The sequence below is a fragment of the Aquila chrysaetos genome, chromosome 12 (genome assembly GCF_900496995.4).
Source record: "Aquila chrysaetos chrysaetos chromosome 12, bAquChr1.4, whole genome shotgun sequence".
NCBI classification, from domain to species: Eukaryota; Metazoa; Chordata; class Aves; order Accipitriformes; family Accipitridae; genus Aquila; species Aquila chrysaetos.
Genome location: NC_044015.1, coordinates 18,832,443 through 19,072,342, shown reverse-complemented (window position 1 = coordinate 19,072,342; position 239,900 = coordinate 18,832,443). Strand labels below are relative to the sequence as shown.

The following is a 239,900-nucleotide window of genomic DNA, read 5'->3' as shown; positions in this document are numbered from 1 at the left end:
AGGTGGATTGGTACTTATGAATTAGTCTTGGCAGTGCTCTTTTGCCTCCCTAGGTCTGGTAGAGAGTCATAACTACTTCTACAATTCTCTCATTGAGTAGGATGTAAGGAACGATGACTAAACTGTGTAGATTTAGTGGTGAACAATGTTTTGACAGGTTTCTTGTTTACTGACAATATCTAGCATCTGAGCATCTCCCAGACTTTACTGAGGTTAGTCTCATGACAATCCTGCAAAGCAGAGAGGCATGCTATTTCCATTTTATTTGTGGGGACTGAAACTTGAAGATGTTGAGACTTACAGAGTCAATTACAGAAAGAGAGATTAATTCTGACACCTTGTTCACCACATTAAGTACTGAGACCTACAGTTCCCTACTCCATCCAAATTACACAAATCTGAAGCTAAACAGTCTTCCATCTGCGTGCATTTGCCACCCACTTACTTCAAATTATCTTATCCAAGTCTATTTTACATTACACCTCCCAAAACATTGTCTTTGCCTACCATGCTTGGAGTTTCAATGTTGTGATATGTAACTCACACGGTTGATTTTGCTGTTTTGGGTTTTTCTCTTTTGCACTTCAGTCTAAGGCTAGAAGGCAACCGCAACTACTGTTTTTTGAAGGGATGTTATATATGAGTCAAAGTAATTGGAAGCATCTTAACAGTCTGAGAAATTAAAAGACGTGCATATGAAAAAAACAGTAAAACACTAAAATCCTCTTCCAAAAGAAAGGGACGGCTATGGGGCTTTTTCCCTTGTCTGATTTTTTTTCTTTATTGGATGTATTAAAGCTCATATCATAATAATATTATGACTTTATAAATTAATATATATCATCTTGTATAGCTTGAAATACCTATAGCTTAGGCATTTAATTTTTTCCATAATATCTAGATACTGACACAATTAGGTTTTGATACATAGATACTTCTGCTTACTGGAAATCTGGTAGCAAAAAGACTCCACATTTTGAACGGGCTCATAAATATATATTGAATTTAATTTTTTAATACACAAAATCCATTTTCCTATAGTTTGGTTGGTTTGGTGGCTGCTTGAGAGAAATGTTTTCTATAAATATTTTTGTTTTGTACAACTAATTAGTTCATAAATCAGTACATTGTAATATGGCAGAGATTACCCTCAAGCCAATAGAGAGCAACTGATTGAATGTACTTACCTTCTTCATAATTCATCTATCTGTAATGTCTCTGCATTTTCTTCTGCTGCTTTCAAACACTGTCTTGCCACTTTTTTCTCTTCCCATTCTTCAAATATGTACACAAGTTTAACCAATAAGCATACTTTCCATTAAACACCAGATTTTTCCTGTGTTTTGAACCAAGTGCAGTGGGCTGATGAAGTACATAAATAAACAATAACCAGATAATCATAGATTAATCAGTTTGATTCTGTAGTAGGAATTTTTACATGCTTTCCATTTTGACATTATTTATTAGGGCCATTTGCTGATATTAAAAATGTGCCAACTCTCAAGCAAAAACGTGCCTCTAAAAGAGGGGAGAGGAAAACTACAAAATGTAAAATTCCTGGAACAGATGTCAAGGACTAATTTAGAAGTCAGTTCAGGATGGCAACCACATTAAAAAAAAAAAAGTGTAAGCACATGCTGAACTTGGAGCATGTACTTTAATAACACCAAAGACCCCTTTTGTGTATTTTTTTCTTCCTAATCTATAATGCCTACTTTATTTTCCTCAAATGGCTTGCGATGGCTAAGAAGAGGTAGGATTGTTCTGAGGCAGTATCACTTGTGAGTTGCATGCTATTAGTCATCCAGCCTTCTACAACTTTAAAAAACAAAACAACAACAACAACAAAAAAAACCCCAAACAAAGACAGGCATGGCTTTGTCATTATTTCTGCTGACTTAACTTCCTGAGTGGTAATTCTTGTGTGGCGATTAGCTGGCAGCCTTAGTACAACTGCTAATGGAGATATGCACACTGATGAACAAAAGCTATCAGTGTTTTTTCCCTAGCTGTCAATCTTAGCAAAGGAAGCCAAGTGGAAGTGGAATGAAGATGAGCTAGCCTTGCATCTCAAATCCAGGTCTCAGAGAAGGAGGAAATAGATCGACAAAACAGTATTAGAAGACATAGAACTTCAGTGTACATGATGCATCTGTTCGGTGGACAATTAGGATTCATTCTCCAAGGACTGACCAGTTTGCATTCATTAATGACCTCCTCCAAAATCCACTAAATGCAAAGGAAAGCCTCACCTTGCTTTCAGCAAAACAGATTCAGGTTTTAAATTCGATTGAAAAATAATTTCAGGAAAGGAAAGAGTAATCCCTTAGGCATTATCTCTCTGATCCTACTATAATCTGCAACATTTGTACAGTTCCATGCACTGTTTATTGTGCATTATTCTATTGCTGCACTTAAATTATTCTCATTTGAATGTTTCCACAGACCCAGTAGCTCTAGTGACAAACGTCTTAATTTTAAAAGCTGGCCTGCATGGCAGGCACCATTTCTGTCCAACGGAGAAAGGAACTCCCTAGCTGAAGCTGTATTCACCAACAATTTGTTTGCCAGCAGCATGTTTTCCTGTTTAATCCGTGTTAACATTTTGTTCAGAGTTATCCTAACTGGCATGTATTCTATCTGATAAACATCTCCTCTTTTCCCTCACGGTAGCATTATTTATTTATGACATTATTGTTACAGACAACTAAACAGCCAAGAGGGAAACACATTTGCTTTTCTACAAATACCTGCACATGCTGTTAAACCTGCATCATTTTTCTTATAGAAACATCTAAAACTTGGTAAAAGGCTTCCTAGCATGTCTTTGGTATCCACTGAAAACAAGGAACAGGGACAGACACATGCCGCAGTACCAAATCAGCAAGGGTTCAGGAAAACAGGAGAAAAATAATGACAGTTCAGGTTGTTAGGCTGATGTATGAAACTCTCTCCTTTTCAGACCAATTTGTCATGACTCCACGACTAAACGAGCTAAATGGGCCCAATATAAAATGACTCAGATCAAGAGCTGCTTCCATTCATGTTCTCTGTGTCTTTGCCAACGTAGGAACTCGCTAGTGTATTATCAGGAAACCAGTACCCAAACATACACACAGTGAGTTAACACCAACTAATCTGTGTTGGAGATCACGGTGCCCCCCGGGCTGCTTCATGACTGAGGCTGAAGTAAGGAGGAGGAAATGGTATAAATCAAAATCACCAAAGTGCCTGAAAAGCAAATACCCTCAAATTCCCTGTCACTTTACCAGTTAGTACCACATGTTGGATCCTTGGTGACAGAAATACATATGCATTTACAAAAGGACTTGAAGACCTACATCTGTTTGATGAGTAACACTGAATATTGTAATGGGTCATCAATTTACGTCACTACTCTGCACCAGATTGGGACTGGCAATCTCCCACATCTTTGAAGATCCTGCTCCATCCAGGGTCTGTACTTTTTTTATCAACATATAAAGATTTCAGTGTGTCTACCTGTAGGTTTCCCACCGTTCTTTCCGCATGATCTTTGTCTCAAAGTGCAAGCTTCCTTAGCACATACATGTCTTAAAGCTACGTGACACAGCTCAAGACATAGCACATATGCTCTAATTATTATTAACTGACACATTCATGAGTCTTCTCAAACTGGGCTCAGAATTTTTCAGATACAGAAAGGAGAGTCTCTGCAAAAAGGCTCAGGTCAAAGGAGCAAAAAGAGAAAAACTGGAAGAAATGGAATGCATAGACTTTCGACAGCAGGAGAAAGGCAACCTTTAAAGATGGACTCAACTGTAGGTGTATTATTTAAGTAATACATACTTGCGTGCATTGGAATTATGTAGGTGGATATACATACATGCTCATATGCTTATAGTATTTGCTAACCAAAGATTTTATAGGGCTTTCCAAATATTTCAATTCTGTTACATAGGAAAGTATTTGCATATTACGTGAACATACATAGGTAATAACTGCGTTTGAGTATCTACCCACCTGCTCATTTGCAAATTACTTCCTAAGTTAAATCAGCCTTATCCTCTGTACTTTTTCTCAGCTAAAGGATGTTTTTCTGCCCATTTTCTGCTTCTTAGCATAGAAGATTTAGACACCTTCTGGAGTCCATCATCAACAGAATCTGTTTCATCGATATGGTCCTTTGCAGCAAAAAAGCAATGCACACTGCGAATATTAAATACAAGAGTCAGCAAATACTCTTTTCCACCCAAAACGATAGCCACAGCATATAAAGGCATGATGGCAGCAAGCGCAAGATGAAATTCTGTGCAAAACCTGAGCGCATACCCATGGTCTGTGACAGTGTTATGAACTGATGTCTCTGTCACTCTGAGCCTGTGCCTTGACTATAGTTATCCATGTTAATTAAAACAGAGAAAGGAAGGGGTGCTGATCTGTGCAACCAAAGCTTCACTCCTCAGTCGCTGAGGCTGTATACTGCAGAAGAGCCACTGCATCACCTCTCAGCCAGGGACCACAGGGATCACCACCAGCAGCATGGGGCGAGGGGGAGGGAGGCAGGGAGAACAAACACATAGACAGAGGGCAGGTAAAAGGGTCAGTAACGTGGACAGCAGAAACAATGGTTATTGGCAGGTCAAGGGGGGAAACAGGTATACTTTTCAAAAACATCACAAGCATCATTGACCAATTTAGAAATTTTTTAGTTTAGCCCCTAATTAAATTTTTTTGCTGCACACCACTACTCCTGAGAGCAGGTCAGGTTGCTGATTAATAAGTCCTGCCTGCTTAATGTTTCTCTGCTAAATTAGAAGAACCATGGAGCATGTCTTACAAAAGCTAAAAAAAAAAAAAAAAAAATCACCCAAAAGAACTAGCCCCCTCCCAACTCACACAATCTTGAAAAACACATCTTGTTTCTAATACACCTTAGAACTTCTTACAACAATGCCAAGCAAGTGGGGGTGAAGGAGGGTGCTGGTGTTTATAAAGCCTTCTTAGAACCTTGTGTTGGCTGCTTTTTCAGATACATTATTTGCACACCTTCACTCCCAGCTGAAGTCACTGGGGCCATTGACTCAAAGGACAACAGGCCAAACTCAAAATTCTTGCACCCAGTGCACAGAACACGGCACTATGCAGGTTTTCTGCCTGATTTTGTCTTAGCACAACAGAGAAAGGGCTGAGGGTTTAAAATCATTCTAAGGAAAGTGAGTATCAAAGTCTTTGGGCTTTAGAAAGCACTGATTGTCTGGCTTCTTTAGATGCCTTTAAAAATCCAAGTTTTAATCATTATCTTCATCATCATTTTTACTTACGTATACACACACGTATATATAAATATATACGCATACATAGACACGCACGGTACTCTAACCCCCGAGTATCACTCCTTACTCACATTCGCCTGACATCTTGTGGCTACAAGGAAAATAACACTCCGTTTAACCAAACATCTGAATACCATCCGGATGCACATAAGCATACTAATGCCTGTGTAATTTAGGCAACAGCTCTTGAGCAATGCAAGACAATTATTTCACTTAATTAGATGTGACGTGGTGTCGGCATCGTGTTCTGTTAAGACAAGCTGGCATAGAATTGTAAAGGCAAACCACAGTTACAAATAATGCAGAGCTTTGGTTAACTGGACTACAGCAGATAATATATTGCTCAAAACTACATACCTATCTAATCTGAAATAAGCATTGCCAGGGTATCTGCAGTTGTTCTTCTGATATTGCCATGCTAAATATTACTTTGATTTTTGTTACAGGAACCCAACCACTCCTGCTGCAAGAGCAGAACATGAGTGCAGCGGACTACGGGGGGAAAGGAAATGTCTTGTCAGACAGGAAAATAAATGACTAAAAAAGAGTGGTTTTGCCTATATTCACAGGCATAGCACAGGTACATGTGTGGCATGGGGGGGAAGGGGAAACACCCATCCTATGAAGAGCAGCTGCTTTTTCTTTTCTTTTCCTAAAAAAAAAAAAAAAAAATCAAGAAAAATAACTAATCTTGGCGGGGGAAGATTCTTCCTTTTAGGAGGATTTGCTGCACTGTCTGAAGAGGTTTGACACTCACCTCCTGTTCTCCTTTTTGGCATAGAGAAGAACAATCAAGCAATAACACAGAGAAAATAATTTGTGCAGTTTGATTAGTTTCCACACCAGATGTTCCCACATACATTCATATCTACCCAACTCTTTTTCTCCAGCCAAGAGTGTGTGCAGCTGGTACTTCTGTAGCCAACACCAAAGCTATTTAACAGAGTTATTAGCAGGGGGGAGTTACATTACGGATCCCGCCACTCTTCTCTGGGGCCCTGCTCCTGTTCCCATTGAAGTTAAGGCATCATCGCACTCATTGTCTTCAGAGAGCCAGAAAAGGTTGCTGGAAAAATTTTTACTACTCTGTTACATACCTGCACTTTCACCTCTTCCAGCCTATGACTTCCATTTCATTTTCTTGCTGGTACTGTAAGGCACTGCAGCCATTCACTGACCAGCTCTGGGTTTTCATTCTTTGTGAAGTAGATTCCAGTGGCAAACAATTTTAAAAAGAATTGCAACAGATGAGAACTGTTGCTTGTTTGTTAATTAAATTTTAATCGCCATAGATTTCAAGAAATGGCAACTACAAAGTTGCATCTCATTAATGTACCAGTGACTGAATAAACCTCAAAGATGGACATGAGTGTTCCCAGATGAAAACAATAGTCGTGGGTTCAGGCAAACTCCCCCAGGGTAAGGACTGGCTGGAAAGCCAGCCCCCCAGCTTTCAAATGGCCACATTACAAGAAAGTCTAAATTCCTAAATCAGCTCCTGTTCATTTAAAAAAAAAAAAAAAGTTCTTACTTAATATTGACAGAAACGCTGCCATAGCCTTGGAGCTTTGGGGTTTGTTCTAATTGCTCCGGTTGCAAGTGAGAGGTTTTCTGTAAGATGTAGAAAGGAAAAATTTACTATCCCTTCATATCTTATTAAGAAGGAAATGATAAGGTTATGTACATTTGCATTTCTAGGAACTCAGTCTCTGTGCAAATTTTGCAGCCAGTTTGTCTTCACAACTTCTGTGTCTTGTTACAGAAGACACACCCATGTGGGATTCTTTCATGAAGGATTTGTGTTTTCTTGATGCAAATTAAAGGTGATCTGAGGTAGAAACATGCTGGTAGAAGCACTGCAGTAACAGCTGGGAAGAAACCATCCTGTATACCCACAGTGCTGTCCATGGGGATTTTTTTGCCACTAGGTTTTCAGTGTGTGCATCTGAGGACCAGTCTTTTCCATGTGGATGATCACTTGGAAAAGAATGTTAAAGATGACTGAAGAGCCCTGGTTATCAGCTGAAAGCTGCTACTCTCCAAAAGGGACATTTTAAATGTTTTGGTGCCAGGTTAGCTAGATTACCTTAGATAACTAAAAGCATAATATGGAACACTGCTTTTAAAAGGCAAGTGATTGCAGGAACTGGTCAGTAAGAAGTACATGATTTGAGAAGAAGGAATGGTCTGTCCCTACCCCTGAAGTCCCTGTAAAGAGACAAGATGCAGTACTGCACTATACCAACACAGTAAGACTGGATGAGTGCTGACAATAGACTGTCAAAGGACAGCACAGCCTGGGCAGGTACTACTGGGAAGTAGGAAGGTAGATAAAAATAGGACACATTGATAAAGTAGTCAGAGGGGTCTTGGATACGCTTCCCTTAAGCAGCACAGGGAGATGCAGGAAGGAAGATTAGCAAACCCAACGCTGTCACTCTGAAAGGGACAAGCTGATAGGCAGAGGATTGCTGCAGACCAAAGAGGGCGGTGGGCATCATATGGGTCTCCTGAAGCCTTAAAGGGAACTTATAGGTACAACTTACTCAGATAAATAGATATAAATGATCACACTGTTCATTGCTGGTTTGGACTTGAGATGTCACAATGTTTAAACACCCTCCTGTGGTGACTGCTATGCCAGTATAGAAGTCTTGTGTAAAACCAGGCAGAAAATGAAAAGGACCGACAAAGTAAAGTAAAATAATCCATTACTTTCCTTCTTCTTGTTGAATGAGGTGAAGAAGGGCAAAGCAGCACAGAATTAAAGGCAAATTACATGGCTAACGTCTCTATACTAATCATTGAAAGTAGAAATAACAAACACAGGCATCTGTTTTAGTGTGTGAAATCCCATTTCCTGAACTTTGCTAGCAGAGTTCTGTCACCGACTTTCATGTAGTCACAATTTTATCCAGAAAATGTATCAAGTCAAACTCTGTGAGAAAATGGAGGCCTGCCAGAGTGTTAAGATGTGAAGAACACTGCACACCTCAGTCTTAAAATAAATAAATAAATAAAATCTTTGCCATGAGAATTTTTCTCTTCATAGGGAAATAAAACATATTTGCATCATACCAGCACAACAGCTTACTCCCCTCCCTCATGCACAGCTGATGCAAACTCCCACCCTTCGTGTTCTAACAGAGAAAACACCTGGGCCTGTTTCAGCTGTATTAGTGGAACCTGATTTTTAAAGCTCCAGAGATGCAGATATGACATGGGATTCCCAAATGCATCTGAATACTCTAAAATCTGGCCCCCAGGTCCACTGGCAGTGAAACAAGACACAGGATGTTTTATCATGTTCCAAAACATACTCGCGGGATAACAACTGAAAGCAAACATACCATGGGCAGGATAGTAGGGTCTACCAAACCAAAGGATATCTTGCACAAGCTGGAACAGTGCAAGAAGAAAATTGTTTGGTCCCTTCCTCCCAGTAATCGGAAAGCTATGTCATCACAAATGCTTAGAGAGACTACATGGCAACCAAATGCTCCCCCTCACACCCCCTTCAGCGAGCTCATTTCAGTTGCAGTTATAAAACACGAACATAAAAAGAGTTCAATGAACCCAGAAGAGAGCAGATGTTAATTATAGCAAAATGGTATCAAAGCCAAACTGAACTTGTTTTGGTTTGGTTTTGCATTATTAGTTCGGCAGTGCTCCCAGATAGTGTAAACTACAGCGTATGCAAACCCTGACCACTTGACAAAGATATATGTAGACTTGCCCATCCTATGTAACCGAATGTCACCTATGTAGTTATTAGCAATCGCTCTTAAGCTAATGCATCGTATGTCTTTTTGACAAGAGTAATGGCTGGGTTCTGACAAAGAATAATTGCCATTTCAATTGAAAATGTTAAAATATAACCAAAATCAAACATGAAATTATTAGTGAAAACTGTAGGAGAGATGACAGAAGTGTATAACTTCACTGGAATTATCAGTAATAGACTGACCTTAATTTAGTTCTAATAGGCATTCAATGCAGTACAAGCCACGAAAGCAAATGGAAATGGTAGTTACAGGGCTTTTGAGACTAGGGTGCCCTCGGTGCCTGAGGAGCTTCAACGCTAACCAGAGAACAGCAGTGCTCCTAGGGAGTTTCCATTCCCACCAAATTTAGGGTTTAATGGCCTAATTCTTCAGTTTTAAATTAATTTTAAACTGTCAAGCTATTGAAAACACTGAAGCTATACAGTGTACCAAAACGAGGAACAAGGCCATGTCCTCCAGGGCCAGCTGCTGTGCTCCTCCAGCACACCCTTTCTGGGGACTAATGAACAGTAAGCACTACAAGTGTCTCCTTCCAAACCTCAAGACTTTTGGAGTATGCCATTTTCTCACTTTCAGTAATTGAAATTAAGCTCTCTAAATATTCCACTCAATTACTTTTTTATTTACTGCCTTCCATGGCATTTTCCTCTTTCATTTATTGGTGTACTTGACTTGTATTTCCTATGGGGACATTGCGTGCTAGAATCGTATGTTGTTCTTTTAAAATGTCTCTTTCCTTCCAGTGCAAGTTTAGGCTGTACCCTTGTCCTGGTTTCAGCTGGGATAGAGTTAATTGTCTTCTTAGTAGCTAATAGTGCTATGTCTTTTGAGTTAGGTATGCAAAGAATGTTGATAACACTGATGTTTTCAGTTGTTGCTAAGTAATGTTTAGTCTAAAGTCAAGGCTTTTTCAGCTTCTCATGCTCAGCCAGCAAGAAGGCTGGAGGGGCACAAGAAGTTGGGAGGGGACACAGCCAGGGCAGCTGACCCAAACTGGCCAACAGGGTATTCCATACCGTGTGACATCACATCTAGTATATAAACTGGGGGGAGTGGGGGGGGGATGGACCGCGGCTCTGGAACTGACTGGGCATCAGTTGGCAGGTGGTGAGCAATTGCACTGTGCATCACTTGTTTTGTATATTCCAATCCTTTTATTATTGCTGTTGTCATTTTATTAGTATTATCATTATTAGTTTCTTCTTTTCTGTTCTATTAAACCATTCTTATCTCAACCTACAAGTTTTACTACTTTTCCCAATTCTCTCCCCATCCCACTGGGTGGGGGGGGAAATGAGAGAGCAGCTGCATGGTGCTTAGTTGCTGGCTGGGGTTAAACCACAACACTGTAGGGTGCCCCTGAACCAACCTGTTCTCTCCCCAGTTCTAGCAGAGATGTCTGCCTTCCCAGCCAGCAGTCTTTCCACCACAGCAATGATTAGAATATTGATCAAAACTTCCCCTGAATCCTGTCTCTGTAGGACTGCACTAAGCATAATAAGTTAACAGACTTAAACATCTTCCAGCATGCATTTAATAACATAGTAATGTCTGGTTTCCTACATTCAAGTGCACTGGTTGTAGTCCTTGTCTCCCTCTGAGGAATAACAGATACAAATCGTGAGTGGACTTTGCCTGTGTATCTGTAGTACTGGGCAATCCAGACTGTGGGATTGTTCTTTTTATGCTGGCCACTAATCATTGCCAAACAAGTCAGAAGATCCTTGTCCCAGCTGTGGGGCAAATAGGTGGTGGAAACATCATTAGAGCAGCTCTTCACAACCCACTGACTTATGCATCACCTTACTGATGATCAACTGTTGTTTTGCAGTAGTTGGAAACTTAGGTGTTTTCCTAGAAGTGAATTTAAAATATCTGTTTGCATTCTATCCAGTCTTCAAAATACTCTGTTGTTCAGGCCCATTGCTTTGTCATTGTTACATACTTTTCTTGCGCACACAGAGCCCTCACCCCACCCCTCACAAATACTATGCTTTTCTTCAGCAATAGAATTCTCAAATTCTCTAAATCAATCAAATTCCAACATTATTATGAAGAGGGAGACCTTAAAAAAGAAAAAGCCTTCGGGATAGTAATCTCTTCACTACAAGTATCAATTTTACCCACGTATACACATTGCAGAATATCCCCATAAGTTTAAATATGATGTTACTTGTTCTTAATGTACCAGAAACTAATAGGGAAATCATGCCTACGCTGTACTGATAATTCACAAGGCCAAAGAGACAGGGTGGGGATTTTCTGAAATTTTAATTAAACCTAAGAGAATCAATAAAACCATTTGTTTAGTTCTAGCACCTGTTTTTAGGCAATAACATCTTCATGCTGCTGCTTGTTTAGTTATATTAGAAATTACATGATCTGCTCAGCTGCAAAAAGACTATTGATTTGTATGTAAAACCAGGCAAAAGTACTGGCTGTTTACAAGGGATTCAGTTACTGTGAATACTGTCTGTAAACAGTCACCCGACTCCAGTGTAACATATCAACATACCTCAAAGGAAGCAAGCTAAACAAATCAACAGTTCATATAGAACATAGGAACCACTAAGCCACTTTCTTTGTCAGGTAAAAAACTTTCCAAGTCTGACAATACAAATAACATAAAAGAACATGCTATTCAACAGCTCCTAAGAGAAAGATTAGGGAAAGAGAAATAAGAGAAGAGGAAAATAAAAGAAATTTGATAAACATGATCACTTACAATTCAGGCAGCTTTTTGCTATATTGTCCTTTCTGTATACCTACTAGGAATTCTTAGGTACATGCAGAATTCTAAAAATATGAAAACACTTATCTAACTACTAACCAGTGAGCACTCACTGGTCCAAGGCACTCCAGGCAGCAGCAGTGGCTGGTCAAAACTTTTTTGCCACCGAAAGAATAATTATCTGCCCTTGACCATTTCTGCCCATACTAGAGGAAGGAAACACAGTCAAAGCAAGTGGAATCTTTGTCACAGCCGTTAACCTGGAGAGTTTACAACTGTTTCTCTATGGGATTTAAACAGAGCATCTTAGAATCCTTGTTCACCATTTCTGCAATACCCATAAATTACAAATTCTCAGCAATATTTATTGTGCCTTTAAAAGTGAACATTGTCTTGTCTGAGACTGCAGTATCATAAAGAAATCCTGGTTCCATTCAAGTCAGCAAATTGCCTGAGCACCTGTAGATTTCAACTGTCCAGTTTCATACTTCTGTTCACCTTGTTTGTTCATAACATTTCTATGAACAGACCTACAGCTCTTCAGTACTGGTAACTGCATGTCTTTCATTTCAGTATGTTTGCATTGAGGTGTAAGCTTAATTTGAACCTCCTGACTTTGTTACATGTAGGACAGTTGTTGACCATCTTTTATTATTATGAAAGTACATAGATGGAGAGTTGCTTTTTTTTTTTTTTTTAAATTCATAACACTAACATGTTCAGTAAGAATTACATTAGTTTCTCCATCTCAAGAATTCAAGAACAGAGAGACAGAGCAGTCTCTTTTCAGCTAACAGGGCTTTGTTGCCCTTTGGGTAAATTGGAACTGAATCCAACAAATGTAGCAATACTTGGGCTTCTTCTGCATTTACTATTGGAATCAGAAACCCCAAGCAAATAATACTAAACAGGGAGGAGACAGTCACAATTAATGCTCCTCAAACTTTTTTCAGCAGATCCTTCATCCTTATCCTAGGGAATTTTGTGAAAAATATCAGACATCCAAATTCCCAAAAGCTGTTCTTAAAGCATCTCCTTTAATGGACAACAGAGCTGGGTAAAAGCAATAGATCTTGATTTTTGGTCTACTTTATTTCTGACACTCTAGGATTACTGTAGCTTTTAGGCTCCCACTGCAGTAATTGAAGTTGAGGCCTCTGTGCAACTTTGGGGTTATGTCTTTAACCTCAGCTTTCATGCATGTGATCCAAGGATGCTGATGTGTTCCTCCCTATGCACTGAAGATCAGTTTGCTTGAGATGCAGCTGGAATACAATTTTCTGGACAGTCATTTCACATGATTGGCAGAGAACTATGACTTACTCTAAGACATGGCCTCAGGCACCATCTCTGTTAAAACTCATGCAGCTGAATAATTCTCAAGAGCACACATCTTGACTGATCCATATGGCTTCAGTTTCCACCAGTCTGTGTCCTTTTGACAATGAAAGGTCCACCACTACACCTGAACTTATCAGTTCTGGTCAAGCTTGAGCTGCTTCTGAGGTTGTTGGCTATATTCTACATCCCCCATGGTCTCTGCTTCAGACATTTTCTTCATCTTAGAAGCTTAAAAGAAAATATAGTATGATTCTAGTGTTATGCTAGAAAGTCTAACAGTGAATTCTGATCTTGAAAGTAACCCTATACATTTAAAGGATATTTCAGTTTAGAGTTTTCCCCCTCCTTATAACAAGATACTTTGTTGCATGATCACAATAGATCACTTCAGTAGGACTGTACAAAATATCTTGAAATAATATAAAATCTCTGGAAAGTTCCATTACTCGACAAAATGTTGTTAAAATGAGTGCTCAGTTCCCTCTTACAACAAACTTCCTCCCAGCCTCGCAAGAAGCCAAACCCAGAGTGTCCTATAAACTCTTACATAAGAAAATGCCACTACTGACTAGGCGATACTGTGATTCTACTTTGGGTTCTGTTCTCACCAAAACATTCAATATAGAACATTAATATTTTTGCAGAGAAAAAAATGAAAAATAAAATATCTACAAGAAATGCTCACTTTCAAAAAAACAGAAGAAATGTTGGTTATACTTGATCAAGTGTGTGTTTTGCCACTGAATTTGCTACTACCTGTATTCTATAGGGTTTCTTATATTTTACATATACACACCATGCTGCGTTAGTGTGCTGGAAAGTGTTCCGAGCTGCTTCAATACGTATACTTCAACAAGTTGAAGTTAATGGTCTGCTAACAGTCACACTGACTATATGAAAAAAAACAAACGTTAAATGCTTCTTGCACTGCTAAGTATAATAAGAAACCAATGCCCAAGGCAAGGTACTTCTTGTGAAAACTTAACACAGGCTGGCAAAAGGCCTCTCTGGGTATTGCCTCCTAAAACAGGGATGAGGCATTGACCAAAGTATTCTTTTGTTCATGTCATTAGAGGGAGGGAAAGGAAGAAAGTAGCCAAAAAAAGCGTAAGAAACCAGGGAAGCAAATATACAGGCAGAGAAGAAAGCCACAAATGAGATTAAAAAACCCCACCCTTTTAACAAAGTATTCACGAGAAACCTCAATGTCTGGAAAGAGAACTGATTCTTGGTCTGGAAAATGGAAAAATTCATATATTCTTCAGAAGTATACTGCCTGTGCCAGTGAAATACGGTATTTTTTACCCACCAATATCTTCTAAAAGCAGCAAGGTCCTAAATACTGGCTAACCACACAGACTACAAAGAATATTCTGTATGCACATCTGAATGCATACTATGTAACACAATCTTATCGTACAGATATAGCTGTAACTTTAGTGTCTAGATAACATAATTTTTAGAATTTATTAAAAAAATTAATACATCAGTAGAGCAAATCCTGACATTTTGCCAACTCTTTGAAGGCAGGGTGGAGCCACACAAGAACCCGTTAATATCGGCTCCAAAATAAGCAGCCACAATGACAAGAGGTTCAACCACCACGTCAAAGCTCAGGTTGATATGTAGCGAACCATGTATATGCTCCAAACACCAGTCACGTTAACAGGTTTTGGATTTTGAACCCAGTTTCATTTTGAGTGGAGACAGGCCAAACTCCAATGACACAAGGAAGAAGAAACAGTGTCACATCGCATGCCAGTTGTTCTCCAGGCACATTCTGTTATGTCACAGGTTAATCATTGTCACTTCATGCAGCCACACATCACATGGTCTATTAATTATTACTTAATGTCACTACACCACTAAATGGTTTGATGAATTCTATTAATAATTAGAATTGCTCGCACAGTGACATTCAAATAAAACTTTTCTCTTCACAGTGCATTCCTGATGAAGAGCTAGAAAGAGAAAATACCTAGGTTTATTAGTCTTACTGACTAGATGCATTTTATTTGGACTAGAGCTGTTTTGTGTGCTTGTTGATTTATTTCACTGATAACTAAAAAAATACTCATGACAATCCAAAAATTGAGACTAAATTCAGCTGCATGTAAGACAAACCATTGCATCTCTTTATACACATTTAGAACAGAGAGAAAGGGTGCCATGCCAAAAGCTAACACTGTTATTTGTTATTAATCTAGAAAAAGTCAAACAAGAAAAAGATGCATTCAGACACCAGGTAGAATTAATCTTAGCACTAGTATTCAATCATTTGACGTTAAAATAAGATTACAGTCAAGCTGATAGCTTGTTTGCCACTCTCTCTTTTACAGAAAAATTTTAATATTGTAGTACTTTTGCAAATTCCACATGAGAATTAAACAAACTGGTTTTATTTTATAAAAATGTAGTTTCTGCTGATTTGAGGGAAGGATGCTTGAAGCAGTCATCTCTTTCTCAGATCTTTCATTTTCCATCTGTTTGGAACAGAGCAGAAAGACACGGTTTCTGAGCTGCCTTCCTTCTTAACCTTTCCTGAAATTAATGCATATTTAAGACAAGTTTTGATTTTGACAACACTGCATATGTTGCAGCACCAGTATGTTCTATCAAAAATAAACTTATAAACTGTAATAATGCTGTTTAGCTCATGCTTCCTACTGTGAACCAACTCTTAAGACTGTGGGTTTACACCATTTTTACATTACTGCGAGCTAAGTATGAGCCAATTGCATGTCCTGAAGAAACTGTTTTAATTTGTAAACATTCAAACTCTGCATATTTAGCAACCTGCTAGCTCTGTGTTGATGTTCACCTTATTACCTTTCGTGTATCTTTTCCTCTCTACATTGGTACAATATTTCTATGGGATTTTGGCAAACACCAGCAGTCAACTGAAGCACTGCAGAGCTGAAAGGCAATTACAGAAAGGTAGTACAGCAGGAGCTCCAAAAGAACATGTGGTATGTATCTTGGGCATATTTAACTATATATAAACTACCCCTAACACACATTTAGCTAACCATATCTTAAAAACCTTCAGTGTTGGAGATTCCACAACTTCCCCAGACAATTTTGCATCCAAGTACCTTGATATTCAGAAAACTTCCCTAAAGACTAAATCTCTTTGCTCCAGTTCAAGCTTGTTTTTTCCGGTACTATTTACATTGACTATGCAGAACAGTTCAGTCTCTTTTTTCACTTATTCGGATGCTATTATCACCACCCTCCCCTTAGTCTGTTCTGTAAGTCGGTTCAAACAACTCCAGTTTCTTCACACTTCTTTGTTAGTCTCTTCAGGAATATTTTCAATGAGACTATCTTCTACAAAATTTAGTGCCCAAAGGTGGACAAAGTACTTCAGCTGAAGCCTTACCAGAAATTAACTAAATGATTACTTCACATTTTATAGATTATGTTCCCATTACTATACACCAAGACAGTATTTACCTTCTTCACAGTAAAATCCTGTTAACTTATGCTCTGTCCATGATTCTCTTTTACTCTTCTCCCTCAGTCTTCTAACGCAGTACTGCTGCTTTGCCAGAAGTTGCCCAGCCTTAACTGGTATAGACAATTCTTTCCACCTGTAAATATAACTCCACAGATATCCTTATTTAATTCCATCCTCTTTTCTAAATTACCAATTTATCAGTATCTGGGTGATTTAAAATCCTATCCTCCAGCCCACTCACAGCCCATGCTTGCCTGACATCACCTGAAAATATTTTAGATATATTTTCTAGACAAGGATTTTCTTGACAAGAACTTGTTTATGTGGGGAAGGTCACATTTGAAATGGACATCCCTGAGCATGGTATACAACTTAACTCCCTATACACAGACTGAGACCCTCACAGATTTGCAAGAGAAGAATGTGCAAGCAGGGAATCATTGCTTTTGGAAGTTTGTTTTTTCTAAAGCCATGTGGCTCTTTGGGGTAGTAGGCAAAAGAAAGAATGTGGTCAGAAATATTTTCTATAGAAATCTTTTGTATACTTACATGAGTGTTTACTGGCACGCCCCAGAAGATATAAAATAAAAAGGGTTTTGTGCATCTGGTCTTACTGTACAAATCCACGGAGTTGTAATTAGTCTCTGGTGACAGGAAGACTAAGACTGCATTCCCATGTTCAGGAAAATGTAGAAAAAAGGTATGTTCCCCCAAAGTGTTAATCAAAGTTGCAAAGACTGAAAACCTGTATCTAGATTTTGTTTAGATTGCTGGGGCTGGATTTTCCACAGCTTACTATGTGGAAAAAGTCACAGTGACATACTGATTTGGAGAGCAATCTGCCTTTTAGTCTACTAATTCTTGTCTTTACCTGATCCATACTGATATGCTTACATTGCTACACAATTGTAAAAACAATAAATCTCTCTTTTTAAAATAAAATATGAATAGAAAACCTGCTATTGCATCCTCTACTTGAAATTGTTCTAGGGAATAAAGCAGCTGATATAATAGGTAATGAAAGTCCCATCCCACCCTTCTGTCAACAATAAAAATTAATATTGCCAAAACAAAAATCAGGCATGGTTGCTTTTATGATCTGCCTGTATTTTTCTTCTCTCCACGTTAATATTCCTGACAACTTATATACTTATGGGATTGGGCATGTTGACTTGTACCACACCTCAGTTGAATTTTGTAAGAGCCTTTGTGATTTTGAGCAGGGGGGAAGAGAGGGTGAATGAAAACAAGCCTCCCTTTCAGCATGTAGTACATTCAAGTGTTCTTTCAGCCAAAACCCTCAAATTAGATAACACCAAAAAGTCACACCCAAAACATTACAGAACACACAGTTCCAGAGAATTTATTCTTTCATCCATCACAAACACAAGGCAGTCCAAGTTTCATGAAGCTATATTCAGAGATACATCAAATCGAGAGAATAAAACTGGCCTACAAATTCCTCTGAGGTAAGCGCTCCCCTCTCAGATTAAAACAAGAAGTCTTCTACACCATCCTCACAGCCATTCTGAGACTATCTTAGGCAGTAGGGAAGCAAAGGAGAATAAGCTCCCAAGCCACTGTGTTCACACTGTATTTAACTAACTGGCCTTTCTGAGATATCAACTTTAAATAGCACTTGACAGGAAGGGGAAGGGAAAACAAACTCAGGATTCAAAAAACAAATTATCTGGGAGACGAGGTAGGAAAGGTGTTTGTACATCACCCAGTAACTTAGTAGGGTAGCGGTCTCCTGGCACATTCTACATTATTAATAGCTTAGAAGCTACAGGGACACCAATTGTAAAACTACAAGAGAAAACAGCTCCTTCAATTATACATATTTCCATTAGCTTTACACATGCATAAGAATTATAATCCTAGGAACAACATTGCATCTGCTTGAGGAAACCTTTTAATTGCTTTGGGAAAAAATACGACTCATTGAAGACAGATTTATAGAGTTATCTGGTTAAGACTGAGACCAAGTCCAAGGGTCCTTGATCCCTCTACCACATTAGCAAAGTCTTCCCATACAGAAGCATTCAAGAATTTCTGTTTCTAATCCAATGCTATCAATAGACATTTAATATTTTGGGCAATCATTTAGAAAAGTTATCACACACCAGGTTGTTTCTAACACATATGGTAAAGTATCAACTTTTTACTTCTTATTCTCCGATCTTCTCTATTTCTGCTCTTCCTTGTCCTGGTTTCAGCCGGGATAGAGTTACTTTTCTTTCTAGTAGCTGGTATGGTGTTATGTTTTGGGTTCAGTATGAGAAGAATGTTGATAACACACTGATGTTTTCAGTTGTTGCTAAGTAGCATTTACACTAAGTCAAGGCTTTTTCAGCTTCTCATGCTCAGCCAGCAAGAAGACTGGAGGGGCACAAGAAGTTGGGAGGAGACACAGCCAGGGCAGCTGACCCAAACTGGCAAACGGGGTATTCCATACCATGTGACATCACATCTAGTATAGGAACTGGGGAGTGGGGGTGGGGAATCGCCGCTCGGGGACTAGCTGGGTGTCAATCGGTGGGTGGTGAGCAATTGCACTGCGCATCATTTGTACATTCCAATCCTTTTATTATTGCTGTTGTCATTTTATTAGTGTTATTATTATTATTAGTTTCTTCTTTTCTGTTCTATTAAACCATTCTTATCTCAACCCGTGGGTTTTACTTCTTTTCCCAATTCTCTCCCCCATCCCACTGGGTGGGGGGGGAGTGAGTGAGCAGCTGCGTGGTGCTTACTTGCTGGCTGGGGTTAAACCACGACATTCCTAAAGCCATATATTACACTATTAATATGAAAAAACAGTTCTGAAAGAAGCAAACCAGCCTCACGCCCCTTAGCAAACAGCCACCTCCGAACCTGCCACTTGTTGTAACTCTAAGTTTACTTAAGGTCAGATTGCAACATTTTAAAATGAACTCACATATCTTCTGAAAAGCACGTTACCAGGTAAGAAACTGTAACCTAGAAAAAGTCACCAATAACTCAAACATTTCAGGAGGCTTATTAAATAAAATCTAACTTCACAGTCATGTAAGCAGCAGAGATCATTATAATGAATGAGCAGAATACACTGCAGCAGATCAGGAATTATAAAACTAAATTAGAAACCCAAATCTCATTTGCTATAAAAACAAACGGCTCTTTGTTCTTGAAAAGAAGTTGCTAAGATAATGCAATGAATCACCCTTCTGCAGTCAATTTCTGATTCTTAATCCTTTCTATATTTCTCTTAGCTACTTATACATGCATCATACATTGTAGCATTTTGTGAAAAAGTGGGTATTATTAACATATCATCTCACAGCTTTATGAAGTTAAATTACTCAAAACTACCCTTCCTCCATATAGTGGACATCTAGGTAAGAGCTAAAATTCCATGGCACATTGCAAGAAAGGCTAGGGAATGTATTCACTTCTTAAATGAATACATTCCAAGATTCAAAGTTGTATGCCAGTAATGACCCTACCTGAATTTGATGAGAACAGATACTACTGTGGCTTGCTAAAGCACCGTGCATTACACATATACACAGCATCTCTACCTGTCATTTTAACTTTATGCCTGCTGTACTGGGTTTGGCCAAGATGGCATTAACTTTCTTCATACCAGCTCTTACAGTGCTGTGTTTTAGATCTGCAACAAAAACAGCGCTAACAACACATTGATGTTTCAGCTATTGCTAACAGTGTTGCACAGCATCAAGGCCTTCTCTGTTTCTTACTCTGTGCCATCCTCCCAAGCGAACAGAGGCTGGGAGGGGACACAACCAGGTAGATGACTCAAACTAACCAAAGAGATACTCCATATCATATAATGTCATGCTCAGCAATAAAATGGAGAGGCGGGAGCGCTTCCTCTGTTGCCTAAATGGAATAAGCAGTGGTCTCTGAACAGAAGTTGAATTTCAGGTAAAATAGTAATGTAAGGCTCTCAGCAGCCCAGTTTGTAGCAAAGAGATAAGAGTTAATTTACTGTAGTGTCAATACAGTTGGTGAAACTGTATGACAGTGCTAGTGCATAAATTATATCTGCCATTACAGCTCTTTTTCCAAAGTGTTGGCAATATTGATTGTGAAATAGAAACAAACATTTTTGCACTGAACATCGAAGTCAACAGATCAAAACCTAGGTCTGAGGCGGGGTATTTTGTATAAACAAGCCCCACTTTTTTCTAGACAGCACCTCTCTCTCACCTTTATGAACTGCTAAAACCTTGAGAAACGACCTTTTCTTCTCCTTCATAGAGCACCTAGAGCTTGCCTGTGAGGCAAAGGAAAAAGGTATCCTGGTCGGCATAATTTTCATTGTTCAAGTTAGATTTTTTTTTTTTTCAAGCTGAGATTTTCAAATAAGCTTCCAAGCCTTACAACTGAAAAAAATTATTCAGAACACAGTCACAAGTGGTTCTTATGCCCTAATTACAGTGCTTTCTCAATTTCTCACCCATCAGAGGACACACATCTCTTCTCGCATATAAGGGGAGGGAGAATGTCTGTGACTGAGTGTGATATTGTTAACAAGAGAATTTAATTGAGAAACATTTTTGCATCTCGCGTTAGGTGTGACTCTTAGTTATGCGATATGTTCATGGGTGACAGGAAAATTATGCCTTACATCTGTAGAGATGTGTAAATGCCTCATTAAGTTTAATAATTATCTGTTAGAAGGGCAGTTCCACAAGAAAATCTCTGCTACTGAAAAATAGAAGGGACAGAATGAAACAACACTGCAATCACATCATCACTGACCTTCCTGAATTAATTCACCTGTTCAGAAATATTTTTATAAACATATTAATAATGAATGTTATATCGTAAAAAATGCATGAACGGGTTACACCATGAAAAGATTATCAAGTAGCCCATGAAATTAGACACAGACTATATTTTCAGATTTGAGCTCAATTCAACTTGAATTTGCATGTTAATTCACATATGACAGAGGGAGAAAGCAGAAGGTGGAAGAGAAAGAACATTGCTATGAAACATGACACATAAAAGAAAACTTTTCAAGAACAACTGCTTTTCAATCAAAAAACTACAAGTATAATCTCTGACAGACAAAAATCAATAGTATATGACTGATTCCACAATGCTCTCCATAGCTAAAAAACAAAACAAAAACCCCCACCACCTTCCTGGATGTGGCAGAAGGCAAATTATCCCGACAACAAAAAGCTCTCAAGGAAAGCTATACTATCCCATTTACATTGACAGCTCCATTTTACAGCTAAACAAGGATTATACAAATCTGGGAAACCAAAACAGAACATTATCAACTTCTGCTCACTATGAGAAGGTGGTTAGACAAAGCACAACCTTCATACTAGACAACTACGCATTTTGACGCATACCCTTAAACAAAAAATTAACCAGTTTATTATATTTAACATATTTACAAAATAGTACAAATTAAAGTACTGAAACTCCATTATTGCATGACAACAAAACCTCCATACAGGCAAAAGCAGCACATGAAAGAGACACTCCAGAATATTTAGGAAGTCTTTGGTACTCAAAATATAGTTTAAGATGCAGCATTAACTCAATCAATACAGGCCATTAAACATAGACAATGATATGTAGATTTATGCCACAAAAGTAAATTTAGCTATGGCTTTCATTCTTATCAAAGGCCGATTACTAGACTCAGGAATTGCTTAAAAGCTTTACAGCAACTTCAGGATGGCGAGACTACTCAAAATTATTCTAAAACCAAGCTGCTGAAAGTGACTGATGTATTTCTCAACTCATATTGAATTAAATTGCCTCCTCTCAGAACTGTATGACAGCAAAGCACTAAACATTTCACAGGCCCAGAGCTTATTCCTCTACCCCTTGAGCAGGCAAATCTGTGAAAGAATCAACTTCATCTACTTAAGGAATATAGGATCAAGCTCACAATAGACAATAGAACTGCATGGCAAAAAAAGATCAAAACCAGCATACTCTGGTCTACACTGTTGTACACATCATTTACAAAATGTTTTATGCATAATCTACATTATTTACAAATGGTCTCAATTGTTCCATCAAGTAATGTACTCAACACAATCACAGTTTACATAATTTTGAGGTAAATCCTTGAAAAGTTAGAGCATCAGCAGAGTTTCATCTGCAAGGCTGAATCTCACAAGTGGAGGATTTCTAATTAGAAGAGCCTCTCTTTCACCTGGTCACACAGCAGTGTATGCGAGGTGTAGCAGATGGGTAAGATAGTTGCAGAGACAAAGAGGATTATTGTGAATCCTCTGTGCTGTGCTTGGTCCTTCCTGAGGGCCAGGAGGAGGCCAGAAAGAAGCAAAGAACATTGGGGACAGCCAAAGAGAATCCGAAATATGTACCAGCAGATTCTGCTCTGTGGACCAACAGTGGATATTATGTTGCTTGCAGAGTGGGAAAAACTGCAGTGTTAAATTGTGCTGTATCTATGCACACTAATTGCAAGACGCCTATGTGAAAAGAGGATAGGGAAAAGCAAAAGAGAGGATGTGGGACAGGATGAATTAACTTTCTTGATTGGTCAACATCACCCTAAAAACAAAATGCATTTAAGAGCCTTACTTTCTTAGAAGTTTTCAAGCCAGGTTAGATGTTATCTAAATATTCAAAACTGCACATCTGAAGACACCATCCGCATTTATTTTAGCTTATAACTACAGCACTTCTGACCCTCCATAAATATATTAAAACACTGCCTCACCAAGGGGTGGACACCACTTTACAAGGCCTGATGTTTCAGGCTAGCTAACCTAGGCACTTTTTTCCTTGGGGATGCTCATAACACTGCAACAAGACCACTCACTCATTGAACTGCCGTTAACATCCCAGGGAACAAGAGAAGAAAGGGCACAAAGTAAATCTGCAAGTTCCCTTTGCGTTACTTTGTAAGAGCACAAAAGGTGATAGAAACTCCTGTTTAACTAGGAAAAGATAGTTTAGGGTTGGAAGCATCGAAGTTCATCTGAATCAATCAAGCGGTTAAGATAAACAGTTTTGTTCTTGAGAACTGACATCATCTTCCATTAGTATATTCTCCTACAGAATAGGTCTACAATATTGATTTAATGTTAATGCTGAAAATTTTAAAACTCATCTTGCCATGACTCTCTTCAGTTGCACTTTTATGGTCAGCTGCTTAAATGAAAAAACCTCACACAAAAAGACTGACAAAGAAAGGATCCCACAATTCCATTTTGTGGATGCTTGTTCAAGCAATACCACGTCACTACACCTTTTTAAAATGTTGTCTTTCAACAAATTGTTAGACGATTTAGGCAGGACCTCAAAGTAGTCAGTTAACTAATTATATATGCATGAATGCTACTCATGTTTACTACATATTTCCTTCAGAATGTTTTTATGAGTGTAAAACTGTTTGTAAGGTGATAAAGTGAAGTAGTTTGATGTTTCAAGACAAGTCTACTGACTGTACTTTATGCCCACTGGAATGACTGAACTCTTGTTTTCTGCATGCAGTGATAAGGAATAATAAGCCTTCATCTCCTTGTACCATCACAGATGTTAGCTAGAAGAAAAGAGACTTATTAAATATTCAGCCATAGCTAGTATTCATGGTGTAGTACAGGGTGAAATGAAAAGGAGCATAAAGAAATCTGTTTTCCGGAGATCTTCTGGGAAGGTGAGGGTTGGTCTTTGTACTGATCCCCAGTGATGGCAAACTGGCAGGTTGTTTCTTGCACAGCTCTGGGCAAGGTAATAATCTGTCAGCACAAACTTCTGTATAAATTCCAACATTAAGACTGGAAGGTTCAGACTGACAAAAATGCTGCTGTTTAAATACTTAACAAAACCAGTAACACTTTGAAGATATTAAATTTTTACAATCCCTGAAACTGCTGGTCAGCAGAGGAAAGGTTTTAATTCATTCATCCTCTTCAACATAAGTTGATGGAAACCAGCCCACCTAAAAAGGGGAAAAGCAGAACAAAATAATACATGAGATGCACAGTTTTTTTTTAAATGGCTGAAGTAGGCAAAACAAGGATGAGTCTGTTCAGTAAATATAAGAATAAGATTACCAAGATAAACTTGACTGATCTGCCACAGTCAGGGTAAGTACCCTAAACAAAAGAATAACTTGCAGATATGACAATTTGGAGACTAAACCTCTCTTCCCCCTCCCTCCAAAACAGACAGACAAACAAAAAACACAAAAAACCGAATGGCCCCATCCCACCCAAACCACTTTTGCCCAAATTGGAAGTCTAAGCATTCAGAAATAAGTCTAGAAATGCCAAGAGCAGCAGTAGCTTTACTACAGGCAGGATACTGCTATTTTTTGAATGAGCAGTTATATATTTAACAGGCTTCAGTCAGGTCCAGGGAATCCTCTTACAAAGGAAATAGCAACTGATTTGATTGCATTACACAGAGCTAAAATCCACTGCCATTTAAATAAGACGGAACTGGAAGGCAGAGTCCAGTGTTTTATACTTCATAAGTTATAATGCTATCTCCAGTCTGAAATTAATGATGTGTCAAATAAGGATTATATAAGACATACAGGGAAGCAATATCATATATTCCTTATTGTCTTATCTATCTGATTTAGGTTTTTCACTCAGACTTCTTTATATCTAAGTCAATTTAACGCTTATGAAAGACCTCAAAACCAAACCTAGAGCATGAGTGGAAGGAATAACTGCGTAAATTTTGTTTTAGGCTACCTTGCCAAAATATCTCCAGAGGTGAGCTTATGATCTCAAGTCCAGACTGTGAAAGAATGCTAGCACATAACAGGGCATCCTTTAGGATGTGGGTAGCTGCATTAGAATGAGATGCTCAGTTTTCTTCACACGTAAAATGTATATAGGGTGACCACTATTTCTTCTGCTTCCCTATTTCTTCTTGTCTAATTGACCATTTCACTTCAAGTTTATAACCAGGCTCATGTACATTAAAAATAAAAATAAAAATTCTCCAAATTGCATGAAACAGCAAATCTGGACATCTGCTTCAACCAGGCTTTCAACTTCCATTTCCAGCTTCCAGCCAATCTGCTTTCTTCCGCCTCGCATTCCTTGACCCTGCATCTCAGCCCTTTAGATATGGAAACAGCAGCCTCAAATACTTCTGACTAATCTACATTAAAGAGCAAGCAATATGCTAAGACTGAAGCAATATAGCCTTTATAGGTCAAAACTTAAACTTTACTTCCATGCAAGTCTCAGAGTGCAGTGTAAAGTGACTTTGTAAAAATCCCTACTAAATACACCTCTTCGTATGAGCCACATTTTTAGAGATCAAAGAAGCAGCCTCCTATAAAAAAGGTGGCTGATTCCATTGCATTGTAGTCTGGCAGAAAGGTGTGGAACTCATTCTGTGTTAAACTGCTACACAGACTTTCACAGCACCAGGAACCTGAGCTTTTGACCCCAAATACATGTGTGCAACACAGTTCAAGAAAGTTTAGTTGTAGCTGTACTATTAATCCTGGTTATTTTCCAACCATATAATCTTGCCCAAATATTCAGTGTAGTAGGTCACATTAAATAACCAATTAATTTAGATGCTGGGAAAGCTGCCTGGCAAGAGTTCTACCTGGCTCCTACGAAACACAAATGAGAACATGTTGTATCTTGTGAATTTAAATATATAAAGAAGGTTTATGATGTAGGAACACACTTTATTTTTTTACAAAATCACTGTCAAAGGCAGAAATGAAACAAAGGAAAACAAAAAAACCCCAACCTTACCCTTCCATTTACTTCACCTCTCCACCAGCCATTTGCACTCATCTTTGTATAAATTTTTACAACATCCCCTTTCAACAAGGACAGCTCTCTCATGTCTCTTGCACAGAAGTCATACCTGGCTATGGCAATGCCTATCACCTTCGGGCTTAGCACTGAAATGAAACAGACATTAACATTATTAGGGTTTGTTAATTGAAGACTACTGAAGTCATGTATATAGCAGTACTGTAAAAAAATAAAACAATGATTTCACAACAACATACACTGCCATTCGTCTTATGCAAATGTGAAAGCATCTGCACTACACAGATCAAGAAGGTTTAAACATAGGTGAATGGTGTAAAAGTTGAAGGGATTTTATGGGATTTGTTAAAAAAAAATTCTTTTTATTTTTAGAAAAAAGTCAAACTAGATGAACTGTAAATAAAATATCCCCATCCCAAAATTGCTAAATACGTTTGCAATTATTGTATTTTTGTGCTTCATAATAAAACTTTCTGCCAGTTACATGCATCAACATATTTTACAGGTCACTAGTTTCTTTCCAAAAGAATTATTAGCATTTACAGTTGATTTAACTTTAAACCTCTAATGAAGCAAAACAAATAGAATAAGGTGCTGTTCTTTCAAAAACAACTCCCAAGTTAAATATTAATGCACTTAAAATTGGAAGCTAACATCAGCATGAGCAAAAAAGTAAAGAGTTTCCACAGGAAATTTGTATGGATCATTTGTTACAATCTGCATGAACATTGGCTGATGTAAATTTACTCTTTTTAGGAGCTTATTCTGTAAATCACCAATGAATTTGTTCTACAAAACTTTTCATGAAGAAAATCCTTACAAACTTTTCTCCTAAGTTTCAGTGAAATTAATACTTAAAAATTTTAATCTACATCAATGTAAGTATTTTGCCAATGTAAAACCCAGACATTTTAAGCAATAAAAAGTTGTGAAATATTTTAAAAAAGCAAATGTGAAAAAAGCCTAATTTCAAAAACCAACCCCCTTCTCCCAAATAATTTTATAGGAAAGTGTGTTTTCAACCCTGACGTAGAACACCCAAACTTGCAAAAGAAATCCTCAACTCTTCCAATGAGAGGAAAGTGGGCATGGCACCTAAAAGATAAAGGCCTTTGACTTGGCAGTTTAGGAAAAACATCTACTGTTCTGCTGCATTTTGTAGTTGGATTATTTGTCCAAAGCACTCTTTTTTTTATTGTTTTCCACTAATGCCATTGTTTTCCTATGTAAGTCACTGTAGATAAGAGTTTACAAGCACAAGCAGGCTTCCCACTGAAAAGATTTTAGAAGAATTCATCATATGATCATGATGGATGACTTGATTTAATGTACATATAATCATCTTTTTTCTCAGAACACTTTCCAATTTCTTAGAAATTCCCAATCATCTTTAGGAAATACCATTAAGAGTCTAGTTTTAGCAATGCCTTCAACAATGTAATACTAAAAGTTCATAGCTAGTTGCCTTTAATTTAAATCAGGAACACAAAACATGGCAAATGAGCTAGAAAATCTTGACAGTTTCAGCTCTGCTTGCATTTAAGATTTCTTCTGAGCCCACTAGGGACATTTTATTGGAACAGAGGCTTTTGCATAATAGTATTAAATATATGAAAATCATTATATATTCAAATATTTTTAGTTTACAGAGACAATACAAAGAGTTTATTTTAAAATAACAACAAATACTATATTTAAAATATTATTAGATATATCACAAAAACAGAATGCCTAAAAACTGTTTTGGCAACAGATCATGCCCTTTTTTATATCATGCCATTAAAGTTTAGTCCAGCATTTCAGACTACTTATGTAGAGTATGCTTGCTCATCAGATACTTGATACAGGATGCCGTATAAAAGAGAATCAGGATCTCAATTTATTGCTTATATTTACAACATAAAGATGTTGTAAAAATCTAAGTGATACATTAAGTATATTGAAGTTCAAGCATACTTTTTCCCCCTCTAAGCAAGTCAGATGTAGACAGTACTTGTTTAGATCCTGACATGAATGTTATGTCCTATACCTTATCAGTATTGCAGGAATCAATTTTACAGATAAAGAGCACATGACGGGCAGCAATTATTTTGGAGAAAGAAAAAAAAAAAAACAAAAAGAGCAGTTATTGATTGTAAGGTCAGTAAGCATTTATAGGTGTGCAGCAACATCACTGGCAGATTTGGGGAAGCACTGCAGGATGCAAGGAGTGATTCTGGGGAACAGGGTATCATTTCAGATTCTATAAAGGAGATAAAGGGGCAAGGAAGAAGATTAGATGAGGCAAAGATGAACAAATTTGGGAAAACATGGAAGAAAAGAACTAAGGAGCAAAGAAATGCATGGAAGAATAATAAAAAGGAAAAATGCTGAGGAAAATCAGGGTAGAAAAAGAAAGAGGGGCAGATCTGGGGGAAAGGAGGACTTCTATCTCTTTTTCAGGTTGTGAAGCCAGAGACGAAAAGGAAAAAGAAGCAAGAGAAATCAAAGCCATATATCTCCAAAAGTCTTGAGGCAGCAAGTAGCAGAATTTAGATTAATTTAGAATCCAACATCCATATTTTCAAATAAAAGTGATGCTCATGATAGGAAACATATAAAAGGAAGCCAGAAGACTGATGGAATACAGGAAAATGACAGTGCTAATTTTGGAAAAAATATTAACCATATCTCTCTGGTGCCACAGTCACAAAACCAACTTGAGTAGAGCCCATCAGCCCTGAATTCCCAATCAAAGCTGTCCCAGGATAAATGAAACTTGAGGGAAGACAGTCAGCATGTAGAAAGGACATCTGTACAGGTGGGAGAGAGAATAAACACTGAGTGATGAAAAGAAAGAGGATAGCTACAGGGAGAATGAGGAATGAGAGAGAGAACGGGGTTAACAGCAGAGATTGATGGAAAGGAAGTGCCCAACAGGAGAATCTGAATGAGAAATTAAAGAGGGGGAAAAAGAAAAAGCAAGGAAAAAAAGAAAAGAAGCTATTGAGAAAGCAGTAATAAATAAGCCTTGTGTATTAGGAGGGAGATACTCAGAGGATTAACAGGAAATAGAGTGAGAAATCTGAGGGAGGTGGATAAAAGGTACATGTGTGAATGAGAAAAACATACTTTTGCTTAACCTAGCCCTTCCTTCTACAAACAGGAGGAGAAGAAAAGACAGGGAACTACAGTCAGCTTTGATTCACACTAGAGTATGTTGGAAAAGTTTCTCATTGACAGTGAGATACATGTGCTGCAAATGAATTTTAATACTAGTTTGGGCCACTGATGAAGGAACTGGGGTGCAAACAAGACGTTCCATGTGATCACAGCAGGCTGGTCTAGCTCACTTTTATGCCTGTGCTTAAATTTCACAAGGGTCAATGTATCATTATAAAAGCTGTGAGTAGGTTTTTCTCTCTCCTGGTGGTATGGCCTCCTAGTAATTCTGCAGCCATATCCCCTAAAGATTGCTCTTGTGTGTTCGTTTCCATGCTTCTTGAAGCAATGTACATTTACTTGCACCGTTTAACCAAACCTCATTTCTATTATAAAAGCATGGGCAGCACCTCCAGTAGTGCTCAGTAGTCGGCTTAACCCTTTTCCTGTGTTACCAACTTCCGTATCAGCAGAACTAAGCCAGCTCTGAAGATCCTTTTGAAAAAAAAAAATACTTGTAATATCATGAAATAAGTATTTGCTCATTTAATGTAAGAAAATTCTTTGGTTATTTTGAAAAGCTTAAATTAAGAATTACTAATCAATATTTTCCTTTAGTATTTTGTATTTGTATAAAGAAATACTTTACACAGCATATTGTGATATGCAAGGCATTGAATCCTTACTTATTGTTACAGTTACTTAAGAATTTTCTGATAGAGCAGGTTTTCATAGGAAAAAAAGGAATACAATTATAATTTGTTGAAACTATGCATGGGAATATATGGGAACATATGATAGGCTTAAAGTAACCCTGAGCCTTGATTACTGTTCTATCACTGTAGGCCACTTCACAATTTTGTTTTCATGGAACAGATACCAGTTTCAGTAAGAATCGACTTTATGATCAAGTACTGTGCAGTTGAAGGAAAGAGGTCATCTTCTATCTCGCCCAAAAGGATAGAAACTCGCAGTAGTTACCTACAATAAAGGGCCAAAACTTAACTCCTTTGTGTTCTCCAATTCGAATGAGGTGAGAGCTTCAGACATTCCAGATGAATGTCATGACCACAGGGTAAATGGCTATACCAGAATGGCTTTCTATTCATCTTTTCTACAGATGTGTCCCTTTATGTAAATATATGTCAAATGGAAGAGTGCCTTAAAGACTGAATTTTCAGTCAGTGTTGTGACTACTGAAAGGAAGTAAAAATATCTGCTCCCCCCGCCCCCCCCCCAAAAAAAAAAATCTATGTAAGGAGATAGAAATGGAAGAAACAGACTCCAAAACATTGAACAACTGAGGGGCAAAATATTCAAGAGCCGTATAGGACATTGAGATTGAAATCCCTGGCATGAATTGAGGGAGGGCTCATCGAAGACATTCTCAGCACAAGTAAGCATGCTAGCTGTTCTAATACTGAGCTGCCAACTATGTCCTTTTCCCCTCTAGAAACTATGGAAAACCTTAAGAGTCCATCTTGGAGCACTAAGCAATTTGGATGACCTCTGTGGGGTAGGTGTAAAACATACTGCCTACTCAGATCTCCTAGTCAGATCTTGATTATGACTACATCCATGCTTGCACACCTCCCTTTCCCTAGTGCAAAAGCCAGCCTCAATCCTGATTTGCACAACTTAGTCCAAGTCCTCCATCCCCTGTACACAGGGGTATGTCAGTGTAACATGAGTGAATGCTGCGTTCTCAACAGTAGTAGCTCCTTCCATATGCTCCTTGAAGGCATTTACCTTCCTACTAGCAAAAATTCTTCTTGAATTGTCCAGCAGTACAGTTCACTTCTTTGAAGACTAGGTCTTAGAGACCAGAGCAAGTCATAGCCATACTGATGCACTGAGATCACCCACTGCTACTACTTTACGCATTTTTATGCAGTCTTAGTTTAAAATGTTTCCATCTATTAAAGCCAGAGATGGCTAAATGAGAATAAAGAAAACAATATTTAGAAAACAGATGGGTAAAATTAATTAAACAATGTTAATGCAGAATATAAAGAAAGCATTTTCTACAAAAAACCTACTGTATTCTAAGATGCTGCTGCAGTATGTTTGCTGCAGGGATGGGACGAATATATTATTTAACTACAAATAGTGAAATTTTCAGGTTTGTGCATTTGAACAAATACATTAAAATACATATAGCTCATAGATGTCAACTACGTAACAAATTAACTGTCAAGTGATCATTGATTGAATCTGGTGCAACTATTGAGCTTTGCAACACCTATTCAAACTTCTTATTGTAATAAACACTTTTTCAAAGGTTTAAGAGTTTAATTTTTGTTACGCTCCAAGAATAACATGTAAATAACTCAGCTTTTGCAGTCAGAGAAGAACTGAAGTATTAGATTCGTCCCTTCCCTCGCTTGCTGAACACAGAAACAACAGAAGAAAATTTAGAAGAAATATAAAAGCAGTAAAGCAGTACCTGACCAGAAAGGAGTGGAGGAAGGGGGAACAAAGCTGTAGTCTGGAAGAGTTACAAAAGAAAACCCACAGAACAAAGAAGGGGCTTAGAGAAAGAAAGAGAAAAAGAGAAAAGCAAAAGAACATTGAAATATTGGCACAAGATTTAAATATAGTTTTTAAACTATATAATTCATTGATAATAAGGAAACTAAGGTTCCCTACTAAGGATGTCTGGAAGGAAATTGACTATAATAACTAGAAAACTTGGATCTATGATTTAATTTTTAACAATTGCATTTTTCAAAGAGTAACGTAGAAAGAAGGCACCCATTCAGGCCTTCAGAGAAGCAAATTAAAACTGCAGACTCTTGCAAATTTTTTCAGATTTAACAGATTATTTTTTTTTTCTTCTTCTTTGTGTACCCCACTTCTTAACGGTCCAAAAGCAGGAACTCATGCATACCTAAGAATTCCTCGAGTCCAGGAAGACTAGTCACACACCCTTAATTAGGAATATAGCCTAAGTACCAGTTGAACCGGGGTCTCATAACATGCATGGGAAAAATCATGCATTTTGCCCTGATAATCATTAACATCAATAGGAATTGCACAGCTAAACTACATCCTCTAAGGCCCAACAGTATTGCTCATCTTTGCAGTTTTCCCTGACTTGAGAGAAAACCCTTGAGCAAGCAAAAAAAAAAAGCGTAAGTTTGGCGTAGGCAGAATCAACACATCACCCTAGTCCCTCTAACAGCTTCCTCGGGTGAAAGTTTAGAGGTGCACTTGCTCTACTGCCAACAAACCTAGGGTCAACATATTTTTAAATACAAAATTAGATGAAACCAACTAAAAATCTCTTTGAATGGAACTACAGTTTGTTGACATGTTCTCACATTTTGTCCCTCTTTTGAAAAGGCAATTAAGATACAGAGTGTACAAAGTCTAATAAATTTGGGATCTTTGCTCCCAGCTGTGATTTGGAAATGGAAGTCCATCTTCAACTGGATAAATGATAATGTAGCCTCTAAATTATGCCTACTAATACCTATAATTATTGAACAAGAGTGTTCCTTAAAAACGTAGCAGGGTTATAGTCATCACATACAGCTGCTTCCCTGAATTTATTCTTGTGACTACTCATGAAACAAAATCATTTTGCTTCAAAATGGCTATCTGCAGGAATGATGACTAGAACTATTTTATGCAAGGAATTAACAAAGAATCCATGGCAGAGGTAATGATACATCTTTGTGCATCTTATCTGGATGAGAACAGATATGTTTGTGACAATGAAACTACCAGCATAAATAAAATAAACAGGACCAATACTGTATTTTAACATTCATAAGCTATGGGTTATTTGTTTTAAAAAAACCCACAACACAAACCAACAGCAGTTTAGGTTAGGATCTCAAAGGAATACAAAAGAAACATACTCCAGGACCTCTTGCACACTAGAAACTCCCTTCTGATCCTTCACAGTGATGAACCTTTCTCCGCCTCTAATAATAAATGGATTATCTGAGAATGCATGAGGTTACCTGAGGAACTCCTTTATACTGGAGCTAGTAACCCCAGGTGACAGCTCTGTGTGGAAATACATTACATAAACCAAAAGGGCAACTTGACTGAAGTAGTGTGCCCATTCTTAGAGAAAAATAACTGCCTTATTTCTACAGAAGTACAATGATGGTGTGCAAAAGTAGCTTGCAGGAATAAAGACAAGTTAGGTGCTATATAGGGGGTGGGTGGTCCTTTCCTGTCCACACTTTATCTTAAATTTTTGAGAATTTTTCTGTCTGATATAACTGGAGGTTTGGTTTTACGTGTGAAATTCTGGACAACTAAACCTGTGTGGGCAAGGAAATCCTACTAGATTTCTACAGATAAATAGTCTGGTTTTAAATGTCACTGGTAGGGGTTTTGGTGTTGGCTTCTAAGGAGAAAGGCTGGGTTCTTTTGTTTCCTTACGGGTTGGAGTGACACTTGTTTTATTTTACTTTAGTAACAGATACTTTTACACAGTTAATGCATTAAGTAGTAGAATGATGTGATATAACTAGTTAATGTACCTACCCCTAGTCTACAGGTGATGAAAAACAGTCACTCAAATAGTATTTGGCTTCATGCTTTAGGTTACATTAAAATCTAAATTTCAGACCCAGATTTCTCAATATGATTGTGCTCTGCATCAGCAGATTAGAATAAAGTGCCAAAAACTATTCTGTAGAAGAATGTCAACTTTTTCTTCCATTTTTGCCTTTATTTCATTAAATGGTCGATCACCCCTCTAATCTAATGTAAGAATTAGTATTCTTCCGTGTAGCCAAACAAAATTTGATCATACTATGTATAGAAAAGCCTAGGACTGAAAAATTAAGAGGAAAGGACTGAAAAATTAAGAAGAAAGAATGTACCATTTCCCAAAAAATCTTCCTAATTAACTTGAATTTCTATATTGAGAAAAGTAAATGTCTGACAGCTTTTACAACCACATTAAAAGTGTAAATAAATATCAGAACGGAGTGGGTGAGTTCTGCAAGACCAGGAGACTAAAAAGCAAAGTTCTAATTAAAGTGGAAAGCCAAATTAACTATCTCCGTAACATGAAGATTTTTGTTCTAAAAATCTAGTAGATGATGAAGGGAGAATCAAATTCCCTGAAAATTTAAAAAGTTACAAGGTGATTTATTATGATTCACATCAGAAATCAAAAGTAAACTGAAATGCCACTTCATTTTCTTTCCTTCAATGGGTAAATGAAAACACAACAATTACAAAAGATGAATATAATCCTTTCTCACATTGTTCTAGAAAGTGCAGTTAATTTGGTATTGCCATTTAATTTCACAGCAGCTCAGACTTTGCCAGCAGAAAATGATACAACTCTGTCAAAGACTACAGTGGTTCAACTCATGTTTTTTAGAAACACTTTTCCCACTTATTCTGTCAATTATATATGCTAAAGACCAGCTGTTTTGAATAAGCAGCTGATGTCTTTTTCAAAAGATGGCCTCATCAAAAATCCAGATACAGTCATGTGAACAGTATAGTGCAAAATACTGAGTTCAAACCCAAAACCTCCTTAAAATCATCTTCAAACTGCCAAAGTCCATTGTATTCACTAGCTTCAGCCCCATCCTTGTTAAAATATGGTGAAAGTGACACCAAGTAGCTGCACAACTGAAAAAAAATGGGGAAAGTGGAAAGAGGTCAAAAAACCAGCTGTGTGGCTGTTCTCACTGAGGGCTATGAAGTCAACTCAATGTCCAACCACTGCCCCATGACTTATTTGCTTCCTCTACTAGGGAAACAAAACTGCAGCCTAAAGTTTACCAACTTTTTTCCAAATTCAGCCCAGCAGGGTTTACACAGCCTAGATATATAGTTATTCTAACATTAACTTTGTAAAAACTAACAGGATAGCTATAAAACTGAGCAGCGTGACTCACAGATGGGCTGTTAATCATGGAAATGTTGCTTAAAAAAAAAACCAAACCAAACAAACAAAAAAAACCCCACGTTCATGGGGACATGCTAACAGTTTAAAAGAAAACTGCCAAATCCATTAAATGAAAGTGTCATCCAGAATCAATCTAGGTAGGTTAGCACAATTGTGGAAATCTATTAGATTTTATATGAGGAGTCTGAGAATTGAGAGGGGTTTTTGATCAGTTTGGCCTAAGACAAAACCTGCCAGCTCCCACCAGCATAGTTTGTAACATTAAATGGCTGGTATTTACTGCAGCAGAGATGCACTTTCTCATCCCCTTGACTAAAATGAGAGCATCCCACACTCATTTCTCTTGCTCTTCCATATACTGCCTGAAAGATCTTGTTAAAGGAGATGGTTTTTTTGGCATGTGGACTGAAGGTAATGAGGATATACCATAAGTCTTGTATCCTGTTGTTATGGGTTTGTGTGGCGCGGGGATTTTTTTGGTGGCGGGGGAGGGGGTCAGGGGTGGCTCCTGTGAGAAGCTGCTGGAAGCTTCCCCGGCTCCAAGCCGGACCCGCCTCTGGGCCAGGCCGAGCCCGTCAGCGACGGCGGTAGCGCCTCTGGGAGAACAGATTTGAGAAGGGGAACGTGCAGTCAGTAGGGGGATTGGAATGTGAGAGGAACCCCTCTGCAGATACCGAGGTCAGTGAGGAAGGAGGGGCGCCTGAGGAGGTGGATGCCCCCGCAGCCCGTGGTGAGACGGCAGGCTGTCCCCCCCCCGGCCCGTGGAGGGGAGCGGGGGAGCGGAGGCCCCCCAAGATGGCCGCGGCTCCATGGGAAAGCCCGCGCCGGAGCAGCGTGCGACTGAAGATCAGCCCGCAGAAAGGACCCACGCCAGGGAAGTTTGTGAGGAACTGCGGCCCGCGGGAAGGACCCACGCTGGAGAAGTTCGTGGAGGACTGACCGTCTCCCGCGGGAGGGACCCCGCGGCGGAGCAGGGCCGAGCGAGGAGTCCTCCTCCCCCTGAGGAGGAAGGAGCGGCAGAGACCAGGTGTGGCGAGCTGACCCCAACCCCCATCCCCTGTTCCCCTGCGCCACCGGGGGGACGAGGGAGAGAGAACCGGGCGTGGGGTTGAGGCGGGAAGGAGGGAGGGGTGGGGGGAAGGTGTGCTCAGGTTTGGGTTTGCTTCCTAATAGCCTTGTTTTGTTTTGACTTGTAGTAAATGAAATTGGTTTTGTTTCTTCCCCAAGTTGCGCCTGTCTTTTGCCCGCGACCGTAAGAGGTGAGTGATCCCTCCCAGTCCTTATCTCGACCCACGAGCCTGCCTTTGTATTTTCTCCTCGTCCCACCGTGGCCAGGGTGGGGGGAGTGAGCCAGCAGCTGCGTGGTGCTTTGTTACCCGGCTGGGCTTAAACCACGACACCTGTAAAGCATGAAACAATTGAGTTAATGCTCTTCCAGACTAATAAGTTGGTGGACACTATAGATACGTTGTAACTGGCCTAAGAAAGGAAAGAAAACAAATTGGTTCTGCTCACAGTCATTAATAACAAAAGCAAATGCAAAGTAAATTAAGCAGGGCATATCCTATCAACAGTTCAAGCCTCAATGCTGCAAGGAGGCAAGGGATGAGGAAAGCACGAGAGATGACAAGAGGAAGAGAAAAGCAAAGGGAGATCACAAGCTAAAGGGAGAAGGACAGGACAGATAAATTCACCAAGAACAGAGATGTACTGAGATACAGCATAGCAGGGAGACAACTGACTGAAATCCTGGGAAGCAGTCAAAGAAAACAGAAATGGAAGGAATAAAGAGGAATTGGGAGATAGAGACAGAGTAAACAAAATGCACAGACACACACATTGGTTTCTTACAATCATCTGTCCTAAATTATCTTCACTTGAATTAGGAGAGGAAGAAAGTCTCCAAAGTTATAAGAAATGTTATGGAACAGAGGCAAGCAAATAAACAAAAGCTCACAAACACAGCAAATGAAAGTAACACAGCCAGCTTTCATCATCACAAAGACTAGACCGGACTCTATGGTCTTTCACAGCAGTCTTCATATTGTTAAAATCCCCATTAATTTTTATTTTCGTCTTATTATCTGTTGCAGTACAAAGATACAGCCATTGTCTGCAGAACTGCAAATCTAATATTTGCTCTCTGACAGAAACATTACATACTTCCCAGAGGCCAGCCATGTGGTAGTTTTCATCATTAACATTGAACTTGTACATGTCCTAAAAATCATGCTAACTTCCACTTAAGTTGTAATAGGTTAAACAAAGGATACCTAATGCATTGTAAATCTTCTCAGTTTACTTCTAAACTTCAAAACTTAACTGCTATTTACACTCTACAGTAGTTCATTAACTTTCAGAAGCTTAGAGACCTGTAATAAACATTTAAGGTTAAAAGGCAGGCATAAAAATAATTATGATACAGTAAATCTAATGGGTTTGGGAAATTTATGTGGTATTACTGAGATGCTACTTCATAAGGCTACACTACAAGACTGATTTATTTAAATCCCTTTTTAAGGATCAGAAATTGTCACAGATATTATTAACACTTGTAGCTGCGTGTATGCAAATGTCTGAAAAAACTAGGCAGGATGCAGTTTAATCTCTCACCAGCACGCGTAAAAGATTTTTGAATATCAGGGAGATTTTAAGTTTGGCAGCAAGACAAACTTGCTAGACATGTTTATAAACCTCCTGGCAGATCTCAATCTGCTTAGCTTCAAAAAATCCTAGCTAAAAGCATTACCATATTAATTGGCTATATGTCAAAAATGGAAAATGAAGATGTTCAAAGTACCTTGTCCTTTTAATATTTATATGAGAGAAAATAATATACAAAAATCTATAATACTCACAGTTGCCACCTGTTCTGTTACTCCTTTGTCCCACTGAGTTTTCAGATTCTTTGTATGGAAATTGAAGAGTAGTATCCAAACTTCTAAAGCCTTCTTTGAGAGAGTGGTGCTTATAGTATTCTACTAGTTCCTTTCAGAAAGGAAAAATACTATGTCATTGGAAATTGAAATCACATCCTTTTCAACATTCTGGTGTACAGTCAATGACTGTTTTATCATACAAGTAACCTTATTTTATAATACATGTATTATAAACAGTACACGTTTATTTTTAAAAAATCAAGTATCCTAAATACTGACTGCTTTTACACTGCCACTTAACTGGATTTTCTTGGGGTTATTCTAAGTAAAACCTCATTGTCAGAGTCAACACTTACTGCTCCTTTGAGCCAGGCTAAGCATGTATTTACTTTTCTGAAGTCAGGCAGAAGGCAAGGTCAGCTGCCTGTTAAGTATATAATGGTAACTTTCTTAGTTTCCTCAAATTTCTTTTGCAATGATAAGTGATGTTTGTCCACAAATGCATTTGTAAGTACACAGATCCAAAACAAAGCATAAGGCTTACATGTAAGCATATAAGTCAACAGCAACTTAATGAGCAGATACACAGACATTGTAAAACTTTCAAGGCTCTGCCATTAAAATAAGCGGGGGGGGGGGGGGGGGGGGTTGGAGGTTTTTTTCAGATAGCGCACACTCGCTGAAAAAGCCACCATTTCACATTCTCCTTGGGCCCAATCCAAAAATTTGTCTCTGTGCGTGTCTATGTGTGCATATATATATAAACATACATATGCACACACAGAGACACACACAGAGACAAATTTTATATATATCCACATATTTCATATATATGCACACACACACATATATATGAAAATATAAAAAACTGGCTCAAATAGTTTATTCAAGGAGATAAGTTACTTTAGCTTCTATTCTAAAGAAGGCAACTCCCATCAAAATACCAACAGCTCGTGTTATTCCTTCGCAATCTTCAACCCCTGCCATTGTCTCTTACATTTGAATTAGCCCTAATAATGTCAATATCACACAGTTTGTACACAGAGCCTAGAATAAGATTAAAAGTGACCAGACAACTGAAGGCAAACATATTTCATTTGATTAATGATACTTCAACTGTGGGATTTCACTCTTCAGAAATGCAAGCACAAAGCAATGTATTTACTGTAAACCCTTCATTCCTACCAGTAACTCAGTCACTCCATTCTACTTACTTACATTTAGATTTCCAAAATCAAAGTTGACCAAGCCAAGCTTAGGTCAAAATAAGGAAATAGTACTGTGTTCAATCATTTCCTTCTAGTTAAAAAAAAAAAAAAAAAAAAAAAATTTAACAAAATTACTAGCTTACAGCAGCCTACATCAGCCAAACAAAACGACTCTCAAATTATTTAGTCCAAGATCTGGTGCATAAACCTTAAGTTCTTGACAACAATCTGAAGATTATCTTCTGAACTCTGGAACACTTCACTCCCCATGCTGCAAGCTGTTGCAAGTCTCTGAAACTGCTTCTAAGGCAGAGTCCAAAGCTAAGTAAAATCTACACCTGCTTTTAACAGTCCATAATCAGAGATCTGCCAGGCACTCCAAGCAAGCATAAAGGCCCAGACACTAAGAACTGTTTGGGCTTTGTTGTCTGATATCAGCACAGCACGCAAGCTACAATGTCAGCAACCAAATTTTCTGTCACATATCATCACTGAGTACCCAGACATTCAAATTACCAAGGCAACAGAGAGGGTGATTTGTAAGTAAGCAGCATTCAAAGTAGGATATCTGGATAAATAGAAAAATAATTAGTATGAAACTTTTGTTAGCTTTTTGCACTACATAAGTCTGTAAGAATTATGCTGTTTGGTAAAGATATTAAGAATTTCAACTGGACAGATTTTATCTGTTGGAAAAATGAGTAAAACAGTTCGAAACTGAGGAAAAATTTACTTTGGGTCACAAAAATTCAGTTGCTTTTAAAAGTTTAGTTTTTAATACCATTCTTCCATGAAAACAGTCAACAAACAACCAGCCTCTAAAACATTCATTGCAAAAATCACAGTAGCAAGCTTAGAAACAGGTAAGTAAGGTAAGTAGCCCCTGCCAGCGTGGATGGGCCTCCCCAGGAGTCTGTAACATTACCATGATCCACATCGGCAGCAGACCTGACCTTTCACTGCACCTTGGCCTGCTTTACACACTCAGCACATTTTAATTACTCTTATGAAAGTTTTTCAAATGTACTGTGAGAACTACGTACGAGCTGTTCTACTTTTGTTACCTCCAAAGTAGTACAGAACACTGTGTCACTGCAGATCACTACTTGGGGTTTCCATGGCTGCTGGCTTTGTCTCTCTTCTGCTCCCAGTTCTACTCAGACTACTTTTGTTCCTCTCTTTTTCCAGACACTGTTACTTTTTCTCTTGGATCAACCCAGAACAAAGCAGTTGTTCCACAGCATATGCAAACAGTACTAAGACTACTACCACTTGCCTATTTAACTCTCAAGGGCAGAATTCATAATATCCTAAAACTGAGTGATGAAATGACTTTTTCCTAATTGAATGTTAACAAGGCTAAATTGGTAGCAATGAGGCCTTTACACTAGAAATTTCTTTTGTCCTCTCAATTCTCTGATGCAACGCATATTCTTTTTGTTTCTGTTTTATCCAAGTTTGTGTCCTGTACTATCTCTGATCATTCAGCTGTATTTTAAAACCTGCATCAGTGCATTAAACTGCATCATTGTCATAAGAAGATATCTGGCAGCATGCGACTCCAGCTCAGATGCTTTGTCAAGATCCTGAGAGGGCTCATACGTTCTCATTAGTTTCTAGTGAATCATTTGTAGTGTTTGCAGACTAAGTAGCCATCTCCTTCACGCATTTGAGGAATGCCACAATTCTGTGGCTACCAACGATAAGAACTCAGGGTTCCCAGCCCTGACACTAAACACTTCACTGGTTTTTAAGTGTCAAATGAAGACATTAGAGTGTGGAAACAGCTTGATGCATTCTTCATCAGGAAATTTATGTTCTTCCCATTCTAATGAGCACTTATTTCAAATAGGGTCAGGCAAAGCATAGATTTCTGCTTGATTTTTTACCACTTGTAAAATGCTCTTGCTTTACAGAGTATCAGTGGTTAGATTAAAATAATTTCTAAGGCTTCCTGGTTTTAAAGCTTCTCTCCCTACTCTTTTTTTGCATTGTCCTTCATTTTTATTTATCGTTTTAGAGTACTTGGACATGCATGCAGGAAGGCTGCAGCGTAAGTTTTAATCCAATTGATTGCACTAAATATATTGAATGAGCTTCCTTTAACAATGCATCAGAAAATGCTTAAGCAGTAAAATTTTACAAATGCACTACATGTAATTTATTCAGACACCTTGTATTTATGAGTCTTGTCTGAGCAAAATGAGCTAAGAAATTCTTTAATTTTAAAGTTCAAAAAAAGGAATTTCTTCCCCATACAAGATGACTCTGACATAACATTGAAAACTCACTGATCTGGGCAGTTATAACACCAAACTCTGTTTTCTGGGAATGAACTATGCCTATAGTTGAAGTGAAAGTCAGTGAGAGAGCCTATGTTTTGTGTCTTACTACTATAGTTTGCTAGTGAGTGGTTTGCTGCCACAGAGTGTAAGTTCGAAGTAGCCACACAGTTGCTTTAGTTTAGACTAGTCGATATTGACTGCAGATTACTATTATTCCAACAAGGATTTCTGAGCTATTAGCAGTTAGACAGCCCCATTCTCTAGCTGCACTTCTTTGCCTGGTGCACCAAGAGCAGGAAGACCAGCCTTCTCCTGAGTTTTTCTGGGCTCTCTGACACAGCTGCACCTTATATCCTTCTCCCTCTGAACTTACACATCAATAGGTATTATGTTCAGCAATACACATGTACGTGTGCTGGGCTGGGAAGGAACCTTCACCTAGCTACTTTTAGAGATCATTACTATATAGAGAAAGATTTCCAAAGACATCAAATTGTCCTTTCAAGATTCAGCCTAACTGCATAGTGGGCTAATGCATGGGATTCAAATTCCTCCTTTCTTCCACATCACTGCAAGGGACACAGTCCAGTCCTAAATATAAATGTGTAGTTTTAAGCACATACTACCATCATTTAGAACATAAATCATAAATATAAAAAATTATCCTATTAGCAGGTATAGACACAATTCAAATCTCTCACTCTCACAGCCTTCTGTAACTTCACAAACCAAAGTAGCTCTCACTAACAGCAACAGCTACATAGAAAATTGTGCATTGTTAAAAACCTAATCAATGCTTACCATTAAATTTTTAAATTTTCTGTTTTCTGCAATGTGGAAAAAGCCATCCCTTGTTAAAATCTTGATGTGTTTCACTTCGTTATTGTACCTGTGGGCAATGAATAACTTATGAATATAAATGTGTTTTTAATCAGACACAATCAATAATTACCTGAGGGCATGCCCCAATAACACCACATGAATAAATTCTTAAGACAAAATGTATATCTGTGCCAAAAGAAGGCTGACATCTAATTAACCAAATATATTTATTAAAGTACAGCTGAAGAGGTAATCTGTATTCAGAAAAAAAGTCACAACTAACTGCTCATTCTAATTGGGAATTCCCATATATTTCTTACTTTCATATTCATGTTGATGAACAACATGAAAGTAAACAAGACCCTTACAATAATTTGCATCCACAGAATTTATGAACCCACATTTTACTGAAATGTCTGAGATGCAAAGGGCTTCAACAAGTTCTCACTGAAGTCAATGAAACACTCTTACTCACTTCAGAGAAGCAGATCACATTACACTCCAAACACTTGCTTACTCTTACCCAATATACTAGACCATAATTTTTGTAGACCTGTTTGCTACATCAGCATTATAAAACCATTGCTACTTTTGTACTATAAATCCTGGGTATTTTTGTCAGCAACTTCAGTTTTCCTGTATCAACTCTCTTAAAGACCGCATATGATTATATAAATTGAAACAGGGTTTTTTTTCCTTATTTATTTCAAATATTATCTAGACATAAATGCGAACAGGAAAACTTTCTGTAGGACATCTTATTACACTTACTTAATACTAATTGCATATTCTCCTGACTCTTTGGTCCTGTGCCGCACCAGGTAAGTGCTATTTACTCTGTTAATAAGTTCACTCTCTGCTTGCAATCTTTCCATTGCTCCTGCAAACCTGGAACAGAGAACAACAAAAATTGCCTATGATTTTTTTCAAAACTCCAAAGAAAGGTCTATCAGATATACAGTGCAGACTCCCAATATTCTGCATATGATGGGGACCTAAAAATACATCAGTTGCAACTGAATGCCACTTCCAGATCTTTGAATGAAGAATAAAGCGTGAAAAAATTCCGCACTGGGGCAGGAAGAATTCTTAATTAGAACAGTACTTGTGCACGTGTTGAACACAATGCCTATTAAGGAAAGTACTCAAGCCTGAGCATTAGCTTAATGACTACTGGCTTGAACAGCTCATAAACCCAAATGTTTTTCTGAATCATGTGTTGCAAGTGAAACAATAAAACAGTGGTCCAGAACCTTTGAACCTTCCTGAGTTCTAGTGGGATTTATCTTAACAGAGTAGAGAATCAGCCAGTGATAGTATATTAGGTCAAAAAAAGACCTATACAGAAATTTGTATTTCTACAAATGCACTATTTTATTTGCTTTGATAATTATTCATAACCTCTAAAGGCTAAAATGTAACAGGTAGACTAAACATCCACAACTAAAAAAAAAAATTTCAGCCTAATATGTCCAAATTTGAAAGAGCTGATGCTAAGAGTTGAAAGCTAAGACAAATAAGTCACCAATTCTGCAGCCTGACTGCATAAGCAGATTTGTGCCCTTGATCTGCCTTGCTGGTTTGGGTGGGACTTCATGAGAGACTGTCAGCAGACATTTATTTGCAAAACTAGAGGTTAAACTGTTAATTGAGGAAAGTGACCTAGCTTACAGGGAAATTATGCTTATTTTACCATTTTACAAAGTAGTCTAAAGGCAGTCAACATCACAGAACACTACTATGTAAAATTTCATACTAATACATCACTACCAATTAAAAGGGAGCTGTAAATAAAAAATAGTTATTTTATGAAACACACCAGGGAACAAGCATTTTGAAGTTTATCACAAAATACATGACTTTTTACAGCAAGTTTCAACCTAAAGAAATTTTTCAGTTAAGTATTACAAATCCTTAGAAGACAAACTGATCCCAATGATATGCTTTCTTCTAACAAATTATAAATAGAGCAAATGCTAGAATTTAATTTAAAATACCAATTTTAAATATTAAACATTCTATTTGGCTTGTTATGAAAAATCAGTATTTGTTTCAATCTGATTCTGATTTCACTTTTGGCAAACTAGAGGAAATCAGAACTTGCATATAAATGACAAAGCATAAAACCAGTGAAAGAACACAAGTGACACTCATTCTGTTCTCTCAAAACCACCATGACTTTTTAAGAAGTGAGGTGAATTCTGATAAAGAGTTCACACACTACATAAGGCCCAGACCAGCAGTGGTTGTAGTTTCGATCCACTGTCCTTTTATATCTCCACAGTCTTCTCTTTTTTTTTTAAAGGAAATGAGAATTATTCATGAGACAAGATGTACTTAACATTATTCCCCTTCTTTATTCACTTAGCATGTAAGATCTACTTGCATGCTTCATATTATGTTCATCTCTTACTATTCTATTTCAGACCTCTGGGACTAAGCCTGCACAGCTACAGACTTGTAAACAAAATGTCAAAATCATTAAGCACTTTATTACATCAGAAATACTTCTAGGCAATGCATGGTGTTGCTTTCCCAAACCATTACACAATGCCTTCTTCAGAAGCCTAGGAAGGTTAAACCAATATAAATTAAATTGTAATAAACACAGTTGTCTTTCTATGACTGCTTCTTTCAGAGAGATTCTTGTAAGACTAGACAGGGACTCACCACAGTTGTGAAGAGTAGTCTACTGGTTTAGGAACCTAGGACATGAAAAGATACAAGAGAATGAGGATCAAGATTTTTTTCTAATCAACACAAATCAGACAGCATTGCTCTAATTGTCAATATCCAGATGAAACAAGTTAAAAGAAACAGATGATCTAATTAGTCTGCAAGTAGTATTTTCTTTTGAAGAAAGTTATAATAAAGGACAAATATTCCATACCATTCTGAAAGTAGTACAGAATATTTTAACTTTTTGCTGCTGTGACAGATATTTTTTTACTTAATAGAACTGTTAGAAGTTTTTCTGACAGTGCCTACATTCAAACTTCATACATAAAATAGCCCAGTGCTACATATTGTTGAAAAGTATCATTAAAATATGCAAAAAAATTTACAGTAACATGTACAAAATTCACTTCATGTTTTCAGGATTGTATGGCCTTAAAAATACTGTCTACTAGGAAATATAGTATATAACCTTCAGAGATGGAACCATAGATTGTATTGTATGACATCATTCATACCTTTCTATTTGACTTGGTTAACTCTTGTACTGGATTTTAATAAGCATGGAATTTGTTTCTCAAATTCAATTTAAAAATTAAGCAAACTACAAACAGTTTGCAAAACTGATGTTATATGTATACATAAACATATGCATAGATAATGTTTATACATGCACAAGATGCACAGTATAGCAATTCCCGTGAAAATCAGCATTTCATCTTTACCATCTCCCACTGGTGTATGATACTTTGGTATTATCCCACTCTTCTAAAACAACGTGTGAAACTTGCAAAGCAAGTATTGAAAAATTGATTTTGATGGAAGCTTAGCATACATCTTGCACACTTATAACCTAACGGCATATATTCTTAGATAAGCAAATTATTTCTTTTTATTCTTCCAGTAAAACCAAAGGATGTTTTATTATTTTCTAGAACCTAATAGGGGAAAAAAATTACAGTAACATTCTTCTCCAATTTTTTTTATTTACGATATATGGAATGTCTTCAACAGAGGCTTCCAAACACAGATCAACTCAGGAAGATATTATTATACAAGCTTACAAACTTAAATTAACTGAAATGAATTACAACTCCCACTAACTTGACCTCAGGTATCAACAAAGATCTCTATCAAGTATCTAGACCTGACCTTGAAATAAACTTCAGTGATGGGACAAACCCCACCCCACCCCCCAAAAAAAACCCAGAACCAAAAACCAAAACCAAACAAACAAACAATTAAAAACAACCACCACAAACCAACCAAACAGACAAACAAAAACCACCTCCCTGCATATTTAATCACAGTATTCTGCAGTTAAAGTTGCAAGAGTCAAGAAATGCAAAATTTTTGTGTTAACCTGTCCAAAATGCTATGGTATATTCTAGCAGTGTTGCTGAGGTAGTAATAGGCAGCTTTTGAATGCAAAAAAAGCAGAACAGGAAGCTATGAAGCAATTATTGAACCAGGATATTGTAAACTAGATGACAGCAGATGGTCCAAATTGAGGGAATGTACAGAGGAATATGATATTTACAACCACTTGTGTTGGTAACATATTATCTTACAATCTCCTCAAAAAAAGCTCAGTAACTGGAATGCAAGATTAGTAAATTATTGAAACAAGTAAGAATTATTACAATTTCACCATTTTAAGGCTCTCATCTTCATGCTAAAAAGCATCAACACTAGAGTTATATAATGCGCTTACTCCAAATGCTTCACTTAAAATACTGGCTAAGTATATTCTTAGTTAACTTCAGAACATTTTTTTATTGAGAAAGGTTTAAAAAAAAAACTTAGATTAGGAATTAGATTAGTACCTCTCCTAACTTCTCCTCCTCCACAGAAGTAAACAAAACTGCTCAGGTTTTTGTGATAGGATAGGGTTTTGGCTAACTTCAAATTTAGTTAAGATGTAACTTCCATCCCTGCACTGTTAAGATTCATTTCCATGAACCGAAATTTGCAGAGTTCACAAAGCTCTGCTTACTGCCTTTGACATAATGGTCACTCATACTAAATACACGACCACTTAACTCAAATGCTTCTCAACCCAAGATTTTTATGATAAAATTCTGAATTTTACAGGACAGCCCAAAACTCACATTTTTTCTGAACAACAAAGCAGACACTAGTGTGAAACACATTAAAGTTCTCTGTGATAAAACCAGGGTCACATCTTCAGCTTCCACAACAGTAAATCTATCCAGGTGTTAAAACAGTCATTAAGTTAGTCTAGTTTGAGACAGAAAAAGGAAATGTGCATTATTCCCAAATAGTGTAGACAAAGGGCTCTCAAACAGTAGCATTTGTAGTGCTGGTGGTATGCAAACCCCTTTGAAGTTTAGGGGTCCTAACACAGCCAGGTACTACCACTGACAGCAGCAGTGGCTCTTCATATCCCTACAACTACTGATGGTGTTACTCGGGCACCTCTGCTTCCAATGGTGAGACTTGGAAAAAAGTTAACAGATTATGAAAATGCTGACAAAGAATTCCTATGAGAAATGTTTTAGCGAAGCAACCAAATGAGACATTTCAAGGCCAACTAGGCACTTACATAGTCTTCACATGCTGTGAGATATTTCAACAATACATTTCATCTACAGAAGAACTGCACCTTTAATGATTTGTACTACCCCATAGGACTAATTAAATAACATGCATTCTATCAGCAGCAGCAGAAGAAAGAATAGTTTAAAAAAAAACAAATCTGTAATTTGTCAAGTAGTCCTACAATGTTGGAAAGGATATAAATATTCAAAGATGGTTTAAGTCCATCCTCCAGAGAAGTTAAACAATAGATGAGTAATCCTTTTCATTAATTTTGAATGCATAGGTATATACAACAAGTGTTGTTCATTGTCATGAAACAGAGTAAAATCAAATGTTATTCCAGAAACTCTTGGCTCATACTGTGCTATGTATCCAATGCCTCTATAGGAATGAGAAAACTGGAGGAAAGCTATGAAGAACCAGATATTACTCATATGGTACAGAAAATGTCTGCTGACATACACTACTTATTGCAAAAAGGGAAAAATTGTTTATAGGTACATCTGTGAAAAGTCTGGAATATGGATATTCTGGAGCTCAACAGTTTTTCATTCAATATTCATTCCTAAAGTCTTTTGATGTATGTATTTTATGCTGTTTCTGGGCATTTTTATATCAGCTGGCTGTAAAGACTGTTAGACTTTATAATAACACTAAAAGTTATGGCATGTTTAAAACCTGACTGATGTTTCAGTATCTTTAACTGCATCACTTATCATAATAAGATGTTTATATTTCATCCTTCCAAGTTAACAGTGGTGAAGCATCAATTTATCTTTTTGTTCTGATCATGACACCAGTTGGTGACATTTCATGAATAATATTTATTCATTCTGTAAAACTGTATTATTTTCAATACTCCTCTAAATAGTATATTTAAAATTTAGCAGAAACCTTTATCACTAGAAAGCAATCTTCACAAAACCCGAGTAGCGTTTTTCCTAACTTTGGATATCCCACTTCCTCTGCTTTAAAGTATAGTGGTGGGTCCTAAAATATTGCTACAGTTGCTGGCAAAGATACTATACAATGACTGACTAGGTGGCTCCAACCAAGAACCTAATGCCAATACACAGCAGGTACTGCCTGTGTTCAGGACAGTGACACCACGGCACAGGAAATCCACAAGTTCTACAATAACCAAGGGGTCAAGGGAATCACAGAATCATAGAATCATTTAGGTTGGAAAAGACCTTCAAGCTCATCAAGTCCAACTGTCATCCATGCCCACTAAACCATGTTATGGAGAACCTTGTCTACACGCTTTTTGAATACCTCCAGGGATGGTGACTCAACCACTTCCCTGGGCAGCCCATTCCAATGTCTGACAACCCTCTCAGTAAAAAACTTTTTCCTAATATCCAACCTAAATCTCCCTTGCTGCAACTTGAGACCATTTCCTCTCATCCTATCTCCAGCCACCTGACAGAAGAGACCAGCACCCACCTCACTACAACCCCCCTTCAGGTAGCTGTAGAGAGCGATAAGGTCTCCCCTCAGCCTCCTCTCCAGGCTAAACAGCCCCAGCTCCCTCAGCCGCTCCTCATGAGACTTGTGCTCCAGGCCCCTCACCAACTTGGTTGCCCTTCTCTGGACACGCTCCAGCAACTCAAAGTCTTTCCTGGAGTGAGGGGCCCAAAACTGAACACAGTACTCGAGGTGCGGCCTCACCAGTGCCGAGTACAGGGGAACAGTCACCTCCCTGCTCCTGCTGGCCACACTATTTCTGATAGAGGCCAGGATGCCGTTGGCCGCCTTGGCCACACTGCTGGCTCATATTCAGCCGGCTGTCAACCAGCACCCCCAGGTCTTTCTCTGCCGGGCAGCTTTCCAGCCACTCTTCCCCAAGCCTGTAGCGCTGCATGGGGCTGTTGTGACCCAAGTGCAGGACCCGGCACTTGGCCTTGTTGAACTTCATATGATTGGCCTCAGCCCATCGATCCAGCCTGTCCAGATCTCTCTGTAGAGCCTCCCTACCCTCAAGCAGATCGACCCTGCCTCCCAACTTGGTGTCATCTGCAAACTTGCTGAGGGTCCACTCAATCCCCTCATCCAAATCATTGATAAAGATATTAGACAGAACTGGCTCCAATACCGAGCCCTGGGGAACACCACTTGTGACCCGCCGCCAACTGGATTTCACCCCATTCACCACAACCCTCTGGGCTCGTCCATCCAGCCAGTTTTCCACCCAGCGAAGAATACACTTATCCAAGCCATGAGATCCCAGCTTCTCAAGGAGTATGCCATGAGAGACAGTGTCAAAGGCCTTCCTGAAGTCAAGGAAAATAACATCCACAGCCTTTCCCTCATCCACTAGGTGGGTCACCTGGTCATAGAAGGAGATCAGGTTGGTCAAGCAGGACCTGCCTTTCGTAAACCCATGCTGACTGGGCCTGATCCCCTGCTTGTCCTGGACTTGCCACATGAGTGCTCTCGAGACAAACTGTTCCATAATCTTCCCCGGTACTGAGGTCAGGCTGACAGGCCTGTAGTTCCCCAGATCCTCCTCCGACCCTTCTTGTAAATGGGAGTCACATTGGCAAGCCTCCAGTCCTCTGGGACCTCCCCTGTTGACCAGGATCGCTGATAGATGATGGACAGTGGCTTGGCAAGGACCTCCGCCAGTTCCCTCAGTACTCTTGGATGGATCCCATCAGGTCCCATAGATTTGTGAGTGTCCAGATGGCGTAGGAGGTCACTAACTATTTCCTCCTGGATTAAGGGGGGTATATTCTGCTCTTCGTCCTTGCCTTCCAGCTCAGGGGGCAGAGTACCCTGAGGATAACTGGTCTCCCTATTAAAGACTGAGGCAAAGAAGGCATTAAGTACCTCAGCCTTCTCCTCATCTCTGGTGGCAACATTCCCTTCTGTATCCATTAAGGGATAGATATTCTCCTTGGGATTCCTTTTACTGTTAACATATTTGTAAAAACATTTTTTGTTGTCCCTTACAATAGTGGAAGAAAGCTAAGTTCACATAACATTTTCATCTTGATTCCAGATCTGTTCTCTCACCCAAACTAACATATCCTGTACCTACAAATACTCCGTACATCCCTCTTCAAACAAAATTCTGAAAATACAGGGTACTAAAGATGTCTCAAGGTATACTAATGTATTTATACTCTTTACAATCACATGTGTATTTGTTTTAGAAACTAGGCACAATATAAGCCTTAAAAGCATATCAAAATGCAGCCACTAACATCTGATTCCACCTACTTACAAACCATTTAAGTGGCATATCTTGATTGCTGTAATGAAAGCAATTCTATTAATAAGTCAAACTGTCATGAATCTAGTTAAAAGAAGTTAAAGCTGTCTTAAAGCTTTGATATGATTCGTCACTGGTTTTATGTGTTTATATCAATTAATCTCAACAAAGGGACATATAGTAATCTGATACACAATGTTACAGAGGGCAGAGAATGAAGGAGCAAGCGTACAGTATATTAATGCATTATCACATCTGTATACAAAACTCTTGAGTACATATTATAAAATAATTTTTCTTATTGCTATCCTGAACTTTTCTAGATTGAGAACATCCTTGTGTGAAATAAAGGCAGGTAAGAACCTACAGAGAGTAGAAAATTTATTGAGCAGTCTGAATTTGAAATTTTATATTAGTTTTACACATTTTTAAATTCACTACTTATGGTGTAATCCCTCTCTCTAACCCAAAGTGACTGGGGAATAGATTAGAACCACAGCATTCTCACCTTAATGCTGGGGAAGGAAGAAAGTGCACTTTCACACAAAACATGTTTGTTCTATACTCTGGAAACTCTTTAGACAGTTCAATTTATTAATATTCCCAAAAGTTAAATCTGCTTCTCAAACATGTTTTCTTGACATGTTCTATCTACATCCGATAACCGAGAGCATTATAATGCTATATTTTATGCGATATTGAACATACCACAAAAACACAAAGGAACTAGAAACAATATGATTTTCGTAAGGTAAGATTAATAAAGCAATGGTATGAACTAGGCAGTTTTTCTGAAAGATGACAAACAGAACTAAACAATTGTACTTACACATGGGCTGGGCTTTACTGCATCACTTGGGAAGAATCCAAGCTCTCCTGTTGTTAGATTTCTGCCCTAGAAAAAAACCCAGTATTTTCCATTTTTAAGACATAATGGGGATTAACAGTAAATAATAATACATGCATAGGGATTTAGGACAATGAGAGTATATCAAAGAGTCTTTAAAATAAAATGCTGTTCTAATAAATTGTTTTACTCAACAGTTGTGTGGTTTTTGTTGTTTTGGTTTGTTTTTTAATTTATATAAGCAATAATTACAGCTGATACACCTGAGAGCTCTGAGAGATGAGATGCAAGAAGGGGGCTCAGAGCCTGGGTTGTGATTCCCAATTCTGTCAATGTCTGCCAGTGTCTTGTATCTTCATTAACGTTAATTATGTCCTTTCAAGTTACTTCCTTCTCATTTGGCATCACTCTAGTGAGAGCTGCCGCACCACAACATTACAGATCCCCAAAATGACTACACCATCATGCAGCGGAAGTTCCAGCACCTGAGAAATCATGCTAACTACAATGGGAACTTACAGCTAATAATCCATTAGTCAATTCAGACACAAAGTTCTATAGTTAAAGGCTTCTATAAGTGATTCAAATCATTGGAAATCAGGTGGGCACGAGAGTACTAACAGAACTAAAGATTAACCCTCTGTCTGTGATACATTCACATGTTGTAGATGCGCCCACACAACTGGGAGACCAGCTGCAGAAATGCATCCAGCATGGCCTAAACTGAGCCTTTTAAGCAACAGAACTGCTGCCCCAAGTTGCAGGACCACCAATTTACTCTGGGCTTCTAAGGGCCAACAGTGACCTGATCATCACAGAGCCATGCCTCAGCAGCTCACAATTCATCATCAAGCTCTCCTGAAGAACGCCTCCCCAGCGAGACAGAACAGCAAAATAAAAACACCTTTCTAGTCCTAGTAAACATTCAGCTGTGACCATGCTGACCACATTTTTCAGAGCAGAACAGAGCACATAACTAAAATTTCTAAACAGAGATACATAAAATGAAGGCATCCAAATGTGTATTTTGGCAAACAAATGTTTTCATTTAGCAGATTTTTAAAAGTACATAAATGCCTAACCTCCATTAAATTTAATATACTGACTGTAAACATAATACACTATCAGCATTTGGCAATGAGAGTAAGAATGAGTGCTTTACAAGCACTGTAATCTTGAAAATTACATTTATTTTTTATTTTTGATGGCATACCTGCAACATAAAAAATTAGAAGGATAAAAAAATGCTTCAGACACAGAATTTCTTTGGGGTTTTAGTTCATTTTGTTTCTGTAACACTAAATGTGTAATTCTACCCTAATACCACCACACAAAACAGAATTCAGCAATTTCAAACAGGGTGGAGCTGAATGTAAAAGCAAGAATTAACAAGGTTTTATGAAAAAAATGAAAACATTCTTTGATTGTGATACCCTAAGCACAATAAACGAGTACATCATTTCCCTAGGGAGATCATTATGCAATTTATCACACACAGATAGTAACCCCAGTAACTACCATCTTTACCAAATATACACAGAAGTGCAGAGGAGGCAGAGAAGAGAGAAAAGCAGTCAAGCAGTATTTAAGCTATAATATACTGAAGAGCAATCATATTAAAAAAAGAATTATGCATAAACAAGTGACAATCTTATAGATCTGAACCTGTGTTCAGCAAAGCTTCCTTGCCCTCTTTGCCACTATCTGCCTGAATACAGGTTACCCTTTGCATCCGTATGTTCTATTTACTCCCGAAACTTGAATCCTTCTGAAGTAGACTTAACTTACAAACAGAGTTCTGACACAGTCTCCCATCTAAGGGATACTTATTTACAATACTAATCTTATCTGAATAGCAAGTGATATCACAGTCAACACGACCAGCCACTGAATAAAATATATTAACGAGAAAAAGCATTTGAAGGAGCGCAACTGAACATTAGTTTTGTATGTGCCCACACACCATTGCTATTCATGAGAAATATTTATATAAAGTGAAAGAAGCTGAACAAGATGACACATCACGCAACATATGTCCACAACAACTAGAAAGCAGCCAAGGATCAAAATCTGATGAGCTGAGGGACAGACCCCATGTTACCTTCTGAAAGTGCAAAAAGGGACATAAGTTCAAATGTTCAACAGCATTTCATAATGTTTACAGTGCTCCTCCTGCAAGTCAGAAATAGAGTCTGGATACTTATAGCATACTCACTGTTTTTCCAGAAATGTGTTTGCATACCCTGAAATCTAGAACAAAAGCTAGCTTTGATTTGCAGACATTTAAATGCTTCAATCTGCACTGAATTATACCAAACTGAGCTGTTCTATGACCTCAGGTAAAAGTAAAAAAAACCAAAAGACCAACAACAACAAAAAAGCCACATTACAGCCACTGAAGAAACTGTAGGATGTACAGAAAGACCAGACCATGGGACAATATGATGTAGAGCCAGCATTACATTACCTAGCTTAGATACTGCTAGCAGTAAGTACACAGTCATATGAATTGCAGCTTAAAAACTCAGCAGAGCAGCAAGGATTGGTGGAGATTAGTGGTGGTCCTTACTAGTTAAATCATTATCACAATGCAGACATTATAAGGTATACACATTCAGAATAAGGAAACTGAGCTGCAATCCATAGGCTGTATTGCAACACGTGCATTTTCACTTTAAATATTCTGTAGGTAATAAGTCATTGGAACTTGCAGCAAAAAATTAATCATCTGGAGGACACTGAACATTCATTGAAATGGTGAGAAACTACATCATCAGTAGACAGACTTATATGTTAGGTACAGCATTAAGAAATACTCTGCCCAAGCAACAATTTCCTTAGATGTCACCACTTGTTGGAAGATGCTGTTCTGTGCAGCTGTGGGACATCGATGTGTCACTTCATTGGGCTAGGGGAGGCTACAAGTGAAGCATGCATACTATGGACAGTACATCAAGACCAAAGGAAAAGCAGCAGTAGAGAAGTCACATGGACAGACTCTCTCATCACACAAAATATCCCCAAGTACTGTGACCAGTACAAAACTTTGCTTTTGCATTTTGAGCAATACCATGAATGTAACAAGCACTGAGACAACCCAAGAAAGGCTTTGTTTTCTGAAGACAAGCTTCACATGAGATAACTGCAGATGACTTTGTTAGTTAAATAAATGCAAATCTTAAACAGAACAGGGTTTGATTTATTACACATTGCTGAAGGAAACAGCTCACTTTAAAATGCTCTGTCAATAATGAGCTCGTACAAATAATTTAATAATGTCCTTACGAGACTAGGTTATTTTGTTTAGTTTAGAAATCCTAGCTAAATTCATCAAGCCTTGGTGTCATTCATACACAAAACCAAGACCTGTTGTCAGATGATTTCAAAATTTAAGATCTATCCATAAACTCATTAACAACAGCAAAATTATTATGCCACCATACTTCACTTCTACTAATCATTTCTTTCTACTTTATGTCTCCTGCTTGCTAATTGCTTATTGTTTGATGAGTAAGCATTTCCCTTGAACACTGCCCTATAATGGCTTATGGTCATTATAAAAGCAGAAGCAAAGGACTGGACAGAACTAGTTTTAAAATGTGTATTATGTATATACTATTACATTGTATTTCTAAATTGTTATATTATACATTAAAATACATATTATATGTATATGTGTGTGTATGTGCATACACATATTCATCTATATAAGGGCCAATGAAGCCCTTCGGTCCATTTCTTTCAATGACAGTCTCAGCAAGACTAGAGGATGATTCACGACTCTTGTACCTGTTTTAATGAGGGAGACTTTCTGAAGCCATTTGACACAGTTGCTCTAAATTTCCAGACTGCTGCCTGCTACTTAGCTACGTGATGCCCATTAACTTCATTGGACATGCACAGAACTGGAACTCCAGGATAGCTAAAATTCATAAATTATTATGTCCTTCACCCATTTTCGTTTTGTTTACTGCAAAGTGTGGTGCAGAGAGGAATGAGACAGATGAAAAATTACAAACCAAATTACAAACCAAAAAGAAAAAAAAAGGCACTTTTACAGTGCTGCCTTACCAATGTTTCAATTTTATATCACAAGTATATTTATAATATACTTAATGCCTTTAGGCTGTTTACAGCAGGACCACTAACTCCTGAAGCTTTAGAAAGTACATCTGTAATAGCTATTACTTGAGATGGGTTTAATATGCATCAAAGAAAAGCTGATTTTCAAATAGGAAAGAATCAGTCCAGGAAATACCTGTATTCTTTCGGCATACTTGAGAAACATGACTGCCTGAGGATGACAGGTAATTGCAATACAAAACTGTGAAACTAGAATTACATTGTATCTTATGGTAGGCATTGCGGCACCCCTGAAAGCCTACTCTCAGGTTTAGCAGGTACCAATTTACTCAGACCATACTCAGAAGAGGAGAGAAATATTCACATCTATAATAAAAATCTGACTACTTCAAAGCTGCACTACTACAGCTGAAACAACTATTAGTGCTCTGGTTAAGGGGTCTGACATTTCCATTTAAAAGACCAAGTTTTCTCCTCTCTCTCCTCCCCAGCCCCTCCTCCTTTTCTTATTTTGTTACGCAAGTGATGTTGGCCAAGCACCAGCTAGGCAAGCAGCATGGGTCTTTTAGTCTTGTTGCACCTTGACTGAGCAAAGAAAAGTAGTCATGCACAAGGGGATGCATGAGCATCAGCGTAAGACCACCCTTCTCTTTTTATGCAGCCAGGTGTTTACTGAGGAGAGTAAAATAACTTGTGACAGTATCAACCCCTTCTAATATTACACATTGTCTTTGAAGAAAGCTTAGGTTTTGGATGATAACTGAAGAGGCAGAAAGCAAATTCATGGAATTCAGAAATGCTTATCTCAGCCATCTTATTGTCTCTGTGATTCCTCAGTTTGCCTCTCAGACAAGTATTTGGTGTTTCATAAAGAAAAAAACCCATACTTCTCCTGTTTTCCAGACTGCGTAACATGTAGATTCATATGTGTATATGGTCTTGAATTACCACAGAACTTACCACAACAATTGCTATACGATCATTCAAACATTAACTTAGAAGAATTTTAACATCTATCAAAACACATTTGATCACACTTAAGCTATAGTTTAAGCATTGCTTAGTAACTTGTGGTGTTTATTCGATGTACTGTAAAGAATGAAAAGATTATACTTAAACCACACATACCTACCATTACACTTGAATTTCTAAACTGAGCAACGGTCAACTTAAAAATCCATTCTAATATTAGTCTTGCAGGTCAGCTGTAAATTACTCTAAAACACCTCTTGAATAAAACTTACAGATTTTAAGACAAATTGCATTTTGCAGGGGTTTTTTCTTAATATACGTTTTAAAATGTAGATGTCATTACAAGACTTATGAAAATCTGTACAAAGCAGTCTGTGACAAAACAGCTTGTGATGAAAAAAAATTTCCTGAATGATGCTAATGGAGATGACAATTTCCATTAAGATTCAAATCTATTACTAAGGCTTCTGGGGAAAAAGCCTCACACACTTTCCAGTTTCTGCTAGTTAAACACAGTGAGATTCTAGCTAAATTCTTTAGCATGACAGGTACAAATAACATCTAAGACAAATTCCAGTAGATTGAGTTGACGGATGTGTACAAACATGGCAATACAATCAGTCCCACAAGGTGCCAGTAATTCTGGCCTGTACTAATTGTGTTAGTCAGATGATTACCCTTCTAGCCAGTTCCAAATCAAGAGCATGCTTAAAGGCTTCTCTGGATCAGAACTCAAGATCTTGCAGAACCAAGCCCTACATATACAACTATATAGACCAAGATCTGCGAACCAATGTTTGAAAAAATTTATTTTCAGTGATGTGAAGTATCTATGGTCTGCTAAATAACGGGGGTGGTGTTTTGTTGGGTTTGTGGGTTTTGGGTTTTTTTTTGGCGGGGGGGGGGGGGGGTGGTACAGTTATCTACATATTTTTAAATAGATAAAGCAATTCTATTGTTTATGACTTCCCCTGGTTAAATGTTGTTCAGGATGATGCAGTGGCATAGAAACAGAATCAGTTCACTGATTCAGTGCTGGAGAGTTTGGAGAAGATTCAATCCTAACTGAAGCCAGTTTTAAAAAAAAAAAAAAAAAAAACAAAAAAAAACCCTAATGTAACACACCAAGCAGTTTTTATAATTATATTCATTAACTTATTATAGCCTCAAAGGAAAAAGAAAATCATGAAGACAAACACAGGAACAACAATTCAAGACAACGACAGATGCTTCCCAGTTGTTGTTCTATTAATATCCTGAAAGTTCTTCTATTTAGCCCTATTTCCATTTATCCAGTAACATCAGTAGTATGCAGGATTCTAGTACGAACAATTAAGAAAGCAATCAAGAAAAATGAGACATGTTTTAATGCATTTATCTTTAATGTGAATGCAAAACAGCATTTTGAATCTTTCTGTAGTTATCAGTTAAAAAGAAATTTCAGTAACAGTAGTAGCGATGTGAATCATGTGATACTAAATTTTGCCATCGATAGAATATATTTTTCCCATGTACATAAAAAACTGTCCTTAACTGACTTGAGAGGTCATCAAGAAGTTTAGGTGATTCTGTTTTGCAGAGCCATTTCTCCCCTTATAAATCTAATATTCGTAACTGGGTTTTGCCAATAGAGCTTTCAGTTCTGCTATGTTAGAAAAGCAGTGATTGAAAATTCACAGGACTTTGCTGTTTATGTGCCAAACACTCTCCTTAACTCTTACAATTTCACTAGAAGGATTGCTACCAGTGCCATGTTCTTGCAGATTTATTCACCGGGACTTTTACTCTAAGGTTGCAAGACTGAGGCTTTACACAATACAGGAACTACTGGTAATTTAAAAGTAATAATAGTAGTATTAGACATTTATTTTGGGTAAAACACAAAGATATTCTTTTGTTGTTCAAAAAGGAAAAAAGTTACAAGAGCAATATAGCAATAAGAATTTAATATTTGGGACTAATGAAATATAGCCATTTGCTCAAGGATACAATACCTGCCAAAATAAGCTATGTGCATCTCCTCTAATTAGTTCTATAGTGTCCCCAATCTGGATATGCAATGGTGGACCATCTTGTGTGGCTGGCTGTGGTATTCCATTGTAGTTTCGAATTACTTGCATTTTTGGTAAACCTGAACAAAAGAAAAAAAAAAAAAAACACATAAAGGCATCATATATATTCTAGTAATGACAATTTATAAAATCTGAAGACCACAAAAGCAATCAATCAACAAAGGGATACTATGTCTTTAATAGCTACCTGACTAAGGCACTAGGGCAATGCCTTAGTACTGTATCATGTACAACCTAATAGAAAAGAACTACTTTGAAAAAAACATCTTTGTCCTTCCTTCTTCTTGGGGTAAAGTTGATTTCATGTCTACGGAGGCTCTTTCCTCTACATGTGCACCCCTGGCTCTGCATAAGGTTGAAATATTAAGGCTATCTTTGTAGTTCAAGGCAAAAATTGTAATGACCCAGTATTAAAGACACCAATATGGATAATCTCATTGGCTTTAGATCTGTATTACCAAAAAGCCTACTGCTGATGTGAACGTGTTCAAGAGAGTAAGGATGACAATCCTTCTAGGCTTCTCATAAGACTTTTTCTTTTTTTCTTTTTTTTTTCCTTTCCTGTTTGGTTTTTGGGGTTTCTTTTGGTTTGGTTTTTTTTTAAATTTTCAGGTTTTGACAATATTTTTTGATACACGTAGCAAAGCCTGGATCAATTTAAGGTTTCATTTTCAAGACAAGAACTCTAGCTGCGCACTAGTCCTTCCACATCAATACTGGCTGCATCTGGACAGCTGATATAGATCTGATTGTCATGTAGTCCCCACCTTTTTTTTTAAAGGGAGCAATCCACTTCCTGACACACAAAATATTTTCCCCAAAGATTAGTCTCTCTGCCTGTACATAAATCACTGTTTATAACTACAGTACAGAGCCCTCCACAAGCATGTATCAAATGGGGGGCGGGAGGGTGGATTTCAGCAGGAAGAAAAAACTGTGGGCACTGTAACTCAATGTTCTTATAACTATAACAGAATTTAAAAAAAACAAAACAAAACAAAACAAAAAAACCTTAAAGCATTATGGACAGCTAGTGTATTGCACTAAAAGAGCATGCTGTGATATTATAAGAATTCCTGAAATCAAGTGAAGTACCACCCACTCCATAACAAAGATAGTAAAGACTTAAAAGCTTTTAGAAAAACATTTTTTCCATTCCTTATACCGCCAAGGAAAGCATCATTTTAACATAACAGATCTGTTTTAATCACTCTCCCTCTATCTTTAAATAAAGCTTTATATAATAATTTCCTTGTTTTTAACTGCACGTGGGATGTTAAAAATTGCTACGATTAAGTGGGCATATCCATTTATAAACTTAACCAGAAATTTTTTGGTCAAGTAAGATTTTGTAAGAATGTATATTAATAAATACAAATAAGAGTGAAAGCATGCAAAGTCAAGGTAGTGGGCTGCCATATTTAACCAGTTTCTTGCTGGAGAGTCATGATTAACTTAATTCTAACAACAAAGGATCAGCAGGCCTATAAAAGACCTATTTCTGTTGCAAGATCACTACTATAATTTAGGTCGCAAGAAATACAAATATCCATTATCTCCTCTAAATTGTATGAAACATGAAAGGGATCACCTTCAATAATTACTACTCTGTATTTAAGAATAAATACTAATCCAAAGTGCTGATGAAACATTAAGCAAACTAATACTAGCTCTTACGTTACTCAACCCAAATGACACCGTAACTTTTTCTATTTCTTCAAGTCACCTGGCATACTGAAATGAGCACCTAATTGTTAGTAAGCCGTTATTCCAATTAGGTAAGTACTAGACTTCACTTTATCTCTCAACTGAAGACTGTCATGCTTTCAAATATTGATTCAGCATCAAGAAATGTTGCATCTATTGCATGGCAAACAGAAGCAATGCTGCATACAAGTATCTATTCAAAGCTGACAACTTTGTCCTAATGCAAGGGAACTCCCTCATCACACTATAAATGATAGCTCTGCATATGTGATAAACAAGCTGTAAGCATGCACTCATCTCGGAGAGATATGTGGAAGTTGAAACAAATGCGCAAAAAATTATTCATGTTATGAAACCTTGTATCAGGTGATTTAGTTTATCACATTTTTAGTGTGCACATACAATATACTTGAAACACTACCTTTGCATTGATCTCATCAGAAGATAATCAAGAAATACTCTCATGCACTTTTCAGTGCAAATCCTGGTTTTTTGTAAAGATACTATATTGCTGACATTAATAATCACAGACACACGTAAAATGACTACTTATTGCTATTTCACTGGTAATTATGATTATTGGCATCTCTGAAAACCAGGCTAAGAGAACATGAGCAAAAAAACCACGCTGTGCCAACTAGCAGAATTATTCAAAAGTTAACACAGAATTAATCATGTTAAAACATGTCATGCCTAGAAAACTTGTGTATAATTCAATATGCTTAATTCTGTAAAAATCCACAGCAATTTTGATTATAAAATTCCATTGGCAGATACAATGTTGGAAGATTTGATCTAACACCTCTTCACATCACTAGAAATAATCCTGTTCATTTAAAACAGACTAACAGGTTAGGGTCTTAACAGACTTTATTACCTTGCTTCAGATCCCTCCTTAAAACTTCTTTGCCATAACGCCTACAGAAACTGTGACAACTACAGCATTGATGTGCTACAGCTGCTCTCTACTATGGTGACCAACAAATCTTATTCTTCTACTGCAATTTTACTACCTACTTTTATCCAACTGTTGTCTTTGGTCTACTTAGGAGTTCTTTGTGCTCAGTGTTGTCTTCGCTAGGAACACACACTGCCCAGTGTAACGCATACGCACTATCACCAGACCTCATAAACCAGTATCTGGAATAACAGGGATACATGGCTATATGCCAGGATTCCCATACATGGCAATAATACAGAAGAACATTGTGATTTCATTATTTACTGTATTACTTTCATTCACCCACTTTAGGAATGATACTATGTCCTAGCTTCAAGGCCGCTGATCAAAGATGCACGTATAAACAAGTGAAATTATTTTCTGGTGCTAATTCTTTAAGCACATGTTAGGCTTGACTCAGATTCTGGAAAGTACTTTGTACCTTGAAGTATAACAACTGAAAGTAAATTCGCTCTCCAACAACAGGAGTGTCTGAGTCACAGAGAATATATTCATTTCAGTATCACCAATACCAGACATGCATAAACAGCCTGTATTGATCAAAGATATAAAAGCAGTGAATGTACAACTAATGTGTTCTACTTGTTGTATGAAAATATCATCAAAAGGACCCGTCCCTGTTACATGATTTTAAACATTTTTGAAAAATCAGTTTTTCCAGGAACAAAAGACTAAATGAAATCTTTGAATCAATCAATCAGAAACAAGCACATATTATTCTGGAATAGCTATTTTTCCATGGATAAATGTTCTTCTCGCAGAACTTCCCTTATATCACCATTAAGCACAGAAGAAATAAATGGGGTACAGAAAAGTTACTAAATTGAGGTAAACATTCAAAGACCTCCAAACAGAATACTCAACTTTCTTTTCACCATATAATTACAGATTTGATGATAGTAGCTCAGAAACAGTTTAGCAGATTAACATTGAGATGGTGTACATTTAATTGGATAGAATTTGGTCAGCCCTTCACATCCTAAACCTATACAAAGTACACTGGAGTGTGATGGATCAAGTCCCATCATTATCACAGGAAGCAGCTCAAACAATCTTTCAGCTGTTTAGCAAGCTTATCCTAAAACTAATTTGTTTCTACTGTTCGTTTTAGAACTTTACTCCCTGAGCATTTAGAATCTTCTACTTTCCAGTGTAAAGTAGTTCATGGCCAACTTACATCCATCTAGAGGAGGCAGTCTGAATAGTTCTTTTCCTTGTCTGCATTTATTTTCATAACATAGTTATAGAGAGCAATCATACCCCTTTTAACCTCCATTTTGCTAGGCTAAATGAGCCAAGTTCTTTTAGACTCTTCTCATAACGGATCAATTCTTCTGAGGCAGTATACCACCTGCTTTACTGAAGTTCAGACAGACAAGATGTAGAGTATTTTCCTTGTCTATCTTGAAATTTCATTCTTAATTGGCACAGGGATTCATCACAAATATACTCATTAAGAATCCTGAGTATTTGCTGTAGTATAATAATGCAGACAAGAAAAAGCAGTATGTTACAGAGTCCTGAAATGTTTAAAGTGTAATTATGGATTATTTGTGATAGAAACAGTATAGAAACATTACGCATTAATGACTGAAATGTGAAATATGATAAGCATTAGAGACACTGCCATTGTGATGTACATAGCTGCAGTACTGAGAGGATCTGACAACTCCAGAAAGCTTCTGGAAACATAACCAGCACAAAAATGTTGTTCATGAGTATGTTTACAAGCAGATAAAATTTGAACACACAGGACAAGGTCAGGATTCAGCCATGCATTACTATAATTAATGTTAAAAATCCCATTGGCTTCTATGAGGTCAGATTTCCACATGACTGAAAGTTTTGTCAGGAAACTTTCTAATTTAAAGATGCAAAACCAGGCCTGCAGTTTCCAACCTTGAAATCAAAAAGCAAACTGATCCAGTTATTCCACCAATAAATAGATGAAATTTACTTCACTCGGAAACCAGGAAAAACCCCAGATTCCTAGAAAAGTCTTCATAGCCAAGCTCTGGGTCACAGACCTAACACAAATTGATAATCTAAATTGTAGCTCATGAGAAAAGCAGAAAGTGTGCTAGAGTCAGCGTTTACGAAGTACCAATTCAGCTATGTTATAGAAAAATAAAACCTTTCATAAACCATACCACAAATTTGAGTATTTAAACTCATAGTTACAAGTCAAGGAAGAAGGTTACATTTTAGAATTAACATAGTACATAGTAAATTAGAATACCCATTATATATGAAATGATGAGAAAGTATAAACAAACTACTTGTATTCCTTACAGCAGCTCTGCCTTTATGAACAGCACTGAATGACCCTCAGAGTTTCATGCTGAGATTCAAAAATGTTATTTTTTGCTAACAACATGCATAATGCATGCCCTATGATGACCTCTATCTGTCAAAATTGATTCCAGCATCTGTTACTTCCAAGCCATACAGAACATGGTTTACACTTTGGGCAGGGATCATTTTAACATACAGGATAATGACATAGAGTATAGAAGACCACGGTTCAAAGGTGAATTTGTGGATATACTATATACTATTAGCACAAAGATGTAAAACAGCTTTGTCTGCATTAAACATCCATTCCTAGGTAACATGAGTCTTGAAGGATGACTTTCTTTTTCTCTCAGGAAAATACAGCCCAGTCAAAAAATATTTATAACCTGATCCAAAACCCACTAATGTAATGGAAGAAAGCCTCCTGACTTCCACGAGGCTTTGAATCTGAAACAGAATTTTAGACTATCTGACAAGGCCACATCTTAATGTTTCCAGAATCTCAACACAATGACATAAGCCTCTCCTATAGGAAATGACATGAAGTCTCACTAATTCTGTCCTTCCTTTGACCAAAAGAGAGGTTTGGGTGTCTGTTTGGAGACTCTGAACTTGCTTTAAACCTTTTTGGTTTATATTTTTGTAGCTACAAAAATAGGAAATGCAGCTCTGCTGAGGAACAGACTGACATTTAGTGATTGATAAGCCTTCCATAGCAAAGACCAGAAGAAACACTCCATCTCAAATCTCAGAGCAAGTGTATCTCCAGCCATCTTCACCCTCCAACCAGGAAATGAGGGCAAAGTAACCCACAACAGTATCTCATTGTCTCATTGGAGTAAATGTCTGAACAGTGACCCAGAGCATCATGAATCATTTCAACATCACAAACTAAAGACACACAGGTAAAGGAGACACTGTATTTAAATAAAAGTGAAGAAATACAAAATTAGTATTTACAGAACAGTAAGTAAAGTTAGACCGTGAAGGTTTCAGATCAAGAAGCATAACTGCAGATAATAAAGTAACAAGGAGTTATGATAAAAAAAGAAAGAGGGAAACAAATGGTAAGGACAGCAGTGTGAATAGCAAGTGGACAGTTATACCCACAATATGAGCATCCATGACAAAAAACATCAGCTTTTGCCACCTTTTTTGGCAATATCTCGGTCCAATACTAATATTATTAAAAGCTAGTTAAAGGGAAGCCCTATTCTGAGCATGGACTACATGAAAACACAGTCCTTTGGCATTCTCTGTATGTTCTTCAAATCAGCTCTGCTAGCTTCAGCTGTTTAAAATTCCTGTTCCTAATCATTTTGTTGCAGACTTAACGGTAAACTGGATTCTCCTCTCTTGCATTTATCAAGAGAGCTGCTTCTTAATTCCTAATCAGTGCCATCTATCTCCACAACCAGTGGAAGTCAATAGCTTTGTACAGTTACTGCCAAAGGCAAAACTTGTCTAGAAGGACTTCTCAGCTGGTGAGGAGACAGGAGAAAAGCAACCCTACATAATTTACAAAAAAATACTTACATTCAGTTTCTGGGGCTGTCTATTAATGACGCAAAAGAAAATAGGTGGGTTTTTTGGGGGTTTTTTTAACTTTAGGCTGAGTGCTTATGACACAAATTACAGAACAGTACTCACATACATGGAACATGCCAGCATAGTCTTTTAAGTGCACTCTTCAGAGCGGGAACGATTTAAATAATTACTATTGGACAAAATTAATACAATGAATAAGTACATAGACATACCTCAAAGAAGATATTTTAATTGAACTTTTAATTCTCCCAGTCTTAAGTCATTATTTTTGTATGTCATCATAATTAAAAGTTCTAATTTTAGATATTGCTTATAAGCCTTACATTCAGGCAATATGACTGAAATGCTGACAGTGCCTAAAAATCAGCTTTGAGTATTTCACTTGTCTGTCTTCTCTTTAGCCATTTTGTCTTTGAGTACTCTTCAATAAAGTCTCAATATTTTTCACATGACTAACCACAACCCCTGAGTTGCTGCTTGACTCAATTTTAAGTCAAAAAACTTCAGAAGGCTGATTATTAAAACATTTAACAGTTACCATAAGCCTTACTCAACTAACTGTTTAAGGTTCTTCTTATATAGTTATACAAGTAGAGCAGCCCTGGCAGAGCTTTCTTCCATGAACAGAGAACTCACAAGCACCAAAAAAAAAAAAAAAAAAAAAAAAAAAAAAAAAATCTTCACTATCTCATAATTCAGATGACAAATTTGTAATGCACTCCAAACATCTGGTAAACATTCATGTTTCTCTTCCACTTCCACAGAAACAGAAGACTTAAAGACTGTCATCCTACAGGACAAATAAAACTACTGAAGAAGTTATTTTCTTTTTTACAGCCCTAGCCCTGCATTCTGTGACTGTCCTCCCTCAACTGTTCCTACCATTGTACCTCCTTAAAACCTTCTGGAAGCAGCATTTGGGGTTTCCTCCAGTCCTTTACTACCTGTCAAATCTTCTGTAATTATTCAAAGACTCAATTTTTCCACCATTTCTTTTTAATGCGGCATATATAAGCTGTATTCTTGGCAGACACCTCTGCAAAAATGGTCAATCATCAACTAAAATGAAGATGTGTGGGAGGAAAAATCTGTCTGCACAGTCTGATCAACAACTTGTTATCAGAAACAGAAAAACACCACAACTCAGGAAGTCCTTTGGCTTCTTCAGGATTTGTAGACCTGATCATTAGCAAAAAGCCCCCTTTTAAGTAGCTGTATCTCCATTTTCCAGTTAAGATCCATGCAAAACTTGTAACTACATTGCAGATCATAGCAGGAATTCATTATAAGGAAAATAAACAAGTCAGCTATGTTATTCAATTTATATGGTTGCATTTTTGAAACTGTGTGACTTCTGAAATATTTCTACATAGGCTGTTTGGGGTTTTTTTTTTTTACAGTAGTTTGTTTTGCTTAAAGAACCATGCATAGACAAACGGACATCTTTCCCTGCTCTGAATATCAGTATTTGACTTAGCTCAAATGTTTTTTCAGCAAAGATATTTGAGGATAACTCTCTATACTTAGTGACAACATAAATTAGCAAAATCAGCAGCATGGGAACATGGACACTCACTGAGGTGGACAGTACCATCTCAGTAACAGCTTTTTACCAGGTCTTCCAAGTCAAGGCCAAACTTTATGCTTAGCTTAGTGCTCCTATAAATACAGCTAGCATTTATTTTGATCAGAAATAAGCAATTTAGCTAAGAAAATGCAGAATCCAACTGAAGTTTCAGAATTGATTTTTTTATTTAGAAAAATAACTCCAACAGAAGGCATTTTCTTACTTAACTCCTAAGCAGGGACATTTGGCACATCGTGACATTCATTTTAAGGAATCTGGAAGCTTGTTGCCTCTGTGCAAGAAAAAACAGGCACTGCAGAAATGTTTCTGAACAGCCATGTTTTTTAAAATTGAGAAAGGCATAAGCGCTGCCCTTTGGGAAACGAATGAACCTATCACTATTTAGATGACCAATGACCATTTGTGTCTTATAGTGGTTCTGCTCACAACTCTCACAGATTCAATCCTCAGGTTTAAATTTCTTTTTTGTTTCTCAAAACAGAACAGAAGGAAAAGAAACTGTGAAGATTTGGGGAAGTTGGGGGACAAAATGTTACAACAGACCAAAAGCAGTCTGAAAACTAGTTAAGTACCTGCAGAAAGAATCTACTGACAGACAAATGCCAACCCATTCCTGTTTGCACAGCAAACATTGTCAGAAGCTGTCTAGGCATCATTCAAACATTCAGTCTTCTTTTAAAATACATACATTTGGTTTTGTACATCCATATGTAACTGCGGCAATAAAGGATCCTATTTTCAGAAAGTCAAGTATGAAGTACTAGAAAGCTCAAGTACCACTAGCTCCAGCTGCACTTGTCAAATCTTTTTAAAATTTTTTTTAAGCTTGACAAAGAAACTTTAGCACATTAATTTAGAAAACCTGGACATGCCCTAGATGGATAACTGTGGATTGCAAATGCAAGAAAGCATGTTTAAAATCACAGAAATTTCATGTGCAATTCCAACATCATGTTGTATTATTTATACTCAAAACCAGGTACTCAGCATTTAAAACTTTGATGTCTGCAGTTTGTCCTCTCTCAAAAAAGAGGGCTCTCTCCAGGACTGCACTGAAAGAAAGCAGAATAGAGCTAGGAAGGTCACTGACTTTATAATGGTCATAGCCACATATATTTTGTGATAAATTAGAGTGAAAACTTATTCTACTTTCGCTGACAGACCTTGGTTTCCTTTTCATAGCATGTCTTCCTCCAAACAAGTGTTAAGGACAAGCTCTTGTGTTTTGTACAATTTAACTTCAAATGCTTATTCAGGCAACTAGTCCTTACTTGCAGTGACACAGGCAGCTGTCTTTGTGAGATCAAGGGTTTTTTGGAATTGTCTAGATTGAGAAGAATCTCAGCACTTTAAACAAACATTAGAAATGGCTGAGTGCTAAATGTCTTATCATGTGACTAAACAATAAAGAATAATCAGGTTTCAAAAATACAGTTTTCATTTGTTTTGACCAAGTAATGAAATTCATCATTTCAATGTAGTGTAGTAGGTGAATTGGGGACATAAATTTTAAAAATAATGTTGCCTCAAAATTAAGAAGCTTCATTATTTTCTTTAAAATTGAGCAAACTACAGTTTTGGCATATGTATTAAAAAGTGTGTTACACAAGGTGTTGTTTTTTATAAAAGCACAAGGTATGAAAATTAACCAGTGTTAATTACCACATCTTTTAATGTGGTGCCATAGACAGGCATGGCATTCTAAAATGTGTATTTGTTCAAACAAGTACCTGCCCTGAGGAGCTAGCAACTTACATTGGGCAGATACTATAGATGAGCTATGAAGGTGTGTCCAGACAGTAGTAGATTATGTGCAGCAAAAGACTCTGAAAAACATGGACAAATCTTGGAAAATACAAATCCATTATTCCACAGAAGTAATTACTCTGAGCTATATTTTTAATACTACCTTCTGCCTGCCCAGGGATGATTCTGCAGCAAGCAGTAAGAGGAAAAAGGCTTGAGAACAAAAGCCCCACTTTGGAAACTGAATTTAATACTGTGAAATCTCATGAATCTTATACAGGACCTAAATAGTTTTCTGTCGTTGAGCATTCACAGATTGAATAATTTTGACAAGAACTTGGTCAATTACATATAAACAAACATAAGCTTTGTCCCTTCTAAAAAATAAATATACTGCAGTAAGAATATGTTTGTCAAATCTCACCTGCAGTGTGCCCAAAAGCATGGCATGACAGGAAGCAGCCCTACCTTTCAACAAGTCTATTCAGCATAAATGGTTTTAGTCATCCTGCTGAACACACTGTACACTTCAGTGTACAGATACTGTACACTAAAATAATAATCATGGCCAGCAAGATGGTAACCCATGAAAACACACACCTATGCCACCTAGAATCTTTCACAGGTCTCACAATTTAAAAACATCCATTGTTGAAAATGGGCTGATTTCATTCATCAAACATTGCAAAAATGAAAATTAAATTATCTTTCACACAATTTCTTTTGTGCTCAGTATTGACTAATAGCATCTGCCTCTTCGGTAACAGACTTCACTCTCCATTTCTGCTACATACAAGAAATAAAGTCTCTGGCAATAGAGGAGTTTTCAATTATTACATAACATGAAGGGGAAGTGGCTGATGCCTGGCAAAGCAGACAGGTTCCAGCAAATGACAGAATAATCTTACCTGCACACACCCTCTTCATACTGCTACATAATCCTTCAGCTTTTCAAGTTAAACACTCTTGTGATCTTCCTCTTTCAGCAATTTTTCTTTTCTGTGGCCTCTACCCTGATTATGGCAGATACCTCTTTTACTTCTTAACTGACAGTTCTTAATCTAAATGCAAACAAATTTCAGGCTATATAGACCTTCTTTGCATGGAAGCATCTGTAGATGAATGTTGCCAAGAATTATGGCATTATGTTAAGCAATGAAAAAACACTGTTGCTTTGGCTGAAACAAACTTGCTTTCAAAAAGTATGCCTACTGATTTCTGGTTTGTACAGGTTACAGTGAATATTTTTTTTTCTTTGGGAAAAGAGCACAAGACTTGCTTTCCTTACAAAATATTTGTGTTTTAAAAGTATAAAAGGATAAGTACGTATTTCGCTGTTACCGCAATGTAGTTAAAATTGTTTATCCCTAAATAACATACACTTGTGATTTTGGTTTTATGCCACTACTTTGCAAATTTAAAGCATTGGCAATCTATGAAAATAACTTCTAAGACATCCAAAAGGCATAGTATTTTGTGATACCTCCAGCTTTTCCACAAATTTGTAGTATCCCTAGCCTCATTCAGTTGACATACCTATACACAGACATTCAGACCACATTTTAAGTATCCACTGAGTATAAAAATATATATCTCTTACATATTATGTGGTCTCACTGTCTTCATTTAGAAGTTACCCTTTCTTTTCTAGCAGAACTGGTGTATCAAAAATTATTTACTACTCTGATGCACTAAAGCTTCTGCAAACTCCCTCCCTTTTTATCAAAGAAAAATATTTTCAATTTTTAGTACTAGTTTTAAAAATTGTTTAAAAAATTGAATCACTTAATTTTCTGTGTTTACATATAAATAAGTCCTTAACTTGAAGATGGATCACATGGTGAATAAATAATAAGCAGTAAAAGGGTGTTGTTTTAAAAATAAAAATGAAAATATACAATAAAATCATCCATGATCACTTGATCTTTGTTGCAAAATCAAGAGGTTATTGGTAAATTATCATAGGCAATAAAGATGGGAATCAAATCCAGTCCCCTCTCAAGATGTCAGTCTTGCCATAATAATCAGGCTCCATCTTAAAGCCTTTTTGTTTCTTTCCCTCCCCCCAAGAAAATCTTCGTATATTCTTCTTCCCAATAGTGAAGGTTCTCCTTCTATTTTCTGTGTCCAGTCTGAATGTGTACTCCAGCAAACAATGGGTAATTCATTAGGACATAAACCATACCTGAAAGCAATAAAGGATATGAGTTGAAGTTACGTCTAACCGAGGATGAGTGTATTCTGTTGCACCCCCACTAACTGTGCAGCCTCAGGACTGAGCTGGTTCACCAACCCAATGAGAAAGAAAATCACTTATTTCCCCATCGCTGCCACTGCCTCCCATTTTCCCATTCTCCCAATGAGAGTTTTCCATTCTCTCATTGAAGTGACTTAGCTCTGTGACCAGACAATCATTAGATTCAAAAGAAAGGGCAGCGAGGGAACAGCTGAGTAGGAAAACGCACCACACCTTGTGGCAACAGCCTGTAGTCACATCAAAGAATCACCAGAGATCAAACTGACACTAGCAGAACACCCAGAGTTGGTTGTTTCTCCCAAAAATACTGCCCTGACAAAGAATACCACTTACATACTTAAATCCCAGCATCAGCTCTTTAAGATTACTTGACCATTCAAAAGTTTCTCAGATGCCTGAGCCATGTGCAGAGCAAAGTACAATTACGGGACTTAAATCAATACCACCAGAAACGGACAAATAACAAAACCAGCCCACAATGCACGAGAACAGCCAGAGACTTAAGTCTCCATCATTAAGTCTCATACTCTTTTCCTTTTGAGCTTTTCTCTTTATTTATCCTCTCTTCTCCCCACAATCAGGCAAAAAAGGAAGAAGGGGAAAACTATAGGGCAACCTGTAGAGTCTTACAGGGAAAAATAACTACACACACACATACCCCCCAAGAAAAAAACCCACGTTTAAATTGTAGAAGACGTAGGGGCATTAAGTGAATTCCACTGTACTAAAATGATTACTGCTAGTTGCAAGATGACTGCTAATGCCAGGGGTGAGATGCTATTCTGGAAGGAAAGCTATGATCCATACATGCAGCTTTTGTTGTTGTATCATATTTCATGCAATTTATTGCTGTCAAACCCAATTAAGGAAAAAATCCAAGAACCATAAACATGCTGCTTTATCATCTAAACTAAAAGATATAGTGCCTCACGCTCTCTCCTCTCCCCACATCTGCTCCAAATGCGCTGGTTAAAGAATATCCTCTAAAGTTAGTGGAACTGAGGCATGTTTTCAAGATATCAGATAATGAAGTTACGATTTAATTCCCTGTTACACACTAAAGCTAAAGAAATGCAAGTTCCGAAACGTGCAAGACTGAACATGTCTTCTATTTATTTGCAGGTCAGCAAGAGCAGCAATGGGGGCTGAACTCAAGTGCTTTCTCTAAATCCCTTATAAAGATACCTGACCTTTTTTCCTGGATAAACCACATCAAAGGGTTAAAACAAGTGGGTTGAATGAATTGATTCTACTGCAAAATCAATCACATCAATTTTTATACTGTCACTACTTGGAAAGACTAAGTACTAAATAAATTCAAATATGAAATTGCTGAGCAGTTTAATTGTGATCTGCAACCTATTTCTTAAAACAGCCTCAGTACCATAGAAATAAGAGGTTAAGTGTGAAAGCAATGCTTTAAAGCAACTCCGTTATAATCAACAGATGTCCCAACACGGATATCTGATATTTGTACAAGGCAGACTGGTAAAGCCTACTATCAAATCAAAATTTGCAAATATATGGATAAATATAATATAAAGACTAAAAATACTTTTTAAAGGAAAATCAGGGGATATTGTTTAGAGTTTTTTTGAAGTAGACAATGAACATGAGTATCAAGATTATATATTAATACAGATTAGCAAAATAATTTTAACAGGACTCACTATGAGGCTCTCTTCTAGTTTTCACAATATGAGAGGCAAAGCTCCCCCCAGATAAATAAGCAGCAAAAGGACAGGAAGTAAAATGTTGAAACAGTAACATCTTTTCAAATAGAAGCTGGTTTCCAAAAGGGTCACCCAAAGGAATCCATGCTTGGACATCCATTGGTCAAAAATTAATAAGCAGTATTGAAATGGGAGTAAAAGTGGATTAAACCTTGTAGAAGGTGCAAAATTATTTCTTTAAAAAGAACACTACTTGCAAAGAATTGAAGGAAGATTTCATGAACTGAAGTGCCTGTACAACAGGATTACAAATCACGGAATAAAGTTGTCTGGAAGAACCTTTGGAGGCCATTTGGTCATAACTTCATGTAAAATGTAACTTAAAAAATACAAAGTAACATATGGGTTGAATATTCATGCCTAATCATGGACTCTAAAACAGCTACCATCACATAGACAACAGTTCTCAGAGTAATTGCTAACTATTCTTTAAAATCAGTTCTTTAAGATCATAATCTAATTCTGCTATGTATGAATACTAAGAAATTTCTTGGAGCAGACCACAGAAATAGAAAGAACCACCACTCTTGAACCTAGAAGCATGCAGACAAGCAAACAGGATGGTCAGACATACAGAAAAGCTTCTGTGTCAAGAATTAAGCAGATAATGGCTCTTCAGGTTAGAATAGAGATGACTGAAGGGGATATGCCAGAGACAATTCAAGAGTGGCACAGAGACAATAAGCAGAGAAAAAGTATTCATTATTTCTTTATTTATTATTCACTTTCTTGATTCAAAAAATAGGAGGTGTCAAAAAAATAGGCAGCAGGTTTAAAACAAAAAGAAGTACTTTATTCACACAACTAATTATGAAAGTAACAGTTAAAGGATGTTGTGAAAACCAAGAATTTAGGTTGGTTCAAGAAGTGCAATGAAAATATGTGGAAGAAAAATTAAGACCTAAGAAACAAAAACACAAGGTACTGGGGGAAGTTACCACAATATCTTACCCCATATTCTATCCTTAAGCATCCATTTAATTGGCTACTGTTGAAGAAGGGATCCTGGGATAGATTGGCCTGCAGCCTAACTCAGCCTCATTGTTGTCTTCCCTAGGAAGCTCAAAGAGGTGAGCAGATAAAACACTCTCCTGAAAAGCAGCATCAGTTTCTCAGGCTCTTCCCTCTGGCCCCTTCTACCAAGCTGTAAAACTTTCCTCAGGCAGAAGGCAGAGGCAGTTCTGGGAGCTTTTCTTCTGTGAATTTTCAGCAGTCTTTTTTCTCCCATGGGATGGCTGCTTTCAGTTTTACAATGTTTCCCAAATTCTTTGTGTGAGAATTACTTTGAAGTAGTGATCAAATACTGATTTAGTTAAATGAGTGAGCCACAAAAAAAGAAACCATATGCTTTAGAGTACTGTTAAAATTCAGTAACTTTTGACTATTTTTAATCATTCATTGCCTTATTGTCTTTGGTTTGCCTTCTGAGAATGACGGTACCCTGAAGATTTAAAACAGATCTGAAAATAGATGGGTAAATGCAATTCTCCTCTTGAAGATGAATACAAGATTTCTAAGTCCCAACAAACTTTAGCAAAATGCTACATAATTCCCTTCTTGCTGTGATAACTAAAGGCAACTTTGCACCATATGATTTCTGCACATGCCTTCTTTGGTTTTTTTAAGTGCTGTACTAATTTTTTGTGTACATAAAACACAAAACAGTATATTTTTTGTTTTATTGATCATACTTGTAAGCCCATTTTGTTCACTTTTACCTTAATCTTTTTCTCCTTTCTGCCTGCCAACTCCCTTGTAGTTATCTGTAAACAGTGACGTTTTGCTTAGAACAGTCCATGCTGAGAGTGTTTTTATGCAGGAAAAAAAAAAAAGATATTGTAGGATTTTTAACGTACCTCAACTTAAAAATTATGGTAATACATGCTAAGCATGTGTTAAACACCATTATTTCTCTAAGAGAAAAATAAAATGTTAGTTGCTCAAGATACAGAGACAGTCCCAAAAACACATCCAGTAAGACAAAAGAGCCTAAATTACTCAACTACAAACTAATCTTGCAATCCAACCGACAAGGATGAAAGAGTTTGACAAAATAAATATATTTCACCCTTTGGCATCTGGGTCTTCTGATGTTTAATTAAAAGAAAAGGCTAAAGGCTATGTTCTTCTCTGAATGTTAGCTCACTGCTGAGATGCCAAAGGGACAGGCACCTTTCAAAATACCTCTCCCCAACAGGAATGTAAAAATAATTTTAATTTAAAATATAACAACCCAAATAAAATTAATTAAACTGCATTTGAAATGCTTCATTGGAAGACAAAATTCTGCTTTGCCTTCCAGAAATGCATTAGTGGAAAATTTCTTGGTGCAAAATATTAGACATGTTCTTTCTTGTATCACAACAAAGATGAATTTGTTATTTTGGGAAACAACAATAGCTCAGCACACGGCATTAGCATGGTAGTAAAAAAAAGCTAGGATCCTGAATGTAATATGTATTTTTAATAAATGTGAGATAAGTTAATTTGATCTCACAAATTAGGTCACACAATTCGGTGTATCTCTAAATTCACTGTTGCTGAGGTCCACCTGGAAGTTGTCCCAGTAACTGCTCCTAAGAACATGGTGACCGCAAAGGAATTCACTGACTCTGGTCTCAAACCCCAACACTGTACCAGCCACATGACGTAAAACATGTTAAAACACATCTATCAATACTAAGAGCTGGTCAGGTTAGAGCTGCAATCCAAGTCCTTGAAGGACTCCAGAACATTCAGAATTATACAGCAAGCCAGCAAGCAGTATTGCCTTTATCCTGCTAAGGAGTCTTCCTTCTGCAGCAAGCGTGCTCCTAGCTGCCCTGTTAGACGAGTTCATACCTGCAATTCACCTGGTTCACATAGATTGCTAGAGACAGGCACTGTATACTTTATATGCACCTTGAACAACATGTTTAGATCCTGTGTAGACAAGGAAAAAGCATCCACAACTCAATAAAACCCACCCAAAAGTTAAGCATATGTGTTACATATATGTATAATCAAAGCTCGGTTTTGGTTCTGTAGCTTAACACATTACCACGTAGAGAAGTCTTTAGCTACTTCGCAAATCTAATGCTCCGCAAACAGTACAAAATTATCTCTAGGGAAAACACGCAAAACTATATATACTTTGCTATGATTGTTAATTATTAGACACACTTTATGTCCAAGAGGAGTAGACATTTGAGTTCCTTCAAGTCTCTAAAACAGTAATTTCTCTCTCTCTTTTTTTTTTAAAGCCATATAGGCTGCATTTTTATCTATAATAGGAAGTTGCAAAAACTAAATCAAAAGGACATAAACAATCAGGTCATTCTGGTTAGTCTGCATGCAGCAAGCCTCCAAGTCTCCTGGTCAGTTACAGGATGTGATGGATGTTTTACTACTATGAACTTTACTAGGTTATCCCATACCAGTAAGCAGCGGGAAAGACCTCGAACTTGTCAAACAACAAACTTCCTTCGCTAGAGGAAGTTTTGTGAAACATTTCTCTTTCCTCCAGTATTCCTTCAGGCTTTCCCCGATTTAATTTACAGTCAGCTGCTCCTTCACGTACACATTCATTTTGACCAGCCATTAAAACACATGGTTATGTTCAATGTAAACAGTACCTAAAGCTGAAAAGAATGTCTTATGTATACTCTAGTACTTGAGTTCATGCTCCCCCAGAAGTCAACTCCCCCAGAAGCTTTTCATAGATATTTAACAGAGAAAGAAATAAGCCCGTGGGACTCTGAGCGTGGTCCTGAGGGAAGATGCAGAAACAAATGGCCTGTAATGATTTGCTCTACTCAGTCTGAAAGGAAAGACAAGACCTATTAGAGGGGATTGCTATTCAATCCTATGTTTTATTGACAGGAAATATAATTAACACTACCGAATGTCTCAGAAAAATACCTATCGATGTATTTCTTGATTCTATACACAGAAACTCCTTTACTAAAGGAAAAAATGCTACCTTGGTCTAATCCACCTTGATGAAGAGAGTCATAATAAAGAGATACTATTAGTGACATCAGTCGGCTCCTCACTTCTCATGAGAAAACTAAATCCTGGGGGCTTGCTTAATTGGCTTTTTATTTTTGGTAGACCTTTTTCTGTGGCTTAAAACCAAGATAAATTTTTGTTCTCAGCAATGATATTGACAGTCAGTTAGTAATGGACCACAGAGATGCAGCCAGAATCACAGGTAGCTGCCCCCATTGCTGAAATGGAGAAATAAATTCCTGAATGCCAGTTTTTCAGCACTGGGCTTCATGTTGCACAAGGTTATCTTTTCTTATCCACGAAATTGGGTATTCTCTATACAGGGCTGAACGAGAAAGCCAACAGTCAATCAGGACTACCAAGGACTTGCCTTGATAGTTCATAAGACAAGAAAATGAGAGACATGCTTCAAATTCTCAGTTAAAGACAGTAGTTTTATCTTTAACAACTAGATGCTTGGCAAAGAATTATCTGCAGGTTGGGATATCCCAGCATTTGAATTTGGGCCAGATTTTGCTTTTGGCTGGGCATATGGTTGGAATGGCACTGAAATGGAAATCAGAGTTAGACTTGCATATCACAGAGCACACTGTGTCAATTTGTTGAAATATCTCACAGTCTAATACACCTCATTCTTAACTGAAAAGGAAATTTAAACTGCCAATATTACACTATCCCCTAATTTTTACTGTGAAGACAAGACGCAATCATTACCACAATACACAAACATCTGAATACTGTTTCACTGCTTAGTAATCACATGTAACAATGACATAAGCTAGTTTAAACATTCCACAATCCAATTTCAACAAAATATGAAGCACACAGTAGCTCATTTCCCACTATGTATAATTAAATAAACATATCTCCAATGCTGTAGTTCTCCCTGCACAGATTTTTTTTTTTTTTTAAACATATACACTTCAGGCCATAAACCCAATTATTCTCTTCAGATCCTTTTCTTTATATCTGTGTAAAATCAGTATTACAAGATTGCTTCACAAAGCAAGTATGGACCAGACACCAACCAGAAATACAGATACCTCTATTTAAAATTACTATTTGAACTTTGAACTCCTAGGCTGAAAAACAGCTTTGCCCAGGCTATTGCATTGCATACATTACTTGTTAATATTGTGTCCCCCAAAAAGAACCCAAGTCAATATTTTACTTTCTTTGAAGGGAAAAGACCTGTTGGTTCTATCCCTCAGTTCAGAACTAAGGTTTTCTAAGCTTTAATCCATGCTTATGAAGAAAACAGCTAGTGTAAGAAGTCAGAACATTTTCAGTGACGTTCTTTCACAGATCAGATTTTGAGTTTAATCTGCAATGAATCTTGAATATAAGGCTTCTAGTGTTCTATTTTTACCAAGTTTATCCTTCTGATATGAAATATACTTTCACACTTTTAGAGATTACACTTCCAATGTTTATATTAGGAGAACTGTTTAGGGTAAAACTAGTTTTAAAAACACTAAGCTGTAAATCTATCACATTTAGACTCTTTATACAGTTAAAAAAATAAAAATATAGCAAACATACACTGTATTATTCCAATAGCTGAGAAAGAGAAATAAAATAATTTTTGCTCTTACTAAAATAACATAAAAATTACTTCTATTAAAAACATTGATCAGATTGCATCATCCTTCTCAAGAAAACATACAAAGCGTTAATTTATGCTTGTGAATATAGATTTGTCATTCAAGTCAATAGTGCGAATCACATGCTTAAAATTAAACACATGCATGAAAGTTTTCATGACATTCCTTACACAAGGAAAAACATGTTATATAATTATCACTCCATATGCCCATTCCAGGCAAAAACCGATACCAATCTAAATCACTTCTCAAATACATTTAAGCAGTATCATGTTGTTCTATGGTAAAATGCAAACTCTAGACCAATTTTTCCTGGCTTTATAGGTGCGTATGCATTTACAGGTTCATTCTCTCCATGGCTTTTATTATCTGCTGATTAATCCAAAGAAAGGTTATCTAAAACATGTCTCCCCTAAAACTTAGTACCTGGACCAATTCAGGAGGCCGTCTGCAACTGGACCACAGGCTGAAGTCACAGTGCACAGCATAAAGAAAAGACAAAGTCGTATTTTCTTTTTATTTTCAATTTGTTCTTCACTTGTACAGTTTCTGCACATATTTCTTTTCTCATGACTGTTTCGTATCCCAGGAATTTCTCTGCCTCATCATCCATTAATCACTTTTCCTTCTACCCTTCCTTCTTATTCAGCACAAAGCAAATCTCAAGGAGGAAACTGTCACTGTCAAAACTTTTAACCAAACTTCAAAGAACAACAAATGAAACAGCCATGAACAACTTATTGCTTTTAGGGTACTTCAGCTAGATAGGTTCCTCCATCAATGAGCTTCATCAGCAGAAGACGAGATAATTTAATCCAGTATCCTCACATTGTTTTGTTTAGACCATCCTTCTACTCACTTCTCATCAACTTAAATGACTTACCATTCAGGGCTAAGCTGTGTCAGTAAAAGTTGAATTTGGCTCTAACAAGCATAAAAAGAGAAGCACAAAGCATCAACTTGACTACGCTACGCCTCCTGCATTCATTATTCTTTACTAAAATAGCCAAAGACAGACAACAGAAAGAGACAAGACAGAACATGATGTTGAAAAGTTTGTGCTAAAATACTTGCAACCCAAAATAATTGTATTTACTGCTGATATCAAACTCCATCAATATTTAGACACTGCAGGTGCCGGTTATTGATTCACAGCAAATGCCTGCTTTCCTAAACTAGTACCCATGCTTCAGCACCATAACATGCAACACAGGTAGCGGCAGCATATTAAACCTCCTAAAGACAAACCAGTCTGGGCAGCAAACTTCTTTTGTTTTTTAAAAAAAGACAGCACATTAAAATTTAAATGTTATCTCTGACTTTGACTACCTCTCTGTCCTAGTTTCAGCTGGGATAGAGTTAACTGTCTTCCTAGTAGCTGGTACAGTGCTATGTTTTGAGTTCAGTATGTGAAGAATGTTGATAACACTGACGTTTTCAGTTGCTGCTAGTAGTGTTTAGACTAACATCAAGGATTTTTCAGCTTCTCATGCCCAGCCAGCAAGAAAGCTGGAGGGGCACAAGAAGTTGGCACAGGACACAGCCAGGGCACCTGACCCAAACTGGCCAACAGGGTATTCCATACCATGGGACGTCCCATCTAGTATAGGAACTGGGGAGTGGGGGCGGGGAATCGCCGCTCGGGGACTAGCTGGGTGCCGGTCGGGAGGATGGTGAGCAATTGCACTGCGCATCATTTGTACATTCCAATCCTTTTATTATTGCTGTTGTCATTTTATTAGTGTTATCATTATCATTATTAGTTTCTCCTTTTCTGTTCTATTAAACTGTTCTTATCTCAACCCACGGGTTTTGCTTCTTTTTTTTCCCCGATTTTCTCCCCCATCCCACTGGGTGGGGGGGGGGAGTGAGTGAGCGGCTGCGTGGTGCTTACTTGCTGGCTGGGATTAAACCACGACACTCTCTCAGTGAAAAAGAGCACCATGGTGCTAGGATTTCCAGAGATTTATATGCCAGTGTTCTCAAACAGCTCTTAGGATCAATGCTGTATGTATGCCTGAAACAACTGATGTCTTACAAGTGCTGCTCTCTGGGTAGCATCTTCTGTCTGTCAAGGCAATGCGCAATCTGATGAGCAATATTACTTAGAATATGCCAAAGAGATGCCAAGAGTTTACCAAAGACATGTCTTTAAATCTCTACCAAGTTACAGCAGGACTCAGAATGCATATGCTGACAAAATGCAAATAAAAAAGCTCACTTCAGTTTGAAAACTGACTAAGTATATGTACGGAGCACATTAGTACGTAGTATCTTTTTTATTACTATTTATTTTAAAAAATTATACTGTCAGAAGAAATCCTGTAAGACAGTCTTCTGCAACAATCTCTCTAATAAAGGGACCTAACCGTAACACAAATGTTCTGCATCGCTACTGGCTTTCAAAAATGTAACAAGGACCAAGAACTTCACTCAATAAGACTATCCCAACACTCAAAGAACTGTTTTGTGTAGGTAAATGGATAGGGTGGGGTGCAGCACAACCATATTTTAGGCATTGGTTACATATAGCTTTTAAACATCTATTTAATTCAATGACTCTGGTGATTTGAATGGTACTTAGTCTTCAATAAAAATTAATTTTAAAGTATCCTTGTATATGAAGATCATGTAAATACTTCCGTCAGACTTCAACAGCAAGTAAAACCACCAGTTTACTCAAAAAGTTCTCAAAGCTATATTACCCAACCTTTTAGAAGTCTACATGAGACAGCTATATTTAAAGATCCAGACCTATAAGGACTATTGTGCAAGCACAGATTACACTTCACTGCAACAAATACCACTAAATTGGAAGAACTCAAACAATCCCACTTAGAAGAAGTATTCTCATCCTCTTCTGCATTATTTAATTGATATTCTTGTTATTTCCCCCTCTGACTGTATTAATTTTCAGAGTTACAGGGCGCTCATTTTTTTCTTTTTTCTTTAATGACTTCAGTCAACAATACGCAAGAACAATTTAGGAGTATCATGAAGCAATTTTTTTTTTTGCTAGAGGGAACAAAGTGACGATACGTGTTCCAAAACATGTCAAAGGTAGGTGAGTAAGAAAGGTGTGGTCTGCTTCAGCTAGTTACAACATTTAGACTTTCAGGGCCAAGGCAGCTGCAGTGCTAGTGGCACAACCAGCATTCCTACTTTTTGAAAAGTGCTTAGTTCTGCCAGGCTGTAATGTGGTGCATAGAGTTGCCATCCTGTTTCATGTTTGACTCCCAACTACTCTCAGGTGTCCGTATCTAGAAATATTTAATAATCTACAGCTTAGTTTTATTCCAAATAATATCTGCATAACAAATCTCCAGTAATTAAACTATACAAGAAACCTAAAGGACAGAAATGTAATTACTATAAAAACATGACACTAAAAATATGACACAGTTACACTGAAAACCATTGAGTATTTTATACAGACACATAATGGGTCTCCAGAGGAAATGTTCACCCACTTGAGTACACAGTGTATAAGCAAGCACTTAATTTTCGTAAGGGCTGCTGCTGCCATGATTCCACAAAAGTATCTACTATAAACAGGAAGAATAAAATCACTTTGAAATTCTACATAAAACTGCAATTTGTTTATGCCTTTTAGAAGAGCATCCCATATTCAATACAGCTAAGCACTGAGCACCACTATAGTTAGGAGAGTTGAGAATACCCACAACTTTGCAGATCAGAACCTAAACTTTATAAGCAACTGTCTGCTTTTCATCACTTAGTTACTTCTTTTAAAACTGCAAAGTATAGTAGGGTGGGTCATGTTAACCAAAAACCCAGAGGCATTTTGTTGATCAGATAGAACTGAAGCACTGCTTAAGAACACAAGGAAAAAAAATTAGAATACAATCAGCTGACCTTATCTTTGAAATCAGAAAAAGAGCAATCACTTTAGACTTTCACGACTTTAGCAATAAAGTTCTCAAAATTGCATGCATTACAATAGCATTCATAATGCAACTTGATAAAGTGAGTTATCTCGCTCTTTTTATTTCATGTTTAACTATTGAAAAAGTCATGACACAAACCTGGGTCCACATGTCTAGAGTTTCTTCTAATTCCATTTGTTCTTTTCTGCATAGCAAAAATACAAATCAAAGATATGAATAAACATGTTTTCATGTAGGCATATTGCACTCGTTTGATTCCCACAATCTACTAAGCAAAGCCGGTTTTCTTATTTCCCCCAATCACCACCACAATTATCTTTACCTCATAGAAAGATCATACTTTGAAAAATATTCTTAGTAATGTACAGACTTTTTTCCATATATCGCATTTTTTCCTGACACTAGGCTCAAAAGATTCTTAGTCCGTACGTAAAAGGTTTATTCATACATCAACATCTTTTGATACCAAGAACAAATTATTTTTTAACCATTTATGAATAGGATAGTGGAAAAAACATGCAGTTTGGCACTATCTGCCCCAGATAATGTCCACAAACACAAAAGTATGGAAGCTGCTTGCTTTGCTTTAGTAAGGTAGAAACTTTCACTATTTATACTTCATACTTAAGGTAGCTAGAATTTCCTATGGAATTCTTAATTTTCTTATTTTCTGGGCAAGTACTTAAATATATTTAGTAACTCACATCCCTCTTTCTTTTAAATTTGGATGAACCAGGGCCATGTGAAATCAGAAACTCTGATGAGACCTTTTTTTTTTTAATGTATGTTGTACACCAAGACACTTAATATAGATCCCTGAAAATTTCAGTGTGAAATAAAACATACCTGTGAACTACTGATCTGCTTTTGCAAACTTGTTTTAACTGGTAGCTTGCACGAAGGTTCATGCATTTATTTATTTTTTAATCAAACCAAGCAGAGAAAAGCATGTTGCATAACAAAGGGAACAATTAGGTTCCTCTGATTTACTTGCAGTTGATACAAACTGGTGCAGGACACACACTGAGGCAGGCCAGAAAGCAGTAACCTGAGGCACAACCAAATTACTAAGCCCTGTAGCAAGCTGGCAAAATGAAAAGCTTGGTTTAAAAACACCTTTCAAGCTCTTGAGTCTTTGGACATGCTCTCTCTGTACCCCACAACTCTAATTAAAGAAAGGATGCAAGTTTTGTTTAATCGGCAGTGGGAAGAAGTAAAATTTAAAACCACTGTTACAATGAACGTAATATTACTGAATAAGAACAAAAGGCTGAATTATATCCTAGTTTGTTGTTGTTTTTTTTTTTAATGGAGGCTGTATTGCTGATCAGGATTGATGCAGACTGGTGATTAACTGCAGATTTGTACAAGAGAGGGAAAGGGGCAGGAGTGGGAAAAGGAAGCACAAAGGAAGATACAGAAATGTTTAACTGAAGTGAAAAAAAAAAAAAACAAACAATAATTCTGTGACAACGTAAGTCATGCACGCCAAAGGACCGGATGGAAAACAATTTTAGGGAAATAATTCTTGAGCCATATGAAAACATGCTCAACACCCTTAAATATATTGCAATACCAGTAGATTTCATTACGTTACTGGTATGAAATCTAAATCCACGTTTTCCAAAACAACAGATCCTCATCTATGCTCAAGCTTCCTTCTGCACAGGGAGAATTAAAGCAGGCACTTAAACAAAAGCCTTGGTAAAAATGAAAGCAATCCTGACATTTTGGATCAACTCGATAACAAATCAATAGCTCCAGAAGGGAAGCCATTTTTTCCTCTCAAAAGAGATTTACCAATCAAGCTAGGGGGGTGAGAAACCGAGGAGCAGAAGGGATTAGATACAAGCAGCATACTATTTTCTTCATCCAGCCACAGTATGTTCACCACAGTTAGCTTTACTGACCCTGGCAGCCTCGTCCACAAGGCCCAGTAAGCGATCTGTTGACAGCTGTCCCAACGCTCACTGCCTGTCAGCTGCAGTACTGGGAGAGTGTTAGGCAAACCGACCGTGTTGTAGTTTCCGTATTTTAGAGTGCCCTCACTTAGCGGGTATTTCTGGGCAAAGACATGAAAAGCCAGGCAGCGCGTGGCAGGAGGCACGGCCGAGGGAGCAGCGAGGAGAGCAGGCAGGCAGCAGCACAGGCAGGTCTGTGGCAGCGCAGCCCGCTCCTCACCCGGAGCTCCTCCCGGGCCGCCTGGCCCTTCCCCTGCCAGGCCCCCAGGAAGCCAGTGCCCGCTGCCGCGGCCTGCGCCCGCCCGAGGCCCACAGCCAAGGAGCTCGCCAGAGGGTGCCGGGGCTCCCCTCACCCAGCCCCCGCCGCCACCTGGGGTCACGGCGACACGACACCGAGACGGCTCAAACATCAGAGGGCACAGTTGTGGTCAGCCCTGCGCAGGACTCCCTCCGGCACCAGCCGCGTCAGCAATAACACCCTTCTGATTCCGTTAGCCCTTTTAGTGATAGCACCAAACACACACGTGCTTACGGAAAGAAGTAACGTACACGCTCCTACGCTGTTCATAACCAGCGTGTCGTTTAAGCAGTTAAATGACCATACACTTCTGATCTAAAATAGATGCTAGAAACTATTACGCTCTACGTTTGAAGGGCTTCCTCTCTTTTGTCAGAGCTGGCAGACAAAACCCAACTGCTGTGCCTTTCTGTACTTCAGTGGAAAGGCACCAGGAGTTGGCGAGAAAATAACCCCAGACAGCTTCCAGCCTTCTTGGGCTGATAGCAAGGCACACTACGTGCACCATGGTAACTCCTCTGTGCAGGGCCCATTTTACCGTTCTCTCCAGCTTATATAAACTCCATAACCACTGGATAGCTCCACAACTAAACTCTTTTTACATGAAGAGGCAAACACTGCCCTGCCGACCCTTCATCGCCACACAGTCTGGTGTGGCAGAGATTGGGACACTAGCATATTACTCCAGCAGGACTCACCAGCATTTTAAAACAAAACAAAAGGAAAAAAAAAAAAAGATTACTTTCAACTCTACTGCCAGATTTAGTCAAGGAACAGTAAGGATCAAAGTTGTGAAACAATCTATGGTTTTTACCTGTAACTTAAAAAACCAATCTCCACCCCTTCCAGTGCTCTCAGCATTAAGCCATACCAGCTGAAAATCGACTCACATTTTGAACAGAATACATTTATAATCATGAATACCTTGTTTCTTAGACAATTTCTATTTTTCCACCACTCTAAAGAAACCTGTTGTTAAATGCGGAAGAAAAGCATACCTGCTCCAACAGCACGTGCAGAAAGTAAATAAGGAGCTCTTATGTCACTGACAAAACAAACATCACATGCAAAGGAAAACAAATCCTTACCTCATGTTTCAGGTTCCCATGTTCTGAAACATAAGTAAAAATTGGCATTATTGACGATTGTAAACTGTACGCTTTTTATATAGCAATCTCAGACTGTACCGTGTTGCATTAGAGAAAACACTGCTGCCTTCTTTTGCTACCTGATACCTGCAGCCGCCCCGGCAGCCCGGGGCTGTGCCAGGTCCTGTTGTGCAAACCCTGCTGCGCTCTCCTCCCCGCTCATTGGTCCTGCCGGGCTGCGCCGAGCTGGCTAGGAAAGGCTCCTTGCTGCAAATCACACTGCACTTCCCAGCAGTGGCATGGCAATCTAGTCCGCTCAACTTTATAAACTTTCAGAACACTTCAAATATACTTTATAAATATTGACTCGTTGGGAATTCAAAAGCTACAGCTCTTCACTGCAAGTCGAGTTTACACCTTTTCGTGTCTCTGTCTTTTCATAGCATGCCAATGTATATCAAGATAAGATGAACACCTTTAGCGTCAAAATTTTTTTGTATTTCATGTCTTTAAGTTCAATTCAGCATTGCCTTAGTATACCACAGACTCTGAAGCCATTGGTGTTTTATCTGCTGCTTTTGCTAAGGATTTTCTAGTTCTATTTAAAAATGAAGGGGGGGGGGGGGGGGGGAGCACCCCTGTGGGTGATCAAGACTGCATCAAGACAGTAACACTTTTGCACGCCCACACCACCGCACATCACAAAAGACACAAAAACAGGTATTTTTTTACATTTTTCTTTGAATGTCTAATCCAATAACAGGTATTTGGGTATACCCTAGATTCAGGTTAGGTGTCTTATCAGAGCACACACAGCTGTATTTACCTGTGTGCACTCTAGCACGGCACACGCTGTTGAGGCAAAGCACAAACTGCATGTCTGGTCGGTACTTCATCGCATTTGAAAACTTTTCCTGTAGTATCTTGTAAACAGTAAGCCATATTCATAGTAAATCAACTAAAAAGGTTTAACTGCAAGTAGATTTTGTTCTGCTAAAAAAAAAAATACATTAAAGTGTGGGAAAAACAATTCTTTGGCTTTCTAGCATTTTATGCAAAGATGATAAGGCATGCCAAGACCAAGCACGCCAGCTGAGGACTCTGGGCCTGGCCAGGGAGGCACAGCCTGTTTACCACTGGCAGAGCTCTCTTCTCACGTACGCTTTCAGTCACTATTTCCTCTCTCATACAGTGCGCCAAAGACACATCATCTTGTCATCTGCAGAAAACACTTTTATGATTATAACCTTTCCAAAAGTATTAATTTGCATTTGTATAGCAAGCAAAGAGAAGAAAATAAGCCCGCCCCAAAGGAGGAGATGCACGTAGACTATTGAGGTTTTCTAAGGAGCCTGAGGGAGTTAGTTCCCTAAGTGCTGCTGAAATTCAATATAATTTTGGTATTTACTTTTGCAATTTGATATGCCTTTCAGAATTTTTGCTGAAATCTGAATGAAATCACCTTTTTGAATGTTTCATGTCAGCATTATGACTGACTTCGAATTAAGGGAAGTCATTTAGGTAACTACTCACAGGGGGGCCAAAACTTCAAACCCAGACTTAGGGGTTTTCTTTCTTTTTTGTTTGTTTGTTTGTTAAATGGCCTATATTCAGTTCTGCAGATCTATTATCAAAAAAATGAAATGGAAACATCATTCTATCCTCCAATGGGAATGAATGAATCTGATTTTTAATGGTGGCTGTTGAATATTATTTTATCTCTAGGAAATATCCCAAACTCAACTAGATGAATGAGTTCCATTTGGTGATTGCAGAATCCCAACACTTTTCATAATAAATAATTACAAAACTCTTTGATTAACTTTCAATAATTGGATTCAAGAAATCACTACACAGGAAGGTAATAAATACCCCTGATAATGCGCATAAAATGAATTTCATTAAAAGGGAGGTGGGGGGATTGGATTAAAAAGAAAGCCCGAAACTTTGCCAACACTGAGGGACTGAAATGCCATTTGTGACTTTGCTATTAGCACTTCAGGAATAGAAAAATATCCAGTATCTGTATTTCCACATAAAAGCCTATTCAAAAAATAAGACTTATTCTTGTCTTGTTATTTCATTACAGTTTAAATATTCCTCTATTTCAGAATCTTCTGTATTGAATTATATGAATTGCTTCCTCATGAGAGATCTTCTTCCCAAACGTTACACAAGTACAAGAGCAAAAAAGCCTCATTTCTATGTATTTCTATTTTTAGAAACAAACCAATGTCTGGAGATATTTTACAGGGGACAATTTTAATTCAAGTTCCTGCTCATCACCAATGTGCCAATAAAATTATCAAGCAAGTGAGTTCTCAGTTCTGACAGCAAACTACTTTTACTGCCATAGTTCAGCACAATTTTTAGTTTTTTTTTATTCACTGAGGCCATGATACCATCAGGTCACATTTTGATAATTATATTTTACTACAAAAGCAACATGAGCAGCAGCTGGCCTCGGTAAGTGAGGGAGCACAGATCGGAAAATGGGAATAAGCCACTCCTCGGGGATGCAACAGAGCAGCTGGATTTACATGCTAACTAAATGGAGAATAAGAAGAATATGTATTAAACTACTCACCTTCCTATTTTAAAAGAAAATTCAAAGTATTTAAAATGCAGCAACTGTGAAGTAAGCCACTTTGAAGGAGCTGTGGGACTACCTGCTCCTTTCCAGTCATTTAGCCAGTCACTGCATAATCAGAAGAAAAGCAAATTGTAACCTAGAAGTACCATAGTGTAGGACTCTGCACAAAATATCAAGCCCTCTAAGTGACTTTTGTTTAGGTTGAGCAAGAATGGTTAGTTAAACAACACAGCTCAACCTCTGTTGCAGTTAAATAAAAAATGGCATAACTCCAACGAGCATTCTGGGACTTAAGCATTTAGTTGTCAACTCTGTTGACATGGTAGATTTGGAGAAGAGCCAGCAATTTTGCAACTATTGATCAAGCCAGCAAAAAGGTAAACAGTGAAAGCTGCTGGTTTCTTTTTGGATGTCAAAAACACATGCTTTTTATGAATAATCTCTAATGTGCTGTAGCAAGCAATTATTACATAAACAGCATGGACTATATTATTGGGCATATACATTACCATATGAAAGCAACTCTAAACTTAACCCATTCATATGGTAATATTTTCTTTCAAGTTCATCACACAGCTGAAGAAACTTCTCTTCCACCTAAGGAAATGTAGTACTTTTTCAAATGGAATTATCTGAAGGAGAAAGGAATCATGCATACATTAACTAAAAATTACTATTAAAATGCCCAGTTAATGTTTTTCTAATCAATTTATGCCCTGATGAGAGATGCTTCTAACATCCCCTGGGAACAGCAATATAAAGAAGAAAATTTTGTGGGTTTAGCACCGTATTTACAATATTTAAAACATTTTCAGATTCTAGAACCATTATTGGAGGTTCATCTAATTGAAATATTCAATAGTCTGTGGAACAAGCAAACATTTGCCTGAATACTTAATTCAATATAATTGGACAGACTTGGAAAAATTCCAGTCTGGCAATAGAAATGGATTGTTAATTCTTGCTGTTTTAGACTAGGAAACAGACTGGAGTTCTGCAGTATGTTCTGGGCAGAGTGATACTGTTTTATCAATCCTGAGGACCTCTGCAGAAATTGCAAGGGCCACAGAACAACCTATAGAATGAAACTGGGAATAATGAGGGAGACAGCTTCTCCCTTTGTCTACTAAAGGCATGTCTTACTCATGCTGACTTACCAAAGGTCCCACTCTTAACCATTCCCAAATATAAACCCTTCCAACTAGTGGGAGAGCATCACCAGGTAAGTAAAATTGCCCTGTACCTAGAAATAAGGTATAGGAATGCAGTTAAGAAGAAGAGGAGAGCTCCCCATCAGCTGCCAGAGAAAAGAACAACACATACATCCTTATAAATGGCCCTGTCAGAGAAATATGTGCATCCATTTTGTAATCACTGCATTTAAAGATTTCGTAAGGCCTTGTGTTTAAGACTGCACAATCAGACTTGAAGGACTTCATCAGAACATTAGCAAAAAAGAGGGGGCATGGAGGGTTTCAAATCGCAGAAAAATTAAGTGATAGGGCATCAAAGTAAAATATGTGAAAATGCAGAGGACTACTGCTACAGTGCAGCATTTCAGGGGAAAAAAATTTAAATCAATGATGACAGAAATGAGCACAGAAGACTTCAACCCAGCACTGCCAATTTACAGCAACAAGGGCAGGAACAATGACCAAAAAAACCAAAGGCTAAATGTAGATATTTGGTTCTATTTATTAATTCAACTGATTAACTCTGCATCTTTTATTGCTGCTACTGTTAAACTGGCCTTCTTTGAAGCAAAATGTCTGAAGAGCTGGCGTATGTTTGTGTATAAGGCATAGCATGAAAACATAACAATTTATCTTCAGATTTTGTCAATGTGTATCATCTAAATCTGACACTTATTAAATTTGTCATTCGAAAGGTTTCATCTGTCTTTGGATGTCTGTCTTTTGACTTTTTACAAACTGTGACTTGGAATGAAATACAAAAAAGATTTAATCCACTCAGGGAAGTTGTAAGCATCATTTCAGAAAGGCTAGCAGAAACATCTGCTCTGTGGTCTAAAAAGAAAACAAAATCTTAAACTGTACAAAACCAGAAAATGCTGAGGAAAATTCAAATGCCTTTAAGAAACCTAATGGTATATTCTCATTGCAGTGTTTGAATTCTGATCAACTCTTTTCAAATAGAACTCTAGAAATAGAAGAGGTCTACAGAATGGGGATGAAAATTATTTGAGGCATAGAAAAGATTCCACTTACAAAGAGATAATAAAAAGCATTTAAGACTATTCAGTTCAGAGAGTATACTAATAAGAGGTCATGAGAAGTTATAAAATAGTTTATCATACAGAAGGAGTCAGTCAAGACTTCCACAAAGTTGCACGTTAAATTAAAAAGGTAAAAAGGTCAAACATAACCAGGGTAAGATATGCAACCTACCAAAAAAACCCAACAAAAAACAAAAGCCAAACAAAAACTCTACAGAACTCACTGTTCCAAAACTTCTGAAACGCAGTTAAATATTTCTATCAACAAAAACAGGGAAGCTATGCAAAAGCATTAACAAGACATAAAAACTCTTAGAACACCAAAAAGATAAAAAGAAAATTTAACAGGATTAAGAAAGTAACATCATTCCTGGGCATTGTCTACCACACAGAGGATTTGCACTTTCCTAGGAAGCATCTGGAATCAACCATTGGCATAATGACAGAACACCAGATTAAACAGACCACACATATATCATGGGATATGTATATATTCATTCCATGTCTGTGGCCGTAACTAATACCACATGACTGGGGAATAATAATGTCCAGTTTGCTAAAAGGATGATTGTGTTTACTGTCCATTATACCCTGTGAAAAAGGCTGTAATAGTCCCCTAGAAACAAAAGAAATACATAGCAATACAATAAATGTTCCAGGCATTTTTTCTACTATTGAAGCATTCAGACTATGCTCCACAATTTCTTAGCTAATAGCACTCTCAGGCCACCTTTGCTAATTTCCCACAGGAGCAGCAAATGACACCACTAGAAAAATTAAATTTATCATAAATTAATTTCTCTAAAGTTTTCAAAAGGAAAAGCTTCAAAATTAAAACTATGTTAGAATTTTGTGCATGTAGAGCATACTTTTTCCACAAAATGCAGTGAAAATGTTGAATTTTACATGATATCTTTGTGTCTACATTCCTTTAATAACATTTCATAACTTAGCAGGCAAGGCAGATAACTTATGGGAAACCTCATTTCTCAGCATAGCTCTGGAAAAATGAAAACATAGCTCTGTAAAATCATTCCTACTCAAGTTGCACAAACCAGTATTTAACAGTCTGAACTGTGCCATATTTTCTGGACCATATAGGGAAGCAGGAACTCGTAAAGCTACTCCTTAAACCCTTCCTTACTCTGTGCACATTATGAACGGGCAGCACTGCTCAATCAACACTTCTTTCTTTAAAAAGGCAAAGAGTAAAAACAGAAAACAGTAGAGAAAAATCTCAAGATTTCCCTTCCTACTCATTAGCCAAAGTCCCTCATCAGGTAGACAGAGGACACATTTTCAGCAAAGTAGGCAAAACCATTTGTCCTTTCCATACTCATTCATTCATAGAGGAAGGGGGAGCATGGCAAGAACTGTAATTCAGAGTTTGTTTTTGCTCCTATGATCCAGTCTCAGAGCATGCTGTAAGGAAAATACAGCCTAGCACCTCCTGTCATTCTGCCTCATGAGCAGGTGGAAGATACACAACTCTTCTAGTTTGTACTAGAGGTGCAGAAATCTGGGAGCCTTTGCACAGAAGAAAAATAAACTGAAAAGAGAAAGAAAAGTGTGAAGAGGACAAAGATCAGAACACCTGGTTGTAAGCTAAACACATAACACAAAACAGTATCTTAACAAGTTGCTTCCAATTTCACTAAAGAAAGACTCAGTACAGTATCATTTTACAAAAATCAGGGAAATGATTTAAAGTAAAATCCAAAACAACATTCTGCTCCTTTGAAGTTGTAAAATTATAATTTATTCCACTCACAAAGAAGCAGAAATGTGATTTGTTTTCTTTATTTTGTTCCATCTAGCAAGCGCACAGCATTAGGTAAGTATATATGCAGGAAAACTGCAAGGAATCAGATCTTGTGCTATCTAGGCATTTATGGTCATTCTTACTGAATGGTCATTCTTGCACCATTTGTGTCCACAGATCTTTGCAGAGGAACAGAAAGACGAGCTCCTGCCTCCTGGGTGCCAGCTATCCAATTAAAATAAAAACTACAAAAGCAATTAAAACAGAAGGTGTAAAAGAAAGAAAAAAGTAGAAGTAGGGCTGGTTTATACCACAGAAGATAGCTCTCTTGTGAAGAGCAGTATGTGTTTGTTTTTCCACTCTATCAATTTAAATGTAATTGCTTTAAAATATTCAAATTTTAATATAATTTTAAATATTTATTTTCTTTAGAATATCCGTAGGAGGTTCTGTGAAAAACCTCTGTTCCAAAAAGGATTTCAATGAAAAATACTATGATTGCTTGTATGGTTTTCAGATCTACAAAAGATTATTTTTTAAAAGGCCAGACTTGGAGGATAGCATGGAAGATCTCCAATACAGGAAAGCAACTGAGAAAATAAAGTTCACTGACTGCAGCAGAAGTCACTACCTGCCATCCTGATGACTTCATGACAGAATGGAGCAGGCAAATAGCACAGTGAGCCAAAAGCGAAGTAGAACTCAGGAAGTAACGCAAACAGGGACAAAGACAAAAACAAGCTTATGCTATTTTGTAAAGAACAAAAAGCTAGAACCAAAATCTTGAAGCAGCAGTTTAGTGAAGAGCAATGGATGAAGTCATGATGTAATTCAAGCACTGGGAGAGAGATTATCTCTGCAACAGCATTTTGCAAAGACTGTAGTTATCTAATATATATTAGATAAATTTCTATTATTAGATATTTATTAATATATATTAATATTTATTATTAGATAAATATCTAATATATATTAGATAAATATCTATTTTCTTTTTGACATCTATAATGTCAAAAAGAAAATAACCCAGTGGAGAAGGTTGCAGTACCTTATGAGAGATGGGAGACATGAGAAACTTCACAAACAATTATGAAATAATTCTGGAAAGGAATGTACAGGTTTTAGAGAAATGAGAAGGACAATTAATTAGAAACTTCCCCAACATATACAACTACACTTTCCAGAAATTGTCATGTGTTCCAACAGCTTCCCTCTTTCAAACACATTCAAACTACATGGGAGGGAAACTGGGGGGGGGGGGGGGGGATGTTCTCAGTTGTCTCCCCCATCAGCACCAGATCATCTCTAGAAAGAAGAAAGAATAGTTAAGAACCTGGACAGAGGGAAGAGTCAAAAATGGCACTAGAGTTGTGACTAGCTGGCTGGCATGTAACAAACTCACTGCCACCAATTGAATAGGTACAGGGAAGGGAAGGGGGGCAAATGATGAGAGCTAACGTTTGGCATGAGCAGTGGGAGATCCAGAAGATGTCTGCGAGAGAATTACAGATACAATACTGAGCAGAAAGGGAAGAGGTCAAATTTGGAGTCATCTGAGGGAGACCAAATGGTAACTTAAGTCAAAAGAGTTCCTTAAGGTCCCAAAGAGTAGAACAACAACAGGGGAAGTGCAAAGTGACAAAGGCCAGGGAAGAAACTCACAGAGAACAGCAACCAACTAAAAGAAGAGGGGAAAAAAAATGGTCCTTAGATGTGTGAAGTAGAGAACCATCAATCACCTTTTTGTGAATATTGTGAGTGGACAGAAACCATGGAAACCAAAGAGATGAAAGAGGAAGCTGAGGCAACACAAACAAACAGCTTTAGGAGCGGAGAGGAAAATATGAAAATTGACATAGACATAAAGGGAGACCCACAAGGATGACAGATGATATGCCATACAGTAGGTGTTACATATGAGCAGTCTACAATGAAAACAAAAGCAATTCCTTGTTGTATACGACATTGACGAAGAAATTGGGTTTGACCTATAACAGTTCTCTCCTGCTTTCAAACATTTCAATTTAGTAGCAATAAAAATCCCTATGAATTCTAAATGCAATTCTAATTGTGCTTATAAATGGTAGTTTCACAAGTATGTATGTTACAATAAACTCAAATTAGAGGTAAATTAAACCTTAATTATATCTAGCAAGTTTTATGTCCTAATTAAAAACGGTATTCTAACAATAAAAATGACTTACCACCTGAATTAGCTCTGCCACAGTTGTCTAATCTTCCTAAACATTCTTTGTGTGCTCCAACTCCACACTTAGAACATAAATAGCCTTGATAAAATGTTCCCCTGTAAAATAAAATTAGGTAGTGATACATTAGAGGTGATAAATTCCACGCATAAAGGAAATAAGAGACATGACAGAAGGCATTAGAAGTCATTTGCTGTTCTGCATAATGATAGTCCTTAACGGCTGGAGAAAAAGTGACAACTGACAAGTGGCTCATTTGCTTTTCGTCACTAGTAGCCATTTAAAAACCACAACCAGATAGTTCTTCTGGACTACTAGTAGAATAACAATCTCCATTATAATTTAGCCCAAAGCAACGTGGGCACAGTACACGTGAAACTGTACCATTATGTACCTATCCTACTCTAGATCTACACTGCATTTCATCTCAATGTAAATTTGCCTAGACACCATGAAGAATAAGATCCATTTCAAGAGAGTTGTAAGTTTGAATATATGTTTAAGCATGAAGGAGTTTATAGGCTATATGGCAAATATTCTTGACTTTATATTTGTTCATTAAAAAAAAAAAGCTACATAGGCAGGTACACTTCAGTAAACATTCAGATCTGCTAAATAAGGGTCACTTCCCTTACTCTAAATGTTCTCCAATTCCCCTTAAGGAATTGGAATCTGAATTTGAGTCTTAGGAAACTGATTTATTTTCAGATTTCTGCATGGCTTCTCTCTTAGGTACAATTCACTGAATGGCTAACAGGGAAACAGGTTTTTTACATGTACCTCTGAGCAATTTTGAGAGTTCCATCTACTGATGTATTTGCTTACTCTTCGTACTAGACTTATGTGTCTCCAAAATTATCCTGACCAGTTTGGAGTGATTATGCATCCTAGTCTAACATGACACCTTTAGCTTCAAAGAAAAATCAGGTGTCTCATATGGAACACAGGATTGAACAAGTTAAACCTGAGGGGAATGTACAGCAACTGCTATTTACTAAAGCAATTTCTAGGCTGTTAGTGATGAAATATATTTTTAATTAAATTCAGAAGCACAATATTTTTAAGTATCAGAATACACAAACTTAAAGACAAGTAAGTAGAAAGCATAAAAATATTTTAATGCAATCTTCCATTTTTATTTTTTTCCTTATTGCTACACAGGAATGCAAGATTCTCTAGATAAAAGTATAGGACATAACATTACCGTTCACTACAGATGCTTCTAAGACTAGGATTTTATCCCCACTTACAAGTTTAGGCACTAAGGTTCAGACTTTTTTTTTTTTTTTTTTTAAAGTATTTACACATAAGCTTATGTTTGAAGCTTAAAATGACAATCCATTTTAAAAAGTGATTGAGGCACTTTATGAGGCTAAGTCCAGTAGACTTTCAATACAACTTAGATATCCAGGGACATGTCTATATACCACAAGGTAGCACACTTGGGGATACCCAAGCTATCTTTGAGCAAATTGGCATGCTTATGCAGAACAATGCAGCATCACGTGGGCTGTGTCCTGAAAGCAAGACAGCCGTTTCTCAGCAACAGCAGTTAGTGCGGTAAGAGAGACACAATGACTCAACTATACTGCTTCAAATTCAGAAATTAGCTCTGACATCTCTAAGTTCAGGATGTCTGCACCTCTCTTCATAGTCACTTAGACCTGATTGCATTCAGGGAAAAAAAAAAAAAAAAATCTAAAAAAAAAAAATCTCTGAAAATCCAGGTCAGTCTAACTGTTCAGGAAAAAGGTTGCTAAAGGAAAAAATACATGACAAGGAGGAACATACCTGAGGTTATTTTATTCCATGCCTATGCTTAAGAAAAGAACTACCCATACTTCAAATGCCCTTTCTAAAACGCTGTGGCTACATTTTTTGGAACATCAACAATATGCAACATGAGCACCTGAACTGGCCAAAGTTTACAAAGCTTTTGCATCTGCAACTTAAGACTATGAAATTTAGGTTCAATACATACCTCTTTACCATTGGACATTCCATATTTACAAAAAAACAAGGTGGCTCCTAAAAGATAGCTCAAATAATGAATGAAAAACTACAGATGTGCATGCACATGTGTGTTTCAGAGGAAAGAGGCAGCAAACATGGAACTTCTTAGCTTAGGTTAGCCTTACAAATCCTTGTTCATGAAAGCATTAGTTGTCTGCTAGCATTTCTTACCTAGCTTTGCAACATCTATCTTCAATTTGTCTACATATCTCTGGTTCAGAAATCCCTGTTAATGCCTCACAGTTATTTTCTGTCTCACAAAGCAATCTACCCATATCAAACTTTTATGAGCATCGTCATCATCTGATTTTCTGAAAAAATATTCCATCTGTTCTTGTGACTGGTGGTCTACAGCAACGGGACCCGTGGAACAGCCATGGTAGTCAAAACTGTACAAAACGGTTGTCATTTACATAAGAAGTCCTGTATTAAATAAAGCAATTCACATAAAAGGATCATTATAAAGCAGCCTTCTGATAAGTGAGGAGCATCTTGAGGTTTTGAGTTTTTAACAGCACTCCTGCTAACATTTGGAAACTTGCTAATACAACAAGAAATACTACATACAACTTCATGGCTTGTTTGTCTTGGACAAGTAAACAGCTAGCCATGTGTTTCCACATACTCCTTTGACTCAGATATTTCACCTGGGAATGAAATTAAAAAAAAAAAAAAAAAAAAAAAAAAAAAACCAACCAAAACCACCAAACACCACATAAAAATCTTACCTCAGAAGCATCTGACAGACTTTGCAAGATGTCACGCGACTGAAGGTATGCATTTTGAACTCATGAAAGCTTGTATCTGCATAGTCTGGCCGTATGTTTGACCTAAAAAAAATTTTGAAAATCTACTTTAAACCGATGAAAACCAGAGTGTAATGCAGCATTCACAGCAGGAAATCTGAATCCACGAACAACTAGTTTTATTTACACTCTGATGTTTTTCACTGAGGTAAACCAGAAATATGGACTTTACCACACACCTTGAAATGAAATCTAAATTATGATATTATGCAGACCTGGTCCTTAAAATACACCCTGTAACTACCTTAGCTGTCACAATAACTAGAAAACTATACATCAAAACAAACATCATTTGTTTTTTTCCTGTTCAGTAACTAGGATAATTTTATGGACCTAAAGAATGCTCACATTTTCATTCTCAAATATTTTGTTATGTGGATGTACAAAAAAGAGCAGCTCATACGGAGAACCACATATTGAAAACATGAGCAGCAAATTTGGGACAGTTAGGTCACAATTATGCAGCAATATGCTAGATAACACGAGTGATTTCAAAAGCAGTTAGAAAATATTTACTGGGGTTTGGCTAGTCTTTCTTAAATATGTTGCCCAATGCCTACAGCTGTTGCTTCACACAATTAATTTAACAAAACAAAATAGATCACTGTTCACACTGCCAAGATACCAACATATTGGCTTATTTCCAAAGATCACGTTTATGTGCAAAGCACTGGTCCATTTACTGTACATGTGTTTTGTTTATCCTCCCTACTGATCCCTTTTGAAAACAGGAGTATAATTTTTAAATGACGCACTCATCATTTTATTGCACTGGTGACTGTTTGCAGGTTTATTTAAATTTTATTAAGTGATCTATTCCTTTTTTTGTCATCTTCCCCATTTCCAAGACTGGGGGTGGGAGAGGAAAACAGGAATTTTCAATTGATTTATCCTTTTTTTTTAATTCAGTGACATCCCCAAACTAGCTTAACACTGTCAAAACCAGTAAAAATGAAATGCTAGGTACATAATTTCATATTAAGCTAGACTCATTCAGACAAGAAAAATATATATACAGTAAGGATTAATGTATTTTTAAATATTATTTACATTGGAATGCTTAGGATTCCATAAATTTCTGGTATCTTTCTAGCAAAAACATAGGACTGCAAGATGCATAGGAATTAAAATAGGAAAAAAATCCCAAGACTAAGAATGCAATAACCTACAACACTCAAAGGAAAGACCAGAAGCTTTTCTGACACAAAAAAATTACGAATTCATGCATTAAAGTTGGAGATACTTATTAAATAAGTTTCATTTTTATGTATTATAAATAACTTCTAGACTAAAACATAAACCAGCCACAAATTCCAATGAAACATAAATATAGATAACCATGCATCAATCTCTCCAGGACTGAATGAAAAGGCTTATGAAAAAAACATTCAAAGAATCTGTTTAAGTACCTAGTGTCAGAAAGGTCAGTCTTCTAATCCGTCTGCTGAAAATGAACGTGCTGAAAATGAAACTGTACTCAAAAAGCAAATGGGATTTTGCTTTTATGCTTGAGAATAACCTTACACCTAGTACTGTCTTAACTAGCTCACTAGTGTCTCTCTTTCTGCTATGATATACAAGATGTCAATACCACAACTCCTGCTAACTAAAACAGGCATGGATACCCATTCACAGCAGGAAGGTACAGGTATCGGGATAAAATTAATCTCAAAAAAGTAAAGAACTTTTTAAACCAGGAAACCAATGTATTATTTGGGGGCTGTTAACTGCACAGAGCAAGGCCTGTATTTCACAACATGTTTCCCAAGGGCCTGCTAAAACCTCTTAGGCTACACAGTTAACTATGGACAATCCTGAAAACTCCCTAGAACAAGTTACAGTAATTACAACCCCAACAAAGTCTGCTTTTTGTTGACCATTTGGTTCAGACCAGGATATCTCGCAAAACCATGTTAAAAGTATCTGCCTAACATGAAGCGACTCATCAGATTTGAAAGCATATCAAATTAATCTTAACAACCTGACCATTTTTCAAGAACAAACCAAAGAAAAAAATCCATTCATTTAATTAGAACAGGATCACTCTTCAAAAATAATAAGCATAGTGGATGAAAAGAAAAAAAATTACAACCTCATACAGACAGTTGTTTAACACAAGCATATGACTAAATAAATTCCTTTTGTATGTAAAAATTTTCTTCCATTCTTCTCTCAGGCTATGTTCCACGAAAGATTGAAATACATGAACTACTGAAAATACACCTCCTATTAACAGAACAAAAATGATACACTGTGTTCATTCTTCTTTGTATTAAAAGTAGTATTTTAATTTCTTTCTATTTTATAAAGCCATTCAGTTTCATTTTACAGTCCTTAATAAAAAAAGTTACTCTTGAGAGGATGTTGTGGTTTAACCTCATCCAGCAACTAAGCACCACGCACTCACTCACTTCCCCCACCCCCACAGTGGGATGGGGGAGAGAATCAGGAAAAGAAGTAAAACTCATGGGTTGAGATAAGAACAGCTTAACAGAACAGAAAAGAAGAAACTAATAACGATAATGATAACACTAAAAAAATAACAGTAGTAATAATAAAAGGAATGGAATATACAAAACAAGTGATGCACAGTGCAACTGCTCATCACCTGCAAACTGACATCCAGTCAGTTCCAGAGCGGTGATCCTCCCCCACCCCCCCTCCCCCCAGTTTATATACTGGGCATGACATCACATGGTATGGAATACCCCTTTGGCCAGTTTGGGTCAGCTGCCCTGGCTGTGTCCCCTCCCAACTTCTTGTGCCCCTCCAGCCTTCTTGCTGGCTGAGCATGAGAAGCTGAAAAAGCCTTGACTTTAGACTAAACATCACTTAGCAACAACTGAAAACATCAGTGTTATCAACATTCTTCTCATACCGAACTCAAAAACAGCACTATTACCAGCTACTAGGAAGACAATTAACTCTATCCCAGCTGAAACCAGGACAGAAGAAAAAAAGCATAGTCCTAAAATGGCAAAGAATGAAGCTGTTGCCTCACAGAATAGCTGTCACAAGACCCTCCACCTTCTTCCAACATAAGTTGTTTTATTGCACCTATAGGCTAAACTATCAGATTATAATGTGCTAAACAAGACAGACAATTTATTCAGAGAAACAGACTTACAACTTCAGCTCTCTACTGTATGCTAAAATTTGGATACATTTGTCCTACTTGCGTAAGTAGAAGAATATAAAACTGAAAACATATAATACAATACAAACTTTAGAATATCATGCAAACTTCAGTTTATCTCGTCCACTATTACCTACAGGAAGACTTAGTTTGGTTCCAAGTACTGCTCAGTTCTTCAGGATTACAAAATGTATCACAAAGAGTGAATCCCTCTGTTTCTTTAGACCCCACCAAGTTTTAGTTTAGTGATTGTAAGATTCTAACAATTACCTCAATAAATTCTCTATCTAAAAATCTTTCTTCATCACCTACACATCTTTCATACTCCCTATCAATTCACTACCATCTAACTTCATATATTACCTTGTTGGCTAAGGCCAAGCTAGCACAAAGATCTTCTAAAATAGCTTTTTTTTAAAAAGACATGAGCCTGAGTAGCTCTTTTAGGGGCACACAGCAACTATTCATAAACCAAAAGGACCTTTTAAATTTAGCTAGCCCTTCCTTCCACCACTCAAAAGATACCATTTTTCTCCCTTTCTTCCCCAAAGCCACATCACCCAGAAGGAAAAGCTTAAAAATCCTTAACAACAAAAGTTTAGTGAATCAAAGGAGACACCACTGAAGTACATCATCCATAGATTAAATGAATCGAATCTGGAGGGGACTAGAGCCTCAGCATATTACAGAAGATCCTGTGCAGAAAGAGCAGGAATCAACAAGGCAAGAAACATAACCTGCTGCTCAGTCTTTCTTTTTGCACAGACTTAGAAGATTCTTCCAAGCAGTTGTCTCAAAATGAACAATGCCATTGCAGTCACTGAGAACAACAACATTCAAGTTTTCTTTTGTCTCTTCCTTTCTATTTCTAATCATTCATCCTAATTGTCTTCAGATTTCAGGTCAAACAGGAACGGGAAAATGTCAAGTGTTTCATTTCAGTTTACACATCAGCAAAATATATTCTCAAATTTGAGAGTCCGTCACATTTCAAGAAGATCAGGATTTTACCCATTATCTCATTACTCTCTTCATAATGAAATAGCCTATTAAAAATACTAATATTAGATACATTGTTATCAGTTGATTCATGTTAGACAAGAAGGCACTTCATCACTACTCAAAAAAAAAGTATTCACATTTATGCAAAAGCAAAGTTTCCAGTCATCGATATTCTGATAAAGGCAGTAGAACAGTGCAAAATAAGAAATAACATGCTTACTCTGAAGCCAGAGTCCTGCAAAGTGAAGCACAATATAGAAAGATAATTAATGATACAACAAAAAACAGAAAAAACTACAGCAAAAAGATAATGTGTATTATCTACTATAAAAGTAGAGGTGGAACAAGGAAAACTTTATAGAAAAATATATATTGCAGGCCTAACGGCGGACATGAAAACTCTTGCACATTCTAGTACCTGATCAGTCATGCTGCATTATGGCAAATCCAGTTCTGTAGTCACATTACACATCACATCGGATCAAGTCTGAGATAATCTGAGATGCTACTTGATATATACTGATATATACAAGTCTTTTAATGTAAAGCCTGAAACTTAATGAATCTAGGGGTTTGATATTTTAGTTTTCAATATATTGTTCTTCAACAAATCAAAAATAATGCAAATATAACCCAACTCAATACCACACGGAAGTTTCCAACTAGAGATTAAGGACAACTCATCTGTGACTGTTCAAGCCCAAACACCACAAGGACCGTAGGAAATTTTTTTCCACAAAACCTTTCACACTGAATAGCATATACTATTTTTTGAGTTTTAAATACAGTAAATAAAGCCGATAACTTCAATTGAAAAACAGCAAAGCACAGCATACAACTTTTCATAGTCATGTCCAACCATAAAGAAGCTTTTTTTTAGTTACAGCATTGAAGTCTTACACTGATACCCTGAGAACACAGACCAGAGCTGCCACAACACACTAAAGAGAACATTTCATCCTTCTCAAATTTTCTTCTCCCTTCTATTTTCCAACCTGTGGGCATGTTCCAAGATGTGATGGGTTGACCCTGGCTGGTTGCCAGGTACCCACCAAAGCCATTCTATCACTCCCCCTCCTCAGCTGGACAGGGGAGAGAAAATATAACAAAGGGCTTGTCGGTCGAGATAAGGACAGGAGAGAGATCACTCACCAATTACCGTCATGGGCAAAACAGACTCAATTTGGGGAAAATTAACTCACTTTATTACAAATCAACCAGAGCAGAGTAATGAGAAAGAAAACCAAATCTCAGAACACCTTCCCTCCACCCCTCCCTTCTTCCCGGGCACAACTTCACTCCCGGATTCTCTACCAACCCCCCCAGCGGCACAGGGGGACGGGGAATGGGGTTACGGTCAGTTCATCACACGTTGTTTTCTGCCGCTTCATCCTCCTCAGGGGGAGGACTCATCACACTCTTCCCCTGCTCCAACGTGGGGTCCCACCCACGGGAGACAGTCCTCCACAAACTTCTCCAACGTGGGTCCTTCCCACGGGCTGCAGTTCTTCACAAACTGCTCCAGCATGGGTCCTTTCCACGGTGTGCAGTCCTTCAGGAGCACACTGCTCCAGCATGGGTCCCCCATTGGGTCACAAGTCCTGCCAGAAAACCTGCTCCGTGGGCTCCTCTCTCCACAGATCCGCAGGTCCTGCCAGGAGCCTGCTCCAGCGCGGGGTTCCCACGGGGTCACAGCCTCCTTCGGGCACCCACCTGCTCCAGCGTGGTGTCCTCCACGGGCTGCAGGTGGATATCTGCTCCACCGTGGACCTCCATGGGCTGCAGGGGGACAGCCTGCCTCACCATGGTCTTCCCCACGGGCTGCAGGGGAATCTCTGCTCCGGCGCCTGGAGCATCTCCTCCCCCTCCTTCTTCACTGACCTTGGTGTCCGCAGGGTTGTTTCTCTTACATGTTCTCACTCCTCTCTCCGGCTGCCGTTTACTGTCTGTCCCAACTTTTTTTTCCTTCTTAAAAATGTTATCACAGAGGCGTTACCACTATCACTGATTGGCTCGGCCTCGGCCGGCGGCGGGTCCATCTTAGAGCCGGCTGGTATTGGCGCTCTCTCGAACACAGGGGAAGCTTCCAGCAACTTCTTATAGAAGCCACCCCTGTAACATCCCCCCCCCCCCCCCCCCCCCCCCCCCGCTACCAAAACCATGCCACACAAAGCCAATACATCTGGGTTGCCAAAAAGGACTGTGGTGGGTTGACCCTGGCTGGATGCCAGCTGCCCACCAAAGCCGCTCTATCACTCCCCCTTCTCAGCTGGACAGGGGGGAGAAAATATAACAAAAGGCTCGTGGGTCAAGATAAGGACAGTTTAATAAAGTGAAAGCAAAGGTCACGCGTGAAACCAAAGAAAAACAAGTGATGTTATTCTCTACTTCCCATCAGCAGGTGATGTCTGGCCACTTCCTGGGAAGCAGGGCTTCAGTACGCGTGGTGGTTGCTCCGGAAGACAAAAATGCCCCCCTTCCATCTCCTTTTACTTAGCTTTTTTATCTGAGCTGATGTCCTATGGTATGGAAGATCTGTTTGGTTAGTTTAGGTCAGCTGTCCTGGTTATGTCCCCTCCCAAGATCTTGCCCTGCCCCAGCCTGCCACTGGGGGGGGGGGGGGGGGCGGCGCAAAAATGTTGGGGAGACAGCCTTGATGCTGTGCCAGCGCTGCTCAGCAGTAGCCAAAACACTGGTGTGTTATCAACACCTTTCTAGCTACTAATGCAGAGCACAGTTCTATGAGGACTGCTATGGGGACTATTAACTCCATCTCAGCCAGACCCAACACACAAGACATAGAAAAAACCTCAGTATTAGGTCAATATTAATTTTAAGCTTAATACTAAGAATATTCTCTTCTTCAGAAGGAGGATTTCTTGCCAGGGGAAAAAGAGAGGAAAGAAAAAAAAAAAAAAAAAAAGAAAAAAAAAAAGGAACCCACACACAATTGCATACATGATTGTTATAAAACTTCAAATATAGTGAAGCAATTTCTGCAGCTAGCATTAGGAAAGTCTCATTTAGAACTTAAACTGGATTCCTTCCCTATCACAGTGAAACAGTCACCAGTCAAGCCCTCTCACAGGCTCCTCAGTCCTCCTTCCACAACAACTTCTACAAAGGGGTGCCCCAGCCTCACTGCAAATGAAATGTTTTATCCATTTCTGCTGTCGAACAATATAGATGAGTGGCCAGAGCAGGAAGTCACCCATATACCAGGAATACTTCATCTGAAGAAAATAACGACAGAGATTATGTTCCTCTTTTTATGGTAAAACTCACTTACTTTTACAAGCAACGTGGGGAGTCAAAAGTAGTTTCCCTTCCCCTCTTCTACTTTTTCCCCAGGCTGTTTTAACTCCTACACTCTAGCAGAGACAAAATGTCAGGATACAGAAACAGAGTGAATCTGTAATTAGGAATTTTTTTCCAATTCTCTCCTCAATTCAGCAGCAGAGACAACCACGAGTGCCCTCTCCTGCATAGTGCTGGATCCCCCATAATCAGATTTACTCCAGTCACTACCGTAATGTCCTTGGGCTGCCCCTAAGCCTTTGAGTAAAGCTTTCACTTTCCAAGTTACTTGCAGAATATTAGTCCCTCTGGGACCAATTCGCTGCTACACCACGAACCCAGAGACCTGCAGATGCTTGTCTTGCTAGTCTCCTCCATCATTTGGACACACAATTCTTGTCTCTGCATCAGCCATTGAAGCCACCATTGAAGGAGCAGAATGACGGTCTTCTTCAGTCAATCCTGCACCTCTGAACAGATCTTTTGTCTGTAAAGTTTGCAGAGTTCAAGTGTAGACAAGAGTTATCTGGGTATCTTATTTGATTGCCCTTGAGATCATCAGACTGTGGAGCACTCCATTTTTGCTGCCCTTACATGTATGAAATATTCCCCTTTTAAAAATACTTCTCCACATTTACCGTGCCACTTCTTTCTATTGATTCTTACTTCTCAGAAGAGTAAATTGATCATAGGCCAACTCTGTCTTCAGTCACCCACTTAATGCAACACCTTTATAAATGGTGTCAGAAGGTGTCATATTATCAACAGTCCCCCACAAGCTTTTGCAGTCAGAATTCATTCTAGTAATAATCTTTGCCTAGATTAATGGCACAGTTGACCACAGAGTAATGCTATAGATAGCCCAAAATTATCTTGTCAGACAAGACATCTAGATGCCTATTCTTATGTCTATAGAATAAGGAATAAATTCTCTCTACTCTCCTACCTCAAAATGCCAAAATAATTGTGCACATGAATAAAATGAAACAGTTTAAGCTACAGTTTTCTAACACTTTCGTATAGCGGTTGGGATAACAGTTCAAAAACTTAAAGTAATTCTTAACCCTCAAGACACCAACGATACAATCAAAACATTAATACTTAAGTCAAAATAAAGCAATGAACCTTGGCAACCTTGACATATCCGACAGTGTAAGTTCAATACCTCATTTTACAAAACTGAACTTTGATCATCTTGGGTCTAAAGCATTTCCAAAATGCATACTGCAATGAAAAGTGTACATCATCAATACCAAGCAGCTTAGATAGAATTTGTTACTGTCATTTCCTTACTTAATCAAAACTACAATCTGATGAGAAAACATAAAGATCAGAATGTGTCTGAATAGCAATAGCATTTGGCTACCCTATAGCAACATTTTAATTTAGCAGCATTCTTACATTCATGTTTGTTTCCAACAACAAAAACTATACAGAGTACCTTTCACAACAGGTTGGACTAAACAAATGAATTGTAGTTTCTTCAGTGGCCTAGGCACAAATATGCTTCCTGTTGCTGTCAGTTTAAACTTCCTCCACAAAATTAAGGCTTACAAAATAAAATGCACCAGAAAACCACTAAACTTTCAGCCGCAAAACTCTATCTTACCTCTCTACTAAATACGCAATTACTACAGATAACATGCCCCAAGAGAATAAATACAAGGCTAAGAGATAGTTTACTATAGCTCCTTCCTTTTCCCATGTGGAGAATAAGTGTATTAAAATCCCAGTCTTCATTTCCAGAAAGGCCATATTTTTTAAAGATAGAAACAATGAAAAAGCCCTTATTTCACAAATTTTACCATACTGAGTACATCTTCCCTTGGATGTTTTGCCCTTCAGATGTTTCAGTATTAGCCTTACAGATTTTAAGAACTATTGTCTCAAGTTTGTTTTGCATGGACATATTACTGAAAGCCTACTGGCTGCCAACAAATCTAACAAAAATATAATAAAGGGACAAAGTATTATGTTGATTAGCTTAATTAAATTCTTATAGCAAGTTTAAATTTTAAATAGGAAATTAATGAAATGCAAATAACACTGCCTCTACTGAAAAAGAGCATAAAAAGAGAAGAGGTGGTATTATAAAAACGTAAAGAGTAGTAGCAATTAGATTTTTCAGTCTTTGGCTCCTGGTTATGGGTGTCAATCTCATAGCACAGCACTAGCAACAAAAAGGCATCCAGCAGCAGAGAGCACTGGAAGTCTACCATCTTGTGGCTTCATATTCTGCAAGGAGTTAAAGGAAGGAGACTTCAGAACACAGCACAAAGAAAAATTCTCCTCTTTCTTTCATTCTAAATCTATTTACTATTACCTTTAATGCTACCAGTTAGAAACTGTAGTTTAAACAACCTGCCTGCAAGGTCCACTGCTGTCCTCCACGAGTGACCAGTTCTTCTGTATTTCTTGCTGTATTTTGAAGGGCATTTCTTTTAATTGCTTCCTTGGCAGCTTTTCAATACTACCTTGACTTCGCCAATTAAGACCTGTACAGATTCCCGCCCTCCCTGAGTCTAGGCCACTGAGAAGGTGTTGCTTAAACCCATTACAAACATTTCAATTAATGTTGAAAAATTGCTTCTCTGGAGTACTTAATTAACAACTCAACTTTTCCTTCCCAGACTTCACATATTTTTAAACTGAATTTATTTTTTCTTAAACTGGAAGGAAGAATGTATTACAGGAAGAAACAAAAACCTGAAAAATGTTTGCTATTCCTTGGATATATGCACATCATTTTTCCACCACAAAAAGCACATACACACTTAATTGCAGGAATTGCAGCACATACAGGAAAATAAAGAAAAAATACATCACAAAGAGAAATGCAAAAGTAATCCTTTGCAAATGGATCAAGTAAGCTCCTTTCAAAAGTGAATTAGCTGCATAACAAGAGCAGGTGCTGACCTAGACACTGTAATGTAGATAGATCACTACTTCTGTTAAATACAGAGAAAGCAAAGGCATTGTAAAAACTGACTGAATCGAGCCATTCTTCTCAGTGGACTGATGATAAACCTCACAGGTATCATTTAAGCCCAGAGATGTTCCTCCAGATTGTCACAACTCAGTGGGGCTGTCAACTTGGATAGAAAACGAACCTTCTCTTTCCCCAGCAGCAATGCCACAAGCATGTTTTTCTGAGTGACCTGAACAGCAACAAATGCACAGATCTGGATGCTCTTCGGTTGGGAACAGGCTGTCCAGCAGAGTCACAGGCTCTCCATAACAGTACGGTGAGACAGCTGCCCTTTCTTTGGGGTTGACAGTTTTCCCCCAAAATGGAAAAACATGCTAGGAAGTTCTAATGATACTTCTTTTTTTTGGTTTTGACTCATTTTTGCAGAAATGCTATTTAGGTCAGGTTTTGAAGATCTTTTTCCCGTATCAGTCTCTAAGAAATGCAACCATGTCACAAGAAATTACACAGGGTTCAATTGTATGTAGATGTTTGCAAGATATACCATAATTTTTAAACTGCATTATATTTGAAACTAAGTAGCCATTTCACTTAATTAAAACTTGGCTTTAGAGAACAGTTAATGTATGTATGCCCGCTTGTGAGCCAAGAGGCATAACAAATAAGCAGATGTATGAAGTATCAGAAAAGGAGTCTGCAGTGAATTGCAACTGTTTTAAGTATTAAAAGAAGAAATACTATGGGGAGTTCAGATAAAACTCACTACCTTGAACTCTCCTCAACTCTCAACCCGGAGTTAGACCTTTGCATTTTAGAGCTGTTATTATTCTGCACTCCATGTTATGCTTAAAATAATTTAAAATGCTCCATACAGAACTGTTCAGAATTATGGACACCCTGAGCATGAACTGCTGAAGAACATTTTAAAGTGTATGTGACATGAAATCTGATGCTGTACTTATGCAGTATAGCCTATAAAGAAAATGGCACAGGTTAATACCTGAGGACACTGAAATTTTTGCTTCCAGTTTTACTTATTGTACTAATATTTGACATCACTGCAGAATATGCATCAATAAACCTAGATCTGCCATATTTCTAAGTTATTAATTGCTAGCAGAAATTATTTATTAAGACATCCCAAGTTAAAATTCCTGGTTTGTGCCAAAGTGACCACCTTTCAAAATTTTAAGTACCTTAGAAGTTAGCCATGACAACTGGTACTAAGCATCTCAGAAAATTTTGGAAAATTTAACTGAGCAATAAAATATAGCTAACATTTATCACATATTCAAATGTTTTAATTCATAACATGGACAGCAGAAGTTAAAAAACAGAAAACCATATATGTTACTGTCAAACAAGACAAAAAGCTTTCAGCCAAACCTCATATGAAGAATTTCATGCAAATGTGGTTCCAAGAGATATTCAGCCTCACTCCCTGCTTTGATACGTAGCAGACTTCCCTTAGAATCCTGTTCCCCACAAACAGCAGAACCAGCCTTACATTTGCACTACCCTTTCTTTCCACGCGAAACATTTTGGCTCTGTGCAACTATCACCATTTCAACTGATAACTTAATACAACATACTGCCATCTAATAGAAAGAGAAAATAAGAGTGCAGAGACAAAACCACAAATAAATAATGCTTTTTCTATCTTTACAAGGATTTTATTATTTACTGTAAAAAGGTGAAGAGAGAAAATGGCATTCTTAAGGGATATTGTCACTAGAGGTGGGCAATGCCATTTCACGAAGGATGATTTTGAGCTTCTTTGCTCCTGAGAAAAGAAGGTAGAAATGCTGATTACTTACAGCTCATTCCCTTTCTCTGTTCCAGCTAGGCTATTATATTTCAGAATCATCTTTGAAGATGCTACTTACTGAGTTAATCAATCAATCAATTCTCCACATGCTAATATTTAAACATTCCGGTTTGTCACATCAAAGAGTCTCCGTCAAGAAGACATGTTATATAATTAAATTAACCATATCACAAAGTAAATTGTGCTTTTGATCAAGAACACATAACTTCTAAGACTTTGCTAGGAAATTTGCTTATTTGATCATATGATGAGTGGCTTTTTTGAGATCAAGGAAATTATCTTGTTAACTTTTTGGAAATGTACTGCATTGTTTCAAACAAGATAATGGCTTTCCTTTTTCCTTAACAGCCTACTTCCCTAAAAAGCATGGGAGATGGACCGCTTTGAGCTAATCTATTCCTGTATAACATTTTTAAACACCACCTGATAGGAACAAAGCTCTGTCACACATCAGTATTTGTAAATCAAAAACATCAACACTTCACATACACGAATATTCACTGGCTGAGTCTTATTTGTGGAAGTTCTAAGTCTTACAAATCCGAATTTACAAAGTTGCTTGCCTTGATAATCTTTAAATATGTTATCATATATTTACACTTAACTGAAGACAAATGTCTTGTTTTGGAGTAAAAAATGTAAAAATAGAGGACGTATACAGCCATAAACTTGTAAATTACCAGACAAGCACCTAAATCTGCTAAGAAAAAAAGGTAGCATTGGTTTGCAAGGTTAAACTAGGACATCTGGTCATACAGCCAAAGTATCGGGACAAACATGTAATGCAGCATTCCATATTTAAAGACAGAAAAAAACTAACACCTTACGCAAAAAACAATATTTAGATGGCGGTACTTTATTTTTATGATGTAGTGTCACTACAAATTTATTTCACTGAATTTTAAGAAACACTTACTAATTTTCACAGTAATATACCTCACATGTTGTAAGGTAAGTTGTAAAAACATAAGGACTGGGAAATCTTTGATTTTGTGAACCAGAAGACATAATATCAAAGTATATTTATCACCTCCAAGTGTTTACACACTGTTTCCATAAATTCTGTTTTGGTTTCACATTCTATGCTGCCTTTACACTGTGCTCTTAATCATATACAGAATCTTCACACAGTTCTTGCTGTGTCTGGAATAATCTAAAGAAATTGCATAACTATAAATATGTTGTGAATGGTTGCCTATAACCCAAAAAAACATTTGATCAAAACCAACTGGAGTCATGAAAGAATTCTTCTTTGGCACACATGAACTTGGCATTCATTTTTGCAGTACTGAAATATTTATACTGATGGAGAAGCCGAGGCAGACATGTTTGTTTATTGCTTTGGTAACCTATGTGAGGTTGATATAAGTGAAACACCTTTGCAGGCTATTTGAAAAATGCAGCAGATATCTAAGGCTTTTAAAGCACTCTGAGATAAGAAAGCTTTAATTTAATATGTCAGTGTTCAATATGTCAGAGCTCAAATACTCTCTCAGAAGAAGTCTTAATGCATATGCATTATTAATGCACTATCTGAGGGAACAGATCTATTTGAGCTGAATCTGACCAATGTCATCAGTCACAGAGTGCAAACCAAATTTGGAAATAGGTATGGTAATAGGTAAGAGAACACTTTTCACCTACCTTGTTTCTTGTGTACTAGTTGTCTTTAAAATTTAGAAAACCGATGAACTCTATCTACAATTTATGTAGCTTGCCTAATCTAAAATGTTGCGTACACACCTATCAGGTTTGAGAATCAGTGAATCTTGGGATTATTTCCTTACAATCAGATGATGTGTTCTGCGACCCCTGAGTTACAGGGTGTGAATTTATGTCTAACTGAAACAGTAATTTTTCAAAAATATATTAGACTGTACCCAAGCGGCTGCACAAACTATGGTGACCTAAAACTTAAATACAGTGTAATTAAAACTAAAACCACTAATTTTTTGAGAGCTGTACAGCTTTCATGTCTGAAATCTCTTTTACTTGGGTATTAAAAAAAAAAAAAAAATCAGATTCATTAACTCCATGCAATTAATGCATACCCTAATCACTATAATGATCATGTGTTTCCCACTGATTTTTCAGGCATTACTAATTAGACATGACATTAATATTGCAATTTCAGTAACAATATCAAAGCAGAAACTACAATCATAGTACTTCTGAAGGTGAAATTTTAACCAAGTACATTAAAAAAGAAGGTCTGTTCCTCTGCCTGCAAGATGTTTTCATGCACTTCTCAGTTTGTGAAAGAGAGATGCTGAGTAAAGCCTAATTAAAAGGTGTGTTACAACACTGCTGCATGACACTTTGCAATATTGGTTCTGTACATCTCAAAATCCAGCAGTATTAAATTCAAGCTGACAAGGCCCTGAGCAACCTAAGCCCTGCAGGAGTCTGAAGCAGACAATCTCCACACACCCTTTCCAACCTAAATTCTTCTATGATTACATTTTAAACTGCATTTCTGTCTAATATGTTCCTATCTAGGAATATATACTGAAGCCAAATTTGCTAATGGGCATTTTTAAAGTGATTACAAAGCACAGTTGAGAAACCAGAGAAAGACTTAATTAAATTAGCAAACTGGACATCACAACAACAAAATAAATTCAGCACAAACCAGCATAAGATATTGCATGCCATGTTACACTAGTGGATTCAGATATTAAGTCAGTGGGAAAATAAAATATGTGGCCTTTCATGGAAAAGGTCTCTGCTGTTGTGAGGAAGACAACACACACCTGCTCCATGCTCTACTGTGATCAAGAAACAAACTACATACAAAGAAATATTTAGTGGATGGAAGCAAATGTTTAGCGTCAACATGAGACAGCTGTAGTAATAATCAACATATTTTCTTTCAGTATTTATTCTATCATCTCATGATGAAATAAAAGAGAATTAAATTGATCACAGCAATGACGAGAAAAGCAGTAGCCACATAATAAGAAATTAAGCCTGACAATTAGTCAGCTAAGTAATTCCAAAGTAATATAACTGAGGTATATATACACATACAATAGAGGAGGACAACTTCAACTTTCAAGGAGTTTTTTCTTTTAATAAAGAATGGTTAGCATAAATTCATTGACACATATGTTAGTCAACTACTTATTTTGAAAAAGCTTATTTTTATAAGACAAGCATCTGTAGGAGAGCTTTCTAGCGGGGAGAAAAAACATACCAATCAATGCTCCTACCTTTTAGCATAAGCTGAGTAACATAAAAGTATCAAATATTTCATATAATTTGTAGGTATGAGACATTACATATTTGTTCTGATTCTTCTGGTTGTTTTTAATACAGGAGAAAAGAAATAAGACACAATATGCTACTAGAAAAATCTAAGAAAATTGCGTCTTACACTTGCAACCAGTTTTTGAAGTTTTTAATGGCTCAGTTACAGCAAATAAACCATGCACTTTATCACATTGCTGACAAACTTTCACTTAATACATGTTGTGTCGCTAATTTGGCTGAGTAATTTGGTACAGTAATTTGGCTGTACACTTTTATTAATATTATCTTGGATATGGAATGACTTTGCATTTAAACCAATGCTATTTGATCTGCTACATTAAATTTAAATGTTCCACGTCTAGTACAGTAAAGTCTTTGTAGTAATATGTTTTTAAAGGTGCTTATTTACTCATACAGCTATAAGCTCATCCATTACTATGAACAGAGTTCCAAGAACAAAATAGCAACTGCTCAAATTAACCACTATCGCTGTTAAGCACCGCATCTCTCCCAAGGCAGTAAGTGGTTATGCTCCCCTTGTGCATGCAAAACTTCCATTCACATCAGTGAGGGACAGGCACACCAAGAGACAACTCAGCCATTTCTGATATGATGGCTCCTGTTAAAACATCCTCCACTGGTCTCTGCCTGGTAGCTTCATGAAAACCTCTGAAATTCATCAGATTTACAAGTCCAACTGAAGTTTCAGCTTCAAGAGCTTGACTGCCATGTTAACTGTGCAGCCCCAGTGTCCTACTTCATTTTACTGTCACCTAGGAAATCCAATGCTCCCAAATAACCAGCCATTTTGAACGTTGTAGACAATAAACTTTAAAAAGGAGCGGGGGGGGGGGGGGGGGGGGGGGGGGCGGATGGACCACACGACACACTGATGACACACGAGATGAGGTGACCCAGCCTCAAATGTGGAGATTACTGTGAATAGGTCAATAGCATCAAATTCAGTGCAACCATGCCACAGTACCATTGCTGCTGAGGATGTAACGTGTGTAGTATACGAACAGGCTTCATCAATAACCATTGTGAAATTCTTAGGAAAAATAGAAAATGAGGTGTTTTGGTATTATATATTTTCTAAATTAAGCAATAGTCTCAGGAAAACAGCAAATACATACTGTAGCAACAGAAATGCCATATGAATAAAACCAATTTACTCAGTTTCTTATGACCAGTAACCCATCGTTCCCAACCTCCCTCACGACAAAACAACTCGCCATATACCACAGTAACAACAGAGCTGGCTAAGAAGTAGAATATTTTCACAGGTTTGTGAAACTAGTTTTCTAACAGAAACTTACTAGTCTGAAAAGTAACACTCTGAAAATTGCACTGGGATTTCATCCTTCCTTCCTTTAAAGATTTTCCATATCAAGTGTGCCTAACGTATTCCTGCCCTCAAAACCTAAACCAAGGCCAGCCAGCAAAGCAGTGTTCTCCTCTAATTCATACTTCACCAATAACATAAGCTTCCCATATCTGGAGACAAATTCTCATCTCAATGACACCAGCATCTCAACAACAGATGCCTTTTCAGCAATATAACTATCATCACTGTTGTTCATACACTAGTATAAACATCTAAGCTCCTAAAAAATAAAAAATTACAGCCTAGCAAACATAGTTATGCCAATAAAACCATTCTAGTAGCAACAAGGTTAATTCTTAATTTAAAAATAATAACAGAGATCCTAATGTGTTCTCTTGTTATGTTCTTAGATTAACACTTGCACAGACCTGACTTCATACAGAATGCTATCCTGAAGACAACAAAACTGCATTGAAATTTCTGTCTGGAACTCAGTAAACACCATCATTTCTGATAATCAAAAAAGAACGTAATTCACCCCTTCAACTGTGCTGGTTTTGCAGTCTCAGTAAATTTTTTAAGTGATGAGAAGTATTTTGCCCATAGAAGCAACAATTATAATTCAGTATGATGAATAATAGCATAATTTCAACCACGGCTAATTTTCAGAGTAGAATCGCACTAGAACAAGATAACCTACACAGTAGGCAATGAGACCCCTGAAAACAACAAAACAAACCAACCAATTGTTCAAAACTCTTGGCTTAGTTTATTCCCAAATACAAACTCTTGTGCCTCAGCATGCATTAGAATATATTTATTGCTACATACGCCAAGGTACGTTCTAGGAGAGCTGCTAAGGGAAACATGCTATGAAGTCAAATCCATGTAACGGAGTTGGGGGAAAGGTATAAAAACTTCAGAAAGCATTAAAGTTTCCTATTGTTTTCAATCCTAGTGGTTATAAATACAAGGGAGCAAAAGCATTGCCCAATGCAAATAATACCACTACATCATGTTGCACCTCAGCCCTGACCTTCAGCAACCCTTCTGCTCTGTAATGTAAAGCATTACAGACTTTAATCACACGGGAAGAGGTTAAACTAGAGGTATGGGTTTACGAGAAAGACAAACATCCATGCAAGACAAGGCTGATGCCACCACTCATTTTCAACGACCAACTCCATCTGCCCAGGAGGAAAGAATAGGACGTTAACTTGTCAACCCTTCAGGTTCCGTTTGTTCTGCTCACATAAGGCAACCAGCAGCAGTAAACCATTGTTCACAAAGGCACGCTCATGAACAGCTCATGAGCGCTGGCTGGTGCCTAACACTGTGTAAGGATATGCAGCTGCACTCACTCACCACATGCACAGCGGTGGGGGTGGGTCCTGCACAGAACCATAAAAATGTTTGGGAAGAATTGAGGATATGCTCCTGGGAAAAAACATAGCTCTCTTACTGCTCTCCTTAGCTCCCTGGCTGACTTCTGTTTTGTTTGGTTGGGTTTCTTTGTACACTGGGCCAGGACACCTGAAGAATGATCAATAGTTGCAATGCTAAAGCTGATAAATCTGAGTTCCTCATGCTTTTCATAACGTTTCATCTGTGTTTAAGTAAATATCAATAACGACATTACAGCAAGTGCAGCAGGGAGAGCACAGGGACAGAAAAAGGCAAAGTACTCAGCTTTCCACACACATACAGATAAACACATCTTCCCATCCCCCACTCTGCTACCCAGAAATTTTTGCCAAAACACATGCCGTTTTTGCCTTCAGTAAAAACCAGCAAGATGGGAACCCTACTAAGCAGGCCTTGTAATACCTATCCAGCCCAGGCTCTTCTCCCTAATGTTTTCGTTTAAATCATTAGCACTCATCATACTAAGGTTTTAAAATATATATATAGTTTATGAGCAAGTTTCGCTCATATCAGCTTATTAATAGCCTTTTTTCTGAATCCACATACCTTTACAATCACATCCAAAACAATCTTTATTAATGCGCTCTCTCTATTTTCACTGGGAGTATCTCACTCCCCCCACACTTTCTTTTTTTTACCATAAAGCAAGCATCACCTTGTCATCCGATTCCCTTGTTCACATTTTAAATTTAATCAGAATACCTGAGGTGTCAATAATCATGTTTCTCTTTCTGACAAGAATCAGAAATGGAAATAAAGCTCATGCTGCATCACAACAATGTAATCTGCAGTGCTGCATCTGAACAACTTACTTTTCAAGAAGTCTAAAGCAAACTCCTCTTTTAGCTGAAAACATATAAAGGAAGTCAGCCTTTTGAAACTAAATTTAATAAGCCAAGCAACTGGATCCAAACACTAAAAAATAAATTAGTGAAAAGCCACTATGAAAGATGCCAGGATCCCCTCTCAAATCATCAGCATCACGTTTCAAAAAATATATTGCAATTAATCAAAATAAAAATGGGAGAGGAAAAAAATGTCACTATTATGCTAGATATTTATTGCTAAAATAATTACTATTCCCCCTCGTTGCTTAAGACTGTATTACTAAAACAGTCCTAGCAGCAAAGTTAGAAAGTAATACATAGCCTAGAGTGCCCTCTTTCTTTTCCAAGAGGAGTTTCAGGGAAATAGTCTGTTCATGTAGATGTTAGTCAGTTGTTTCTCAGAAAGTCAAATACAATAGCTAACTAGGCTGTATTAAAAAAATCTAAACATGAAAGCAGTTCAGCATAATTGAAGTGATATCCTTGCAGTGGTGATGAACATGATTCTACCTTAATAAAAATATACTTACAGAGCCATCTGAAATTGCTCAAGCCATTTTTTCTTCAAGTCTTTAGTTTTGCAATAAACTTCTAAACCATTTTGACCTTGGATATGAATGAGGTAGAAGCCATAAGACCACTGCATAAAAAGATTGGCAATACAAAGGTCATCAGTTATGAAGAAAGGAAAAGGAAAAAAAAAATAAAGAAGCATTTGTACATTCCTTAATTCCCTTATTTTGGGAACAGCAAGACCACATTTTGTGTTCACTTAGGAATGACTTACTCAAACACTTCAATTACATCAAAATAAAAAAAGTTGAAATCCCTAAATATTCACTCCAGCTTACATTTAAAACATAAAACTTTGTAAATAAATTGTATATACATTCTGAACTCCTGCAAAATGTTTCAAATTGCTGCTAAAAATATACATTTTATATGAATTTGCAAGAAATATTTACCTTCTTATTTTCTTTATCAGTAGTGGGGTTATTTGTAATTTTGTATTTCTGAAGATCTATTATTTCCTTCATTTCATAATTATCACCTCTACGTTTGCAAACAATTACAGCTAGATCAAACAAGAAGATATGCCTATGAAAATACAATATAAAGAAGGTTAAAAACACTCCAGAAAGCCAACACCCAAAGTCTTATTTTACACAACTTTGCCTGTGGCACTTAAAAATCTGAAGGTGAACAATGAAACTACTGAATAACGAAACAAAAAAAACCCACTGAAAGTACTTTTGCTAGAGACTTAGTACTTGCAAGGGACTTAGGTGATCTTAGATGATAACATAATAGCTAACTTCCCATGAATCACTTTGCAAATTCACTTGGTAAACAGTGCATAGGCTCTGTGAATGGACAGGAAAGTACTCTCCAGAATCACTGAGCTAACCTCAAATCTAAAGAGAGAGTTACTTTACAGGCTTTTAAATAGCAAACACCAGAAGTCATGCCATCACCTGTCTTGCCTCGCACGTTTGTCCAATGTAGTTATCCTTATTTCCCCATCACCTTGAGGTCTTCCATACTGTAAGAGGGAATGATTCTGAAACAGAAGTAATATGTATGATTCAATATAGCAAAAGCATCAAGATGACAACACATTCAAATGTTAGACCACTCACTCCTTTTACCCCAAAAAAGGACTTTTCAGGCCTGAAAACAAGTTCTTTTCCTATCATCTACAATAAAGAATCGGTCCATTCCATTTTTGTCTTCAAATGGGAAAATTTTTCCCATTACAAAAACACCTGAGTCACTGTACAAATACACACCTTTAACTATGCAAATATATATTAACTACAGACTGACCCCTAAAATAGCAGAGATTTCTGTACTTAAATATTCATGTCATTCTAAACCAAGCAAAGCATACTTACACTTAAAATAATACAAAGAGTACTATAATTTCATCTGAAATGTGGAAAAAATACATCTATCAATATATTTGATCAAAAGTCATTTAAAAACTGTATAAGAAAAATATCACGTACCAAATTCTCTATTGATAGCTGAAACTGTCTAATTTCACGGAGTGTTTCATTATCTCTCTTTACTTCATTTACATATTGAGCCAAGTCCTACAGCAGCAACAGAAAAAGGGAGGAAAAAAAGTTTTCCATAACAGACCACTTTAATACCTTATTTTGGCAAATTTATTTCTAATTTTGTCTTTGACTTATCTGCATATTTAGTAATTTTTTAAAAAAAATTATCTTTTATGTTCAAAAATTACCAATATGCATGGCTAAATAAAGAAGGAAAAAAGCCTCTGCGTATCTTCAATCGTATTTACAACTTTCTTCCTCATATCCACTGAAGCACAAATTTACTAGTAAGAAAGAGGGAAACATAATAAATTGTAAAAAAGGCCTGATTTTTTCTGAATTTTGTTAATGGCTTATATTCAAGATTAAAGACGGAAATGGAATTTATGCAGCACACTGCCAAAAAAGCAGTCAACAACATCCAATATCAGAGAATAAGACAGAAGGTAAATAGAGCATATAGTAGAAAACGTATGCAAGGGAGCTCAAAAGCAGCATGTAAGGTGTAAATGTATCATAAGCCTGTGTGCTTATTAGGAGAGAAGCTACTGCCCCAGTAGTAGGATCTTGCTCTTACTGTTGCACAGCAGAGAAAAGCCATTACGCAGCAGATTTGAAAAGGGGCCTTTAATGGGATATACTACCTGAAGTCACAGGTTGAGATCATTATTGTCCCCTTTACCAGAACATGTACTGTACACATTTCACTACAGCCTTTAAAATGCTCTGAACATGCTTGAGTAATAGTGACAATTTGCTCGGGCTTCTCTGTTTATGGCTACGGATGAGGAGTGAGCAGGAGTGGTAATTGGCAAGGTCAGGGATGCCAAGAGCAGGAGTTGGAAAAGACATTCTGATCTTTACAACTTGCTTTTACAGTATCCCTTCAATATGGTCACAAATTTGGAGGGTGGGAGAAAGGTACATCCTCTTTCTAAGACAGTTTTAATCAAAATCTAAGAATAGCTGCAATCATTATGCTAGCTTCCCAAATAAATCTGTGCAGGATACACTCACGTAAGTCTTGAAAGAGTTAGTGTAAAAATGAAATAGCCTCTTTTCTTGCTGCTAAAAGAAATCTAACAGCATAATGCTTCCTAGAATTTTCATTCTTGGGGGGAAGTACCACTTTGCTGGCAGTTTTCCGAAAGACATTTTATTTTCAAGCAGGCACACCAGGGTTTTTAGAAGCAACATACCAACGCTGCACAGTTAACTTCTACTACAGTGGCAGAGACTATTGTAAGAGGATACAGTACATCGGGAGGGTAACAATGCTGCAACCTTAAGAGGAGATGCTCATATCTGGGTTGTTTTGTGGGTGGGGGGAGTAGTGGTTTTTGTTTCGGTTTTGGTTTTGTTTTTTTTTTCAATTGGCTGGTTAAGTCTTGCCAGCCAGCACGTAACTGCCACAGCCACTCTGGCATGAGATTTCTTAATTGGTCTTTTATTTTCAGTCCAACAGCCACCAAAACCAATGAAGCAAACCAGCAAACAGGAAAGAAAAAAGGGAGGTGGGAGGGAATAAAACACAAGGTTATTTTCCTAGCCAGTTAGCAGCAGCCAGGATGCATGGCTTGCCACTAGATGGAAGCAACACTGTGCCATCCCATTTCAGGCATCCTTCCGTGGGAGATTATCATGGTGGCTCTCTCTGCATTCACTGCACAAAACAGATAACAAAAAAGGGGAACCAAAATCTCATTTGTGAGCTGGTCTGTATTCCAGGCATTCAAGGCAGACAGTCACATAATATGAGACAGGTGTGTGACCCAAAACTAACTTCTGTGGACCACACATATTACAACAAGACATATGACCTATGTCATGTTGGCTTCTTTCCCCCTTTCCCAACAAAGGATAGAAAAAGTTTCACAGTTCCAGCACATGAATGTCACGATTCATGCCATGAAGTCAGCTGAAGCAGAACTGTGCTGCATTTCTGAAGCAGCGCAGAGGAACACATAACGTATTACCTTATACATAAGGCAGTACAGCTATACACAAAGCATTTGTTTGTACCACTTGCAGGTGAATGTACAGTGACAGATATTCTACCTCCAGAAAGACAGTACTGCTTTCAAAGGTAAAGCCACAGAGATCATATTAAGATGACAGGAAAAAAAAGTGTTGTAAAGAAAAATAATTGTCTTCATCTCACTGGGAAACTACTGACCTTTATTAGAATTGATCTACAGTGGTAGAAATATTCCTAAATTTTGGAAGCGAGACCAAATTATTGGAACACCTGTTTTTCATCTCATTATATGACAGCAAAATGATACAAAGTAAACTGAAATAAGGAAGTTCCATTTCATAAACCGTCCACTTCAGAAAACTACCGAACTTGCTTCCCAGACTTGAGCAAAGCCCTCAACTATATATACTTGCCCTGACATACTCACAAAGTTCACAGTGACCTATGAAAACATTTGATCTTCTGTGAAGATTATCTCCCCCAGGAAATACAGTTCTGAGCTACTATTTTAACTGCCAACAAAGACATAAATACTTCATTGCCATGAATACTTACCTTCATTGCATCAAGTGCCAGTTTTAGATTTGCCTTCTCCATGGGATCAGTAGTGTGCTTTACCAGCTCCTGTGGACAGAGCAGCTAAAACCTTTCACCCACTGTCTGTCAGTTTATAATTGAAGTTGTCATTGCTCACCCTCACCCCACCTCCCCCCCCCCCCCCCCCAAAAAAAAGAAAAAAGCCAAAACCAGAAAATACAACCCAACACAATTCACATTTTCATTCCCACAGTTAGTAGCCTATAACTGAGTGGGGACTACTGCAAACAGATAATTGGCAAGTGTTTAAGAACAATTGCTGGATAGCCTGAACACTGACTTTAGCCAATAATAAACCATCACTAATTTCTGTCTAGCACTTAAAACTTGCCAAATCAGATCATTACTGTACGTGTGTGCTGAAAGCACAGGTAAACACTAGAGTTCATTTACACATTACTATACAGTATATAACCCCATTCCAAAGCCTGCACTTGTCTGCTGAGAGAGATGTATGCTGGCAATAAAATCTCAGCTAAACTGTGCACTGCTTAAAAGAAGTCATTGTCTCATTAAGCCTAAGATAAAGCTGACTCAGAAGACATATTTAAATCAAAAGTGAATGTTTAAAGAATTTTTTAGCCATTTCCCATATGGAAAATAAAAGGGCTTTTTAGGTTTTTATGAAGTGAAAGAGTAACCTCTTGGGGAAACAGGTTATTTGTTCTTTATAATTCGATAATTATATATTTCAGCTAACATAATAACTTGCTAAAATCATAGGAAATGAAGGAATAAGTATTTATACTTCATATTACAATTCTAATAATTTACTGGATTTTTTTCTTTCAAAGTCTATAAAATATTTTTCTTGTACAATGTATACTAGTGTCACACAACATAGTGACATATTGTATATCATCTTTTCATAATATACAGGTTGATTATAAAATCATGACTCAGTTCTCCTAAGTTTTTTTTAAAAAGCAGTTTACCATTCATTTTGGTTTTTTCCAATTTTCCATTGATCAAAATATTGATGACATTTATAGAAATACTTCAAAAAATTTAACATTACAGAACGTATGTTGCTCTGCTGAGTCAAAATTATGCTTCACATACAAATAGTAGATCTTTTTAAAATGACATTTTACAAGCATCAGCAGGGTTGACAGTCTAATATAGTAATATATTTCTTTGCAGCTGAATTAATGAGTCTCCTGGCACAGCTATCAAATTAAATTTATAAGACTCTCCACCCTTATTACAGGACTAACTGCAAAAGCTAATGCTTTGTGGGTTATAACAAGGAGCATTTCAAAATAAATATGGCTTTATTGTAATTTATGACAGCAAAGAAGTATCTTAAAAGTATGCTGTAGTACGGTCCAGCTTCCTCTTTTGGAGGGTAATGGCTCACATTTCAAAATACCATGATTATAGTTTGGTACAACTAACCATTTTAAATTCAGCAAGAATGAAAGGTTCAGATACTGAGGAAACAATTGTGTTTTATTCTTTTTTCCCCAGATATGCTTCAGCTCTGAGGAACGATTTCTGTAAGAAAACCTGCACTTGACTGGAGTTTGTTTCGTAACAAATCAGCCTCAAACCTATGGAAATGTCAATCATGTCCTTTTGATAAAGACCTTTAGCTCTCATTCTTACAATCCACTAGTGATAAGCAATCAGAGTTTTGCTCTCAGCCCCCTTAAATTTCAAAAATAAAATACCTGGAGCAGTAGGTGATATTTTAGCACTCTCTGCATTGGAACCACTAAAAGATCCCGCAATGTAAATTTCCCATTATTGGCCCTCTTGGAACATTCCTAGTTCAAAGCAGAAGAAGGAACAAGACAAGAGAGTTAGAAAATAAAAATATTCAAGTGATACATATGAAAATTTAGTGATATATGGGCCAAGCAACTATATTAAGCTTGAGATAAAGAATATCAACAAAATGAAGGAAAACAGCTGATACGGCAATGATAGCTAAGCAAAAAAAAAACTTGGTCTAGACACTTGTTCTTAGACATTGCGACAGCATGAGAAAGAGTAGAATAAACATCACAAAGACAACAGAAATTAGGTATTCCATTGAATTAAAAAAAAAAGACATTGCCTATAGGCACAGTAAAGGCAGAAGATAATCTTGGAAACTACAGGCCAGTCTCACTTCAGCCCCTGCAAAAATTATGAAGCAAGTCCTCTTGGAAGCAATTTCTGGGCACATGAAGAAGGTGACTGGGAATATCCAGCATGGATTCACCACAGGTAAATCAACGCTTGACCTGCTTGACTGCTTTCCACAATGAAATGGCTAGATCTGTGAATAGGTGGGGAGAGGCTACCCTGACTTTTCTAAGGCTTTCAACATCATCTCCCACAACATCCTGATATCCAGGCTGGGATGTTATGCTCCAGATGAACTATCTACTAGGTGTATGAAAAACTGGCTAGACCACGAGGCTCAAAGAGAGCAGTGACTAATGTTTCCTACACTACCTGAGAGACAGTTGCAAGTAGAGCTCCTCAGGGGTCTGTCCCCTGAGGGAGGGGAACCCCTCTCTTTTAATATCTTCAGCAATGATCTGCAGGAGAAGACAGAAGACACCCACAGCAAGTCTGCAGGCAACACCAGATTGGATGGTGCAGGTGACACTCTTCACACCATGTCCAACAGAAACCTCGCATGAAGGCAACAAGGTGAAGACAAAGTCCTTCACCTGGTATGTACTAACCAGGGACATGCTAACCCAGAAGGCTGACCAGCTAGGGAGCAGCTCTGCTGGAAAGGACAAGGGGATCGTGGCAGACAGCAAACCCTGTGAGGCTGTGGGACCAGGGCTTGTTCAGCCTAGAGATCCCTCCCAACCTGAGTGATTCTGCAGTTCTGTGTTCTCAGCTGAGGTGTCACGATAAACAGAAGGGTATCACTGATGATTCACTTCCCAAAAACACTCCTAACCATCCTGATGTCAGTGGCAAAACTCCATTCACTTCAGTGCCAGGATGTGTACTGCAACAGCTCACATATTCATTTGATCAGAGGCTCCAAAAAAAATGAAAAGGAAGAGAAACACATTCCTCTATCAGTCCAGCTAGTTTTTCATCATAAAGTTTTTGACCTGGATGAAAACAGGGCATATACATAGAAACATATATAGGTGGTTTTATATATGTATGTATATATATATGTATTAAAAAATACTGATACCTCTAACTTCAATTTAACATCCTCTTTTGTCTTAGAGATGTTGTCTAAGCACGATATCGCTATCTCCACTTGACTGCAGTACTGTCCATAAATAACCAATCTAAATCAAAGCAAGAGATAAAGAATAAAAGGAACATTTGCTTATTTAAGAACAATCCTTGATCATTTTTCACAAATACATTGTTAACAATCCTCCTTTCAAAAGGAGCAGTGCCTAAATAAACAAGGATAGGATTTAGCCACAGACTTCAATGGGCAACATGAATACAAGAAAGAATATTCAGGAGAACACAATTTTGATCTACCTTCAAAATGCTATAAAATCATTGCAATTTCCTTTAATATTCACATGTATATGTTCTGATAAATACAGGACTCATTAAAAAGCAGTGTAACTGCTGTTTAACAGAACAACAGTCTGTAGTATTTACAACACTGCAGACTTCCAAGGTTGTCATGAATAAATTCTGTAACGCAGGCTTAACAGGATTAATTACAGCTATCCTTTAAAAAACTTGTAGGTTACCCAGACTGATCCATCTCCAACAGTTTCTACCAGGTTATATCCTGTGAGCTCTCAGATCAAAATAACAGTGGATGAAAACTTAAGAAATTTTCAGTAGCTGTCAAGGGCAGCAATGCTTCTTGAAGGAGCCTGGTTTTATGACAGGAGTTTCTTGCCCCTGTTTGGAGTGTTTCTTTCTGCTAGTCCCATTGCAAAGTGTGCTGTTTCATTTCACCTCTTCATAAATTTCTTGAGGTGTTCCTCTGGATGCTTCAAATCCCTTTTTTGGGGGCCCCCATGAGCTTTCCATTGGGGTGTCCTAAATTTCTTTTTCTCTTGCCTAATCTTTACCTTTTTTTTTTTTTTTTTTTTTTTAATTCTTCTTTCACAACTGAAGTGATGATACTGATTTACCACCACATCTGATTACTTTTAATCACTACATGGTTAAGACACTGAGTCTACCTCCATCTGTTTCCTTTTTGTATAATATAAACTTGAGGTTTCTTCTCAGTGTCCTTTTTTCCCCTTTTAGCACACATTTCAGAACTACTTTTGAAAGATAAGCATTCTACAGAACAACTTCTGGTCCCCTAATTCCCTCCTACAGCAGCAGAAAGTCTAACAGCCTGGGAAATAACTATGTCCTGCTCCAACATGAAAGCTGAGACAGAGGGTCTCTGAAGGCAAGACTGTTTATGGGCAGGCTGGGACACCCTCCTCCCTCAGAAAACAACTCTCCTGTCTAACGTTTTCTGGATGCTGCTGTCCATCACAAGCCTCTTATTACTGCAACAGTCCTCCTTCCCCATCTCCCTCAAGCAAATCCAATTAGCTCCCACAGGTCTTTCCCACTCCAGTCCCAGAAGGAACTAATTTTTAACCACAACCCAAGGGTTATGTCAAGGTAGGTCAGTACTGTAGCCCTCAGTACAAGTGTTTTTCAGCTAAGTACCACAAGCATGTAAGTTCATCTATACAGTCCAACAGCTGTTCAGTGCTGGCAGAAAAAACAATCTGAAAAGGTGGGTAAAAAAATTGGCAATTAGCCTACAGGGCATGGTATGCTGCCACAGCTACCCTGTTATCAGCTTGGCTGTTTTTCACAGTTTGAAGCTTCACTGTTGCACCTTTGACTGCAGGGTAGGGTAAGACCCTAGTCTATTCTCTCTTCTCTTTTGCACCTGCCTTCTCTTCTTTCAAGTTACGACTTCTTCTGTTTTCTTGAACCTGGAATAGCCTTAATATATATCCTTGCCTTATTTTGCCCCTTCTTCCTTTTTTATAACATTTTATCTGTTAAACAATACGGGTACATGCTATAAAATACCTGGGATTATTTGCATCAAAAAAATGCTGTGCAAAATAAGCTATTTAAGTTTTGCTCAAACTACAGATGTTACCTGTCTATGTAACAATATTGCCAAAACTGGGGGTAAGAAGAGGGAGGGCTCCTATAGCAATAGGTTCCATTTTGACTTCCAGGCTCAAAACACCAAATACTAGCTTAGTAAGTATACTGACATCAAATTCAATCCTGTTTCAGAAATATTCGTTGAATAAAAATATGGCAAAATATTTTACCAAATTGAGCAGAGGTTATCACAATTAGTAAGAGTACATAAATCTTACCTTTCCTTGTAGTTAATAAAAATTTGATATAGGTTCTGATCATTTTTGTTAACAATGGAATCATTGATGTCCTGTGTTAGATTCCTGTGAATTTTCACCAAATCCTTAAAAACAGTAATGGGGAGGGGGAAATTTTTTTTAAAAACAGAACAACTTAAAGCTTTGAATATAAAAATAAATTATTTCATGTTAGACCATTAATTTCAATAAATTGGAAAACAGATCATTTGAGAGTAGAACCTAATTTCAAGGTTTGCCACATCTTCCATACAGTGCGACAAGAAAAACGAAACTCCAAGAACTACCTATTAGAGACTAATTTATTCTAGCTTGGAACGTGCACTGTTAATTCATCTTCATTTTATAATGATAATTTTAAAATTAAGCAAGTCAAGTAAATGCTTTAGTGACAAGATAAAGTAATGATTCATGTCCCTGAGCTGTGAAAAATTAGTTTTGTACATTACGTTGGTCAATTAGTGATGTTCTAGTGCTAAGTTAACTGCAGTCATAATGAGTTTCCCAATACAGCAGGCAACTAATGGCTGAAAGGCAAGAATATTACAGAAAGATTTGCTCCCTGAGTATAGTAGTAACTCACCTTACTTGTTCGCTATTATACAAAAATCTTTAAGCAACTATAGGAGATTACATCAGCCTTAATACTGTATGGATACTGTCAAAGAAGTCACAAGAAATTAAGTCAAAGCAGGTTATAAAGTTTTGAAATTAGGGTAACTGACTGTAAGCAGTGTACAGACCACTGCACTGAAAAACAGAGCACTGTTTAAAGAAAAAGCCATTGAAGACGGTTTAATGCAGTAAATGACATACTACAAAAATAATATGCAATACTGAGTTGTGAACTAAGTGAAAACATTTCACTTCACTCTGATGAAAACTAAGAGTACATATGAGATCAATCACATCACACGTGAGGGAGCAAAAACTTAAAACACATCAAATTCCGTTGCTAGCAATTGTATGGCCATATCCTCAGTATCTTAAGTTGCAGCAGACAAAGATGTCATTATAGAAATGCTTCCCTATTAATATATTACAGGAGCACATTTTCTCAGGAGTGCACAGGGACTCAACTAATCAACACCCCTGAAAAACAGCTTAATGCTAAGGGGACAAAATGTCTTTTTAAGCTTCTATCTCCAATTCAAAGCCAAGTTTTAAATTAAACTGATATTAGCAGCATTAGAAGTTAATGAAAGTTCAAACAACTTCAGTATGTTACATGTACTTCCATCTCTCTTTCCCTCTGTATGTCCATATATACATCTCAATTCAAATGCATTCATAGGTGTACATACAAATGCATCTATATGTGTGCACACGTATATACGTAGACAGATGTACATACAAATGCCATCTATGTCTATATATATATATACGTAGACATATACACACAGAGATACACATATAGAGCCATACATTCATTTTATAGGACAGAACTTTGAAATCTGAGCCCTAATGAAGGGCACTGTCTTTAGACTGGTGAGTCGTCTGGGGTGGTTTGGGGGCCGGGGGGGAGGTTCTTAAAAATGAAATATATTTTGACATCAGCAGATGATTTTGTCCAGCAAGCATCTTTCAGAATCTATATAAGGAATATGGCATCACCCTAAAGCACTGATCCTTCACCACAACACTTTAACAGAGGCAAATTCATCCTGTTCTGAGAACACCACACTTGCTCTCCACATTGCAGTTTGCTGTAAAGCTCTGCATAACAGCTATTTTTAGTTTAAAACAAGCTTCCACTGCCCTCCAGCCTTCCTGCTGAGGAACTGCCACAGAGACAAGGTCTGAGCAGACAAAGCATTTGCATGCATTTTTGGCTTAGGCAAGCCCTATATCTCTTTTAATGTTTTTGGATGCCTATGAAATGTTACTGGAGTCAGAAATAAGCACGAGCTTGTAACAGCAGAATACTGAATGCTGATAATGAAAACCAAAATAAAACAACCTAAATGTAACAGTCTACTACATGTCTTCCTAGTTTCAAATAAATAGGTTTTGTTCTTTTTACTCCTCTTATCTGATCCCCTTGCATTTCTTCAACTAGTAGTGAATAGGCTGACCTCCCAGTTTGTGGTTACAGCGTGTAAGCCTTTCCAGCATGTAAGCCTTTTTTATACCCCTGTGCAGTGTTTCACGTTGGCTGGCTTTAGGTCTTTCAATGCACGTAAGTCAACATGCCTGGGCACACAGAGCCTTAGGAAAGAGGTTTACAGGAACTTAGGTAGGGCACATCAGGGCCTTATTTGAAATGAATAAGAAACATTAATGTAGGACAGAATATAAATTTGTTTTCAAAAGCCAAGGGATCTCTACAGGCAGCTGGCATACTTCACGACAAGTAGGTTACTGATGTCTGCAGCAGTATTTCAGACTAATATTCAAAGAGAAGGAAATTACAGCAATTGAGATTCAGACTGAAAACTGTAATAGCGGGATGAACATTGCAAGGTGTCAGGTATCATCATCAGTGTAATAACTGTTGTAATTTAATTTCTGTCAGGATGGTGCTGGAACAGCAACTAAAACAGGTTCCCACAGAACAAAAAAAATCCCCAACACCAACCCCTACAGCCTTGAGAGCCTGCAGGACATGCCAGAGATGGCCAAAACAGAGGTGATCTTTCACAGGCAATAAAGGTTTGATGTGGCCCATGGGCCACACTCTGGGGACCCTTTCTTTACAGTGTGCATCATAAAAGAACATTCCTTTCATTTGTCTCTGTTGAGAGAGGCTTCACACCACGTCTGATGTCTTCTTTTAAAGTCAGATAAAGACATCTGCTGAATACTTTCATCAACTAAAAATATGTCAATTGTCATACTATTATGATTAGGCCAAAAATAAATGGAACAAAGTAATAATCACAGAAACCTTTAAGATTTCAGTCAAATAAAGAGGTCTCCTAGATACTTCACAGAGGATTCCTTATCCTTGCCAGTGCCATATTCTGAATCCAAAACTGTGAGCTATCTTAACTTCAAAATGTCTTCAATGGTGACAGAGCCAGCGTAGATACAAGGATTTGCAGAGTAGCTACAGAAACCCTCATAAAAGAGCCACTCAGCATACGGTTGTAGGCAACCTAACAGTCACAGCTTTGTACCATCACTAAAATACCAGCATGTATTGGAAGATAACCCGTCTTAGAATCATAGAATCATTTGGAGTGGAAGGGACCTTAAAGGTCATCTATTTCCACCTCCCCTGCCATGGGCAGGGACACCTTCCACTAGACCAGGTTGCTTAAAGCCCCATCCAACCTGGCCTTGAACACTTCCAGGGATGGGGCATCCACAGCCTCTCTGGGCAACCTGTTCCAGTGTCTCACCACCCTCACAGTAAAGAATTTTTTCCTAATATCTAATCTTAATCTACCCTCTTTCAGTTTAAAACTGTTACCTGTCATCCTATCACTACACTCCCTCCTAAGAGAACCCCTCCCCATCTTTCCCATAGGCCCCCTTTAAGTACTAGAAGGCTGCTATAAGGTCTCCCCAGAGACTTCTCTTGTCCAGGCTAAACCACCTCAACTCTCTCAGCCTATGCTCTAGGGGAGGTGCTCCAGCCCCCTGATCACCTTCATGGCCCTCCCATCTTCTATAAATTATTAGCTTCTAAGGGTCACAGATACTCCAGTTTATAACCATTCACTATCTGACACAATAACACCACTTATCTCATCCTATTCCCTCAAGCAGAAAAAAAAAAAAACCCAAACAAAATAGTGTACACATCCTTTTCTATCAACCACCCTAATACCTACAAAAATGCATTGTGCACTGTATTTCAAATAATCATTTTGTGCAGTAACATACAACACAAATATATCATAACCAGCTATGAACCTTTTATCTGTTCATTAAATATGCAATTACTTACAGGAATGTTGATGAAAACAGTATCAAACTCTGATGCTGACAGAAACCTTTTCAATGGCACCATGAAAAACTGCAAGGAAAAAAAGATGTATATATACATCGACTATGTCACTGTATTTTCTAGACTGTTACAAAAATACATTAAGTTACAATTCTATAAATAGTATCTTACTTTCTCTATTGATTCCAGAGTTTCAGTGTATTTCTCTTCAGTTTGCTTTATTTCAGCAAGACAACAGCTTCTTATGTCATTTTCAGTATATTTCTGCAATTACAGTGGAGTCAAGTTTAAGTCATTAACAGGTACCCAAAGGATAAGAAATGTATTTATTTGTTTAGAATTAAGCAATTAGGATAACTGCTTCCTGAAATTTTCTGAGTACTGCAGCCTCCAAAGATGATAGCATTAACCAAGAATATTTTAATGTTCAATTAGCTGATAACTTTAAGAGTTTTACTAAAATTCAGCATCAAAGGAGCATTATGAAAAGTTAATGTTTAGACATAAAACGCTGAACTCTCTGCATGTACTTCGGAAGCTGAAATACAAGGTCACATTTAATTTACATCCAGACTGAGAAATCTTAGTTAAAATACTCAGCAGTTAATAATTCCATTAAACTTAATGGGGCTAAATCATGTAAGTAACTTTGTACTTCATCACTGTTCGCACTTCTGTTTGCTGTTTTGACTTACCTCCTTTACCCTTCTCTCTGTCTCCATGTGACTCTACAAGCAGCTCCTGCAACTGGAACATGGCTTCTCACATCTACCAGATGCTGCATTATCTCAGAAATTACTCTTTAAAACCCAGCTGCTGCAGTTTTTAATTTTCCCACAACAAACATTATATTACCATCCTTATCAGCTGCAGACAGAAGTAACCATTTTGCAAAAATACAGTCTGTCATTACCAGTAGAGATGTACTTAATGAGCATCATCTGATGATCAGCCTCATCTCAAAAATTTATCATTTATTCCCAAATTCTTTGGCAGGGCGAAGCAGGCACTGTCACAGTTAACCAGATTTAATCTCAATAAAGTATTAGAATTTGACATTATTCAGGCTTTTAGTTATTTTTCACCTTTAACTTACTGAGCTCAATACTGTTCAAATTGCTTGCAGTACTTGCACCAATACAGAAGTTGTTGTACCAATAGGAGTTTATATCCATTTGCAAAATGTGGGGGTTTGTTGTTCACAAACTCTCATGTAAGAAATGCAAACAAAATCCTGGGATTCCGCTTAAAACCATTGACTTCAGTTTTGTGCTCACCCAACCCAAACAGATCATTCACACAGGCACTTTTGGCAGAAATTGACATATTGGTTTTCTATCTGTACCACAAACTTCAAGAATTTGAGTGCAATAAACAAAACGAGAGAGGAAATAAGAAATAATGTGCAAATACCAGTACAAGTGAGAAAAATTGCCTTTGAAGGTCAGCTATTGCTAGAGAAAATTTAGCGGAACAGTTTACTTTGCCAGATAATGATGATAAATCCAGGATGAGGGAGATGCAAAGCATTTTGACTGCTATTGGAGACTCTGAAAAGTATTGGGTTCTTTTAAAAATCTACTTGAAGATTGTCCTGCGCTAGCATTTTCATATGCAAGGAATTCTCACGCAGGATTCAAATGAAGGAACTGCACAAAATCGTCACGTTATCATGCAGTGTATTTGTAAACCTGAGAGGAAATAATCACAAACCAGAAATAATTACCACATTCAAGAAAGCTGTCACAGCAAAACAATTGTAATGTCTCCATTCATGACATGTTGTAGAAAAAAATATTTTGCTGTACCATGTTTTCACTTTTCCTTTACTTTCCATAAGAAACAAATACAAGTCTGTTCAATCTAAATTATCTAGACTAAGAAGCAACTAAAATTAGAATGTGAGAGTTCCGATTGCTATATTAATCATTTGCTAGAGACACATATGCAAGTGACATTTGCATCAGGAAAAAAAGAATCAGAGAAAATTTACACACTACCAAATGCCAGAGATTACCACTGTTACAGTTGAAGGAAAAAAAAAAAGGCACCCACGCTCATTATGTGAAACCCAAAACTCAACGCATTTTGAGTTTCAGTTTAAAATAAAAACGCAAAAACAAGATCACAATAAAGGTTTCCTATGATTCAAACACTTTTCTAAAACATCCTGCCTGCAAGTGACTGTGACTTCATTAGATATAAAACAGTGTTTTCAACTCAATTTTTAATTTGGCTTTCATTGAATAACCTAAACTTTAGGAGGTAAACAAAATTAAGTAAAATGTGAAAAACTAACATAACTTTCTGCTTATCTCATCTTTGATATAAATGCACTACCTGCAGGATTTTGTATTAACAGAAAAACAGGCTTGAAAACAATATTGTTATACTCAAAACAATAGAGATTAAAACAAGGCAGTGATCTCCCAAAGACAAGATAGTGGTAACTCTGGGGAATCACCATAAAAGCAAAGAACACAAATCACATTAGCTATTTGAATTTCTCACTTCTTCATGTAACTATATTACTAAAAAGCAATACGGAAAAATAGAGGCAATTTTCCAACTGAAGACAACAGGAAGCATAGCATATGTTCATGTCAATATAGAGGAAGAAAACAACTGTCCTAAAAAACATATCCTGTCATGGCCACAGACTAACATTTTCCAGATCAGAAAGCACATCTCTGAGGAAGGGCAGACAAGTACATTAGGGTTTCTCCCAATTTGCAAATAAATTTTATTGCCTAAGTTTAGATTTTTTTTTCAAGACAGTTTTGAAAACTGACCATGGTACCTTTATATAAAAAAGTAAATAAGCTACTTAAGTCATTCTCAGTAAGACCAACCTAATGATCAACAGAAGTTACATGGTTGAATAAGCAGGAATTTCATTGGTATGAAACAATTATCAGTTGTCCTCGTTAGATTAGTTGTCCAAATTATGGCTGAAACAACAGCATTTCATAATATTATAACTTAATTTTGGAAGTAGAACACTTTGAAGCAAGCAGTTAATTTAATAGCTCTTAAAATAGCTGGTAAATCTTACTATTCATAACTGGCAAACTTAACAAAATAAGTGATTATTGTATTTCATTTTAAAATTATATTTCTTTCAAAAAAATTACCGTAGTTAAGGTTCAACCCTTTGCTAAAACAGCCTGCAAAATCTTACATAGGAGTTAATGCACTGCACTTGACAACTCTGGATGCAACTGAGCATGAGTGAAGTTTCAGTGAAACTAGCTATAAAGAGATAATTTCACAAATCTTAACTTTCAAAAATATAACTGCTATTGTTCGAAAATACCTAGGAATTGGAAAACGTACAGGTTGCTGTGCTGCTTCATCTTTCATCAGGTCTTCATAAACCTCCCCACCTTCATCTTCTCCATAGACGCAATCATACAACTCCTCATCTTCATCAACACCAGTTTCACTGAAAGGAAAAGACAATTAAAAAAAAAAAAAAAAAGCTGCGCAGCACTGGCAAATTACCATCAGCTCTGCAAGGGACCAGTCCTCATAGGAACAGATTTCTACAGTAAACAAAGAGATTAATTAATAGAACTATCTAATGAAAATAACTCATTAAGTCCATTAATTTTCTTTCCTCAATGCATTTAAAATATGATTATACAAAATCGACACAACACTGAAGACTGCATGAATTTAGAACCACACAGGAACTAAACTAGGCACTGAAAGCAGCTTGTCAGGACAGTTTTGTCATGAGGTACCATCCAGCTGCTTTATTCTCTTTGTCCCTTTTCCCACCATATCCAGCGAAGAGGAACTGCTTCTCCTTACTGCCTGGCATCCCACTACACTGAGATGCGAGACACTGGTACAGGTCTCCTTCCTGCCTAAAGGAAGGATTATCTGGGGTTAAATACACTAAACACTGCAGAGCCAGCAGCTGAGAGTCTGTACCTCCATACCATAAGCCAGTATCTTGATCAACTCATTGCAACCTCCAGCTACCCAAAAAAGAAAAAAGCAACCTTTCAAACTGAAAAATCAGACAGTTCAACAAAATAAAATATACACAAGAAGTGTCCTCCTATTACCCAAGTTACAGAAATACCTCAGGATAAAGTCAATGCTCAACTCTACCCTCAGCTAATTCAGCTTCATTAGAGTCAGTCCTGCTGGAGTTTTGCCTACTACGTACTAGGACCATATCAAGCCCATAATATCTCTTTCACCCACATTTCTTAGGGTATGTCTACAAAAGAACTCTAAAAGATACTGAAAGTAGCGCAGTCATGTATTGGGTTTCTGTGGCAAGGTTTTGGTAGCAGAGGGGTTACAGGGGTGGCTTCTGTGAGAAGCTGCTAGAAGCTTCCCCTGTGTCCAACAGAGCCAATGCCAGCCGGCTCCAAGACAAACCCACTGCTGGCCAAGGCCAAGCCCATCAGCAATAGCGGTAGCGTCTCTGTGATAACATATTTAAGAAGGGAAAAAAAGCTGCAGCGGACACAGAAATGGCAGCTGGAGAGAGGAGTGAGAACATGTGAGAGAAACAACCCTGCAGACCCCCAGGTCAGTGAAGAAGGAGGGGGAGGAGATGCTCCAGGCACCGGAGCAGAGATTCCCCTGCAGCCTGTGAGGAAGACCATGGTGAGGCAGGCTGTCCCTCTGCAGCCCATGGAGGTCCACGGTGGAACAGATATCCACCTGCAGCCCATGGAGGACCCCATGCCATAGCAGGTGGGTGCCCAAAGGAGGCTGTGACCCCGTGGGAACCCCGCGCTGGAGCAGGCTCCTGGCAGGACCTGTGGCCCCGCAGGGGACCCGCGCTGGAGCAGTGTGCTCCTGAAGGACTGCACACCTTGGATGGGACCCACGCTAGAGCAGTTCGTGAAGAACTGCAGCCCGTGGGAAGGACCCACGTTGGAGAAGTTTGTGGAGGACTCTCTCCCATGGGAGGGACCCCACGCTGGAGCAGGGGAAGAGTGTGATGAGTCCTTCCCCTGAAGATGATGAAGCGGCAGAGACAACGTGTGATGAACTGACCGTAACCCCATTCCCCGTCCCCCTGTGCCGCTGGGGGTGGGGGGGGGATAGGTAGAGAATCTGGGAGTGAAGCTGTGCCTGGGAAGAAGGGAGGGGTGGAGGGAAGGTGTTTTGAGATTTGGTTTATTTCTCATTACCCTGCTCTGGTTGATTGGTAATAAATTAAGTTAACTTTCCCCTCGTTGAGTCTGTTTTGCCCATGACAGTAATTGGTTGAGTGATCTCTCCCTCTCCTTATCTCGACCCATGAGCCCTTTGTTATATTTTCTCTCCCCTGTCCAGCTGAGGAGGGGAGTGATAGAGCAGCTTTGGTAGGCACCTGGTGTCCAGCCAGGGTCAACTCATCACAAGTCATAATAATACAGAAACTTCATCTGATGTCCTGATAATTTTGAGATTTTTACTGTTAGAAGACAGCACTGAAATCCTTCAGAATAAAAAACAAATTGAGGATCGGTCCACAAGAACTAGGAAGGACAACCAGTTCTGTAAGTAGATCAAGTACTCAAGAAAAGGACATCAGAGGCTTTACTGGCAGAGACTAATGATTTTGAAGAAATCAAAATTAATGAGAATTGCTACCAACACAGCTGCCACATGAATTACTTGGAAATGCCAGACAAAGTCACTATGTCTATAGTCAGGACTATATACAGAAACCAAGTGAATTTTTTTATTTCTCATTAAATATGAGGGGGTTGGTTTGTTTTGTTTGTTTGTTTTTTTTAAATCAGGAGATCAGAAGGATAAAGTTAGCAAGCACTAGAAGTTTCAATAGATGGAATGATTAAAAAAAAAATTTATTTGGGGGATTCAACAGGAAACAGAAATTGCTCACATCCCTTCCTTTTCCAACAGATACCATGCCACAGGAGCACTAGAAAACTCAGGTGCTCCAGGGTAGTCTAACATTTCAGCTTGCACCAGTGATGATGGTGTGTTAGCATTTCACATTGAACACTAGCAGCTGTGTCAGATGCAGCTGACACACTCCCTTTTACCACCTATGCTCCAGGGAACAAAAGCTGGCAAAAAGGCAGAGTAAGGATAGAAAAATTTAACTACTACAGCTCTTTCTGACAAAAAGCCTTGAATTCATTCTAAATTCTTTAGACGCCATTTAAACTCAGGGACATTTAAGTTAATTTTAGTCAAATACACTTAGTAATTAAGAGAATCTAAAAAATGTGGGCTATTTGCATCATTCACTGGCACTTTTGTTTCTTATGGAGAGAGTACTTCTTGAATTGCTTCCTCCACAATTGAGACAGGATGTAAGTATCAAATTTCAGTGAATAATATTTGTAATTTGAGGCAAAAAAAAAAGTTACAAATCACAATTTCTTTGGTATGATTTGTTAACTTTTTTTTAAATGAAAACTGTCTCCGAGTACTGAATTCATATACCTATTTAAAAACTGATATAAATATTATTTTCAAACAGTGCTAATGCCACCACTAAGTGATGAGGACATCACCTCTAGCCCACTTGAGTGTCAGAGGAGTCTGCAACTTCTACCTTCTGCATGTTCAGCTACACAGAGTGAAAAGCAGCTATCTATGAGACAGCCAATCAGCTGCATGAGACAAGGATGAGCTTTGTAGGGAACGTGATAAATTGAATAATGCCATCCATGGCGGGGTTTCCCTTCTTTATAGGCAGTAAAGAAACAAATCTGCAGTGTGAACAGCAGCTACTTCACCACATCACAGCAAGTGACATACAATGTGGCCAGAGCCAATATAGAGCCAGATGAGCACTAGTGAGGTGAGTGCTGGTGAGCTTTGGGACAGTGAACTCTGATCCAAGCTCTTGTCCAACATGATTCCTAATGGATCTTGAGAGACCCTAGCCGTAGGATACAAGAGTAGTTCTTCCTAACAATTTTTATGCCCAGATGTATTTACCTCACCAGTCTGCAAAATAAAGCTGCAGTCTACCGCTCAACACTATACAGTACGTTCATGGCTACCTTATTTGCACCTCAAAGCCAATGTGAAAATTGGCAACAATTACTAATCCTGCAAACACATACCCAGAGAGGTAAATGCACCCATACAAAGAATTTCATTGACTTTAGGGAAACGACCCACTTGAATTATGATACAAACATGCATTTCCTTTGCAAGTTCAAGACAATTTCCTTGGGTCCCTTACAACTGATATTGTAATTCTATGAAAGCTTTCTCATAGTACAGACAGATAATTTAAAAACACATTTGTGATTTACTTTGCTACCAGCACCCTCTATGACACATGCTTCCTTACATATATAAATGTATTGCAATCATTCAGATAAGCTCTCATAATTAATTCTTCCTGACCAGCATAACAGCTAACAAAATCTTTTTAAATCAAATAAATACCCCATTCTCATTAAAACCACGTGTTCTATAACATCATATAAATAATAGCATGCAACTGAAACCAAAATCTTTCATTTAACTAAAGATTTAAAACATACTCTATTAAATCAGGAAGACCTTTGTAGACATCTTCATCATCAACGCTTTCTTCTGTAGGGAAGGGCCTATAGAAAGAAAAATAGCATGAAGTACAGACAGCACTAGTCTAGTCACATAGTGGGTTTTTGTTTGGTTTCTAAAATTTTCACACAGATTACTGTATGTTAATGTGTTTGTATGTTCCCCTCTTTCTCTGATAAACAGTATACGTGTATTTAGACTTCTATATATGAATTGATACTTAATATAATAAAAAAAACCTACTGGATGGGGTTGTTATAAATCACTAATATACATCATTGTCAGTTGTTCAACTGAGAATATTAACTGGTTTTTTTAGCCCAGGACATGATTATGGGACTGGCTAGGAATTTTGTCTATGTTTTAAAAACATCATCCATTCATATATTATTAGACTGCTGAATCAAACCATTCAAAAAGATGGAGAACACCAAAGCATGAAGTCTTTCACCTTCTCTCACAGCCCACAATTATAGTTCATGAGGTTAGGTTTGGTTGGGGTTTTCTGGTTTCTTTCTGAAAATTAGAATCTCACAAACTTGGCAGTGTTGCTGCTTTTTAGAAGGGAGAAAGAAGAGAAAATCCATTTTTCTTTACAAAGATCAGCACTGCATCAGCCTGACTTACAATCCATGTATCACAATTATCACACAAGTTCTGTAATACTAACTGCTCGTTTGTTCACCTTGTGTTTCAGCATGAGAAGTGAATGTAGTTCAGGCACTTCAGTAAGCGTACCAGAGGCAGAAGAAACCCTTTGGAGCTCCTCAGAGGTCCAGAGCCTTGGTTAGCTGTCCACTGGGCAATATGGTTTACAACCAGAGAAGTTCTTATTGGGGGACACTGTCTACACTGCCTCTAACAACTTTGCCAAGGAGCATCATGCAAGAGGCATTATTCCCACCATTCACTGGGGCAAAAACATACCTTATTCCTGTGCCTAATGCAATAGGAGTGCGAGAAAGTTTTGAAAGTGTTTCTATCACCTGGAGAAGAAGGAAACAGAAACCATGATTAGTTGTAGAACAGAAGTAATAAAACAGTCTGTTCTCCATTGTTTAATTATCAGCAACACCATTTCACACCAAAAGATATAAACAGACACAGAATCTGGCTGTGGCAAATACTGAGGGCACTGAACTTCCACAGATTTCCCATGAGCTGGTCTTCAGTGCTTTTGTACTGAGGGATGTGATGGAAGTACAAAGAGAGGAAAAGGCAAATTTGTTATTTACAAGTTTTAGCACAAGTAAAAGCCAATTTAAGTGGATTTGAAACCAGGTCACATATGTCACAAATATACATTCAATTTACAGTTGGACCTGGATGAAACTGTAACCAAATTTTATCTTACAGACTGCTCTGAAGATTTTTTTTTTTTTTAATTGTAGCTCCAGAAGAAAATCCGAAGTATTAATTTGAGCTTTTCCAAACACTAGCCAGAAGAGGGAGCCAAATGCCAAATCAGCAAAAAGCCACCTTCTCAGGACTGGCTTGCAAAGGAAAGGTAATGTTTTATTAGCCAAACAATTAAAGAAGCTACACATTTGAGCCATAAACTTTATTTATTTTTAAAAAATGACAGCAGTCTGAAAGATCTTATTCTAAGAAAATACCTCCTGTAAGCGCTCAAGGTTATACAATAAGAGAGGAAGAATATTAGGGAGGGTAGAATACATGTCCATATGGTCGCACACACAGAATTATTTTGCTGTCAGCTGTAATAATACAAGACCAACTTGTACTCTGCCTAGCATGTCCTCTCTGTCACAAATATTTTCTCTTTTTAGCACTATCAGATTGGCAAGCCTTATTTGCTAGAGAGAGAAAAAGAGCCAAAATGACACCCTGTCTGAATTTCCATACTTCCAATGACAAGAGGGGGGCAAGTCTGGTGCACTAAATATCCGTTTCTTGTTTCAACTTGTTATTTCCCAGCACACAGAAAATCTTTTGCAAACTATTCCACCCACGCAAACCCTCTTCCTTAGAGGGATTCTCACTTATCTAGCATAATCAAACCCAGTAGAAGCACAGCTCATTCTTCACAGCTAATTAGGGTTGCTTCAAGATAACACGAAAAAGATCTGTACAAAAAAAATTATGAATTTTAGGAAGCTAACTAGCAAATGTTATTCTCAAGATGTACCACCAAATTACATTTTACAGCTATCAATATGAACACAAACAAAAAAAGCAAGACTTAAAAATCATGAGGAATAGAAAAACTTTTTCACAAACTGGTGTCAAACCTTCATTTAAGGGAAGGAAAAGAAAGGGAAAGGGAGAGGGAAGGGGAGGGGAAAAGGGGGGGGGGGGGGGGGGGGGAGATAGAAGAGAAAAACAAACACACCACCACCACACCACACACACTGAGGAAGCCAGAAAAGTGTTTATGAGGACATGTACACACAGAAAAGGAGAGAAAGGAACTATGTGACTAGAGACAACAGAAGACTACTAATAATTTTCACTGCTCTTGGAACAGAGAAGGTCTAGCATCGCAGGAAAAGCAAGCTAACATGCTAGGAAGCCAATGGGCAGATTTCCATCAAAAACTGAACACCGGATAATCCACCAAGAAGAAAACGGTAATCATCACAACAGCAGTCAGTACCTCATCAGAGACACACTGCGTTCTCCAGAAGTACGTGATAAAGCGTGGCCACACTGGCATCGCAAAGGGGAATGGTAATGGGCAGAGATTGCTATTTTTCTATTTCAAAACAAAACAATTAAGAACTTAAGATCATTAACCACCCCAGTGTGTATTTAAGATCAAAATACCTAACTGAAAACAGACATAAATTCTACAAAATAAAAGGTAACGCTTGCCCATTAACTGCTCCTATCAAAGCACAGCTTAAAACAGCACTGTCGAGAAACAGAATCGTTTCTACTGAGGGGTCTTCTTGCTGTTGTGGTTTCCTTGAAGAATTCTGACAAACTGTCAAGAATACATACACAAGTAATCGTAAGTGAAACTACCACTTCTGGTCAACACACTATTTCAACATCACATACATGTAAATGTATTTGCTCCAACATGAAGTGGGGCAAGGAAAGATTCTCCTTCCACATGAAATTTCAGTTCTTTGGTTCTGAGCCACTGCAGGAACTCTTTAAGAGTTCCCGAATTTCTAGGTCCATGGGGAAGGTCACAGTTACGTATGGGCTGAGTTGTCAGAAAAACAATCAGAGTTTCAATAGACATTCATCAAAACAATCTAACTAAACCCAGCAAAATGTCCGATTTTCAACAAACCAACAGACTCGGGAGTTTTTCAGAACAGTGCTAGTTTGAAGCCCTATACAGTTGACATGGAAAGCTATAATATAGTGCAGTTCTGAACTCCAAAATTACAGTGTATCATACATGTGAAAGTCCATAACGTTCAATTTAATGCTTTTCATGTGCTTTTTTTGCCTTGCTCTCTTCCTTTCAGCGGAGCTTTAATCCGTTCTACCCATTTAACCCTAAATGATTGCCCAGTTCTCTTCCACAGCAAGGACTCAGACAGATGCTCCTGTACTTTCGAATGAGGCTAAACTGGATCTTAGCTTAAAAGCAAAAGTAGCACTCCTTGCTTGTACAAAGTCCACAACAACAGGGCTTCCATGGCTGGCTCTGCTCTGCAACAAACAAATGTACAAAGGACTGCAGGGCCTTTGCACACATGCTATTACAAGGAACGGGCAGTAAAAACTAGATACGGAGTAAAGATTCATATTTATGTTCTGGCTAGCTATGACACATGAAAAAAGAAACATTTATATTCCAAAACATCCTGCAACAACTACATCCCTTCACACTAGAAAACTCAGTAACTCTATGACTCTCCTGCAGCAAACCTGAAATTGGGAGGTGTTAGCAACAGACTTTCAGGCATAAAAGGAAGTCCCACCTGCACCCACCTCTCTATAGCTCCTTTGCACTGACTAATGCCATCAGACAGAGGTTAAGCAAGTCTTTCTTTAGAAGTCACATCAAAGCCACGCTCGCTTCAAGACGATGTGAACATCCAAGTTTGTTTTTCAGTATATAACCCTTTTATGCAAAATATGACATGAAATTCAAATCTACGGCCCTGCAAGAGGAAGCGCACCTCAACCCGTGCCCCGGCAAGTGGCTCTGCTCCTCATTCGTGTTTTGGGCACAGCTGGCAAGAGCAACGGTCTCACACTACACATTAACTTTTTACTTCATGAATTACTCTAACAGCAGATTTTTTTTGGCTTGGCATTTATTATTTCACTTGACTTGCTGTCTTAGGTCAGACTCTCCAGTTTATGTAAGCACTTTCATGTCCCTTGCCAAAACATTATTTTTTAATTTCCTGCAGCCATACTCTTCAGTAAATCACATCAGATATTCCTATGCATACTTACAGCAGCAGTACACTAGAGGGACTATTTTACTTCTTTCCACAGCAGTGGTGTGTCTGAGTTTAAAACGTGCCTTATTAAGTATTTTGGTGGAGGTCGCTTTTTAATCTCGTTTCTTAAAAAAGAACTTACAATCATGCAGTTCAAGAGCAGACAAAGTACATTTTAAAAGTACTTTTCCACTTTTAGAAGAAACAGAAGTAAATAATTTTGCAACTCCTTGTCTCCCCAAACAGGCAACATTTCCTTGCTGTTGACAGCTGCTGTCAGGACCAGGCCCATGTTTATATTTCTGATGTTTACCTAAACTGAAAACATGAAGTGATCAACAAATGTTGATGGCAATGGTTTCATAGTTTATGCCAATAAAACCTAGAAAGACTCACTTGTGGGTTAGATCTTCAAAGCAGCCGTTTCCATGTATGCACTTAAATCAGGATATGTTTTTCTAAGACACAGTAAAAGTCACCAAGAATTCACAACCATATTGCCTATCAAGTCTTTTTTCAAAATCTGGGCATCTAGCTTAGTATTTGAGTGTTGCATTTTGTTGAAAACTTAGCTTTTCTCCCTCCCTTGAAGTGAATTTATTTCCAATGCTAAGGTGCTTTTTGACATGCTACTTTTTGATACATGCACATGGGTTTCTTCCCAAACGGGTCTTACTTTACTTCATCAAATTGGGGGGGGGGGGGGGGGGGTATATCTTCAATTATAAAGGAAAATTAATCCTTCAGAGAGTTGATAAGCTCCTTAGCTATTGTCTGTCTCCATTGCAGTCTCTGGGTTGGAAGAGTGATCTCGAGCACTCTTATATTCAAGAAAACTTTAGATCTCTAATTACAGGTCTAACATGCCCCCTTATCAACTGACACTGAAATAGTTCTGTTTTATATAACTGAAAGGCAGCTAACCAAAGTAGAGCCCTGTAAATAGTACATAAAAATAATACCTGCTTTACATGTAGTTGTAACTACTCTGATGCTAAGGTCTATGCATGAAGAGAGCCTGATGGCTGCATAAGACTGGTTTAGTTACCACCATCTCAAAAGAAACTACAGAGCTGCCATTTGCTTTCTCAGAGAAGCAAGCATACCTGCATTTTGTCATTCAGAAAGGAGGATGTTCTTCTGTCCATGCTTGACAAAATCTTAGCGTCCTTCACTTTTGCATGCAGTATCAGTATAATTAACCATTGTTGTTTCAAGAATAGACTCCTTCAAAAGCCTGTCTTGAGGACACTCAAATTTCCAAGAGCAAAGAAGGCATTTGCTCATTTAATACAGGGTATGTTATACAAGAGAAATACTACACTCCATTTTACATGAGCTTCCAACTGGTTTCCAAGTAAAATTTATCAGCTAGACAACCATGAACATAAAATGGTTGCACATACTTCAGACTACTTATCAAGGCTACATTACATTTTCTGTGGTTTTTCCTCACTTCATAACCTGAAAACTTTGATTGAAAGAAGAGCATATCAGTTTTGATATGGCAAATATCAAAGGGTTTAATTTAGTAGGAGAAATTCACCCTAGAACCTTTTAGAGACTCAGATTAGGAGTACTGAAAGGTAGGGAGTGTTGAGATACATACGTGCACATATTAATTATCTGGATATATACATACACTGCCCAGAGCTCAGAGCAGATTATGAAAAACAAAAAAAGCTAATGCAAATAGAAATCCAATGTTCCTAAAGAAAACAGAGACATGTACAGTCTGCATCACTAGGGTAAGTAAGGCTCTTACAAAGCCAATTCCAAGTGCCTCATATCCAGCATACTTCAAAGCCAAAACTGCTACTCATGCCGACATGCTGAGTGAGTTTTCATTAAGCTGATTTCACTCATACATCAGATCGGGGAGAGAGGGGGAGAAAAGAGAAAAAGAGAAGTCACCATTTTGCATCTCCGTCACTCAGAGACAAGATGAAATTGTTATACATAACCATATACTCAAATGACTTCTATTAAGACAGAAGGTTTATTATTTGCTACTCTGCAGTTTACCAGGCCCCGGACAACCCTGGATCGATACTTCATTTGGCACAGATGAGGGGGAGGGGAGAAAACCTATCTTAATATTTTACAGTAATCCATCATTAACTTTTGAACCAAAAGACCTCTAGGAACTGTTACGTTTATATCTGCATTTAACTTGGCTGACAGATGTGAAAAAGAACATGTTGCCAGACAACTCCAGGGTGATTGCACAGCTGCTGATCTAATAAGCATATTATTCCAAGTAAAAGGTGTTCAAAAGTCAAACTGAATATTTTCACTCCTTCTGCCTTGTTCTGGTATTGTGTTGGTACTCTGTGTTGGTTCAGATTAGTTTTAATCAAACCACAAGCCTCTAGGGAAGGAAAAAGAATAAGGGTTTTTCCAAAAAAAGGCAGAATGAATGAAAACTCATTAAAGAGAAACGAAAGAAAGGGGGAAAAAAAAAAAAAAAGGAAAAAAAAGAGATGGCCTAAAAGCAAACCCTTCATTTCATGTAGTGGCACCTCTAACAGGCACTTAGAAACAAACAGCGAATTTCAAATACCAGCTATGCAAATACGCCTCTACCAAATACTGCTATGGCATACACTGAAGTGTCGAGGTCATACAGACACAGACATGTGAAAGACAATTTCCAGCCTAAATTGGCACCCACACCAACTTTCCTTAGGAACAGGACAGTCTGCAGACCTCCAGCAGGTAGAAATGTAATAGCCTGGTTTTTACACAAAGCTTCACATATAGCTGAATACTGATTTTCATCTTATTCAAATAATGAAATCCAAGCTTTAGGTGTAGAGCACTGATAGCTGCAATCCAAACGAAAGTCATAGATCTACTTTCCACAGGGGTAATCACTAGCTGCGGGATGCTGCCCTTTTCCTCCCTGACATCACCGATGGCTACGCCGATTCTGGCATCTCTCGTTGTCCACGTCTATTCTTCCATTTCCACTGATCTACATCCTCAGGAAATACACCCGAGGACTACTCCATCCTTCTTTCCCACCAAGGCTTAACGCTGGCATAGTAGCAGTAAGGAAAATAGCCCAACTGTCCCAGGGAACCATGGCAGAGAAATTCACAACCCCGAGCCAGTGTTTTTGTGACTGACAGGAGCCTGCCAGCAACTGTGAAAAACAGTTTGAAACCAGGTGCCAAATGCTTTTATGCAGAGGCAGCAAGGGTGACGCGACTGCTGTAAAAGCTGGTTTTGGCAGTCGTGTGCGTTTCCTCTGAATGCCGAGCCCCAGCTCGCAGCTGTGAGAGCAGACCGCAGAGGTGCTGCTGTGCTGCTGGGGGAAGCCTGGCTGGCTCCGGGCATGCAAACCTCCATACCATACATGCATTGCCCTGGGGAAGTCTCATCTTCTGTCCATTTTCTCCAGCGTCTCCACAGTGTCTTCACGGATAAAGGGGCAGGAAGTCTTTCTCCAGACTAAAAAAAAAAAATAAAATAGCCAAGACAAAAAACCTCCTGGGTGTTGCCTCTTTCTGTTTGTAGATAAGCTAACTACAGAGATGCAAACTCCTGGGACTTCAAAAGCCCTGGGGAATCAACAACTATAAAAGGCGCAACGTTTTCTCCAAAGCCTTGTAAAAAGGAGAGGTGAGGCAGGGAGGAGGGCAGTTTGCCACCAGGAAAGCAAGCAAAGCCAGAGCGACAGAAGAACATAATTTTAAAAAAACACTCTGGAAGATATAAGAGGACAAATGACCTGATGTCCAAGAGGACAGGTTAAGCGTGGGCATATTTTCCCCTTTTAGTAAAAATAAAGCATCTGACATTGTTAGAAATATCTAAAACTGAAGAGTTCTGTTGTTTTCTTTTCACATCTCTAAATCATACCAAGCAACACTTGATGTCATATGTTTATATTACAGATGTAAACTATCTATAGCTTTTTTCTCTAGGACAGTAGTTAAAATAAAAGCATAAATGTAGTTTCCAACAATAGCAAAGGGCAGGTTCGACCCCTCACTAACCAAACCCCTCCTCCACCCCTTTCACACACTGAACATTTTTAACATTTTAGCCCTTTTATAGCGAGTGATATCTCTGATCATGCAAACTCCTAAACTGCAACAGTGGGACTGGCAGACATAACTACACAGGACTGCACACACGACTCCTAAACATTACAGGGCAGGGGGCAAAACTGAATGCTCACCAGGAATTTGTAAAACTCAATGCCGTATTATTAGGACTATAACGATCAAGTCTTTAATAATCGATATCCAGATGGACACAGATATATACACATTAAACAAAAGTTGTGCTTAAAATCCCGTTTTTTTCAAACTTTAGGCCAGTGAGGAGGTTACAGTTGCAAGTCCATGAAAGGTTCCCTAGACAGTTCTGCTCTTAAAAGGAACTGAAAAAGTCCAAATTGCACAAGCTGCACAGTCCCATTAATCTCTTGGTTCATTTCGTCCAAAAGGCTGAGAGAGTCACCAAAGCAAGCACGGGGAGGGGGAGGGAGTTTTAGCAGCCGCTTCCTGTCTGCAGCTTGTGGTTTTGGTTCTATGAATACCTTCCAGACCTCACCAGGCCTTCAGGATATTTAGGTTTGGGTATGGCTTTTGTTGGGTTTTTTTTGGTTGGTTGGTTGATTGTTGTTTTTAAGATGTTGCTTAAAGAATGACAGCCTTACTTCACTGCTGGGATATAAACAGAGCACTTGAACACTGCAGCTAATAGCATGAACGCAGACTGCCTTCAAGCATAGTATCCTTGTTAGAAGATGAAGAATGAAATAGGATTTTGTCCTTTCTGGTGCATTTATTCAGGTTTTGCATGGAGGGCAAAGGAATAGAAAAAGCATATGGCTAGGACAGTACTGCAAAACCTAGCTGCTATTAAATCATTCCAGTTCCCTTCATAGTAAACTTTATGAGGCTAACCTGTACTTACAAACAGCATCTTCAAACAGTATTCAGCTTTGATCAAGTGCTCACTTTCAATGCTTTGTAAACACTCTTATTGATGATACCACAATTTTTTACCATGTTTTATATGGGTCATAACACTAAACAATCAAGGGAAAAACAGCTTTTTCCTGCATTTTAAACAGCACATTTTAATATAATCTTAATTTTTTCCTAAATGTAAGCATCCATTTTCGGAGAAGACTGCGCAATGGAGCTTTCCTTCCTCTCCTCTGCTAAAAGGAAAGGAAGATCTTTCTCTTCCTGTCTTGAGCGAACCAGTCACTGCCACACTTCTCCCTTTTCTGAATTTACTTTAACCATTGACTTCGTAAGTTCAACTGGAGCATGGCTTTGCTGAATGGTACCAATTCACACTTGAACCATGAACTGAATTTACTCCAGTACACAATCACTGAAGATAAGGATATTTATTAGGGGTAAACACACACTGTATGTCCCCTTATTCTCTGCAAGAAGAAAAAATTTCCCGCTACAGTAAGCAGTGCAAAGGGAAGTGAGCTGTTCTCTTTGATGCAATTACCCTCCAACTCACTCACAGTGGCTTACAAAACCCCAGGGCTATCTTTTAAGCCTTACGCTCTAGAGATCTCTCTTCTGTACCAGAAGAGACAAGAGATTGTATCAGTCCACTGGAAAAGCATCGCACTTGCCTTCAACGCTACAAAAAGATACACAGCGTGGCATAACTCACTTTAACTGTCTTCCACTCTTATTTTAAAAATCATCATCATTGATACAGGATAAAAAAATTATACTTGAGAAGACATGCTGCAATGGGAATGGCAATACTATCAACTTCTATTATAGAAGCCTGATAAGAGCAGTGATTTGGTGTTCTCCCTAATCATCTGTTCAGTTACATAAAAAAATATAACTACACTTACTATAGTGAAAGAAAATACCAAGTGAGATTTATGTTCTCATTATGTTTGTAACTAATTCTCCTTGAGCTGGATCCTGATACTGAAAATTACAAAATGAATGAGAGAAACTCACTTGCTAATTTTATTTGCTACTGCTTAATTATTCTCTTGCTTTGTTCCCTCCAACATGCAGCAGCTTGCAGGTTGTATTATCTATGTATATATCTTTCCCCTCAGAAAGAGTACTGCACTTCCAAAATGCCACTGCAGAACTGCACAACCAAGGGAAAGCGGGATTCCTCTCTTTTTTTTTTTTTAATGTTTGTTATATATTAGTACTTAACAGTGATAACCTACAAAATACAACTTCTGTGCTAGTCAGTGTCTGACATCATATCCTCCTTTGCACTGACTGATGCTGTCCTTATGCTGCCTATGACAAAATAAAGACAGCCAGACCTCAGAGAGCTTACCATCTAAAACATCAGTTTGAAGACAGAAAAGACAAACAAGACACTTAAGGGTAGTTCACTTAAAATTACTTCTTTTTTGAATTTTCATGTTTATCTAACACACACATCTATTTAGGTCAATACTTCTTGCAAAGCCAGCCACCTATTAACATTGTAAAACAATGTACAAAAGTATTTGAACACAAGAATAACTGCAGAAGATAAAAAACTCCTAACCTCTGTGCCAGGCATAACATCATATTAGGTGTTATGTCCATATTATTAAAAAACAGAGTCAGAACCAGATCTCGTAACAACTCTACATCCCCAGTCCATCCCACCCACCAAATATAAAATAGAGGTACTTCTTAAGCACTCTACACTCTATGACATGATGCCATCTCTAGTTAAGGAAAACAATATTTGCTTTAACTCTTCCTGCCATTTGGGGGGGGGGGGGGGGGGGGGGGTAGGGAGGAGCGTATTCATGGATGCTCTAATACAACTGTGGGGTTTCAGGCACTCTATTTCCCTTACCGAAAAAAAAGAAAAAAGCTATAAGTACTATTTTGAAGAATGCTTTATTCTGTTGTATCAATATCTGAAGATGCACAGCAGCCAACGTGTCTGATACTAATCAAAGAACTGCAGCACCAGATATAAACTGCAGAGAGAAATCAAATTTCTTTATAATATATCTAACAATGTTAAGTGACTCATATGAAACATTCCTTGGATAGGTACTCGTTCTTCAGTTTTCACTGGTCTAGAGATTTAAAAGAAGATTTAGAGTTCAAGTATATGATAGGGATCATACCATATATTTTAGATGTAGATACTGTGATAAATAAGAGCAAACCACAGATACCTATCACTAGCCATTTAGTTAAATTTAATATTAAGATGTCTCTTGGGATTTCACCAGCACTATTGACTTCAGAAATTTCTGTCCTCTGCCTTGTGCTCTTCATCCACTTGTTTCTGCCTTTCGATTCAGCACGGTCGTGTCATAAATTACATGTGAGAATTGATACACAAAGAGGGAGGAACTCATTTCTTAAAATGTTATTTTAAAGGACAGATAAGCTCCTCTGCTTATTTCCCAGTTCAACCACACTAACAGGTACGCTGGCATGACAAAGGGAGGAGAGCAAAGGAGAGGCAGTAACTTCTGTTAATACTGCTTCTTAGAGTACATAAGACTATACCTCACATTTACTCTATAGGGTTTATAGGCATTTCCAAATATTTTGTGTGGAATTGTGTTTACAAGTATTTGTGAAAGGGCACAGGACCTAACACATGCCAGATTGGTAAGAGGATATAAAGCTTCATCTAAGGCTGACTTCAGTCCTAATTATTAATGATAAAAACACCAGTAGCACATAAGAGTTCAATGAAACTCTTCGCACAGAGTTAGGCATTTCAGCCCAACACAGCGTGTCCAAACCAAACACAATATCCAGACTAATTTAGTCCCACTACAGTCCATCTCAGCAGAGGCCTAACAGTGAACGAAAACAAGGATCAAGTGTAGGCAAGCACATGCAGCTAGGTAACATGCCATGAGTAACACTGGAAACTATTCTCTGTCCTAGACAAGAATAAGCAACAAGAAAAGGCCATGCTTTACAAACAACAGGCTCCCACATCTTTTGCAGTCAACACACAAAGTCATTTTGGGGAGATAAAACTGGGAAAAAAATATATTGCAACCAACCAACCTTGTATAAGCACTCTGGTTTTAATATATTGCAACCAACCAACCTTGTATAAGCGCTCCGGTTTTATCTAACATACAATATGAAAGATAAACCTTACATGATACCAATATTCTCCTAGTACTTTGCCAGGTATTGTGGTCTCATTGAAAGGCAGTGTTTCTGGTAAAGACAGTTAAGTTTTCATGGGTCAGCTGCCCTGAGGAAAAAAAAAGAATTTCAAATATCTAAAACTTTTTTCAGGTCAGCAACGAAATTTACAAGCTTCACTATAAGCACAGGGTGGGAGCAAATGTTTTGAAGTTGTAGGCCATGTCCAGCAGCAACCTAACCTGAGTTACACCTCTACCTTCTCCATTTTTTAGATCAAACCTCAAATCTAAAACAGAGATGAGTTAAAATCTACGCAAGTTGAAGAATGCTAAACAAAGTGACTGAAACAGCCTCAAAGCCAAAATTTCAGAGAAGCTGTTAAGCATTAGTGCTTGTAGTTTTATCCCACGCTAACAGTAATGTTTCTTAAAATTGTATCCCTCAATATATCCCCCTTTTTACTTGGCAAGCACTAATTTTACTGCTCACAGATATTTCCAACATCACGGAAATTCCCTTGCTGCACTCATACCAAAAAAAGTAGCTGCAGGGATGAGACAGCATCCAAAAACAGTGAAATAAAGCAATGCTTAACTAAAGCAGATGTGTGAAATGTAATCTCCAGGCAGCAGTGAAGTTGGAGGGTTTTGAGAAAGAAAAATTTTGGGAAAGATGAGAGATGTCAACAGGAGAAGGATGTGAGAAAGGAAGTTGAAGGAGAGAGGGTGAGGCAATGGAGGAAGAGGAGAAATCTCATTCTAGGAAACTAATGTTGTCAGCTTCTGAAGGGGTTTGAGATGACAAAAATGTCATCTCAAAAACTAGGAAACAAGATAAGAAAACTGAAACCAAACCTGAAAAGCAAATGAAATACAAAATGAGAACAAAGAAAGTCACGGTTCCCTCAATGGTAATTTGTTTCCAAAAATGATGCTGCATGTTTTCTACAAAAATAGAACAAAAATATCAACGTATGAATCTTCTTTGTTAGCTATATTAACACCGTTAGTTTGTTGCTGCAGCTGACGTACCTACAGCATGCACACACACACAACTTAGATTTTGAGGTATGTGGATCAGGTCAGTACAAGGTACAGCATTTGTTCTGAAGTTAGACGTAACTTCTGAAAATTTTTAATTATTGCTGTTCAAGAATAACACGACCATTAAAACCACTCTTACACAATACTTTTTGGTATCACTTGTACTTTAGACTATGGAGAAAAGCTTTTAAGACCTGCATTACAACAAATGATAACTATTTATTTTATGTTAAGATGAAGGTCTAGTTCTCAGTCAAAATTTAGTGTTACATATGTAAAATAGGCCAGGCTACTACAGTACAAGTTTAATTTTTCAGTGGATATTTGATTACTGATGTACTTACGTTTCCCACTATTTATGACACTGGGAACTTGCACCATGTGACCCCCATCTTCAGAAGCCTACTACAACTAACATCCAACAGAGCAGGCAAGGAAAAAGGGCCTCTGACAGGATTCACTGCCTTGCTAGCTCAGGGCTCCTCTGGCTGTAAGAAGCTTCACAGCAAGGGGATTTTTCCCTTAAGAATTTAGCCTGCCAAGTCAGCTAACATGGATCAATTTAAAGCCATCATAAAGTCTGAGGCACTCTGTCAGATGGATTCTTCTCTACCAGCTGAGCAGCTTTGATACAATGCTACCAAGGCACAATACTTTGAGAATGCTGACCTTGCTTTTAACCTTTTACCTAACATTATGAAACAAATTTATAGCTGAATTCCCCTGCATACCCAGAGCTCTGCACTTGCAAATGTGCAAGGAAACCCAAGTTACTTTGACAGCATACCTACGTGAATGACCAATTTCACTGTGTCTGAGCAAATTGTTTTCAACGTGCACACAAATAGCAGAACAGTATCTAATATTAGTAAGTTTAGCTGAGTAGCTTCATCTACTAGCTACTATCTATTAATGAGTACATTTTTCATTATATTAGGGGACTGAAAAAGTTTTTAAAATAATGGGATGACTTAGCATAGAATGCAGCTCAACTTCTACACAAGCTGATGTTATTTTTACTTGGCAAAAGCAATACTTTCTCTCAAATGCCTGTAAAAAACAGCTGCCTCTAAACCAGCACCCACATTCATCTTCACCTCCCATTTCTGGGAAACCACTTGGAAAATAACTTAACATTTTGGATTTTCTTTCTCAACAGAGTAATGCAATAAAGGATCTCTTGTGCCTCCCAGAAAAATACGTCTAAGGAGAAAAAAAGCTTATGCTCACTAACTTATTCACTCTCCTAAATAAAGCACATCTTTTCTCTTAGCTATAACCAGGAACATCCAGACTACATTCCCAGTTGGCTTACTTCCACATACTCATCTACTTCACCGGTAGGAGGTGAAGACCTGTCTTTTAGCATCAAATTGTGTCTATGTTATTAGGCACAGGTGCCCAAATTAAACAAACCAATGCATCAGCATCCAAATTAGCTTCTACACAAACAAATAAATACCATTATCTTAAGCACTCTATTTGTCTCCCCTGAACTAGGCAGAGATTTGAAATCATACTAGCCCTGAACAGTAACACACATAAACTTTATGAGATCTCCTCCTGTATGCCTCCTGCCTTCCAGACACTTGCTAGTGGACAAAACAGCAGTAAGAGCGGCACAGAGAACGGCAGCCCTTGCTAGCAGGAGCTGCCGCAGCAGAACGCACTCACACCAGCAGCATGAGTGAAAAAAAGCCAGGGTCTTCTTTCCATCATAACTTGAGGGTCTCAACAGTCAAGCTGTAGCCTTCTCCACGCAAAGGGAGAATGTAAGTAATTCGAGTCACTGCAACAGCCTCACAGCCTGACTTGACCTCACAGTTTTATACTCACAAAAGTTGGTACATCATTAACAATGTCTCCAATTCTTTTTTCCCCCACCCTTTTTTCCTTTACATGCCTCAGACAACTCAGACAGCCAGCACTATATGGAGTCTCTGCTTCTGCGAACACATACACACAAGCAGAAATGCACCATAAAAACACAAACATACCATAGAGCTCACTACACTTCCATGCCTTGCACTGCGCTCTCTGTTCAGCCCAGAGCTGTGCACTGGCAGGAGACTCTCTTGCTATTTCTATGTAGCATTTTCTCTGGAAAGATCTTGATCAGCTTCCAGAGTTCATAATCCAGGCTTCTAAAAAGTGCCATCACTCAGGTACTTTTTATTGCCTTATTTTCTATGACACAAGCCTTGTTTTCTGTATTCAAACACCAATAGTAGTTTTCACAGTCATATTTGTGAGTACTGATTTGATTAGAAATAGAAAGCTAATGTTAGATTCAATGTTCTCTAATTCAGCTTTAAATGACGATCAGTTACTGCATCTTGGAATTTGATAAATGAACTCTAAGAAACTCAGGAAAAGTAAACCTGGTATAAGTCCAAATTTCTGACCTCTTGAGACATCACAGTTCATATATGCATGCATTGATCAATATTTTTTATAGACCCCAGTACATGAATGATCTCTCCTCAACAACCCTCTACTGCATAGCAAACTGACTATTTTTTAATGTCAACTTTTTTTTTAAAATTAAGAGAGGGAAACATGGTTCTAACAAAAATCTACAGGTCAGATTTAAAACATCCTTTTGAGTAATTCCAAATAAATGAAAACTTATTTTATGGCTTGCAAATTTTAAAATTTTAAAATAATTATATTGAACAATTTGTGTGTGTCAAAATTGTAAGTTCCTTCTTTGCAGCTTCATTTCAAGAGTTTTGGGGTTTTTTTCAGTTTAGACAGAGGAAATAAAACTTTACCAGAACATCAGTGCTAAGAATTCTTTTTTCTTTCCAGAGGTTTGCTGGTGCCAGCCAACACTGAAGACTGGTCTCACTATGCTATTCAACATATAAAAATATGGTCTGAATCAGATGCAAGAGGAAGCAAACAAAACCACACTTGAAAATTTCTTCTTTACATGACCAAAATGAAGAAAGAGACCCTCATACTCAAGTTGTAAGAAATGCATAAGAGGAAAAGAAGCTGAATTGCAGGATTTCCAATAGACCTATAGTTCTCCTCTTGTAAGTAGCGAGTACTTAATCTGGTCAGCAGAAAAATTTGAAGTCGTATTTAAGTAAGCACAGGAGTAACAGGACTGGTCTCCTGGTAAAAACCAAGAGACAAAACTGCAGAAACAAATCTGAAATGCAGAAATGGAAAAGGCCCAAGAAGCACTGCAGGGAGGAGGACATACACCAGACTGCAAAGTGAAGTGATGAGAGAGGCAAAGGATGAAGGCAGCAAAGGAGACAAGGCAGTGATGAAGAGCAAACAGTAACTAACCAGGGAAAATGAGTTTGAACATTATGTGATGAGAGCATAATTAAGTAGAAATGGTTATACAGCTTATGTCCTTTAGGTGTAAGGCTAGAGCAAGGGAGAACATAGGCCAGCACCAAAAGCCAAGCATGGAGGAAGGAAACCAGCAGCTCTGCAGCCCAGAGCCTGTGGCAAGCGGTCAGAGCAGTCTGCTGTCTCCGCTCTTCCCACTTCACCACCTTTCTCTATCTCATCCCTCAACTCTCTTCCTTTTCACTTTCATCCGGACCGATAAAATATTGTCTATATTACTTCAAAAACAACTAATTTTAAGAAATCCCAGCAAAGCCATGAACAGAAAAGCATGAAAACATTTTATCCCATACATGTCCCATACTTCTGAACTCGTATCATGAGGGAGACGTGCTGCTTCCTGGTATGATTATTGCTTTGTTAACGTGAAGTTTGTAAGTAGCACCTTTTGCTAGTGTTTAGGAGACTGTTCAAGGCACAGGTGGACTACTTGCTTCCACGAGGGAAACAGAGGTAAGGAGCTATCTAAGAACTCTACAATTTGAAAAGAAATGTTCTCATGCACTCCCATTTAACTCCGCATCCAGCATCAGCTTCCTTAGTGCTGCTGAACCAATGGTTAATCTAATTAATAACACATACAAGGCAAGATTTAAAAGCAGGCTGGTTGCAGCTCCTACAGATTCCAAATTTATGCCAGCCACCTGTGGGTGGTAAATGTCCATCAAAAAAACAAAATGTAAATATGAATTACTCTATAAAAGTTCAAAATCAAAGTGCATATTATGCTTAAGTTCCTAGTGTTTGAGCTCTTTCACCAAGTTTTGGATGATATTATCTAATGCTTGCTAGATAGAGGAAAATTACTTTCTTTCCTATGTTCTGAAAAAAATGAGTTCATATTCCATTTTGTTTCATTTTATAAGGAAAATGTCTGTAGAAAGTGAGACAATATTGGGATTTTTATTTATCTGAAATCAGATGCATGGTCTAGAATCCAGTTTTTCAATCACAAACCACATGCTAAAGTGTGTTAATAACAATATTAATATAAGTAAAAAATATTTATCCTAATTTAAAGCAACCTTGTACTAATTTGGCCAGGAAAAACCTGTTTGTTTTCTCATTAAGGTACAAACATGCTTTAAATAAACATTTTTTGCCACAAAATATGCAACTGAGAAAAAAAGTCTTATATCCCGTCTACATCCCACCTCCAGATTAGCACATACAAAAACATACATCTCACCACTCTGAAAATGGTATGATGACATTTCTAATCAGGTGGTTTAAGAACTTTCATTAACTTCACTGAGCTACTACTTCAAGACTCATAATGAAGCTTGTTTGCAGCACCCAGATCATTTCCCACAGATGACACAGACTGACTGTGTCCAACTACTACATAGGGTACTGTCTAACCTTTCTTTTTAGCTAGCTGAAAAACTCTAAGGGAGGTCCTCCCTCTCCCCAAATCAAAACACATTAAAACTCAGTCTCAAAATAAACCCAGAACTATGACACTCAACAATATTTAGTATACCAGAATAAGTTGTAAGAGGAGATGCCATATACACAAGTATTTAAATCTCAACAGATGTATATATATTGTACTTTTCAAATAAACCGGTGGTGACCAAGAGATAAGATAAAATCATAAGAAATTGCAACAGCCAAGTAAATACCTTAAATGCAAAAGAAAGCGATCTCAAGAGAAACATGCACAGCTATTCCTGGCTGGCCATTTGTTCCAAACAGCTACGAAGTTTCCTATTCATTAGCTATCCAAATGAGGAAAGCATTTAAAAGCAAACTTGCAGGTAAGAAAAAGAAAAAAAAAAAAAAAAATTTAAGAAATTTGGTCTCAGTCCCTGTTCCACTGCTTTTGAAGAGACAGCTTCTGAAGGCAAGAATACACTGTATGGGATCATTACACCATACGCAAACTACAACCTCTTATCAGGACTTCAACAGCGATAATATTTACACAACAAGTAGAGCCAACTGTTTGGACAGTGGCTGCCACAAGCCTGGCATTGTTTCCTTCCCTAATGCCATGTTTTACTTTATACCTCTTCTGTGATGTGCTGGGTGATGTCACCTCCTAGTCACCTCCCCAAGCCCAGAAGCAACTCCCAAGGTATATTCAGGTACATCAGTCAGAGGGCATACAGCTACTGCTATGCCTCATACCACTCAGGAAGATTATTCTCTTTTTACCTAGCACTGGGGGAAGAAAAACCTACATAATATACTATTGAGTCACTGTGAAATCAACAGCATCTCTGCTTGACACTTTAAACTGCACTGTGAGTTTTGGACAACCGCTTACCCCAGTGAAGGCTGAATAGGAAATTGTGGAAAACTCCCCACCCCACCAGTGACTTACATTCAATTTTTTGCACTACTCTCCTGCAAGGCCACAAGCAGTAAATCCTGCCTCAAGTCACTTACATATTTTGGTAACAACTGGATTATATAGTGCACTGAATTACTCAGCTAGTATCAACTAGCCACTGCAGGAAACACACATCACGTGCTTGTACAATGTCACTGAAGTATTTTTGCTCAGATCAGCTTTACTTTAGAAACACTTTAAACCTTTGAGCATCTTAAAGTTGATTTGGGGGGAATGAAATATATTTATGAGAACTAGCCCTCAACTGGTTTTCTTAAGTAATTCTGCCAAGTGTCCCTTACATGTTCACAGACCAAAATGGGTTTCAGTTGAAGATATATTCAGACCTATACACAACTCTTTATTTTGGGGATTTTATTTTATTAAGGTTAAAATTTGCATATAAAATATGCTCAGAAGAGCACCTTCCAAAAATTCTATTATATTCCATTCCAAAAATTCAAATAATATACTTCTGTGAGCTTCTTCAGCATCACACTGCATTGTGCAGTGTGCCTATGTTACTACTTTTTATCAAAGGCTCTTTACAGGCAGGTCTTGAGACCTATGCTGGCATATTACAGTTTTAAACTGTAATTGGGTGAAATCTAAGAACTGATTTACTTGTAGAGGTTAGCAGCAGCTGAAGTGTGTAATTTAATTTCACTTTTGTTACTCATTTTATTTGACTGTACTTTTAACTTCTTCTGTAATATTACTTTTTATTTAACAACTGTAATTATTTACAACTGTTTTTAAACAGGTTCCAAAGTTTATCAGCTACGACATTCATTATAAAATTTTACACTGAATGATTTAATTATTGAATGGTTATTTTGGAAATTAAATCCTCAGTTTTCAACCACCAATGTTTCACCTTTGAAATCTCATGAAGAAAGCCAAGAAAATGCAAACAATCTGTTTTATAGAACTTTTCCAAATAAATCTCATCTCATGCTTCAGAGTTAAAACATTTAAGATCCAAAACCTAAGATCCAGCATTTCTGCTGTAACATATTTTGACCAAAAGAAAAAGCCATCTCCCTAAATATACTTAGTGTTTGCAGAGAAAGATGCATTAATTTTCCCAGCAAGGTAGTCTTTGTGATTTCAATCACCTACAAACAATATAAGCTTTTCAGATTTATAGATAACTATGTTGGAGTACACTCTTCCGACTTATTTTTCCATTACCAAACTATTTCAAGTATCAATCCTTTTCCAAGGCATGCAGTAGCTGTGCATCTGACATTTATTCATAAGACAACTACTGTGTTGGAATGAAAAACAGCGGAACAAAATTCTTTATTAGCAAACACCTCTCTAGCCCTGTCACCAACATGTTAAGTAAAAGCTCTCTAACATTTTGTAAACATTTCTCATTAACTCATACCTATTTCCGTTTTATGAAATACTCAAAACGTTATTTCCTGCTGCAAACCATTCACTGCAGGTTTCACTTTCTATTGAAATTGGACAGAAAAAGCAGTGAATGAAATTACAACCAATCTAACTACCAAAGCATTCTTCATGCTAAACAAGCCCTGAAATTTTAATACTTACAAAGAAACAAGCAGCAACTACTGTCTTTGAAAATATGTTACTATTTGGGACTTTTCACTCAAGTACACTTCTGCTTTACATAGGAGAACTACCAACCATAAACAGCTGGCAGGTGGTCTCCCCCTTGCCTGCATGAAGAGGGGAACTCTACAGACTGAGCATAAAAATCACCCGTCTGGCTTTCCACCAGCATACTAACAACTCCTGGGTTTGGCCCCACAATGTCATTAGCAGCTAGTCTTGGAGAATGCTTACATATGCTTGACTAACTCTTCACAGGAAATCCCAACACTGCATAAGAGATGGTTTGAGCCACCACCTCCTTAGCCTGCAATTTGTGCCTCTCGGGTAGAGTTCAAGAGTGGCCCAAACCTCTCTGGTGGAGGTTTAGCAATGTTTTAAACTCATTATATATATACACATATATATAGGCTAGGAGACATCTTTCAGTAAAAGAGAAGTTTAGCTGTTTCAAATCATTCTGAGGAAAAAATAGGAGGAAAAAAACAAACTTAGCAATTATACTTTCTCTAACTTTTTTATATTGGAATAGAGCAAAGAAAGTCACCAAATTTATTATTTTAAGACTATGCATAGATAATGTATCAAGTTAATTGAATTGCCTGTAATCATTAATGCATACAGCAAAAAAGACATTTGGCAAGAAACATAGGGACTGATAACTACTTCAATTTGCTCACCTCTTAATATCCTTTTTGCTTGTTTGTTTCTGCTTCTTTGCCTCCTAATCTTTGATTTTTATCAAGATGCAGTCACCTAAGATTCAAAGTGAGCTGCAGGAAACAATAAGCAAAGCAGGTAATAGTGCAAAAAAAAAAAAAGTGTTCTAGGTAATTCATAGTGTTGCTTGTGTCAGTCTCTTGCTCAGACAAAAGGCCACGCAGAGGAACAACACTGAACATTAGTAAGAACGGTTTACCAGTATCATAGTAATTAAGCTAGGTTTGTTGTAATCAAAACTTTTTAAGGATAGACCACTAAGAAACTGAATGCTTTCTCACATAGATCCTACACAAAATCATCTCCCATTTTAAACAAGGTGCCCAGTTTAGGATTACTTTTGAATAATCAACCTACTGTATCTTGAACATAACCTCATACGGCTTATTTAAAGAAAGACTTTTTTTTTTTTATCAAAGATCTTCTCATATTCTCTTCTATAGCCTTTATTAAAATCTCAAGTAGACAAGTAGAACTGAAATATGTCAAATGGGCTGATTCAGATAGATCCAAAACTAGAAAATACACAGCAGAAGAAAAAGAGGTAGAGACAAGTAAAACCAGGAAGGAGCATAAAGGTCCAACAAACATAAGAAGTGATAAGCCACATATTAAAGAGCTGAATAAATACTTTTACAGTAAACACAGCATCAACAAATAAATCATGAAGATACATTCCTTAAATCCAGAGGAAGGTGGTGGCATATGCATTTTTCAACAAGAATAGGAGACCACTTTTTGCATGCTAATTAATTTGAGACACCTGAGGGACAGGATGCCATCCAGAGGGACCTGGACAAGCTTGAGAAGTGGGCCCACGTGAACCTCATGAGGTTCAACAAGGCCAAGTGCAAGGTCCTGCACCTGGGTTGGGGCAATCCCCAATATCAATACAGACTGGGGGATGAAGGGATTGAGGGCAGCCCTGTGGAGGAGGACTTGGTAGTACTGGTGGATAAAAAGCTGGACATGAGCAGGCATGTGTGATCACAGCCCAGAAGGCCCACCATATCCTGGGCTGCATCAAAAGAAGCGTGGCCAGCAGGTTGAAGGAGGTGATTCTGCCCCTCTACTCCGCTCTGGTGAGACCCCACCGGGAGTACTGCCTCCAGCTCTGGAGTCCTCAAGTACAGGAAAGACATGAACCTGTTGGAGCAGGTCCAGAGGAGGGCCACAAAAATGATCAGAGGGCTGGAGCACCTCTGCTATGAAGAAAGACTGAGAGAGTTGGGGTTGTTCAGCCTGGAGAAGAGCAGGCTCCAGGAAGACGTTATTGCAGCCTTTCCATACTTAAAGGGGGCCTATAAGAAAGATGGGGACAAACTTTTTAGCAGGGCCTGCTGCGATAGCACAAGGGGTAATAGTTTTAAACTAAAAGAAGTTAGATTTAGACTAGATATAAGGAAGAAATTTTTTACAATGAGGGTGGTGAAACACAGGAACAGGTTGCCCAGAGAGGTGGTAGATGGCCCATCCCTGGAAGTGTTCAAGGTCAGGTTGGATGGGGCTCTGAGCAACCTGATCTAGTTGAAGATGTCCCTGCTCATTGCAGGGGGGTTGGACTAGATGACCTTTAAAGGTCCCTTCCAACCCAAACTATTCTATGATTCTATGATTCCGAAGTGCATCAACACTAAAGCACCTTGTACAGCCTGCTGTCCCCTATTACCTAAAAATCTGGAGATATTGTACTATGTCAATACAGCAGAGAAGCACAAAGGCTGTCCTTGACCACCTTATATTTAAATACAATAACCAAAGCTGCTCTGTCACCTCCATTTCTTACCATCATTTAATAGTTATAGTGGCTTACTTCTTCAGATACGAGAGTAGCCAAGTGTTCAAAACAACCCGCCCAACCCTGGAAAAAGACTATACTTGAGTCCACAGGGCTTAATGAAACATTAGATTTGAATATGACTTAAAAAGCAGACAGAAAGTGTAGCCCAAACCACTCATTAAATTCTCTCCCTAGAAATATTAATATAAATTCTAAACAAAGAAGAGTCAAAGCAAAGCCTGAACATTACTTGCACAAGTCTTTTCTAATGGTCTAAAAAAGTATGTGCAGTCAACCATGTCAGTATGTACTGTTACGGAAAACTAGTATATAAATGAAGATCACAGATTTAGATCTGAAATGGAGAGCACCTTAAAAACATACTCTCATAAAACAAGCCCTGAACTCAATGCAAAGTCCAGTCTGAGACTGCCATGAGGTAAAATTAATTAAAATAGGAAAACATCCAGGTAGTTTGGGTAGCAATAAATGTTAATGGTAAAACACTAATTGTTGCCACAGATGTTAATGTAACTTTGCTTTAAGCCTTAAAGCTCATAGCTCTATGAATCGGATCAAGCCTTCCCTACCTAGGCTCTGGGAAATTAGTTAGGAAACTAGAACAAATTACTACGTTGCTTTTACCCAATTCCTGGCTAGGGAAATAAAAGGCTGATGTGCAATGGGTGGTCTTCCCCAGAGCTCAGACCATGCAGTGACACCAAGTTCTCTTTCTTTCCTTCACCACTCCCAAAATATAAAATAGAATTAACAGGAAAAAAACAAGGTGGGGGGGGATCTCCTTCATTACACAGTGGTGGTATTTTTTACTCAGAATCGAATACCTACAAGCAGACGTGAGGAGTATCAACAGAAGCAACTGTCCCCCAACTCAAAAGAGGCAGAGGATCATTAAGTGAGTAAAAACTGTAAATCCTTTAAACCTACAACTGAGCCCTATTTCAATCTCTGACTTAAATATTTAATTTGCACCATTGATGACAAAAATAGAAGTGCATAGGTCCAAAAATCAAGGACCAAGCCTTTTTAAGTTCAGTGGAAAAAACAATCTTGCATTTTAACAAGTTGTGAAATTCAAACACAATTTGCAACAGGCTTCTTAGGCTGATGTCAAGCCCATTTCATGTGGTAACTGGAAATATCAGAATGACCAACAGGCCCCGGTAGCTGCAATAGCCATATACTTTGTTTCTACAGACATGATAATTTTATGCCTATGTCATTTGAATCTCAAAATCCCAAAGCAGACAGAGAGAAGAACAAGCAGAGAACCCGGGCAGCGAGCAGGAGAATCTTGGTCAAAGTGGGAGAGAGATTCTCTTATAAATTAACTATACGGCAAGGATGAGAGAACATGGAGCAGCTTATACAAATTGTATTTCAACTTCCCCTGTTCCCCACCCCCCCCCCACCCCCGCCCCTTCCATCTATCCACTGTACTAACAGAAAACTGTCATGCTTTTCCTCTTTGGAAGTCTCCAGGCTTTACAAAAGAGGGAGAAAAAAACAAACAAAAAACCACGTTTCCTACCCTTTTTAAAGGGTAAACAATTTCACTATCACAGAAAAAAGATACACACAAAACTCTTCAAAGTTCATATGGACTTCAGCTACAAGTCACTCATTTATTGCCTTCTGGTTTTATTTATAGTTTATATTTGCGTTACTTTGACCAATATTTATAAATTCAGGAAGTTTGGGGTTTAGTTGTCAGCTTCACCATTAACTTCTGGTTACCAAAATGCCTGTATTGCAAGTGCTGCAGGGAATTAATTCCCTGTTTAAAAATAAGGTTTAAAAATATTTCTATAAACAAATGTGTGAGAAGACGTAAGTCTTAAGCCCTGTTAAACCTACTCAAGCTCAACTGCCCTCTTCCTCCAAAAATTCTTCCACCTCAAAGAGAAATGCACGCTACCAGAATTCAATGCTACGAGTTCAGTGTCTCCGGGATACATCAATCAGATACACCTCACATTTGGACAAGATCATCTTAATAACAGAGAAACGTGCTCAGAAACTTGGTTTTATTCTCTCATATTAGTAGTTTCTCATTAACCTTGACTTTCCAAACCTGGTCACATCTGCTGAAAAACTGAACAGAAGCCTACATTATATAAGGACTCAAGGTCTTCTGATACTTCCAAAACATCCCAAGCACTCCCTGAATGAGAATTTTTCATTAATGATCAAATATTTGTGGTATGTTCAACACTTTATGATGTGGTCAAAAACAAAGATTATCATTACCATTTTCATCAACTGGAAGCAAACATTATAACTTGAAAAGTTATGACAAATCTTTAGAAAATTCATGAAGATTCATTTGGAAAGACCAGTGAAGTGATAGTCCACTAGTATCCTGTCACAAAACATTCAAAACCATAATCCTGAAATATTCAGGCCTAAATATATGTAAGATCACATAGAAGCTATAAGCTCAACCTAATGGTTTTAAATTTATTGAAGTTATATGCCTCGCAATTTGTACAGACTCTTTGGTGATGACCACTGCAGCAAATTATTACAGATAAGTACACTGAATTTATCTAGTGTTTGTAATGGCCCACCATGCCAATCTATTTCTATATATTCTCCAGGACTTTTCAAAAAGGTGGCTGATGAGCTATACCATTATACATCCTGCTTCTTCACCCACTTCATCACTTTGCCCAAAACTATGATTTATGTTCTTTGGGACTGGAAGTCATCTTTTGTTGTGATTCAAGTGAGGCTTTTAGGGAGGCTACTGAGCGCTTGACTTTTATGTAACTCTATACAAATAGAAATAATACCTAACAAGTAAGGTCTTCCGTACATGCCAAGCATTTCAGCAGTTTTGCAACAGGCTAGTGTTTCTTGCTCATTTTGTCCAAAGTATTTCCACAGAGGAGGAAGCTGAAACCTGTCTTTATCTTCTGTTTCTTCATTCTCCCACATTCACAAGTACACCTTGAAGGAGTTCACATGTCATTTATCCCAAACCAGTCCATCTCTCTGAAACACTTGAAAACATTAAAACGCTACTCCTAAAAGCAATTGTACAGCTAGTTTCTTGAGCAAACCACTAAGTTGTGGTTTTGGTTTTTTTTAATTCTACCACTAAAAGAGCTCAGAGAATGAAGATACAGAGCTCTGGTTTTAACGATAGTCTTGTTTTTACCAGCTCATTTCTCTTTATCCATTTTAATATCTTTACAAAAATATGCCATAATGTCTTGGCACATTCCCCACTGTTCTGCAGTTTTAATATGACTTTATTAGTGATAGTGCTCATACTTTGCTCTATTACCTCACTCATTAAATTCACCAAATAAAACATGAAACAACTGAGGTTCATCTCAACTGCTTCAGTTTTATTGAAGATTTCCTAAACAATTTTTCCTCCTCTCTCTTCCTGGAAAGGTATATAACTTTTTATAAAAACTGTTTCTCTTTGCTGTGTTGATTTTGGTGCATCTCATGCACATCTGCGTGATCTTCCTGGAATCTGTTAAACCTGAGGGAATACCAACACACCGGGATCCTCAACTTCAGCGTGACTTTCTGCTGCATCATAGCCCCGATTTCCTTTGCACTAAGAGACTGACTAAAATGATCACAAACTACATGACCTTAGTATATGCACCCAGTATTTTCCCAGCAGTTGCTTGCTTTTACATAAACTAGCCTTTTAAGCGTCACTGGAAAGTTAGCTACACTAGACATTATACTATATGCTTGTAAACAATTAGGTACTTGTTTGATTGGTAGCAGTTGATATTTGATCCCCTTGTTTGCTTTTTTAAAAATCATGATTGAGTATTGTATGGGGGGGGTCTGTGGCTATGTTCATGTTATATCATAAAAGTCACTCTGCGCTCAGTTATACATTGCTTAGAATATTTAAAAGCAGAGTGCACAAAGTTTTGTTTCTGACAATATCTGGACACTGTTTTCCCCCACAGGACCTCAGACACAGCTCTCTTGAGGCCAGGGAGCATCTATTGACATCAATGGGCACTGGAACTAATCCTCAGATTCCCATTTCTGCAACACATTAGTTGCAAACTTCCTTCAGAGAATACGGATAGCAACAGTTTGTTGTGGTGTACCAAACAGCAAAGACTGCTGTTCAGGAGTGTGCAGGGCTCACAGAGCTGAAAGAACAAGTATCAACATTTTTTGTTGATTCTGGCACACAGGTAGAATGGAAGAACCTGACAACCCTGCAGTAGTGAGAAATGACTCTCCAGCATGGAATTCGTATGAAAACACTGTCTGGCACCCCATGTGCGTGGGAGGGCATTTCATGCTCCATCAGGAATTTAATGCAGCAACAATGAAATCTACTGATAGAAAGGTGAGTGGGAATGGGTGAATACTGTAGAACTCAAGGAAAAACAAGTTTTATGTAGTTTTAGAAAGCATGATTTAAGAACCTTCCTATTTCTGTGTAATATAGCCCCTCTTTTTTCAAGCACAGTCAGTCTAAAAATAAGAAAATCCGTGCTATTTTACTTGAAATAGAAGAAAACCCTCATCTTGTTAACAGCTGATATCAATATTCATACAGAATGTACACATTAAAAACATACTCATGGGGTTACCTGCTTCCCTGTTTCTTCACCTATTCTCTACTTAGGTGTTGCTACTTCAGCTTCACCTCTGATTCCCATCCACACCACATACACCCTTCTTTTTCTCTAATCACTGAGATCAAAGAGTCTCTGCAAAGTGGAGCACAAAGTTCAAGTCAAATTTTCATACGTTATGTCAAAGCATCTGGAAACAGCTCATTTACCCCTAGCTATTAAATGCAAGTTTCACCCTTAAATCAAACATTTTGTAACCAGTATTTCACAAGGCTGTTAAAAGTCTTATGACTATATAGGCAGTGTACAGCTGCTACTTCTACCATGCACAGGGTTTTGCTACCATTGTCTTTAAAGAGTTGAAAAAGATCAGAGTATTTCCAAAAAAATTACAGTTTCCATCACCAGGTCTCTCATCTGATTCTTCCCTTCAATCTTATTTCCTTGAAAGCACACTGTTCATTTACAATTGACACATTTCTCCTGTTCCCTCCACTAGCATGCTTAAATAGTCATTTAAATCTGTCATATTAAGCAGAATATTCCATCATAAGATGACAAATTCAATAATCATTTCTTTATAAATTCAATTGAAGCATTTAGAAGTACGTCATATATAAGGCTTATCGAGTCACCTCAGCTACAACTGATTTACCTCTCACCACTAATAAGTACTTGCCAGCTTCTGAGATCTCAAGACAGCTTCCAGTACGTTCAAATGTGTTAGAGGCTAGGGATATTGCACATACTCATCTATTTGGTCAACAGTTTGGAAAACAGTGTTTCTAAGCCATATTATTCTTTCTGTTTGTGCCTGTAATCATTTTAAGATCATTCATATTTTGTACACATTTAGGGAGAGCAGTTCAAATAATTCTTTTAGAAACTGCAGAATGACTTGGTTGCAGTAGCAGGAAAAATCTGCAGCACTGTTTTTTTGGCCTTTTCCATATATACAACTTCAAGAAGGCTAGAGATTTAGGACTATATTCGAGTTGTTATTTATAGGAAAAAAAACAATGAAGGGGAAAGTTGAGAAGCAAAGAACAACTTGAAAAATATAAGCTTTCTTATTCTCACCGCTGCTACTAGCAATCAGTATTTCCGAAGTAATAAGTAATTGCATATCAGATATGCAACTGAAATTCCCATGCCACTTTACAGATATTCTCAGCTAACTGTACAAACAATACACTTAAAACCACAGAAATAACTCAGCGTAAGGCTAGCTATACATTTTAATACAGTTGTAAATTTCCCCTCCACTTTCTTAATGGCCTCAAGCTCACCAACTGCTTTAGGAAGCTGACTACATGTTCATTTGCAGAGGCTAGTAAAATACATAGATCAGCCTATCTAAATACAGCATATTGCAACCTCCACCTGTGTGTGGCAAGCTTCCACAGGAGCACGCAATGGAAACAGCTGAACAGCAGAGCCATTATGCACCTAAAAACATGCCCAACGCAGCTACTGCAAGGATTGCACAGGCTTGTTCAATTTAGCATCTCCACCTCTGCACAAGCACCTGTTACCTTGCACATAGTTAGCCTCATTAAAGAATCCCACACACCAGTGTCTTTAAAATTTGTCACTGCATTTTTACCTGGTAGCTTTCCAAGAAAGGTGACAAAGGCCACTAAAGAGGCCAAGACTAGAGAAACCATTGCTTGTAAGCACTATCACCATCACTAAAGCTGAAATACCAGTACCAGGAATAATTAGTCTATTCGTGCTATACTGTGGCAACAAACACAGTAGAAGCTTTGTCTTAAATATGATTTATGAGGACAAAAGATGTTCAGCATAACTAAACAAGTGGAATTACCAGGTTTATCTAATTTATACTCAAAGGACTTAAAACCAGACAAAAGATTCAGAAAAATAATTAGATATTTTGGTTAACAGTAATCACTGAACCATTTCAAACACTCAGTCATATCGCAGCCCTGATTCACGCTTGCACTCTTACATCATCTTTACCTCTATGTCTACTTATAAAAAGAGCAGTGCATAAAAATGAAGTAGTAAAATTATAATCTCATTAAAAAAAGGAATAATGCTTGAAATATACTAAATTTGAATAAATAACTATTTTGGGTGCTACTTTAGGTAATTTTCAGACCTTTTCCTGTGAAATTAGGGTAATGATACCCTATGACTCAAAAACAGAAACCAAAGTTGAACTGAACATATGCTGGCAATGACAGATCAAACAGATATGTAGGAGGTTGTGAACAATAGACTGGAAAAAGCCTTTATATATAGAATAACTAATCAGAGGCTTACAGAATATACTTCAGGCTGTGTAAAGTAGAACAGTCACATTAACCCACCATAGCTGTATCTGAGCTTTACAGCAGGTTAGAAAAAACAACAGATTTTAAAACTAATTGTAAAAAAAAAAAATTTCAAAGGGCAGATATATGAGTAAATTTTGAGCACTTGAGACTAATGAAACATGCTCTGTACCATGTGGTCTTAAAATGTATAAGCCCAGGGTTTCTGATTCCACACTATTTATGTCAAAAATGATATCACCAGACAGCACTCGCCCACAGTTTGCCATCTTCACACATTTAGTTTACCTTTAACTCAGCATCTTTCAAGCCATTTTTTTTTTAACTTATCTATGCTTTTCACACCTTCAGAACTTTCCTACCAGGGATTTTTCCCTGCCCTTTATTAGCCCCTCCAATGTAAATCTAATTCTTCTGCTTTCTTAATTCTTTCCCACTGTTTTTTTACTAATGAACACTTATCCATTAGTCACAACTTCTACACTATATCTACCATGAAAGTCTTCTATACTCAAGTAGCAGAACACAGGTGTTACTCAGGATATAATTAAAAGGATCCTTACCTTTCCAAAATCTCTCACATCAAACAAATCAAATGCTTCAAAAAGTTCACTTTTCTTCATCCCAAATATTTCACAACATGCCGAAAGAAAAGTCCTTATATTCTTCAAGCAAAGAAACTAGGGGAAAGAAAACAAAAATACTAAGCATCAAGTGTGTCAACTTTTGTTCTCACTTTGGTCACAAATACATTACAAAATTCACCAATACAATTATTTGCAAGTCCGCACTTCCACTATGCTGTGATCTTCCACTGGTTCTAAGGTTCTAATTCAGCCATAAAAGTTCCCTTCAGACTCAAAAGCATTAATCAAATTCTGAGTAGATACTTTGTGAACAGAAACTATTTTCTCTCTTTTTATGTAAACAAAGAGAAATGACAATATGCTACTAGATACAAATTAGTCTAAATACAGACTTACTTTTCGGTTCTCTACAGACAGCATATAACTAAACAAAGTTACCTTAATTAAAGTATATTAATATGAGAAAGTTATTCTTCATGTATACATCAAGTGTCTTCAGCTGTTAAGATAAAAGTCTAGTCTGAATGTTTAATGAATACACGTGCACTGTTTTAACACACTAAAGACATTATGAATACATATTCTCCGTCTGGAACACAGGAGCGGATGAGATTTGCAATTGAGAAGTCATTTACAATTCATCTTGTGGAGATTTAAGATCCTCAAACCACCTTGATTTCTGTACTGAATTAAAGGCTATTTCTCTTGAAGTTATCCACATGCAATGATCATCTGAGTCTAGAAAAGAATAAAGCTTCTGCCACAATACTCTCCTTATAAGGCTTTTAATGCATTTTCTTGTAGACTATTTTTTGAAAGACCTTACCAGTACAAAACACAGTAACTACCAATAGCATTGCAGTAATTAAAGAGGGTTAGCTAAAAAGTGCAAATTCCATTCTTGATAATGGTTAGCACCATAAGGTACTAGTACCTTACGAGGACATTAGCTCCATGAAGATGCTGTTGTAGATTCTTACAATCCACTATGCAGTACAGTTCAAAAGCAAATATGGCATTTATAAGCAACAGTATTTCAAATGACCCAGCACTGTGCTTTGAATATGCATTTTAAAAGTACCGACACAGCAACTCAGTATTAAAACTGAGTTCCTAGAGTTCTCCATCTTATAGTGGATTCATAAGAATGAGGATCATTTACATTAGGACAGATTATAGAACTGCTGTATGTTCCAACTTAATGTTGTTTATAAAAGCAGTATTTTGATATTAATACTGTCACAGCCATACTTCTCCTGAGTGCAAAGTAATAAATACCCAAATTGCTTACTCAGCCAAAATATGTCACTGCTTTACCTTCAGCATCACACAACAAAATATCAAATTCAACAGGGAGCCCTACTTCATGTCTTAGAACTAACCAGCCAGACACAGAAAAAGCAGAGCACCTGATACATCAGATTCACAGCAAGGTTACACATGTGAAAGCCCTGATTCAAGAAGAGAAGCTTCAAGAGCAGACAAGTCTAGTAGATGGTTGTGGACATCAAGACAACAGCTGACAAACTCATCACAAAGCATCACAAAAGCAATCCCTGCACAAGCCGAAGCTCCCGGGAAGGCATCTGTGACTGACAACTGCCACATCAAGTGTAAGGGGCCACAGATTACGAGGTGGAGCTGTAGGCTCCACCATTCCCTCCACTCCAAATAGCCCCATCTGTACATGCTCCCAGCTCACATGGGGCAGCTGGTGCTAGGCTACATACTGGGCTGCTCGGAGACAATGCTGCATTTATGCTGGACTGCTTTTATGCGTAGTGAAATTTGAAAAATGAGTCTAACTTGCTTAGTCAATATCACAAGCTTCTCTGGTTTTGCAAAGATTATAATTTTCAAGTCAAAATTACAAGGTTATAAGGCTAAGAGATGTAAAACATATGTGCTTCTTCCACCATGACACTCACAGAAAGAACCAGAAGATGGGCTGGTTTGGGAGCCCACAGCTTTAAAAACAAGATGGCACATACAAAGTGATCATTGGTTTTCTGATATATATTTTTCCCCAGGTTTTTTATTATTTTTCTTAAAAGCCATCAAGGGCCACTAGGTTCGTCCAATGCAGAATACTGATTCAACTTGAATACCTATTTACTTTCTTACGTTGAAATTCTCACATCCACTGACAAATTTTTTCCTCACTGGAAAACTCAGCTGCCTTTTTAAAACCTAAGTTTTGAGTTTAGATTAGTTAGTGCTGAAGTCTGCCAGTGCAAAGAAAGCTTACAGCTGCATTAAGTTGTTTACCTCTAAAAAGAGCAAGAAGTTAAGGGAGAGACAGGAGATGTCATAGGCCTAAAATCTGGCCTAGATTTCCTACAGAGCATTTTAGTGAGTTGCATTTAGTTTCTTAATATAGCTAAAAGAAAGATTTATCAGTCACTTCAAATTTGGTCAGAATTTTGTGACATCAGCCTTTTGTGTTTAAATTTATCATTACTATGAATTATATGCAAATAGATGGGAGAGCATATTACAAGAAATTAAGTTTCCTTTAGCCAACATGTTTTAAAGGAAATGTTAAAAGTATCTACACAGTAAGTAATGAATTAAATTCTTTGGAATATTCTAACAGAGAGACCAAAGAAGAATCTAATTCCCCACACCCTTTTTTTAAATACTCACTAATTCATTAAGTGGTAAAGTGCACTTTAACATGTATCATATATTAAACAGATTTGACATAATTATAATCTAATATTCAATAACCATATGACAACACAGCAGTTCCATTACATTTCTTGTAGGCTCTAGAAACCACAGACTAAGCATTTGTCAAATCTACCTGCACTTGAGATGGGACCACATCATCAATGAGTATGTGCCAAATGGTGCCTTTAGCAGAACAGGCCTCCTGACAAAATAGTCTAACCCCCCTGCTAGTTCAAAGACTGCTTAGTGAGTTTAGCTGGGCATCTAATGATTCGGTATCCATCAATTTTCTCTTGCAAAATGAAAGGCTTATTATTAAACTATTAAGCTAACCGCAGTAGCTATAAGGATAAAACTGTGAGAGTACTAAAACCAAAATGTGTTCATATTTATATGCACTCATTTTGCAATAAAATATATGAGAAAAAAAAAAAGAAGTTTTAAGAACTCATTATATGCTACTCATGTTTTGGAAAAGTTATTTGATTATACTACCCAGAAAACTTTCAGAAATATTTCCAAAACTTTATATTGCAATCATCTAAAGAAACAATCTTCCTCAATGAAAACAAAGATTTTTATCGCTGTGGTTATTGTACGAAGAAGTACAAATTAGTAAAAGAAACCTCCAAATTAAAAAAAGAGTGTACATCTAAAATCTGGGAAGTTCTATAAAAGACAACCATCCTTGCTGGCAATAAGAAAAAGGCACCATCAGTCTGCAGTCTCTCATTAGTAAGCACAGTCCTCAGGATATTTGGAAACCTACTACATGATTCCATTTCTTTTTCAAAAGCAAAACATTATACTTCGGCACACCACAAGGGAGATCGTTAAAGGCATAAAGAGCAGCTGAGTACCCAGTTCTCTTAGAGATGCAAGGAGAGCTAGACATCTCTCACTTGGTCTGATCTCCAAAAGTCTCCTCCACAGGAAATGTTGTCTTTCAGTACAAGAACTGGTTTCTTTTCATTAAAAGATAACATAACTTAAAAACAATCCTTTGAAAAAGTTAATGTTGTCTCTTTTTTTTTTTTTTTTTAAATTACACGGCTATATTAGGAGGCAGCAGTCCAGAATTCTTAATACGCAGATCAGTAAAAATACTGCAGTAGGGTAGTATATGCCATGAAGCTGAAAAAAGTTCACACTTTTGAAAGTAAAGGCTTATATCTGGCTCATCTCCAGGTACACCATGAGAGGAGAGCACACCCCGCACCCAGAGACAGATCGATAATATCACAACCCATTGGGGTTCAGGACCCTGAGAACAATTTTCAGTATTAACATCTGTAGATTATCAAGACATTCCTAAAGCACCCTAATGTTTCACAGCATAAGTAGCCACACTACTACAAACCAATAATGTTGTCATTGTCAGGGCTACTGAAATGGTACTACTCTTGTGATAAAACACAATTTTTATGGAACAGATTAGAGTTTTAGTGGGCTCTGGTCCATTCTGCACTAAATTTCATTTTGTAAGAGGCATTAACACAACATTTATTGAAATGAAGAGCAAGTTTGCAGAGAAAAAAAAAGTCTACCACCTAAAAAAGCGGCTATGGTTTATATAACTGGAACTGTATTTGTCTGAACTTAAAAGCAGAAGTGAGTGGGCAAACCAAATTATACTAAGCTACACAGAAAAAGCATGCTGTTTTCTACATTTGCCACTTCACACAAAAAGAAACATTTATTTGAGGCTTTTTCAACACAGTACATGGTTATGTGTGCTGACAAAAATGTATAGAAATATTTTACAAAGGGTACTGAATAGAAATTACTAATTAGACACAAAAAGCACAGGCAGGACTACAGCTGCCCACAGGGAAGAGGGATTTCTCTCACCAGGCCTCTAATGAAGTGAAAGATGAAATGCAAAAGAAAAAAGAAGAAAAAAAAAAAAATCAATTTCATGTATCCTCTATTCATATAACTTTAATGGTATTTCTCAGAAAATATATTTTAGCACTCAAGTACTTCAATGGAATAAAGGTCTGTTTGGTACAGACCATAATATTCAGTATCTAGATATACCTTTTGTACTACAAGCACTTTTAAGGGTGTTCAGAGACCAACACAAAGAGCTCTGAAGATCAAATTCTGCCGTGAGACATTTATATGAAATTCCAACATAGCAACACCAGTCAGGTGAGTGAAAACTGAAAGGCCAAGAAATAGCAAGTATTTAGGAAAGACAAGAATTCTAAACTACTTTCAACTTACTTTTTTTTTTTTTAATTACCAATAGTGGAAAAAACAGCTACTTGTATTTATTTCAACTTCCACCTCCTTTTTATTATGGTGATTTAGTCACAAGCAAGGAAGAAAGCTTGGGTAGCTGGCAGTTTCCTTATACTTCTATCTGGATCAACAGACATTCTTACTGCATTTAGGACAAACTAGAGAACATACTGAAGCCTGAGCATCTGAGACAGTCTAAATAGACGCTAGACTATAAAGTGGTATTAAAAACAAAATGGATCACTGTCACTATGTCAGGGAAGATGTTTTGGGGTTTTTTTTCCAGTGTGATTTGATTCACTTTTGCTGACATTGTATACCCATCCTTTTGTCACCGCATTTTCCAGGCTTTTTTTGCATGTTGCATTGACGGCCCCGCACAGACTTCAGGAGGATCCCAGTAACTGCACAAGAACTGAGGCCAGTCGCTCCTAGCCACCATCACGTAGAAGCTATGACGAAAGAGTAAAAACATAAAAAAAGTAGTATTCTGCTTAGCCAATTGTCCACTAAATCCACTTTGCCTCCTGTGGGAGAAATAAGGCATGTCAATCAGGGAAAGTCCAGAAATCTTCCCCTCCTATTCCTCTTCTAAATGGCACCACTTTTGCCTTGTCTTTAAACAGCCTTATAGGCATAAACAAAAAATGGTGGGATTTTATGTAACAGCAAGCATTTTATGACAAAAATAGTTGAGGAAAGGCCAGACATTCAAAACAAGTATATAAAAGGGAAGTAATCAGATGAGCAAATTTGGCTTCCATTCACGCATCTCAGAAGGCAAAGTCACTTTCTTTTAATTTGTGAAGTACTGATGTTACATGCAAGGAGGCACATACAGGCTTGTGAAGATGGGAGATATTTCTTTTAGTTGTTTATGGTCTTAGAAAAGCAGAATTACACAAGAATAGAAGGCAGAAGAATAGAAGAGGAACAGACCATTGCCATAACACTTACATGCTCTTCCTACACCTCAGCGCTTACTGCAAAACATGGGCTCCTGACCTTTCCTGTCCATTTTTGGGATGCTGATGAGAACAGATTAGTTGGGAATATCTCATTTTGATTTCCACTCTGTTCCTGAGAATATACACAAAAAGGAAAATAACGCAGTTATACCTCTCGAGCACAAGGAGAAATCTGAAAATTGCCATAATGGATTTAACTGGAAGAATTGCTTTTCTACATTCTGTCACCAAGATTGATATGTGCAAGTTGTTTCAGTCAAAGAAAGCACTGAAAGAGAGCTTGTCTCCTCAAAGTTTCCTTCAAAGAAGTTGCTTAATGCCCTGAGGGTTGCAGATTTTTCTCTTCTCCCTTGTTTCAGTATTTGTTGCAACAATTGTTGCAGTAACATAAATTCCACACTAACACTGTTTGAATCCTGCAAAGTCCAAATCTAAGAGAGATATCCAGGAACTCCTTACTGTGACCGAACAGCACCATCACCTCTTGTAGCCACAAAATGAAGATGCTGTGACCACAGCGCAGCTACGCAGCAGCAAGACCAAAGTTGTACCTTAAACCTATATACATAGAAAAGCAACAGTAACTAGAGATACAAACCCAATGGTTTCATCAGCTCCTACATAATGTGTGTGCACAGGAACTGTCTAGCTTCCTTTAAGTTCTTTCAGCCACATCCAATAAAGGAAGAAAATTAGGTACTTAGAGAAACAGCTGCTCATGTATCAAGGACTCCTTTCCATAAACCAGGCTGGACAGTTCCCCGACACATGCCATCTTTGACAGACCAATCCCAAAAGCACGGTTACCAAAACAGGAGCATGTTATACCTCTATTAGATTACTATTTTTTTTTTTTTAAATATCTGTATGTTCATTAACACCAGATTACTAGGTACTCACACAAAGCAGGGGCCCACTGGGGTACTGACGAAATTGTACGTTCAGGGTTAACAATTCAACACAGAAATCATTCCTGGCTCCTTCACAGATTTCAGCAGCCAAAGCAGATCAGATTAGTTCTGCTCTGCCAACAGGAGTAATTATCACTATATGCAGTAAAAAATAGCTGGAAGGATTTCTAAGTGAATGAAGTACAGACCCACTGAGGAAGTCTTAATTCAACATCTATTAATGTCTTTTCCTAAGCCAGCAAGAAGGAAAAGAGCAATACAGAGTCAAGAATAGAAGTTTTAACATTTCTGTTGTTCCTATGCATGCCACTTTTCTTGTGAAGATCTTTAAATCGGAGCCTTACTGAGGGTAGGCAATGCAAAAGGACCATAAGGAATTTAAAGACCAAGGCAATGCGCAAGGATGAGTGCTCCTATTTTCAGTAAGCAATGAAAGCTACAAGGCTGTCTCCAGAGACTTTTTTGGTTTTGTGTCAAAACACAAGTAAGCATTATTCTTTTTCTCACTCTTAGATAAAACATATTAACTTGCAAATTACATTTTAAAAAGAAACTAACACACACAGGAAGAACATGTCACTCACAGCAAAGGAATTCAGTTTTAGGTTCTGCATCTGGCCTCTTGTTCTGCAAACCACCTCCATCATTCGGATGATCAATATTTTTAAAGCTCTAAGCAGGAGCAAACAAGTCAAATATTAAATACCACCTAACTTTGCTCTCCAAAAGGTCACAAAGCAGATACACTAATAAAGATGGAGGAGACACCACACTGAGTTCTGGAAGAGGCAGGCTCATTATCAGTATCTCAGCAGCTTAGAGCCTATACCTTGGCTCTTTGCATAGTTGCTTAAGAACCATTTTTGGGTTACAAAACATGCAAGACTGGTACCATTACATAACTATTAAGAATTTTACTAAGAAATGTGCTATGCAAAGAACAACAGACATTTCTTAATTCAGAGAATTAAGGTATAGCTAGGGAGATCTATAGTGTTATTAGCTTACTAGATGTGGGCATTCTCTGAAGGCCTACACAACGCATAGGATGCTGTATGAACTATAAAACCTATTAAATTCCTTTGAAGCACTGCTAACACAGTATGAATATTAATAGCATGTTCTTTATTTGCTCGGTTAATGTAGTAATTAAATATTCATAGAAAAGCTCCTCTTAAAATTCCTAACTGACTACTATTCAACTGTGTCTATGGCATTTTGGCTTGAGTATGAAGTTTTGTTTATGTACTTTTGCTCTTTTCTGTGCTTCAAAGAAAGAAAATGGAAACTGAAACTTGAAAAAAAAGCTGAGGAAGCACAAAGGATGCTCAGCTTTTATTAGTAATGATATGGAGTGAACAGAAGGCAGGGGAAAAAAAAGCTCAGGACTTGTTACGCATTCCTGACTCTCTCCTTGGCTATGCTAGTGCTATAGCATTGGTTAAGCAAGTCGCGGCAAAGCAGCATTTAAATTCTATGTGTCCCTTAAATCAAGAACTCCTACAAGCCATGAAAGTGGCAACTTCTAGTCAATGGTCACTAGAACACATTCAGCAAACACCTTCCACGTCCTACCATGTGCATCAGGAGTCACTAGGCTGCCTGAAGAAGCAAGAAACCTTTTATCCTTTACCTATTGCAAGATGAAAAATAAGAGAGAGCTTTGGGAAAGCACACAGTCACTAACCAGATGGGAATTTTCAGACCACAGAGCCCCAACTACAGGAATTCCCAAAGTGTACTTGGCAAAAGGTATGGGTGGGAGCTCAGGACAACATCCTGTTACAAAGGGCAATTTTTTGAGTAGCCCTTTGCTCCCCGCTAGCAAGATTTCACAAGTCTATTCTGCAGTATCTTGTCAAAAAGAACAGCAGGTGGAACACAGCAGTGAGCATGCAAAGCGCACAGAGATTAGTTAGGGGGTTCCTGTGCTCAGTTACCTTTCCGAATGACTAGCTCTTAGATCCCGAAGTTGTATCCCTAAAATGTCTTTCACTAGGGATCTCAGTGTCTTAAAAACAAATGCAAAAAGAAGGAAGACAAAGGGAACATGGAAAACACTCCTGAGGAGAACAAGAATAGGAGGAAGACAGCAGCAAGGAAATGAAAAGAGGACCACAGGAAAAGGAACAGGAAAGGGACAGACACACAGTGAAACAAAAGTTTAAAAAGAAAATCAAAATAGACCAATGGAGGGAAAGATCCAGTGGGAAGGACCACTGAAGTAAAAAAGGGACTTGACTCGCTAATGATTAAATTGTGGGAAAACATTACATAAAAGCCAAACACAAGACAATTATGTGTTAAAATTTTGGTGTTAAAATGCTTCAGGCAAACCTATTTACGAAACTGCCATTTAAAGTAAGACAGTAGTCACTGTGCTGTAAATTGTATTTACAATTGTGACATGAAAAACTCCTTCTGTAAGAGGCAGAACTGTAAAGGACACTGATATTCTACTTGGATGTACTGTCATTGGTCCTAACATTGGGTTTCTAACCACTCACATTTCAACTTAGTTGATGAAGTACCAGCAGTTGCATGAAACTGTTTTATAGACACAGAAACCTCAAAACCTACACCTACCTAATGTATTTAAACTTATGGGGGGGGGGGGGGAACCCTAAAGTCTACAGCACAGCTGATACACTTAAACAGCAAAATGAATGGAAAACCTCAAACAAATTAGCACTCAATGTTTTCATGATCAGAGGGGAAAAAAAAAAAAAAAAAAAAAAAAAAAACCCAAACTGAAAAACCTTACAGCTATGGTATGAAATACAGATCTTCACATCAGTGCTAAAGAGAACACCCAATGCATTTGGTTTCATGTTGTTAGCTCGGCACACTAAGATGCTGCTTCCATTGTATCTTAGTATCTTTTATTTATTTATTCATGACTGTGCTTGGTTTTTACAAGTCTCTCATGTTAGTGTAATAACATCAGAAGAATTGAGGCCCTAGTGCCCTGGACACAGGCCCTACACAAGGCCAGGCCTGGATCTCAAATATATAATTCCTTTACAAAGACCTACAGTGTGGATTTTTTAAGATCATTTTTTAAGTTAGCATGTACTGGCTTGTTCTCTTCTAAGCACTTCAAAAAGTCTCAAAAGCTGTCAACAGTGAATCCTGCATGGAAATTCAACATAACAGGTAGGGGGGGGGTGGAATCTCCACAGGGTTAGTCGGTGTCTGTTAAAGGTGAACGTAACCCAAATAACTCAAATAACTCCTATGCTCTTCTATTTCTTACCATCAGATCACATAGATCACATACTAAGTCTATGATTTCACAGGAAGGAACAATATTCTTATTAACATTCATTAGTGTTAACATACATGAGTCATTAAATACTTCAAATTTTTTCTTGAATTGCATGTGAATAGTCTTTTCCAAGCTCTTATGATCATGGAATAAATTCCTAGCAAGACCTTAAGGATGTAAGTACAGCTCTCTACCAATTGCCAAATACGAATACAGCTGTCGTCCAGTTACCTAGTTTAACAATCCACTGTTCTATTTTTGCTGGTGTGTCACTTCAGGTTTGCAGTTTATTAGACCATGCTCTCTGTGCCAAGGACAGGGTTTTCTGTTATATTCAGAGAACACTTCTCAAGGATTGCAAGTTAAGTAAGTAGAACAGCTAAGTCCAGAAGCCCAAACCACAAACCAGTGGGAACAGCCATGAATGAAAAACAAACTCCAACAATAAATTTGCAGGACTGGAAGTGAAAACTCAGTGGTCACAGAGTGGACTGGCTACATTTATACACTTTGTGATATCCTCTGGACCTTCAACATATTGACCTGGCACCAAATGTCATCTTTCATGCACTGAGTGCCATACAGTTTGGATCTCCAAAGTTGAGGAAGGAAATCAAACTCTTAACTGCTCTAATTAATCATACACTTGCATGGAGCTCCATCTTACTTACCAGGCTGAGAAAGTCAGATGCTTCTGCAATCTTTGTTACCACATGTATTGCATTTGAGCATTTCCCAGTAACAATGAATAATCTATTAAAAGCAAATCCAGAGTTTGCTTTACTGGTCTGTCATGGTTTAATCCCAGCCAGCAACTAAGCACCACGCAGCTGCTCACTCACTTCCCCCCACCCAGTGGGATGGGGGAGAGAATCGAGAGGGGAAAAAGTAAAACTCGTGGGTTGAGATAAGAATAGTTTAACAGAACAGAAAGGAAGAAATTAATAATGATAATAATATCAATAATAAAATGACAATAATAATAATAATAAAAGGATTGGAATATACAAAACAAGTGATACACAATGTAATTGCTCATCACTTGCCGACCGATGCCCAGTTAGTTCCCAAGCAGCGATCCCCCCAGGCCAACCCCCCCCAGTTTATATACTGGGCATGACATCACATGGTATGGAATACCCCGTTGGCCAGTTTGGGTCAGCTGCCCTGGCTGTGTCTCCTCGCAACTTCTTGTGTCCCTCCAGTCTTCTTGCTGGCTGAGCATGAGAAGCTGAAAAAGCCTTGACTTAGTGTAAATGCTACTTAGCAACAACTGAAAACATCAGTGTGTTATCAACATTCTTCTCATACTGAACCCAAAACATAACACCGTACCAGCTACTAGAAAGAAAATTAACTCTATCCCAGCTGAAACCAGGACACGGTCCCAGATTCACAGGCAATTTTAAGTAGAGCAGTGGATACCAGATACATCATCTTTTTCTGCTCAGTAGTAAAATAAAAGGACCCAGGCTAGGGTGTGGCAGAAAGTTCACCTTTATTCACCGAGCAAGCACCAGGTGTTCCACCTGCATTTCTGTCCTCAGTGAAGCCAAGGCTCAGACCAAGTGTTGAGCTCTGCTAACAGCTAAATAATCAAACCAAGGCAGAAAGCAAAACAGCTCAACACTTTTAACTATTTAACAAGGGGGTTTTGTCCCATTCTGTAGGAGGGGCTTTCTGCCCCACTGCCTCATATTGAAGTAAAAGAAGAGGAGGATGGCCCTAAAATCTGTATTGGTCTCCATCACGACAGTGAGGAAAAAAAGTCATACAAGTTTATAATACAAATATTTGTAACTACCTAAACTACAGTAACTGGATAGAAAAAGCAGCAGCTACCTTCACATGCCATTCCATTGTTAATGGAAAAAATCATTTGTTATCTGAATGGTTTTTTAATGTATGTATTCAGGTGATTTCACCTCTGAAATATCTTAAACTATAAGCTTTCAGCACATATGTAAAGATTAAAGCAAGACGAATTCTAAATATGATTAAAAATAGGGAACACTGATTCCACTACATAACAAATAAATGGTTATTACTGTATAAGTAATCTAATTACATTACATAGTAATACAAATTTATTTATAAACCTGCAGAAAAACAACTCCTCTTCCTAGCATATCAAAAAGCTGGGCAGGGTGGGAACAGGGCCTCCTCCTTTTTCAGTCATTAGGCCTCTGCACTGACATGGTGAGAGGCAGGACACCATCAGCACGCTGACCGCCACGGCCTGTGCAGCTCTGCTGACTTTCCCAGCAGCACTGCTGGGCTACAGAGGGCCCGGGAGGCGGCTGCCGCGGCAGCCCCGGGGACAGCCAGCACCTGCCGGGAGGGAGGCCGTGAGGCCGGCCTCCGCCATGGCAGCTCACCTCCACCTGCCTCCAGAGGCCTTCGGCCACACGCCACCCTTCCCACAGCCACCCACCCTGCCAAACCTCTCCGACTACTTCCTGGCGAGCCTGTCAGGACCCATACAACACAGACAGGCTGAACACTAGCCAGAATAAAGACAAAAGACCGGACTGGATGCAAAATCCTCCAGTGCCCCAGCAGGCCTTATACTTCAGAGGTTTATGAAACAATTTCTAAGCAGCTGATAAAATTGGCCAGGATGAGACAGGCCATCCCAAACATACACAAACCATAACCTTCCAAAATACCTGGCTCAGTGAGGGGAACCACAGGGCTGTTCGTTCCCCCTCGTCACGTGAGGCCTCAGCCCAGACACTCATGCAAGTTCAAGAGACCTTGCTGCCAGGATCACCTACACCTTCAGAGACTTCGTTGACCACACCAGGAGAATGGGGAGCCTAAGGTGATACAACTCCACAAACATTTAATGTTTCTAGGTAACACAGACCAGGTAAAGCAGTATTAAAAGCAGATGGGTACTATACTACAATTCATTTTGTCAATGAGATTTAAATACACAACTCCACGCAGACAGTGGTTTTAACCAGCACACGCCTCGCCTCCGAGAACATCTTCTCAAACAGATGGTGTCACCCCAGGACCTGCAGGAACCACACTAAGTATAGAAACATAGCTATTTCAAGTAAAATAAATATATGTATTTCAACCTACAGTGAAGAAAACTGTTTAATACCATTTATTCCATAAATAATTAAAATGTTCTAAAACTCTGATGCTTTATCTTACACACTACAGCAAGTCTTTCAGAGGAAAGATGTATTTAGATTTCTAAGACTGTTTTTTATTTGGTTCAGTCATTTGTAGTACTGCATTACCTCAAATGAGAGTTAAAAACACTTTCAGTGTTAATGACACAGCTTTTTGGAAATACTTAAGAGCTACTACAGAGACCAAACACCACTTGAAGTTTGGGGTTTTGTTTTTGTTGTTGTTGGTTTTTTTAAAAAAAAAAAAAAACTAGAACAACACACTTTAATTCAGTTTGGTGAAGAAGTATCCCCTCTTGCTTGCTGTGAACATGCTACCTACCACTTCGATTGGATATCCCTCTGTTTCCACACTGGAAAGGACAGGAAGTAATTTTCTCTTTCCCCACGGCCTCTCATATTCTCCCCCTATGTTGCCTCTTTTCAAAGCTGAAAAATCTTTTTCTATCGAGCTGTTCCTCACTGTTTCATACCTTTGAAAACCTCTACTGCCCTTTCCTGCACCTTTCTCATTTTATTACATCATTTTTAAAACAAGAGACCACAACTACATAATACAGGAGCACTGTGGCTTATGCAGTAGACTGCAATGACATAATAAGCATAATGCATAATAGCATAATAAATGTTTTGGGCACAAAACAAGCCTCTGCAAACGCACTTTGCAAAAACCCTTGGGTACTACACCCTCCACAGTTCTCTACCAGAACAGATTACTGTTCTGAAGAACCTGGTCTGGATGATGATGAGATATTGAAGTAGATTAAACAGTGGTTTGATCCACAACTGCAATTCCTGTGATAAAAAACATTTTATCACAAAAACATTTTAATAGTTCTCAACTTCCAAAAATTCTCTGAGGGAAAAGTCAGTTAAAATACAACTCTAAAAATGTAGAGACTAGTGTCTTTGTACCCACAAGTGTTTTCCACACAGAGTCACTTTGAAATCCAGCCAGTGTTAGGCAAACCCCACTCCATTTATTCAGTGACATGTAACCTTCCTAACTAAGTGAAATATTGATATAATGCAAGAATCAGTAAGTTTTAGAACAAATTCTACCATCAGCAACATTAATTTACAACATGAACTTAAAATCATGTGACTCCTTATGAAGCTGCCATAGGTCTCTTCCTTAAGAAGGCTGACAAACAATGAAAGGTAAACCTGATGTAAAATGTTTCAGCTGTACATCATCATTGGCCCTTGCTGTCTAAAAAGCTGCATTCACTCACCCCAGCTGTCTGCCAAAATGAAAGGCATCATTGAAGGCAGCCCAAATTTGTGAGAGAGATGTGTCAAAATCACATAAACACCTACTTCCACTAGTATGAATTAACATCTGTGATCATCTCAGCAGTGGCAAATGAGCGAATGCTCATGGAAATTCAACTGTCACCCCTACATGTGGCCCATTTTATGTCATGGCTGAATTGTATTGATGCCTTGCCTCACAGTAACATTCAAAGAACACCGACAAACAGTCCAAAACTTTATTTCAAAGGATGTCAATTTGGCATCTCACAAAGTAAAACATAACCATGAGCATGGTCTCATGAGAAGGAAGGATATTTATGAAGAGAAGAAAAAAAAATTTAAAATTAAAATTCTAGAGCACAAGCCAGTATTTTTTAGATAGCCAAAAACAATCAATCAAATGGTGAATAAACTGAATACTATGAAAGCTCTGCAGCAGAGTATAAGTTAGAATTATCTGGACTCTAAGTCTACTGAGCAATTTGCTACAGTACAGTCAGTGTTTTAAATGGAGTACGTGGGCGCCAATGAGAAGTCTGCATTACTGAGCCATACTATGCGCTGAGTCTTGAGATACTAACATCACATTTTTCTCAAATTCAATTAAGAAAATTATTCTTAAGTTACCGTAATATAGATGGCTGTTTCAAACAGCTCATTAGAACCAACATAAAGGCAGGTTCAGTAAAGAACCCAACATAATTGTTAAAAGATTCGGTCCTCAGTCTTTAGCAGATAGAGTCCATGGGAGATGATGTAAGACCACACGTGAAAGCTGCTTTTTCAATGAGAGAGCAGCATGGATCCCAAGATGCAGAGCAAGGTTAACACCTCCACACAGCCTCCAGTGCGCCATCTCAGATCCCATAATTAAATCCTTCAGCAGTGCAAAACGCAACCAGCAAACTAGCAAAAAGGTTTATTGTTATTGTGTATTGGCAGTACCTGCAATATAGATTACAAAATCGAGGGGTGTTGATAAAGCCCGGGAGCAGCTGTTCAGAGCAGGGGGCAGAATGGGATGTCACACACAAGAGCACTCCACTTAACCACCCGGGGTACTCTGCCACCAATACCTTATCACATACAACTATCTTGCCACCAGGTATTTTCACTCTCTTGCTATGCAATCACCTTGGGAAAAGAACTACAGAATATTCTACCAAAATAATAATTCCAGTTATAAAAGTACAATGTGCTTTGAGTTCTGCCACATTATTCCAAGTGTCTGTAGATGATGAACTGTGTTAAGGATAATTTTAAAGTAGTTTAAAGAACTCATCCCAGTCTTTAAGCTACTGACTTCCAGCTGAATGACTTCAGAACAACATTGCACATATATTAGTGACCTCACAAAAAGCGAATTTCCTGAACCATTCTTAAAAACAAGGTATTCCCCATCCCTGAAAGAAAGGCTGCATAAATGGTTACCGTAAGTTTCATGCTCATATTTTCATCCCTCTTAAATTTACAAATAATACACACATCAGTACCGGAACTGTTCTACCATAGAGGGGACCTGAGAACCACTAATGTAGGAGGTCCTCACACAGTGCTCCGCTGGTCTTCTGAACTTAGTGAAGAGGGCTGGATCCAGCCTATTCTATTCATAAAATTAATCCTATTAAAATCATAAAGTGCTTATACACATAGAACAAATTAATTATTTACTATTTTAGTAACAGTGTATGCTAGCAGGACACAATTTAACTTGGTTTTATAAATACATCCCTATCATCTTAAATTTAGTATCATCAACAAAATTAAGTTAAAAAACACACGCCAAATCGTAACAAGATACTGGCTACTTGCACAAATCTACAGAAAAATCAACAGTCATTCTTGTCATGGCAAAAAAAAAAAAAATCTAAAAACCTATTACTGGTCTTGGCACTGATGCATACATAAAGGAAAACATAGCAACATAATGTAGGGGCAGTGAAAGCATCTGCCTGCAAGCTGTAGGCAAATATTTTTTTAAACCTATTACACAAAAGAACACATACAAAAGCCATACAAACAGCTGCTATAACATACTTTCAGACCTCTGAACAGGCATCAGCTAACTAAATTGCCTAACAGAACATCACTTCAACACAAATGATTCCTTAAGTGTTTTGTTAAATAACATATTGAATGCAAACATTGGAGCTAAGCTGTAACAATGTCTAGGAAGCCTAGATTTTGTCTAGGAAGCCTAGTTTTATGTCTGATTTTGTTTAGTATTATTTTGTTCTACAGACTATTCAACTAAATACAATGAAATCTAAGTAAAATACAATACAGTCATGGGCCAGTTACTGTCTTCTAAAAGGCATAATAGCTTGGTGAGACAACAAAGCAGGTGGAGATTAGAAAGAATAACAAAATCAATATATACGCAATTTGTAACTGGGAATTTATAACGACGACAGATCTTTCTCTGCCTCTCTATGGAGATAGTTCTCTGCACAGGACAAGTAATAAGAGCGATTTTCAGACAAGTGGACACAATAATACTGCAACGCTGCTTCTTGCTTTTAAGTCAGATAAGCAGAATAGCAGCACAGAGTCCCTGTAACAAAAGACAAACTTGTTCAATTTGTGGAAAGAAGATAATACAGCGTGAACAACTAGACAGAAAAATTATTCAGCAACATCCTTCTGAATGGATCAGAAGTGAAGTTATGTGAAACAAGGGCAGGAGAGCAAATAGGCAAAACAATTAGAATAGACCCTTGCAACTAGTTTTGTGGCTATATTATTCAGGAAATATTTGTATTAAGATCCTGTTTGCTTTTTTCAGAAACTAGCATTTCTCCATTTGTGAGCATATACTACTTCTCAATATGTGTTTTTTAAAAAAAGACCAGAAGTCAGTATACAGTAGGAATCTGAAGCATACAGCCTAATTATTTAACTTTTGCACTGCTCATTTATTTCTAAATGAAACCACAAGAGCAGCTACATGGGTATTTTCTATACCAAGGACTGGAAACTCACAAGTTTGTGACTCATTGTTCCTCGGCTGAGAACGGCTGTGCCACACACAACTGACATCCTCTAAACGTGACTCACAGGTCTACCAAAACCTTTGTCAAGATCCACTACCAGCCAGAGGCCATCCCATCGGGAGGCAAGCTTCTCTGTACGTATTCTTGGCAAGCCCTCCCATCACCACTCTGCTCAAGCATTCCCACCTGCTTCAAAAGTCTCCTCAGGGCAGAAAGGGACAGCAGTCTAAGTTGCGGAGACACAAGTTATCCATCTGCTAAAGCCTGTTAAATGTGTAACACTGCAAGCAATAAACAATGCAAACTGAAGTTCGTAGAAGTCTGTTCTCTGTAATTCAGAGAAAATTACTCTGTAAGGATGGCAGAGGAACAAAGAAACTGTCCACCTTCTATATTATTTTTTACTATGTCCACCCTATCCACTTATGACAGCAACACCACAGTTAAGGGATGCAACTTCTCTACATGGAATTTATTTTTTAAGTAAAAAAAACAAGCAGAAATATCAAATTGGATATCAGGGGTAATATTTATCAGTCTATGTAAGCAATAAGTGATAAATGTAACAATAGATTATTTTATTTCATTTTTGTAAATCACTAGATCTAACCAGCAAGAAATAGTTTCAACTTCAACAGATTTTAAACTTTTAAAACCTTTGAGATATGTTCAAAGCACATTTTGTGGGAGATCAATTAGCACAATTGCTACTGAAAGTAATAGATTTGAGGTCAACCCTGTAATGTCATCAGAGAGCTAGAGTAGAAAATAAGTCTTAGATCCTCTGGTTCAAATGAAATTCCCTTTCTAACACCAGTATGCCTTGCCACTGGACAGTATTTTTTATTTTATTCTTTTTTTGACAGCTGCAGAGAACTAGTGAAAAACAAGGTGTCCTATCTCTACTTCTGTCAAAGCAAGTCAAGTTACTGCCCAGTCTGTCTGCTAAATGTGGTAATTTCTTGAATGCAAGAGGACGTTGAAGAACACGGATAGGAAATCCAAGGACCTCCTAACACAACAACACGGAAATCACTTCCTTTTGTCAGCTGCTACTGTTTTGAAAACTTGAGTTTTGATGATTTAAAAGAAAAATCATACCCATTTCAAAGCCAGCTGGAAAAAAAGGAAACATCTGCCATTCATTTATTTCTTCCTTCCTTCTAATTCTTGGAAGACTTCTACCTCCAAAGAAGGTTTTAATCATCCTAAGGCAACCAACAGTGTGTTATCATTAATACTAAGGGAGTAGACATAACTGAAATAATTTTTCTAATGCTTACAGAAAAACCCACAAAGTATTTGGTCATCATGAGTCCTTCCAGTGAATCTGTAGCCACGCAAGATCCCTAGCTTACTTTCCCCCTGGGACATTAACAAACTTTCTATCAATAATATTTAAAAAAAAAAAAAAAATCAGAGGCACAGACTAGGGCACAGCATTACTTCCCAAAAATGCAGAAAGACCTTCACAATGTGATAGCCCAGACCTAACATGTTTGTTTACAGGAAAATGGAATCGTACTGAAAATGAGAAAACTCCACAGAAGCAAGCATCAGGAATTCAGTGAAACAGGCCAAAGGTGTAGGTGATACAGGAGGGGCAGCATCCTCGTAAGAGAAGGAAAACAGCACAGTCACTCCTGTCTTGCGCAGACGGAGACTTAGAAAAGTAAGCACATCGATAAGTGAATACAGAGACATGATAATGGCTGGAAAAGAATATGACTAAATTAAAGAGTACAACAAATTTTTAAATGTATTTATCTAGTTAAAAGTCACTCTCACAACTACAAAAGTGAATAAAGTTGAAAGAAGCATAAAAGAGCGGGCCAGGCTTTACAGTGGAAAACTTTGATGATGGAAGGCATTGATGCAACTAGAAAACTAAGCAAAAGCCACCTCCTTCCCCAAAGTATATTTTAGTTCTGAAGGGGCATGTAAGAAAAATGATTCTGAAGTTATGAAGGATCCAATACCAAAGTAAAAAAAAAAAAAAAATTGCTGACCTGGATTAAATTCTCATCAGCATCTCATCATGCAAAAAATAGTTTAATGCTGCTCTAGTACTTCAAATTATATAAAACCATAAAATCAGCCAGCATAGTAGGATGAATGTCACAATAATTATTCTTCAAATACATGTTCCCCATTAAACCAGGAACTGCATGACAAAATTTTAATTTAGTTCCATGAGAGCCTTAAAAAAAAACCCAAACTCTCAAATGGTAATATTGAACTGCTTCACACTCACAAGGGGAGAAATGATGTGAACAAATCAAGACAAGAGGTGCTTGTTTACAGGACAGTTACTAACCATTTACACCTTGACCCTACTGAGCTTTCAATTACAGCACATCCACAGACTTTGGTGGAGTACCCAGCTGGACATCGCCTCCTTCTCTGCCTGCAACGCCTATGAATTATATCAGGCCTATAAAGACTGTGTCCATCCACAGAAAGCAAGCAAGCATAACTCCAGAAACCTGAAGAAACAAATTGTAGTCTGAATAAAATAGAAAAGAGTTTCTAAGTAATCTCTGATATAGTTATTCTTAAATTTCCATCTAACCTGATTTATAGTTGCCATTAGCTATCAAGGTAATCCCTCAGGGACACCATAGTGTTGCAAATGCTTTTATCTCACAATACAGATACTTAGCTGTAGTGGTTGTTTCACCTTGAGTATAAATAGTTCTCTCACCTCTAGCCTGGGAAGCAGAAATAAAATTATCATGTCTGTCAGCCCCTGAAGAGCAAGTGGAGCTTACTGGAAAAAGAGAGGAAGAAACCATGGAGACTGATGCCCAACACAAGGGAGCTGCAGGATGAGCACGCTGGCTAGCAGGGCTGGCTATTTCTGCCTTGCAAGCAACATATATAATCAATCTGAAAAGTGGTTAAAAATAACTACCATTCCCAACCCCACCTGCTCCCTCAGGGCACAACCCCAGAAAAATTATTGCTCAAGCACTGCCACTGTGGCACAAACCTTCAGAGGTTGGTGGGAAGGGCAGGAATCAAGTGATGCTGCCTTTGAAAAGAACAAGTTTCCAGCAACAGTGGCTGATTCACCCTGCAGACTCCCAGCACTAGCATTCATCCTCATTGCTCCCCACTAGAGTGGTCCGCCCTGTCACCTGTAGCAAGCAGCAAAACAATTTGGGGGATATGTTCACATATGTTGGAAACGTCTGACTGCAACAGGACGGAGGCAGAAATTTTTTAAATAATGGGTAAAATCAAAGCAATCAAGATTTATGACATTAGTCGTTAGTCACTGAAAAGCAGCTTAAAACAACCCAACATACAATTGCTGTTCAAGCACTGTTTGGTCCCTTGAAACCCCTGTGTTCACTGGTCCTAAAAGCATAACTTCCACTTGAGCCTTCCTGCCCAGCACTCTCACCTACACAGGAAGCAGCTTCCGGAGGGGAGACACTCTCATCCATGCAGGAAACAGATTTCAGAGGATTTGCGGAGGGATGAGGCCAACAGGAACAGTGAAGACAACAGGGCAGGAAAAACAGCTGAAAGGAAGAAAGAGCATCAGGAAAGAAGTGAAACAGATGCACTGAAGGGAGAAGAAAATATGAGGGGAGGGGGAAGGCAACTGGAGAAGGTGAAAGTAATATAATCCAGATTGACAGGAGAGAGCACAAGCACAGAACAAGCTGCAGAACTGAGATGAGTCAAAATGAGGGAGAAGTAGAGACAAGAAAGAAAGAAAGAAAAAAAAATGTTGAAAAAGAAAGCCCAGACCTGTCAGAGCAATACCTCTTACTAATCACAGAATACTCTGGGTTTCTGATAGATAAGATCAAACCACCTGAATGAAGGTAGAAAAATGTGAGAAACAGGGAAAACTGAAAAGAGGTTGTCTCTAACAGAGCTGACAGGAAAATGAAGTATCCTACAGAAATCCTAACATTTCAAAATCTGCTGCTCTTTCAAATCAAGATGAAAGGCATTTTAAGTTCATTAAACTTTAACATGACTTTATTGAAACACTGGATTCTGGGGTCAAACTCTAATGATATTCAGCACAAAACAGGAAAAGATAAATATTCCTGCATTGCTTTTCCAAATAGTTTAAAGAACATCTCTCGAGAATGGCATTCCTGCAAAACATTTTGAGGACTAATTTTCCTGCTCCACCACAAATTTTACAAACAACGTTAGAGGAAATCACTGTTCCTCACTGGAATGAAAAAGATACATCACTTAGGAGTCTTATTTCCAAACATAAACCTTTTAGCAAAATATATTTGTGGTCCTGCGTGTTGAACCACAAATTTTGAAAACCGTTTTTAAGACTTAGAGAGCCATTCCCCACATCTGCCTTCCCATAGCATAGAAATGGCAATGAGTTCTAAGCCAGAAAAACCAAGTCCTTAATTAATATGACAACCACCATCAGGAGACCTATGGAGAGAAACCCCATGAAAACACCAGTTCTGTCCCAAAGGAGAACATCTCAGCCTTTCTTCACTACTAATCAGAGGCCACATGAATTCACAGCAACTGTTACAATACTGATGGAAGAAGGATCTGCTCCTCAGGCCTATTCCTAGCAAGGTGTGCTAAGAGAAAACATTACAAAATACACTCCCTCTTGTTTCAGGAATTTTTTAATTAGCAGTTCTTTTCTTACATTCCTCCCACCGGCCATGGCAAACAACTTACAATGTCTTAAAAAAAAAAAACAACAAAAAAAAAAACCACCTCTGGGATTACTTGTCATTGTAACTGGGAACCCCACACACAACTGCAAGAGATGTTTTTCATTTCATAATAGGTATTTTTAACACTAGAAAAAATTCACATTACATTTATTATTGCTAGAGCTTTGTGCTCTTGAAATAACATGATGTGCTACAGGGTATACAAGCTACAAAAACCTAAATTCTCAGAAAAGAGAATGCAGATAGTTTAAATTAAGCAGATTCCCCAGGGATCCATGAATCTGAGCAATTACAGCTGGGAAGACACACAAATCTGAAATACACTCCAGTCTGCTGCTCAGGAGTGCCTCATGAAGAGCAGCCCCCTGTTCCCAGCATGGTTCAGCCATTCCTACATCCACACCCTCTCCCATCACCATGTCTGTATTCTCATGCAAATCACACGGGTCCCAGTCAGCAAAGGCTTTCATCTCAGCTAATCAATTTACCAGGGTCTTCCACAGGAAGGGAAATCTATAGGACTCTGATACAACTATAGAGGCATTCCAATGGGGTTACTGGAGTCATTTCCATAACACTTCATAAAACCTGCAACAGCACAGAGACGGCAACAGCACAGAGACGACAGCTACAAGCATTTTCTAAGGCACAGTCCTTCTAACCAACAATATCGCTTAAAGGCTTCACTGAGAACAGCAAATGTGGAGTTAAACCTCAGCTTTTACAAAGATTGCCATCTGTTCAGCACACTTTACAGTGAAATCAGTGGCCTCAGCACAATCCACAGAGAAGATGCATCACCATTTTCAGTGCTGCCAGCCACAACTACTAACTAAATGAACACAGACCCTGAATAACTTTCTCATGACTACTTGTAGTGATTCACATCAAGGCACAGCAGTGGGTCAATTCACACTGCCCTCTTTGTGATGGATAAAAAGAAGATCAGGACATAACGGGAACAGGCAGAACTCAAAACAAAACATCTCAAGTGAACCCCATTTAGGGCTCCCATAAAACATCAGTACATTTACACACCTGTTAAAGACCGCTTAAGGTTTTAACATATTCTCCACTTTTGAAAATGCTCTATGAATTCACTAGAGCCAAACAGCCCTAAAAGGACACACTCACATCCCAAACGAGCCCTCTGGGTAAGACCCAAAAACTATTACTTCGTATCAAGCATCCCAAAACCTAAGCAGGATCCACAAAAAAAATAAGAGAAAAGGAAGGTGTGAAATCAAAGCTCAGCAGGAATTTTCAACAATATTTTAAAAAAAGCAATTGCCAATTCAGAGAAGTATTTGACGCAACCTGAAATCCTGTGTCACTTTGTGCACACACATGGAGGGTAATCCACTAAGAGAAAGTGAAACTTAAATATTTCCTCACGCAACTTGGTGCAATTTAGCAAAACCGGTACTGCTCTGAAATGCAAAACTTGAGCCATAAAGTAGCATGAAGAGATTTTCAAAATATCTGCCTAAATACAAGCTAGGTTTTTAAAGCTTGGCAGAAATCCCCTTTCAACCAACCAGACATCAACTGACCATGAGCCCAAAGGCAGCATCCAGCAAGGGCACTTCAGGGAGACTCAGTCTTCCTCTTTTGAGAGTAAAAGAAGCTACAGGCAATAGCAATAGTTTGAACATTCTCTCTGGTGTTTCCTACTTTCACTTATTCTCCAGACAAAAGAAATTCAAAGCTTGATCTAAATCCTACAGAGGTAAGTAGGATTAATGGGTGTTTACCCTGAGCTACAGTTCACATGGTAGGACTATATCATCACCATACCTCCATCCAGAGACACCTAAAATCTGACAGGCACATTACTGCAGTGAAGGTGTGGTCCTCCATCTACTTTTAACCATCTCTGCACTGGAATCAGACATATTTACTCATAGATCCTGAGGAATTCAGAGGGGAAAATAGCATGGCCCTCACAGCCTTTTATCAGTTCATATAAGGCATCAGTGCTACATGGGGTAGTAGTTGGTGGGAATTTGAAGTCAATCACTGAAATATGTAAGTATAATTTAAATCTTGCCTGCTAACAAGTAAGCAAAGCACAAGGAATTACACAGGCTATGATGGTGCTGTCATTATTACACTATTAGAGTGTGGGCAGACAAAACAATGCATTAATTTTTTTTTAGCATCAAATTCCTACACAACAGTGAAGTGAGGCTACTTTGACAGTCAAAATTTTCAAGGGCCAAGCTCTAATCATTCTGCTTTAGTGGACTATAAGGCTTCTTTCCATGTAGAAACAATGTGAATGTAGGAACAAGCAATGGTACAAAGTATCCTAAGTATAGATTATACAGTATATATCATTACACAACACCGAAACAAATAGGCAAATTTGATGGTGTCAGGATTAAAGGGCACATCTAAGGATTTTGGAAATACAAATCATCTTGTCCTGCTAAGTTTCACCAGTTTAAAAAATGCTCTAAAAAAAAAAAAAAAAAGCTTTATGTTTTGGGTTTTTTTCAGAAAACATTTGATTATAACAACATCGTCAAATATACATTTTGTTTGCTTCTGCAAGGCAATCATACCATATTCTCTATATCATTTAAAATAACTTTCAAGATATTTTTAGAGGGATAAAACTAGTGAAAAATAGGTAATGACAGATTAAATGAATGCCTACTAACCAATTATAAAATAAAATTCTGTAAAGGCAATTTACAGGCCCAAAATATTTTGGAATGTAATACAAGACAGCTGAACTTTATTTTCCCAAATACATTAGTTCATACCTGTAGGTCTGCAAGAGTGTTTTAAACAGTACATGAGTGGCTTTTATACAAATTGCTACGATACCACTATACTACACAATTTGTGACTAAGGTTTCATGTTCTGAATATATAAAGAATCAAATATCCTGTTGATAGTCCTTCAGTGTTTCATGTTACCAAGACATTCACTATTGTTATTTAATATCGGATGAAAGAAAAGGTCAATGACTGATATTTTTCTAAAAGATATGTTCTCACTCGACAATGTGTTCAACTGGAGCCAATAGCATTCACTGAGCTTTAAGGGAACATCTTTCTCCTAAATATAAACATTCAAAACCTTAGTATAGAGATGTCAGTTCAGATTGCATTTTACACATCACAAGTCTTAGCAAACAGCTGGTATTTCACAATACCCAAAATCTTAAACTTGGCTTGTCAAAGCAAAATAAAAGGAAAGAAAAGGTAGCTCCATGTGATGCCAAGTAAACTGAAAAGTGCAGGGAAAAAAATTAATAGCCGATTTTACAAAGTACACATCAATTCCTACTTCTCTGTGAAATACAATTTTTGAAATACTGAAATAACATGGTGTAAGGTAGTACAAAACATTGCTATGGAGTATTATGGAATAATATGGAAGTACCGCAATGCTGTTTTGGAGCAACAGAAACAAGAATAAAAGTCAATGGGTTTTGGTAGGTTTTTTTGTTTGGTTTGGTTTTTAAAGAACTACAAACACAATTTTAATATTGGGGGGAACGAGTTCAAAAACTGACACCTCTATATCAAGTAAAACTTAAAGAAGATAAAACTGTCAGTGACCTAATAAAACAATACATCTTCCTCTGTATTCAGAGATACCCACGCAATGCAGGGCATGAGCCAGGACTTCCCTGCCTGTGACAGGCAATGACCCATTCATGTCTGGATGCGAGCTCTCCTCTCCCCGGCACACGGCAGGTGTACGGAGGGAAGCACACTCCAGCAGGTTTCCTTTGCAGCCACAGACACTTGTCCTATTCCATCTGGGTCAGCTGCTGGTCAGGGAGCAAACATCACTTCAGCAGAAAACAGTCTCTTTCCCTCCCTGCCTCTTTTTTACCATGTTCTGAAAATTCTTCCTGCCCATGCCTCTCACCAGCCTGGTAGCTGCTGCTCCCAGTTAATCCTCCTCCCCAATGCCCGCACCAGTCAAGCCCAGGTTCTGCTATGCCAGGGCCAGGAGCTGCTGTGTCCCCACTGGCACAGCCACAACAGATGCACCAGCACGCTCCCTCCGGGGTCCTCCCCCTCACCACTTGCCCACCAGCAGCTGCCTTGCCTCTCACCTTGCAGCCCTTTCCCTCCTCACCCCCTGTATTTCCTTCTTCACACCTATGATTTAGTCTTTACACCCACAATTTAATAAACTCTTTTGACCTTCAAAGGAGAGGAGGAAAGGGATGCGGGTGAGAAATCGAAGATCCTCTATCTCACCACTGCACAAATTGTACCAACATACTGTACTAACCCATGCTGATGTGCAGTGCTGCAGCCTGATAAATAACCTCCTGGGCCTCACAGTCCTAAGGCAGTACATTATAACAGAGACCAGCACGCCACCATTAAATGATAATGCCGTTATCATTAAAGAGTAACACAGCATATCCAAGACTGGTTTTCTGTACTTACCTTGGGATAAATCTTAAACGATTTTTCGTGTCCTCTTTCAAAATCCCCAAGTGTCTTTCTTGCTGACACCCCCTTCAGTCCAGCTTCCCAACTTTTCATGACCATTCTCTCTAGTTCATATTTGTTTCTTTTGATTGTTTCCTCCTACTTCTTATATATTCCTCTTACATATCCTTCTCTCTCCCCTTCAGCCCTTTTGATTTATTAGTTTCTTTCCATACGCAGTCCTTCAACTTGCCACTACCACAGGCCTCCCACCTTTATCACACAAGGCTCAGAAAATAACTTGGCTTCTCCCACACAACACAGCAGCATGTCATACACAGACATTAATTTAAATTATCCACTACTGGCACACACTATAGCCTCTGTGAGAAACCAGTACAAATATTTTTCCTGTTAATACATTAGACAGCTTCCAGCACACTAAAATTTTGTGCAGGAGGGGACATTTGAGACAATTCTTGGCAAGGTGCATATGCTGCATTTAATAACTGTATGATAAATATAGCATGTAAAATAAGCTTTACAATACAGTACAACTGCAGTTTTCCCTTCCCCCCAACCAAAAAGAATCACTGTGAATAAATTTAAAAAAAAAAAAAAATCATTACATCAGTTTTCAAATACTATTTTCTCCATCTTCTTAAGGTAACAAGAATTACCTAGAAAAACTGGGTCACTACTTCTTTGTCAGTTGCTTTTCTTAGCACAAAGCGTAGAGGTCATATTAAGGTTTTGCTTTGAACAAATATTTGTTCAAAATATTTTACCAAGTCCAACATGTATAAAATATGTACATATAACATACATATGGATAAATATATCTTTTATGGATAATACCTCTTATGGATATACCTTATGGCCAATATAGTTTTCATTTAGATGAATCATGGAAATAAAGTTAAATGCAATAAAGAAGTTGAGGGGACCAACGTACCAGCAAGTAAGCAAAGAGATTGAAAAAATCTGAAATGTTCAAAAATTTTTTTTAAATAATTACATGGAACATACACAGTCAGTTTAAATAATTCAAGAAGACGGGTTATTTTTTTAACACATCTCTTCTTTCTACACACTTATAAAAGCTGAACCAGTTCCCAAACTCTTGTTCAAGCCCAAAAAGTTCTGCAGTTTCAGAAAAACTGTATTAATCTAAATACAATTTTGTGGTACTTCCTTAACTCAATAACCTAGCACCTAACATAACAAGCAAACACAGAGTAAGAGTTATTTTGCATACCACCTCCCTCAAAGATCTTTCTGTCCAAGGAAAATAGATTACTGATATCCCATGACTCCTGGGAAGGGCCACAGGCACTACTCTGTATCAGTTTTATTTTCTCATTTAGCTCATCTGGTCCCTCCTAAGATCCCAGAGGCAAATCACATCCTCATGCAGAGGTCAGCACATCCACTCACATCCCACTCTTTCTCTTTTAGATAACACGCAGAGTCAAGAGACAATTCCTTTTCCTCCTTTGCAGAGCCATGTTGCACATGAAGTTTTATACCCTGACATTTGGCATGCTGTCCTATGCTAAAATTTGGAAGGGGGCGGCGGGGGGGGGAAGAAAAGTCAAACGGCATGGCTGCGGGCAGGCACGCATAGGGGAAACGACAAGCGAGCGTATCCACCTGCGGGAAGCTTGCAGAGGTGGGATGCACACTCACCAAGTTAGGGGCAGGAGATCATGGTTATCATTTGTGGGGGATGAGAAAGCTCCAAGCCAAGGGCAGGATCAGAGGAAACGGAGAGGTATGTCTCTCAGCACACCCACATCCTGAGGCTACCTGATACGACTGTAACCAAGAAAAATAAACTCCTGCTCAAAAGCTCAGTTGCCACACCAAAATACGACATGGATGACAAAGATAATGAACTTCCTTTGGACTACATGGTCACACCAAAAAAAGTAACTTCCTAAAATTAGAAAACATTTGAACTTTGTATTAAAAGTGAGGGATATTTTGTTTATTTTTATTAGAATAATAGGAAATAGTTATTTTTAATATTTATGTCAACATCCCCTTTAGTAAACTCCCATGCCAGTATGGCATTAAGTGCAGTTTTCCTGTTTAGCAATCTCTCACAAGTTAACTAAATGCCTTGCAAAAACCATTTCAAAGCTAGTTTGCAAAGTATTAAAGATAAAAGATAAGCATTAAACAGATGACATCTTCTGCAAATCCATCGTAATCTGTTAGTTTAGGTTTTACATTTCTGGTGATAAATTATATAAGTTCTTGTATGATTATGATTAAACATTAGGATTTGTACTCTCTGTTATGGATCACTTCTATTTTTATTATTTTCACCAGCCTACGTTAGCCAAGAGGCAGCATCTGAGCAAAGTGAATTGCTACACTGAACAGCTCCCATGGAAGATGCAAATGCTGAGCTGCAGTGCTCCATCCTCCACCTCACTGTCAGACATCGATGCTACACTTCAGGGGAAACCCCGCAACGCACTACCATACCAGTCACATCTCTGCAGTTCATTTAGCACGTTCCCTCTTCCAGCTCCGTTCCCAGTAGCTGCAATGTTTAGTGTTTCTTCACATGGTGCCTGCAATAAGACCTCTTTCACAACACCAACTCTCACGTCTGAATCAGGCAGACTCCCCAACAGTTAAAGGCCAAAAGACATTATTTGATCCATCTTCCAAATTTCCTTTTCTGACGGCACATGCACTGGTTGAAAATAACAACTAATGTTGCCAGCTTGTGGGATTTCAAACAGCGAAGTGTTTTTGTGCCTTGACACAAGAGCTCTTCATAGAGCCAACACCCTCCTGTTCTGTTCAGTCACAGTGAAAAAAAAAACAACTGGATGTAAATGTCCCTGAACCCGAGTTTCCAATCTCACACAAAGCCCATGTGTAATTTTTCACAGGGGACCTAGCACTGAGACACACCAGCTTCTCAGACAGGAGCTAGGCAGCATTCATCTGGCAACCCAGAGGTGGAAGATTCATTTGCAAAGCCACAACACTGCTCATCCTTTATATATGCGAGGTTTATACTTTCACATCTGAGGCTTATTTTCTGGAAAGTGTAACTGACTGAATCAGCTTCTGGTCTTCAAAGGACAACTTCCACTAACCAAATATAAATATTTTCATAAACATACAGAAACACAGACAAAACCAGCCAGCATTCAAATAGCTTCTAAACCCAATGTTTTGCAATCTAAAACCACTGAGACATTTCTCTTACACAGGCATTGTTATCTCCGAAAAGGTAGGGAGGCTGAATCCGCAGATTTCAAATGCATAAAACAGCCCACCCACAAGGACAGCTGTGACACAAGGTGCATTCCTGGTGGTGGGACAAACGCATGCGGCTCCCTGTGCTAGCCAGCCCATAGAACAGAACATACCCACTGCCATTTGGTCAAGCACATGTTTGCGTTGCAATGCTGAGCATTGCCAGTCTTGGTTTCTATTCCTGCCCTGAGGGCCAGCAGCAGTCGGGTACTTACAAAGCAAAGCAACAGTGCTCCTATTTCAGCCTCCTGAACGAGGCTCCACCAAAAAGCAGCATCTGAAGCAGCAGCATCAGTCACAATCCCTCTACACTTTTCATGTAGCTTTTAAGGGGTTACCAAGGTCTACTGAGCAAAGCTGATGAGCGTCACTGATGTCTGATCTGCCACATTCATTCCAAAAAAATAAGTATGTAATGAAATGGAAGAGACTTGACTCTTATGTCAGAGGCCTGACATCTACTCCCAGGTCAGCCTGAGGCACCATCTCTCACTTTCCTGTTCTTTGGTGCTGCTGCATTTATAACTAGCCCCCAAGACATGAAAACTTGGTTTGTAGAGAAAGGTCTGACAGATGTCAACAGCAGTAAAAGAGAAGGCTAAAACTACGCAGTCCACTTTCCGTGAGGCCCATTTGTGAAGCCTTCATCCACCCTTCTCATTCTCTGTTCTTATTGCTCAAAAACTGTGTGGTAAGAATCCCCCCCCCCGCCATTCTAAGATCTGCAGCAGAAAACAACATCAGATCAGGGAGTACGGGAGCTGCAGCTCAATTCTAGAAGATGACAGATAAGGCCTACATCAGGTTCAAACGGTTCAGCTAAGCGGTACAGACACAGCAGCATGTTCAGGCAGACTGCGCAGTCAGTGGCCAAGACTATTTCCATCCTAACGCCAACTCTGCTCCGGCATCCCATGCCTCTGATGACTATAAATCACTACCCCACAAGGAACAGGAGAGTTAGCTAGTGTTTCTACAAGACCCCAAGATCCTATGATGCAGCAAATGTATTCATTTACTGACAAGTATTATTCTGACAAAACTCTCAATTTAGGGCTTGACTCCAAGTGGATCTCACCAAATTAGTGATCTCTAAGCCTCTGAGACTTCATCATAAGTTACTGCTAAGTGCTCTTTACAGTCTTAGCAACAAACTACAAGCAACTCGCAGAATGTCAACCTACTACATTTTTAATAACAATTTCTGAAGTTTTCACTGAGTGATCCTTGCCAGCAGAAAGTATCTCCTCCAAGAGGCTTTTCATTAAACCCCATAGAACCTCAATAAGATGGCCAAATCTTGATCTCGCAGACAGCAAAGGTAACATTCCCAGCAAATTTAATGCTGTGTAGAGTTATCCATTACAGGTTTTGATCCAGCAACAGTTCCCCCTATTTCAAGGGTGAAATCCGCATAGGGCAGAAATGCACCACTGGAGAGAGTGGTCTGCAGCACCACAGAGTGCAGGTTCCCCAGGCATACAGCAGACACACATATAAGGCAATTGTCATACCTCTGAAACAATTCCAGTAGCTATGTTACACCTATATAAAGCTCAAGTTCAAAATATGCATTATAAATAATCCAAGATCTACAATTCTAATCCATAGTTCAAATGCGCTTAGAGAAATAAATATTAATCTTGATTCCCAAACCTGCTCTAAGAAAGAAGACAGCAAAGCATTTTGATACTTATTTTTAGTAGACATAAGGAGACCACCATAGTTTTAATCCATCAAAAATAAAATTAAATAATATTGGTCCAGACGAGCAACATTAATCACCAACTGAAGTTCATTCAATGAGTTAGCTATCCAGAAAACTGTGTAATATCACGAGGACACCTTTCCAGTTCATTACAAAAATGAGAATCTGTTTCCATACTTTTTATCCATTCTAAGCAAGGCAAGAAACCATTTCCAACAGTTCAGATACAAAGTATTTATAGTTCTGCAAGCTAAACTGAAAAAAGGTCAGTTTGAAAGCAATCAAACTATAATGAATATATAAACCAGGGCTGCGGTACAGTTTAGCAAGTCCTGAAACTCTCACAGAGTTTGAACCGTGCAGAGACAGAGCTTACCGGGGGGTTTCTTCTGTTCGGAGGAGCCCACCCTCTCCGCCTCTCTCCATCACTCAGATAAAGCGTTGCCTCTGCATAGGCAATTCAAGCAGGCACTTGAGCTCTCAAGTACGCCGGGATAGCCTTTATACCATTCACATCTAGTACAAGGGTCTGGGAGTTTTTATTCTGACTAGCTGAAATATACCTGATACTTTTTTCCCTTTTTGCACTGAGGGCTTACAGAAAATGTCCCACTGGTAGTAAAACATAGCTGCTAAAAAAAGGAATTAAAAAGAAAGAAAATAACTGGCTTTGTGAGTAAACATGGACAAAGAATGTTCCTCCCAAAAGTGTAATTCACTACTAGTGCTGCTTCTTGCCGGTGTCCTAAACATGAATGGCAATTTCTATTCCTATAAATCTAAAACTGAATCGTAACACTGAAACCTTACAACGTACCTGTTTCTCAATGTTTTAAAACACATGAAAGGCTCAGCAGCTTATTTTCCTTTCACACAACATCTGCTTGGCTGCCACCGGCTCTGCAGAGGCATAGGTGTACGCGAAGCTGTGACAGGAAGTCAGTTATACATAGACCCTCTTCTCATTGAATTATTAATACAATCTTATCTCGATATCTGAAACCAGCCTTAGGAGGCACTGTAAGAAAACATCAGTCCCAACTAAAAAACGCATTTAAAAGGGGATAAATTTGGAATTGCACGTCATTCCTATTTAACCAAAATATCAATTCAAAAAGCTAAAGGTAAAAGGGTCTGAAAAAAAAAAAGACGCTACAACACAGGCAACGAGCGACCGAGAGCACCATTTCTCGTTACCAATCGCTCTTTAACATGCAACTTCATCGGTCGCACACAGATGCGAAGGCCAGCTGACAAGCGCTACCACCACCGCTTCTCTCGCCCGCTCCCCTCCAGCGCCCCTGCCCGGGCCTTCCCCGGCCGAGGCAAGGCTCCGCTCCCTCAGCCACGCCAGCCCGCCCTCCCACTTCCAACAGCACCGACCCCGCTCCTTTCCTCCCTCGCCGCTTCCCAAGCTCCCGGTCCCGTCGCCCTCCCTCCCCCTCACGCCTCTAGGTACCTCCAGAAAAACCAGAAACGAGAGGTCAATTTCTGCCGTAAACTGCTCGTATTAACTATTAGCGTACATAGAAACGTTGAAGTGCCGGCTCTGGGACTGCTGCAGGGAACTTCTCCTCAGCACAGCCACCCCAACGTGAGGGGCCCGCGGGGCTCCGGGCAGGCTCCCGCCCAAACCGCCTCCCGCCGCAGGCAACCCGTCCTCACGGAGGTTCCGGCAGCCGCCGGCCCGCAGCTTCGGTCGCGCCCCACCGCCCGGGACGCGCCGAGCCCGCGGGCCGGGCGGCCGCACCGCGCACGGAAGGTGCCCGGGCGGGGGCTGCCGGGCCGCTGGGGGTCCGACCGGCCGGGGCTCCGGCTGACGCGCACCGCCCTGCGGGAGCGGGCCCGCCCTCCGCGGCGGCGTGGACCTGCGCCGGGCGCGGAGCGCCGCGGAGCTTCCAACTCCCCGAACCCCGCGGTTCCCCCTCCGCGCCGCTAGAAGCCGCAGACAAAGCACGCGGAGACCCCCGCGGGCGGCGCGGCCGTCGCACCTGGGACATCTGCGGGCGCAGGTTGATCTCCTTGAGGTTGATGGAATGGCTGCGGAGGTTGTTGAGGAGCTGGCAGAGCAGGACGCCGTCGCGCAGCGTCTGCGCCAGGTCGAAGACCTGGGCCGTCTCCCAGGTCACCCGGTGGTTGGGCGGCAGCACCTTGCAGCTGATCAGCCACTGCCCGCACTGCTTCCAGGGCTCCATCCCTGCCACCGCGCCGCGATGCTGCGGCCGCGGCGGCCCCCGCTGCGCCCTCCCGCCGCCGCCGCGGCCGGTCCGTCCCGCCCCGCCCCGCGCCGCCCCCGTCTCCGCGCCCGCCCCGCCCCGGGAGGCGGGACCCGCCCGCCGCCGCGCCCCGCGCCCGCCGCCGCGCACCTGTCCCCGCGCCTCCGCGGGCGGGCGGGCTGGCGTGAGGCGCGAGCGCGGGGTGCAGCCCCGGCGGCCCTCCCCGCCCCCGGTCCGTGAGGGTGCTCCCCTCGCCGCACCTCGAGGCGCACCTGAGGCGGCAAAAACAGAGCACCGGCCGTGTACGAGACGCAGCTGTAACAGGCGGGTATGTAAAATGGCATCATGTCACGCTCTGGTTTATTTTCAGCCTTTTACCCACTCACTACGAAAACAGCGAAATGCTCGGAGGAGATCAAAGCAGCAAGCTGTCAGGCATTATGAAAGATGCCTCTCTCGGCCCTTTCCAGAAATGGTAGAGAATAGATCGTGGCGTGGCATTGTTTTTCCTCCGTTCTCCCCTAAAACATTTTGCACTAACTGCCTCGGATTTTATTTGCACTTCAGTTAAGTTTGGGGAAAAAAAACCAAAAAAACAAAAAAAACCAACGCAATAGCTTCCAACAAGCATTCCAGGCAACTTCAAATAAAAATGAAAAAAAACCGCAAGTGATTTTAAGTTACTAAAGGTGACAGACTCCAAAAATAGACCATACAAACACCAGAGTTCACAATACCCTCTGCATCTGCATTTCAAAAGCTATTATTTCCTTTGGATTTCTGAAGTGGTGCTGGAAACTTACTTTCTCAGAAAAAAAGTCACTTAAAAGGATACAAAAACTGTTTTTTCTCCTCTGTTAAAGTGTTTATTTAAAAAGAAAACCAAAAAAAAACCCCACGTTTTTAAAGTACTATTAATGGATAATTTATGGGGGAAAAAGACCCACAGTCCAGGATGTAAAAGCCTTCTAACAGCAAAGAACTAACATGACTATTCAAGACAGCCCACAACTATCCCTGGTTTTCACATCTCCTCTGTTAAAAGCCTGACACTTGCTGCTTTCTGAGCTCAGAATAATCCCACAAATGCTTTTAATAATTTCTGAAAGAATTAATACAGAAGTTCTGGGAATTTGTTTCAGAAACTGAAACCTAGCAAGCAATTTGCACATTTCAGTAAGCTTAAAATGCTGCTTCACTTTTTTACTTTATTAAACAGGTGATATGTCTGCTATTCCAGGCCTTTTCCTGAGCAGACAGCGGTATTAACTTTGGTTCATGAGTGCCAGGCTGCAGAACATGCCACAGGACAGGTCCCCACTTCACACTGCAATCAGCCAAAAAGAAAAAGAAAACATGGCCCTCAGAAAATAAGAAGGATCCAGCTCCACCATCCGTAACACCTGTGCCATCACCCAGCAGATGATGAAATGAGATAGGTGTGACTTACTACGTAATTAGAGGCACAAATGCTGCTCAAGGACATCTGGGAACAGCATTTGGTTCCACTCCTAAAGATGCACGAAGTCACAAGCAGTCAGCTTGCTTACAAGACCTCTGCTCGTGTTAGCTGGGCTCACAAATTAAAGGTTTCCAGCTTTGACCGGACACAGAGGGAGCTCACGAAGGTGCTCCATACAGGTCTGGCCTGTCGGAGCAGGAACGCATTTTAACAGAATATAAACTCCAATTAGCAGCAAGTGATCTGGCATGAATAAGAAGATTCAAAGGATTGGTGGTGGTGCAGCTGAGTGTCAGAAAAACCCTTACATGGGAGAGCACAACTTCAGGTTGAGTTGCCTCAGCCACGCTTCCTTCCCTGCTCTCAGCAGGTCCCTCCTGCTCGGTGGCTACCACCAGGCAGCAACAACCCATGTCTCTCCCGTTTATCAGGAGAGATGCAAATTCTCCATTTAACCACCTCAGCCCAAACACTAGGTCACCAGTAACAGGTACCTCTGCCTACTCTGAGCAACACTTTGATTGGGAAGTTTGCAATGTAAACATGCAATCAAAGTATCAGACTGCCTACAACCAGGCAGAATTGGAGAGAATTTAATTCCTAATTTAAATCAAGAGGGACTGAAACTAACAGTCTGTTAGTCTGTTTCACTAACAGACTGCACTGTGATCGTTTGGATATCATCATCCATCAAAATGAACATCAGAGCAGTTTGATCAAGAATACAATAAAACACTGTCCTGTAGTAACATATTTTTTATCTGTGACAAGTTGAATGTGAAGTGAACAAGAATTTGGTCGCACCCACAAGATATCCACTCTCAGACTGGCAACAACCATAACACCGAAGAAAATGCAGAAGGCAGAAAAAAAAATATAGATAAAAGAAACAGAAAAACATCCGCACTATGTTATCCACATTCCCACTTCAGCTACCTCCAGCCAGGATCAGTGGTACAGCACCCAAGAGCAACATAAATTGTTGGGATGCCTTTGCAGACATACAGAAAAACAAGCACTGTTCTTATTCATAAACAGCAAAAAAAGCACTTCAGGCTCATTGCTCAAATGGATCTAATCTTTTTACATGGTTTAATAGAAGCAGTCCAACACTCCTTAATCCAAACTTTACATCCACAGAATATGTATACTTTAAAGGTGGTATTTGGAATTCTAAATATCTGAAAAACCTACACTGCAGTTTTAAATTGTTTATAAGTCATAGGCTGTTATACTGCAATATAAGAACTAAATTTAATTCAAAATATATAGGTTTGTTCCTCTACTGGATCTCACATAATCAACTGAGTCACATTCCTCCAAATGGAGGAGAATCTGTATATCCACATAAATTCCAGAAAATCAGCTCTCTACAGAGTTACATGGTTGAGAGAAGGGAAGGGGCAAATGGATTCACAGCTGAAATTCATGGTCAGCACAGCCTTGCTAGAGCAGAAGGCTGACTGCTACTGAGGTTCTGGAATATCTGCACATTCACTTTCCTCCCCTCTTGCAGTACTCTTCACTTCCTTCTTCGGCTTCCTACATTGTCCACAGTCATGTATTGGAAGGGGTTCAATTTTTCCCTTAATCCTAATTTTGTTTGTGTTCTAGAGCTACTTTTACACCCAGTTATTTTTTTGCTGTTAATAGATACAAAAACCAGAAAACCCTATAGCTCAAATAAGTACTTCAAATGAACCAGCTGCTGAAGACATACTGAAAATTTGAGCTATTTCCATCCTGTTCTTCTCCTCATACTCCAAAAATTGCTTATAGATCTGTCTGGTTGGAGGATCCTCTGGATTGAAAGAGGGGCCAGTGTTAAAAGTCACCTCAGTCCATCTCCTCCAGTTTCACTATCACAGACTGATATTCATGAACCTGGCAACTACGCCTCAGTTTAGATTGCTCAAAAGATTCAATGTACGTCACATACTTTTTTTCTTAACACATCATTAAGCCATTTGCTAAAGCAGTTTTATCTTCGGATTTTTTTATAAAGAAACCAGTAAAATTTTGGACATACATTCCCACTTTCAAAATACTGCAAAGCAGCAACATAAATACAAAAAGAGAAATCTCTATTAAAAGAACAGCAAGTCCAAAGGAGAGTTGTTCACCAAGAGGCACCCAAAAATAGCTGTTACGTGGTTTTATCTCTTTCCAGGAGACAACTGTCTCCTTACTGAAGACATCATCATAAATTTTTCTTTACTCTTACCCTGTGCTGCATTTCCACCTCTTTTCTTGTTGCTTTTTTTCAAAAAAGAAACTAAATTTGTCTTATAAGGGCACATTTGCAAGCTTTCTGAAATAATTATTTCCCACTGTCACCACACTTCCTGTGTTTAAATTACTTACATTGCTCAGGTTGGGGAAAATAAATAAATACAATTTAAAAATAACCACCACACAAATATACACATATTCCCTCTTTTTCAATTACTCTTGCAGATATAATAGTGCCCATGAGCCCTAGGCACAGACCCCTTTGTGTGAGGTGCCAAACAAGGATAACAAAATGGTAGATCTCTTCCCAAAGAGCATTGCTCCTCACTTCCTTTTCCTACTTATTCCCTTACTCTCCAATGGGTTCATCGGTTCTGGCGCTTAAAGTATTCCTGCCTTCTGACGATTGCACTTGAGTGCACTTTTTAATGCTACAGGGAGAAAGCGGCACAAGCCCAAGCGAAGAACTGCCTTCATTCATGGGTACTAAAGGCCCGCGTCTTGGCTGAGCCAGCCCTGAGCTCATGCTCAGCACGTCTCAATTAGACCAACTTAATTATACCAGTAAGAAAATTCAGTTACATGCAGTCTGCAAGCGAGCAGGAACATGCTGTCTTGTGTCTCAGCTATTTGTATCTTCCTCCCACTTGGAAATGCACTGGGCTACCATGGCTCCTGGCCAGAAGCATCCCGGGAGCTGTTCTCATTTCTGCTGGATGGGAATAATAGGGAGGTGGCCAGAGTCCAGCATTTCTTAAGTGGCCTGCTTATCTCACAGTAAAAGTAAATGAGGGTACGATTGCTGACCAGAATTCTTCAGTAACTTCTGTCTGCCACTGAAAATGAGTATCAACATGGATCGAGATCTCCCAGATGCATCTGGCTGTATCCTATAATTGTAGGCTCCAGTTTCAGAATTACTTTGGGAATTTTGCAGCAGAAAGTGAAAAAGCAGTGCTACTTTTAATCAATTGCTTATTAATTATTTGTTAGTGATATTGTAAAAAGTCTTACACTACAAATCAGATAGACTTTAAAAAAATAAACATTTTAAAGTAACAGTCCTATCTGAATTTCAGCAAAGCACTATATTTTACTTCAAAAAACTATTTCAAGTTTTCATGGAAAGAATCATAGACAAGAGACCTGAAATCTAGATGAAGCACTGAAAACAAAAGAAAAATCATAAAAAGTAAAATAATAAGCTGGGAGGACGCATGGAACCGAGTGGAACAGGGCTTTGTATTGAATTTACTTTTCAACAGAGACCTGAAAGATGCAGACAACATGATATATAAAGGTATAGATAATTATAAACTGAGAGGAATTCTAAATGCTAACACACCAAAAGAACACCAAGATACTGTTTTTAGTATAAAATTGCCTGAATACATAAAATGCATTTGCATGTTTGAGAACCCTATTCAGTGATGCTGCAAGGAAAGATCCATCTAGACCAGTCAATGTTAAAATAAGACATTAAAGCAGTCAAACAGACTGCCCAGCTCTAACAACCACCTACCAAATAATCATCTGAAGCCAATGTTTTCAACTCTTACCTCCCCTGCCAGAAATCTCCTTTCCATTGAAGTCAACAGAAACTTGCTGCATTTTATTGGGTCCAGAATCTTATGCCGAATTCCTAGAATAGGATATTTGCTTTATAGAAGCCCAAGTTTCAGCTTTCCAAAAATCATTCCTACAAAAGGAGTAAGCTGATGATGTGCCACCTGTCTGTGCTGAACAAAAAGGGAAGGAAGACTTAGCCAGCCAGCCTCTCGCCTCCTGCCAGTGGTCAGCCATGGCATTTATCATAAGGAAAACATTTAAGGTCAGAAAAAAGAAAGGAAATTGTCATGTACTACTTCACGTATTTTAACCAAAATATCAAAAAGGCTGGTTTCTTAAGAATCCAAGCAACTTGAAACAGTAAATAAAATCATAACCTTCCTCATGTCTTAGTAGGTCCTGTTAAATTTTCTTTGACTTTTTTTGACACCTCTAAGCAATATACCTGTTTCTTACCCCTTTCCCCCAGTTCATCTCCATTTCTTACCTTTCATATGTTTTTCTCAACAGCCTGATGATGACTTTTTAATACAAAACCAGATCAGATGACACAGTTACAGGATAGCAAAACCTCCCCTCTTCACTCAAGACAGAAGGAAAGGAGATGCCAACAAAAATCGGGTTTGGGGTCCCAGCTGAGAAGAAAGTGATATTTTTATGAAAAGTCAAGGTGTTCAAGTGCATATAACTGAGATATGAAAAGCTAGAAATTGGCACAAGTAAGACCTAAGGCAAGGAAAAGCTGTTTTTATGTTTTCATAGTCTACTTGGGACCTAGAACCAAGAATCCAGAAAGATTTTCCTGCATTGTTGGAAGAAGGGATCAATCACTGAAAGCGTGACACTTGCAGGAAACTGTGCACTGGATGAGGTTTGAATACATGGAAATCCAGGAAAAAAACTTCACATGAAAATAAAAAAATCTCCTCTCTACCTAAAGTTTGGAAGAACTGAAAAGTGCCATGCATGAAATATCTACTCAAACAGTGAAAGAGTATCTGGAGTAACATTTATAACTGTATTACTAATAGAATATTTATTTCAAAATTAATACTATTAGACAATTCAATTTTTCATATCCTAAAGGCAAAAATTACTATCAGTCTCTAGTCTCATGCTGTGTTAACTGTTATAATAAATAGGGCAGTCACATATAATCCCCGAGACACTGTTCCAGTTTTCCACTTACAATGTTAGATCTGTATTTACATACTAATCTAAGTTTGCTAAATAAAGGTTTCCTTTTATGCTTGCAAATCAAAAATATTAATGATTTTTAACAACAAAACATTCAAATTTATTTTTAGAGAATTCAGCAGGCAAAATATTTCTAAACACTTCAAGCAGGCAGTGCAGCTTCATCTCTAATGTTACCCATACTTGTCTCACCTCAAGAATAAAGAATATAAATATTTCAGAACATTCTGCTACCTACTTTTTTTTTTTTTAACCTTTCATAAATGAGTGTACTTGTGTATTGCTTGTCTAATGAGGCTGGGCCAACGCTGGACTGCAGATCAGCAGAGGCTGAAGATTTAGGGGACTCTTTATTCAGCGCATTGGGATTGAATTTGCAGTGGCAGGGACAATGCTAGGTTAGGGCCTGAAAGTAATAGGGGCCATGAACCCTCGTCTTCAGTTCAGAAAAATAAGCCATCACAAGCTCAGGACACTAATTATCAGAACTGTCCTCTGAATGTTGTGCACTTACATTTCTGCAGGCTCAGTTTTAGACATGGTGTGAGATCCCGCTCCCTTGGGTGCCAAGAACATTTCTTTTATTCTAAAAGAAACTAGATCTCAACCCAAACCTTTAACTTTAAGGCCTACGACCCCCACTTCAACTGAAGTCAGTGGTATCCATGGCTGCCAGTAACCTGGGTTATAAAGCTGTGTATCCAAATCCTGTTAAAATAACAACTAGTAGTATCTTAAGTCATACCACAGATCATTGACAGGCATGACAATGACAGACAGGAATTATATTCTATCTTGAGACATTAAGTCCCACCCACTATGCTGATATCAAAACTTCCCCAATCCTGGTTGAGAAATATTACTCTTGAGATAAAACTATCCAAGTGAAATAATGAGTTAGAAATGAAAATATTTAGATTCAGATCTACTCCATAGATTAATGTCAGAAACTAAATATGCTGCTCTCACTGTATTAGAAATAGTGGTAGGCATCTGCCAATTTAAGGCATTTGAGATTTACCCATTTTATGAAAGTAGGAAGTGCCACACACGAGCAGTATGACCCTCATTAGCTGTCCCTCTGCACGCAGCAGTGGAAAGCTGACTTCCATAATATCTGAATAAAACAAAGAGCCACACAAAGAAGTTCCTCAGTGGTTCATTTAAAGGTACATTATGCCTTAAAAGACTCTAAAACTGCTAAGATAACATTTATGGAGAAGACAGAAGTTGCTTTAGTAGCAAGGTGCATTTACAGCTTAGGTTTACGTTCAGCCAAGGTCAGAGTGGTCCATGTGGCAAACCCAAGTTGTGAAACTATTTCACCCTCCCACCTTGTTTCTTACAACACTATACTAGGACTAAAATAGGAGTGAAGGTCCATTACTGGCTGCATAAAGACCAACAGCTACCTCTGGCTTATCTGTAAACTTGTATGGTGCTCTGTGGGCCCTCAACTCAACTTCAGGAGAGTGAGGCATTGCCAGAGAATGGCCCACTCAAGAAATCAGAACTGGCTTCTAGTGTACAACAATAAAGAAACAATACTCTCTGATAGGATGCAGGTTGTTTTGAAGGCACAGAGACAACACAAACACAACTTGCCTTAAAGACCTTGCCAAGATAATATGAACTTCAGTCCAGTAAGATTACTGTAAGCCAAAGATATGACCACCCAAAGACAGAATCAAAACAGATCTGTCTACTAAAGAACTGATTTAGTAGACAAAACTGAGGGAAAATGCACTATCCAAGTACCCCTTAACCTTCCTCCCATTTTTGTTCTTCTATGTTTCTTGCAATCAGGCCTTCTTACATCACTGCAACTTGTACACAAGCTTCAACCAAAGAAAAAAAAGCTGAACTTTAACACCTGTATACCATACTATAGCACTTCCCTCATCCTGTGTAGAAAACCACTTTACAAAACAGCCTGAAAATGCAAATAGCTTAGGTAAAATTTTAATGGCATAAAGGCTTATATGATATCAAAAGTTTTCATATCCAAATTAGATAAACTGATGAAAAATATTTTTTAAAGGACTACAAACATGCCTGCAAGCAACAGAAGAACAAAAGTATGACCAGCACAAATTCCTCCCCAGCAAAGCCAGCCTGTCAGCACAAACTGCCGCAGAATCTGACACCGCAATCACAAACAAGATACTTTCCCTTGCTGCAAGGGAGAGTTGTTCCTACTAATCCTTTTCTCAAATAGCTGCAGTTATATTGCCTCCTTCATGGGATTTACAAGCAGGCATACAAATGAACACAGACTGAATTACAGGGTTTGATTTGTTGGCTTTTACTTCCCTTTTTCCCCGGGAGGTACTGAAGGGCAGCCGAAGCGTGGGCAGGGGCCAGGCAAAGGTCTGGCAACAGAGAAGCTGTGCTGGGATCCAGGTCCTGGAGCAGGAGCCAAGTCTGAGCAAGCAGAAGTACCAAGCACCAGACTGACCACCAAGACCCCCAGAGGCAGCAGCACACACCCCCTCAGTGGTGCACAGCAAACCCATCAGTCGGCCCCAAAAGCCAGCCTTTAGTCTCCTGGGTAACTAATGGGGGCCAGCTGGCCCAGCCAGAGCTTAACTGGACAGAAAGCCCTGACCAAGTTATGCTAGACCAAACCTCCTCAAACAGGATTCATGTAGGCTTACAGAGGTCCCTGTTGCATGTCTGAGTGAATATAAGTTAGGTTAAACTTGTCTGAAGGCTGCTCTTGAAGTGTTGTGGGCTGCATAAAACATCAAAGTACTGTAAACAAAAGCAAAGCATATATGTGTACATATATGGAGAGGGAGACTTCACTGATCTCACGCAGTTATTAGTTGCATTAATCAAGGTGATTAGCAAGTCTCCTACAAATTTGTCTGCCCTGCTAGTTTGCCAAGATCATCTTCATATGGAAATAAATGGGGGTTTTGTTTTTTCTTCAAATACTTTTTGTGTTATAAATGCAATTAAACAAGGATTTGTACTGATCCAGAATTATGCAGAATGATGGCTACTACACTGATAATCGATGCCTTTAACTTCACCAGGTATGACATTCCCTGCAGCAGGAGACAGCAGAAGGACAGCAATCACTCAGAAGCTCCTGTTTGCAGGTGGTGCATATGCAAAGTCTGCCATGAATCTGAAAAGACAGAAGCAGGTTTCAGCCACCCAAGTGGTGAAATGTGCTGTGTTTTAGCACAGCTGATAAGGTGCTATTCAGCTGCTGTTAAACTGGCTAAACACTGCCTTACACAGCAATTTCTGATTACGAGATCCCAACCTGTAGCTCAGAAACCCAGCCAGGTGTGCAAGAGTGAGAGAAAGAGAACTTACAAATTCACTAATCTGAGAGGAAAGTATACAAAATAAATGGACATGTACAATGATATGCTTACAGTGTCATTTTCCTCTGCAATTAAAAATTAAATAAATATTTTCAACAGCATGACCAGTCTACCGCCGTTTTCTCCAAAATTAGAGTGTGGAGAATGTTAAGTTGTATAGATCTAAGTGAACGAGCTCCTTTTCTGGGTAGCAACAACATTGGAAATGTTTGGCGTGGCCTTTTGCCCCTTCTTTAAAACGTCTCCTTTACCACTCCTGGGTGGAAGCTCTGCAGCACAGCCTGCAGCCGCCTGCCCGTGTGCCCGCAGCCAGCTGGAGCCACAGCCGCACAGGGGCATGGCTCCTCGACGCCTGCTCTCTGCCAGCTCCAGGTCGCCAGCCAGACAGCGCAAGCCTTTAGGGAGAGAGTTTAGCAGATATCAGCCTCCAGTTGTGCAGGATTATATTCTGAAGATGGTCTCGTTCTGGTCTTGGCTGCACGCTGTGGGATGGTATTTGAAGTGATGGAGGATTAGCCGACTGCAGAGCCATATTGGCCTTTTGGATGTCACGTTTCTCAACAGCAAACACAAAAAATGCAGGACTGGAGAGGTTGGTAGTCCTCTGCTGCAACAGTCACCATACAACAGGCCCAAATTTCTGTTTAATTTACAATTAACTAGACTTTTAAAATATTTCTGGGCATTTAAGAGGTGTCTGTTTAAATTTGCGTTGGCATTTCAGTGCCCGTGAAAGCAAGTGTCTGAATTTTCTTCCCATTTTCAGGAGAAGCTGCTCATGGAGTTTAGCATAAATCTCAGTTCCCCCTCAGCAACCTCACCCAGCACATGTGGTTTTTGTAGGGGTTTGGGTTTGGTTTTTTTTCTGGGGGGGGTGGAAGACTTGGGGGGCAACACCCAGAAAAACTCATTTAAGTGACACCTTCAAAGCCAGGCAGTTAGGTGACTGGCTGCTCAGCCATGTAATTGTGTTATGTTCAGGGCCCACTGCTAATGATCCCTCTGTATGCTTTAAGGGCACTTCTAGATACTGAGAGAAATTCATCCCTGGTGAAAAGTGCTAATTTCAATAGAGTTATACTAGGCACGAATTTGAGTCACTACGTCCTTTTAAAATGAGCCTATTGGGATTAGTTACAGGCATGCAGTTCAGCTCAGATATAACAGCAAGATCAAGGCCACTGCTGGATCACAATTACAACTGAGAAAAACAAATGTCCTAACCAGCTGCCAATCAAACATATGAAAATGAATAGCAATTGTAAGTATTAGCTATTTGTAACAGCATGCTTGTACTTGGACCTCAGATACCTTAAACAATCTGGAAGCTTAGCATAATGATTACTCTAAAAGGGGAAAAAAACCCAACATGTTGATAATAGTTGTTATGAGACAGTAAGATTTTAAGCAGATGGTAAAAAGTGTCAGTCTGAGGCAAAATATAGATTTCCCTGCCGTTGAATAATTAATGAAAAACTCCTTCCCCATTATAGCCACTGTAACTGTGTGACTGAATAATCTCCATTTAATAAGGCCTCGTGTGAGCTCAAGTCACCTCTTACAATCAGATTTTTTTTCCAGGGCCGAATTCTGTTGTGCTCTCTCCCTCTCCTGATCCCTTTCCACAGGACAAATTCTGTTGCACCTAATCAAGCAGAGCTGCCAGTGAAAGCAATCAAGGCAGTTTGATTTACCAGCGCAGCCTTTATTAGAGAAATCCTGAACCCACTGTAGTCGGTTGGAAACTTGACATTGACTTCAGCCATGTAGACATGCCATATTCTCCCTTTTAATTGGATCGTATCCTTCTACTGGTTTACACCAAGACAAATGGGAGTTTTCTCAGAAAGAATTTTATTTTTAGGAATTGGAATACATTAATTGGAAATGTTCAAATACACCTGAACTAAAAAAATTAATCATGCAACCAGCCCTAATTTCAGGGATATTACTCTAACATTCAGATTTTTCTTATCATGTCAACTGCTGTGAACTGCCATTATGTTCTCGCATACATTTCATAACAGAATTGAGGCTCTGGGAGCCTAAGCAGCCAGAAAAAAAGAAGAAAGTCAGATAAAAAGGGGCTTTGCAAAAAAATGACAAGGAAAGGGAGGTGGTCAGAGACAGGCGCAAGAGATTACACCCTAACTTATCACAGGCTGAAAGACAAAGCTGATGTGGACAAAGTGATGGGGCAGGTCATGACAGGCCATTGGAAACCAGCAGGTCAATGCCTGGCTGCAGTGCTGGCAGCGCGCAGAGCACGAGCAGAGTACCAGAGGGCAATCGGAAAGGATCACTGTGTTACCTCTGAGGGGAAAGCTGCTACTTCATACTTTCTCTTAACGAATGCACTTAGCTAGGGTATTTCTCCCAACGTATTGAGTTTTGTCCAACTCCAGCGCTAATAGAAACTCAGAGCAGTTGTCAAATTCTCTGCGTACTCGGAGATTTAAGACCCAAAAGTCACCTCCATCTCCATGGGCAGGGAAGGCAAACCCACAGACCCACACTCTGCAGGCAGAGCGGAGAGCTGCCAGCTCGGCAGAGCCTCTCTAATAACTTTAGCCCATGCCTCTTGGTCTCCATCGCTGCCAGGGCTTGCATCCCCGTCAGCTACAACCCTCAGGATCTCAGGGAATCTAGCTGTTCTCTGGGAAAAGAAAATATTGATGATGGGTGAGGACTGAGTGGTGAGGACTGCTCACATTTCTTTACCGCAGATGAGGTCACAACTAAGGAGTTTTTAATGCAAAGTTATTGGTTTTTTGAAACAGGGTACTACGGCTTTTCATCACCAATGAGGGATGGCTGTGGTAGCCGGAGGGAATGCACCATTTGCACTGTCAGATCACTGCAAAAATGGAAAAGAAGGTGACAGCCATTATCATTCACTTCTTGTGACTTTGCTATGTGAACTTAGCAGCGTAGCCCAGGTTACTACATGAAGCTCCCGCTCTTGCTACATCAAAGGTTAGTAACCAGAGAAATGGAAGTTAAATTCATTTGTGTTCATGTAGGGTGGGCAGATGGAAACCAGACCTCTCTCTCCTCTTTCTGCTGCCTCTCAGCTCCAGGGCGAGACCCTGAAGTCCTGGGACACTACAGCCACAGGAGAGCAGCCACTTCGCTGGAGCTCACCAGCAGAACCGCACAGATCACTGGTTTATGGCAATAAACGCTGGTGGGTGAGACGAAGCATCCATGGTCCCTCTTACATTCACCTTAGCTTCTGCAACTAATGACAAAACATGATTTCACATCAGTGGGCATTTCATTCAGTCCATGCACGCAAAAGCCTTTCACCACAGCAGAAATGTAACTTGGAAATATAAGCATTAACCACACTAAATTTTTAGTATGGCTGTCAGAGTAGTGTAACAGTTCTTCCTATTTGCTGCTGTGAGCCAGGTTCTGCCTGAAATGAAATCTTAAATCTTCGCTTGGAGATTGCATGCTAGCAGATTTCTTTGCATAATACTCACAGCTTGCTTTCAAACGTGTGCTGCATAAATAGCACAGGGAAAGTAAACAAACTCAAAGTCACACTTGTAAATTATTTGATCATGCTATTCAGTGTTTGCCAAATTCCCTCATCTTTCTACAGACAAAAAAGAGGTTTCCTGATGCTCTACAATCACAGCGAATTCTTTCCAGAGAAATCCCAAGCTGACAATCCGCATTCCCTTGCAAGGCACAGCCAGGCGAGCAAAAGACATCTGATACAGGTGACTCTGAACAATGTCAACGCAAAACAGGTAGCTGTATCAGTCTCAGGGAAATACCAGGGTATTTCTTATAGGTTGACTACCTTCAACTTTCTAAGAAGGAAAAGCATCTGATGTAATGTTGCCACAAGTTTACAGAAGTAAGACCAGGTACTTATTTAAAAATGAAAGAGCAAAGACCAACGCAGGAGTTCTTAAAAATCAGAAGGCACAGAAACCTCTGGAAATGGCTGTTAAAGTGCCACGCAAGTGTACTCCATTCAAGTAAAATGTCATTTGGATAGTAAAAAACTAAAACAATTATTCTAACAAAAAGTAAATAAATGAAAATTGAAAATATTTAAATGCAAGGCCAGGCAATGAGCTCAGAGGTAAGGGTTTGTCCATTATCTGTTGGGACACAGGCAGTTTTTCCTGATGTGTGACAGCATCCTTCCTCAGCTGAATTTGCAGGGGAGGCAGAGATGCTTTTGTCCATTTGCACGCGAGCCAATTGCATCACACAAGCCAACTGCATCTTTGATACATGATCTGCCCGAAGCATCAGTGACAACCTATTTCCAACCCTTGCTCATTATGTGTATTTGGTGTGTTCCTGGCATTGTTCAGCCCTGCCAAGTGTAACGCTGGGTAAGAAACAGGGATCACTTTCCCTTTTCATGGTGCTACCTTCAGCTTTAAAAGCCCATTGATTCAGTAGGAACAACAACAAACAACTCGGGTAATAATCTGCAACCAAATGTTGCAGACAACAACCTTCACATGAAATTTTCAGCTTCAGCACTAGGGATTGCTCAAGGAGACTACAGCTAAGAGCTGCCCTTTCTCCGTTTTGACCACACGATCATTTTAAAGTGCTGTTCAAAAAGACAAGTGGGGTTTTTTTGCCCACTCTTATTTGCCAAAGTTAGTTAATGTTTCAAAATGAGAGCTACAAATTTGCAAGACAATTTAATTCCTGCCCCTTCTGACCCTAAAAGCTCGTCCCTGTGGGTACCACTGGACACCTCACCAGCTGCCGAAGCAGAACTGGTGTCCGCAGCCTCTGCACGAGCACAGACAGCTACGAGAAACGTACATCAGCAGAAAATCAGCTTCTTTGACAAAGGAGTGCTCAAAACATTAGGAATAAAAGGTTCTTGTTTTGAATTTAGGGAGATAATTGTTTTTATTGTCATCACGAGCCTTTTTGGATATTTAAATAAATCTGTTGATGAAGATAAAGGAAGTACTTCTTGGGAGATACCAGCTCTTACTTTACATTAGTTATCATCAGAAACTGTAAGAATAAGGGGTGGCAGGTATGACTACAAAGGAAATGAGTGTTACATTTGTATATTTTCCACAGCGAAATAACCTAGGAGCCTGCAGAGAACTGAGAGAGGCATGATGCTCCTTCATAAGATCTTGTGATGTTTTTTCTAGCTAAAATTCTTCCCAGACCCAGCATATTATGGTAGATGAGCATATAAATGTGCAATTTACCATTTCATACTGCACTGTTTTCCTTTTACTGACTCACTCCTGATCGTCTTTACAAACAGACATTATACTTTGAATCTCGGGGTGAATGTAGAGGATGAATTGACAACTTGGGAACGTGTTTATTAAGCCATGCGAAACATCTGCTTCTGTCTTTCAATACACGCTTTACCTATTCACAGGAGACACAAATTTATATTTACTTCACAGTTACACCCACCGAGCTACTACAACTATTAATGCAATTATGATATAAGCTGTAGTGCAGGGATGGAGCAGTTTCCTTAACTACCAAGGTATTTGGTGTCTGTAAAACCCCATACATTTGATGTCTCCAGAGTATGTTTGGATGCCTCACCATCTCAGCCAGCAGATCCCCCAATAGCAATTTTCCTTCTACCTCAAAGATATTCTACTGTTATTAAAAAATTGTTAGTCCTTCTCTGTCTGGAAATTCTGATTATTTATAAAATGCTATGAAGGATGTGGTGCTTTTCACAAGTTGGTACTGTCCCTGTACTAATGTGCTGGCAAACAGAAAAAGCGTATGTGAGTGCTTAATTTCAAGGGCAGCAGCAATCCTGCTGTGTACAGTGACTTTAGCAAAACTCTCTTAAACTTTATTATTAGACTTTGAGCTCTGAGGGCTCCTTTTACCCATCTGCTTAGTTACTGCACGTAGATCTTTACCCTTTTTATGGCTGAAGTGGCTTACAGAGATCTGGTTTCATCACTGACAAGAATGGAAGCTTAATATTATTAATATCAGTTCAATACAAGACAGCACATGGAAGGAAGGAGAATTAGCTACCTGAATTATTTTCATTGATCATCACATTACTTTCCACAGCAATGATATAATGTCATGATGCTATAACATAGCAACAATCCTGCTTTCAACACCTTCTTTGATCCCCAACGCTCAGTTCCACTACGGATGCCAGTATGGAAATTCCTTCAGTCGTGGTATTAGATATAACAGAAATGTCCACCATAGAAATGCCACTCACGCATCTTTCACACACGGAAAAAGCCACTGCTTGAGCGTAAGAGGCTGGTGCAGCTCCTGCCCTCGCCCCGGGCGTGAGGCTGGCACACAGCACTGGTCTGTGTACGACAAGATGAAAACACAGCTCTGCTGCTGAACAGTTTTGCACGGCTACGCCATCTCTCATGCACACAGCACTGATCTCCTAGGAGGGATAACAGCACACAAGGGCAGGACTGCACCTCTGTATAAGCTCCTCTTACCTTACAGGCATTCGAATTGCTGTCCTGCTCCTGGTGCAATTCTGACGGGTGATTACACAGCAATACCTGCCTGTGGTCTAGCTGTACTCCTCACTTGGGAAAACAAAAAAAACCCACAAAACCCCCACATTTTTTCTTACTTTAACTCTGACAACTAGAGAGCTAGGATTAAAGGGTTTCTACAGTCTGACAGTAAGTAAACAAAAGCAACCAAAGAAAAGGTAATATGTGTAAAGCTAATAAAAAAGACAAGCTAAAAGCACGTATACTCATGATTTCTTACAGTAAAGAAACCCTTTCTTTTCGTTCATGAAATAACATGAATTCAAATGATTTGGGCAAGTGACCATCTTCTAATAGGCAGGCTGCATATTTAGGACTTAAACCAGATTGAAAGTGAAAATTATGCTAAAATCATTGGGGAATGTAAATCCTTGTTTAATTGACGCTGTATGAGCTGCCAGGAATAATTAATAAGGCTAAATTTAACTGCTGTGGCAGTATTTCCCTTTCAGATGCAGATTGTTTTGGCCAAAGCCCAGGCAATCTAAGGCAGGTCCATCTTTCCAGTGCTGCCAGGGAGGGCCAGAGCTGAGGGAGAGGTGAGCTGGGTTTCTTTCCTCAGAAGAGATGCAACCATTTTGTGTACAAGGGTGCTGAAAAGGAACTCCTCTGCTATAAGGTTCTGTTTTAGGCTGAAAACTCTTTTCAGCCCAGCTGCAAACCAGTGAAACCAGATGAAACCAAACAGGCAGGGTTACCATTCTCTGTTGTGCTTTGGTGTGTGAGATCTCGTTGAACTCACGTGTTCAGCTCAGGAAGGAAAGCAAACGCAGACACTGTGCAGGCAAGCGGTAGAGGGTGAGTGGTTCTACCCCACTTTGGGTGCAAGAGAACTTGGTTTTGTGAGATGTAAAGAGGCGAGTGACCTTTTTAGCCCAGCCCAAAGGTCTGGCTCGCTCAATTTCCTGCCTCTTACAGCCACGCAGGGGGAAGAGCAGAAGAAACAAGTATAAATTTGTTAGCCCCTAATTTCATTTTAACACCCTCCTCCCAAAGCTTTTCCTGTGAGAAGTTCAGATATCCAGAATAATACTGTCATATTAAGAAATGAGAAACAAATTGCTGAAAAGGCACTGGGATCGGGGCAATCTAACCCGACACCTTCTGCTGGTAAAAACAGCTGCCCCTACCAAAATCTGCCTGAGATGCCACCTTCAGCTCTTGAGGTGCAATTAGTGCATTCCTAAATTTGAAGGCAAATCAGGCTTCCAGTGGGACAAGAGTATGGTAACCCAGATGGCTCAGCAGCAGCTTCAGCACAGCAGCATCTCAGAAAAACCTCAGTTCAAGCAGCAACTCAGAGGAGAAAACCGACCTGCCAGTCACGGCAGCAGGACCTAACCTGGGTGTTAGATCATCAACTCGTTTTGTGTTCTACAGCAGGAAAAGATGACTCCAAAGCTCATCCCTCTTAGCTGGCAACCATCAGCCCTGTCCCATGCAGAACCTCAGCTTTTTCTTTCCCTACCATGTAATTAAAGAGAAGTAAAAAGATCACAAGAATGACCCATGAAAGCCAATGGAGTGACAGTTGACAAATAATTGCATTCACATTAATTACCATGGTGTTTGTCTACAGGACAAAGAGCCAGGCAGTTTTATTATTGTTGTTTTACCACCAGAAATAGCGCAAAGCTCATTTTTGGATGATGCATGCAACTGTTCTTCAAGGTACAATGAAGAAAAGAAGTACTCGTGGCAAAGACTGTCTTGCACGAGGTAAGAAAATTTGTATTTTCATCAACAGTGGGAGAAGAAAAGGCTGCAGCCATAAAGCTAGTTGTCCGAGCATCTAGGGAGCAAACATAACACAGCAAGAGTTTTGAATTATTTTAGCACTCCATTTAAGAAAGGTTTTAAAATCCAGAACAAACCGTCCCTACTCAGAAAGAAAATTTGTTTTTGTGGTTAAGGTGAAACTGGAAATTCAAGACGCATGTTAATTCCTAGTCTGCATGACATGGGAGTAATTTGATTCTCTGTGTCCCAGTTCCTCTATAAAATAAAGCTGAAAATACTACCTTTTTTTTTTTAAAGGCACTGCCTTTTAGATTAACAGCTCACAGAGCAGGTATTACATCTTACTTTGTATTAGGTACAGCATTCAGTGTCAAGGTGTTATAACCTATACTAAAAACTTCAATTTACATGGTAGGATTTTAATTTTAACCTAATTCCATGTCATGGCTTGTCTTACTTGGGATGTACTGACTTAAAGGAAAGACAATAATAGCATCGTACCTATGTTTCACACACCATAATAACCCTTGGAAGAAAAACTTACCAAAAATACTAGCTGTGAAAGCAAAAGAGAACAAGACCTGAAATATGATTGTAAACCTTGCACTGATACCAGCAACAGCTTCAGCTCACCCATACAAGCTGTAATTTGCAGACCTGAGCCTTTTACTCCAAGTTGCTCCATCAGCGACCGCCACCGTCATTGTGTCTCCTCACTCAGCATCCTGCTGTTGCGTCCTCGCCCGTTTCTCACCCCTCACATCTCCACCACCCTTCGTACCCAACATGCCGTACCACCGAGGGAGCCAAAAGCTGGAGGGTTACGGGGCGGGGGGGGGGTGGTGGTGGTGACGCAGGGGTCTAGGGAAGGGGCGCAACCCTGCACATCCCCCAGCAGAAGCATTGCTTTGCTGCCTGCCTCCCCTCAGGAGCGTGGGCTCTCATGGGGGCTTACTCTGCTCCGCCCCACACTGTCCTTCCAGCGTGGGCACACCTCCCAAGAGGAGGCTCTCTGACCTCTTTGAACTGCTGCTGTAAACCCGAGAGCCTACAAAACCCCAATCCTCCGTGCCTGGGAACTCAGCCGCCAGCCTGAAAATCTGGGGTTTCCACGCACTCGCGTGTTATTTTGCACGTTTCGAGCCAAGATCCCACCAAACCAGCACGACCTCTCCAGGCCCTACTGCTCGGCTCGCAGCAAGCACCCTCCGCTCCACGGGCAGCTCCGGACGCTGGCCCACGCGCTGAGCGCGCCCCCCGCCCCAGCACAGCCCCGGCCCTCGCCCCGCGGGGCGCCGCTGCCCGCGGACCGCCCCGGCCTGCCCAAACCAGCCGGGCCGGTTCCCCCCGCCAGGGCCCGCTCTGCCACGCCCCGCGCTCTCTTCAGGCACACTTCCATTCTTCAGGCAAACCTAGGCAAAACCGGCGCCGCCCCAGCCCACCGCCTCTTCCCAGCGCTCCAGGCTGGCTTTTGGTCGCTCTCTCCTCAGGGGAACGCCCGGCTCCCCTCCACCGGGTTTGGCTGGCTGATGCCGGCTTCAGCGGGGGCGCCTGTGGCAGCCTACGCCAATTTAATGGCCAGGGCCTCTGCTTCCCTCCAAAACGGCCGCTCCTTATGGGCCGACTTTGAGTGGGCTGCTTGAAGCACCTGCAATGGTTCCCGCTCCCACTCAGGTTAATAGAAAGACTGCAAGCGTTTCCACACCGATTGCAACCGCTGACTACCAAACTAGCCTGGCATCTCGAGCTGTTAAATTCCCCATCAATGACTTCTAGGGACAGTCCTGCTTCTACCTTCAAGTTAATTTGTCTGTTCAGAGCCCCGAACTGGATCCCAAACCCAGATTTCATACATATGCAAAATAGGCCAACGAGTTAATTCGTAAGAGGAACCGTAGAGGTCTGGACGGCTGGCAGCACACACTAAATAATAATTCAGACAAACGCTGCCTGCCTATCATGATAAAGGACAATTGCACAGCACAGACAAACACATCCCAAATAGATCGTGGTGCGATCTCTCTCCATACAGCCCCATGAGTCATGCTGAGTTGGAAAATACTTTATAAATGCTAGTAATGGCAGGCAATCATTTTAATTAGATATGGCCTAATTAAAAAAGAATAGAGGCTTTTATAGTTCATGCCTCCCCAGTGTGCACTAGGGATCCCCACCGTTTGGCAAACAAGAAAAGTGTTTGTATTATTTAATACGCATAATGTTATCAGCAGAGCTTTAATGCAGGATTTAATGCATACGCTCTGGCTCACCAGGCTGAATGTTGACTGGTCGGTGTGCAGCCTAGATGGAGGAAGGTTGCAGGCATTTCACATCTCTAAATGAGATGCCAAAATGTCTCAAAATGATAAAGTACGCACAAGGAATTAGCTAAACCTCCTGGGTGTTTATTAAGCTGTATGTGGGTGTTGGGCAGATTCATTCAGATACAGTAAAGATTGGCCTAAAGCCGCAAAGCGACACCTCAGGTTGATGAGCTTCTCCGCAGACATCAAGTAAGGAGGAGAGAGAAGTGATGCCAGTGCCCTCCTGCCCAGCCTTGTGCCTGCCCACAGCCCACAGCCCACCCTTCCACTCCTCTGCCACCCTCCCCAAAGGGGACCAGGCATTCCTGGCTGCTGAGAGCTGGCAAGTGCCGCCATACCAGCCCTCGTCCCTCGCCCCTCTGCTGCCAAGCCGGGAACGGCCATAGAAAGCAGAAATCCAGCGCTCCCATGACCCGGCCCACCGGTGGTGCAGGTCCCTCTCATTTTCACATGCTGTTGTGTAATGCTTCCACTCTGCTGGGGGAGGAAGCGAAAATACCACAAGAAAAAGCACTTCCTGCAGTATTTCTGAGCTAGTCAAACCCAGGAAATAATGGAAATTACAGTGATGCACAGGCCACCAAGTTTCTTGAGCTTATTTTGCATTTCTGTTTTTTCCTGTGCTCTTCACAGGAATATTTAAAGTCATAAAGAAGTTAAGCCTGCATGTATGATCATGATGGCATTAAAGTAGTAAAAGCTTCTCTTCTCCCTGCACATATTTAAAGTAACAGAGAGCAATATCCTTTAGTGAGCAATGGCCGTGCATCATGCTCAACGCACCACCCCAGCCAGACTGCTCAGCCTGCAATCCCCTGGATCCTGGTGATGCTACAGACTAATTGAAGACTGTTATTCCTGCTCAGGGGTCCCAGCAAGCCTGTCTCACAAAACAGCCCGGTGAGCTGAAGATCTGCGGCGTCTCCCTGAGAGCCTGCTGCTTTGGTACAACCGAAGGACGTCCATGGGTTTAAATCACCCTCCACGTTACCTACCTGCATGTGCAGGTGCCAGGGGCCGGCCACTCCCCGGAGCCAGGATGAGCGGCCAGGGTCGCATGCGGGCAGGGCCGCCACGGGGCCAGGGTTGGCTGGGGCTGCCCGACTCTGGCGTCGGTATTTCTGCTGAGAGCGAGTGCTGCTTTCAGCAGTCCAGTATTGATTTGCCTCACCCGAGGTCACCTTAGAAGATGATTTACATTAAGAAAATCAATTTTTTAAAAAGTCATTGCTGGGAGCAATGCTTGATTTCTAAATTCAGAGCACAACTGGGCACGTGTCTGAGTTCAAAGAGTTACCCAATTCTTACTAAAGACAGCAGGAAATCTTCTGCCCTCTCCATAGCTTTACACTGAAGATATGCACAATAAAATTTCTATCACTATCTCATCATTATAGCTCCAAAAGACTTAAAAGCAAAAGTCTGCTTTCTTATCATTTTGGCTTTTTCCCACCCAGCCTCAAGTCGTCAGTGGCAATTCCTTTGCCTTGAAAAGGAAAAAGGGGTTTTGAAATTGAGTTCTTTCCAAGTATGTTGCCCCAATTTCATCATTTCCTTCCTTAGTGAAACACATACATTCACCTACTTTTTAGTAAGAGAGAATCAGATGATACTTAGTCATCCGTTGCTCAAGGCTCTGCATGGATGTCATACAATGTGCACAGGACCTCATCAGTGTAATGTCGGGAATATGGCCTTGCCATCAAAGTTCTTTCATGTTTTTTTCCTAATAGCTAGCTAGATGCCGTACACACATAAGTGTTCCGCATCACTCTCTACAGAGGTCCCCAAAACCTTTTACTATGCTCTTTTCAGCTCTGAGGGTCACTCTTCACAATCTCTGTGAAGACTCCTTTGAGTACCGCAGTCCTGGAGGTGAACGCTCGTGCCACCCATGGCAGTGAGCTGGCTGCTGCCCTGGCTTGCTCCCGCCAGCAGGCAGGGTGCAAACACTAACCAAACCACAAATGTCGCAGGAAGAGGCAAAACTGGAAGAGAGCTCAGTGGGACAGAGGCCCCAGCTCACTCGAGTCTGCCTGCGGCTGCATTAGACAACCAGGGCAAGTTTCCAGGGAGGGTGTAGATGATGGTTAAGGCATCTTGACGTGGGATTTTCTTCTCCTCATATAGTGGAGCAGTGTGGAGAACAGCTGAAGGACCTGGGAAGAAGAGCGAGAGTTGAGCCATGAGCAGAAGAGCAGAGGCAGGAGCTGATGTCTCTGTAACCCAATGTTCAGCGTTCTCCTGAAGCAACTGATTTATACACAGAGATTTTTCTCAAACTGTATTTCAGAAATCTGTCCTCTCAGCCAGAGCCTGTCAGCCAGAGCCATATTTATAACGGCTTGCTGTACACTTGCCTTCCCTCAGAACCAGACCAGGCCCTTTGCCACCGCCCAGGTCACCAGCTGGCCAGGCTGCTCTGCCTCACGGGCGGCTGCAGGACATGCTGTGCTGGGGACCTACAGCCGCCACCTGTATTTTCACTACAGGAGTACCCAAGCAGCATGGCATTTGTGCAAACGCAGCCTGGTTCTGAGAGCAAAGGGTCTGCACATCCTGCCTATGCATCCACACTCGAGCTGGATAAGTCTAAGCTTGCCATGTTACGCTCAGCTGTGCATGGCTATTCCTAGCATCTCTCTCCAAGACTTCATCTGCCATCAGTCTGTCTCCTTGGACAGCCATCGATCACCAGCCGCTTCCCTCCTTCACTCCCTCTCCTCACCCCACCTCTCCAAGGAGCCACTCCTGGCCATGTCCAGGGGTCTCTTTCTGCTCCAGTTTGCCAAACTGTCCCTCCATTTGTGGGCAGAGGACATCATGTTAGTCTCCTGTTACAAAGGGGATTGCAGATGCAGGAGCAGTAACTTGCAGTCAGCCTGCACAGCTCCTCTGCCCCACCACCGGTGCCTTCAAAGTCTGAACTATCAACCTAAAAAATACTGTATTCTTAAAATAGTTTAAAATTTATTTACACCTCAAAATAATAACCTTAATAACCTTAAATAATACATTAGTCTGTGATAAATGGTAATTTTTTGAAGTCTTCACTAATGTACATATTTATGCACATAAAAATGTAATTATATGCTTTTTATAGTCATTTATCCTCTTTTCAGCCCACTACAACTATCTGTCAGGATGCTGTCAGCACTCCAAAGTGCTGAGTGCACGCGATGCCTGCTAGCTGCATCCAGGCACTTACAAAACGCACGCGTCAAGTGCTGTGCATTTCCCGGTGTCAGCACCATTTGCTCGACACATGACAGACAAATGGATGGATTTGGGCACTCCTGATGATCATTTTTTCCAGAGAATGGAGGCGTCTGTTCCTGAATCTGTTAATTGAAATACAGATAAAGTGTTAGGATTATCAATAAAAACCAAAGGTATTATTGCAACCTTCCAGTATGTTACCTTTGGAATTACACAAGGCTAATAAACGGTTGTCCAAGTCTACAGTAATTGGGAAGCATCACTGAGATGCTGCTACCAACACAGCTGGGCCTGGAGCAAACATTTATTAAAGTTCCTTAATCTTGGCTACTTAGCCATCCTTAACCAGGCTGAGTATTACTGTACTTTGCATTAAACCCAGTGAGATGAGCTATGTACACACCAGCTGAAGGAAAGATGACGTATTATGACTCCCAACGCTTGCAAGAATCATCTGACAAATAGATGCCCACTCTCATTTGGTATCAACGGTAAGTTTGGCGACTACTTGCCAGGGTTATTCAGTGTATTAAGAGCTTCCTCACCACAGAAGTCTCCTTTGGCTCGGAAGGACCTTCAGCTTTGAATTTTGTATTAATCAGTCCTGACTGGCCAAAGATGTGTTATAGTCATTTTCTGGAGCCATTAGCGCCCAGGTATTTTCATCTTACATTTTCAGTCACCTCTGAGCAGACTAATATAGCAGTACTGTCAGGCTCTTCTGTCTCCATGACTGGATTATGTGAATTCAATTACACGCTCCAGACAATTTTTTCTTAAGCATTTGCTTTACATCCCCATCCTGTGCATTTTCTGTCCTTATCTGTAGGACAATGCTCTGTACTAACTTCGTGTTTTGGTTTTTTCTTCACACATTTAATTGCTTCATTTTAAAAATATATGCACACACCAGGCCCAATTTGCCTCCAACTGAAAATGGGAATGTTGAAGCTTATTATCCCATTTTAAAATGGGTAAAATGAGAGGAGAATTAGGTAATTATGTGGGGGACAGTAGGGAGAAATGAGATACATCCATGTATTAAAATAAAAATGCAGGATAGTGTTTCCTACCCTGTTTTAAGTTTTATGAAGTTAATCTTTCTTTTCTTGTCATACATCAATATTCTACAGAAGTCTATTGTATTTTAGGTTCAACTGGATTATTTCATGTGAACTTGTTTTTTATTCACCCTGCTGCTAAAAGAAGAGAAGGGAATCCTGATATCAAATTCAAAACTGAATTTACAAGTGCTGCCATTCAAAAGCAAGGACCAAGCAGGGGTGGAAGGTTATAATGTTCTGGAAACATCAGAACAACTCAGGTAAAACTGTACACAACTCTAGGAAAGGAAAACAGCACCTGTCTACAAACACCAAAAGAAGGTCTTCAGCCCCTTCTGCCTCCTGTAATGGTGTTGTGAATCGTTTTCATCAAAAGTATTTTCTCCTTCCATGATTTGAAATGCTGGAGATATGTGAACACAACGGAAAGGAGGAAATTAACCAATGTTTAGTGGAATCAGATGGGACAAAGAGTGAATTTTCCCAGTCCTATAGGTTTCACGGAGATATTAATGTTGCTAAGATTTTTGCTTTGTAAATCATCCAAACCCAAAATTCTGCCAGGAAGAGCCCTGCTATCACTGGGAAAATAGATCCCTGTACGACAGGAGTACAGACTCGCCGAATACTCTCCAAATGGCCAGCTCCAGCCCGTGGATGCTGAACCACCCCTGTGTTGTGCCGTGTGGCTGCCAGACATGACCCAATAACCCAGCAGGTACAGTTATGTCAAAATTATCATAATTCTACTAAAAATTCTGAAGGAAAAGCAATTGAGATAATAAATATTTAAGGTTCCCAGAAGACACTCTATTGAAACAGGTCTGTGGCTTTCATAGCAGGGCCCAGAGACTACCTCCAAAAAAGACATCAGCCAGTTCCTCCATGATAAAAATCTGTTTGCCTGAAGTAAATGGACAAAAAAATCACACTGATATAAAGGGAAAACAGATTGATTATCACAGCTATTTTATACAGCTACTTTCTATGATAAATAAAGATTTCTGGTGAAGCAATCTCAATTCCTGTATGGTACATTATATATTCCTACTTATTCATTTACTTTCTAAGATGAAAGACCTGAGTGACGGCACTCAATTTGATATAATATTAATTAACGCACAACATTCCAATGTTGAATTTAGCAATGGTCTAAGCACATGATATTCATAACTGCTGAATGATTATGCCTACACATGCAAGTAAGAATGTTCTTCCTAGAGAAGCCCAAGAAAGCATAGCATCAAAGTTTTAAATGTACGAACGCACAGGACAAATGAAGAGAAAGAGGGAAAATAATTCAAAATTTTTTTTTTTTTTTTTTTTTTTAACTGAGAAACCTCAAAACTGTATTTTTGTCTACTATTTAGAAGACCCATGTGTAATGGCTGGCAAGGAGCTGGGAGAGCTGCGGACAGCAAATGTTTTATCCACGGTGAACACAGTTTCCCTTCCTTCTTAGCAGCTGGCTGGGAGGAACTAAACTTAGCAGGCCTGAGGTGTAGGAAACCAGATAGCACGGTGTATGGCTAGATAGGAAATACAGGGCTCAATGTGTTTGAGGTTAAGATTAAGCCCTGACTTCCTTTGGGTCTATTTTAAACAGTGGCAAATGATGGCATGCTTTCTTACAACAAAATGACAGATGATCAAAGGTTGAATATGATCTGTATGTCAAGCATTTGTACAAGGACCTTTCTTTGAGGGACTGGGCAGGAAGCGTTTTAACGTGGTGTCTCATACTTCCCCTCATCTGTGTTTGTTCAAAACATACCAGTAACTGGGGAAAGCTGGAGAACTGGCTGCAGATAATCGGCCAAATAGCGTGTGCCTGCAAAAGGAGAGCAGTTGGGTTTGGACAGCGTGGAAGAAAGATCACCATGGCCCCCACCATCGCTCATGTGAGGAAAACAGTAAGGCAGCACTCGCCACGCTCACACTCTCAGGTGTACAGCTGGGAAACAAAGACAGAGCATGTTGAGGGCATCTTTACACATTCATCTTTCTGGAGGTAGTCAGGGATCAAAGCAGAAAAAGTGAAAAAATGTTTTGGAAACTGCACTTTCTAACTGCTATTTTAAATACAGTTTTGCAACACCTGCCAATGGCAAATAGGATGCAAGAATCGCTGTGTCGTGCTGACTACAGATTGCATAATTGCTAAAATTGCTATTAGTATGTATGACCCATGATTGGTGCTGAGGCAGCCAAAGGAAGACTTTACCTTCACGCAAGATTGAAAAACACACAAGAGAAAGACAGTCTTTGTCCCAGAAAGCAAGGGGGTACTGGTACATGGTAAATGCCACAGCCACGCCATCTATCATAAGGCTCACTTCCCTCTCACCCTCCCTCTCATACCTAGAAATCTGCAGGACAAAAGCCTGTGTTTGAAAACTCCTTTTCATCAGATTTTTCATCTTGCCTCAAACACTGCTGCAACAGTCCACAGCTTTTCAGCTCCAGCTCTGCTCTGGAGCCCCCAGGCACCTCTGTAGCTGGCCCTGCGAAATATTTGTCCTACTTCACTAAGGCAAAGGAACAGCTTGCTAAGAAAGATAACTGCGATCACTTTGCTCCTCTGAAAATCCATAAAAATAAATTTATTAATTACAGCAAGTGTTTTATTAAGATGAAAATAAAGCTATCTGTTCAGCCCAGAATTTCTGAGGATCCTGCTGACAGCACCTCCTCTCATGAAAAATGATGTCATTTATAAGTGCAGCTGTGTGCACTCTTAAAAAGCAGCATAAAGCCTGCTTCCATGGCAATCTGATACTGGCTTAACAGAGCAGGGAGAATTTTAAAGTATAGAATATTAAATATGTATTTGAATCAGAAAAACATTTTCTGATGTTAGGTAGGTGAGAAATTAGGAGAGCATTTTGTAAAAACCCATTGTGTTTTCTCTACACCCTGTCCTTCTGCCTCTGGCAGCACAGACCATTTCACTTGCTCTCAGGATCCTAGCGGGAGTCATGGGAACGGTGATCTGAAGCACAATTTTAAAATGCACACTATGGTCCAAACAGTGAGAGGTGAATACCCTCTTAAACTCCTCTGGGTTGTACAGAGAAATACTGGTACCATTTACACGTGACCTTTCTAGACTTTGTTAGCTTTCCGAGTGTTTCTATGAGCAATATCAGACTACAGCCAGCTCTGACTGTGAGTGAACCCCCACGGAGAAAGAAGATGGTGGGTACCTCATCCTACAGAGGAAGTTATATGTGCTGTATGTCCCCATCTTCCCATGGACAGCAGGAGGGAACCACATAGCCCTTCTCCTGCTCAGCCGACTCTTGGCAGGTATCTCCAAGCTTCTACAAAACAAGTGGGGGAAGGAGCCTAAAGCTCATTTGCCAGCTACCATAGAGAAACAATTTGGCACAAGCAATACATGGGTATTTTACCAGTCTGAGCAAAAAACCTCATCAGGAAAGCAACCATTAGAGGAAAAAGATGGGGAACACACAATACATGAACATAGAACTAGACTAAGAGCCAAGATGTACAAACCATAGGTTTTGGGCTAGTGGCTGAACTACCAAAAAGTTGGGACCAACACAAAGATCCAAAGCATTCTCATTCGATGCAAAGTACTCGTACTGACAGAAGAATGGAAAAAAATATCCAAAATGCCATTCTGAGTTAAAACAAATATGTTGTTCAACAAGTTTTAAGTTTTGGATTTTGTAAAAAACACTTTATATGGGGTTTTTTCCACACAAAAGTAATCACTTTCAAAACAAAACCATGATTTTGCTCAATAACAACTGGGGGTAGAATTTTCAGTGGTTTTGAAATTGAATGTTCTGTTTAGAAAACACTAAAATATTTTCCAAGTGCCCTAACTCCGCCTTGCGTCTCTGGCTGAAAGCTTTTGCTAAATTCAAGATAAAATCACTCATGTTCCAGTCCCTGTAACCTCTTCTCTGACAGATGGCCCAGCTCTAATGGGCAATTAACAAGTGCGAAATAGGGACAATATCTCAACAAAGTGTTGAGCTCAGTTCTGGCCCATTCCTCTCTCAGATGTCAAAACAACAAGCAGGAGCAATTCAGGTAAAGGCAGGCTGTGTGACCGGGATAAGCTGACAGGAGGACATGAGAATCCTCTACCTGGCACCTCTTCGTCCCACAGCTTGAGTGTCTTCCTACATCATGGCAGCTGTTAACATTTCAGCACGTACACTACAGTCCAGTATGAACAGCGAAGTCATGGGGAATAAAAGACACAAATATCTCTGCCTTCAGGTTTAAAAGTGCAGCAGAATTAAGGTATTCATTCTCTCAGCTGTGAAGGAGCCCCCAAAATGTGCCTCAGAGTAGACAGAAAGAAGAGATCAAATGCTGCCACAGTGACAGGTACGAAGGTCGACAGGGCTGCACTTTCTCATTCATTGTACCCGTTTTAGATTGACCACCAGCAAAGGGGATCACTCTCCAGTATGACCCCCGTCAGAGAGCTGCCACCACTGAGCCCTCACCACCTCCAAAGCGTACAAAGGAGCACATCTTGGGGTAGGAAGGGCTATGGCTGAGCCATGGGAGCTCTCTGCAGCTGCTGGAGTGGATCCCGGAACACATCCTCATGCTCCACCTGACACTGTGTGGCCAAAGCTATTGCCAAGGCACTGGTGGGAAACCATTTCATCCTTATTGTGACCACCCTTCTGGAAAAAGGATGAGGCTGACAAGGCAGAAGCTGAGCTTTGAACTACATATCCATTAAAAATGGCATCCTTTATGTTCACTAACATAAATATTTTTTAGTATTTAGACCATGTTTTTGTTTGTATGCTTTGTCAATGTAAAAACTTATCCAGAGCTTTCTGGAGTCATTTAAGATGTGATCTCCTTGTAGAACGCAGAAGCTTCAAGGAAGGTATAGGGCCTTGGTTAAAGGAAAAATTATTTACACTGCTTAAAATAATTTACAACATTTTGAAATATTCGCTATATTTAAGCATATCAGACAGAATTTCCATAGTTTGACAACTGTTCCTTGAAGACTGTGAGTGAGAGTGACAGAATTGTCTCCACAGTAAGACTTAACCATTTTCAGGTCCTCCAACTTTGATTCAGCATTGAGTGAAATAGCAGTGTAAATAATTGATATTGTTCTGTAATAGCAATGGCCAGGTATTCAATGTATTTTAATCAGGCCTGGTGAGAAGGCTCAGGATTTTTTTTCTGAATAGTGCCATTCTAAAGATAGGCCTGGCATGGATTTACTGGGGGAAGTACAAGGGAGTTGTAGCCTCCCTCCTGGTATTGTCCACACGTTTCGTGCAATGGGACAGGGGAAGATCTGCACCACTGGGCAGCATCCATCCTTCAGTATGATAGTTACGACCACTGATGTGACATAAACTTTATGTCTGAAAAGGTACTAAAGTAATCAGAAAGGCTGCACAGGATAATTGCAAACACTTTAATTCACACTGAGCCAGTGGGGCTGGAAGGATAAGCACAAGCGCTAAAGCACAGGAGTTCTGTTGCCAGCTCTGCCACTAAGTCCATGCAAATCACTTAATCTTCCTATTTGGTTCCCCCTTTGCTAAAAGGGGAATGTTAATATTTATTTACCTTCCAACTCACAGGCATGTTGTGAGGATTAATTAGTTAATAACTGTTAAGTGCTTTGAAAATACAAGTGACTGTGCAAAATACTAAATATTATTAACTAACATTAGGCTAATGATGCAGATGGGAGTGGCAATTTTCATTAGCTGTATCAAAGCAGAGTCCAGGATTCAGCCCTGAGATGCATGCTAGCTAGTGAAAATTAACAAGGTTATGAGAAAGATTAAAAGAATAAAGTAAATTTCTTTCCACTGGTCCACTGGAACACAAGAAAAAATAAACAGCTGTGCCATTCCCGACCTAGTAAAGCCACAGCTCTCTTAACTCAAGACCACAGTCTGAAAGCTGCTGCTTTGCACCTCGATTAGTCATTTCCACCAAGGTGCAAAGTGCTACAGTTTTGAGCTGGTGGCAATTTCCACTCCTACAACTTGCTCTGCACCTGTGAGAATGGTGGCATGCAGTCTAAGGCAAGCAAGAATCAAGCGCAGCATGTATATGTTACATACTGCAGTTTTGCAGCGCACTTGCTTGGTGTTCTTTAACTTCTATGAAACTTCTGTGAGAAATTCTGGACAGTTATGGTACATCTTTATGAGAAAGCTGTTTTTTGCATTCAGGTAGCTCTCCTGATACAAAGGAAGGCACAATACAGGTGACCAGCCTGAGGTTTGTGAGGTCAGCTGCACAGGAACAGCATGCACCTCTGCCTTGTGCTACTATTATAATTCTAGCAAAGATAGATGGCAAAGACACAGCCTGGAAAGTTGAGACAGCAACTAAAATAACTTCAGAAGATGCTTCCTCAGAGCAGCTGTCCACATACCTCTGCTGAGGAAGCCAGGTGCAGCCCCTAAGAGCCATGAGCAACTTACACCTGTGGACCTAAATCACTTGTTGCTTATATGAAAAGACCAGGAAGTGCCCAATTTCAATTGCAATCAAGTCTTCTGTTGATACTTGCAAACAATTTGCAATTCATGTATATAACAATAGGTACCTCTATCTTCATATCTGGATGATTCCCTACTGTAGCTCCAGGTGCACAAGGCAACATTTTCTCAATTCTCTTTTTTCACCTCTTTGCCTGAGCTGGCAAACTTAGTTTTAGTTCTTTCTTTAATTACTTTAGTAGTGGCAGAGATGGGTAAACACATAATGATTTTAGGAGGGAAAGAAGATAATGGTCTACAGGCCTCTATTTTAGTAACTCTTCATACAAATGTTCTGGTCCTGGCCAAAATTTTTAACTTCTATTATCTCACAACATCATTGTGCAAAATGAAGATTAAAATAAGCCTTATGGGACAGAGAAACACAGAAGTGGAAGAAGCTGAGGAGAGAGAGAAGGATTCCAGTTACCTCCAAAAATGTGCAAAACTCTTTTTTTTCTTTTGAGTGATACATAAATACCTGATGCTGTGAATGTCTGTTGGCTGACATAGGACCTGCTGTGAGGCAAAGATGACCTATGATACCCCACAGACTCCTTTAGACTAAAAATGCAGGCTCTCAGGCAGATGGATGATTAAGGAACCAATGCACCCAGCCTCTGCTGCACTTGTTTGACCCAGTTGCGAGGAAGGAGGCAATTCCTCTAGCCTCACTTCCAGATTACAAAGCTCAGAGACACAACGCAATTCTCAGAGGTACAGGTTTGTCAACAGCACAAGAAGTCTCATTTATCTCTGCATTACAATGTGCTAAGCCCTTTGGGGCTCCCTACCCTGTGGTCAGAGTCTCCCGCACACTCTCCTTCTGGGGAGGGTGGGAGAAACTCCTTTGTGAAGCCAACTCCTCAACAACGCTTTTATCAGGAGAGAGGCAGCTGCTGCAATTAAAATAGGTTGGGAGAAGAGTTCCTGCTGAGCCCAGTGAAAGCTCCTTAAGCCTGATGTTCAGTTACAAGGCCTTGTACGCTGTTGCAGCTGGGTGGCAAAATGTAATTAACAATTAGGTACATGAAGTTATTGTTGTAAAATTTAAATACAGTAAACACCTTCAACAACTGCATCTCAACACAGGAAACACAAGAGGTTGAATTTCACCCTTCAGTGTAAGGCTCAGAGTAGTGGCTACTGTTAAGGATGCTTGACATTTTAACAGTCTTCTGATTATCAAGCTCTGTTTTCAGATACTTCTAACACGACTAAACAGTAATGATTTGAAGTTTTACGTAACTGAACACTGACTTTAGACTGATCTGTTTACCTCAACAACATACATATTTTTTTCTTCTAAAATACAATGAACAAAATCTATTTTTAATGTTAAAAATATATCCATTGTGATATATATCTTCTTGCATCTTATTTAACATGCTCTAACATTAGCTCAAGATTTCTGTTTGACTGCAAATACCAATGCACATTATAAATATACCTACAATCCACTTATAACACTGGAAAGGTTAAAAACATTTAAGCAAGGACAAAGGCCAACTATTTACTCAAAATATCTTGCCCCCTGGACATATTATTGCTTATTCATTTTCACATGGGTTTTACTTTTGCTGCTGAAATTACCAGCTATCGTTTGACACAGTGTTGGACTAGAAATACTATAAATCTGAAATGCTAATGTACTTTCCACTGTGTGTGATTCCTACCAATGAAATACACCACCCACAGTTACTTTTATCTCAAGCCAAGACCAGCAAGGGCAAAACACAGTCTTTTATTGACTTTAGAGCTTAGTCCATTAAATTTCCTCCTTTTTCAACCTCCAAAGCCAATCACAGGCTGATGGCACCATCCCGGATTTTATTTTGCAATATTATGAGCCCAGTTTCCATAAACAAGGAGCATCATGGGGGCTGGGAACCTTCTTCGAGGCAAGGAGGCACATTACTCACGGGCTGCCTGACAACAGGGGTAATTGCTTTTTATTTTTTAAACCTATGGTGAAGGGCAGGCTTAGCCAGCACAGAAGCTTCCACAGAGCCTCTGGGGAAGAAGAGGAAAAACACTTCATGCTCCTTGCCAAGACGTTTTAGATGCAAAGTGGGGCATCAGCAAACCTGAACCAAGCGACTAAAGCCCTCACAAGCCAGCCATGCAAACAAAGAAAACAACCCTTCAGGAACAGATTTTTTTAAACAACCCATAGAAAAGCAAGCAAATGCACATGGTTACAAATAGTATCGCTTCTTATCATACATGAACCAGAGATGCTGCTGTTTAAAGAATGAAAAAGCATAAGCTCTTGTACAATTGTATGCAATATCCAGTGCTTGAAAATCTGCTAAATTACCAACACATCTTCTAGATTTTGTGGGAAAGGCACATACTCAGCTCAATCTGTTGTCCACACACAGCACAACTGAGCAAATACAGCACACTTTAAATTATTTTGAGCAGATCTGGCACAACTTTTTGCAGTTCAAAAGAAGCTGCCGCAGCATCCATAGAAGGTCTGTAATTGTTCACTCCACAGTGTACTGGGCACAGTGACGCTGTGGACACAGTACAAAGACAACACAAGCATCTCATAACTCTTGCTGACATTATAACAGCTCCCAGGGCCAAAAGACAAACACTGTGATTCCTATTCATGTTGCTCATAGTCTAAAGAAAGATAGTCTCACTCTGAGGGCAAAGGCATTTTTCAATTTTCTTGCATAACTGATTTTACATATAAAAGTTAACATTAAACACCTGACTAGAACTGATCAGAAAACACCATCTTTTCTCAGGAGAAAAACACAGTTATAGCATCCAGCATGGCTACAATCCAAAGTAACGTCAAAGCGCTGTTGTATCCAGGGCAGCGGAAAAAGATCCGGCAGAATTCAAGACACTGGACAAGGAATTTCCACTGCAGACTGCCGAATCTCCTACCTACCAATTCCTATACAGCAAATTTGTTGTATGGTGCATAGCCCCATGCAAATCCTTGTCTCCCTACCTCTGAAGAACGGAGAGGGCAGCGAGGAGTGAGGGTGCTGATACACCCAATGAATTAAAGGCTAAGAATTGCAATGCTACTGTTGTTGGCCCATAAACAGTGGCCTACCTTGAACCTAATTACTGTGCTGCATTAAGTATATGGGATATTGTGAAGAATACAGGATTAAAAACTGCTACAGAGACAGTATTGAAAGTTTAGTCAGGAAATCCTCACTCAAGTTCATTTTCTCTCAGATTCAGTGACACATTGCACTTAGACTACAGACAGCTTTCTTAACATTTTCTGAGTTCTGGTAACTCTCTACTGGCACAGAATATACAGTCTTGGGTTTGTTAGAAATCAGTTTAATCATGTAGCAGCTAAGCACTTGGAAAATGAGCTAGAAGTGGATCTGCAATGCTACAATGATAGCTGTTTACAGCAGGGTCACTAGATAAATACAAACATTGTTATAACAGCTGTATTCAGTTTTCTAGGTACAGAGGTCATTAATAAATAAGATTGAATCATGTTAATAATCCTTGAAAACAAATCAACTGGTTGATTTTTTTATTACTGAGTCCACATATTTCTCATTTGTTCTGGTTGGCAGCACTGCAACCTATTAGTAAAGAGTGGCTTGTTTGCTTTGTTAGAGCTATTGTCCAGATGTCCAAATATATAACTCATTCTATGAGTTATAAGTTTAAAATCAAAGTGTTTATTAATGGCATAGTATAAATTAATAGAATATAGGGTTTTTTTTTTAAGCTAGACTTCAAATAAAATGTTATGTAAATGAGAAAGACTTTCAAACATTGAAAATCCACATCAACATGCTGAGTTTATTACAGAACAGCTCACTGGAAATTAACTGGGTACTAATCTTTTAATACTGCAGCTGATCCTTGGTCAACCTGTTACAAGAGTAAATGCCATTCCCAGCTGTGCCATACTATAAGACGATAAACATCAGAGTGGCCCTTAGGAACAACCTATTTCAAGAATATCTCCTCTGTCTTTTACAGCTAATCAGAGCAACGTTAACAGAAGAAAAGCCACCAGAAGGGAATGTATGTGAATATGAATCCAATTTGATGCTGCTGTAAGGCACAGATTTTTTTTTTTAATGTAGTAAGACACTAAAAACTCAGTATTAAAAAGCTGAAGAATTGAGAGAATTGAGAAATTAATTTAGCCCACGAATTCAATTCAGTAAGACTCAGGGATCTAACACTCAAAAAATCTGGGCCTAAGTACTTAAGAGAGTCTCTTTTCTCTTATTGCAATAAAGCCACAGCAGAGTTCGGGGAGTTATGTACCCAAGTGCTCAGGTTGTTTCAGAGAAGACTTCTTGGACCCCTACATCAGAAATTGCAGTGCCAACCAGAGCATGACATACATTTGGGAACCCGAATGTCTCTAGTTCTTACCAGCTGCTACATAAGCTAAATTTCCACCAAAACAAGCTGTGCTCAGCACTCTTTCATACTCATCAGCTTTTTATTCCACACATGCATTTTCTCTTTCAGTTTCTTCAACTTCCATTTTCATTTGCACTTACTCTACCTTGTGCTTCCTTTGCAATTTCAAGATGACTCTAAGTCACAGCTGAGCAAGAACTGTCTCTGCACTCACAGAAAGTCCTGTCTAAAAAAAAGACTGTCAGTGTTTGTAAGCTTTTTAAGGCAGAAATAGTTATTTACTATTAGGTGTTTGCACAACACCTAAAGCTATGGGACCTCCAACCTAGCTAAGGCCTTTGGTCACTATTGCAATATTAATGTTACATAGTGATTTTAAATTTATAATGTTTTTGCCTTCTGTTGCATATGCAAGAAAGTGTGTTCATGTTAATTGACAGATGACTAAACACCACTTCTTTTTATCATTCCCATCTTATTCCAAAATGAGAATATAGAATAATTGCACAATCACACTGTTTATTTAATATACTATAAGATGGCAATAAACTCCTCCACCTCCCAAAACATTTCTGTGGATAAACAATGACTTCTAGAGAAAGCTATTTTACTACTGTCTTTCCATTACTGACAGAAATATGGACTAGGCAATTTTTAATATTGATAAAACCTAGCATATGGCTGTGACCTGGCTCTGCGGAAGCCACCCTGATGCTTCTACAATCTAACCCTCAGTTCTGAAAAAATTATCAGAGGAAGGAAAAGCTGTTTCTCCACAACCAGCCCTCCCCAGGGCAGCACCCATTCCATGTTGTGGGGCAGGAGGAGCTCTGTTCCCTGCCTTTTCTCTGCCCACCCCAAATAGTTCAGCTGTGTCCACCCAGTATTACCCAGGCTAGTGGACACAGCTGACTCTCTTGAATTACTGCTGGTAAGCATTCAATTGCTATTTCTCCAGTCTTGCTTACATGGTGTTATTACTTACGCTGTTGGTTGCTGCTGGAATTACTATCAGTGCAGACTGAAGGGACAGTGGAGGGAGACAAGATGGCTTGACAGATGTCTGCTGAAATTTGGGAAGTGGTGCTAACCATGGAAAAAATGAGTGTGTTTGAGAATTGCTAATAAAACATAGCCGAACATAGTGATACTTTCCATGACCTATCCCAGAGCTAGATTTAAAAGCTGGCACTAAAGAACATTTCTTCTTACCAGCCTTATAGGTTCTTTCTTTGCCCATGTACTCTGCTCAAGAGTGCCTGGTACAACACAGACCAAAGGGCTTCACAACTCAGGATGGATAGGCTTTATATGGAACGTTTTATTTTTTTTAAAAATTCACCAGCCCCTTCAACAATTACCCTCTCTTCAAAAATGGTAGATTCATCTTTGGCCTTCTTCCTTCCTCCTGCATGGGGAATATTTGGCCAACCCTTGGAAAAGGAGTCCAGTTTGAGATCAGCCAAAATTACAAAATAATTACAGCAACAGCCATGCAGCCAGCCCTCCATGTAAAAATCTTGTGTCCTTCTGCTGATAATGTCAGAGTCACCGGAACAGCCTCTCCAAAACCACAGAAAGTACTTCCCCTTCATGCCGATGCTTCTCTGTGTGCAGGAGGAAGGATGGTCTTGTGGCTTGCACAGACTTGGCTGTCAGCATGTGTGGCTTCTATTCCTGGTGGTCACCAACTTCTCTTGTGACTTTGGGAGAGTTACCTAACTTCTCCATCCACCAAAATGTTCGTCTGCTATACAACATAACAACATAAATCAATTTTGCTCTTTAATGTAAATACCATTGAAAAACTTAATGGCTGAGGCTAGATGGTAAGCAATGTAAGAGTTCCAAATATTTTCATGGTGTTATTTAGTGGCATTTTAGTTCTCCTCACCGAGCAAAATTTTCATCAGATGGGTAGTGCCTTTATTTCATAATATCATCTACAGTTTCAAGACACAGAGAGATAACTATTTAAATATACCTATTTTCCATCGCCTGAGGGAGGGATGTAGCAAACACAACC

General features: G+C 38.8%; 2 protein-coding genes and 1 long non-coding RNA gene across 6 annotated transcripts; 1 reads left to right on the top strand and 2 right to left on the bottom strand.

The window, feature by feature from the left end:
* Window positions 1–17,979: 17,979 nt before the first annotated feature.
* On the bottom strand, window positions 17,980–202,347 carry VAV3 (vav guanine nucleotide exchange factor 3). 4 transcript variants are annotated; one of them, XM_030032568.2, is made up of 29 exons: window positions 202,074–202,347; window positions 168,505–168,621; window positions 138,662–138,720; window positions 137,713–137,778; window positions 133,559–133,667; window positions 130,394–130,486; window positions 130,223–130,291; window positions 126,310–126,413; window positions 124,173–124,272; window positions 122,689–122,784; window positions 120,974–121,042; window positions 118,387–118,473; window positions 117,853–117,938; window positions 117,343–117,475; window positions 116,908–117,017; window positions 97,277–97,378; window positions 94,533–94,633; window positions 85,738–85,760; window positions 82,529–82,574; window positions 58,976–59,112; window positions 51,909–51,974; window positions 45,295–45,329; window positions 43,396–43,512; window positions 42,604–42,691; window positions 38,289–38,418; window positions 31,984–32,067; window positions 26,373–26,524; window positions 19,414–24,580; window positions 17,980–18,831 (listed from the first exon to the last, which is right to left on the bottom strand). In XM_030032568.2, the coding sequence occupies exons 1-28, from the start codon at window positions 202,275–202,277 to the stop codon at window positions 24,539–24,541; spliced, it is 2,625 nt and encodes an 874-aa protein (XP_029888428.1). In that variant the 5' UTR covers window positions 202,278–202,347; the 3' UTR covers window positions 17,980–18,831; window positions 19,414–24,538. The 4 variants fall into 4 exon arrangements, with proteins under 4 accessions (XP_029888428.1, XP_029888429.1, XP_029888431.1 ...); XM_030032569.2 differs by having other exon boundaries at window positions 94,536–94,633; XM_030032571.2 differs by lacking the exon at window positions 31,984–32,067.
* LOC115348977 lies at window positions 82,582–97,430 on the bottom strand. Its single transcript, XM_030032572.2, has 2 exons — window positions 97,420–97,430; window positions 82,582–84,976 (listed from the first exon to the last, which is right to left on the bottom strand). The coding sequence occupies exon 2, from the start codon at window positions 84,759–84,761 to the stop codon at window positions 84,126–84,128; it is 636 nt and encodes a 211-aa protein (XP_029888432.1). The 5' UTR covers window positions 84,762–84,976; window positions 97,420–97,430; the 3' UTR covers window positions 82,582–84,125.
* Window positions 158,227–175,848, top strand: LOC121233688. Its single transcript, XR_005933645.1, has 3 exons — window positions 158,227–158,236; window positions 160,312–160,321; window positions 174,800–175,848. It is a non-coding gene; the product is annotated as an uncharacterized LOC121233688 (long non-coding RNA).
* Window positions 202,348–239,900: the final 37,553 nt, after the last annotated feature.

Coding starts and splice junctions, on each gene's coding strand:
- LOC115348977 (XM_030032572.2), bottom strand. CDS start 84,761: ATGTTTGAGCCGTCTCGGTGTCGTGTCGCCGTGACCCCAGGTGGCGGC.
- VAV3 (XM_030032568.2), bottom strand. CDS start 202,277: ATGGAGCCCTGGAAGCAGTGCGGGCAGTGGCTGATCAGCTGCAAGGTG. Junction 45,330..51,908: donor CAGTAAAGCCCAGCCCATGT/GTAAGTACAATT, acceptor TTCATGTCCTAG/GTTCCTAAACCAGTAGACTA. Junction 24,581..26,372: donor GAGGTGAAGTAAATGGAAGG/GTAAGGTTGGGG, acceptor TCCCCTTTTTAG/GTGGGCTGGTTTCCATCAAC.